The sequence below is a fragment of the Ornithodoros turicata genome, chromosome 2 (assembly GCF_037126465.1).
Source record: "Ornithodoros turicata isolate Travis chromosome 2, ASM3712646v1, whole genome shotgun sequence".
NCBI lineage: Eukaryota > Metazoa > Arthropoda > Arachnida > Ixodida > Argasidae > Ornithodoros > Ornithodoros turicata.
In genome coordinates this window covers 131,834,454-132,122,811 of record NC_088202.1, presented here as the reverse complement: position 1 = coordinate 132,122,811, position 288,358 = coordinate 131,834,454, and the positions used below count along the sequence as shown (strand labels likewise).

Below are 288,358 nucleotides of genomic sequence, written 5' to 3'. Positions count from 1 at the left end.
TCTTGTATGGCTAAATAAGGGGTGTACCTCGAAATAATAATAATAATTTATTTTGAACGGTTGTTGAAATAAAGTGATCGAAATTGCAACATAAACTACTGTAAGTAACTTTTATCTCACTTTAAAATGCACAGTCGCACGCGAGAAACAGTCAACGGCGAACTTAGACTAACCTGGACATGAATATGCAGACACCGAACTTGGACTAACCGAGTGATGAACCAACCAACGCTGTTCCGTCGTGTCAGCCCTGCTAAGCCTAGCGGTCGCTAAAATGTGGCTTTCGTTCGCTAAAACGACTTGGACAGTCATCGACAACCACTGAATGTGAGTGGTTAAATATCACGCTGTGGTGTTTTGAAATACGGCATATCGTATTTCGAAGCAACCAAGCATTCTCCTTGATTCCCCTCGTTTCAGAAACGGGAATTTTGAGATCGGGGATTTCGCGACCGGGAATATCGAGGTCCTTCCAAATAAAGAACCACTTCGTCCGTACACTTCGCATACACTGTGGAAGGCATGAAGAACTAAATAATCTATTCTCTAATTATATTTCTGAGTGACACACTCATTAACGCAGTAGCATCTTCAGCGGATAAGTGGTTTCTGGCATGGCATTTTGTGTGACATCTTTCACCTGTCATGCTACGTGCGTTGCTCAGCCGAGGATGGAAACACATGAAAGGCATGTGTGCAAGACAGTTGCTGCAACATGAAAAACATATTCTCATGTTGTGAAGCTGCTCTCCGTCTCATGCACGTGTCTAAGATACACATTGCGCAAAACAATCCGAGGAGCTTATATAACATTATCTATCTTATACATGTAAGACATTATATAGCAAATGAAAGACATGTGTGCCAGGCTTAGTACCGCTTGGAGAACATGCTCATTTATGTGACCGTGCTTTCCACTCCGCCTAACGCAACTATCTAATTCTGTAGGAGTATTGTTTCATTCCTCTCTCTCTCTCTCTCTCTCTCTCATACTATGTGTTTTGTGCGTAACACACTCGGGGTTAGTGACACCTAGTTGTGATGCCTAGGAGGTTCCCAACACGTTGGGCTTCCTAAACGCCTGTCGAAAGAATTCAAACCACGCACTTCCAATAGAGTGTATTCGCCCCGAGATCGAACGGTGTCGGCGTGCTGCGGAGAAACGATGAACTACAGTATAGTGTAGGTAGCTTCCACGCGTCGTCTGCTTTTACACGTTTGTTTTTCGCGTTCAGAGCAGTAGGTGGAGCATGGAAGAACCGAAGAGTATCGTACCATCGTGGCAAAAGTGACCGTACGGTAAATATACACCTTATGTGTAAATCTGCTCCAATTCCTCTCGGAACCGGCGAAAACGTCCCCAGCATAAACGTCCCCTCAAAAATGCGCCCCACGGTATTGTACAGTCTCGCTCGTAACACTAATCATGACACGAATCTAATCATGGCGCGAATTTTCAAACAACATTTTTTTTCCTTGCGTAAACATGGTCGTAGGTACGTAATGGTACCCTTTGTTTGGTAACACGTCCATACCTTGTAGGGTAAATGTGGACTAGGTGTTACTTGGAATTCTGAAGAATCGTCTTCATAAACAGAGACATGCTCGTCAATTTCTGTGTCGTGGAAACGTATGTTAGATTTGGTTGATCCTTGGGAACAGTGTCATTTGTGTAACATGAACTGCTTTTGTCAAAGAATCGAATGATGGCGACCTCTCGGCCGGCAGGGCAAAACTTGTCCGCCTGCGAGACGGGTCTAGGACATTTCGGTGTCTTTTCCTAGAAGAATATCTCGCGACCTGCAGCTGGGGCACTCTCTGCGTGGTTCCTTACCTGGTTGGTCACAAAATCCCCTTCTGGATATATTCGTGACGATGCCCATTCGCGCGCGGCCAACAACGGCGAGCCAATGGACCATTTTCACATACGCGTCGTTCCCTAGCGGCTCTCCAGCGAACCACGCGCGACAAAGCAAATCCACGTGGGTAGCACAAAGGACGAAAACCGGTCCGGAGTGGAACCGACGAGCTCGCGCCGTTCGTGCGGTCTCCCCACTGGTCCCCACTTCGATCGTCCCCATACTGCGCCATCTAGTGAAGACGGAGGTAACCCTCTCCGGCGCCTCAAGGTCATGCGCATGCGCATAGGCCGTCGTGAAAAAGGTTTATTTTGACATACCTCCCCCCCCCCCCCACACACACACACAGCTTACTGCACCGGTGCAACGTTTAGTTTTACTCGTGGAACCCACATAAACCAACGAGCTTCATATAGAAACAACATTGTATATTCCGCGTTTCCAGTTACGTTGAAGTCCAGCACATAGTTAAAAAATTCAGTCATAATGTGTGATCCATCTACCGCCGTTCTATGAGGGATGAGTTCTAGTGTTACGAGTATCGTGATAAAATTTAGCGTACAATGGTGCCCATAGTACCACATAGTAGTCACATAGTACCACGATAGTCCAACGTGGATTCTCTATTCAGGCAGTGGCTTCGATTCTCGTTAGTATTATCAAGCAAGAACCCCGAAGCGAGGAATTCGTTAGTGGAGCGAAAGAGCTATGCTGTTTTTATTTCTTTCCTTTTTTTTTTCTTTTTTCGTTTCTTCGATAGGTTTTGTATGTATAGGTCATTTCGTTCACATGTCGCGTTCCGAACAAATCCCTGTAGCCTGGCAAAGGCGTTGACAGCACTTTCTTTCTATTTGTATTATTCATCGCGAAGCAACGGGGGTTTGTGCGGCATACACGCTTACAGAGGGACAGAGAACAGAGGTTCATGAGGGACATGAGGTTATGCGCTTCCTCGCCGAATTCGTTTGGCGAATTGCGCCTATGGAGAAGACTAAAAAAAAAAAAAAATGCCACTCGGTGGTGGGATTCGAGCCCGGGCTGCTGCCCCTCGTCTGATTGATTGATAGATTTATTGATTGACAGATAAATAGTTCGAATAAGTTGTTCGGGGCGCAGACATCGGCAAAACTCACTCATGAGCACGCTCACTCATGCTCACTCACGCTCAATTCGGCCAATGAACTGAGCGTGAGTGAGCGTGCAGAGAGTTGAGCGGGAAGTAAGTGAGCGTGAGTGAGCGTGAGTGAGCGAGCCGAAGACTGGGCGGGCGGTGAGTGAACTTGAGTGAGCGAGCATCAAAACTGCCGACGTCTGGTTCGGGGAAGTTAGCTCCCTTCCATTGTAACTTAAATGATACCTATTCCAGGAATGCAATAGGATGAACATTACTCCTGTCTACTTAATTGTGTTTTGTATTCCTGTCTCTACCACCACCTCAGGTTCAAGGAAATGATATCATCAACATTGTTACATCTGAGCCTCGCAACGACCAGTTGCCTAGTTTTCATCACTTGTCATTCTTTGTATTCCAGGAATGTGCAATGTATTATTGGAGACTTCGTGGTAACCAAGTTACCGGTAACTGTGCGAAGTCTTCTGACGAAATCATATATACGAGGATCCAAGAATCATACTCAGCTATTGTTGTCTGGCATCATCGAGATGATTGTTGCTATAGCATGAGAATACGTCTATGCATCGCGGAACCGTGATCGGTGGCGCCTTTCGATTTTTAAAATTTTGTTTTCGTTTGCTGCGACGAGACAGAAAAGAGATAAAGAAACGCAACGTGAAGTAGGGGAAAATCGTATGAAGCAGCTGAGTACCTACTATGCGCCGTCGCCGTCGTTTTACACCACATTTCCACACCGTTTACACCGCATTTCCAGGCACGCCCTGCCAGGGCGCGCAATGCTCCCTGGAGCTTTTTCAAATGGCCTGTTGCATTTCCTTACTGATTTTTCTCTCGAGCAAAAGCAACCTTGAGCGCCCCTCGTAAAAGTACATGCGGTGTGATCCGGTAAGTACTTTTTTCCTGTAAGTAAGAAATACGACGACGACGACGTTTGGAGACGATAGGAAAAGCAAGGCATACACTACACATGTTTTCCCTGACAACTCCCAACCTGCACCGCGACTCCCGCAGTGGCGCTGCGTGTTCTTGGAAAAACCTATAGAATAAAACTTTCGGAGGATGAAGTGCAATCCTTCTCGGGTCAGCGGCACGTGCAGCAGCGGCAGCTGTCATGGCGGCGAGCAATGTGTGTCTGTACTCTGATGAACAAACGATGCCAATGGGGCTGAGTGTGTACGAATGGTGTGGATAGTTTTGGCGAAGGGCAGGATATGCTGACGAATCGACCACATGGGTACGTTCGTCCGACTGCAGTCACGCCAGTAACCATCGCATGCTTTGCGCAAGCCATCCACGAGAGTTGGCGAGTATCATCAGGACATAGCAGGCCGCGGCGCAATAGTAGTGTCGGCAGTGTAGACACAAGGCATAATCATGAGCACTGAAGGCGCTGGACCGACACAACAACGACACCGACACGGCGCCGACGGAAGACAGACATTGTCACCATACTTTGTGTTGCCAAACACAGCTGTCACACTGCTATACGAAGAAATTGGAGCTGTAAGGACGAGGGACATAAAGAACACGCACACACACACTGCACCAACAGACAGCGACAGACGCAAGTCGACAAAATGTCGCTTCAGTATGACAGGTTTGGATGGCAAAATCGGCAGGCAGACTGTGTCCGACGACATGTCGACACCGGTTTGGTCGTTGCTCAAAATACATCGCCGACAAGCGACACGTATACTTCACGGAAAAGCTTTGTTCTTTCTCTAGGAAAGTTGATTTAATATGTCGTGGACGGTTCAGAAACGACATTAAACGGTAGAAGCATCTGCATTTATTCAACAGCGAGCAAACATTTTACAATCTTTCGTGCATGAAACTTGCATAGCTTACGTACGGGACTTGCCGGTCACCCGATCATTGAGCAATCGAGTTGTCTCGGCAGCATCATTTATAAAAGCACTCCGCCAGTTATGCGGGGACATGAAATATTGCAACAAACTCAGCTTGGAGAAACAGTTTGAGGAGAACAGTAAGACGGAACAAATGGAACTTGTGGTCAGAATACACTTGCGGTTAAAACAAATGGAACTTGCGGTTGTGGAGTGCGATTGTCCAGAAGTTTAAACTTGGGGTCCCTCGTCGGGTGGAGTTGCGAAACGTAGATAGAAGAGTTATGAAGTCAGTATACCTGGAGCACCATCGACGAATCGCAAACAAGAGTGGGGTTCATGAAGGCACACAACACATATGACAGACGGTACAATCCCACTTCACCTAACGCAATCACGAAGCGCCCAATGCGCCACGGAAAGCGGTGCGCCCTCGGGTGTAGCCGGTCCGATACCAACTACGTACGTCTGGTTTCAGATCCCGAACAAACATAGTCCCCGCCGGCTTGTCTGCGATCACAAAGGGCCTGCTTTCCGACGGGCATTGCGAGGCCGTCCAAGACCAACTCAAGCAAGGGAGACACAGGTCCACAGAAAATGAGCACCTGTGGTTGTGTTTGCCCCGAGGCTCGTGACGATGACTATCTTCAGGACGGTTGATCAACTCGTTGAAAATTAACCGTAACTAAGGCAGTGCAACTGATAAGGGGCCGTACTTTCGCCAAAAGGCTTATTACATGATACCATGTTGAAAGAAGGGGCCGCGCAGCTTGTCGCTGGCATTCGGTGTGCCAGGCTTGTTCGTCAGCAGGGTCCGCCGACAGCGGCAGTCGACGACGGCCGACAACGGATGTCTGTGTCGGCCGTCTTTTGTATGTGCAGTGTGATTGGTTCGCGGACACGACAGCTTTGAATGTCGGCCAAAAAATTCTGTCGGTTGTCGGCCCAGTCTGTCACCGCCTATACTGTTCCGCAAAGTTTGTTTAAGTTGGGTTCCCCAGCACCCCACTTGTGACCAGAAGGGAGCGCGCATGGCAGTCTCTGAGCAGCTGCTGAACCCGTTTCAATCCGAGCGGGGCGAATTTTTGCATTAAATCATTCCTGGGTGCATAATTTCGCCCCAGAGACAAAAAGAAGCAGCATGGAATGGCGACATAAACCTATATACCGCGCCACCAAATAAAAGCAAGATGCAGCCGCTAGCTGGGAAGTCCATGGCAACTGTCTTCCGGTACGTAGGGGGGGTGTCATCCATGTGGACTTCTTGGAGCAAGGGGTCAAGATTAATGCCCAGTACTACTCCCCGGTGATAAAGGATGCCGTGCGAAGCGCAACTCGCAAGAACAGGCCTAGGATGTTGTCCGGAAGGGCCATGCCAATGCCCGGACTCACACGGCGAATTTGACGGTAGCAACCCTGGCCGAAATGCGCTGGGAGGTTTTGCCCCACGCGCCTTACAGAGCATATTTATCTCAAAGACGTTCCACACAGATGAAGCCCTGCAGAAAGGTGTCCTGCAGTGGCTACGACAGCAGACCACTTCTTTCTACGCCAAAGGTATCAAAGAGTTGCCACAGCGATGGCAGCGGTGTCTAGATGCGCACGGTCATTTCTTTGAAAAACTGACGTAGTTTGATGCTTCCCGAATTTTCCATTGTATTTAAAGGGGCACGAAGATCCAAAAACAACTTGCTCTCAAATGAAAGTCAGTGTTTCAATTAGTATAATGCAAGCAAAAGTAGTTTACACAGCGCTACCGCTTAGAAGAAAAAACGCAATGAAAACAGAGCCGCCTTTTGCGGAATCGAATGGGATCCCCAGGAGGCGAAGATTGGCGGCAACCAATGAGACAGGAGGAGAAGCCCGCGCATACCTATCGTGGGTGTGTGGATTTGGAACGGGTCCGATCGTAGTGTTCCGTATATGCGGGGCATGATGCGCATTGCTGCATTTTTCAATACCGATTCACTGAATAGTAGCCCGCGACAGTTCTCGCGAATGTTCCACTGACAACATTTATCTTCACGTCCTTCGCGGACAGCGATGCCACACTCTTAAAAAAATGGTGTACTTTAACTCCTCTTTTTGCCACATATATAACACCCTTTTGGAGAGTACAATTACGCTCAAAAGGGTGTCTCCTCACTCCCTGAAGGGAGTAGCCTAACACCTTTCTCCCTACTGGAGAGTAATATTACTCCCCGGCAAGGAGAAGGTGTTATGCTACTTCCTTGAGGGAGTGAGGAGACACCCTTTTGAGCGTAATTGTACTCTCCAAAAGGGTGTTATATATGTGGCAAAAAGAGGAGTTAAAGTACACCCTTTTTTTTTAAGGGTGCAGTCCACTTCGCAACGCGCACTATATTTTTTCACCTGGGCTGCTCCATGGCGTGGCACGCGCGTGCACGTGCAGCATGGACTAAAAACACCGATGTACGAACTGAAACGAGGTTCACTGCTTAGCGCCGAAGCAAGAAAGAGTCCGGTATAATTTCGATTGTATAGATCCGTAACGAAACCAAAGTTTAGAATTATCATAACAAGTACGAAATTAACATAGCGTGTAACGTAATTTGAAGTTAACTTGTTTTTGCATTTTAGTGCTCCTTTAAAGAAATAATAGTATCGGTCAATCTCGAACGACCGTTGTATGTATACAGTAAATCACCGTCAATCACAGTCAATCATTTTACACCTTTATTCGCTCAAAACAGGTGTATTGTTGTAAAAACACCATTTTCTATCCCGCTGATTGAAGCAAAAGGTGTACAAAGAGCATCATTAAAGGCGTAACATCGACATACACCACATTTTATCTCATGTCGATCATTAAGAGTGTAAAAAGAGGTGTTGAAAAAGGAACGGTGTTTACGTTCTATACTCCCTTTTTACACCCCATTTGATCTGGGAATATGGTTTTGAAAATGGTGTTTTAAGTCGTGAAAGAAAAATTATATGGATTTGACAGCTCCTCTCATTAGGTAATCACATTATAGACGATAACTTGAGTTAGCAACACAATATTTGGCAGGGAGAGATGTCAGGAAGTTAGCCGATATCTTTGAGTCGTAGCAGGCGTACGTGTTAATTGCAAAGACACATTCCCGTCAGTATTTCAGTATATGATCAATCTGGTACGCCAATATACGCTACCGAGGGTGCCCGGGCTCGTTGCTGGCATCGTCTGAAGATCGCAGCATCGTGACGCCGCTCATTTCACGAGCATGGGCAGCGTTACGATGCTGCGATCTGCACCCCTTCCCTTACGCTTGTCCCACAGTGTTGCTGCCTTTTCTTTCTTTTTCTTTTTTTTGCTCACTCACTCGCTCGCTCACTCACTCATACACTCACTCACTCACAGTGTTGCTAGGACCTTGATGGGTGCCTGTGGCTGGAACTGTGCCGTGTCCAGGGCGGTTGTTGCCGTACAAGCAAAAGCGTCGGACTGCATGGCTCGGCATGCTGCCGCGGGAGCTTCATCCTACGGGGTGTTTTCAATAGAATTCTCCTCTTTTAAGGGTGCTCTTGTTTTTAAACACCAACTTTAAGGAATACACCTAATTAAAGGGTGTTTCAGAAAACACCCACATTTCTTGGTGTAAAAAAAGGAGTGCGCCATGGGACAAGCATGTGCTTAAAAAAGGTGTAAAATGATTTACTGTGATAGTGGTATGCCTGTACTAATATCGTCTACTATAGTAGCATCATCGGACTGACCTTTCTTTTTTTTTGAATAAGTTTGAGTTTGAATGTAAAAAAAAAACCGAATAAATATATGCCACCACCTCATATAAAGATGTAACAGTGTTACTTATTTCAGTTGTGCAGGGCACAGCGTTTTACTAAACCGTGTGCACAATACTGATCATTCTACTGGGAAAATACCATTCACTGCTCGGACCTCTCGGGGCACAGACATCTTGGAGCACGGACATTTCGATGTGTTCTTTCTTTTCGGCAGATCTGGAAGAATAATTATAGCGAGAACAATGATGCAAAATGAATGTTGTCTCACCATTCTTCGCCAGTGTTTCATACTGTCGTATAATACTGCTCATAAGCTGCTGCTAATAAGTGTAAAGTTTATTTCGGAACCGTAGCAGGTGCCACGTACCGCTGTGAAAACACCGGGCACGATTTCGAAAGATGTACTCTATTCCCAATAACACGGCAAAATGTTCCGTAATAAACGTATATATAGGTTTCTTTTCCTTCTTGATCACGACTATAGAACTTATGGCGGCTGTCTGGCCTAGTCTGGGATGGGGGATGGGGAGATATGTTTATTGGGGAAAAAAAGAAAGGGAGGAAAGGTTAGTCAGGCGTAGGCCGACTTGCTATTCCTTCAAGAAAAAAGAAAAGAAAGAAAGAAAAGAAAACACACACAAACAAACAAACAAAAGGGCCTTAGAGGCTGGTCGAGAGGCCGGTGGCACGAAGAAAGCTCAAGAGGGTAGTCGTAACCGCCCCCTGGTTGTGCAGGACCGGGCCGAGCAGGGTGGACAAAGTGACGTTAGGGTATAGCCAAGTTGTCGATAGGAGGTATAGTGCTCAATGTCGGCTTCCACACAACAAGTTGTGCAATTGGAGGAATTTGTCTGGCGCATTTTATACAGGAGTGAGGGCGTCCGTGCAACATTCATTCGAAGACGATGGAAGAGCGATTCTTCAGCTCTATTGCAACGTCAGGCAATAGTAAAGTCCTGCAGGGTGTCAATGAGACGTACGAAATGATGATATGAGGTAGAGTCCGCTCGGAACTGCCGGGTACGGACACAGCGCAACCAGCGAATAGGTCTGGGTCTAGTCTGGGTCTATCGAAAAGATGCAAGCCTTATAGTTGGGATCCATGTCACGATTGTCAAGCACAGATTCTAAGGTGGATGGATTTCATTCAGGACTACGATTTCACGATACGACATATAGAGAAGGCTCGAAAATGGCCCACGTCGACGTTCTTAGCAGAGCGCGCTCCGCCTATATACCAAGAGGACCGCGGCGGCGAGGAATCGTCTCCAAGTACTTTTCACCGTGGATGAAGTGGAACGCATCTCTGCGATCCAGAAGGCCGACAGTGACCTGAGGCATCTGATTCAAGTGTTGGAGAGGGAACCGGACGAACGCACCAGACGAGAGAAAGGAGATGTGAAAGGCTTCCAGCTCAAGGATGAGCTGTTTTAAAAGATCCACGAAGACAACGGCGGCAAGCGACTGCTTTTCGCCATACCAGAGAGCAGCCGCAAGGCAACAAACGATTAAGCACCACGATTTGATGGGTCACACTCACAGCCACCCAGAAGAAACAACGAACAAAATTTTGAGACGCTATACTGATTCTTTTACATCTCTTGCGTTTACATCTCTTGTTCTATCGGTGCTCCTTACTTAGATAGGGTTTCAAGTGGAACAATTCTTGTTACGAATTCATACGGCATCTTCATTGGCAGATGCGATATTTCGTCACTCTGATGTAGTCATTCGTAATTTTGACGTGAAATTCCTCGATCCAAAAGCCTCACAGTCGGCGCGCATCACGAAATAGCGCGTAATTGGTACATCTTCCCGCGTTGTATTCGAACCAACGAGCATTGGGTACAGAATATACCTGCTCATTTATATATAGTGTACCTTTAACAGTGAAGTCACGATCGTGAGACTGAGCGTCGTGACAGTTTTTTTTAAACTTTGGTTTTGGGTCCGCACTGGAATATGAGCTACATTTGCATATATATCCTGTCAAAAACGTCCATTGTCCTCCATTATTCCCTCGTGAGTCGCGTTGGAACAATGCCATATTCGTGTGTCGCGTCCATCGGCCCGTTACTCCATCCCGTTCCTCCTCGTTGACATCATATCGTGTGCGCGTGCATTTCATTTATATCAACGTCTTCGTTACGGTCGAGATCCCGCCGTGCTGGCGACATGTAAAACGGAAGGCGTCCAGTCGACCGCCATGGACCAATGGATCCCTATTTTCCGAAGAAGCATCCAGGAAAAGAGAAAGAAAAAAAAAGAAGTAAAATCAGAGGGGGGAGGGGGGGGGGGGAACGACAAGAGCGTAGATGCACGCCAAAGTTTTCTGGCACCGTTTCCAGAGAAGCAGCACGCATGGAACGTCGACAGAGTTCAAGCGTCGCGCCGGACAGGCTCCCCCCTCCTTTTTTCCTCAAAGTCCCTTCTCGATTTGGGGGCGCCTCATCGGCGGCGATTCCAGCGCCGCCGCTCGGACGCGCCGTGCTGTCGCTGTTGTCTCTTGGAGTTGTGCGACTTTAGGCTCTGTGGAAATGGGGGGCCCTTCAACTTCTCTTGGTGCGATGCTTTCTCATAACAAAGTGTTCGCTGGATGACAGCTGGAAAGTGATGAAACGCGCATTCTCATTGTCGAGATGCTGTTCCAAAGAAAAAAAAAGGCTATGCGTGAAGAAATGGGGAGGAAGTTTTTCCGGACCGTCTCGGGATGTATCGTGTTGGCAGACATGGGAGCCCGCGTTGATGACGTCCTGAAAACTTTCTTGAGGGAGCATCCCAAGATCCCTCTCGGGTGCAGACCCTGTGTCATGGCAAGCGTACCTGAACTGACAGAGGCGATGGCTCCCAGGATGACAAAGATTGCCATGTTCGGTGCTGTGTGTTAATAAAGGCGTATCGTTGAACAGTAAAACACGTTCCAAAGTCCCATTCAAACGCGTTTGTAGTAATTCCTCGTGTTCTTGTACATACAGCAGGAAGCAACGCGCCTTCGAGCGACGTTGGGCAGCGTCATACCCAGCATATATAGATGAACTTATCCGAACAACTGCTTACTGTTCAGCTCATGTGCAGTTCACTGCCTGCACGACTGTGGAAAGTAGTGTCTTTGTGTAGTCCTGTCTCCGCAGGCCCATGAAGAATTCTCTACTGACATAAACCTTCCAAACATACGGCTGGAGACACTTTTCAAAACGAGTACTATAGCTCGCTCGAGTGATGCAAATGAACTCAGAAAGCTCTGACACAATTTATGCATGGATTCAATTAGTGTAACCACATCACACTTTCTTAAAAGTATTGCTGATTGAATTAAAAATAAACAAGTATAGAGTATCCATTAATCTGTACGGTTGCATTCATCTTCTCAAAATAAAGCTGTCGTTGTTGTCGTTGAATCTGTAATGTGGTCCCCCCTAAACTAGTCAGTTCCCTGCATTTTAGAATAGTCCTGTGGAACAACAACAATAACAATTCCCAGAGGAAAAATATTCGAACACACACACAAAAAAAGCTTCATTTTTTTTTTCTTACGACCGTCTGTTGTAACTCCAGCCCCAAGAATTGTGGCATTTGTCGCAAAGAAATGACGCTGTTTTCTGTTGGCTCCTCGTTGAACAGTTTGTCCGACTGAGTTGTCACCTGTTCGCCCATGTGTCTTTACTTCCAACTGCCATCATTCAAGTGAGTTACCATGACTGGTTTTCTGGTTACTGGAGCAGATAGTACAGTAAGCAGAACTTACTTTTGTGGGCCGCACTTTAAAAAGATAATGAACAACAAGGAACAAAAAAACAATATAGTTTTTGATTGCCTTTCTCTTCACGACTTTATTCGACGAAATAAATTCAACATCGAAATGACCAACTGGCTGCGAACTCGACAATTCCCGCATTATTCCGCAACTTTCAGTGGGGGCTATACAAACGATAGTGTGGCCGAGATTCACAAGATCGTGCCTTTGTCTCTATCACGATTCAGCGTTAGTGGAAAGGTACTGATCGTGAAAACGAAACCAAATTACTCTCGCCCTCAGATTGCCCAGAGTTGACTCGTCGAGTTTCCGATTCGATAAGCGATTGACCCGCCTCCATTGAATGCAAATGGCGTGCACAAAAGTGGCGCTTTCACCCGAGGTCGCGGAACTTTGATATGCATTTTTGTTCAGGCGTCCGTCTGCTGAAAAGTTCCCTTCCTTCCTTTCTTTCATTAGAACACCCAAAGTGGAAAATCGTCACCGCCTCTCTGTCGGATGGATGTGTGAAGCCTGGAGTTGAGACATATCGGGTGTGTGTTAGATATATGAGAAGAGAAGTAGACAGGTTTAGATAGTGGGTACAGTAGTATATAGTTTGTAGATGGTAGTAATGGGTGTAGTGGTGATAGTGATAACTAGATGAGTAGTGATGATAGTGACTATAGTTGTAATCAGTGATTAGTGACAGTTGATGATTAATGATAGCGATAGTTAGTGACAGTTAGTGATAGCTAGTGGTAGTTGGTGATACTTAGATAGGGATAGTTAGTAACAGTTGGTTATAGTTAGGGGTGGATAGAGGTGGATAAAAAATACATAAGAGGATACGTCTATAATGCTAACGCATTTCCGCCGCATTAATTACGTTAATCGTCCTTCAAAAAAAAAAAAAAAAGAGAAAGGAAAAGAAAAGGTGTTTTGCGTTTTCCAAACTGTATAACAAAGTGGAATTTTGTACAAAATTTTATACTAAAATACAAAAACGGATTTCAGTGTCTACTTTTGTACCCCCGCTTGGTTCTGATAAGTTCTGAACGTTCAGGGATGATCAACAAAAAACAGTTTCCAAAATTTGTGTTTCCTTCAGACTCGCGCTATCACGATACTTTGAACATTCTGTACTACAGTTTTTATTCTAATGAACCAATAAATCAAATCAAAATCAAATCATTCGTTTTTCTGCGCTACGAGTGGTTTAGTTGATACGAAAGCCCACACGATTGAAAAGCTCAACTAGAATAGCGGAAACGGAGAGCCATAGAAATCAGAGCCTGAGTCATTCAATCCATTCATTGTTGTGCCCAGAAGGGATTTACGAATTCACAAAGCAAACCATTGCTCTTCTTCCGGGAATGCGAATGGCAACGACGTGCTACCTTCGGTCTGGTGGAGGAGTTGTGCGAGTAATAATCGCTGTAAGGTAATTTGATCCCGTATTTGCGCACTATCGCCCACAGACATAAGGAGGCGCGCCGGCCAGTCTAGACGAACACGTGGATCTCCCAACATATGAACGACGACAGACGCCACCGTGTTTACGCTTCCCGTCAAAAGATGGCAGTGCGTCTTTACCCAAGGCGCGCAAGTCATTCTCCAAACTCACCTGCCAAACAAATTTACTCATTCCACCGCATAAAAAGCCACTGCGCCCAAAACGTCTCATGAACGCAAGTATCACAATGAGCTACACTGCACGCATGACTTGTATTTGCGCACTTTTTGGAACGTCAGAAACACGATGGTCAAAAACTAGCAGACAGCAGAGTGCTTTGACCTCGACGCAACTTCGAACGCTCGCCGGTAGGGTGAAAGCGGGCGCGGTGCTCGAGGTAGTTGGAGAGGAGAAATACAGAGAGAGGGGAAAGAAATGTTCTCCAGTCTGACTCTTGCCATGGTCGGCGCGATAATGGAGAGCACCTGCCAAGGGAGGACTGTGTGGCGCAATGGCTGAGGATTACTAGCGTGTGCCTTTGCTGTTACATTCTCATCAAGTGTATGTGAGTGTTTGTGTGTGTGTGTGCCCGACGTGATCGTGTATGTCTGCGGCGTTCACGCATTCACGGCTCTCCGAAGTCGTCGGCCTTGCCCGAGCCATGAATCGTGCACGGGAAGGCGGGTCACCGGAGCCGGATGGCGCCTGCGGAGTCTCACGCCGGTGAAATTAAGATCCTCGCGGTGCTGTCGTCTCCACGCCGCCGAGTTGTGCGTTTATGCCACGGCGAGCTCGAACCAGCCGGTGCTATGTTGCACTTTCATGTTCACCAGTAAGCGGGGCAAATTAGTGAAACGCCTCTGGGAAGAGAGAATTACCGTAGTGCCGGGGTGCGAGCATGAAACCGACCGTGCGTTGGAAACTACCAAGAAAGCGGTTGAATCGACGCTGAAACGACTCAAGGAGTCTCAGCTCGATACAATGCTCGTGGCTGTACAGTCGCGAGGTCGCTCTGGCCGGGCGTGCGTGCTCGTTCCCCGGGATGAAGTGCGGTTGCCGCGGGAATCCCTCGATCCGCATGTGCTGTGCTGTCGCCTGTGGAGGTGGCCTCACCTGAGGTACCCGCATGAACTGAGGCGAATGCCATGGTGCATAGAGTCTCCGCTTTCCGTGGATATCTGCTGCAATCCTTACCATTGGAGCTTTGTTCAAAGAACCGGTGAGTTCAAGTTTTACTGCTTATCTTCAGGGTTCACGTTGCTGAAGTGTCAGTTGTGACAACTCTCAAGTGCAGATTGGTTTTAACGTTATCCTTTTTAACACTACTGGCCTCGACGTTTTCCATTGTTGGAATGGCTATGAAACGCAGTGCGTGCATTCCATTCCGCTGTTCGGTACTGGTACAGCCGGTCGCAAGAGAAGACACGCGCGAAAAGCTCGCAAACAACAGCTGTCATTCAGTGCTTTGACTGGCTGAGTAAATACAGCGATGGGTTTTAATTGCCGCTTGTTGACTTTAATGGCGCCGCCCTTGAAGCTTGACTTTCGTGTGGGCGCTGATTAATGTTGCCAGTCCGCAGTGGCTTTCCGCTCGTTCCCCTTAATAATTTCTAAGCTCGTGATGCGAGGTGACATTGTTTCATTGTACATGCATTTGACCCGTAGTGGGCATGTTTGGGCAAACAACCTTGAGGTGGGGTCCTCGCTCTGGTGTCATTTGTGGTACATGCATGACACCAATCCTACCCATGTCAAACCTACTCAAGCTGCTTTGCATGCATACGGATAGGGCAACGCTTTCTGGATCAATCGCTGTTTACCGTTTCAGCAGTGATTACTGATTCCTCGACCGTTTCGTGTCTTGGCATAGCCAGACGCCTTCAAAAGTGCGTCTCACTTCCGGGCCCTGTCTGAAGCTGTTGACAACAGCTACCTATTTTCGAGTACCCTTTGCCAAGGTTGTGTTGCTGTATCTATCGTTACCTCTAGTCGTGTTATATCTTCCATCGACGCACAGTGACCTCGACGGTGCGTGCCAGCTACGCGTCTCCGGTCTTTTTCTCCTAATGACGGACCGCGTTCCAGCACGGGGTCCCGCGTTTTGGGTCATGTAAACGTTTCCGGTATGACTTCCGTTTCTCGACGACGTGCGTGAGAAACACCCGCCCGGAGGGGAAATTTTTCTGACTGTTACGACAGAGACCACGATGCGGTGCTGACCGCGGCTCGTCGTATTCGACTCACAGGCTGCACCCGTGAATGGCGTTTGAGGTCAGTGGCCTTCTGCAGGCGCCGCCTACTATCTTGGACACTGATAACTGCTGTTTTCGCTGCATGCAAGAATAGCAATGAGAAATGACGCAGCGAGCCACTGTCTGGACGGTTGAACATCGCTTTTACATGCACAGTGTGATTGAATGGAGTCGACGAAGGAACCTGCGCTTGCTTGTCACAGGAGTTCAACGTAACAGCCCAAAGCACACGGCTAGACGGAGTTCTGTACGACTGTGTCCGTTCAGAACGTATGTGAAGTGCTATTCAACTCGTTCACACAAGTCTAAACGAAGTCTGATTTGCAGTCAGTGTTGTTGCGGTTGCAGCACATCAGTATTTCCTCGACAGTCCCTTCGCTTCACAAGAACGCTCTGCTGCAAAACTTGAAAGTACTATTTCGAGAAAAAGTAGATAATAAAAAGCGGAACAGACATAGTCCCAAGCGACTCTGTCCCACATCCGAATCGTAGGAACCATGCAGGAAGTTTCCCTGATTTCATGTAGACGGAGATCAGTCTATTTTATCCAAAAGTAGTGTATACACGAATACGTACGCCATGAGCACAGGCATTAATTACAGGAGCATGTTGTATCTGCATTCCACATATTCTTGCTTCGTTATCAGACCTGAACATTCTTGCTGATATTTCATACATACTTACTACTCGTATCCTAATATCATAAATTCTACGAGGAGTGCCAAACATGGTTGGCATAATATTCAAATTCAAAAGCAGGTCAACAATCAAGGCGCGTTATTGAGCTTCGATTAGGTAATATAACGTTCCAGTACAAATGAACTGAGAGACGGAAAACTGGCAACAATCATATCAGAGGCCGGCGAACTCTGAAATTGTCTGCTTCATTGTGTGTGCCATATTCCTTTAATACTTATGGCAGTATCCTTCCCCTCGTCCCCTATACTCCCTTCTCGAGACACGACAGCGCCTTAAGACCGCAACCCTCCATCCTGCGGACGTGAGAAACGTTGAGGTCGACTGGCTGCCTCCACCGGGTCCACGAAAGTCTCCTGTGGCGTTAGCCTCCTCTCTGCGATCGTGGATGGCCGTTAAATAATGGAAATAATTCACGGCATCGTACGTAATCACACACGGAGGCCTCCCATCGTGCCTTTGAGCCGGCTACCACTGTGGTCCCGTATGTACGTGAATAGGGCATGTTTTTCCCACCGCAGAGAGGCCCCTGCCAGATGGAGATGTGGCGTCTGCTGTGTACAGAAAGTACCGCATCTCTGGAGCGGGATGATGCGTAAGTGAAACGTAACAGGAGGGCACCATTGATAGCGTAACTACCACTAGGATTAAAGAGGGTGCCGATTGTTCAGGGTATCAAGAGATCACTTTGAGGGGCTGTGTGTGCACCTCAGAGCAGGGGGCTTTCTGGAAACGGACGATTCTGTCGTCTGCTTTGGGATGTTCGTTCAAGTACGCAGCTCACCCGTTGGATGAGGCACCGTTAAGAGCATCGAGGCGATTCCCTGGCCAACCTTTGAATGCTGGGATCACCTTGAGTCGCCTTTGAATTGTATTACACCTTAGACAGTCTGCCTCCTATATGACGAGAAAGTAAATTTCGAGAAGTGTCTCAAACACATTTTTATGTGTTTGAAGTCTCAACCACAAACATTCATGTGTCCCCTGGAAAAGGGTGTTTGCGCGGAGCGGTCCTGCACGCGCTGCCCCCGTCACATGTTGTCCTGGCATCTTTGAAGTTCTCCTTTTCTTTGTGCTCTCTGGCTTTTATGCAAGATCGCACCGTCGTCGTCATGCGTTTGCCTGAAGGTGGCCGGCGGATTTTTATTTTTTTTAATTTTTTATCAGCATTTCACATACCCCTCCCCCCATAGGAAATTGTAGCTTCTCCCGAAAAAGGCGCGGCTGCTCCAGCATACCGAACGTGCAGACGTACATGCGTGTGTTGTGCAATGTCCACAATGCGCAATTGTGCAGCAGTCGGGACCTCCAGCAATGTCTGCACTTTTGAATTGAATTTGGAAAAGGAACGGAGATGAAGGCTTCTATCCACATGGCTGGCAGCTGCTTTATTTTTTACATGCAGCATTTTGTGTAAATCATTAGTGTAACTAACTTGCTAATACAAGGGAGACACGTAGCGAAATCATATTCTACGCCTAAGTGCATTACTTGGACCTGATCCGCGGACAAGAACTGTGGGGTGGTGAGCATATGAGGTTTAATGTGATTTCACAGACATACAAACACAAAAAAAAATCATTGCGCCATCTAATTGCTATGGGAGAGCACAACGTCATCACACCATATGTCTTAAAATACGCAGCTCCGACTGTGTCTTCGAAAGCCCAGTTCATGCTAGAAAGCTGGGTCATGTTAGATCTGCATTAGACGTTCATACATGGACATTTTTGGGGTGTGGCCTACTGTCTTGGCGGCTAAGAATGATCTCAGAACACCACAGTGCTTCACAGGGGCCGCTACTATAGGTTGCAAAAGTCACTCTTGCTCCTAAAGTAGTTCAGACGGTCACGCCGTGTTTCCTGTCTGCACGCCTGCCGTATGTCTGCGAGTCAACAGCACGATTGCCATTGTTACAGACACACCTTTCTTTTGTCTGCTACGCCGAGCAATAGAGGGCACGCCGGTTCTTCATAAGGTTCTGGGAATTCAGGCGGAGCGCAAATCTTACTTTGAATTGTTTTGAATGGATCTACAAACGATATACGCAAGTGTTATACGCATCAAGTAGTGTAGTATATATAACAGCAGTTGGTTTCTTGCTTGTTTGGTCAGCTGCTTTGCGCGTTGAAAAATTTTTGCCATAACAAATGATACTGTTAGTGACTCGTTCACATTAAAAATTCGACTGTAGTATTACCGCATAGAATGAAGGTCGTACCTTGAAGACTTAGTCAAGGAGCTCAAACTGAAGAGGAAATCCAACATGTGGACCATTTCATGCGCATCATCGTGCTTCAGTGCGCAGAAAGACGACTTGCAAGCCAAGCAAAGCCAGTCCAACAATGAGCAACAATACGGCTGTGAGCTATCGTACACGGCCTGTGCACTGTCTTTCTGGAGCCTTGCATGATGCAATTCATCTGTCTGGCTCTTTTGCTTTGTTTTGTTCCTTCTCTATTCAATGGGAAGCAGACTATAGAGAATGTATACATGCATACAGGCCGCCCGTATCCGCCGTCACATCATCCGTCAGACTGGTCTTTATTTTTTTCCGTCCCAGTTTTTCGTTTCGAAGCCCGTCCGGTTTCTTATTGTTTATCGTCTGCTAAACCTGATGTGCGTCTGCTTCTTTTGTGGGAGCCGCCATTTCCGAGTCGGCGTGATGCAAATTGAAAAGGGGAAGTCTCGTTGACAGGGTATCGCTTTTCGATCGCCTTGGCGACGTTTGCTGGTGAGTGCGCGCTCTTTTTTGTTTTCGCCAGGGGGAGCTGTATTACATGTCTGCTACAGTTCTTTTGTGGAGTCCGTCTGCCGCGTAATTGGGTCTAGCGCTGAGCAGGGTCGTAAAGCGGGAGTACCGATCTTTATTGTGGCGTTTGTTTGTGTCTGTCGCTGTCGTTTCGCCAGACAGATGGTTTGCTTCTTTTTATTTCTTTCTGTAGGCCGTATGAGGACGATGCATTGTTTACGTATGTTGCGGAATGCAGTGGTGGCCAGAAAAGAGAGATGGCGAATCTAACAGAGCTGCATGTACTACTGTAACCAGAGGCGGTAGTATACCCAAGGGGAAAACAACGTCGGCAAAATGTTGGGCCGACGTATGCTTCCGACCTAAAAGTCGTTGGACTGTGCTTCAAGAAAAGAAAAAAAGAAGAAGAAGAACCTGGGCCAAGCTTGGGGATTGACATTGGCCTTGCACGGCCCGACTTAATACCGCAAACCTTGGGTCAGTGTAGCAGGCTGACGTATAAGCCGACACATGGCCATTGTAGAATCAAGTCCAACATAGGCCAACACAGGGCCAGTGCAGAACCAAGCCCTTGCAGTAGCCGGCCATTAGTAGGCTCGACAGTGGCCCATGGATTAATAGCAACGATGGGCCAACTCTGGACCACTTGTAGTAAGGAGCAGGACCCATGGTTATGCAGTAGTCTGATCCCATTGCAGTACTGTACCATGCAGCTTCCGACGCCAATGTATTGCATTCCCTCAGTGTCGGTCATGGAGGCATAAAATCGCTATACGAGAATAATAATAATAATAGTAAAAAAACACCTTTTGACTCACACAAAACTGAATCACTATTGCTAGTAACTGCAAGTAGATCCACAAGAAAGGTGGGTTATTAGCCGACACTTGTGTAGCTACATGCGGCACGCGCCGGAGGGTAGGACTGCAGCCATCTGGGATTTTTTAACGTGCAACCGAAACCATAGACACAGGGTGTTCAAAGCGAAGGCCCACATTGCTACCGTCCTCAACCTGGATCGAACCCGCGAGCTTGAACTCAGCAAGCCCGCACCCAACCGACTGAGCTAGCAAGGGCGATCGGAAGTTAATCCTTATCTCGTGTCAGAATAATTTTGCAAGCGGAAGAAATTGATTCGGATACTGAATTGGGAGACCTCCAAAGACAGCGACTTTTCTTTTCTTTTTTTATTTGTTTTTGTTTCGAGTAGCAGCTGCGTTGTTTTCGACTTTGTTTTTTGTTTTTTTTGTTGTTTTTTTGCAGTGCAGGGCCGACATTGGCCCGCTTTTATTATGCCGAGCTCTCAAATACACGCCCGCAACACGTGCTCGGCCCAACGCCGTTTGCCAACCAGCACCGTGAGCGACATTAGACCGACGTTTGTCCAAGGTGCAGTGGCCGACGAAGTCGTTTGCCGACCAAAAACTCACCACTGGCCGATGGTCAGCAGTCGGCAATTTCCACTTGGGTAGTGGGATGCTGTCCAAGGCAGGAGCCCCTCAAAAAAATCCTATCGATCCGCCTCTTGACTCTAACCGCATCGCATTTTTGGGTCCACACACGCTCGTCTCTGGCAGACAACTATAAGAATGCGATGTGAGCGTAGACTATCGGCGCGGGGAATTCCTCGTCGGCTCGCACCTTTGAAGTAAGCAAGCGACCTCGTGCAACGACGACGATCCACCGTGGGTGCATCATCATATTCTCCCCGGAGCGGCGGGAGTTCGCCCACCTGCGTTTGTCCGGGCGCGCCGAAGATTAGGCCAATTTTGTTTTACGGGTCCTCGGTAAAAAACTTTTTCCCCGGAATAGAGGGACAGACTCGATGTTTCCTTTTTATTGCAGCGATTTCGAAGTAAGGCGTGTCCTTCTGTATGGGGATCGTGCTGGTGGTTCGTGCACGGACTTCATGTGTAGTGGGGTGTGAGTTTTCCGGCGGTGGGGAGGTCCTTTGTTTCATCGGATGTGTGTGTGTGTGTGTGTGAGAGAGAGAGAGAGAGGAAGACCGTCTTCACCTTTGGCGAAGTGGACTGTCTGAACTTCGCGGTACCGATTTCGGTTTAGAGAACACGATCATATAATAGACCTCTCCCTGTTTATAAACAAATGACGTCATAATGTTTGACAGCGCCACCAATTTGGTAGAGCCGAACTACGCTCGAAGCTATGGGCGAACAAGGTCGCGGCCGAAAGCCACGGTCTTGAGGGGATAACGATGGTCCCTGAAAGGGACGCGAACCTCGGTCAGGGGCGGATTTAAGGGGGGCGACCTCCCCCCCCCCCCCCCCAATACGGCTGTGTTCCCTATGTAAATACCCTATCTCCTGGGGCATAATAGCCCTAGTCGCTCATGCGCCAGAAAAACCTCAACCTTATCTCCTGGATGATGCTGCGCCGCAAAGCACGAAATTTCCTTAAGACCGTCCCCCCCCCCCCCCCAATGACAGACCCTTAAATCCGCCCCTGCCCTCGGTCCAACTTTTCTTTCAACAGGAGGCAGCGAACAAGTGCCCATTCGTAGAACCCAGCCCTCCCCTTCCTATGATTTACTTCGGTTTCAGTCTGTCTAGCAACGCGTCATGATTACGTTTCTCGGGTAGAGGTCTATTGGTTGTAACATCATATCACTGGTAGGGGTGCCCAGGAAAGAAAAAAAGGAGTGTCACCAAACATTTGGGGGAGGGGGGGCGGGTCGAAAGAAATCACTGTTAACTTAGCCGCGTTTCGGTTTTGACCTCGTGATTCACTCGATATCCATAATTCATTGGGAGTTACATTTCCCAAGAAGCAGTGCAGACAAAAGTCCTTTAGCGGGGAAGCAACTCGTTACAGATAAAACGTTATAGTATCTTGTATCGAGTTGCGTTGGCTCCGCCGAAGCGATGCCGTTGTTGTTGCCGTTCGCGCTTAGCAACTCTGTTTTTCTCGTCGACGCTCATTTTTCGCGATCGGGTGTCTGTCTGTGTGCAGTCCTTTTCCTTGACCCGCGAACACGCGATGAGTCGTCGGTCGCTGATGCCCTCCTTCATTTGTAGCTGGGCAGCAACACGGATGCAAGGGGATACATCGTACCATGGGGGGGGGGGGGGGCATTTCGTTTCCGAGTGACTCGACGGGTGTCGCTTCGTGTCACCGGGCGAAGATTTTGTTGTTGCGATGGGCGATGCCTGTTGCCGAGTGGTTGTTGGTAAACGCGCCGTTCGCGGGAAGTTCGCGAGTGCACAGTTACGAATAGCGACGTGTGCTCTCTGAATAATACAGATGACACGGTATTTTGAACAAAGATAAGGTGCAACGTGATATGTCAGAGTATAAGATTTTTTTTTTGCTCGGTGTGTGTGTTGTAGTTGGTGTAATACAAACCGACAACACAACCGATGAAACAAACGTCGCCAGCGCGTTGCCAACAACAAGGCCTGAGAGGTAGGTGCCTATCAGTACATACTATGCGCCAGGTGCAATATCACCAAAATCGCAATGCGTGGAGGTTTTCAACGCCGTAGATGCCAACGAGAAATAAAGTTTTAATCGCTGACCACGAGGGCGTAGACGAGATAGAGAATATTATACGCTGTTGCCGGTATGTGATATGCAGGTACTATTCCAACGGGGCGGCTGGGAATATCTGGGGACTGCTCCGATTACTCTAGCACCGCGATGAAGCCGTGTTTGCGAATCGAGTCTCCTTTCTCTGAAAGGTTTTCACCACCTGGAGTGAATTGTACAGGGTTCGCCAAGATAAACTTCGGGGTTTCTAACGGAGATAAAACAAATAAGAACAGTGTCGGAAAGCTAAAGTAGGTGTTAGAGGATGTATTATGCCCCAAAATTTTATGTCGATACTGCCATTTGGTCCGTTCCTCTGCGGATAAACCGTGAAAATTAGAAAACCGCCGCTGCCTAGTCGGCTATACCTGTGTTTCAGCTCCTTTCCGTCCGATGGCGAAACGGTCGAACGCGGCGTTGCAGACGACATCGAAATCTGAACAAGTGGAACTGAATGCAGAATAGTAGTCTGCAACGCCGCGTTCGACCGTTTCGCCATCTGTCGGAAAGAAGCTGAAACACTGGTATAGCCGTTTAAGCAGCGGCGATTTTTTAATTTTCACGATTTATCCACAGAGAAACGGACCAAGCGGCATTGTCGACATAAAATTTTGGGGCATAATACGTCTTCTAACATCACCTTTGGCTTTCCGACACTGTTCTAATTTGTTTTATCTTCGTTTCAAACCCCGAAGTTTATCTTGGCGAACCCTGTACATCGAGAAAGCATAGCACGAAAACATAGCAGGATTGTAATAGCCAAGTGCTATATGCTCGTCGGCTGCATTCCATCCCGTTTGCGGACGTTCGGCACCAAGTGGGTATTGTACGGACACGATGTTGGCTCGCCATGGAAGCTTTAATTGAGGCGCGGAAAACCTTGGCTTTCCGACTGACAGCCACACTGACAGATTACTCATGCTGCAGCAGCAGCCTTTCTCTCTCCCCGGGGCAAGCCATTCTCTTTCCGCCGCCGCCGCCGCTCATGTAATCGGACTCTCGTCGGTCCGGCTGCGCTCATTTTCGTTCTCTCTCTCTCTCTCTTTCTCTCGCTCTCTTTCGATTCACTTTTATGGCATCCGATAAAAGTCTCGCGTTTCAAGTGGCTCAAAGACGACTGCTGCAGTGTGCTCGAGGTCGCACCAGTCTCGCTCATTCCAGTCCTCCGAGCTATGCCTTAGCGGGAGCCAAGTTTTTTTTTTTCTCTCTCTTCTTCTTCTTCTTCTTTGCATCTTGGCGGGAGATATTGGAAGCGCGATTGTCGCCGCATCGCGGCGAAACTGAAAAAAAAAAAGAAAGAAAAAGAAAAAAGGAGAAGAAACGGAGGCTTCTCGCTCTGGCGTGCGTAGAATACATAAAAGCCAGCCGAACTTCTTAAAAGGGGCAGCCGCAAGTTCGTTCTTTCGTTTCTAGAATTTTTAAGAATTATACGAAGAGATGGTTATTTAGATTATACACGCGGTCGTGTCTGCAGGTGCGTGCAGTCTGGAAATGCGTGATAATAGGTCTCGCTGCAAGGTTGCAGTTCTGACTTACATATTACTCGCAGTCGCGCAACACTATTTCAAGGTCATTGTCCGTCACCGTTGCCTTGTAGCTCACCATCGTTGGCTATGAACGTTTTCTTTTTTTCTTTTGTTGCTAACAGTTCCATAACATGACCATCGATCCAGCGCGACAATGTTTTGGCCAACGACTGCGAGGTGGCGTTGAGAACAGGCTGTACAAAACGATTTCGTAAGAGCTTGAGGGGAAAAAAAGGGAAAGAAAACGAATATAGAATTTTACATTCCAATTTCGGTTCGAATCGATGTTTCTTTCAGATCGAATACAGAGTATATGTATATATTGTATATTGGAGCAGTTCCGCAGATTCCATCACACGTAGAGCGGGAAGCGGCGCGGGAGAGGGCGTAAAACAAAGTGTCATATTCGGTCTCGTAAATACGATTCTATCTGTACATACGCTGTACGTGCACTGGGCTCGGCTATAGAACTATTCGCTTCGTATTCGCTTTGCTTTCATTGTCAACAATATCATTCGTTGTAGTCGTCGCATCAACGAGGCTAAACGCACGGATCATGATGATTGATGCGGTGAACTGTTGTGCGTAGCGCGTGCTTCTCCACGGCCGGTATCTTCTGCGACCATTCTGTTATCGATCCGTTTGATAATTGTGTTTGCACCGCGAAACAACTCTGACTATGAGCGGTATAGAGACATGTACAGACGGTGTCGGGTGCTTCCAGGTAATACGGCCACACATTGGGAGAAAATGCGAGCTCTGTGGAGTCTTGTGCTTCTTCTTGCTTGGATGCGGACCGTGCTTGTTTGCGTCTTTGAAAACGCTCCCATAATGAAAAAATGCCCCGAGTTTGGGCACAAAAAAAAAGGCAGACCACTTCTGTGTCGTCTGTCTCTGTCTTTTTTTTTTTTTTTTGTACCCAATCTCAGAACGTTTTTTTTTTTTTTTTTTTTTCAGTATGGATTGCTTTCTCCACCCGTAAATATTGAAATTTGAACGATGTATGTGTAAATTTCGTATCAGTGCACCGTTGTGCAACTTGTACATAACAGAGGACACAGACTTACGTGATACGTTTTTGCGCCGCGCAAAAAGCTGCATTTTGCGGCGTCGAGTCACTGGCGAGCTCTTTTTCTCACCGACTCCCTTTCCCAAGAAGGAGGCACGCAGATACTGTTGTCGTTGCCGTGTTGAGACGTTTCGCGTTCGCTTTTCGCGCATCACTTCTTGGAACGCCCTGTTTACTGAGGACGATACTCGCAGTGTGTTCGCAACGCATTTTTAACGGTGACGAAATGAAGCTTCGCTTACTAGCTCGCGTTTTTTGTATTTTTTCTTTCTCTATTTTTTCTTTATTTCTTTCAAGTTTGTCTTCGTAAAAAAGCACATTTGTCTGCGTGTAACTTCTGCGCTATACATGGTAGTACTACTAAGTAGAACGTTCCGCGAAGAAGCGTTATAGAGCGATTTTCTCTCTCTCTCTCTCTCTTTCTTTTTTTCTTTTTTGTCGTCGAACCGTTCGTAAGCAGATGCCCTATGCAGCCTAACATCCTTTCTCCCGAAGTCTCCAGCCTAGCCTCCAGAAGTTCGAACATTAAAGAACATAGTGGAAATTCGCAGATTACAATTCAGTGGCAAACCCTCTCAGGGAAGATGTGCACACTCCGAACTTGGCGAGCCTTCGCAGTATTGACAGCGACTCACGAGGTTCCGCGAAATTGGGCTCCGATATTTTTGGTTTAAAAAAAAATAGTAATCGAACGTGCCAGGGAATTGTGAGCGGTGGATCTCCAATTACAAGATGACATCTTCTGCTTTCGCCTGCACCGAGTGCGTCGGCCGAGTCCAGCCTAATTTGGTCGCCTTTAACCTTATTTCTTTTTTCTTCGCGTCGAACACTTGTTCTTCAGAGTGCGCCTTCGCCGCACCCCATATCTATCCCTCTCTGTCTCTTTTTTTTAATGGCCCTAAAGTACAGAGTTGCTGACACAAGCAAATAAATAAAGGCAGTGAGAAAAGAGCGTATACTGTTCCGTTTGGAGCCTCCAGTCTGTCGAAACAATAATAAGGCATAATAACGGCTCCCAGGACACGGGAGCGAAAGAATTTGCCGGTCAGCTCGAGACAAAGGCACATACAGACGGGGGAGCGCAGGTAATGAGAGCCGGCAGACCCATCATCATCGCCATCACGCAGGTCACGTGCAGCCCCCTCGCGGGGGAAATTGGAAGATGAGCAAGAAGGGGGGGGGGAGGAAGGAAAAGGGTGTGTTGGCAATAAAAGGTGGGTCGACTGGGATGTTTACGCGTTTTCGCCATGGCATTGCAGGACGGATTGAAACGGTAAACGCGAAATGTTCCGGATGTTATCGGGGCGGACAAATTAAAGGGGAGTATATAGAGTGTCCCGAGCGTTTCCACTGGTTGTCCGAGGAGTGACATCGGCAAAGCCTCGTTTTTTGTCCAGCTGACAACACCCATAGGCATAGTGCAAGTGAACCGAGTTCCTGGACGTGCTTCAAGGCGCCATTTCATGGCAGGTCTTCGTGGCAATCCCGACACTACTGCTATACTTTGATAAGCTGCTACGACATAACATTTTTTTTATAGAACCGTTGTCTGCGATCACCGTCGGTAAACTTGCAGAAGCAGGAGACCACAGTTAAGAAGTAGGAAAAATGTATAAGGACATTACGTCACTCGCGCTGCTTCACTAGAAGCGACGCCTGCAGAGATGAGTTTCGGTATTCCCGGCGCCATTTTTCCACCTATAGCTCTCCATCCATTTGTTGTCAAACTTAATCGGAATGCACGTTCGCATCGATGCAAATGACCGTCATTTACTTTTATCTGACGTCACTTTGGACGGAGTGTCGCGACCTTTTTAGCATTATTGCCTTCCACTGATTGCACTTTCACCGCAAAGCTCATGAAAGACGAGCACTAAACCCCGTATAACGGAAAGTTGAATGGCTGTCTGACTATTCAGCCGAGCAAGCCGTGCTCTGACCACGTTTGTAGCAGGGCACGTTACGCGTATAGCAACGGTATATCCGTCATCCTTGAACTCAAACTGTGTCGTAGTTGCTCCATTGTTGGCGGCTCCGGGAACAATGGCAGGCGCCCGTCGGTCGTTGTTTTCCACACTCGATTCCCACAAAAAAACGGGACAAGGAGACGCGAAAAGCATCCAAGGCGCCTTTTGTTTGACGCCGGAAGCAGATGGTTGAGTGACCGACACGGTTGTGATACGGTCGTCGTCATATCATGGGCGTCATCATTGGTCGCCGCCTTGGCGAAGAACGTGTAAATGGCTCGGCGACAGGAGTGATTCCGAGAAAGTCGGCGGAGGTTCGGCGGCCAGTCCCTGGCGTCTTCTTAGTCGGTGCATTTAGAAAAGCTCTACTGACGTAGCCGCGTGTCAGCGCAATGAGACATGGACAGAAACTCAGGAAGTAACAGAGACGTCACAGCTATGTCTAAAGGCTACCAACTACCCTATACCGTTGCCACCTTGGTTTACGAAATCTAGTTCGTATCCACCAGAAATATATGGGGGACGAGAAAGTCGTGGTATCTTTAGTTGTTTCTGGAAGCCCTGGGGTCTGCTGCCACAAGGTACTGGAAGGTACACAGTGCTGAGCAAATCGTGCTTCAGTAGTTGTCGGAGTACAAATTACGGTATTCCAAACATCTCATTTCAGTGTGAACCATCTTTCTTTCACTTCTTGCTAATGTATCATTTCGTTGAACCAGACATGTCTTTGTCCCGTTATCTGCCTTGTGAGGTCCTAAATACCACATCGAGAAGTTGGTGCTCGGTCACCCTCACTGCCAAGGTTATGCTCAGTTAGTACTTTCCTTATGTGACGATAGTAAATAGGTTCCGTACAGCGCTGTGATTTATCCAGACCCCCTCCCTCCCCCAAACATCCCTCAAATGTTGAGCGACACCCTCTCCCGTTCCTTCTTGTGAACCCGTGCCCTACAGGGGGGCCGGGGGGGGGGGGGACTTGGACACGTGTCGACAATAGTGAGTTCTAGTATATATAGTACGGTTTCGTCTTTGCGTACGTAAGGGATAGCGTTGGTGGTTCTGCGCACGCGCAAGACACACGCAGAGCTTTGCGCACCGCGCCGAACTACCACGCTATCTCTTACGTACGCAAAGGTGACAGCGTACGTTATATATAATAAAACTCACTAATGATACATAAACCTGTTGCAACCTTTAACGTAACTGTAATTACGACCCCCGCCTTCCTTCCCACATGCTTGTGATTCAGGATAAAACACTCGTGCTGCTGCTGCTGGTCGTTGTAAGGGATAACTCAGTTCGGCCCAGTTCGATCGCCACCATGGCATGCCAATACAGTAGAAACAGGCATACTTGGACACAGTTGCGTAGCCACGGAGGGGCTAGGGGGGGGGGGGGGGGGCTCGAGCCCCCCTACCTGCCACGACCTGACCCACGCAAATCGTGCAAATCCGAGGAGAAAATAATATAGGGGGGGGGGGACCAGTATGACGATCGCGAAAGTTCTTGCAGTTCATGGCGGCTATCTAAGCAGCACTCGTGAATGGTTTTCAAAGCATGAGCTTTTCAAAGTACTTGCAATCCCGTGACACCACCTCACTGGACATGACAGCCTATATATGTAATCGTATTGCGAACGTCCAAATAAATTATTTTTGTTCTTTTGTTTGTTTTTTCAACCGCATTTTGCGGTGAGGACAAGTATATGTGTGTTGTCGCACCCAGGATCAGTGGGGGGGGGGGGGGGAGAGTTTTCGTATCGAGCCCCCCCTACCTTGGAGGTCTGGCTACGCCACTGCTTGGACAACACTTTGTAAATTGTTTACTAGGACAGTCTGCTTCATTGTGCACTAAGGCTACCCGCTTGTTTTATCTCGTAGGGCAGACGACAGTGATGTGTGTGTGTTTGGTTTCTTTCTTTCTTTTTTTTTTTTGGTAGGGGGTAGGACGAGGCATGTTTATGGGAGTAGCCGAACTCGTAGTGTGACGAGTTCAATCTCACCCATTAATTTCTTCGTTTTTTTCAACATCGACATCGACTTTCCATTTTTTGATTGATTCATTTGTAAAAGAAAAAAATGGAGATGTTAGTCTCGAGCCACTCGGGACTGGCTACTCCAGGACGCGTTATTCAGAAAAGAAAGGGAAACTCCACAAATCTATACACTTTGAAACGGAATGGATGAAAACATCACCACAAAACTTGGCACCAAAAGCTACAGTGTAGGAGAGAGTCCACGTGCGAAATCTCAATTCACACAAAAAAGACAAAGAACGTCACAAAGTGTCAAAGAGGTCCGTTTTAATTTACGCGAAGCAACGGTGTCTATGAGTGGCGTACAGGATGTGGACAGATGGAGAGAGGACAGCAGGAAGGAGTGGGGTTCGCATGCGTCCTGGGCCCTTAATTGCGCCCTGGGCAGACATTCATCTGGAAAGCCTTCAACTTTCCAAACGGTGTTCTGTTACCCCAGCTGTTTTTCTAACTACGTACACGCTCGTTCCAGGGAATTATCTAAGAGTCACCCTGAAAAGTAAACGGATGACACGTAGCGAAAAGAATCCCTTTCACCGACGTCGTGGTTCCGGGGGATGACGCTAAGAGCAGAAGTACAGAATGGCTGTGGTGTGCGAAGCAACGCCGTTCTGTGGGTTGGCTAATTCCTCACTCACTTCTCGGAAGCCCGTCCCTCTCGGGGGGCGGGCGTATTTATAGAACCCGCATTGCATTCGACTGGAGCACATGCTAAACAAGGAGCACTGCAATAGATATAAAAGTAGCGGGACCAGAATTTTTTTCATTGTTCTTGTTATTGAGCCACTATGTCTCAGTGTGTGTCGCACTATGTTTGTGCGGGGCTTAGCTTTGAGGAATCATTGGAGTCAGATGTTTCATATTAAGGAGTGGTATGCACTTGGCCTCTCCATGAACTCCATCGTAGATGGGGCACGAGCCAAGAAATCTGTAGAAGGAGCAATGTGGTTCCTCCAGCTTTCCGACCGGTAGTTACGCCTTATGGATGCTGTCCCATGGAGGTTTCAAGGGGTTAAGAAATACGGGACATTGTGCTTGTAATTGGCTAGTTCCATCTCAAATCGAACAATCCGGTACACTTGATGTCTCGAATGAACGGGGAAAAAATATATGTTGAAGCCATCGGTGAGTTAGGAGAAATAAACGCTTTCGGAATTCTCTGCGCTGCGCGGTTCGGGAAATAGGAGAGGAGGAGAAAACTGCCTCTCAGAAGACGATGTTGTCGCGCGCAGGTTTGAGCGTTCCCTACAAGGCTGTTTATTGTTGCATTGTAGTAATTTCTTGATGTGGCTTTAGACCACCTAGGGCACAATAGTGTCCTGGGTTGGCAGTGCTGTGTCAGGTTTTGTTTGTCTGCAAAAAAATATCAAAGTTGACTCAAAGCGCCGAAAAGCACCATATTCACTGCAACTTTGCGGGCGATGTAAAAGACCGATAAGACGGAGCTTCATGCCGTTTAATTTGTCATTCATGGCGCTATCGAATGATATATAATTTGTTATTCTACTCTGTCAGGTACCTAAGCGATACCTCTTTAAGCAGCACCATACCACCGAAAAATGACCAATTTCGGAAGCCTTTATCTAAAAAAAACACACCAAAAACTTGACTCGAAAATTTTATATGTTGTAGGTAGTCCCCTAGACTATGCACAGAAGCAAAATCAAAATTCGGACTTGATCGGTAGGCGCACTGTGAATTTTTTGCCACCCCTATACGCGGAGCGCATTCAAGCAGTGGCACCGTGTCCCTCGTGTTGCAAAATCGAATTTTCCAAACTTCTGTCTTCACATGAAACTAATTGCTACAGTTTGAAGCCGTTCTGAGCGTTTATGTTCATAACAGTGTTGCAATCGCTGAAAGTAGATTGTGGAGGAACCAGATGTGCTAGCACTTTTTTGTGGGATGTCACACATGCATTGGAAGTGCTACTTAAAGAGGTGTCGCTTACGTTCCTGACAGAGTAGAGTAAAAATTTATATAATTCGATAGCTCCATGAATTACAAATTAAAGGGCATAAAGCTCGATTTTATCCGTTTTTTTACATCGCCCGCAAAGTTGCAGTGAATATGGTGCTTTTCGGCGCTTTGAGTCAACTTTGATATTTTTTTGCAGACAAACAAAAACTGACACAGCACTGCCAACCCAGGAGCCTATTGCGCCCTAGGTGGTCAGAAAGTCAGATCAAGAAATTACTACGATGCAACTATAAATAGCCTTGTAGGAAACGCTCAAACCTGCGCGCGACGACATTGTCTTCTGAGAGGCAGTTTTTTCCTCCTCTCCTATTTCCCAAACCGCGCAGCGCAGAGAATTCCGAAAGCGGTTATTTCTCCTAACTCACCGATGGCTTCAACATATCTTTTTTTCCCGTTCGTTCGAGACATCAAGTGTACCGGATTGTTCGATTTGAGATCGAACTAGCCAATTGTCGAGGGTTGCCCTGCACTCCTTGGCGTCTGGGAGTAGCGCAGTTCCTGCAGTACGTCTTCTTTCCGACCCGGATAATGACCTTGTCGCAAGATCAACCAACTGACAACAGGCAGATGTGGCCTCGCTAGGTAATAGATTAGATCACAAAGAAAAATGGGGATGCTCTTTACCCTGTAGCTTTGCTACTCTGTAACCATTTAGGGTACTTTCTTAACCAAGTGCTGTAATGAGGCTAATTAGCTACGAAAACGAAAAAGAAAAAAGCCTGTCTCAAGTGCGCTAGCCGGAAGCAGTTTACGCTAGTTTACCTTGCAGTAGCGGGAAGCGTATTAAATCAGTTAAAGCAGGAACACCGTAGGGGTACTGTGGCATCCAGTCCGACCCCGTTACGCGACTTACGTCTTCATTTTCTTCTTGTTCCCACCATCACCATCATCATAGGAGCCGCTCCATATTTTTTGCTTTCTTTGAGCCAACCAACCAATCAACTAGTTGAACCAGACGGAGAAAATAAGAAATAAACTAAAACCATAAAAAAACTTGCACAAGTTTTTTTTTTTCAAGAAAAGAAAAAAAAGGAAGTATCTGAACGTTCTTATCTCATTAGTCATGCTTCACTGCCTATACGGTTAAAAGTTCTGGTAATCTTTCTTTTTTTTTTTTTTTTATCGCTTCCTTAATTTCGCAAATGATTGCGCGTGGTACAGAAGCAACGACGGAACCAGGGAAGCGTGACCATCGAGGAACTGTCACCGCTCCCTGTCACTACCTCACCCTTTTGGCATCGCCAGAAGCATTGATAGAGTCCAGGACAGACGCCAACGGACGGGACAAGACACCTGCGCGCTGGAGGTGCATATATTCAAAGTGCAATATGAGCACGTCGACGGATTCGACCAGCTGAGTTAAGTTTAAAGTCCCGGTCTCTGTTTGGTAATTAACCCTCGAGCGAGGACATCTGCGTGCTCCAGAGGTCGGCCCGATAAGGATGACACTTGTGACAGGAACGTGGAACAGGCATTGCGAGGGAGCGGTGGAGGCGGACAGGTCGACCCTCGAGTGCAGATGAGAGACAGCGAGAGTGTCTACGATAAAGCGTGTTTATCTCATTGTTGCTTAGGGTCTCACCATTCGCATTTTTCAGACATGCGAAAACGCTTGCCAAAACTGATGCGACAGCGAGCCCTTATTATGGATATCGGAGCGTACATGACAAATAAGATAGCAGCCTGGAAGGCAGCTACTCTAATGTTGCTATACTCCAGACGTTGAGCCAGAACCTGTGGATGCCAGTGGTCGGGGTGTCGTTTCTTCGCACGTGTTATTGTCACCGTCGTCGATACTGTCATTGCTAACAAGCGAGCATGCGTCCCCAAGTGACTCCAAAGAACACACACACACACATACATTGGATGGTGATGAACAGGAATGTAAGCCGAATACCGAAATAGTCGTCGGTTGAACGTAATGCAACGTAAACAACGAGAATTTGGTCCACGCAGGCGAGAAACATGGACGACACAAACACGCAAGCCTCCAACGCGCAAGAATCAGTGGAATCAAACAACTCAGGAAAAAGGTGCTGACGTCAGGACTCGAATCCTCCTGGTTTCCGGTAACGGTTCGAGCCTCGAGCCTAGCTTCGAGCCTCGCCTTAGCACCGTTTTCCTTAGTTGTGATTCCACTGAACGCAATGCATCTTGCCCTGCCACACGAGAGACACTAACGTGCCCACTTTGACCGCCTGTGCGTGGCCGACTACGGCAAGCAGTTCCATCAACACCACCACCAACAAGAACAACAACCATCATCACCCATTTTTTCGTGAACTCTTCCCGAAAAGATTTAAGTTGTCAGACGCGAGCTTCATGTGAGCTAATGCGGCTTACAGAAGTGGCAAGTGTCTTTCGCTAAAATGGCGCGATGACGGTTGTCAAGTTTATTGAACGCCGAATATGAACTAAATGGCAAACGCCTCGTCCGCCAGAAAGTCAGAACAATGAAAAATAGCGTTTGTTCGAGAGCTCATATCCGCCAAACAGTTCATCTGTTGTATTTTGACTCATTGTCAGTGTATCTATTGTATTTTGACGCAGTGTCATTGCAATGGAAGGCACGAAATCAGGGCTCATTCGTCGGTAGAGCTAGGACGTCATTGCAGTTTTCATTACAACTTTCGATTGTATACAAATCTTCACAGCTGCTGTCTCAAAGTTGATACCAGGTAGGACGTTACGTCAGGAAACAACTATGATCATGAGCGGATTCATCGGTCCGCGGAGTAATGTTGCCCACGTGAGGGTTCTTTATAGTGCGCGCTGAAATCTCAGCAGACGTGGCAAGCCTTATTTAACGCCTTTCGCGGAAGTCCGCGCGTCCTCCGCCGGGTGCACGGACTCGGCTCCAACTGGCCCACCGTGGCCAGCGTTTCGCTGAAAGACAGCGTCATTATACTTGTCCTGTATGCACTATATCCTGTGTGCACGACAGTCACGTTGTCCGGTGACTATACACGGCCACCCACATAACGGCTGTTATGGACATTGTTCCATCACGTGGACCCATGTGCCGTATGTTCGTGTATCTCGTCTTTCTTAAAATTGCACACTTGGTTCTTACAGTCGTTGCTTGCGGCAATGGCCGGGTGTACTCAGCTTCCAGGTTTGCGTACCGTTGCACGTAGGGTTGCCACCTTTCGTAGTGAAAAATACCGGCTGATGGAGAGGAGGTGGAATAGAGGGAAAGGAGGAATGGCTCGCGGGAAAGGGAAGTGGGTGAGGAGTGGAAGAGCACACACAGAAAACGAGAGAGAGAGAGAAACAGAGAGACAGAGAGAGGGAGCTCAATATAATAGAGGAAACATATGTTCCTGTGTGTACTAATAATAATGAATAACTAAGGAAAGAACTGGTGACTGCGGAGTTGGGTCTATGCTCCAGATTTACTCAAGCTGTAGTGGAATGTTGAAGGGAAAACCCCGCAAAAGCCCATATGAAAGGTCTTGAGCCACAAATACCGGCAAAAGGCTGCCGGTATAACCTTCCTACCGGCAACCGGCAGAGCGAGCAAATAACCGGCCATGCCGGTATAATACCGGCCTGGTGGCAACCCTAGTTGCACGTCTGGCCTGTGCTTTGTGCTGTCCAAACCATCGACGTATCCGCGCTTATTTTCTCTCAGAGTTACGCGTTTAAACCCTGCACTTTGTTCTCTGATTTGAGACTAAGGAAGGGAACCATTGCCACGCGTATGATGATACTCGTGTCACGGAGTTGTTGGTAGATGTCTTCCGTGTACTGCCTCAGCTGAGATTAACTCTGTATTAATTGTGCACCATAGTAAGCAGGGTGTGCACGATGACTTGTATTTACTACATTCGCAAGAAAAAAGAAGAGGAAAAAAACGCAAGAAAAGTCCGTCAGCAGAGTGAGCCCGCTGAGGGGTGAGCACGCACAATATATCTTCAGGCACTTTCTGCAGCCCGATAACGTTCGTCTTCCAGCGCGGGGCAGAGGAACTGCTTCCTCCGGTTTGTTTATCTGCCAGGCGGCTCCCGTTTTTCACCTTTTGCCATTTTTTTACTGCCTTTCTTTCTTTCTTTCATTCCTTCTTTCTTTCTTTCTTTTTCCGTGGGCCTCCCTTGGGCCTCTCGCTCGGGGCTTTGGTCGGATGCGCCTCCCTGCTGTGTCACTGAAAACTCTTCACTGCTGGCGCAAAGCGGCGCATTTTTGCTATTTTCTTTTCCATCCTTTTCTGCTTGCCAGGTTAGAAAGGACCGCATCCATTGTGCTGTGGGGAACCCCGCGCTGTTTTCCCGTTGATTTGCACGGCTATTCGTCTTTGCACGACCGCGTTCGCTCGCATCGAGCACCGTACGGAGCTATATCCAAGAAAGTGATGTCCTTTACGCGGTGTCTTTGAGAAGGGCCTTATGTTTTGCTTACGTACAGTTATGTGCTCTTTACGAGGACGAACTCTCTTTTTTCGTGGCAAACGAGAAATTGTTTTAAAAGAGTAACGTATTGAAATTGTCTGTCACACAAAAAGTAATAAGGTTAGCGTGTTTGTTTGTTTATGCTGTCCATATTTATTTTTCCCAATGCTAGAATATTGGCCACGTTGGGTCTATACACACACACATAAGTGATAAGTTCGTGTTTTTGGTTTGTTTGTGCTGTTTATATATATTTATTTTTCCCAAGGTTACGACTGCTTGAGTTAGCTACTCCTGACCACGTTCGGGCTGAAACTTCGTTTCTTTTTTTTTCCCCTTTCTTTTTCTATCTAGTCCTATGTAATATGATCCGAAGAATCTCACCTAGTGTATTGTAGTACTTTTTGAGAAATGAAGTAAAGGTCCCTAAAGGGATTTATTGCGTAACCACAACCGCTTCAAAGACGAATCCGTAGTGTCACGACTTTATAAGATATGGATTTGGTCGTTGCTTGCGCCTGGCACTTTGAACCGCAGTGAGGTCCTGTAAAACAGTGGGTATCGTTATGGTAGACTTCGCTTATTTGTGGGGTCACTGCCCCTCTCGTGAGCTTCAAGTCTGTGTCAGACAGTAAAAGAAGAGTCCCGTGTTTGCTTGGAGAACCTCGAAGTGTTTGATGTGTGCGTTCCAGCACGGACTCTCTGACTGCGTGACACCCGATCTATATTTGTATACACGCAAGTAGATGTGACAGCGATACAAGCTATTGCGGGAGCGGCTCAGCCAATGAGGTACTGCTACGCCCTGTGCGCGTCAAGTGCGATTTCGAATTGAGCGATGATTCTCTATTTCTTTTTTAAGAGTTTTGAAAATTATGAATTATACACCATAGGAACGCGAATGAGGAGCATATTGAGGTTACTTTGGGATGGAAACGGAAACTGTCACCACGGGGACGTTACGGGGACGTTTCTCTTATTTCGAAGCAGCTCTAAACGCGGCTCTGCCACGGGCATATACCGTTGGCATTTACTGACACCTGTGCGATGTCTCTCTGCAGTTCTCTGCGAGGTAATCTTTTTACCGATTTCGACCCCACAACCTTGCTCCAGGCACGCAGCCAGTCATTGTCTCGCGATTTTGTTTTTGTTCATTTTGTTTTGTTTGAAGCAGCTCCACCGTTTTTTTTTTTTATGTTATCCGAATTCCACTCGAATAATGGTTCAAAAAATTAAAGGGGCACTAATGTGCCCATATTTCTCATTGCGGAATGAATTAAGATGCCGTTACGTTGACGGAAATACAAAAGGAACGGGATTCACGGGTTGCGTGACTTAAGCGCGAAAGAAATCGCAATTTCCTGCTCAAGAGGCGCGACAACGTTTGGATGCCGTTACTGTCAAAGTAACCGCGTCTTTCATTGCTCAAGGATAAAGTTTTGCTCTTCAGTGCCCCTCTAACGTTGGAACTGAATTTTGAGCATTTCCAAACAAGTTACTTCTTTTACGGTAAAGAAATACGCTTCACTTACTAGTCAGACACGGCCCAAGAGATCCGCCATATACGAGATACCACTGTGAAGAGAGATGCCACGAGATAGCACGAGATACCACTGGGGTTGTAGCAGTTTGATATATGCGGCTCATTGACACCACGCAAGTGTACCCAGGAAAAAAGAATTATTTTTCAACGTGTCATGTAACCCTCGAACACACGCACACACCAAGCTCAGACGTCACAGGAGCAAGAGCTACATTCCTGTTGGGTGTCGTAAGCACGTGATCCCTCCCGCGCTGCCTCATTGGCGGAGACGTCTGCAGTGATTTCTGAGCCGGACGAGTTTCTGCCCATTGCCCCGCTTTGCTGTGGAAGTTGAAATGCAGGCTCACACAGATGCACATTTAGTTGGCACATCTTGGGTGAAGTGCCGTAACCCCCTTCCAGCTGCCGTGTACAAACTGTACGAAGTAGGCGCCTTTTGTACGCAAAAGGCTGTGATGGCTCTGAAGAATTTAGAGGCCGCCTGGCAGCCACCAGTTGCGCCAGGAAGGCTATTCCGGATGTCGTTCCTTTCATCGCCTTCATTGCTGTAGCGAGGTAACAAACGACCTCGCTTTGTCTTCCGAGTGCCACGCTCTTCCGTTTCTTTCACTCACTAGATGGCTGTTACGCCGCTTGAGGAAGCCTCCTTACTCGTTGAAACGGATGGTTGGAACGGAAATGTTGCTGAGCTGCGTCATTTCCGGTTGTGCACATGGAGTTTGAAACGAGGTGTACGGGGTACACATTTAAATGGCGCATCCACCGCAATATGAGGCCGAAGCTAGAGCCATCATTAGCCTTAAAATGTTTGTCTTGCGTTCAGCGTTATGCGTGTAGAAGTGCAGTAAAACCAGTACATATTTAATGCAAAGAAAAGAGGGAATCACACACGTAACATGAAAAACGGTTAGGAGCAACTAATATTTATTCGAACAAGAACTTTCGTGCAAGAGACTGCACTTCTTCAGGTTACACAACTAAGTGCGACACGAGTATATATACCAAGTGAACAGATACAATAAAACAGGTTTCCAGAACTAAGTAAACACAAAACAACCAGACAGTAATGAAAAGAAAAGAGGCAAGATCGCTGGGTCGATCCTTATCGAGAACGATAGCAATATGGAGGAGGTAAACATTGCTTCCAGCACCGGCCGCGTGTCGAAGATTTCCCTCCCCCCCCCCACCCCACCCCCACCGTTGGGTCCTTCGCTTCCCGATTGTGTGTGTCACCCCGTGTGGAAGCAGGGTTTTCCCCGCTCCAAAGATCCTACAACCGTCCCCCTGAGATGGAAAACCTGTGCAAAACCCTAAGTGGGAGGCACTCATCAAACTTCAGCATTCAAAGGTCCTCACCGGAGCCAAGGAATTCTGTTAATTTTATAAAACAACGTGACACAGACTTCTACGCGTACTAGGTAATATGCTACCAGTGAGCGTTATGTGTTTCTAGTAAACTTTGGAGGAACCGGCGTATATTTACAACTTTCTTTTTCGCGAAGGTACGTCATCACGCGCTCCGAGCCATATTAGCAACAGCGCCGGTCGGTCGCTTTCTCTGCCTGGTCCGGATGAGCAGCTCTGGTTTGAAGGCGACCTTTGATTAGAGACGCTGTCACTCACGGAGCAACATAGTTGCCAGTGTAGGAGCCAGATGGTACATGCGTCTTTTATACGTCTTATTTCTCAATTCCCCGGAATTCGTGTCTTGTGTAAGTCATCGAGTCTAGGAGCTCCTACTGCTTCTGGGCCACCCTCCGCCTATCATGCTGCCTGTCGGCACGAAGGAAAAGAAATTAATGAATGGTCTCGGAACGTGCCCCTTTTACCTATGTCGAACCTTTGCTTCATTTACGCTGCAACGAAAAAACAGTTGAATTTCATTTACCCCCTTTTGGTTGACCTTTCCTCGTCTTTATTTCTTTCTCCCTAACGAGGAAAATATGCGTGGAGATATTGTGAAGTCTTTCTTTCCGTTAACATGTCTGAAATCTATGCTGTGTCGTTGCGCTAACCTGTTTGCAAATTTTCTATTTTGCATTGCATTTTATCTCGTCACCTGTGTCTGCAAGACTCCGAGGGCCCGTCATATACACCTGGAGCACTCCTGTAACCGCTTTATCTGATACTTGAAGCACGTCGCACTCCATACATATAAATCAGTGTAATTTTTTAGTACATTTCCAACAATACCTGGGTATTATAAATGAGAAAGGAATCAAAACACGATCTTAGTGTGATTCATCTTAGTGTGAACTGCTGACACCGTATTTTGTAGACCTGTAGTGTAATACGTATATTGTTTTTTCCGCTCTATTGATTGAGTGCCCGTGAGAATGTGAGGGATCCCGCTGTGATTTGTTTTGATTGCTGTGAGGATTTTGAGGGTGATTCAGAGGGTTTAATAGCTATACAGCTCTTGCAATGGAGCAGGTAGCACCCATGGTAGGTTGCTGAAAGCTCCAAGGTTTACTTTATTTTACTAATTTATTAACCAACTAACTCGGCGCCGAATCACGATAAAAATGATATTTTTTCGAGCGAGCCACGGGGAAGAACATGAGCACGGGGAAATGTACGCATCCGCTACGCAGCCTCTCTGGTGTCGATGGTCTTTCTTCAGGCGCGCATGAAGCGCTGCAGGTTTGGATTTCAGAGAAAGTTAGTGCCTCGCTTTTCCTTTATATATATATTCCGAATCGCGCACCGAGGTTCCATCCCCGTCACTCGAGACGCGTTCCAAAGACAGCGTCCGATGGCTCGCGACGAGGTTAAACGAACTGAGAAGCCTCGGTGGACGAACCCTTTCGTGTTAACAACACTGCAGCGCGCGTTGGTCCACGTGGTCGGACTTGTTTACACATCTCAAGGGGCCAGTGATTCACTCACTGTCTCCGCGACGCAAGTGGCCGTAAAACACACACGCGGCGTGCGAGAGGTTTGTTGCGAAATCCGAGCAGACTGGCTGTCGCTGTGTCTTGCTGCGGAGTATCTTCGATCTCTTGCTGTCGAGCAGTGGTTTTCCCAGCACTCCCACACTTGGAAAAAAAAATAAAATAAAAAAATAATAATAATAAAATAAAAATAAATAAAGAAAGAGAGAAAATAGAAACGAAAACGTGAATGGGGCAAAAATACCTGTCAAAAAGGAAAAAAAAAAAAAAAAAGGAAAGCGTACACTGGTGTCACACATCCTCTAGGAGTTCCAACATTTACCTGAGATGAAATTCCTACTGACCAGCTCCCGTGGCGTCGTGGTTATAGGATGATCGCTTTCCACGCCGAGACTGGGAGGTGACACGGGTTCGAATCCTGTCATCGGCTGTGCTGTCTGAGGTTTTCCCCGGGTTTTCCGAAGACTTTCCAGACGAATGCCGGCACAGTTCTTCTTGAAGTCGTCGGCCCAGGACGCACACTAATCCCCCTGTCCCCCTCTCTCCTTCCTGCTGTCCTCTCTCCATCTGTCCACGTCTGTACGTCGCTCATAGCCACAGTTGCTTCGCGGCGCTTACACGGAATCAAACAAAAAAAATTCTACTGTCGAAGACATAGAGAAGAAATCAGTATCCACCTTCTGCATGACCCTTCCTGGAGTCCATGTGATGCGATACTACGTGATGAAAAGTGGCAAAAATTGTCGACACGCATTGTCTTCAGTAATGGTCGTGACGCAGACACCTGGAAATTATACCAGCGTGTACTACCATGTTCATGGCAGTGTACCGAGCGAGGCGAGCGTGCATGTGGCATTAAGCGTGACCATAGCTCGCGGTATATACTTGTGTGTAGTGGGTGCTAGCTTACACCGATGTCAAGTGCACGTGAGAGATGGCAGTCATAAACGCAAACATTGACTAAACCAATTATCGTACCCGTGTGCATTATAGTGACCAACAACAAAACCTGTTCCAGGATTTCAGGCAACTTGCTGTACGGAGTAATAGAAAATAAGTAAATAAAAATAAATGAAAAGATCGAACGTGGAATCTAGGGATGGGGGTGCCAACCGAGTCCTCGAGTCCCAGCCTATAGGCTAGGATTCGAGAACCGAATCGGAACCGAATCGGAACCGAATCCCAGTGCCCAATATTACGAAGCTGGAACGCGTGCAAAGGCTCGCCCTTCGCTTTATCTGCGGCTCATACGATATGCGATCATCTGTTACTGCTCTATACAAACAGGTTAGTATTGAGCCGTTGGCACACCGTCGGAAATTGCATAGACTGAAGATGTTTTTTCAGATTTTAGCTGGCGAATTGAAAATTGATTATCGAAATTTGTTTTCGCTGAGTTCCACTCAACAGAGCAGAATTCGCCATTGCCGGCATGTAGACACTTTTCGACCGAGGGTGAACTGTTACCAGTATTCTTTCGTTCACCGCACCGCTATTGAATGGAATGCTCTTCCAAACAGTGTTGTATGTGCCCAGTCGTCGCAGTGTTTTTGTGATAGATTACATGCTACATATACGACTTAGTGAAATGTTGTTGTACGTTGAATGATGTATGTACATTCATGCCTTGGCCGACCTCAGTTGGCTGGCATTATAGTTAAATAAAAAAATAAAAAAAAAACTGCGAATCGAATCTTCCAAATTTACCAACCGCGTTTGTTCGTTTCTTTTTAAAATTGGCGCCTCTGGAGTCCACCGAAAGCGCGATTGGCCGACGGGTGTTTTCTTGTTTTTTTTTGTTTGTTTACATTGCTCTGAACTGAAAGAGCTCAGGCAGGAACTCTCATCACAATAAGTTTAAAAGTAACACGGTTTGCTTTTGATTGTTTCTTAGTTTTACGGAAAGAGTGCAGACTCGAGAGGTTATGTATTTTTCCTGTAGTCGATGAACAACATGTTAGATAAATTACATTTAGGAATAAATATCCGGGTATGTCTCCCCCTGAAAGTGATTTTTTTTAAATTAAACAAAGGTATCAAATTTTGGTTCAGAACACTTCTCAGCAGAAGCATCTTTTCCCCTGACTTTTTAAATTATTATTATTATTTTTTTTTTAAAGAAAGGATTCGAAACATTCGAGATTCGTGGACTACCAGGACCTTCCTTGGATTCGGAAAATTCTCGATTTGTCCCATCTCTAACACAGACCAAGTTGAAGCGAGCGTTTGTGTCCCGTCGTCGTTTTCAGCATGGAGCCCCGTCAGGAACATCGATTTCCTTACAGACGGTCGATTCGCCCGTCGGCAACTATTCACCACACGCGAAACACACACACACACTAACAATTAAAATGTAAAAAGAGTGAAAGATACGTGGGAGTAATTTATCACTCACAGTCTATCATACCTTGTGCATATTGCATAATACGGTACGGCGGGGCCATTCACGGCATTGATACCGAGCTTTGAAACACGAACACTGCGCCCCAGTGTTCCAGTTTGCTACAAAGAACAAACGCGCTGCCCTCGTGGACACGCAGTAAATGTCCAAAGTGTCCAAGCCGTGACATAGCGCAGACGGCGGGCGCCATTCTTTCATGGCTTTCTCCCCTGCGCTTCAGGTTGCCTCCCTGATGTAAGCAGAGCAGGGCGGGATGTCTGAGGAATGCACTGATTGCGGGGTCTTCCTTCTGTCCACTCAAATTCCTCCGCCTGCCAGCGCCTTTGGCGGCTGCTGCATCGGCTTTTTTTTTTTTTTTTCCCTACGGTGGAACGCCAGCAAGTTCTTCCGATGGGGGGAAAGTGCACTGGGCTAGTGGAAGCACGCCTGGAATGCGGCGACTGGTAGTTGTGGCCTGTCTCTCTGATGCACTTCATTTGCTGCACTGAGTTCAAGGTCTGAGACCGTGCACTGTAATTGTCCTCGCTGCAGGGTGGGAAGAATGTGTTGAGCGCTGTCTGGGGCTCCGACGTTAATCTTCTGTACAGGCATGCAAAGTGGTCTAAAATTGTCGACCGACAGTGGATTGTTGGCGGTTTCTGATGTCGCCCTTCCTCGGCTTTGCTAGCCATTGTCTTCCTTATATGGAACGAGGGAAAGAAGCACGGAATGACTGGATTGAATTGGATTTGAATAAAAAAAAAACAGTATATGGAGATTATTGGTCCAAAAGTGTGGAGGCTTCCACTCTTTAGTACTGCGAAAGGGTGGTTAATAGTATAGAACGGCAGGGTATGGAGGGGACGATCGTATGAACGAGTGAAAAATGATCATGAAATGATTCAAATAGAATTCAAGAAGCGCGGAACGTGAGGGGCAGCCAGCATAGGAATAAATATGTGCCTTTGAGAGCCACTGGAACTGTTCGAACCGCTCTCTTTTGCATCGTGAAGCCTTTAAAATGCACGTATGTTTTTCGAAGGCAAATAAACACACGAGAGGTTATGATTCGCGGGCAAAATGTATAGTTGAAATGGTGTATAGCGTTGTTGTGGAATGTATTAAATGCCAATAATTCGGCAGTTTGAGTGCATAAATGTATCTACTGTGTTTTTTTTTCTTTGCTTGCAAGCTGCACTTTTTCTTTTTTCTTTCTTTTTTACTTCCTCTTGATAATATTCAAGCTGTTTTGTTATTTGTTTGTTTGAGAACGAGAGAAAGTTAACCGAATCGGCCACCTCATCATCATCCAATGTATTTGTTTGTCTTCCGTTCTGTTACCACCCTGTTGCAGGTATTCTGAGCGTGCGATATCCGTTTCTGTTTCTGTTACCTTTACCGGCTATATTTTCGGTATAATACCGTTTCTGTTACCTTTCCCTGCTGAGAACGTCTCGTGCACAGCAGTGACGAAGAGCGAGCAGCAGTAAGCAAATAAAGCACACGAAAACAACAACCGCAGTCTGTACCTCTTATAGAAGATTCTGCATCTTGCACGCAGCTGTTTTTTTTTTTCTATCTTTTTTCCTTCGTGTCCAATTATAGTTACCGTCATGTCAATAGCGTTTTGTTCCTTCTCCTTTCAGAATCACCTCCTCCGCCGTACAGTAGGTTTCCACAGGATGAAGTCTTCACACAGCAAGGTAAGTAGTTGAAAAAAAAAAAAAAAAAACTCTCACCTCCTTTCACACACACAAAAGAAAAGTAACGCGTTTATTTATTTATCTCGTTCTTTCTACTTCGCAGATCGCGCACCGAGCGAGTCGGCCCTTGGTTCTCTTGACTCTTCTAGTTCTTGGATGTACAGAAAAAATAGTAAGCTCTCGTCCAGTCCTTTGTTTGGCCACTCTTACGCGCTAACATCGTGCGAGAAGTGTTGATGGGATGGAATATGCGGGATACGCCCTATAGTGGTGCTTTTTTGGACGCCATTATATATAGCTTTAAGCCGTGCGCGAGACGACGTCAACAATTTGAATTATATGGCACGCACAAAACAACTCGTAACGCTATAGAACGAAACGCTATATGCGACGACGGGTTGACCGAAGGTCGTTTCGGAACGAGAGCGCAGGTTTACTCTTTGCGCGCGCGCTCCCTGGGTCCATGATATGACTGCTTTTTTTTTAGACGGTGACCTCATCGTCCACTCAGGCTCTAATTTAGCCTGTGCCTAAGCAATAACGGGGGCGATGATATAATACTAGCTAATGAAGCGGCGCCACTGAGTCAGGTGTGTGTGGCGTCAGCCTGGCGCGAGGACTGCCACGGTGCCAGCAGAGAAGCACCGGCTAGTAAAATAAACTGTCTTGTTTCTCGTTTTGAAAAAACAAAAAAGAAACGATGCGTTATGCAAACTGGAACCAGTTGCCTAACCTTCTCTTCTTTCTTTTTCTCCCCTTTGAGCTCGTCTGCTGTGAAAATCTCGCAGATTGCCGCCGGTCTGTTTTTTTTTTATCTTCTTTTTCTTCTTTAGAGCGGCGACGTCTTCCAGTTTTATGGCTACTTGGACGGTATTACCTTTTCTTGACGATTGCTTTCTGTCCACGAAATTTGTTCTTTCGCAATGACTGTATATCTATATATACACATATAGACGGGAGCCGTAAAACATGACTGAGATAAGACGAGGACGTGACACCCAGTTAAATACGCTTTGAGAAAACTGGTAGGCGGTGCACACCAGTAGTCGATGTTGGCTTCTTTTAAGCGCTGCGACGGCCTGGCGAGTGAAATCGTCTCGTTGAATCACGCTGACGGACTAGTTAATATGCCTGAAAGGTGAACTTTTTTCTTCTTCTTGTTTCCATGCAGTTTATGTCTGCCCAAAAAAACGTGGCAACGTCGTGCTGAGCAGATATCGTCTGTCGCGTGTTGCTTAAGCGACCTGTACTGGAGATCTCAAGACCTGGACACGCGCGAGGCGTCCGGGGGGGGGGGGGGGAAGGAGGGCACGTGTTCGAGACTAGCCTGAACTTGCATTTATCGGTTTCAGTTTAACACTGGAATGCTTTTGAAAGCCTAGGTCTTTCTTTACATATCTGTTCGCCACTTTGCGAAAAGGCGTTTAATCTACACTTAGATGGGTTGCGACAGGTCATCCCAAGTTATCGAAGATACGCGTGAAAAACGCTTCTTTGCGTCGATGTGAACCTATTGAAAGTTTCATAGCGAAAGAGGAAATAAAAGCGGAGCAAATGGGCACTGCGAATACCGAAACTGATGCGGCTCTGACATCACAGCTCCCCACCGCCGCCGCCAGTGAGGCATCGCACGAGAAGTCACGTGCTTACCGCTGCCAATGGGAATGGACGCAACTCTGAGCTCTGTGACGTCTGCGGTTTACTCGGGAGTGTGTTCGAGGGCTTGTATCTCGCTAACTACGATACGTAGAATAATAATTCTTTTTGTCCTTAGTAGTCTGGAGTGCAGCACAACGCGTCCGTAATGTAATTGAAAGTGTCCCAACCCTTTCAACACATTTCGCCTCGCGCGCGGCACGCATTTCCTTAGTGGCATTTCACGTTCAAAAATCCCGCGCATTCACGTGACCAACCCAAACAAATACACGACATTTAGAGAGTAATGCAGGTAGCAAGTCTTTATTGTAGGACTCATCTTTTTTTTTTTATCCCGTGTCAGCACCGCAACACAACTATGGCCATACGCGACGTACCGACGTGGACAGATAGCGACAGGGGTGTTAGTATGCGTTTGCGTCCTGGGTTCGAACCTACCACCTTCCTGTACGACCAACGCGCGAATGTTGCATACACTCTGTCTGATAAATTATGGGCCGGTGTGTTCTATTGTAATGGTACACGGGCAGAGTCATTCGCAGTGGGCAGATGTGTCACGCTGTACGCTCCGGGTGGTATTCCTGGTGCACACCCGTAAGTGGGAACGTTATTTATTCGGGTGCCTACGCTTACTGCGTTGGGTCCTCCAGCGATCCTGCGCATATGAACAGCCGTTGCTAAAAGTGACAGTCGCCTCTGGGAACGCGTGTTTGAAACAAGTATACCACGATGTTCCGCATTGTTCGACAATCCAGTGTTTTTTTGTTTTTTTTGTTTGGCCAACTTTTTTTTCTCCCGAGAAGTGCATAGATATTAACTCCAAACCTCCTTCACGACCTACGTCACGGCATAGCCGTGACCAGCATAATGTCTAAGCTGTTCAAGGAATATTCGTTGCTTCTTTGACTCCTCTACATTACTCTCAGGGTGTCTACCAACTTGGAAAACCTGGAAAATAGGGAATAGTCAGGGAATTTTGATGTGACTGGAAAAGTCAGGGAATTGTCAGGGAATTTGGCTAAAAAGCAGCTGAAGTCAGGGAAAATCGCAGACAAGTGCCGTGATGATGCGCGGCGAATCGCGAGTGCCGACCGGTGGTAACCGAGAGGCGATGCCGCAGCAACGTTACTGCGAGTAGCAGTTCACCAGTACGACAAGCTCTGACGCAGAAAAGTAGGGTAGCCTCACTAATACTTAATAAACGGTCTGTTTTATGTCGGATCTGGTATCAAAACGTATCAGCAGGCACCAAGCTCCCTTTTGTATTTGTCAGGGAATTCGCTTGAAATAGTCAGTGAAAACCTGGAAAAGTCCGGGAATTCGAAGGCTGCAGTTTGGTAGACACCCTGATCTCTGTGCGCTTCTGATTTATTTGCCTGCTTTAGGACCGGGGACCCACCTCTGAGCATAAAGAATCACGGACTCTTTGTCTCCGTCAGCTACACCCCGATTTGGCATGCGTTATTCCGTCGTGGCGCCCAAATTACTCGGGACGTCCCCGAAGCGGCAGCCTCCGATGCGGGTGGTACTATGTACAGAGTAAAACACTGTGCGTGCGTGTGTACACTAGCTTCATTCTTTCCAAGCGTGTCTCCCATGCGTTCCAGTGCGAAATTTGTGCACGGAAAAAACCTCTGACTTATTGTCTCTGTCTAGACGCCGTACCAGTGTGTCGCAGGTTGCTAATTGGCGAGAGCGTCTTTCTTTTGCTCGGCTACAATAGTCCATAAGCGCTCGTATAAATCAACCTGCTCGTGTCTGATTCCTGCTTCCTCTACGCCCTTTATTTCCTTTGTATAGTTCCTGGGTACCCCCACTCCGGTGAGGTCCTAATATATTGCACCCGGCTTGTTGGTTGCATGTCGCTCCAGAGCGGAGCGATTCACTAATTGCCGTGACGTGCTCTCCTAGCTGGGAGGCTTGTACATTATATAGACACCGTTAAATGGGGGTACATTCTACGCACGGGTATGAAACTGTGGGACGCAACCTTTTTGGCGCGCGCGCGGAGAATCCCTGACGTATTTCCCCTGTCAGCTGTCCACCATTTATCGCACGCCGAGACATTGTTCGTCTCTAATTACTGAGAACACTCTCTGGAAGCGACTGTCTTGACTATACACAAAAAACGCGATTCAAGCAATGGGCGCCGCCATTAGCGCTGCCACCTCGTGGTAGTCACAGGAACTGTGCACAGGTGGACTGCCGTTTGCAGAGTTCCTTCGTTTTCCCGTGTGTGTGTTTTCGTTCGTGTTCGTGGCCGTTCGTGTTCACTTCGTTCCGATTCATGTTCTCCCGCTCGGGAACCGGTGTAGAACAGATATCGCATGGACCAGCACTTCTCACGTGAACAACTGTGCATATATTGCACGCGTAAGCAAGCAACTTCATTTTCCTTGATCTTTCGAACGTTGATACGCTACTGAGATGTTTACCGGATGACTAGTTATACGGTATGTCACATTATCGTCAATCATACTCATTAAAGACGGCGGCCACCAGTTTTCGTCCATATGGGAAGAGCGATTTTGGCAGTCCACTCCTGTTGTATCGTCGCTGGGAACGAGGCTAAGTAGCGCACGGAAACTAGTGGTTTGAGAGTAACGCGACAAGGTCTATACGGATACACTCTGAACGTACTATGCATTCACGCACGGGGGCGGATTGCGACGTTGTCCAATTAGGCTCGTCCTTGTGCGGCTAAGCACGTCATTATGTATATCGTGTTGCCAGTCGTCGGTTCCAAAAATGGTAGCGGGCGACTGTCGCGTACTTGATGGTCGGTGTCGAGTTGCCCGTCTCCTTGAGCCGCTGGCTTTAATTACCCGGTGGATACGATCTGACCACACACGAACAGCCGACTATCTGCAGCCCTCGTCGTATCTCAGCTGCAGTTACAGTCCTGAGGGAGGGGGGTCGCGGTAGCGCGACAGTTACATACACGCGTGGAAGCAGATAAGAAGTGCCCGCCATATTTTGTTGTTCGACACGCAGGGCTACGACGGGGGTAACGTCGCTGTCCGCTCTATCGGCCGTCTTGGATGCGTTCTCCGTGTATATCCGTCTCCCCTGCAGATCAGATGGAGCGTGTTCATGTTTGCGAATAGGGTAACAAAAGCAACACCAACAATCAGAATTTCAGATCATTGCTTGGGCGTTGGTGAAGCTTATATGTTGTGGTTGTTTTAATTGAAATAATTTAATAATAATAATAATAATTAATATAATAATAATTTAATAATAATAATAAAATGTAATTGAAAATTTAAATAAAAATAAAAACTTGAGGGTATAGGGTATTCCATTCGTAGACCTTACAGCTTACGTTCCTACCATTTGACCGCTAAACTTCGTTTTGCATTTCATAAGGAGCAGCTGTAAGCGCAGAGGTTTGTACGTGCACAGTCGCGGATATATTGTTGACGTTGGAAAGCAAGTTTTTCCTTTCTTTTTCCAGCCTGGCAGCTGTTCGTCGTAGAGATTCGAAGTACAGTAGAATTTTTCGAAAGCGTATAACTCTGCAGTAACAAAACGCGCTGGCTCGAAATGTCGTGTAAGTGTGCACATGATTTGCGTGATTTCGAATAACCTCTAGCTGCGATATAAAAACACACTTCCATCGGCTCACCTTCTGATAATTGCGTTCGCAAACTGCGAGAATTTCTAAAGAGTCAGTCCTATAATGCCACTGCCATATAGAGGAGAAAATATAGCGGAACCAACAGCTAAATAATAATAATAATAATAATAATAATTCGGGGCTTTACGTCGCAAGACAACTGCGATCATGAGCGACGCCACAGTGGTCGGTCTGCGGATTGATTGATTGATTTTTAAAAGAAAAAAATGGAGAGTGGTCTGTGGATTACTTTTGCCCACCTGAGCATTCTTTAACGTGCGCCAAAATCTCGACAGACGGCACACCATTCCATCGCGGAAGACGACGTGTCAGAGCAACTTGTACTCCCACACCAAGCTGCCACCGTCCTCGGTGGGGGTTTCGAACCTGCGACCTTGGGATCAGCAGGCGGACACGCTACCGACTGATCCACCGAGGGCAGCGCGCAGTTAAATCTGCTAAAATATTCTAAATGGTGTCTCACGACAGCGTACAAGAGCGCCACTTCCAAATGCACATTCCAAATCAATCAATCAATCAATGCCAGAGCGCGACTAAAAGTAAGAGCATTTCTCCTCCTATATATAGCAGCTGCGTTAGACAGTGACGCTCTCCACGGCTCTTCCTCTTATCTAATCGGGGAAAGAGCTCGAGAGTAATTTCATGTGAACACAGCTGAGAGGGTAGCGCTGTGTGTACGTGACAACTAAAGCGTTCTCTGGAGGAACGTCCTGCAAGCAGCTGGAGAAGGGCTCTCCAACTATACCTATACACTCTAAGAAAAAAAGGAGTACTTTTACTCCTTTTGGGGAGTAATTGCATTGCCACAAAAAATAGTCTCTTTCGGGAGTAAATGCACGGGAGTAAATGGATGTCACAGAGTGGAGACCGCATTTCACGCGCTGTTGTAAGAGTCGCAGGTACATAATTCGTGTGCATGCATGAAAATACTTTGAAGCAGACCGTCAACGGTGATATATCGAGTGATATAAAATCTTGCGCCATACTAGGGCACAATCTGCGAAGAAAGATGCGCTAACTGTTTCTTACTCTGTGTGGCTGGAAAATTGCTACGTTTTCTGAGTTATACAGCCTTATGTCGTTCAAATTGACCAAGGGCACATATTTACGTAGACTGTTGCATTCAGGAGACCATTCGCGAAGTTTAGTGACAATTGGCAGTCCTGGGGAGTAAGTGTCGGGACTAAATGTTGGGTTAGGGGACTAAAATGGGGAGTAATTGCAGACTAGGGGAGTAGAAGCTACAATTACTCCCCGTTTTACTCCTTTTTTTCTTAGAGTGTAGAGGCAGTCGCGTCACCCTCAAGATGGCGGAGAAAAGAGTGACTGCCGATGAATAAATAGGGTTCTTCATTTTCGAGTTAAAAACCTGATTTTTCATGATAGTTCCCCCCCCCCCCCCCCCGAACACGTTTTCAAGAATTTTTGGTAAAACCCGATATCTACCCGAAACTGAAACCGATCTATCTGATCTGTCTACCCGAAACCCCTTCAACTTGTCGTTAGGTAAGCCGTCGGAAAAGTGAATTATAATATCAGCAAGGAGAGCTATTTGTGACAACCTACTTGTCCTCCTTTTATAATTCCCTCCTGCAGGAGTCAAAGACGAGCTTTTTTTGGAGCTCGGGCAAGTGTTTGAATACTGCGGTCATTCACTACCCCAGTTCCGAGCGGAAATATAGATAAATACAGTGAACCCTTGTTAATATGACCCCCGATAATCTGACATACGCGCTTTACGATGGTACTCCTGGAAAACAATGCAGTGAAACCTCTGCAAATCATCCCCATTAATATGACAATTCCTCACTATGACCAAAATTTTCGGGAACGACCATGGTCATAATAACGAGGGTTCACTGTATTTGTGTTTCTCGTCCCAGTGTCACAGCAGTGGCTTGTTTCATAAGCCTTTCGTTTCACCCGAAAATTCTCCGATGACATATCAAACAGAGATCCCGATTTCTCCCCGTATTCTCGTGTGTAAGCAGCACGCAATTTTTCCCTCCTGAATTTGAAAAATCGTAAAACCCGAAAACGGAGAACGCTATGAATAAATCGCCCTGCTTCGTGCCTTCTTCCACGAGACACGCGTCAAAAATTGCACACATAACTAACCACTGATCTCTATGTATAAAGGCTGGATCGCGCATGGGAGAGGGGCTCGTGGGGGAGAGGCGTGCCTTCGGGCCGCCATGTTGGGAGGCCCTAAAGCGCTGTGTGTGCCCATAGAAAACAATGGGAGGCAACAGAGATTGTGAGTATTTATTGCGCTGCAAGCATTGGTCGTTGTTTGTCATCACACGATTTTGTAAGGTGCCAGTATACTGATGTATCCTAACAGTGTTTCACAGGTGTCCTGCCGTTCGATTCTTAATTACGTTATGTTTTTCATTCCGAAACTAGACCGTCACTGCAGTGCAGCGCTGGGGATTGTACTACAGCACGTTTCCCAGCCAATATTTCAATAAGAAACGACTTGAGGTTAACAACAACCATGTATATAATATCCCGTACTGCGTTCTGGACAAAAATTGTTCCATAAAGAATGGTCCGGGAAAAGATATACTCGCATGGCAGAAAGAGATCGTTCTGTAGAATCACAGCCGCAATGTTTTAGCCGTGTATGCGTTTAGTATGATTTATATCAAGCATCGCCTTAGAAAGAGTCTTTTAGTAAACGACAGCGGTGCTTTGCCTCGCACATATGGACACACCGAAGCAGCCCAAATAATTACTTCACGCATTTAGATCACACTCGTTAGGACAGTTAATCAGGTAGTGATGTAAGCTTAATCAATTAAGTTACTTAGAAAGTGGTAACACCTGCTTGAGACACAGGACTTATCTCTTTTTGAAGTACAGCCCTTTATGTTTGTTTGCTTCTTCCTTTATTTGTTCTGATTATTTGCAGGCGCGATTGTGCCAAACTGAATGTCCTTCTCCAGCACTCACGTGCTTTTGTTGAATAAAACTGCAGCGTGAGAAAAGCTGCTTGGGGACGGGGTCCTGCTATCCAGTGCCGACTTTGTCATGCTTGTTATGTGGAGCATGTTCCAAAAAATGCAGCTCCACGTATGGTCTTCAAATTGCAACAGGACTATTTGGAGCTTGAAACAGTTGTGATTTTGTCATTTTGGCCCTCGTGTACTCAGTCTGTGAAACGCAAACAAAAAAGTCTAACACGATATGCTTTTGTAATGAAGATCACTGATGATGAGTAAAGAGAGTTCAAGTTTATTCAATATTTTATATCATTCATTATATTATTCAACATTTTATGTCAAGTTTATACAACATCAAGTTTATTCAAGTTGAAGATTTATTTCTTGCACTTATGCGTTTCAGGATACAATGAACGTGCAGGGAGGTCGCAAAAGGCTACATTTATTGTTTTGTGACCTTGCTACAATGGCAATATATACCTCAGGAATGACAATGTACACGTACATTATGCAAATTTGTTGCACCCAATTTTCATACATGCTGAATTTTAAATTTTTGTTTTGCTGCCTATGTGTTCAGTGTATTACAAATTGCTTAATGCAAACAACACTTTGTTAATTTCAAGCTTTTTGCTCTCATCTAAGATATTCCTATCCTGGAGGAACTGCCACTTCGACACCATAAAATATTCAGTAGGTTTCACTCTGGCAGGCCCCGCCACTGCAAATTTCCTGAATTGAAACCCTTCAAACTGTGTCATAATCTTAAATACGTCAATATTTCTGCAAGTAGTTGACATGCTGGATGACACTCTCCCTGCAGCTAAGGCAACCACAAAGTGTTCCAAGAGGCCGAAGGTAAACCTACAGCTGCATGAGTGTGATCAACAGTAGGGCATTCTCAATAAATAATTTTCTTCTTATAGTGTACATGTGCATGCCTATTAACTGGAATAATTATTACTGTTCCCTGACAAGTTTTAATTTCTGAGAGTGTACTGTAGAGGCTGCTTAGATCTACAACAGTTCATACAAGGTATTATATACTGTGAATGCCTTTAAAAATCCCATGTGACACATATGCCTTTACTTTCTGGAGGTGCTGTGAAGTTTGTGGGCATTACGCAGGTTCTGCACCCATTTCTTGAGTATGTCGAGGCAACTGTGAAGTAACCTGCATTGATGATGATTATTCCAATTTTTATGGTGCATCAACAACAAAGGAAATAATACATCAGAACATTGGTTTGGGTGCAACCAGTTAAAAATGAATATGTTGTTTAATAAATGCATTGGACAAATGTTAAAACATCAGTTTAAAACATGGTTTACAATCCCAGTATCTTCTAAAAATTAAAAAGATTAAAAACTATTCTACAAAGAACATGGGGAACTCTTCTAAAAAGAATTATAATCTTTAATTATTATATTCCTGGGTGAAGGAGCCTAAAGTGTAAGGTGTGTTTCTGATGTGAACATGTAAGAAAATATGCAAAACTCAGAGAGGCTAACCACAGTGCGTGCACTGAGGTTGTTCCTTCCTGTAAAGTAGAAACCAGTGGATGAGGAACGTGATACTTACCTGTACACCCAGCCGTATCACACTGCACAGATTATTCACTAGGTAGCCCCCATGACGAAACCTGTATTGAGAGACCACTTTTGCCTTAAAAACTGCTACAAATAGCACGACACGCTACAAATTATTACTATCGTAACAAGCTGACGATACAGCTCAGACACAAAGGCGTTATTCAAGTCGCGCCACACCACCGTTACGGAGGATTCTTTGTCACAAATCAAACCAAGGCACAAAACAATACCAATAGATGAAAAATTGTGACAATCGTGGTCTCATTATGACGTAATACCGAACTTGTGCGCGAAGGTAATTCAAAGAAATGAATGTGGCACTTGCCTCCGCAAAGAACACCGTGTACCATGCTAGCAATGCATACAAAAAAGCGCTCGAGTGCTCGCACATATATTGATGACAACACTACCTGTGTAGTGTAACATGTTCTTTCAAGCATATTATGCACTCAAACTGTATTTGCCGCCGGGTAAAATGCAAGTGTGCTCGATTGAACGTCGGAAGAGCGATCAAGCAACCTGCATCCAGTGTTCGTTTTGGGCAAAAAAACACTTCATAATGGTCAAGTAAATATACAGAATGGACGCCTACTTATTCCTTGATAAAGAATTACTCACCTGTATAAATTTAGGCCCTGTAACCCTGCCAGTACGGTTGGTACGACCGTAATTGCAAGAAGTTGCCATGATCGCTGCGGCGACTGTTGTGAGCACCGTAAGATGGCGGCCGGTTTCTTCACGCTCGCGCTCCCTATCCGCCATCCAGCCTTTTACAATCGAGATCAGTGTAACTAACATAACATAATATATAGCTTACCATACATAATATAACTCGCGCGTGGTTTCCCGCTGTCTTCTTCGTTTTCGTTCACGCTGCTCCTGTGATGGTATCTTTTTCCCTCTTCTCCTTCTCGACATTGAATATTCTTCTCCGCAGTAGTTTTTGTCCTGCGTAATTGAGCAGTGCCGTTGCTGTTTGAGTTCTGTAAACCGGGAAACTTTATCGCACACGAGGGGGAAGTTGCGACAGTTTCGGGTCAGCGCGAAATATACCTGTCGTCTGCTGTTACTATCATTCATTGAATGCTTCTGCTGGGGTCCGCTAGGTGGCGAGCAGCCAGCTGGAGAGGGGAAGAGCGTGCCTCCTGTCCGTCGGCGTAGTGGTGAAGGAGCGGCCCAGACTGTCATTCTTTCCCTGTCATCCTTATCGTGTAGTCGAAGAGGGGAAATAAATGGACAGAACGTCGCTGATGTTGCGGCGAGAAAATCAGTGCCTTCAACGTGTTGTATGCGATGCTGAAGTCGGTCCGGGGACTTCGATTTGGCTTTCGGTTTATGCGTATGTCTCGTTTCCACTCCCTGGTGTACAAAAGCTAGCAGTTCCGCATATCGCACACAGCGTTTTGGAGAAGGCACTAATCGAGTATGCGCAAGAGCGACTTTATCGGGCGAGATATCGGTGGAGTGGCATCAGAGGTAGTTTAGTGCACGTGACCAGCTAAGCCTTACACCACATCTTCCCGCATATCCCCTGCGCTTTCCCACGGAATATTTCCGTTTCTGCCGCTCGTCTGCTGGTGTCGTCTACCAGCAGCCCCGCTTTCAGCGCCCTCCTTCACGTTTTGAACGAACAGCGTCGTTCGGATATCCCTGGCAGTTCTTCGGCGACACCTTCTTGGGGCGTGCTTTCCTCCTCGCTCTCCTCCACCTATATCTCGACCGATAAAGTCACCCGTGCCGATACCCGGTGATCATAGTGGGTATAGATAGGAGAGAGTTTTAGTGTATCGTACGTTATAGACCTCTCCCTGTTTGTAAACAAATGACGTCATAGTGTTCGACAGCGCCACCAGTTTGGTAGAGTTGAACTATGCTCGAAGCTAGGGGGCGAACAAGTTCGCGCCCGAAAGCCAGGGATTTGAGGGGATTACGATGGCCCCCGAAAGGGACGCGACCTTCGGTCCTGCTTTTCTTTCAGTAGGAGGCAGCGAACAACTGTCCATTCGTGGAACCCAGCCCTCCCCTTCCGAATTGTTTCGGTTTCAGTCTGTCTACCAACGTCATGATGACGTTTCTCGGGTAGAGGTTTATTGCCTTTGCGTACGTAAGGGATAGCGTGGTGTTTCTGCGCTCTGCGCGAAGCTCTCTTAATGCTTTGCGCGTGCGCAGAACCACCAACGCTATCCCTTACGTACGCAAAGGAGATAGCGTACGGTGCACTAAACCTCACTAGTGCTAGTAGACCGTTGATGACGTCACCGTGAAGCTGCCGTACCTATCGGAACCAATGGCAGCGTGCAAATGACTCAGAATCGTATCTGTTGATTGGGTGTGAAAGAAGCTCTAAAAATTGCTGCGTACTATTTTGAATTTTTTTAAAGAAACTTGGGCAACGGGGAAAATTCGAACACTATACCACAGAGTGTTCTAATAAAGTTATTCAACTAGCTCATACTGCTGGCGACCTTAATAATGAAGAAACCGGCAACTGATACGACGTGCGTCGTATTCATACGGGTAACTCCGATCACGGCAAAATGGGACGGCAACAGAATATCCCAAAAGCCCCCAATTTCGGCATGCACCCAACATTTGATGCCTTTCACAAACTAGCACACATTGATCGCAACAGTGCACCGGGACATCTTGAGCACTAGTCAAGTGAGGAGCATTCACAGATTCTTGACCCTTTGGAAGGCTACTCTGTCAAAAAAAAAAAAAAAAAAAAAGACAGACCAGGAACCTTATGAGCCGGATACCGTGTCGTAACGCGACTATATCGTAGCTCAATATTTCTTGGGCCAGATGGAGCAGGAACAGCCGCAACGTGGTCAAACCAAGCGAGGGTGCGCGACCTGCACTGCCCGAAATTTTGAGCAGCGCCGGCAGAGGGCATATACGACGCTGGCTCTTCCGGACGAGCACGCCACTCTTGAGTACAACAACGCGTGCAAACAATGACACCGAAATGGAGCGCATGCGCGAATGTCGGGACTTATTTTCGCACTCGCCTCGCTGGCCTCACGCGAACTCTTCGGTTTAACAACCACGAAAAAAAGGAAAAGAAGAACGATATCAAGCTGTCACGCTTCGCGTGTCGTGACCTGAAAAAATAAATAAATTATGATAAAAAAATAAATAAAATAAAATAAAAGTTAAAAAATAACCTCTCACCGTGTGTCACCGCATCTCGACGTCAGTCAGACCCCACTTCGCAGCAGCTTCTTTCCGCTTCTCAGCGATAAACAAGGGTAAAAGCGCATAAATATTTCTTACTCCTGTTGCGTTCGACTGCCGCCACCGCGGCGTCGGCAGCGTTTGACGCGACCTTCCACGTCCACCAGGCTCGCGGTGGACGTTAACGCGAAGAGCGCGAACAAGGAAAAAGAAAACGGAAAAGAAAGGAACACACAGAGTTGTACGTAACGCGTTACTAGTAATTCCGTTACTAGTAATCAATTACTTTTTTCAGTAATTTTTTAACGTAATCAATTAATTTTGTGAGCAAGTAATTTTCCAAGTAATCTGATTACAATTTTCGGTAATCAATTACTGAGTAATCGATTACTTTTTTAACGTTCTGTCAACAATGGCAACTCTTTTCGGAAAGCCAATCTGTTCTTCTGTTCCACCACGAGTTCGACTTTAGCAATGACGCAGAGGTCACTGTGGCGCCCGTCTCTAGTCCACACGTGTTCCATGCACGCCACAGTAATATGATAATCCCTTATACCGCGACCTACTGGAGCAACAGTAAAATAGGTGACTGTATTGATAAATTGTGCCGGCTGAACATAACAATAGTAACAAAACGAAGGGGATGTTTCGACGGGGATGTTTCGATGTTGTTATAAATGTGTATATAAATCTGTAATAAACCCGTGTATGCGTTTTGTATGTTGCTTTCAAATGTATTTGTGAATTTCACTTATCAAGTATGTTGGTGTCTCGTATTAGAATTTGCAACAAGATCTGCATGGTTACATTCACTGCAGGCTTGATGGCTTTGCTATGGCCCACAATTTAAAAGTAACGGGAAAAGTAACGCGTTACATTTTTAATCGGTAACGTATTACATTTTCGATGAAGTAATTTGTAACGGTAAAGAATTATTTTTCGCGCAGTAGTAACAGTAATTGTAATCAGTTACTTTTTTCGAGTAACGTGTACAACTCTGGGAACACACAGGGCTTGCGGTTGGACGTCGTGCCTGCTTTTATCGAACGTGTCCAGAGTGGCCTGGCATATGTCAGCGAAATCTTGAAGACCGTGGTTCGTATAGTCCACAAGTACCGTTTCGATTTTTTTTTTAATTCGGAATTTTTATATGTGCGCGCTAAGAATACCAAGGAAAATTGTCTCCAAGTTTCTCTTGGGTATTCTAGGCTGATTGCGTGGGTCGATCGTCTGGATTAAACGACATGTGAAAAGATTCGCTGAGAAGCAGCAAGTTATAAGAATGAGCAGGAGGGGGGATATGTTTAACGTGCTGAACGTTCCAAGCTTTAATGATTTTCTAAGCTATGCGGCCGTTTTCTTGTTTTCTTCTTTTTTTTTTTTCGTTTACAGGTTTTTTATGGACAAGCTATGAGAGCAGCATAGCTGTCGTTTTTTGCTGTTGAGTTTTCGGCTACGAGAGTATGTAGTTATGAGATGAGATGACTAATTACCTAAAATTCATTAATTAACTCTTCAGTTAGCGGATCTCGAGCAAAAGCGAGATAGCAGTATGGGAGGCGATCCTCGTTGAAAGTCATTCTATGTGTTACAAATCCTGAAACGCACACGTGCGTTGAAACACCCGTAGCCGAATTTCGAAACCGTGAAACCCGAAACCGAAACCGCTACGACAGGGAGTGCAGGGAGCACAGCGCTCATTCCACGCCAGAGGTGTAGGGAATGCAGGAACGCAGAGCGATGGAGATGATTGGAGTAGGTAAGATAAGCATAGATAAGCCAGATAAGCCTCCGTCGGGCGTCGGCGAAGGTGACGAACTCTTGAGGCGCGCTTTTTGGTTTCGACTCATTTGTATAGCGAAATTCAGCGACGGATATTTCCCGAATCAAAGAGTTAATTATTGAATTTTAGGTAACCAGCCATCCAGTAGTTACATATGCTGTTCGAGAGAACGTTCACCTGGTCGTAGTACCTCAACTGCGTCTATACTGCTCTCATAACTTTTTAATTAAAAATCTGTAAAGGGTAAAAAGAAACGCCCCGTATAATCCGTCTAAATATATTGTAGTTATATAGTTTTATAAACGGTGCTCTTTGCTTGGTTTAAAGAAAAGAAAAAAATTTCAAACCTGTACCCCTCTGTATTGGGAACGTTGTGGGGTATTCGGTATCAAACGTTATTCTCAATATTTATGGCGCAGCAAAGCGTAGAAAAATAAATAAATAAAAAGAATATGGGGGCGCGATATGAGCCACATGAATTTCATTTTTAAAGTATATTTTTTTCTAAAATCTCTTTGCGTGCGGAATTGTACTGACGAACTACAGTGAAACGGAAAACAAACGGAAATACTGTGAAACGGAACGCGAGCATTTTTTGTAGATAATTCTCGCACCCTCTTTCTACGCACAGACCATTGCCACTTTTTTACATTCTTTAAAAAGAGAACATTAATTTTCCCTTTACGACATAATGCCAACGCAAAAGTATCCGCTGCATGACCCATAGCAGGAGTGCTGACTCGGGCAGTCGCATACTGCACGCTTCATCCTATTTTTCTCGCGCCAGCGACTAAAGGAACACCCTGTATAAATATCTTTTACGCCTGTTGCGCTCGCCGCCACCGTGGCGTCGACCGCGTTTGACGCGCACACTGCCTTCATTCCAGACGAACAAAAGAGCGGCAACAGGGCACGAAAGAAAAACACGCCATTTGCCTGAGACCTCTACGTCGACCCCATTTTTCCAGCCGTTATGCCTGCACTATGTGGAGAGCGGAAGTTCGCTCTTCCACTTTTATTTTGCTTCAACCGCTGCGACCCAGCCTCGACGGCGTCACTTACCTGAAGAGCGCGTCAGGCCGACGCCAGCAAGCGCGCGTGACGTCACGTTTGGGGCCCCCTTCGACGACGACGGCGCTTTCGCTGCCCGCATTTGCTTCGTTAGTGGCGTCGAAGCGTGTTTTTATTGGCAGGCTGGCGTGGAAGGTGTCAGTTGGACTGTGATGCCGCCGCGTGGAGGTTGCGTGAAGCTTGGAGTGCCGTCTGCGGCGATACGATACTGTCGTCTGCTTTCGACAGGTCGAATGACTGTTAGTACGGCGGCGTTGCATTGACGGGGGGCTATTCCTCGTCAGTGTGTTGTGTGAGCTTTATTAAAGGAAATGTCATTAGGCATCCCTAACAATAGCAACATCGCTGCTACTTCGCGCTATATACACCCTGCCAGGGACGATGACGTCAATTCTGCGTGGCTTGATGGAAGGACAATGACATGTAGAGAGACGGGAAAGTATACGGAACGTGGATGTATGCAGTCCGGGACGGGATTCCGCGCCTGTTTTCTTCATCGTTATTTTGTATCGCATATTTTCGCACCCATTTTCTCGACGGCTTATAGTAAGCTAAGCTTTTCCATGGTGTAACAGAGGACGCGGTGGCGTTCTATTGCAGATCGATAAATACTATTTCGACAGCCATTAATTCTCTGTACGAGCATTCAAAAAATGTATTTCTTCGAGTACAACTCGTGGTCAGTGTCGTCGTACCGTGTGTCTGTCAGTGCAAGCATCGTATCTGACGTTCGTTTGGTGCTCAAAGCGAGGTCAGAGTCGGACTGAGTCGCACACTTTCTCCTTCGGAACGGGGTTCAGGTTCAAACACGCGACTATCTTGTTTTCACTTCGGTTGGCAGACGTACACACGTCTACAAGTATAGGACGACATACACGCTAACAATTGAGGGCTTCCCTATCTGAAAAGGCTTCTCCAAGAAACATCCATTCGTACACAAGTACTACAAGCGCTCCTTGTAGTGTTGAGTCAAACCCGCTGTTGGTCAGATAAGCACAAGACTGTCGGTCTTATGGACATCCGTACTTGCAGAGCCTGAACATGGCAGGGAAAAGCGTGTCGAACCAAATTTTTGTTTGAAAAGGCGACTGAAACGGAACAGTCATTTCTGAACATACTGAACTGAACGGAATAGAACACATATCTCTGACGTACGAAACATTACATGGCAAAAATCATTCGCATCTTTCTGTGATGTAAAATTATTTTTAGCTCCTAATATGATGTAACAGCAGCCATGACTTGAGTATTGTGACGACAATGACCGCATGAAATGATGTCTCCAAAATGGCAGAATTGTGCGCGGACGAACTGGTACATAATTACAACAGTGAAACTCAAGACACGGAAGAAAAGACGACACAATCTCAAACACTGTTTTCTTTCGTGTCTCGGATTTCACTGTTGTAATGTCTCAAAAAGTCGTTAATATTTTCTAAACAAAGATTGTTAAATCGAAAGCAAACACTGCGTGCCACTGTAGTATACATTGGCATGGACGTATCCCAGATTCTCCAAAACATCCTCAAAGGAAAAGTGCTGCGAAACAGAGCGGTGCCATTTTGTGCAAGAAATTCACACTACGTGCAGCTGTAAACGGGGACTGCAAGCAGTACGAACCAAGCGTATCAGTCGTGCCGGCCCTGCACAAATTCGTCAGGTTCGATAGAACCACCGATTCTTGAACAAGGACTTTATTTAGATGATGGTGCGCTAGCTCATTGAGATACGGCGTCGTTATTTATTCGCACAAGAGACACAGGTAGCGCATGAATGGTATCGCATTTAATATCTAAATACCCTATGACTTTCGTCGCCGTCGGCTTATGTGGGCCGCAAAGCGGTGGTGGTGATGGTGGTGGTGAGGACCCGTACCCACGTGCGGTGCACATGTGCGGAAACCGGCTGGGGGCTGCCGCTGTGCGGCAAGAAATAGTGCTTGCCGCCCAGCAGCCGCTATACCGCTTGCGGTTTTCCCGGCTCTCGAGATGACGACGCTGTCATACATATTTTGCAGGCTGCGCGGGTGGCCGGAAGAAAACAAGGGCGCGACGCAATCTCCGCTGACCACCTGATTGGACGAAGATGCGCGGCGTGCCGCTAAAAGTCGTGCATTGCGCGGACGAGGAAAAAACGAAACGCGGAGGTGGCTTCTCCCGCACCGTGCAAGCATTTTCCGCTCCGCGTACGCGTTACCGCGCGCATTTGCCGCATGTGGGAACGCGGCTTGATGGTGGAACTGCTTGCCGCATTAGCGGTCGATCGGGCCAGCAGATCAGCGCCTACTCCAATCATCTCCATCGCTCCAAAGCACGTGACCCTCTGACGTGGAATGAGCGCTGTCGTCCGTTTGCTCCCGATCGGCGCGGTTTCGGTGTCGACTCATTTGCATAGCGAAATTCAGCTATGCGTATTTCAATGCACGTGCGGCGTTCAAGGATCGTTGAAATAAATGGAATGGCTTTTAACGAGAATTGTCTGCCATTGTGCTATGTCGCTTTTGGGTGATTATTCATACCGCCATTAAGCCTGCATACACTGCTCAGGAGAATGTCCTCTTGGCGGTATAATCTCATAGCTTTTTTTAATAAAAAAATCTGTAAAAGAACAAAAAAGAAACTGAAATCGCGAGCATTTTGTGTTGGACAATTCCGTGTTGGCTTTTATTTGAGCTACTCCTCAGCAGTTGATCAGGGCACCGACAAGCCACGTACTCATTGCGCTATACGAGGTTGATGCTCGGTATACAGTCAAACTCCTTTATAGCGAACACCTTTTTAACGAAAATACCACTACAGCAATTTTTTTTTGCTGTCCCGCTGGAGCCCTATAGGTCCAATAATGGACAGCCTTTTTAACGAAAATACCTTTACTGCAAATTTTTTTGGCTGTCCCCTGAGTTTCGTTGTAAAGGAGTTTGACTGTATTTAAAAAAAGAACAGAAAAACGAAAGAATTAAAACGACGCAAAATACTAAAAGGGGGTGCCGTTCCGCACTCGGTTCCTGCAGAACATCCATGCCCCGTGGTTCCTCTTCCCCCCTTCCAGAGGAGGCGAAAACAAAATAAATAAATAAAGGGCAGAGCCTAACGGTGCCTGAGGGAAAGAAGCATGCCAGGCATTCCGGGCCCTGCCCTCGCCTATCACAACAACGATGTCCCTTTCTGTCGTCGCGTCTACCCCTGCCTCCGGTTTGGAAGTGTTGCTGCCGCTATACGACCAAACCGCCCCCTCCTCCTCGGCTTTCTGTTACGCTTTTATTTTCGCGACTATTATTATAGTAAAATTGCCGAAATCTCGCAGGGTGAGTCCAGATCCGCAGTTGCAGTATATGGACGCGCTCTTTAGGAAAACTGCAGCCTAACAACGGCACGCTTAAGCCCCGCCATACATACTATAACACCCAGCCGCATCAATCTACGTCGCGGTATGCACGTCGCTACGTGCCGACCACGAAACTATAGCAGCCCTTTTTTTTTTTTTTTTTTTGCTGCAGCTGGTAGCGCTGCAATATAATTTCTCCGGCGGAGTAACTCTGTCAGGATTGACGGACTACATTTAGTGCCCTTCTTAGGTTTTCAACACGGGTGTAATATTACGCAGGGTATATTCCGTTTACGGCATACTAAGTGGACAACAACGGGAAACTATAGGCGGAATATTAAAATTATAATATCTGACGTTAAATTTTCTTCTTATTTTTTCGGCGCATTATGGCCATAGTTGTCGATGCGCCATGAAAATCCCAGTCATCGTCATCATCATCATGTTCTTCTTTTTTCAAACCTCATAGTGGAAAGTCGTTCGTATCATTGTCGAAAAAGCACGCTTAAAAAGACAGGAAGGCCGATGGTACAACGGGTGGAGAGTGGGAGGCAAAACTCTCTTTTCAGTTCGATACGTGAACACAGAAAGCGTGGACTGTACGAGACAACACGAGTCGCATCGCATCGCAGTCGAGGTACATACGCTTTCAGACGCAAGGAAATGTTGCGTCTATCTGCGGTACATTACGTTGCTTGCCCCATGTAATCATTTTTCCGTGCATTCGGTGTTCAAAACCCCTGTCAGAATATCGATGATAGTTGAAAGCAATCGCCATTGAACTAAAGTCACTGGATGTAGTGTCTACATCCAGTGACTTTACATTGAACATGCGCGTAGCTCCACCTACCGTGCAATGTGCCAAGCTGTCGGGCAGCATTGGATGCAATGCTCCTTCAGAAGTTGACACGTTAAAAGGTAGGTGGCGGGACGCGCATGTTCAATGGTCATTGGTTTTAATTATCATTGAGCGTTGCTCGTGTGACGCCCTGGGTTTAAGTGAAACGAAACCTGATGTCAGCGACACTTCTTCGTAGCCCTGTCTCAAATTCGTGGGTGGTGGTGGTAGAGTTGTAGTGGCTCACAGATTCACACCTGACTCAATGCAGCTTCTTGACCAATAGTACGCGGTAGAGGCAACCTGACGTTGATGTTAATCGCGACAAGAAAAGAAAGAAAGGCAGTAGTTCAAGTTCCTCTTGATAGCCCATCGTGTTATCATCCCGTGTATGTGTGTTGATTAATTGATTGCTTTTAAGAAGACAGTAGCTTGAATTAAGAGAGCGATATTGTTTCCAAGGGTTTCCATTGATCAGGGTTGCCCTCAGCAACAACAACAAATAAGTAATGATCATCTAGTGGGATGTTTCGTCGCTGAGGCGGCACCCTATCCCATTGCTTGAGGGGGAAGAAGATGGTGAATGATGATGAATGTGATGGTGAATGGTGCTGATGACTAATGGCCGCTCCGGTTTGTTCATTCGTGCAATTTTTTGTTGTAATTTGGTTTGTTCCTCATAGCTCAAGCCAACGTTGTGGAACATAATGGGATTTCGCACATCGATCACGAACTAGGTTGTTTAATCGGGTGATTCGTTAAACTTCAGAATTTTAAAGTTCGAATTTTGAATGCGCCGTTGCGACAACCTACGGCGTTTGCCAAATGCGCCACGTTTGGTGGATATCTCACCATCATAGCGGCTGCACGGACTTCGACGCGGATATGCGGGAAATGTCTTTTTTTTTTTTTTTTTCGTCTTGCATCTGGTGTCATCTTTCTGACGAGCCGTTCCGCTACACTGCTGGGAAGATGGGGGTTGGTAGCGTATTGACGGTGGAGGCTATAAAAAGACACCCTTGCAAGTATCTACTTATAAAAATGGAACAGGGCCACACACAGCGCTCAGGGCGTACTCAAGGTTGCTTATTGTCGGAGGGGTAATGGTGCGTGCACGCGTATCTGGTAGCCTACACAATGTGGCATGCTCGCCGGGAAGAAAGTCTGACACGTTGTAACCGCGCGGCACTGATTTTTGAAGCGGATCTTTTTTTTTTTTTTTTTTTTTCTTACGCGGCGTTGATACTACCTCAGAGGACCAGCGAGATGTCCTTCTATAAAGTTGTCGTTATTTTTTTTTTTTTTTTTTCAGCGGTATGTTGAGCAACATGAGCTCTTGCAAAGGAAAGACGAGAGCAGCTGACCTGTACCACGCGCGAGAGGCCCCCTGGTCTGTGCACCCCCCAGAAATTCTCCTCTCCTTCAGAGAGCGTGTAAGCGAACGAGGGAAGTCAGCGTCATTTCGGTGACGTCCGCAGTCCCTGCTGCACCCCGCGCAGCCCTGATGCCGCGCAGGTCACATGACCTGAGGGCACGTGAGGAAATCGAGCCGGGCCGTCAACTGCTCTCTCCGAGCGTTTTTGTAAGTTCCATTGCGTTGTGACAATACTCCACACAGCGAAAATATTAAGTGGGAGACAGAAAACACCAACCAAAGTCCACTAATAAAGGCTTTTGCTGGACGTTTGTTGGTGTTTTCTGTCTCCCGCTTAGTCCGACACAAGCGTGTCTGGATGGGAACAGACTAAGCGGGAGATACACGTTCATGCGAAGATATTGAGCGTATAGTGGCTTCTGACAGACTGCTCGATGAATGAAACAGGTTTCGAGTCGCGTTAAATGTCATTCCGTTGCCAATTTAATAGGGCATGTCGTGTGACCAGAGATGCGAAGCCCCGAAAACAAACCCCGGAAATTTTTTTGGAAAAAAAAAAACACTTTCTTTTTACTTGTTTTCCTCGTATCCGGAAAAATTGCCCAAAATTTCCAGGCGCCCAAATTCAAAAATGTAAAATTTCGTGCCTTCGATGCGTTCCAACCCGCCAACAGTGCCTTGGGTGCCTCTAATCCGCCAAAAACCACCAACTTGGAGCTCCGTCTGACTGCTCCGAGCGATCGCCGCCGCGCTGACATAATGTCGGAGTCCTGGTCGGAGTGGACGGGTTGTTCCAATTACCTATCGCTGAGTCGACAGCAGTCTCATGGGATGCTCTGCTCTTCATTTATGCCTAGAGGGTGAACATTACTAAAGTTTTTAGCACATGGTATGCTGTGGCTTTGCCGGCAATGCTTCGACTCAGCAGTAACGGCGTTTGTTTCCATTTCTTCCAATTTTTCGAAAAAAAAAAACGAAAACCCCGAAAAAAAAAAACGTTTCTTTTTTCTTTTTCGAGCGATTCAAAATTTCCGGAAATTTTGCATCTCTACGGAAACGAAGCAAGCTGCCATTGGTTGAACGACGCAGTTATTTGTTCGCACTCGCTGCTATCTGTATAGTGCGATACGTCGTGGTCTTCTGTGTCGCGGCGCGCAGTCTCAACCGAACGTATAGTGCTGGCGAGAGAGTCACCGGTAGTTCCATATAGCGGTGAACGTCGCGTACACTAGCGACCGCTTCGTGTAAAGGGAACGGTATGCGTGCGGAGAGTTCGACGCCCCCGCATCAACAGTCGTGTTCTCGGTGAACATGAGACCACGCTGCAAGTGGGGGGAGGTAACACGATCCTCAGAACCCAAACGTCTTCCCTGTGACCGTGCGGTATTGTGTGCCTCTGCCCGATCACCTTGGTTGGTGCTGTCGATGCCGGGCGTTGGTCCCGCGGTGCACCATGCCAAGTTTTTTTCGAAGCATTTCAAGGTTTCCGATTTTCTGAAGGGTGCCCTCAACGGTTGCAGTTCATGGTCGGTTGCTCCGTTCCCTGTTCCTCTTCTTCTTTATTTTTGCATTTTTTTAGCACCAACGTGGGTTTCGGTTCGGTGCAGACTTGTACTTAACGCGTTACAAGTAATTGCGTTACTTGTAATCAATTACATTTTTGAACACGTATTTTTTCAAGTGATTCGATTGCAATTTTGAGTAATCATATAGTTACTTTTGAAGTAGAGTCTGAAGTAGAGTCTCAAAATAACAATGCTCTGTGACAAATTTCCTATGTCTTTGTTGGGCTATTCTACTGTATAGTAAGCGGAAAATATTATTGCTACTTCTCACCCCTTACAAAAATATTGATCACCTTTCTACAGGAAGTGGGTAGAACATTAATCACCCAGCCATGAGACTGTGTATAGAAAGTATCCAGACTGTCTACCACCCACGTCACCTTTTTATGGGCTATTGGAACACACCTTCCTGTAGAATGTCTACCGACAATTTGGTGACTAAAAATCTACCCACTATCTGGCCAAAGTCTGCCCACCAGGGGTACCCTGGGCAGGCCAGGCCCCTCCATTTCTTCTCCGTTTTATAAATTTGTGGTTCTAAAAATGATATTGCAACTGTACAGAAGCACAAATATGAAAGATGTGAGGCAGTTTACAGACAAGTGCCAGCTGCACTGCAAACAATATTCCCTGAAAAAAAAAGGAAATGTATGGCAGCTGTATTAATTGTGAACACTGTGAAAAAGACTGAAAAGTTTTTTCGAGATATACGACACAAACTCATGAAATTCACATGTCCCTGTATTCCTACATTACGTGTTAACCCGAGCTAAAAGATGGGACCTTGTTCTTGTTGTTTAATGGCTAACCATTATTACGATTGGATACTGTATTATAGAAACACGCACCAGCCTGTAAAAATTACTGTATCATTTCATGAAATAGTGTTTGGCCTGTATCATTATCAGACACCCACACCACCTGTTATGTGTTCATAAAGCAATATATTCACTGAAATGTACAGTGCAGTAACTTTCTCCAGCACAGCAGCTTGGAATGACTCCTGAAATCAGAACAAAACATGAAATTAGGAACATTGATTGTAAGGCATAAGAAAAGACATGACATATTTATGTATTAACTGAAGTGCTCAACACACAGTTTGAATCTGTGCACTTTAAAAAGCACAATGCACATACGTGGACAAAGTACTTGAAAGCACAGAAGTATTTCTGTTGTGCCCTGTAGTATTCAGCTTATCCTAACGAACACATGCAGAAGATGCAAGGAACAATACCAAGACTCACAAATAGGGACTCAAAAGCACAATGGTTAACGGTCAAAAGTATGTAATTTTGGGAAGTGTGGACCAAATAGAAATAATCAGCACCAAATTGCAGACTAAGAAAGGGCTAATGGGATACCTACCTTTCAACTTTACCCCAGTTCGCAGATGAGTGATAGAACACAAGCAGGCATGCTACTTAAGCTTGATTCCCATTGGGGTGCTTTGTTCCTCTTTCAGTGCTGATGTGTCCAAAATAGCTGCGAAATAAAAAGGAGGGCGTTTTTCAACAATCATAATTTTTCACGCTGTACCATGTCAGGTGCTGAACTGCCTTCAAAGCTTCATGTGCAGGTCGGCCATCTGTTCATGAATCAGAAAAGGCCACTAATTTTCTTCTGCCACCAGAACTGGCACAATAAATTTTGCAAACCTAGCTGTCCACAAGTCAATGTATGATAACCAAGTTTGCCAATAACACCACGTTGCCTAGAGCAGCAGCAGGTTTTTCAGTATCTGTGAAACCAAGGAATAGAAAGACAAAAACAAGAAACATTTGAAACACATGGCCGTGAAACTTATTCTAACCCCACGGTAAGAATGAACAATACAAGGACGAATACAGCGGAGTAGTTGTCAACTACGTGATAACGATTTATGATACGATGAGTGTAATACATGAGAACGCGTACCATTGCATGGATTGTAACGTAAGAAATGTTGGTGGCCGGCACTGCACATCGTAGTTGAAATACACTCTGAGCTGAAGCGCCAATCCTTTCTCCACGCTCCTTGCAGTTAGCGTTTTGTCATTGTCCAAGGGAAGAACAATGCCTGAGAAGTGTAGTAGTGGTGACCCTATAAGAGAGAGAGATGTACATAAATCTATTGCAGTGACTGCAAATGCTTTGAGAGCCCATGTTGCAGCTGCAGCACAGATTCTTGTTTTGTGACAGCATACTTTCTTTCAGTTGCACAAAACAGAAATATGTTTTACACAAAGAAGAAGAAATGACCACTGCAAGGTGCCAATAGCAGTAAAAAAAAACTTCCAAGATGTGGAAGCACTCATACCAATAGCAGAGGCGTGGTGTTGGGGGTCCTCACTCCACAGCTGTCTGGCCAGCTTTGTGCGAAAGAAAGATTGGATACCTCACTCAGTAATGCAAACAGTTGAACTCTCATATAATAATCATCAGACACAAGAAAATATGCAACATTAAACAAACTAAATATATAATAAAAAAATAACCATAAAGCATTGTGCGCTCGTTACTGCTTGCAAAATTTTTCTCTGCACTTTGCCGTATCAATGACAGACAGGAAACAGAGACAATGGAGAAAATCGCCTGTGATTGCCTAGTTGATGCCTTTAGAACTGCGTGTCTGAATTAAAGTTCATACACCCTGCCCTGCCGCAACCTTCAGACATCAATCATACTACATTGATCTTTGGCATTTTCTTTTTCATGTGTGTCACCAAGAAATGTGTCAATGATCATATTATCACAGTTATATTGTTAAACTCAGAGACGCGCAAACGTTATTCTTCCCATTCAAAGCGGGCTCTTCTTGCTGGTGTGCCATCAGTGCGGTGCCGTAACTTGATACCCGTTCTTATCAGGCGATGTCGTCGAACGCTTTTCGTGCTAACAACGAAGATATACTCTAGCGTATACGGAACACGGAAAAATACGTCTCGGCAACTCTTTTACCAATATTTCTGCTACTGTTTAATCCACATGTTTGTTTCATGCATTCTGTATAGAGCGGTGATATTTGCCTCATAACCAGTGCAAACACTTAAAATTATATGAACGACGGCTGTACACAATGACCTCATTCGATCAACGTCGGTTAAACTAGATCAACGGTCCCTCGACTTGGAAGTGCGGTTCAACTCTCTTTCGACAGCACTGACAAGCATTTCTAAAATAAATCTTGCGTCCCGAATTAACATTATTAATAAAAAGGTGTAAGGGTACTCAATCTCGGTTGAGCGTTCAATCTCGTTAACCGGCGTTGGTGAACCCCGGCCTATTTCAAATGTCCGCGAGGATGAACGCACACCCATCCACTAGTTCCAGAATGTTACACATTGCTCATTTTAGTGGTTTGAGAAGAAAGTTTTAAGAACATGCATGGCTACGACATGGACAGTGTGACAAGTGAGAACACAGCGGAAGGCGACAACATTCCGTTGACGAAGGCGCCTTTCACCTTTCACTACGTATTTGGTAACACACAACGGCGGCGCATATTTCCCTTTATTCCAAAAAGCTGACAGCATAAAGGACATAATAAGAGTTCACATACCTTCAAAATCTTATTGCGAAAGCCCACGAGTGAGGCACAGCTTTGACTTTGACGATTTTGACAGTCGGGGCACGCTTGCGTTCCTCACACAGGTGCCGGTTGCTGGAGGCCATGCAGATCTAGGATCCAGTGCGCATGCCCAGACACCTCCTCCCCCGCGAAATAACAGGAAACGCGCGTGATTTGAAAACACGGGATCGCGCCCGCGGCGATATGCCCGTATTTTTCACTATTTTTTACAGTGTGCTGTTGTTGTGTGCTGCTTGTGTTGTGCTGTCAATCTCCTGTTTGTTTCATGTCATTACGTAACCGTGACCCTTAACATATTGGTATTAAGAATTTTTTCACTTACTGTGATGCTTGAATTTCTGTGGATTTCACTGATGCTGCCCCATTGCATAAACATCTGCAGTCCCTTAATTGTAGAATTATTTGCGATACAACTGTTAATCAGAAATTTAGTACTTTTTATTAGTGAATATAAGATTTTATTTATTTTTCTGACGTGTCGCTTGTACAAACTCACTGCAAGTAAGCTTGCGGTCAAGGTCAAATTAATGTCACTAAAGTGTAATGTAATCAGTAACCACATTCCAAATTATTGCCATCCGCAATGAACAGCATGAAAGCGCTATTGTAGTGGTACATTAATGATCTACCAACAGTCTGCATACCAAGTCGTTAAAACGACCACAGCGGTGAAAGCTAAAGGAAGTGCACAAGAGGTAGGTAGACTGTCTGTATACCTGGTACAAAGGAAGGAGCAAACCATAGAAAGGTGACATGGTATAAAGGAAGTACATAAGAAGACCACTAAAAGGTGAAAACTGTTTTTGTAAGGGACGCGCGAGTCTTTCGCGCTATTTTAGCTGCCCCAATCACTTGGGAGTTGGGGATTTTAGTTTTTTTTTTGTTTTTTTTAAGCACGCAGGGGCGAAAATTTTTGCATGAATTCAAAGTAACGGCCCGAGTAACGCGTTACTTTTATACTCGTTAATCAATTACATTTTCAGTCGAGTAACTTGTAACGGTAATCAATTACTTTAGCTAGAAGAGTAACGGTAACGGTAATCAATTACTTTTTTGGAGTGACGGGTACAAGTCTGGTTCGGTGTTCTGTCTTTGCACATGAGAAGCAACGAAAAGGATGATGGGATCGACGAAAAAAAGAAAGACAAGTCATGCGCACGCAAGTGAATTCAAGACTCCGCGGAGGTCTTAGCCCTGATGCGCACGTGAACCGGGGGGGGGGGGGGGGGGGTTGTTGTAGGGAAGTGTCGTGAAAGATATCGTCCTCTCACGAAACGCGTACGGAGCGTACAAATTTGCAACTGAAACAAAAAGAATAAAGTAAAAGTCAGTAAAATAAAAAATAAAGTAAAGAAAAATAAAGTAAAAAAAGTCAAAAAATAAAGTAACTAACGAAGTTGTTTTTGTTCGTTCATGACGCTGGACTCCTGACAACCTCGCGGAATTTTCTGTTCCTCGCCCGCAACAACGCTGGGATTTGTTCCAGGTCGAAAGAAAATCGAATATCTTTGGGCCAGACGGCGTCCTCATCAGTTCAAACTGTCAGCCATGATTAAGGTTCGGAGTGGCCCAGTTGGACGAGCTGCGTGGTTTCGCGTCACTGTTTGCACGTCATCTGCTAATTTGGGAACGACTCCGTTAGAGAACAAACTGCGAATTGTAGGGCTTGGGGTCACAAAATGCAAGGTCACGCATAAACAAGTTGTGTGTGTGTGAGAGAGAGAGAGAGGAAAAAGGAAGGACTTTTTGTCTTCTGAGACCCCACAGAAGACCGCGAGGATCGTTTCTTTGCCGCAAACGCAGTAGACGAGATACTCGGCAGTGAGCCTCGTTCCGTGATCTTATATCTATTCAGAGTTGCAGAATATGCACGATGCTTTCTTAAAAAAAGATCCTTTACAGATATCTTATTAAAAAAAAGCTATGAGAGCAGCATGGATGTCGTTTTTTGCAGTCGACTTATACGTCTAGGCGGACGTCCTCATGTGAATTCATTAATTAACTCTCCAATTAGGGAATTTGTGGCGAAAGCGAGGTAGCAGAATGGTAGACAATCTTCGTTGAAAGTCGATTATTCTGTCTGAAATTCCTGAAACGCGCACGTCCGTTGAAATATTCGGCGCCGAACTTCGCTGTGCAGATGAACCGAAACCAAAACCGCGCGCCTCAGGAGCTCATGACCTCTGCCGACGGAGGCTTATCTGGGCCGCAGAGCGGTTGACCGGGTCAGCGCCTGCTCCAATCACCTCTGTCGCTGTAAAGCACGTGACCCTCTGACGTGGAATGAGGGCTGTCCTCTCTGCCCTCCCGATCGGCGCGGTTTCGGCTCATGTGCACAACAAAATTCGACGATGAATATTTCAACGCATGCGTGCGTTTCAGGATTTTTAAAAAATGGAACGGCTTTCAACGAGGACTGTCTACTATTCTGGCATCTCGCGCATTTGTCCGAAATCGCCTAATTTAAGAGCTGATTAATGAATTTTAGGTAAGTATTCATCGTGTAGTTAGATGCTCTCTTCCAGAGGATGTCCGCCTGGCTCAACTGCAAGACCGACATCTATGCTGCTGTCATAACTTTTTTCATAACAAAGTCAAGGATTTAAAAAAAACGACCTGTATCGGAACCTTTGCTTCCTAGTGTCACTAAAATACAATTTGCAACTATTGCTCTGGACCGCGGGCCTTCGACAGAGCAATACATGTACTATATAAGATCTTCCCAGAAACCTAACTTTTCCCTTTTGCAAGCGGAAGTCGTCGATACTCTGTTGTGCGATTCTGCGTTCTGCGATTGAGTATATGAATCTGGAGGTCTACGGAAGACATTCTGAACCGTCGTTAAGGAGCTCATGGGTGAAGCTGAATGCGATGCTATTGTACATGTGCTGAGCTTTACGTGGTACAACAGACTCCTTCCGGGGAGTTACTGTCAGCAGACTGCAAACACATAGAAGTACTGGAAGGGAAACGCGATTAGCATTTCCGCTGAAACCAGAGCTCTATATAGAAACGAAATCAAATTCGTTGCATGTGTTGGAGAGACGCAGGGACACGGAGAGAGTTACGCGTCATCTGCCATCTGCGTAGCCTGCTATACTGTCGGCAACGTCATCCGCGACTGCGAAATGAACGTGGAGCAGACGCTAGGAGATTGGTGCTTGGAGCTCATACCGTGTATTCACACGAGCGACATGCCCCCAGAAGCGAAAGATGCGAAAAGCGCCATAGCTTTCTGGTGCCACGTGAGCGCGAGCGCTCAACGTCGTGTCTTCACCTACACTGCTAATCGTGGGGAATATCCTGCTACGCAGCCACAAGATGTTCCCGTAGCAGACGACAGGAAATCACGCTGACGGTGTCGTCTGCTAAGTGTCGTCTGCTAAATGCGCAGTATGCCACTCCCGATATTCCGCACCGTGTGAATGCTCAAAACAGCAGGGGACGGAACTTCGGCCCTGTAAGCAGTGTGCAGTGTTTTCGCTTTTTCTTCCATAAGAATATTCCGTGAGGATGTCGCTCGTGTGAATACACGGATAGGGTCCTGTCCTCTTCCCTTCCGGCGCCCTCGGCTTGCGGAGCCCAAGATCGCTCGTTTCGATCCCGACCGTAGACGGTAGCAACGTGGGGGAGGTAAACATTGCTTCCAGCACCGTGCTGTCGAAGATTCCAGGAGCACGTCAAAAGAACCCCAGGTGGCCGGAATTATCCGCGGCCCCACCCTGCGGTATGGGCGGCGTGTCGCCACATAAATCGCCTGACGCACCTTAGATGTACAATCTACTCCAATTACCTATATTTCCCCCTCCTCACCCACCACGCGCCGCCTTTTAATATGTGACGATATGGTACGCGCGTGCGAGACTGATGGTACCTTATAAATGCAGCTACCAGTCTGCAAGTACTCAACTGGGCAAGACGTCCGCCGTCTGATATACCCCTTCCCGCCAAAGGACAGCTAACATTCTCGCCCCCACCCCCCTAGCCATGCTGAGCAGAATTGATTCAGCGCTTGCTTTCCGCATGCCTCGACATACTTCTCGTCAAGATGCCGCATAAGTTCATCGAATGCGCCTCGATAGGGCTCTTACAGCGCAGTGGCGTTACCGCTTGAGGCAAGTTGACTCTCCCCAATGCAGTCACTGCGGTGCTGTAGAAGATCTAGAGCACATTCTTCTCCATTGCCCACACTATCAACCTCCCCTAACCGTACTCTGTCTCACAAAATTGCTTGGTCCCTGGCCACATCCAGCCCACCAACGCTCTGCCATCAAAGCTCTCTTCACCTTTCTGGATAGCATAGGAGTTCGATCCCTATTGTGAAGGGGCTCATTATTTTATTCACCGCATCACCACCAGCAATGGGGTAGAGTATCGCCCCTCGCGATGAAACTCCCCATCCATCACCTCGAAATAAAGTTGTTGTTGTTGTTGTTGAGCAAGACGGCATCTTTCCGATCGAATAAGTCGTGTGTGACTTGTTTGCAAAAAGTTAACCGATCAACAGCATGGCGCGATTTCCGCGTGGGACATTGGCAAAACAGAGCTGTCTGTTGTCGTCCCTTGGGAGGGAGTGAGGATGGCAGCGATCTCTCGACGACTCTCGCCTGCTTCTCAGTTGGCCTCCTCCTTGACCTCCCTCTCTCATCCTCGGCTCTCTTTTTGTGTGCATGGAATCAGAAAAGATACACAGAGTAACTTTGTGTTATACAGGGGTGGCACAAACTGGTATGACAGCAGCTAGCTGTGCCCTGCTGTCTTCAGCGGCGGATAGAATCGTCATTTGTTTCAATTCCCATCACGAGGGACTCTGCAAAACTGCCACAGAAGCCCTGCGAAGCAGGAGCTCTGTGTTGTAGGCTTTGTTACGCATGTAGGTTTTTTTTACTACATATTCCCAGCAAATACTTCATGCAATTATTTCAATGTCAGAGAAAGGCAGGCATAGGTGAAAGAAAATTTACGAAAATAAAAGGTTCAGAAAATGAAAGTGTCGAGCAAGCGCAACAAAACCCGGAGCGGCAAAAGCGGTGCTTTCATTTTGCTGGGGGACGAAGTTACTTGAGGGCTGTAACACAATAGGATCAACTCTGTTGGCATACGTACGCTAATCAATCAACAGTGTTTGTGATTTTTAGTATATCGTGCGCTATCGCCTTTGCGTACGTAAGGGATAGCGTTGGTGGTGGTTCTGCGGACATGTAGAACATAAAGATAGCTTTGTCCAAGAGACGAGTTCAGAAAATGCCAGTGCTCTTTGCGCACGCACTGCATCCTGGGCGCTTGCTGAGCGGGGGAACGAAGAATAATCCTTCACATTTCGCTTTCGCTGACCTGGACACGTCCTGGACAATGGACCGGTACGGGAGAAATGGGAACACTTTGGAGACCACCCGTTTCTTTCGTATTAGTAAATTCCCACAGTTCAAAGCGATCGCTAAGCACTCTGGGATTTTCTGAACTCGTCTATTGCGCAGAACCATCAACGCTGTTCCTTATACGTACGCAAAGGCGACAGCGTACGATATGTTAAACTCTCTATTGTTTCGTCAGTTACAGCAACCAGTATCGGCAGAAACCAAGAAAGCTTTTCCTATGTTTTTTTAATGTCTATATTATGTCCTATATTGTTTTATATGTTTTTATTTTTATTTTTATTAATGCCGTATGATATAGTATGCCATTACAAAGGAATTCGTTCATGTTGCAGCAGTAAATTTTTTGTCTTCTCAAATTGCATGACTTAGTACATGTTAGGAAGGCAGGTTTTTCTTTGCATGGGAAGAGGAAAGGAGGAAAGCCATGACAGCGTGCCGCTGTGCTCCGTGTAGCGGTTACACTTCACCACCCGAAAGTTGTTTTGATCTCGACAGGATGGCTCCTGTGCATATTCTTTCGCCATCTGCCTCCATCGCGCTGCTGAGGTCGCCTCTCACTCCCTCCCCAGCCCTCCCCTCGGCTTGAAACCTTACCTGGCTGTAGGAGGAAGGAAGATCTCGTGTTCCATGTGTTTTGAAATACGGAGGATTGAGCCACAAGGCCATGGCAAGGTTATTTAGAATGGGAGCCTTCAACTTGGTCTCCTCTCAGGGGAAGAAGTCACGCGGCCATGAAGTCACGGAACATGAGAACCTCCGTCTTTCTTCTTCTTCTTCTTCTTGTTCTTCAGCCAGGGGGGGGGGGGGAAGTAGCCGCTAGCCACAAAGGGCGATCTTTGAAAGGGGGCTTTCTCTTTGCGCCTCATCTCCTCCAATCAACTTCTTTTTCTGTAGACTGATCAAGCAGGCATGGTTTGATTACGTAATGGATATGAATTCTGGTAAACGGCACATTTATTGATTTGTTACTTATTGCGAAGTAACTGGAACGTAATAGTACAACCACGTCTTCTCTGCTTCGCCTCGTGCACACATCAGAGTCGTCACTTATATATGCCTACGTACATCTTTGTTGTATTCGGCGCGTCAAACGTCAGCGGCAGCTATGTGCTGACCCGTTGTCCCCAGCAGACAAATACCGCACCCAAGTGTATAGGTCCAAGTTAGAACTTGTGTAACCTTGTCCTCCAGAGGTGACTCATGTCATATCGTATTGTAGTGTGCTACGAATCCACTTCGATGCAGTTGCGCGATAAATACGTTTACGTATTGATAGTGCACCCGTTTAGCTGGAAAATTGAGCAATGTTACGAAGTAAACATGGGGGAGCAATCGAAGGCTCCTCTGGAGAAGCTGATACGTGATTACGGAGTACAGGGGTAACATTGTGGAATCCGAAACGGACCTTTTTCACAACGCTTCTGTGCCTGCTCTGTGACCCTGACGGCGCCGAAGAAGGTTTCCAACATATTCAGTAGATGGCGCCAATGTGGCGGACGCTGTGCTTCGGTGAGCGCCAGTCGTGTTTCGCTGGACATCCGCTAGGACACGACGATATTGTGAAAAAGGCTTTCCGCCGTTGAAATTGTGCATGAAGGATGGAGAGAGGTATTCCAGCTTCACTTGGTGAAGCTAGATCTGGGAGCCTGCAGTGTGACGTCGCTGCTACACTGTAAACTTTTTCACACCTTTAAAGGTGTGCGCTATGCACATTCAACCTGCTTGCGTAACATTGCATCTCCAGGATGATATTTTACAAAATTCAGAAAGCATTACTAAAGATCAAGTGTCAGTACAAATCTTGCTTTCATTATGTCTGGGATATCGTAGGTACGAGCTAATGCATATATGCATCACTATCGATAATCGAGCACGCGCAAGTGTCTGCAATACTGTTGAACAATGTTTAGATGTTGCAAGACTGAATTTTCGGAGGACAGACAACACTCGAGTAAAGAAAATTTGTGCGAAACCGTGCTCCATTATGATGTTACCAAAATTACACCTAAAAAGGCGTGCGCCATGCACGTTATTACACCTTTAAAGGTGTGAAAAGGTTTAGAGTGTAGTCTTCGGGTTTCAGTTTTACAGTTGCCAGTATTGCATAGCTTCGGAACTCATGGAGAGGAGTGACCGTAGTGTGTCGAAATGCGGCCTGTGCACAGCCTTCTCACGGGCTTTCTCAGGTAGCGTGGCTTTTACACGGCCCCACCACAACCCTGTTCATGCGTCACTTGCCCCACATTTTCTCTTATCTCTCTTGCCCCATGGAATTGTGCAAGGACTCAAGTGCCCCAGCCCCGTAGTACCCGGTGTCTCCGAGGGATGTCGCCACGGCCGCTTATGTTGCTTGGGATTATCTCTTGCTTCTGCGATACTGGAGTGATGCTCGGCGATGTTCGGGCCGCTCGGGCACCCCTCCGTCAGCGGCAAAGGGCCGCCTCGGTTCGGTCCGTGTACCTCGAAATAAAGTGATCGAAATCCCCGTTACTCTCGCCATCTCTCGTAAAAGCAACTTCTCCAATTCGAGCAAGTTCTCCACGAAACATTCTTCGGATGTCATCCGACAGAATCGAATGGCACCACCAGTGTACACCACCAGACGGACGTGTGGGAGCTTTAGACTCCAGTTTTTCTCTTGTAATGAGTCACATGTGGTTGACATTACGCGACACGCATCCACAGACGGACGACCTTCAGGTTTCGTCGCCAGCCTTTCCCCCCCCCCCTCCCCCTACTTAACGATTCGAAGGCTTCAAATGTCCGCCTGCAAGGTGACGCCTTACGATAGGGTTGAGCTCCACTAATCACCACCCCTGTTGATGGCCCCCTCAATCAGTAATCACCGCACTCATCAGACAGTGCCACGACGACCAGTCTTCCAGGACTCCGCATTAAGTATTGGCCTTCGTTTTGTTCCTGCCCTATTGTGAAATAATTGGCGGTAATTCAGTTCCTCCGCGCGATTGCGAGAGCAGAAAAAAAAAAAACCGTCATGCCAGAGAGAACTGGTGTTCTGAGGCTGGGAACAACATAGAAGGGACAATCACATACAAGGCCGGTGATCCAGAAGATGTGGGTTCGAGTCCTACAGCTGGCTAACCTTTTCAGTGACTTTCATCTTTCACCGTCATGCCAGGTTTTTCAGGCACTGCCAGTTTATGGACCGTTACAGGACTCGATCCCAGATGCATTTTAGCTTCATCTACTTCCGCGGCATTGCTAGTAGATTTATAACTTTTACAGGTTTTCATACCAGGTCTTACAATATAACTGAAGTATCAAATGTGGGATTGCTGAGACGAGTCACCGTCCTGAAATAAACGCTTAGGCATAAAACATTAAAACATCCACGCTCGGAATTTCATCCATAAAAATCCATCCACACTGTCAAAATAAATCATAGTTAGGCCTATAGCGGGGGGATATATTTATTAGAACAAAAAGAAAACGGGACGGAAAGGTCAGCCAAACGGGACGTCGGCTTCCTATTCCGCAAAAAAAATAAATAAAAATAAATAAAAGAAGTATCAAATAAAAAGAAAAGAAAAGGTTACGAAATGAAAGATAAACTAATAAACGACGAAAGAAGGATGACATAGATTAAAGAAAAGAGATGACTTAAAAAAGATGAGGTTAATGCGTTAGGGGTGAGGGTGCACTGAAGAATGAGATGGCACGACTTGAGTTCACAGAGGAAGGGGGGGGGGGGGGGACTCTGTCGTACTTTAGTTCATGGGCAACACGATGTTCTGTTCAACGAACACACACACACATACATTGAATGATGATGGGGTGGGCGATTCACCGCCACTGAGGCGGTACACTGCCCTATTCAACGAAATCCACAATATGAACTTGCGCTATTCGCATCTGTATCATAACGCCAAACTGTCAGAAGGCCGAAAGCCACAGGCCGAAAGCCAAAGGGCCAAACAGTCATAAGGCCGAAAATCAGAAGGCTGAAAATGAAAAGACCAAAGAGATAGAAGACCTATAGGATGAGCACCCCAGTCAATGACCACTGGATTAGAAATCAAATAAATGGAATGCGTAGCATTTGGTGCTCTGAAACAGACTGGCTAGAGAGAAGAAGAAGAAAAAAAGCAATAATCTATATCATGTTTACTACAAAAAGAAAGTGCGTGGTGGGTGAATGCTATAGGGAATGACTTGTGTCAGTATCACCCACTCGCTGCTTGCGTGTCAGTCTGAGGAAGGAATGCGCCGGATCGTGTTCCCTAAACTTTGGTCCGGCACTGTACATATAATTGGTCTAATACTCGTAATATAAGTGATGAGATAAATGAGAAAGAAATTTAATAAATGAACGTAACGTTCACGCTTAGGTTCGCCAAATCGTCCGGGACATCATTACATATCTCATACTTGTATGCTAAGTACAGAATTCGATGCCATGACAAGCGAAATTTGCTACCAGAAACTAGAAACAAACAAAAAAAAAAGAAAGAAAGAAAAAAAGGACCGAAGAAGACGTATCCCATTCATGTAGTCTGGATCCTCTTCTCGACGGAGGCATCTACGTTGACGCCATGCTAATAGGGTCGAGCAGTCGGCCTTCCATGGGCAGGTTTACCGGGTAATGCACACAGGCTTGGCGGCGTCGGTCTTTCGAAAGTGAGTGAGGCGACCTCGAGAGCGCCTCACGCAAGCACGCCGCCACGACGCGGGTCGTCGGGCGCCGGACGGGCGGCTCCTCCTCTCCCACTTTGCCCTCCCAATGGCTAGGGAGAGAGAGAGGGGGGGGATTTTCTACCTACTACTACCGATATTGCGTCGCTGCCGCTTGAGGGAAGAGCGAAGATTGATTAGTGGTAAATTATCGGGGGCAGTCGTGAGAAGTGACACCGAGGAAACATGCACCGCGTGCGCCAGTGATGACAGCATTGTCATGTGACGTACTACCTGTGACGATTGTAGTAACGTTTATTTTTAAGTATTATTTCTTTTTCGTAATAATCGATTGGGCTTAAGAGCGTCGCAGATATCGAGAAAAGAAAGGGCGAGAGTGTCGCCACGCATTTGGAGGTGTGTGGATAAATCATGTTCCCTACTCTTGGTGGTTTTCGTCGTAGTATTGGAAATTTTATTTGAGATACTTCTCTGTTAGGCTAGTGGATGTGAGCATAATTCTGCGCAGAAAGCTTGTCGAAAGAGAAAAGCGCGAAGTGGCATGCGTCGTACGTGCAGGGACTTTGAGTAGAAAGGGTGACTGCGTGGGACATGCCAGAGTAGGTTCCTCTCCGACTGTAATGGGGTGTACCTCGAAATAAAGTGGTCGAAATCCCCGCTGCAAAATACACTACTGGAAATAAACGTTATTCGACTATAAAATGCACAGTCGCGCGCTGGAAACTGCCAACAGCGAACGTAGACTAACCTCAACATCAAAATGCAAATACCGAACTCGAACTAACCTGATCATGAACTAACCAACGTGGTGTTCCGTCGTGTCTGCCCTGCTAAACCTAACAGCCGCTAAAATTTGGCTTTCGTTCGCTAAAACGACTTGGACAGACATCGAAAACCCGTGAATTTGGGTGGTTAAACAGCGATAACGTGTTTTTAAACACGGCACACCATGTTACGAAGCAGTCGAGCATTCTCCTTGATTTTCCTTGTTTCGAGAACGGAAATTCCCAGATCGGGGATTTCGCAACCGGGAATATCGAGGTCCACCCATTGTAATATCGGTACGTGATGCTCTTCTAAACTGAACTCGCAGTGAAAAGGACTCTCTACGACTCTTATAGTGAGCCAGTTCGTGACGTCACGAACATACATATTTCACCTGCGAACGATTACGCTTTCTGCCAGAGGGTTTCACCATCCCACATCGTTAATTACCAGCGTGAAGCGGCACCATTCACTTAGAGTCCAGCCAACCTTCTTCCCACTTGCATGACGAACTCTTTTGCCGCATTCCGTCAGGTCACGCTTCGGGCAAGCCCTCCTCTTTGGCACCCACTTTCAATACGGGAGAGGCGCAGCTGGTCCTAATTAAGCATGCACGACGCCCTAATATCATATGGCACCACCAACGGAGCTTCACAGCGGCGCCGCTTCCTCGTTCGCAGGCACCAACCCGCTCCTTCTAGCAGACGACGCGGAAAGGGGAAAAGGCGTAGCAGACGACACAGTGCGAGCGTTGCAGGCGGTTGCAGACGACGAATTCTGGTCTTTGCACTCGGTTCGCTGTTTTGGCCCGACTCAAATGACTTTTGCAAACGGAAACCTGATTACTAATCTGTGACATAACCTAACAGTGTTCCGTTATAAATGAATTAAGTGTTCCGTTATGATTTCATGATCACTGGTGTCTGACAGCTCGAAGCAACCCTGATGAAAAACCGAGCACAATTCGGCAAAAACGAAAACTGTCGTCGAACAAAGGAACAAGATGCAGGCAAGCTAGGTTGGAAGCACTTCCCTGAGTCTGTGGGGTTCTTCGTGAATATATCCTCAGACACTTAATTACCAACAATACTATTGTAGGCTTGTAGTTGATTAAGCGTGATTTGTAAAGGTGTAATAGCCACATGTCTGATATTCGGGAATGTCATAGTGTACACAACTGCGTGTGCAGCGAGAATGTCACAATGGACATGCAACGACTCCCAAGCAGACGACGCGGAGAAAAAGCGTAGCAGGCAACACGGAAACACGAACGATTGGAACAGGAACTCCCCGTGTGGAAGGCGCGCCGTACGACCACGACGGGACGAAAAAAAAAAAAAAAACGGTTTTTATCGCGTCCTCGAATCGGAAGGAAAGAACGTCGAGGGAGGAGAGCGACGGCGCCGGGAGTTTCGGCGCCAACCGGCGCTCGTACATCACGACCATGTTTTGCTCGGCTAATCATAGAGAAGCATGGGTTGACGGCCGAGGGGTTTTGGCCACTGACGTTCGGAGCCGCGGTTCTGAGAAGGGGTTCACTATCTGTCCCATCTCGTCCAAAATTCTTGCGGCGTGCGTTATGGGTGTAGGTCCTTGCGGAAGCCAGCGTGGGGGTGATGAGTGACGGGGGTTTTCGGATACAATGTTCATCTTTGTATCGAGGGAGCTGTTTGAGATGCGGGGGTCGAGGACTCGCACTGTCGACGGCGCTCTGAGAGGCGCTCTTCCAGAAACAGGTCCCTAACATCATGAAAGTTGGAGCTCCGTATTTTTTTTTTTTATTATTTTTTTTGGGGGGGGGGGGGGAGCAAGCAACGGGACATGTGGACGGCGTTTTTGGTTTAGCTGCGGTGTGATTTTGACAGAGATAATAGAATGACGCTATGTGCTCTTAGGTGCACTGCGACTGCAGTACAGCGTAGCATAATTTGATCAGTTTGGTCGCAGTTGTCAATTATTGTTTACGTAGCTGCTGACGCGCAATAAAAGGCAACCTGTCTGATCCCATAAGTGGGTGAATATGATTTCTTCCCTATACCGTTCAGATGATGAAGGACGTTTCAAGCTAAGTTTTTATTACCTTGTACCCGTCCACCTGTCACATTGTGTCATCTGCATCTCGTCGCTGAACAACTGGAGATTTTTTTGTTCACCTATCCATCAAAGGCAGAACTCTTCGGCCTTTGTATGACAGAATGGGGACACATCATTACGCTCAGGAAATAAAAGCATTCCAACGTGTGACATTGTTATAAAGAGGCAAGCAGACACAATACTCGAGTGAAGCGTGTGATGATCGAAGGGTTCAAGGCGGTTACATAATACCGTCAACCGCAGCTGAACACGACTCATCGCTCGAACAGCCGTTTGTGACCGGCCCTTCAAACAAGATGGAGAGAGCAGAGAAAGGAAATGCATGGTTTGCGAATACAGAAAAAGAGAAATAAATAAAAAAAAAACATGTACGCGGTTTCAATATGTTGAAGCTGTCGCAGCATCTACGGTAATGTTCGAAAATGCCATTGCACCTTTCTGACCGGTGTTTCACAGATGGCCCAACAAGAGGGGAACATCTGAAACAAGCGATAAGGGTTGTGCCATCATCACCCCTTTTTTTTCTTTTTTTTCTTTTGTCATGACCGGGGTGGTCGAGCAGCAAACCAAGTTCTAGTACGCATCCCAACACCGTACTGCCCTCCTCAGCAACTTTTCGGAACTTTCAGCATTGTTCGCAAGGCACCGCCATGTACAAAAAGCAATCTCCCCTTCTCTTGGGAACGTTGTTATATACAATCAAACTCCTTTATAGCGAACACCTTTTTAACGAAAATACCACTATAGCAAATTTTTTTGCGGTCCCGCTGGAGCCCTATAGGTCAAATAATGGACATCTTTTTTAACGAAAATACCTTTGCTGCAATTTTTTTTTTTTTTTTTGCTGTCACCTGAGTTTCGTTGTAAAGGAGTTTGACTGTATACGGTACCTAAGTTTTTTACCTGAATTTTTGTCCGTATAAGAGGAGGGGGGTCTTAATTTCATGGGTAGCTCCTGGTGATTCGATGTCGATCACGATCCGACACTCGTTTATAAATTATAATATGCAAGAACTTTAATTAATACCTCCAATTCAACATAGAAACCCTCGCAAACTAACCAGAGCATCTTGTAGAACTACGTCCAATTATTAACTAGAGCATGTGCATGGGCTTCGTTTGACGTGCCGATCGTTCACCTTCCATCTCCTCTAGCTTCATTCTTCTTCCCCTCTCAATACCACCTTCACACAGAAGTCCTGCTTAACGCCTCCTCTCACCGGTGGCGGTGCTGGTGCTGGTGGTGGAAGGGCTTGAAGCAGAGCCTTTCATTGGCTGTACCAGTGGCTTCCCATGCGGCTGATGGCGGCCCTTCTCCGTAGCTACGGCCACGGAAAGCACGGCTGTGATTGGAGGACATCTTGATTCTTACGTCAAGTCAAGTCGTTCAAGCGACCAGGCTTTGTTCCTAGGTGTTGTTGCTTTCTCGTCGCTTTAGCTCGGTGCTGCCGGCCGAACGTTCGCAAACCGAAGCTCACTTCCGACGACAATACACACGTATCATAAAACACATAGCAGCACTAATATGACTTTGATCAGATGTTCGATTACGATCCTACTTTTTTTTTTTTTATAAGTACTTTCTAAAGATGGTCTCACCTTGCAACAACACAGTCCCTCTGCCGATTTTGCGTGTGCTGGAAGCTGATACATCATGAAGTAGAGGTTGATGGATTATTAAATTTAAAAAAAAAATGCAGATGCACTTGCTATTGCTAATGGCTAAATGACAGCTAGCAGGCTGTCGCTGGATTTCATTTTCTCTTGTTTGCAGCATGGCACTACAAATGGGCGTTGCTCACAAATCGGACTTTACTCCAGGAATTTATTGCGAAGGATTTTCATGTCGGGGGGGGGGGGGGGGGGGGGAGGGGATTACGTGGGGTAGACATCTGCATCTGCTGGCCTTTACTTCTTTGTGTGTGTGGGGGGAGGGGGTGTCACTGGGTAAAACACTGCTTAATTAAGCCAGTCATCCGGGTCCCTAGCAATGAAGGCCGAAAACGCACACCGTCGTCCCGTGTGCCCATCTAAGTCTTTGCAGGAAATAAACGGAATTAAGGCATATGCTCACACAGCACGGCTTGCTTAGTTACCTCTAGATTGTATAGAACGCTCCCACGGAACACTATGGTAAAAAGTACGAGGAAAGTCTGGGGCAAAATCTGTCTGGCGCCTTCTCATGCGCGTCGTGCTCCGTTCATCTGTGCGGCGTGCATCACTGATAAGCATTCCCAGCATTGTATATACGAGGGGCTCTCTTTATGCATGTACTGTATGTACGGTGATTTCATGCGTGCAGAAGAGACGGAGCTCAAGTTCGTTGTACTCGTGAACGTTCCGTGACCGTATGTTGCCATGTGTGACGGACCTGCTCTAAAGATTCCTTCTATTGCCCAGTGTGAGATACGACCCTTTAAATGGTCCCTGTCATGAGCAGGGTGAACAGCGGTAGGAGCAGAAGTCAAATGTTGCACCAATAGTTCAGGGACTGAGTTGTCTGGAGCAAAAAAGCTTGCCTTCGTGACCGTTCAGCCGTCGACAGCAAGGCCTCACCATCGGAGAATCGCCCTTCACCTTCCAGAAAAAAAAAAAAGAGGAAAAAAAAAGGAGATCATGGACATACTGCCTATAGCTAGCATGAGCTTTCATTTCGAACTGCCGTACTAGTGTACATCCTTAGGGCGAACTGTGAACATTTAGATAAAATCAAACTGTACTATGCACCGTAAATAAAGAGTAATATACCGAGAACGAATTAAAACGCAGCCTCTTTTACACACACACACACACACACACATATATATATATATATATATATATATATATATCTGTTTATAATTCGAATCGTAATCGAATCTGAATCCCATGAAACGTATGCTCAACGTGCAGCCACAGAGCTTCGGCTATTTTCCTTTGTACATATATAGATATATATGCAGGGTGTCCCAGCTAAATGCGAACAGATTTTTTAAAAATATATGTATCATTTTTTTCGAGATGAAGTCAGTTGCAGTGTAGTATATGCTGAAGGGCATTCCTTAAGAGGGCACCAGCAATCTCGTACGGCAGTGTCCTACTTAACTTTCAATAATTAACTTTTTAATTATAAAAGCTACGAAGTTGTCCCAATGAGAACATCTGGTCCCTTTGGTGACCTGATACCGTAGCCGTTTTGAGAACAAAAATCCGTTCGATAGATCGTCCGCATAAAATTCGTGAAGGAACACCATATTTTGCTTTATTTTGTTCATTGCGCACCTTCGGAGACGCGTCTTTCCTTCACCCCAGTGCGAAAGGGTGAAAGAGCACACACTATCGCCTCTTGCGTCCTGGAAAAAGATGAAAGGAAAACAGAAAATGCAGATTTATCAGAGCCCGGAACGGAATTGGAAATGGAATGTCGGAAACAGTCCTAGGAATGGAATGGGAATGGAAGTATGCAGTTTTTCGCAGGAATGGAATTGGAATGGAATGGTCTGGGGGCCCCTGTGGCTGCTGGGCTAGCCAGTACGGTTACCGGTTCCCTTTTCTTTTATTGATGGCGTTAACGGAATGGAATGGGGTCGCCAAGCCCATTCCAGGAGTGGGAATTGGTCGTACCTTTTCATTCCGAGGAATTGAAAGGAATGGAATTATCACAAATATCCATTCCTCGGAATGGAATTGGTGGCCCCATTCCGCAACCCTGCTCTAAAGTAGCTGTGCCTATACAGTCATAGGAATGGAATGGGAATGGAAGTATGCAGTTTTTCGCAGGAATGGAATTGGAATGGAATGGTCTGGGCGCCCCGGTGGCTGCTGGGCTTCCAGGAGTGGGAATTGGTCATACCTTTTTAATTCAGAGGAATTGAAAGGAATGGAATTATCCTCTAGGGTATGTATAACAAAACATGAGAAGAGTACTGGTGTACGTAGTACGTATGTCATGATGATATCCCCGTATCGCAGCGGGACCCATACCTCGTTCTTACGGTGCTGGTGCTCGACTACATATACTTACATTTGTGCAAAGCTCGTGTTCGACGATATTCCTCGCTCCGCCTTTGTCCGCGCATGTCATAAACCGGCGAAGAATGGCTGGTAAAAAGAGAGAACGAAGAAACGACTGAAAGAGACGCTCCGGTGCGAACCCGATCCGGATACACATGGGGGGCCAACAATACATGCCACTTGAGCGGCCAGATTTGCGGGGATAACAACGCTTTGAAGTTCTTTTGAAGAAGGACACGAACGGGCTTCGAGAAAGCGGTGGCCTCTGTTGGCTGCATTCTTCGGCCGTTTCGCTCAAACGGAGTTCGTGCGGGGTTGAGAGGTGTTTTATTTCAAAGGGGAGCCCTCTCGCGTGGATCGTGTGTTGGTACGCGTTTTTAACGTATCGAGATTAGGTGTATACGTACACGACTGTCCTGTGGCCACGCATGCGAGGTGCACTCTAAGAAAAAAAAGGAGTAAAAAGGGGAGTAATTGCAGCTTCTACTCCCCTAGTCTGCCAATTACTCCCCATTTTAGTCCCCTAACCCAACGTTTAGTCCCGACATTTACTCCCCAGGTCTGCAAATTGTCACTAAACTTCGCGAATGGTCTCCTGAATACGACAGTCTACGTAAATATGTGCCCTTGGTCAATTTGAACGACATAAGGCTGTATAACTCAGACAACGTAGCAATTTTCCAGCCACACAGAGTAAGAAACAGTTAGCGCATCTTTCTTCGCAAATTGTGCCCTAGTATGGCGCAAGATTTTATATCACTCGATATATCACGGTTGACGGTTTGCTTCAAAGTATTTTCATGCATGCGCACCAATTATGTACCTGGGACTCTTACAACAGCGCGTGAAATGCGGTCTTCACTCTGTGACATTCATTTACTCCCGTGCATTTACTCCCGAATGGGACTATTTTTTGTGGCAATGCAATTACTCCCCAAAAGGAGTAAAAGTACTCCTTTTTTTCTTAGAGTGTGCACTCACGAAATTTATGCGCTACAACAGTTTTGTCTCTAGAGGGAGAGGGTGAAGTTTGAGGAAACCACGTGATGGAGTGTTTGTCCAATCACAAGGCGGCAGCCATGAGTGGGTACTCGTAGACCGGCATATGTCAACAGAAGAAGCCACGTGCATCTCAACTTCTGAAATGTTGCCCCCTTATTTGTGAGAAGGACCAATGAGGTCGTTCCACGTGCAGTGGAGGAAAGAGGGAAACTGTGGAGCTGTGCAGGCAGCTGATCTAGGCGTTATAGTGCCGTGAAGCAACCGATAGGGTGATGAGCGAGTCATAGACGTGGACACTTCCTGGGACGCCTTCGGGAGCCTGACGTCTCCTGTCACCGGTAATCATAACTGCTTTTCGAATGAAACCACGAGTTGTTAATATTTTTGTTGCGTCTAACGTTTTTGGTGAAGCCACACTTTTGTACTCGCATCTTGAGGATTCCGGCAAGTAACACAGACGGCACTTTCTCTTTTTCCTACCTAAACCCCGTTAAGTGCCGATTTTCTGGCAGATGGTATCGGCGTCAAACAGCACGAAGGAACAAAAATATTGGTGGCATCCTGCCAAACACCTTTCAATATAAAGCCCCAAAAGCATCCGATCCTGCTCTTCAGGCGGCCGAACCCGTTTCGGTGTCATTGTAACTTCTTCCTGCAGCTCTCTCTACAATTGTTACGGACGGACGTACATGGCTATCAACGTTGGTCGGCTTTATGAAGTCGTCGATTTTTAATAATCTATGACTACGCTGCTTGCAACTTTCTTTTCCGTTGTACGTCTCTGAATGTTCTTTTCGGTGCATGAAACGAGACATGTTTCATGGCTCAGACCTTTCATAAACTCAAATGCTAACCGTATACCAGACGGCCACCTTCTGTAGAACCAGTCTCATTTCTTTTCTGTGCGTCGTTACAACGACATGTACGTCGCTTGATATCGAGATTGCAAAACTCGAGTGCATCATTTCGACATCGCCCGCTGAGGGTTATCGCGCGCCCGTGAATGTTTACCGACACTTCGATACAGTTTTAATAAACGCTCTTTATATTTCATTTAGCCTCGGGATATACGCGTCGTCTGCTTGTGAATGAATCTGCGTTGTCTCTCGACGTGCTGTTTACTGAGACAACTTTATCATGTCGTATATACGTATATCGCTTGGAGCCATTCGTAGTCCATATCAGCGGAAACGAGCCCTCGTAGTAAAGACAGTGGAGACAATGAAATCTCATGCGAGGCCGCAGATAAGTCTGTGTAAATACTGTTATTGTTAATCAACTTTGACGTGTACATAGAAGGCTACCATCTGGCTAATATTTTCAACTGGACTCTTTCTCATTCACGCTCTGACTGAACCGTGACGCGTGACCTTCGCTGGACAGAAACACAAAGGAAACCTGTTGTCCTCGTTTCCTTGGTCGGCCATAAAATTTTTGACGGCCGCATCAAAAGCGGAACTAACAAGCGGGATAACCTGACGTATCTACGAGAATAGCGTGCCTGTTTACCCCTTTTACAGCCTAGCGGCGCCAAGTTGTGTATTTATTTTCGCGGTGCATTGTAATTTGTCAGGGCGAGACGAAGCTTCGGCTTGTTACCTACCCACAGATTTCAAAATAGATCCAAGGTTTCCGAGCCATTTTCGGTCCTTTTTCACCACTCTCTGTTAATGGAAATAAAAGTTCTTCTTGTATGCTGAATATGTATAATGTCACTACGTATCGGGGGCAGATCCCGATTTTTTTTTCTTGAGGGGGGTGTTCGATATGAGAGCAGCATGACATACACTGCCCAAGATCCACTGAAATATTCGGTGACGACGGAAATTGAGGGGGGGGGAGGATGAGGGTCAGGACATTCAGACCCCCAAATACCCTGCCCCTGCCGCGCATTGAAGCCTTCGCGCTGCATCGTTGCTAGGGTTTCATCAGTTTTCGAGCAAATTTGGTTGGCCAACAACTCCAGATGGAAGATACAGTAGCGTTTAATTTCAGGTAACTCGATGCTTTATAATGTTAAAGTGTGACTCGACAACAAAATCACCGCAAAGATTGTGACACAGTAGCAACCCTTGGGGTGTCAGGAACATACATACGAAATATCGCGTTCCCAAAGTGCGCAGATTTTATTCGAACGAATTATTACGAAGTGAGCGCTTCGCCTGTGTGACGCAAGAGGGCGCTGAAAGCAACACTGCTGACGTCATCCGGCATGGAAGACTGCAACCTTCGTAGCAGACGACGGCTGGGTGACGTCACAGTATCTTCCTCCGGGCGAACCGCTGTGCATTTTGGTTTCGGTTTGGTATTGTCATCATTTACGAATTAATTAATCGCACAAAATGAATGCGAATCTTGTATTCGGTAGCAAGGGAGCGGTCCGTGTTCGGTATGATGCTCACCTAATTTTTTTCAAATCGTTGCGAAGTCTCCCTTTAAAGTAGATAACGCAGGGCAGAATAGAATCATATTAAAAGTCGTTAGCCTCCGCATATTTACTGGATCTGGGGCTTATCTCGATTACGAAGAAGCTCGATCATTGAGCAATTATTTACATAAACGGTAAAAAAAGCGAATTTAGAAGGGATAAAAGCTAAATTGGACACCGTTGATGCGTGTTGCCACCAGACTAACCCACTTTTGACTGACATTCCTTGTGACACAAGAACAAACAACGTCACTCTGCCGCTGACGGTTCTCTCTATCTCAAAAGAAGCCGCCCGACGGTTTCATCTGTCACGACGTTTTGGCCACTGAAACTTTGTGAAGTCATGCTGATGAGAGACATTTTTCACGCGCACCGTCTCTCTGTGCCGCTCCTCAACGTAGAACGGCTTCAGACATTCCTGGTCCCCCGTCACGGCGCCGCCATGTTATCGCCAGTTGACGGCAAGTTCTCTCTATTATCGTTTATGCTGGCGCCGAAGTTTTTCGATGTTGGAGCGGGTGCCTTCCCCGCTCCCGCTTGTATATTTTCGGTGCGGCTGAAGCAGACGACTTTTCTCGTCTGTTTACAGTAGCTCGCTTCATCGTCGCTCAACTCGCCGCGCAGAAGGTAGTCCCCCAAGCATTTCAACAAATTAGCAGAACGTAAAAGTGATTGTGTCTGAAGACTACAGACGTCCAACCTGGGGAACAAATACATCTTCATCACTATATCTATATGAAACGAAGTACTTCACTGCATTTTTACCCCTTGTTCATCGTTCACAGTGAACGAAATATTACTTCCACGCGTGAAAAAGATCGCCGTCGTCGCCGTCGGCCTCACAGTGGCGGCATCCATCGGCGGCTGCTCAAAATTTAGTCAAGAAGAAGCGCCCCCTGGAAAGAGAAGTGAAGTAAAAATAGAGAAAATGTATCAGTCCCTCTTCGCCGGTGCGCGGATGCGGTGTGGTCTTTTGTATGGTGTGGTTGTGTGAAGTGTAATAGTGATGGTTATAATAACTATGGCTGTGCGCAAGATAGTGACGCATTCATTGAAGACGTGCAGACACTTAGGATATGCATTGTTACGGCGCATCAAGGCGTATCTTCGCATTTCAAGGCATTTTGTCAAAAGATTGCAGCACCTCACTGCATCGCTGCAAACTTTACTAGCACCAGTTTCATCGCATCAGAGTGCAGGTAATCAAGGCCGTGAAGTCTTTCTGAAATTTTAAGTGCTCATGGTATTAGTCTTACGATGCCCGTACTGTTTATCAGCTTTGATGTGTTTTGCGTTCCCTCGTTGACCACCCGGCTAGGTTTCGGTTTGGTTACTGCTCACGTGCGGCCACTAGAATGCGATTCCCATAGTATTTTGTGGTTTGAAGTTCTCGCTTGAGGAGCTGAGCAATTTTCGCACCATCGTAGTTGGTGCCTGTGAGCGGATTTCCTTTCTGTATTCTTTACGTGTCTTTCAGTGGCGGCATTGAAAGCTTGCCGGCGCCAGTCTGGTGGGAGACAGGACGCCTGCAAACCGCACGAGTTTTCGTGATAAATGCAGTCGGGTTTGGTATCTCGCTAATGCAGCGATAGGGATTAAATATCACGCATCTGCGGCGCCGTTGAATACGTATTGTAAGAAAAAGTTACATGGCACTGTTGGCCTTCTGTGAAATCTTGACATTGCGCTGTGGATTTTGACATCGACACTGAGGTTTTCAGAACGCAGGAGTTTATTCAGCGAAGTGATTGGTTACATAACCGAACCCACTTAGAGCGTGTATATCCGGATATATGTATGCAATATTCGCATGAAGCAGCACTCACTTCGTTTTTTGTTTTCTTCCCCTCTCTTCTGACTTACGAGGGCTGGATCTGGAAGCGACACAGTTTCTATTCAAAAACACAATTCCACATTCGATTTGGAATTCGAATCGAATATCGAGCTATTTGCATGCGAGAAAAAGCGAACGTTCGCACCACCCCAGTATTTTTATATTATTTGTGAAATGGGCTTAAACTTAATGGTTGGTCGCGTCTTCTGGCAGTTTATTCATTGCTGTCCGTACCGCCCTTTAAGCTACAGCAGATCTTAAGTATGTCATCCATGCTCAAATCCCTGAGATAGATGAGCACAGAAGACAACAGAATACGAATCTCAAACGCAGCTGAAATGTATTACACAAAAAATATATGCTCGAGCAGCTGGGAGAGGGGCAAAGGAAAGAACCTAATTGTTTAGGTATGCCCAGTGAAGGCCTTACTCATTATTATTAGGGTCTGGGAGATCAAGCAAAATGCATACTTTTTGAGTGCGTTCTAACGGATATCCGAGCATTTCTGCGCACATTACTAATCCCAGTGACACAATTCTACAGCATTTTGTGTGTCATATAATTGCATGTTTTGGCATACTTCTCCCTGATCGTCATATTATATGACAGGAGCATGTTATGCCGGTGCCATTTCAACCTTTATTAAAAAAACAAAAAAACTTGCCATTTCCCTTGTGTTGCCACTGCTCATGTTACTTCAAATGGACCCCAAACCTACGGGCCACCTACACATCTAAGCTACAATGCTGCTCTTAGGCTGCATGGCACTATGCAATCAGTGTATTTGGAAAGCAAGACTAGCACCCAGAAGCATGGGCGTTTGTGGGGGAGGGGCAAGAGGGGCGCTTGCTCCGGTTTCCGTTTTTTTCCGGAGTAACATTGCCCTGCGTGATAATTTTTCCGCATAGTTTGTGCGCATTTGGACGTTTCGTGCCAGATTATTTGCATGCATATTTTCGAAGACAGTTGTGCATAAGATCCTGGGTCCTGCTGATTACGTACCCAGACATTGACCAAGGGACCTTCGGCTCCCACTTTAACACAGTGGCCAAGTTCCGAGAACGAACACAATTGTTACACACCACAGGTGTTCCACGAAACGATTATGAATTGTATCTTTGCATACAGGTGCAGGTCCCACTCATTATTATTAGTTTGGAACTGCCGAGAAGCTCTTTAATCGGCGACATAGTTTACTACACAGTAGTCACACATGTAAGATGTACTTGCCGTGTGGTGATCTGTGCACTGTACTATATTCACTATTACACAATCATTATAATCACATCTATCTTGCCAGACAGTGCATATACTCATTGTTCCATATCACAATGTGGGCTAGACCAAGTTGTCTGGACGGCAGTCTTAAGTTTACTGGGCCAGCGATCCCCTGACAAAGCCGGAATTGTCCAGTATGGCCATTGTTCCGACGTTCTCCAGTTTTGCACACAATCAGTATTGTTCAGGCACGATGAATGCAGGCGGCATTTAGTTGGGATCCTGTGAGGAGAAAGGGTGGCACAGGACAATTCAGTTGCCGTGTCTCGTGTCAATTGTGTGCAGCAAATGTCATTGTGTCAAGCCTGTGCATTCTGGTAGCTTCCTGTAATAAAACAAAGGCGTGAAAATGTGCACCATAACTGTAATTTGGTAGTATATGCCAAAGCGTATGTATACATACGCCCTAGTAACACATATTGTTGCCACAACGTTGCTGCAACGTTGCGAATGTTGTAAATAGTGGAGCAATGTTTTACAATACTCAACAATATTGTGGCAACGTTTTCTAGATGTTGGTCAACATTTTTCGTCACATGTCATCATGTCGTCACAACGTCACACTAAAACGTTTACCGAATATTGCTGCCAGGAACATTGCAGCAATGTTGGAACAATGTTAAAAACATGTTGTCCTTATGTGGCAGTATCATTGCAGCAACGTTGCAAAGCTAATTTAAACATTGTGGCAATGTCGGCGAAATGTTCGCATGTAACGTTACTAGGACGTGGCTTCAAAAGGACATTAGCCACGTTTTGACAACGTTTGGGGGGCAACATTGCAACAATGTTCCGGCAACATTTTGTGTTGCTAGGTTATGTTGTGGCTGCAAGATGTATCTCATTCATAAATGTAACATCGCCTAATTCTCGAGGTATCGCCGTACCCCGTTGTAACCGTCGGCATTCCTGACCTAGCCCCTTTGTACCCTTTCCACAGGCACGTCATCAGCCAACGGCACCAGCACATCATCCATAGGCATTGACGCGGAGCCCTGGTGTACCTTGGCCTATTGGGAACTGAACGAGCGGGGTCGGGCCCCTCTACCCGGTGAACAGGCCATGGCTGCACGTGTCCTATGACGAAGCATCACCTCCACACTCCTGCAAGGAAGAGACGCTGAGCATTGGGTCCCTGGCCAAGACCCGCACGACCCCATGCAAGGAAGCAGTCGCTCGCACGAGGGCCAAGATAGGCCTCGGTGTGACGCTGCTCAGAGAGCGAGATGGGGTCTGGGTCTACAACCAGTCGGAACATGCCGTCTTCGTCAACTCTCCCACTCTAGACGGTCCAAACGTGCGGAACCTGACCGTTTTCAAGGTTTGCACCAGGTGAGCGGGGGCTGCCTTTGCTGCGGGTACGGGGTGTGGGAAGCAAATTTCGGGAAGCAATAGGTCACTGCGGATGTGTTGTCTAAAGTGTTGTCTAACCTAACAAGTCTAGAGATGCGAAGCCGCAGAAAAAAACGAAATTTTTGGGAAAAAGACAGTTTTTTCCGGAAAAATTGCCCCAAATTTCCAGGCAACAGAATTCAAAAATGTAAATTTTCACGCCTTCGATGCGTTCCAACCCGCAGACAGTGCCTTGGGTGCCTCTAATCCGCCAACAACCACCAACTTGGAGCTCCGTCTGGCTGCTCCAAGCGATCGCCATCGCGTTCACATAATGTCGGAGTTCTGGTCGGAGTGGACGGGTTGTTCCAATTACCTATCGCTGAGTAGACAGCAGTCTCATGGGACGGTCTGCTCTGCATTTATGCCTAGAGGGTGAAGACTACTAAAGTTTCTAGCTCATTGTACGCTGTGGCTTGGCCGGCAGTGCTTCGACTCAGCAGTAACGGCGTTTGTTTCCATTTTTTCCAATTTTTCGGAAAAAAACCGAAAAAGAAACTTTTTTTTTCCCGAGCGATTCAAAATTTCCGGAAATTTTGCATCTCTACTAACAACTTTATTGCTCTGTGCAGTGCTGCTCAAAGAAGCAGCTGTTCATGCGCTGTCTGTTGTTGCTGCTGCACAATGTTTTGCACATCATGATTATGTACATGCACTCGTGTGCTCCATGTTCTCAACACTTTAAAAGGACGTTGGAGGGATGCACAATAGGTTTTCGCAACAATAGATTGGCGCTACAGCCAATGTTCTCTGGAAGCCCTGCCTCACTGTGAAATGGCATACAGTGTCTCTTTTATTACTTGGCTGAAGAGGGGCAACGACAGACTACTTTCAAGCTTCTGGATGAGACATATTGTTAAATGCAGCAATAAACAACACAGAGGAGACGAGAGGTAGACAGAGAGAGGTAGACGCCACAGCTGGGGTCTGGCTGTACAGTCAATCCGAACATGCCGTCTGCAGCCGTGGCGTCAACTTCTTGTCTCCACTGTGTTGTTTATTGCTGCGCTCAACAATATGTCTTGATACAAACTACACTACCCCAGCTTCGTCCACCTGTGCAATTCTGGTCGAGGTTTTTATCAGATGATGTCGTAACGTTTCTGTACTATTCCTCCTCAGCGAGCGCTCATTAAAGGAGTACAGAGGGCCATCAAAAAAAATTTCAAATTAAGACATCTGATGTAAGTGTGTGTGTCATTATACTAAATAGCGCGAAAGGTATTGATGCGTGCAATTTGTTTCCCAGAAAAAAAAACTCACATAACATAGCTCCGCGCGTTCACCCTTAACTCGCCACTCCAGCTATAACGAGGATGAGGAGGTATGATGCCACGTCACCGATGACGGTATAAGGAGAAGTCGTTTTGGTTCACCGGTCAGCGGGGGTCAGCGCCTTGTCCTTTGCCGCCGTAAACCTGTTTTGCCAGTTCTCCCGGAGAATTGGGGATAGAAGGAGCGGCCGAAGCATTACCGAGCGAGGAGAAAGGCTTTATCAGAACCCCGAACAGCCGAGTAGCAGACGACAGCGGACTGGCAGACAACATTTCTCTAGGCCAATCAGCGAGCGTTCTCCTTATAGCGTCAGCGCGAGGTTCCAGGCAGATCACAGGCTGGTACTGCTCTTCACCACCGTTGCGCACGGTCGCTTTCTGCGGCGTGTTTTAATTCAATTTCTGCGATAATTATGACTCTGTGGTGTAAATTACTTCTTGTGGTGCATCTTACTGGCCTACTTAACAGTTTTATAGGAAGAAAAACTGGGTGTTAAAAATGACTTCTGTGCTACTTTAATCCCCGCTTTTTTGCTTCCTCCGTAGGCTACTCCTTGCGCGGTCTTCGACTGGGAGCGGGCGGCGCTGTACCGCCACCACTACCAGAGACACCCTCCAAACGAGCCGTTTGACACAGACTCGGTGCACATCTCGTTTGTCAAGGGATGGGGCAACAATTACTCGAGACGGATCGTCACATCGTGCCCCTGCTCTCTGGAACTCCTTTTCCGTGTGCCAGCGAGGTGATGAACTTCTTCCCAGAAGCTCAGTGACCCATCTCACTTTAACCGTCCAGGCTAGTCTACAAGAGGAGCTCGACGAAGCACAGCCGCAAACAACCTCGGCTGTCCGTCGAGTAAGTCGCCCTGCCGGTGAACTTGCTGGGAAGAGCGAGGCCCTGCACCAAAGGAACTTAAGGCTCTCGTGTGCGCGCTCGTGTGCACACGTGAAATGAGGTTGGCAGCACCTGAGATGAAAGGGCATGTATTGCTCACGTGCAAAGTGAGTAAGGACAGAGATGCTTCTGCTGCTATGTTCCAAGCTGTCTTCTCTCTCTCTCTCTCTCTGTGTTTTTTTTTTTCTTTTTTCTTTTTTTTTCACATCAGTGGATGGTTTATTTTCGTGTTTTGTAAATTGGAGCTGCTCAAAATGGAAAGGCAGCATGTAGAATGTGTTGTAAAGTTTTATATAATTCTAGGTTTTGAGTTCTTTTTTTGGAATATATTAATTTATTATGTCTGAGGTGCAGCCTGTACGTTTATTTTATTTTATTTTTTTGTAACGTGTGAAAATAACTAAAGCGAGCAGTGTTGTCACATATTGCTTTCACACTACGTCACTTTTTTTTTTCCTTTTTACGAGACATACTTTTCCTTCAAAAGTACAAATAGTTTGTTGAAAGTGCTGTCTGCTAGTGAGAATGTGCTTCAATCAATGTGTCTTGTTTTCACATATACACACTCGTAAATTGCCTTTGAAATGTGCATCTCTCTGTGTTTAATTTTATGGGAGTCTTTGTTTTTTGTTTTTTTTGCTCTACATTAATTTGGTTATTACTAGGGTTAGAAATGAAAATCGTTCAAATAAGGTGCTAGGTCTTAGTAATGTTCAAGGGAGAAATCTCAGCAGATCTGTACTTTCTCAACTAAACAAGTTGGACAGGGAAAAAAGTTCAACGAAAACACAACCTTCTTGAACAATCAGGGGTGCCTGTGGCAGTGGAGACAAAAATTGTGATTTTAATCTTTTTTTTGTTTTTGTCTTCCGAAACTGCTGAGATACTTTGTAAGCACATTGTCCAAATGTGTTCAGTGCTTTCTTGGCTATCGCAGCTTAATTTGTTACTTTTCATATTCAGAGTGCAAGTAGGTTCATGTGTTTCATTGCTGCTCTTCTCTATGTTTGCACATGAGATAATATTTGCGTTATCATCACAGCTATCTATACGAAGCAGTAATGTGCTGAACAATGCCCTATAGCATCCCTAACATGAGACAACTGGCCTTAATAGAAGCAGCAGGTAATGGAGTATTACACGGCAGTGTTTAGCTGTCTACTGCAGGATGAATAATTCAAATTTGAAGAACGACGGTGGTTTTCAAGTTTTGGTTTAAAAGCAGCTAGAAACCAGTGGTGGGCAGTAAACAGTAGGAAATACATTTCATTGAGATTTCATTTGCAAACAGGGCACCTTTACATAGCCAGCATCATGACATTGGCAGTTCTCTAGCGCTTTGACAGTTCACATTTGACATTATGCTGCATTGTCTAAATATAGCATTTAAGGCGTAATCATCGGAGTCAAGTAACTAGCAGCTTTTTCCGCCATTATTAATCCTCTTGTCGTACATTTTACTCCTTATATCCATGACATTTAATCCTTTTGCCATCCGAATTAATCATGCTTTCATTAATTTTAATCCCTCATTTCACATAATTTAATCCACGTGACTATGTGTGGGCTACGTGACTTTTTTTGTATTTTGGGACAATTCCCATGTCTATGGGTATTGCACATGTTTTTCATTATTAATGTGGGTTTCTGCACCATAATGGGATACTGGAGACCGCCAATCTGGATTATGGTATTGTGGGACTATTCCCATGTCTACGAGTTTCACCCATGGTTTTCATTATAAACGCCGGTCTCCTGCACTTCAATGGGTACTCCGGACTGCCAATCTGGATATGATATTGTGGGGACTATTACCACGTGTGTGGCATATTACCCATGCTTTTCATTAATGATGCGGGTTTCTGCACAGTAATGAGATACTGTGGGACTGCCAATTGCAATTGCAATATTGTGGTACTATTCCCCATGTCAATGGGTACTACCCATGCTTCTCATTAAAAACGTGGGTTTCTGTACTCTAATGGACCCAGGATATCATAGTCAAGATCGACAGTACCACAGTATTCCCATTACAGTGCAGAAACCCGCATGCCTAATGAAAAGGCATGGGTAATACCGCACACATGGAAATAGTCCCACAATATCATAATCCAGATTGGCAAGTCCCGGAGTAACCCATTGCAGTGCAGAGACCCGCGTTTGTAATGAAAACCATGGGGTAAAACTTGTAGACATTGGAATAGTCCCACAATCCCATAATCCAGATTGACGGTCTCACAGTATCCCATTATGGTGCACAAACCCACGTTAATGATGAAAAACGTGTGCAATACCCATAGACATGGGAATTGTCCCAAAATACAAAAAAGACACGTAAACCACACATAGTCACGTGGATTAAATTGCATGAGAAATGGATTAAAATTATGTGAAATGAGGATTAAAAATTAATGAGAGCAGGATTAATTCGGATGGCGAAAGGATTAAATGTCATAGTATAAGGTTTAAAATGTACGACGAGAGGATTAATAACGGCGGGAAAAGCTGTAGTTGAGTAAGCCTCATTACTTTCACAACATGATACCTGTCGTCTAACTTGTGTGATAGTATTCAGCACTGTTTGCATGGTGTCGTTCAGCCATGACTAAAGAACACGGCATTTTGTTGCGCATTTTTGCTTTGTGTGTTCCAGAAACCACGTACAAAACAGTGTTATACTCATCTGGGCATTTTGTGTGAGGGGATTCGACACATGCTGGACACAATGTCCGTTTGTTTTCACCCTCTGCCGTGGGTGTGCTCGAACTCAAAATAACTCCGCCGTTTCAACTTCTGGGCTGCAACCGTTCCGTAACTCGTTTTGTATGCGAGAGTTTGTATATGAACAGCGGAACACCTCGTACAGTAGATACTTTGTGCTGTCTGCCGCGGTGTAGTCCTGTGCATATCGTCCGAATTTCAGTGAAAGCTTAACAGATGTCCCACCCATCGTGAAAAAGAGAGCCGCCTTATATTCAATAAACATGTTGCCCTCTCGTAGATAGGAGGTAGTGTTAACGTGCATCCGCTTAGATGAAAGGGAGCTGCACCTCTATGGCTTTGCAGGACACAAGCATTACTGTCGAGAGCTCCGCCTCTGCTTAATGTATGCGTGTGACTTGGAAATGTGGCATGTCCCATGCACCAACTTGGTGCTCTGGTGTGGTGAATATGCAACAGAGCTTTATTTTTTGTGGCGACTTTTATAAAGGTTGCTTTTGTATGTACATGAGAGTATGATTGTGCCGTATTTGTGTAAAAAAAGAGTTCAGCATTATGATCACGTACATTACCTGTGCCTTCAAAGATAATCTGGTCAGTTTGCGAACTCCTGCAAGCTTTTTTGGAGAGCTCTGTAAGGGGGGTGACAAAGAGCAACAACACCTTCTGCTGGGGGCCGGTTGACGAAACGCATTTTTGTGTGTAAAGAAGCCATACTCGATCTTTGTGTGTTTACCGCTTTCACAAGAATTAGGTACCAGTTTCTCCTGCAGTGCGAAGTAGTGCGAGCAGGAAAAAAAAGTAATTAAAAGCACCTTCGTAAAGACACGCAACACTCGTCGATACCTTCACATACACACCTCGAGACTACACAATTTTCTCTCCCCCCCCAGACCTTTTTCGTGCGGCGGGTTATTAAAATGACACATAGAGGGCAGGATTTCAGTTAACGTTTCCATTGAAAGTGCGCACATTCATATCGACTAAGGCGCTGTATTCTATTCAAATTGAGTTCGACCCAACCGCTGAAGAACCTTGAATCGTGGCAAAGTTAATCGACTCATATTTAAATAAATATGGGCGTTGCTACGCCACTGGTTGCCCAAATATTATTTCCTCTTACTTGTGAACCAAACTTTATGACACACAGATATCTTTCCCATACTCTTAGCTTCTGTGGGTCCACTCCCGATGGCTGTACTTAAACCCGTAGCGTTAGTAGCGAAATACTATACATACAAACATATACCTCTCTGCTCGTGCCTCGTAGGCGTGCTTCATGCTCATGGTAGAAGCACCGCATGTCCCGCATGGACACGTGCCTTTCTTTCCCTTTCGAGCCACACAGTATAGCCTCACGTTGTGAGACCCGCGCTTTTATACCGCGACCAACTCTACGATACCCGATGGTGTCCTCGTGCACGGTTTTGTCCCTTTCAGAGGTGTGCCCGCACAGTGGGACTCTCACTAACTACCGAACTTATTATTCATCCTCAGTTGTTGCCAGCTGGAGTAACCAAACGGTTGCTAAACAGACGTTCATTGAAAATATGCGAATTCGGTGTTAGTATTCATCCCGCACTTGGTGGTGTTATTTTTTTGAGGAGTAAAGAATTCTGTTCGCGTGATGCTCTAACGCTTTTCAAAATCTGTCTTACCATATTTAAGGCGGACTCACTTCTTAAGAAGTCCGTGGGGAATTTTTGTTGGCAGGGTTCTCATAAACCTCGCTAAAAACAGGGACGGGCGTGTTCCCCTCGGGTTTATACAGGGAATGACGCATCTTTGAAGGCCTGATGCGATCCACTGATTTTCGGCAAATTAAAGTAGTCAAATTTTCAATACGTGGGAGTCTACGGTAGTTGCAAGAAGATCTCTTCTCTCGGCACGCACGCCCGCGATATTTGAGGCAAAATGGTGTCATTCCCTACGGTAACTGTCTGGGAATAGATTGCAATCAACACGTTCGACAAACTTACTGCAGTTTTCCAGATCCCTAGGAATGAAAATAATGGCTTTGTGGTTTACTATCATGCTCTGCACGCTGGCGCCGCCTACATTACTTCTTAAAGCGAAATCAATTTTTGGACGGTGCAGCCAACTCTCTCCGGAAGTGAATGTTAACTAGACCACGTGAGTCCGCCTTAAATATGGTTTGATTTAGAAGAAGGAAAAAATTCCTTAGAACGTACACATTCGAGAGAAGATGGCCACTGCCTCGAGTTTGTCGGACTTGGCAGCATCACGTACCCAGCCCCGAGTGGCGCCCGAATCAGTGCCACAGTACGCTACCAGTAAAACCGTTTATCTATGCGGAAACTGCCCTTCCTAGTTGCCCTTAGAATGCCGCCCTCTGCTGAATATCTGAAGGAAAAATATTTAACTGAAGACCATGTTCCATCCACTCTTATATACCTGCCCTATCTGGTAGAAGCTAGGTGCAAAAGTGCCTCGTAGTGTGCCCTATAGGTAGAAGTTTGCAGTGCAAGGACCATATTTCCCTAAAGACTGTAAAATACGAGTATTTAGAGCACTTGTTGCATGTTCACGAGGAATATTCGTACAGCTCCAGTTTGATTTGCTCTGTGCAGGAATGTCTCGTTTCTCCAGACTTCAATCGTGTCGTTTCACAACACTTCTGTCACTGGCGCAGGGCGTGATTCGGATTCGTCGAACTAGCGCCTGCCCTGTGCGTCAAGCCTTTGACTTAAACTTTGGGTTTAAACTCATCAAAATTAAGTATGGAGTTGTCTGGACAGTCGACGTATGCCTGTATACTGCCGAGTTTCATTCGCCGTAGTACCAGTCACAGGTACAGCTCGATATTGTTTACATTTGCCTGGAGCGAGCTACAGAGTGATGGTTTGTGGCTTTGCAAATCTTCACTTGTGTTATAGGTGTCTGCATGTGCAATCCCAAGATTGTCTGGTTTTGTTCGTTTTGGATGAAGCTGTGGTTGTGTGTTGAATGCTGAATGATTGTGCCAGGGTTGTTTGCTCAAGGTTATTGAAATTTGAAGTGCAGAGTGGGACGAGTAAATGTCTACGTGACGTCTTTTTGTCTTGTACATAACTTGTAAAGTGTACAGAAACAACCTGTTCCGCGGTAGGCATGCCTTTCGCTCTGTTATCATGCTGCCGTGGAAAAAGAAGTAATGTAGAAAATGGCTTTGTACAAATTTTGTCAAAGTATACACCAAGAAAATACTATGACAAAACTTTCTACTGTAATAAAAAAAGAGATAACTTTATCGTGCAGTGTTGTCAATTCCTCAAAACGTAGAATGTAGAGCTGCTACCGTGTATTATCGGAGCGTTCCCCCTCCCTCTTACGGAATGTTTTAGCGGAAGAAAAAAAAATTGCTCACGGGGCGGAAGTTCTGCTGCGACGTTAAGACGAGGGTTCCGTGGACGAAAAACGACGGAAAATTGAAGCAATAGATCTCTCCCTGTTTGTAAACAAGTGACGTCATAATGTTCAACAGCGCCACCGATTTGGTAGAGCTGAACTGCGCTCGAAGCTACGGGCGAATAAGGTCGCGCCCGAAAGCCAGGGTCTTGAGGGGATTACGGTGGTACCTGGAAGGGACGCGACCTTCGGTCCTACATTTCTTCCAATAGGAGGAGGCGAACAAGTGCCCATTCGCGGAACCCAGTCCTCCCGTTCCGATTTGTTTCGGTTTCGGTATGTCTACCAACGTCATGATGACGTTTCTCGGGCAAACGTCTATCCGGATTGCTCCCGAAAAACTGAGTCCGGGGATTCCTGTAACCGAGATCTCTGTGAGAAAAGCCGTGACAGGTCGTTCCTTTGTGTCGTGATTGCCTCGCATCGCGACGAGGAACGGGGGTTCTCTTTACCCAAATCAACTGTGCAGCTCAGTCTTTTTACTAGATCTCTACCCGAGCAACGTCATCATGACGTTGGTAGACAGACTGAAACCACAACAAATCGGACGGGAGGGCTGGGTTCCACGAATGGGCACTTGTTCGCTGCCTCTATTGAAAGAAAACTAGGACCGAAGGCCGCGTTCCTTTCAGGGACCATCGTAGTCCCCCCAAGGTTGTGGCTTTCGTCCGCGACCTTGTTCGCCCCTAGCTTCCAACATATAGTTCAACTCTACCAGATTGGTGGCGCTGTCGAACACTATGACGTCATTTTTTACAAACAGGGCGAGGTCTCTTAGCAACGCCCAAACCATCTGTATAATGTGGATGAACTCCATGCATCCTTGCCTAGAGACACCTTGACATTAGAGTCACTGAACAGGGTACCTATTTGGTGACACTACTCGACAAGAGGGCATTTTGAGGTCGTTTCGGTTTCGGCCAGGTCCATTCGTAAAACCTCCAGCGCCTATAGACCTTTCCTTTGCCCTCTTCAGTGAACCCCTGCTTCGCTCCTCCCAAAGTGTTCGGCACGAGTGACATACAAGTTGTCTTTTTTAGAGGCAGCTAGTTGTTGCAACGCAAACAGAAAGCTGGGACTCGAGCAAGAGTTTTAGGAAGTCGTTAAAGCGCCCTCCGATTCCCGTATCGGTGTCAGTCAATCTGATTTCAGCAACGTGCTGCCATCCACTCCAAAGGAATCATGCGATTAGCTTATCATGTTTTCGGGAACGTTATCGTGATGATTCTACGTTCGCCTAGAACTCCCAAATGGCAAGGAATATCGTGACATGTTGACGGTCGCCCGGTGATCGTGGTGCAGAATATCGTTGTCTCCAAGTTCTGTCGCATAACAGTAAGTGTTTTTGGCCCGGCAGCTTTTCATTCTTGTTGGGGGGGTGTCCGTTTCGCGACCGTCGCTTTTTCTCCGCATTTCAGAGCTCAATTGCTAAAAAGAAATAAACGACGAAAAACTCAGAATTTCGGGGAAAAAAATAAGATATGAAAGCTACTTCCGAATATGCAAAAAAGAAGAAAAAAAAAAAGCTTTGAAAACCCCGAAACTCGGTTATGCCGTATTATGGTCGTATTCTGCAGACATGAGGAAAATCTTAGCCCAAACTCGCTGAACTTGCGCTTCAATTACGTCGTTATATCGTCGGCGCCGCGATGATTGGTCGTTGTACAAAGACCATGCTCCCCACCGTGGCAGCTTGTACAGTTCCCTTAGAAGTCGGCCCAGGACGCACATTCCCCCGGGGCGTCAGTCGTGATGTTGCTCACCTCTGTGAGGCCCGACAACGGCGAGCCCATTCACCACCACCCACCTACCCGAGGCAGCTTGATAAGCAAAGCGTGTGCAAGCGAGCTTTTTAGAACAAGGTATTGGCTCTGGGATGGCTTAATAGCCAACACGCCTGAATGTTCAATTGGCTATAAAACGTGGTAAGGTGCGAGCCGGGAGAAGGCCAAGCAAAGTTAAAGCTTATTCGCTATTTAGCCCCAACTTTTTTTTCCATTCGGGGTTCGCTGCAGCCGAAACCGGGATAAAACGCCGTCCCACAAGTAGGGAGGTAGGACAGCGGGACTACTACCTTGTGATATACCCACAGCCACCTACACCCCTGCCTCCCCATGTTTGGTGACACCCCCATTACTTTTTTCTGTGCATCCCCTGCAGGGGGCCTTTGATGTTTCAGCTTCACACACCTGTGAATTATGATACATGAAGCTGCTATGACGTAACTGTCATAATGACCCCTTTCCGAATTTTCTGCAACCCCCCCCCCCCCCATGCCTGCGATTCTGGATAAACCACAGCTCCAACCGTAAAAGTGGGACCTGTCCCGCCTAAACCGGAACGTCTGGTCACATTAATCACGGACTAGGTCAACCAGAATTTCAAATCGTCATCACCAGTGATTATTGCCCCGTAACCGGTGTTCACATGCATACGAGTGCCAGAAAGAATGTAAGTACATACGTTTATGTACGTTTGCGGTGAGCGGGCTCACATCTCCATATTTTTTCCTACCATCATCATCATCATCATCATCACGTACGTTTGCGCAAGTGTTGATGGTGGATGTATAGAAATTGTGGAACCGCTTAAAGTTGTCACGTGCTACCGCAAACATACGATAACAACGGGAACAGTGGCAGTGGGTCGTTTGAGCTCCTCTTCCCCTCACATTCGTGGGTGACAGGGGTTGCAACGTCATCACTGTAGCTCACAACTTATTCTCACGACGCGCGCAAGTCAAGTGAAAAAAGTCAGTGGCTGAAGACCTGCATATATTATACACCACCAAATGAACTGCAGATCAGCGTGAAAGGGGGTCGAGCATTATCCTATATGGAAAAAAGAAGAGATAAAAATAAGAGAGAAACATCTATTTCATATTGGCAACGGAATGGTAACCCAAGACAGGAGAGGGGACGAAAAGGACAACACGTTTTTGAGAACGTGCTGTCCGTTTCGTCCCTTTTCCCTGTCTGGGGTCACCATTCAGTTGCCATGTAACAACCCTCCTGCGCCCTAGCCCTTCTACCTTTCATATTAGTCAGTTCAGAACAGAGATGCGAAGCCCCGAAAAAAACACGGAATTTTTGGGGAAAAAAACACAGTTTTTTCGTTTTTTTTCCTCGTCTCCGGAAAAATTGCCCAAAATTTCCAGGCGACAAAATTCAAAAATGCACATTTTCGGGCCTTCGATGCGTTCCAACCCGCCAACAGTGCCTTGGGTGCCTCTAATCCGCCAACAACCACCAACTTAGAGCTCCGTCTGGCTGCTCCAAGCGATCGCCATCGCGTTCACATAAGTCGGAGTTCTGGTCGGAGTGGACAGGTTGTTCAAATTACCTATCGCTGAGTACACGGCAGTCTCATGGGACGCTCTGCTCTGCATTTATGCCTAGAGGGCGACCGCTACTGAAGTTTCTAGCTCATTGTATGCTGTGGCTTGGCCGGCAATGCTTCGACTCAGCAGTAACCGCGTTTGTTTCCATTTTTTCCAATTTTTCGGAAAAAACCCGAAAAAAATTTTTTTTCGAGCGATTCAAAATTTCCGGAAATTTTGCATCTCTAGTTCAGACGCATGTCTCCTGTCGTTGCAGTCTCGCATGCAAGGCCAACCCGAAGCTTTTTCAGAGGCCCTTTGTGGTGTGTATGAACGCGCATCCAGAAGCATGATGGGGAAGAAATACCGAAAATCCCGTTCAGTTTGGAAAGGCTGCCCTGTTTCCGCGGCAGGTTCAGAGCTAGACAGAATTACGAAGAACTCAGCGCTGCGTCATTTGAAGTCACTGAATTACTACCATCCCATTAATATCATTAAAGCTTCCAGGGACGTAAACTGGACCCATAACACATAGACTGTATGGACACACTGAACGTCAAATGAGACCCATCTGAACGGTTGCACTTACTTGCTTCCTTCATCTGACTATTAAAAGCGCGGTCGCGCGTGGGAAAACTGCCAGCGGCGAACTTAGACTAACCTGGACATATATACGAATGAAAACAACGAACTGGGACTATAACCCAATAATAAACTAACCAACATGCTGCTCCGTCGTGTCCGCCCGCTAAGCCTAATGGCAGCTAAAATGTGGCTTTTCTCGCTAAAACGACTTGGACAGACATCGAAAACCCGTGCATTTGAGTGGTTGAATAGTGATGTCGTGTTTTTAAACACGGCATGTGAGCTTACGAAGCAATTGAGCGTTCTCCTTGATTTTCCCATATTTATGGATTTCCCATTCTGGATTCTGGACGATATTGTTCGCATGGTGTGGCGGGTACGCACAGCAATCCACCTTCGGATGGAGTTGTTCTCTAGTATGTAGGCAACAGTTGCAGTACATGTATAGGGACTTGCCTTCATAGACTGATTCCTTACTTGATGACAATATACACACAACATATGGCTCAGAATGCCATGACCTCTAGGTCCGCTCCTGTGCTGAACTACATTCGATTCAATAAGAGACTAATTTGTAAAGGGACATTTCCTTCTGATATTTTAAACGATATTTCTTGACGCGGCTTGGGCTAGGTTTCATTAGCAAAAACCTACAAGGTTTGAGAAGAACCTACAAGGTTTGAGCTGCCGACGGAGCTGACGGCAGCAGCACGTGCCTAAGGAAGTTATCTGTCTTCGGTATTGCTTTACATCGTAGCATGTTTTTATTCCACGTAAGTTTTGCTTTTCTAAACCGCAGCGTGAATCCCTTCCCTTCTTTATTACGATGAACACAACCTCACAATTCTATCTCACGGCCAGCATCGCTTGTGCTTGCGATCCGCGTAGACACATCGCAGATGTCAGGAACCCCATTTTGTTTCCCAAGCTCAATATTGAACAGCAGACGGCACACCGACTCTTTGGCGCCGATCGGCACCCCGGCATACATCGCACGCTCTTCCAAAATATCCGTCACCAGACAAACGCTTATCAGGCCGATGGACCACGCATTCTGTCGTCCTCTTTCCGTGACGGCCATGCCGGCGCCTCGCTACTTCCGTTCCCAACGCGTGCGTCCAACAGGTGTCCCCGCGTCACCTGGCTGCGTTCGAGTGCTGTGCACACAGCAGCCGAATGTGCCTTCATGCCGGCGCCAGCGAACTCCGCCCTCCTTTGTCCCCGTGTTCATCAAGCAACCTATATTATTGTACGGACGGCCAGTCCTCGTATGTGCGGAAGTCAGGGCGACGGACAACTTTAGCATTCATGGCCACCTGGCGCCGATGGCTGGCTGACCGCGCTTCCGTCTTTCATCCCCTTTCACCCGGACGACCTCCATTTCGTCTGGCCCCTGGCGCCAGTTTCTGTTTCGAGGACAGTTTTCTTCTGCTTCTTTTTTTTTTCTGTCAGTAATCATATTGCAGGGGATTTTACGTGCCGACTAGCAATTGAAACACGCTTATTATAAGTTTACGGCTGAGCGCTGCTGCTGCTGCCATCGTTGCGATACACAATGGTCCGTTTTCCTGCGCCGGCCAGTCTAGACTCTCATCGTGAGCTTTCCTGGTTGTTTTTCAGGTTTGTCTTCGACGTTATACGATCATATCGTGTGTGAGGGTTGAAAGGAGAAGTGAATGACGTTGGCTGTCTGATGATGTCCGTGGTGATGCCATATTGCTGATGTGTAATGCACGAAACCGGAAAGGCATGGAAGATTATTCGCTACAAAAATTTAAAAAAAGAGGCAGACAAAACAAATGGAAACTTCGTAGTGTATAATACTAGAACAACAAGAAGAAGAATTTGCAACGTTCGTACATTATAAAGTGCTGCGTCACAAGCGCGGAATACGGGGCCGTGGGGGACGGTTTAAAAATTCACGTGGCACTCCTCCCGTCACAACCACATGCTGTCCGAATGAGTTTTTTGTTTAGAGCACTCCCTTTTTGTTTACTAGATGCCTCATCACGCCATGTTTTTGTACCCATTTGAGCTCAAGATCGCGGGTTCGATCCCGGCCGAAGAGGCTAGCAAGGTGAGGGAGGTAAACATTGCTTCCAGCACCGTGTGTCGGAGATTTCCCTGCGGCATGTGCATAGAGATCCAAAATATCCGGAAATTTTGAATCGCTCGAAAAAACCCGGTTTCTTTCGTTTTTTTTCCCGAAAAATTGGTAAAAATGGAAACAAACGCGGTTACTGCTGAGTCGAAGCATTGCCGGCCAAGCCACAGCATACAATGAGCTAGAAACTTTAGTAGTCATAGGCGCCGACTGCGGGGGGGGGGGTCCTTGCCCCCCCGGAACATGAACTAGGGGGGGCGCCGCCTCCCCCGGGAAGTCCCGCTAAGAGACTGACACCAACCTTTGGGGCTCGGCGCGCCCGGGTCAAAAGAGCGAAGAGGCACCAACCCCAAAAATGCATCTTGCAATTTGTAAAATATGTATCCGCCCACCATACTCATAATCACAGTAGAAAGTGAGGCGAAGAAACACGGAGGATGACACAACACATAGCCTGAATTTCGCCCAAAGCAATCAGATCAAAGAAACGAAGCCGTCGAAAAGGTACCAGCAGCTGCTAGTGAGGTGTAACGGTAGGATCTTCGGATCGCATACCCGTTGGGAGCGGGATCAACTCCCGCTGCTCCATTTCATTGACCATATTCATTATATTGCGCGCATTTCGGGTCAAACGCCGAGGACACAATGCATTTTGTTCCTTTTGCACTCAGTTTCAGTTGTGCACATGTTCACTGTTTACGTTCTCTCTGTTTTCTTTCTTTTTTTTTTCTGATCTTCCTTCCTCTTATCTCTATAGATGACTGGTTACATAAAATTCATGGGTTAACTCTTTAATTAGGGGATTTTGGGCAAAAGGCGAGATAGCAGAATGGGAGACAATCTTCGTTGAAACTGATTCTATCTTCTAAAAATCCTCAAACGAGCGCGTGCTGCGAAATATCCATCGCCGAATTTCGCCACGTAAACGAGCCGAAACCAAAACCGTGCGCCTCAAGAGAAGCAGACCAAAATTTTCGTAACTTCACGTTGCGTTTTTCCTTCGGAAAGTTCACGGTCGTATGTACTGCTTGCGACATACGTGTCTGAAATCTCCAGCCCGTGGCCCAGCAGTCCCCTACCGGCGGTGAGGCGCGCGAAGGAGCTGTACCACTATCGCCTCCGGTGGGAAGCCGTGTAGTAGTAGGTCTCCTGCAGAGTGGTATATAGAGAGAGTTTGGCCATCTTTTGATCTTTTGCCGCTTCACGGGGGGAGCCTATTTTGCCGTCAGAGTCGCTGCTGCACCACCTCAAAAGCCGGAATCCAAGCGAACTCCGCTTATCAGCCAGCAGGTAGGCGCCATTTTGATTCAGTCCACGGACTGGTCGACAGGTACGTTTGTCGCGCTCAATGTAATCTACCAGAATCGCCGGCTTGTCTGCGAGCATCCCCATATTCCAGATACCTTCTCGCCTGTGAATCAAAATGATGGGTGAGTTGTCTAAGCCTAATTCGATTACGCACGAATACAACAACGAAGTGAGAAATTGCTCGGTGTATTAACTCGCTATCAAGACAACGTCTGTTTCCTACTGGTTTTGGTTAGAGACATTCAGCTGGTACATCGAAAGTCAAACTTCGCAGTGCTACATTAATTGCCACCCGTTTCTCTCTCTCCCGCAATAAATGATCCGTGTAACATCCCGACAGGAATCTAACTCGGACAATTCTTGAAACAGCCGCGACCGGACATCCTGCGGACACAGATCCTGGGACGCCCATGTATCAGGCTCCCAGTGATATCCGAAGGATATAGATTTCCAGAGATGGACTTTGGGATCTGTTTCGGACGTCCACAGGAGAAAGTGTTCTGTCCGGGAAACGACTACCAAGCCGAGTTTGCCTGGGAACGCCTGTCCCGAGAAGAAGTAAGGTACTTTAACAAATACTTCGCACGTACTTTTATGATTACAAATATAAGATTTCGTAGCACATCGTGCATGTTTTGGTTTCGTTTGGCGTGCGCTTTGAAATCGCGATCTTTTGCTGTGCGAAATGTTCTGTTACAACGCGGGCAATTTGACGCTTCAGATAACAAGCAACATTTCCTATGGCACAAGAAAATGTACAGGCAGTATTTTACGCAGCAATCTTCTGTCCTCTCAGGATAGTACGCGTATAATCGTTTCCTTTTAGCTTGGGACGAGGCCGTGACTTTAGTGATATTCTGTTCGTGTTCCGGGTTGATAATGTTATCACAGCCACGCACAATTCAACATGGTAAGTACATAGCGCGGCATTTGGTGACGAGTGCCTACACCCTTTAGTTGAATTTTCCTTTACGCTGATAATATTTTTCCAAAGGCGCAGGATCCCAGGGTACGCAATACATTTTATGTCCTTCTGCAGAATCAGTATAGTTAAACGCTGAACATCGCTTATTTTTACGTTGAAATCACGCTGACCCTATAAGACTCCAGCAGAACTTCGAACCGGAAGCGTAAATCCACGTGACATTGCAACTTCCCTTACGTCATTTTGACAGGAAGTTGCAAACCACCCATTGGCCCGATGCCGAATTAATTACCGATATAGTTCGTTATCGTTTTTCAAAGTTGGCGCACTTCAAACGTCACGCGGTGGCACGTCAAACCGTTTCGGTACGATGGGACTTCATACAAAGGTAACCATCGGTCATGGCGCGGGAACTCATGACAAATCTCAGGGAAGCGATGCATTTATCTCGCGGTATGGAATACCGAAAATATTTGATCTGCTAGTTAGGTCAATCGCTTTGCGGCTCAGATAGATAAGCCTCCCACGGCGAAGGTCATGCGTTCTCTTTTCGGTTTCGCAGTTACCCATGTTTCGAGACATCTTCGTTTTAAATAGCGGAGACTCCCGAACTAACACTTTTGCTTCAATCTGTCTGGCATTTTATTTTATTTTCTAGTACACTCCCTCCTCTACCTTGAAGCAAGAGCAAGGTCGGAAGTCGCCGATATTCCGAAACAGTCTCTAGTCGAAGTAGCTAGGGTCAAGACCTGAGGCTTTTGCTTCAATCTGTCTCTTTTCTGGTACACTCCCTCCTCTGCATGGAAGCAAAAGCATCAGGTCGGAAGTCGACGACATTTCTAAGGTATTCGTTCGAAATATCGGGGACTCCCGGTTTGAGACTTCCGAAGTATCCCGAAGCCCCACTGAAAGCACGGCCATTCGTTTTGCCTGAGAGAGTTCCTGAGCCAAATCATCCCCTTTATACCTTTCTGTTTCAGGTGCATGTGGTAGACAGGGTGTTTTTGGGCAGGGGGATATTGCGTCAAATTCGCGGAACTTCCCCAATGAAAATGACAGCCTATCGTGCCTATTCAGGTTTGACCAAGAGGCAACTGCGTTTGACATTGACGTCAGAGTGAAATAAGCAGGCTTCCGTGCATCGTACATTGGAAAGGAATCCTGGACAACGCGAAAGAAGGAGATAACTTGTAGAAATGTGAACTGCCTCAACTCAGTCTTCATTTATTTATTGTTGTTGTAAAATATATGATTAATTGTTCAGTGTTGGGGGTAACTCAATCGTTACTGTAACTAAGTTACTCTTTTGGTAACGTTTAATTTAACTCGTTACTTTTGAGTTCTAGTAACTTCTTGAGGAATTCGCCCTCTTTTTAAAGTAGCACAGAAGTCATTTTTAACACCCAGTTTTCTTCCTATAAAACTGTTAAGTAGGCCAGTAAGATGCACCATGCGAAGTAATTTACACCACGGAGTCATAATTATCGCAGAAATTGAATTTAAAATACGCCGCAAAAAGTGACCGTGCGCAACGGTGGTGAAGAGCAGTACCAGCCTGTGATCTGCCTGGAACCTCGCGCTGAAGCTATAAGAAGAACGCTCGCTGATTGGTCTAGAGAAATGTTGTCTGCTACTCCGCTGTCGTCTGCTACTCGGCTGTTCGGGGTTCCGATAAAGCCTTTCTCCTTGCTCGGTAATGCTTCGGCCGCTCCTTCTCTCCCCAATTCTCCGGGAAAACTGGCAAAACAGGTTTACGGCGGCAAAGGGACAAGGCGCTGACCCCCACTGACCGGCAAACCAGAACGAGTGTCCTTATGCCGTCATCGGTGACGTGCCATCATACCTCCTCATCCTCGTTATAGCTGGAGTGGCGAGTTAAGGGTGAAGGCGCGGAGCTATGTTTATGTGAGCTTTTTCTAGGAAACAAATTGCACACATCAAAACCTTTCGCGCTATTCGGTATAATGACACACACACTTTCATCAGATGTCTTAATCTGAAATTGTTTTGGATGGCCCTCTTTAAGTAGCTTTGAAACCCCAGTTTCCAAGTTCTTTTTGTGAGATTCTGGTGCACAAATAACGCACGCTGCGTCCTCCGTTTCTGAGACGACAGCCATTCGCGCATTATCAAGAATTCCGCGTTATCGGCATTTGCCGAAAAATACCGAAAAACACCCGGCGAATATATTCCTGGAAGTTCGCCACATTCCGAAAAACTTCGAATTACACTCTTGCATATGCTGTTACATGCCGAAAATGGCGGTACCCTTTTCTTCCTCCTGGGCATCACATTTTAGTTTTTTTCTTTACCTCGTTTCCAGGTTGAGAACATCGCCCCGCAGAGCTGCTGGCCTTTAGTTTACGGAAAAGCCTTCCCTTGCAACACTTTTGTTCCTGGGTCTAGGGAGTTCAAGTACACGTGCAACACTCCTACAAAGGAAATGAAATTATTTGCGTTCTCAGTGTCTTCCTACTATAAGCTGCCCTGCTTTCATGAGTCATTATAGGTGCCGGTTTTTCAGCATCCACGTGACGCAAACGCGCTAAAATACCAAAGCTATCCGAAACTGAAAAAAAAAAAAAAGAGCCGAAAAACACCCGCCGAATCTCCCCAGGAATAAATGCCGAAAACGTGGAACCCTAATTGTGTATCATCAAAGCGCCATAGCAGGTCAAATGCTAATAGTCCCTTTCGATTTTTTGTTTGTTTCGATAAGTATTGTTGGGTGCGAAAGCACGTGAGTGTTTCTCACACGTAATGCGACGCGATCGATGTGGAATATTTTGGGGCTCGAATTCACCCGTGTCACCAACCACGATCCAGAAGTAGAGAGTTCTCATGTGACGTTACATTGTAGTAGGTGAGGCAATTAAACATAGAAGGACAAACACAACACAAGCCTCACAACACCCAGTTGGATACTTCAATTGAATGGAGATATTTGAAGGAAAGACACCGGCAATGAGATTCGAACTCACACCCTCAGATTGCCTGTGTGAGCATAGAAATCTTAAAGATTTCTATGTATCTGAGTGACTGCAACAACATAAGTGCAGGGATTTCCCTACACCCCCCTGCATTTTTGCAACCCCCCCCTCTGAAATTTCCCATGTGACCCCCACCCAGCTCGGCCACCAGCACGTTCTGGTAGAGAGTCCGGCGCAGCGAATTAGATCCTGCACTGCCAAACCTGGACTGTAGGACCACAGTCATGCAGATGATCGTACCATGCATTTGTCCAAAATAATTTGAAAGTGACTGTTCAATGCATATATTGCGCGCATATACGAGCAAAAATGCGTGCGGGCACGCAAACTCAATGTTTATCATCAAGAACCATTTTCGATTTGATTATGCATCTTAATGTTGAAATGCCGTTCATAATGAATATGTATTCTGATGTACTGTGGTCTAACGTAATAACATGTACAAATAAAACGGGAAAGCTGTGCAGAGATGTCACCCATTGTGCCACGATTCTTTCCGTGACTAAGAAAAACTCTTTAAGTGGAACCTTCACCAAGCATACCCACCCCCACCCCCTTTGAAAGTTCGGCACGCCCCCCAGCGGTGAATTTCTGGGGAAATCACTGCATGAGAGAGAATGTGTTGAGGGTGAGTTCGTGTCCCCGTGCACTCCAGCGTCCCCCGTGTACTCCAACACGCCTGTAACCGTGTATTCACACGAGCGACATTCCCCCAGAAGCGGAAGATACGAAAAGCGTCATAGCTTTCTGCTGTCACGTGAGCGCGACCGCTCAACGACGTGTCTTGGCGTACACTGCTAACCGTGGGGAATGTCCTGCTACACAGCCACAAGATATTCCGTAGCAGACGACAGGAAAACACGCAGACGGTGTCGTCTGCTAAGTGTCGTCTGCTAAATGCGCCAGTACGCCACGCCCGTTATTGTGCACCGTGTGAATGCTCACATAACAAGGGACGGAACTTCGTCTCTGTAAGCAGTGTTTTTTCTTTTTCTTCCACTAGAATATTCCGTGAGGATGTCGCTCGTGTGAATACACGGTTAATGGGACATTGCTTTGGCTCAAGAACCCAAACAGAACAAAACCTCCCGGGGTGTTCCTGTGGATATCCTTTCACGGAAATTCGGATCTCCCTGGGAGACAGACATTTTCCCGACGGACGTCCCCCACATCTCCGAGTTCGGACTTTCCACATATATCCGTCGTTTGTCCTCACAGGATGTTACATGGAGATGCTTGGACATTCCACGGACATACTTATGTACATGCACAGGTTGTGTGGATATAAAAACATCCGTAGACGAGAAAGACATTCATCATCAGTTTTCGTAGAAATCAAGATCTTTCTTCCTTGCCATTTTGTTTTAATCCGCGCCTCCGCACCTTTTAATTTATGTTGCTCCTCTTTCTTTCTCGTACATGCCATGATGGAGAACGAACGCAGCGTTTCAATAAGAAAGAAAGATAATATATAAAAGATCCGAGAGGACCACCCAGTCCCAGAAACTCACTTCGAAAAGCGGTGCAATTTCCTTCCAAAGAGAAAACAGATACTATATACTGCTTATCTCGCGAGCGTCCCCATATTCCAGATACCTTCTCGCCTGTGAATAAAAATAATGGGTGAGTTGTCCAATTTTAATTAGATTACGCATGCATACAACAACGAAGTGAGAAATTGTTCGGTGTGTTAACTCGCTATCGAGACAACGTCTGTGTTTCTTAGTGGTTTTGGTTAGAGACATTCAGCTGGTACATCGAAAGTCAAACTTCGCAGCGCGGCATCACCACCCGTTTCTCTCTCTCCCGCAATAAATGATCCGTGTGACATCCCGACGGGGATCTAACTCGGACAATTCCTGAAACAGCCGTGACCGGACATCCTGTGGATATAGATCCTGGGACGTTCATGTATGAGGCTCCCAGAGATACCCGACGGATATAGATTTCCGGATATGGACCTTGGGATCTGTTTCGGACATCCACAGGAGAAAGTGTTCTGTCTGGGAATATAGGTTTCCACAGCGACGTCAATCGGTGATGCACAATGACACACATAACTGTGGTGTGGATGGTGAGGCCGTTTGCAAAAGATGTAGTTACCACGGACACTCGAAAGAGCACAGGTGAAAAGGAAAGGCAATACTGGTAGTACAGAAGAGGGTGGGGTTGCTCACCGCACATGCACGAGGCGCAGGCGCCACGCGCGATTACAAAATTTTCAAATCGCGCGCGTTTGAGCGATGAGGTTCCCACGTGGAGAAACAGGAAAAGGGGAGTCGACATAAGGGTATTCGAGAAAAAAGAAAAACGTGTGGCAAGTGACGTATGAACAGGAGGTGAGTTTAGGTCTCTTTAAGCCTCGTAAAGGTCACCTTGCTAGAGCAAGCCAACGAGGAGTCCCTGTACACGCCACTTTCGCCGCCCGACGATGAAACTTCCCAATCATAATCACAAAATAACGTTGATGCTGTCGTTGTTCGGTACGCTACTACCACAACGCTACGATCACACCTCTCCATGAATTTCGAAAGTATGCAATGCAGGCAACTGTAAAACCGAAACCAAAAACTAGCAGTGACGTCACACGGCTGGCCCGCTCTTCTTTCCTTTTAGCTAACTTACCCTCGGAAATGCACAAAAAAAAAAAAAAACAAGAAGGAACGCCTTGCCATGACATATAGGTATGTATGTGGGCAACATTCCTGGAGTATAAGCAAAAGCCTCAGGTCGTGTCCAGTCGTGCCTTCGTCGTTGTCGCATTCGGCCATTCGGCTAAGCCGCTAAGCCCTAAGCCAAGACAACGCTGGACAAGACAAGAACGCTTGGTTTTGTGGTAGTCTAACTCCGCATTCTCGGTTGTCGCAACTTTTGCCGGTATGCAATACTATGTCATGCGTTTTTGTCCAAAAACTGCTCATCAGGGAGCGGCTAGCTCGTTTTACCGAAAAATAAGATGTAAGGAAACTGACACTTGCGAATTTTGCGTGTAGCATTGAGTTCATAACCCCTTCGCGGTCTCAGTTATTTATCGAATCATGTAGTCAGATGGCAAAGTCAGGTGAACCTTGCCACCACTTCAGACTTGCTGAAATGAGGCTGAGGGTGTGTAAGCAGTGTAAGTTCGGATGCAGGTGTAGTGTTTGTGATACGAAACTGGCATTTGTAGCATGCGGTAGGCTAGAGTGAGGTCGTAGGGTCGTTATTAAATTCAAGCCAGTGAAACTGACGTAACAGGGCCACATGTTGATTTGGCTTTATTGGTTTGGAGTTTTGTGGCATCGGCTACATATGAAATGCACCAAGCACCGACGAATTAACGAACAAATGAAATGTAAAATTCGGGCGGCCAAGCCTTGTGTCTAGTGTCTGTCGTGAGCACCGTAACTCGTAGCTATTTAACTGAGTTTATTTGGCAGGTTATGATGCTTAGCGATGTTTTCTTACTGCTCTAACACTAGTGAAGTTAATTTAAATGTCAGATAGCTGTGTACAGTCACAGATACACCAAATAATCCATATCCTTAATATATACGACAACTTTCCATTTGTCACAACAAGTTCATGTCTGAGCACAAGAAATGGGGAAGTGGTAAAAAAAAAAAAAAAAGAAAAAAAAACAAGATGGTGGAGCTGGGCCAGGGTATCTGGACCCTCACACCCCATATATGCCCCTGCCAATAATTGTGAACCCTTCGAATGAAGAACTCGCTCAACAAAGAACGCAGGATTGTTTCATAGCAAAGTACAGTAGGAGCGGCACTCATGGAGTCACTGAGTCACATTTTTATTATCTTGACGTTGAAAAGCTGCTTTATTTTGCTTTATTTTATTGTCGGAGCGACACATTTGCTAGTGTATTGTAGCAGGCATACTGGGAACTGTAGCAATAGTGTGAATGCATTAGGAGTTTTTCCAGGCTATATTGTACTCATTTGTATTTAGCAGAAATATTGCAGTTCTCCTTAGTCCCTTTCCACTGTTACTGCTTCACAATTTATATCGGGGATACAATTGATAATGCACTCTCTTCACCTCTCTGCTTGACGTGTACATAATAGGTCATTCTGTTATACGACCAGGTCACAACAATGTCATATCTGCTCAGAACCGCTCTCCGTCGACACCCATTCAAGCCGGCTCTGTGTATGTCTTCAGTAAGTACACTGTATCATATAAAGAAAACCAAGCATTGTTGTGCATTTGCTGTTAAAACGTACAGACCGTACTATTCTATGTGTAAACACAGAAAAAGACTAAACATTTTCGGTCGCATTGCAAACTACAGATTCATCCATGGAGATGGTACAAAAGCGCACAGTTCATGTCTCCTTGTCTAATGTGATGACATGCAGGCATTTTTTGGGCCAATACTTGTTTTGGTTTCAGTCCCTGGCTTGACCGTTTGGTTTCGGTTTCTCCGATGCAAAAGAAGCACCATTTTTGTGTGTGTCATGACATACACTACACTTACTTTGAGGAAACTTTGCAGAGTCATTCTGCTTTTGGGGACTTTATCGGATGCATGCAACAGTAGGAGTGTTTTTCGGACTGTGCAGAACTCCATTACGAGCGGACTCAACGTCCTGTGTCATGCCTTATAGTGTTCGACAGAAGCGGCAGAACCAAAGCCCATCCCACCCTCGGAAGACCCAGCAAGGAAAGGGCAGATAGCGAAACGTTATCCTGCTTATGTTCTACTTGAAGAAGGCAAGAAATATGTGTGGTGTGCCTGTGGTCTGAGCAATAAGCAGGTTGGTATTGCGCTAATGGGACTTCACAATTCAATTTGGGCGTTTTATTCTTGTGACTTTGTTACAAAAGTGTTGTATTCTGTCTTGCTTTGATAATTTGTTTTGCTAACTCGATAATTTGCTTTGATTTGATAATTTGATAGACTGGGATGCACTTTTCTTTCAAGCACTGCACGTACCCCTGCCTGTGCAACCCAGCAACAGTTGTTCATAGCAAAACTACTTGTACATCTTGTTGCTGCATTGCACATTGCAGAAGGGCCAGCAAAAACATGAAGGATTGCCTCACACACATTACTTGCACCTGGTGTGACTTTTATTAAACGTTTCAGCCATTTTGCGATTCCTCCCACAAGAAGATGGAGCACCCGATCAAGCCCATACACTTTACTGTAAAGGAGACAAAGAAGTACCTTCTCTGCAGGTGCAAGCAGACGAATAATAGGCCGTTCTGTGACATGACTCACGTTAAAACATGTAAGCATCCTCGTGCTACTTGTATAGCTGCCTTAGATTATCATTATGGAACGTATGTGTGACACACACTCATGTGCATATTATATTTGCAGTCATCCCCGAATCTGTCCGCTCAAAGTTGAAGATAAAGCTGTGAGCTGGAGCTGTTCGTAGGTCCCATTTGACTTCTCAGTTTTTACCTGCCTTAGAGGAGTAGCCACGTTCCTGTTTCTCTGGTGTTGCCGACAGATGCGTTCCTCAACGGGATATTGCTGTTGCCTTTTAGACAGAAAATAAAGTTGACTAATCAAGTAGGCTGGCATGCCACGTGCAAAATATTTTAATAAGCTTAATTCCAAAGGCTGTAATGTAACTATACTTTGATGCAGTGATGGCCAGTAGTTAACTACATGTAGTTAAACTACTAGTTAAACTACCTGATTGTAGAAGATACGAAGGCAGAAAAAATAGGCGATGTCAAGTTGCCGGTGGTGAGTAAATCAAAGAGTGATATTAAACGGTAGGAACAACTTATTTATTTACACATGGTAAACAAGACTTTCGTGCACGTAACCTGAAGAAGTGCAGTCTCGTGCACGAAAGTCTTGTTTACCATGTGTAAATAAATAAGTTGTTCCTACCGTTTAATATCACTCTTTGATTTACCTGATTGTAGTTAAAAAGTAGTTTTCAACTACTTGCAGAAATGTAGTGGCAACTACTAGTTAAACAACAATTTTAAGTAGTTAACTACAGTAGTTAGGTTACTGAAGGTGCCAACTACTTCCGAATTTTGCCGCAAGCTTTACGGCACCATTGTGCTTCCGACTTTTACCTTGAGCTACTTGTTCGATGAGAACGGAGGTGCAGAGCAATTGTGTCGTGCATGTGTACTAAATCTTCACTTTTAATGCTTCTCTAGTGAAGCCTCATTTGCTGTGAAATAATTCTGTAACTTCGTTTATCGCGTAGGCACAGAAAGAATCCTGCCGCAAGCTTTGTATTTGACGATCGTAGCAATTGCTTGAACATAAGTTTATCATTACTTGTGATTCATATTTGGGTGTCCAAGAACACTACAAGGGATTGGTGTTGATGGACAACGTTAAGTAGTTATATATGTAATTGAAGTACATTGCAGTAGTTGTAGATATAGTTAAACTGCATTGCAGTAGTTAAAGAAGTAGTTTTAACTGCTCCCCTGAAAAGTAGTTGAACTAGTAGCTAAACTACTCAATCGCAAAGTAGTTAGTAGTTATAGTTAAACTACTGTAGAAGTAGTTAGTGGCCATCACTGCTTTGATGTAATATGCACGATGTATCCGAACTATGAATGGATTATTAGGGAACGGACCCAAGTAGGGTCCGTAGCCAAGTAGGGACCCAAGTAGTCAAGCTATTCTGACCTCGATATACGAACGGGCGTTACGAACGTACAGAGGACAGGCCAATGGACCGGAGGATAATGAAAGTTCCTCGGTACATGCTGCCAACATCAAACATACAATGTCCCAACGCCACTACGTTCCACAAACATGATTCACCATTTCCTGAAAGAATAATTCAGGCGTTTACAGCCAGTTGTGAGTTTGGACCAGGTCTCCGAGATTGAAACATATTGCCGTTCCAAGAGAATTAGGCGTTCAGTCCTGACAGCCGGTGACAAGCATGATATTTGCCGTGGGAAACAGTCTCATCTGCGCGCGATACGGTACTTTGAGGACCGGGTGCATGAGTCAAGTGTCAGACTTCTGTCATCTCTTCTAAACGGGATAGGCCCTGCAGAAAGTATGGTGCAAAGCACAATTACGCAGTATTTTCAAAAATAAAACTTATTCAAATCAATTTGCCGTGGTTTTGTGAGGTATTTGTGCACTGCACACCTCGGACCTCGATTTACAAGTACCTCGATTTATATTTACAAATACCCTGCCAACCCTGCCTGAAATTCGGGAAGTTGACTTCAGCGGAAAACAGTAGCCATCCCTTTTTTCGGGTTCCCGAGCTGCTTCGCGACCCTTCGCTGAAGCTGCCACAACCCACAGTTTGGGAAGCACTGTTGAAGACACTATGGTACATATTACCGTGCTTACCAGCGTAGGTGCCAAGGGTTGTGCTGAGGTTTTACTGTCACCATCTTTTGGTCGAACGTTGAGTGGACTGAAGGCGTTCAGTGCGAGACCGATCATGCAGAACAGTATTGAAGTGTCTAGTGTGGGGGACTATCTTTTTCTTAGGTAACCAATGTTCTCCAACACGCCCCAGTATAAAACAAACATAGTCACAGAGAATACAATCCAGGCAGTGGGACATTAAGATAGGGGAGACTGGTGTAGAGATGCGAAGCCCCGGAAAAAAACCTGGAAATTTTGGGGAAAAAAACAGTTTTCTTCGTTTTTTTACCTCATCTCCGGAAAAATTGCCCAAAATATCCAGGCGACAAAATTCAAAAATGTTTATTTTCTTGCCTTCGATGCGTTCCAACCCACCAACAGTGCCTTAGGTGCCTCTAATCCGCCAACAACCACCAACTTAGTGCTCCGTCTGGCCGCTCCAAGCGATCGCCATCGCGTTCACATAATGTCGGAGCTCTGGTCGGAGTGGACGGGTTGTTTCAATTACCTATCACTGAGTAGACAGCAGTCTCATGGGATGCTCTGCTCTGCATTTATGCCTCGAGGGTGAACACTACTAAAGTTTCTAGCTCATTGTATGCTGTGGCTTGGCCGGCAATGCTTCGACTCAGCAGTAACCGCGTTTGTTTCCATTTTTTCAAATTTTTCTGAAAAAAACCTCGAAAAAAAAAACGTTTTTTTTTTTTAGCTTGAAAAAAAAACGTTTTCTTTTTTCGAGCGATCCAAAATTTCCGGAAATTTTGCATCTCTAGACTGGTGAAGTTTGTCTCCCCTGATACATTGCTGCCATGTTGTCAAAAATGCATACTGCAAAGACATGATGGGCGGTATACGTAACCATGTACCTAGCACGGATAGCACCGTATTCATTCACGCACAACACGAACATGCGATAATGCGAAGCGGAATTTTCACATTCCCATGGGAGAAAGTTTACGACTGTATGTGCTGCCGGATGCAGGCAGTGAAAAGTGAACCTTGCAAAGTGCTTCAGTGATTAAATACGTCACGTGTGAAAGTAGTGTCACGGTGGCACAACGCGTTAGTTGCACCGCCTAAGTGTCTCTGATATCATGCACACTGACGGTGCCAAAGAGGAACACGTGACTCATTGATGCCAAATGTCGAGCAATGCTGTGCCCGTTGCATCAAAACGTGAAAGCGTATTTGCGACCTGCCGAATAACTCCCAAGATGCAGGACGTACCAGCTTCCGGGACAGCTTGCCGTTGGAGTGTGATGCTGCGTGACACTTGCCTTGGCAGCATTTTGTATAACTTTTGTTTTGAGTACCATGTGTTGGTAGAGCTGAAGCAGATGAACAAAGGCAAAAGGGGACATTTTACCCTTCGTCGTTGCTTGCATTATCGGTTACGAAGTGCCGTTGTACTCAAGTACCTGTGTAGTATCGCGTATGATGCTACCACCAGGGGCTTCTCGAGGCAGGCACGGGGGTCCGGTGGTGTGAACCGATGCTGGGCCTGGTTAGGGTTGTCACCAGGCCGGTTATTTGCTCGCTCTGCCGGTTGCCGGTAGGAAGGTGATACCGGCAGCCTTTTGCCGGTATTTGTGACTCAAGACCTTTCATATGGGCTTTTGCGGGGTTTTCCCTTCAACATTCCACTACAACTTGAATAAATCTGGAGCATATAGACCCAACTCCGCAGTCACCAGTTCTTTCCTTAGTTATTCATTATAATTATTACGCACAGGAACACATGTTTCCTCGTATTATCTTGAGCTCTCTCTCTATCTCTCTGTTTTCTGTGTGTGGTCTTCCACCCCTCACCCACTTCCCTTTCCCGCGAGCCTTTCCTCCTTTCCCTCTATTCCACCTCTCCCTCAGCCAGTATTTTTCACTACGAAAGGTGGCAACCCTAGGCCTGGTACAGAAATAATGGAAGTGCGAAAAAAAGAAAAAAAAAAGAAAGCACCATGGCCAGAGTTGCGTTTGCACCACAAAACACCAAATTATCAGCTACAAAAGAATAAAAATGCTTCAGCAGTACGACAAAATCTTTACTACGTTATACTCACTGGTGGCCAGTAGTTAACTACACGTAGTTAAACTACTGCTTAAACTACCTGATTGTAGCTAAAAAGTAGTTATGACCTACTTGCAGAAATGTAGTGGCAACTACTAGTTCAGCTATCCACTAAGCTAACTACTCTATTTCGAGTTGTTAACTACAGTAGTTAGGTTACTGCAGGCGCCAACTACTTCCGATTTTGCCACAAGCTTCGCAGCATGATTGTGCTTCCGACTTTTACCTTGAGCTAGTTGTATGATGAGAACGGATGTGCAGAGCAATTGTGCCGTGCATGTGTACTAAATCTTCACTTTTAATGCTTGTCTAGTGAAGCCTCATTTGCTGTGAAATAATTTTGCAACTTATTTGTGCGTGGCGCATTGATCTGTGACGAAGGAGCCCGAGTGTAAATCTCTTACATGGTCCATCGTATGATCCATGTAACTTTATAGCGGAAGCTTTCACTCCATAGAAAATATTTCCGCAGCAAGCTCTTTTGTCGGCGCATAATATACAAGAAGCAGGCAGTGGATTTTACGACAGTATGTGAATTAAGCGACGTAGGCACAAGAGTGTATTTTAAATATTATTATCACTGCTTGTGATTCATATTTAGATGTCCAAGAACGCTACAACGGATTGGTGTTGATGGACAACGTTAAGTAGTTATAGATGTAGTTAAAATATATTGCAGTAGCTAAAGAAGTAGTTTTAACTACTCACCTGAAAAGTAGTTGAACTACTAGTTAAACTACTCCATTACGAAGTAGTTAGTAGTTATAGTTTAACTACTCTAGAAGTAGTTAGTGGCCATCACTGGTTACACTACACTTTTGTGTACACACCTCTTTTGTACACATTCATTATGAGTACAACACTGTTGGTTAGAATACTGTAAAGATATAAACAGAGCATAAGGTACATAGTTAGAAACTTATAAAACTATGTTTCTTTCCTCATTTCTGGCGAACTCGGAAATGTTATCTGATAAGTCAACAGACTCTGCCGTTTCTTTTTCGATAGACGGAATTGCATAGCGCATTGGATAGCGCGTTGGACCGACGCTTTAGGGGTGCTATCTTTGCCACTTTAGTCCGTGATGTTTGCTTAAACAGAGCGGAGTCCCATATATGATATGTGTAGTAGTACGATCGTACTTTAACGTGCTTCTTTTTTCCAGGTAAAATGGAATGTGCGTTACATGCTGATAATTTCGATATTTCACAGTGTGTATAAGTAAGGAGTGACTTTTTCAGGTTAAATACTTGTCTCAGGTTTGGAGGGGGAGGGGGGGGGGCGAACCGAGAACTATTTTAATATCTGTAATTCAGGGAGAAATCGGGCGATAATTGTGCCTTCGGGTGTTATCGTCCTTCCCTAATCTTATTATTATTATTTGTTTCTTGTGGGTGACACACCAGCGGTAATCCTCGAAGGCGTAGACAGTGCTGACACACATGGTTGTATTTCTGGGAACGTAAGTGACCCATTTGTTACATGTGTTACACGTGGCAACCTTTGTTCGTCTTCAGTGGAAACGTCACTTGAGGATTTCATAGTGACTGGAATTCGGGGAGAAATTGGGTTTAACCCGAGTGGGTCGGAGGTCAGTTCAGGGGGAATAACCGGGCAGAATCAGGTTTAACCCGAAAATGTCACTCCCTACGTATAAACATGACATAAAACGTGCGTTTTGAATCCATCTCCTGGTGTGACAACAAGGAGTATGACTCTTCCTTAGCTCAACATGTTGTTTTATGAAACCTTTGTCACATGGGCATGTCGCAACTTTTTAAAAATCTCGAGCTGGGCAGTACCGGTGTTCACTTTTCACCTCGTGGAATCCTGCAAAGCTACTGTTGGCACAATTGCGGAATAACTTCGAGTTGTTTAATTTCTAGCACAGGTTTGAATGATTCACAGTGCTTTGTGCTTAGCTGCCTTCGAAGCACCCTAATAGCGTACGCATATTTCCTTGCTTGTGTGGTGCGGTGAGGGGGCTTCGAGTGTTCATGCCAGAGAGACCCGCGCCTGAGCTCCTTGGCACCTTGGCGGGGTATTGCCGGCATTGAACGGCGTGTGTGGTGTCAGCACACAGTGAGCACACCAACAGAGAATAGTAACTTCCCGCGGAAGTAACGCGATTCAACGAGTGTGCGGTTTTGCGTATCGAGTGCTGAAGATGAACTGATGAAGATGAAGTGCTGAAGATGAAGTGCGGGAGATGTAGCAAAATACTGAAAACTTTTGGGGGCCTCTATGAAAGATACTACACGCACGTCTCCCTCAACGTAACTTGGCAAATGTACCATTTGGAGTCTAGACATCCAACTTTTTCCTCAACGTTAAGCAGCCAGGTGCACTTATTTCCAGTTTCTTGTCAGGTTTCGACGCGTCAGTTTCTGTAAATCGAAGCTTGGTTTCACCTAGTATTACATAAATCTAGTGGCGCTACATGTGACAACTGCGTATAAAACTACTGAGCCTCATTTTCGAGGAGAACGTGAAAAAGACCTCATCAGTCTTTTTTATAAAAAGCACCGCATACTAGAACTCAATGGAAAACATTAACTTATGACCAGACCGCTGATCTGCATGTTTAGCATGTTTTTTTTCCTGCGTATGCACAACTTCCAATAGAAGATATGTGCATGCCTTAGGGCCATTCGAATGCAATGGTACGAGTTTTGACACACATGAAAAAGCATATTTTGCAGGTTAGGGCTTGGTTGGGTTTACGTTGCATGCTTTTGCGCAAATGTTGAAGACGTGGGAGAAGATAAAAACAAGACGTTGTATGTGTTGTTTAGATAAATGTATAAGATGTAATAAGATGTGTTGTTTAGATAAAAACGAGACATGATGTTTCTGCATTTTTTGTTGCATATTTGCGTGCATATTTCGTGGATTTTGAGTCCATATAAATCCATAGTCTGAGAATGACAAGGGTTTTGATTGACATGTAGACGCAGATCACTGAGGAGAGATACGCACAAAAACGCATACAGGAAAGATCAGAGTTACTGCAGAAATGCTGTCCACGTACGTAGTCGCGGCTTTACCTCAACCCCAAAATCCCGTCCCGAGATTGGCACGCAACAGTCCCGAAATCCCAGGATTGAAGAAGTGGCCCGCGATTCCCAAAACTAGTTGTGATAACGTAAAGAAATAGACCACTGTACATTACACAGCTTTATTAAATGCACTTGTAAAGTTGTGATGCCTTCATAGTGAGCATAAAAGCAGGTTCTGTCACGTGCGGGCAACCCGAACTGGTGCTTGAGATATGTTCTTTTCATTGCTAGGCTAACAAAGACAGAATGCACCTTTCACAGGGTGTGTTTGGTTAAAGACACTTTTGTGGGTGGAATTTTTCCATAAAAAACTGTTATATTGGAAGGAACTGGTAAAATTTGGACCCTTCAAATGCATCGCAACATTCTGTACAACCACCTGCTCACAACATAGAGTTTTCCGACTTAACAGCGTAAGAGCACATAAACATTCTTTTGGCACTTGACAGAGAGTAGCAGACAACAATTCGTTTGTTCTTTGTGCCACATATACAATCAATATGTTCACGTAGTATACCTTTTTACTTTGTACAATAAAAGAGGTTCATGTTCATGCAGTATTTACATATGTAGCAATATTCTTATGTACAAATTTGGTGTGATCAAAGCATGACGACAAGTGTAATGTGGTTATGCTGGTCACAGTATGAAGAAGGCACGTAGATACCACAACATACGACACAAAGACACATTCACACACAGTTTTCCCGAAGGTCACCACGCACTCCACATTTTTTTTGTCCAGTTGCTCCCCGCTGAAATAGCTTCACACGCCTTCCTTGTGACTTCTTGCGAGTGTTTTTACACATGTTCAGAAGTGTTCTCACAAATGTTCTCGTGCAGTCTCTTCAGTGCACATAACACACAATACAGTCTCAGTTCACGGGTCTTGGTTCGGTCCCGATAGTACACTTGGCGCGGACAAAGGTCCACACATTTATGGCACTTCTCGAGCTGCATCAAAGGTGGAGAAAAAAAATAAGAAGGAAAAAAATCACCGAAAATGCTAAACTATTCAGCCTTGATTAGAAATATTTTACAACTTCTTCTATCAAAAATATTTGGCAGTGTGCAGAGCAGTTTCTTTTCTGCATGAATTGTGCTGGATTACAGGCAAGGCTGGGGTAAGGATGTACGTAAACAACACAACACCAGGTGTGTGCCTCTGCACACATCCTGCTCTACAATTCAGCATAACAGTGAACACAACCTGGTGCTACGACAGTGAGGCTGCCCTCTAACCGGGTGAACAACCTTCAAATCGAGCCTATAATTTTTCTAAAAACGACAAGTTTTCGTTAAAAAATTTAACGTATCCGTTGAAGTAGAAGCATGTTGTCTCACTTTGAAATCTGTGGTGAAAACACAGCAGTATGTTAGCCATATCTTAGCATCTCCAGCTTCAGACTGGTTCATGCACGTGAGTTACGCTGAGAAAAATAGCTTCTTGAACTGATGTGAAATATTTCCGGTGCTTGCACTTTCATATCCTTTGACTGCCCTTTTTTGACACTCTCTCTCTTTATCACGCTTAAGTATACTCTTTTTCTTCATAGGCACGGCAGAGCACATTCTTCTGCCACCTGAGACTAGTTTGTCACCTGGACGCATAATATTTATCCGTCAAACATTGCAAAGTGTTAGGACCTCATCTTTCACGTTGATTTCGCATCTAACACGCAGCTTGAATCGAGGCTTTCGATGTTTAGAAGTTCTGGTCAGAGTGTATCTGAGCTCGGAAGCCATTGCGTTTGATGGTGGCCTCTCTCTGTAGCTTGCTCGGCGATGTTGCCGTCGATGTGAGTGTCGAGAAGTTGTTTTTGTACTGTGACGCTGGAACGTAGGTATTTCCTTCAGCTTGCACCAGTGGCATGCCCAAGTGCTTGGGACTGAGGGGGTCAGAATGGGTGCGTTTCTTCATGTACCAATAGCAGGCCGCAGCTCCCACAAGGAATCCAATGAAAACCGAAACAGTGCATGCTGCCACTAAGTGCGCGGGTCGAATACCAGTTCCTTGAGCGCAGGACTCCCGTACGTTTGGTGTCAGTGGCACTAGAGGAAGAACGAGCAAAAAAAGAGGGTGAGGTTCACCTGTAAGTCGTAGGGAACATCCCCATTTTTTTCTTTATCACACACATCACCATCACCATCATCATCGTAGGGAGAGCATAGATGTGAAGAAAAATATGAAAATCAGTATATATGTGTAGTATGTGTAGTGCAACATGTTTGATGAAGTTTGGTCTTTGGAGAGGTCTTCTCACATTCAATTCTAGAAACTAGTTAGACATTGGACAGGTCCATGTTTCTGTTGTTTGCAGTGTTCCTTAATGTGTAAGGCTAAAGAACCATGTCTGAGTACTAATGTTCTAGGATCATTTCTCAAAAAAAAAAAAAAAAAAAGAGAGAGAGAGAGAAAACAGAAGGCTATTGTGTGTCTCCATTGTCTTAGACTTGCAACAGGAAAAAAATCCGAGGCTCTATAAAAAGCAAAAGAGAAGGAAAGAAAATATGAAAAGCAAATATTTGTTGTGTGTCAGAAAATATGTACTTTTTTTGCTTTGTGCACTAGACCCCGTACTGCACAGGTTACGCATCTTTCGGCAGAGCTCAGCACTTACTTTCCTGTCCCGCAACGCACATGCGGCTTTCTCGTGTAGAGCCTTTGCACTGCTCGGGCGCTGGGTTGAGGATGATGCATGTCCTCCGTCTGTGTTGCTCGCCGCTGTGGTCACAGAGAGACCACACCGACCATTCAGTCCATTCGTCCTCCTGGGGATTAGGGAGTGCTGCAATGGGAAAGTAGAGCCATCCGTGAAAGATATGTAGGGGCCACGTACAGTGTAACTTGTTTCCAACAACACTGAGACTCACAAAATGTGATCCTTTTTGTCTCGGCGTTGTGCAGCTAGTATGGACTTTCTCAAGTTTGGAGTTTCTCAAGTAGCGTAATTTCACGCATATAAGCAGCACCGCAGATAAGTCGCGGGAAGCGTTTTGGGGAACGTTTTGAAAATGTTCTGGCAGATAAGCCGCACTCGCAGATAAGCCACGGGCAATACGAGACGACTGATTTGTGCGACAAAGGAGACCATAGAGAAGGCCACAAACCCTATGGTCCACTCCGGGGTCAGCATAGTGTGCAACAAAGGAGGTCAGGTCTGTAGAGTTCTACCGAGATCAGATTGTGCTTGTTTTGCGTTTGTCATCGATTGATGAGTCAGCGGTCTTCCAGAAGACATGAATCAGTGTCGGCACTTTCGTTAAAACTGCTTGGGGGAATGCACCAGGAAGATCAATTTACTCGAATGTAGACCCATCCCTGTTACGCACTGTCCGTGCATGAGCAGGGCAGTGCTGTTCCAGAGATACTGTCAGCCCTTTCGTTAAACCAGGCGTATGGGAAGATCACCAGAAAAAAATGGTCATCAGATAAGCCGCACTGGTGGATAAGCCGCAGAGCACCCGGGAGAAAAAAAATCATGCATAAGCCGCGGCTAATACGCGTGAAATTACGGTATATATACTGGAATGCGCAACAATATTCGTCACTTGGCTTCCTGTCGCATGTTCGTAGAGCCCCATTTGTCCTCAGGATCAAGACTTGACTTTATAGCTCAAGGTGCATTTGAAAGGATAAAGGAAGCCTCAATCAATTCTGTCTCAACTGTTCCAGTAACTGCTAAATGGCAAATACATCTCTATGGACGTGTGCTGGTTTAATGATTAGAAGACTTTCTTATTCTTCGACCCTCTGAAGACTTGTTTAAGAACGTGATGAAGACAACGATGGACTACACAGAAGTGGCATTCAGCTGGGACTCACGTTTACTATGAGTAGGCATCTTCACAAGGAGGCTGACTCCCCAAATCCCCATGAATCTACACGCTCTTCTAGCCTTACGTTCACTAAACCTCCAACGCTGTTGAAGCATATGGAACTAAAAGTAAGTCAGTGAAAGCTGCCATATATTACATGGATGTGAATGCATTGGGAAAGCAAGATGTGCTATGAATTCCAGTGAGCAAAGCAATTTTTGCTTGTAATATAGCTGTGTAATATTAGTATTAATAGTATTAGCATTAATAGTATTAATATTGCTGTGTAATATAGGAATATACAGAGTTCCAGTGCGCTACGAGACTAGGGACTGGGACCCTATTTCCGTATTATAATGTCCCAAACAGTTAGTAATGTATGAACCGGCCCCATACTTTTCGTTTTCGTCCCAGTGCGTCACAATTGTCACAAAAATTGTCACAAAAATTGTCGAAAAAATGTTCCAAAAGCCAGGATTCATCACGAGTATAAAAAGGAGCATACACAGACTTGACAAAACAATTTAATTCAGACGTTTCGTCCCCCATACGGGAGACATCATCAGTGTCTGCTGATGTCTCCCGTACACTGATGATGTCTCCTGTATGGGGGACGAAACGTCTGAATTAAATTGTTTTGTCAAGTCGGTGTATACCCCTTTTAATACAAAAATTGTCATGACTTGCATTTCTATAACAAGTCATGTCTGCACAACCTCACAAATGGGGCAAGTCTGTTTCAGACTTGTAGAGCAGAACATGACCCTTGAAAGACTCAACCATGAACATGCAAGCTAATGGCACACTCATTCATCACCACTGCATCACGACAAATTCTGATAGAAACAGTACTCCTCTGTGAAGGAAGGACAAAAGCACTGAGAAATGAGCAATGAATAGACATAGTTGTGTAACTGTTCAGCTGTTTTCAATGGGATACATGTACCAGAAAGGTGTCATTCTGATAAGATGACATCATATCTCATCTGAGTGTTATCATATCTGAGTGTTACAACCACATTAAGGATGCTTGCATACTGAATTGTACATTTACTAACACACTACACATAGTACAAATGACATAATGGCTTTTGAGTGACCAGAAAAAGTTCCATGCAGAGTCTCTTACTTACACGGTAATTCACAGGCTGGTAAGTTTTGGCAGCTTTCTATGTCATAGGAGTCTCCCACACAAGCCCCCGATTCGGTGCCTGAACCAGGCTCTACCACGCACGTGCGGGTTCGCACCCTTGACGCACCACCACCACATGAAGCCGAACACTCACTAAAGTCCGACCAACAGGACCAGAAGCCTTGGTGGGAAGGAGTAACAGGACCAGAGACGTGGAGGAAGAGAAGGAATGGGAAACAGAAACAGCAAAGTTGTGCACCCGACACCAAAAAAGAATACTCCATAGTAGAGATGACACAAAGCCAAGAGGCATGCTTTTTCAAGCCATGCATTGAAGACAAAGCTGCATACTCCTGCGGGGCACGTTCGAGCTCACGATTGCCGACGTATACATTATGAGGTGCGCGAAATACGAGCTAAACAAATTTCAGACAAGGGGGTTACAGACAGAAGCTACAGTGAAAAAATATTTAGAATAATAAAAATATACGCGAAAAATTTTTTTAAAAATGCGAAAGCGGGTAACTATTTAAATATATAAAATATATAAAATATTAAAAAATATATTAATTTATATAATAATTATAATATAATTATAATTTATATAATTTATTATATATTTTTGAATACATAAAAATATATAGATATTTAAGTATAAAAAATACCTATACAGTAAACAGAATACTCCTTGTCTTCAATTTTGGCAAACTATGGACAGCATGGTACATGTACCAAGAAATGATGGTGCCATCCTTTGATAAAATGCTGGAACTTAGAAATGCATACAGAAGCAGTATACTTTCATCCTACTGTGGCATTGAAGTTCTGCATGTAACATTCCACAGTGATTAATGCACTGGGAACTTATTAAATCAAGAGATCTCTAGTAGCCACAAAAAATTTGTCAATTCTAAAACTAGCCAGCATTTTTGTTTCAAAGAATTCATCTGTCAGATGTTGCACTCATTAAAGTCTTATGACTGCATCCATAGACACTGACATCTGTGATGTACTTAAGATGCGGTGCGACACCATAGGTGAAGTAAGGTTGGACTCTCGAATTTCTGCCTATATTTCTGTAGTGGATTTGCAAATCCTGCTTAGCAATGCAGTGTAAGCTGTTATTTGTAGGTCCTGTGCTCAAGCCAAGCAACATATGCTCTGTCAACGGAAGCATAACTGCCTGTGCAAAGTCTCTGTGCACATGCGGACATGTTGAGGTTAGAGTGAGGTTAGAGAGGTTGAGGTTAGAGCACATACAGTCAACAGCGTACATGGATCACCCAAGGAGAGAATCCCATGCATTATGGTAGCATAATGATAGTGGTGGAGATAGCAAATGCATGCAGCATCAAGGAAGTGCAGGTGAAATGAAGTTATCTCTGAAGAATGAGTTAAGAGGAATGAAGATGCATTTGTAAAGCTTTTTATTAGCTTCAAGGTGCCAGGGACGTCTAATACTTGCATGTCATATAAAATGCATTTCAAAGCTGCCTCTCTATTCTCGATTTTGTGGAATCACATCAAGTATAGCTACATTCCCTTCTCCAGAACAGTCATGCAAAACAGACAGACAATTCCATTCATTCAAGCTCGTACCCATGCTTTCAGGCCTGTGCCGACCCTGTGCCATGGAACAGCATATCCAAGATGCAGTTATGGCATCGTGATAGTGTTATAAGATGCAACTCACTCAGGCACTCGTGTGTGTTGCATTCACGTTGCTCTTTGGAGATCCCTTGGCATTCTGATCCAGATCCAGATGGCCGTGGGTTGTCACAAACCCGCTCGCGATGCTGCACCCCTCGGCCACAGGGAACGGAGCATTCTGTCCATTGCGTCCACTCGGACCAGTTTCCGTCAATATTCATGTACGCTGTGAGAAGTTGGGTGTAGTGTTAGATACTGTCACTTTGAACACAATTTCTGTGCAGAAATTTATTGTGACAGGCGTGTGTGCAATGATTAATTATTGATATTACATACTCCACAGCTTCACAAATTGCATAATCAATTAACCAAACTTCGTTTCTACAAGCCATAATACAGATGTACTTAACAAGAACTCTTGCTCTAACAAACAACACTCATTTGCTTTCACTTGCCACAAATTCAGCTTGAACTGGTACCAGTTCACTTTCCAGTTGCCACCAGTCCAGCTTGAACTGGTACCACCAGTTGCCACCAGCCCAGCTTGAACTGGTACCAGTTCACTTTCCAGTTGCCACCAGTCCAGCTTGAACTGGTACCTGTTCACTTCCCAGTTGCCACCAGTTCAGCTTGAACTGGTACCACCAGGTGCCCAGTTGCCACCAGCCCAGCTTGAACTGGTACCAGTTCACTTTCCAGTTGACACCAGTTTGGTACCACTTGCTTCCAGTTGACCACCAGTTGGTGCAAACTGGGAATGAACTGGTACCAGTTGACTTCCCAGCTCATTCTTTCGCCTGGGTTTGGACAGCATTATGCAGTTCTGCATGTAAAGGTAATCTTGGTCGTAATTTGTTTCCGTAGATATAAAGGAGTTGGCCAGTAGCTTGCTATTCCTTGTTAAACAGCCTTGCACTTTTGCCTTGTCATCTGACAGGGCCGGATCCGGGCCCTTGGTTTGGGGGGCTGTTTCTTTGTCGGAGCGTGTAGTGGGGGAGGGGAGAGAGGGAAATCCAATGTATAAACTGACGTTTGTGGGGGGCGATTGCCCCCTCCCCTGGATTCACCAATGTGATCTCAGCTGTATGGGGCTGTCCATGCCGCAGATAAGCTATGCACATGTTTCTTGTGTTTAAACATTACATAGTGGTGAAATTCTACACCATAATCAAAAACGGAATTCCTCGCTAAGGTGTTGCACTGGAGAAGATATACTGTCTGGAATGCACTTAGCGAACGTGGCCAGCAGACAGGGATGGGCAGTATTTAAATACATTGTATTTAAAATAGTATTTAAATACAGGCAAGAAAAATGTATTTATATTTAAATACCGTTTTAGGCGTATTTATATTTAAAATACACTTAAATACACATATCTCATCCTCCCGTATTTGTGGGCTTCTCTCGAGCTCCACATTGTTAGCCTCCAGCAATGAAGGGTATCCTGGTTAGAGGCTACAGGTCACTCATCCCGTGGGCCTGCTGGCAGCAGACTAATATTTCTAATCAGTATATCTATTAAATAATATTTCTTATCTATTAATAATATTTCTAATTAGTATAGCCCTAATATTTCTAATTCATCATCGAAAAGCGTGTATTCTGGTTGGTTTGCTTCAACGACACTCGGACACAACAATTGCAGTTTGCATTCGCTTCAGTGTTATATCATAAACTGGCCCTCTGTGTACTCGTACATGACATACACCATACATGACACGCATACATGACATAAAACGCCAATCAATGTCTGAAACTGAGAAAACAATATTTTAAAAGTACCAGTGTCCATGCAGGTCCTCGAAGAATCATGACAGTAACGCTCTTCTTTCTTGATGCTGCCCACTCGAAGCGAACTGCTGTCCTCTACGTTGGCACGGCAGGTGAACCTGAAGCGCTGTTCGTAGTAGCCGTCCACCGTCGTGTTCACTCTCACCCACGCTGTCCAGTTGGATGACTTCCTCGTCTCCGGGCACGTGTGGGTGTTGCACGTGCGGAAGTCGTGATCGCATCCCCCTCCGCAGCGGCCTCCCTGAACTTTAGGCTCGCAGCGCCTGCGCCGTGACTGGTAACCACCACCACACCGTGCAGTGCACTCGGTCCAGGGGCCCCAATCGGACCATCCACCTTCACGTGAGACCGTGGCAGCTGTTGTGGGTACTGGAGCAGGAAAACCTCAGGTTACGACTTGTGATGATGCCAGCGTCAACCACATGCGCACGTACTCTAGTGTTAATAGGACACAGGGTACCTACCCGGACATGGTGGATTTGAGGTGCAGTAGAGCTGCTCCTGCTCTGGTCCGAGACAAACTCTTCCTCCGTGTGCCGGGCTCGGGTTCCCGCACGTCCGCCTCCGCGATTTGACCGCGAGGCCGCACGACTGTGAACACGAGGACCAGGGGGACCATTCTGTCCACTGGCCATTTCCTGCACAGCGTTCACGCTTAGTAAATACGACCTGGAAGTGTTATGGAATGTGAAGGAAAAGGACAAAATATAAAGATTCTCACGTGTGCAGTTAGTAACTTCTGTTGCATGGCCCTCGCATGTCCGTCCACCATTCGATGGTGATGGGTTGGTGCAGAACCGAGATCGACAGAGACACCTGTCGCCAGTGGCATCTTTACCAACTTGGTCGCAGTCAGACCAGGCGGTCCATGGGCTCCAGCCTCCGTCAACTTCAAATTTAACGAAGTGCACGAGAATTAATCGAAAGTCTGGCAACATATTTAATAGGTTGGAAGTGAGAACGACAGTATTTGAGCAGGTGACAAACCAGAAGCAGTATGTCAAAGCCTCAGCATAAAAATGAAAGATGGGGAACTTTAACAAGCAAGACACACAACGCATTTTTTTCGACCGGACCAAATTTCTCTGGGCCAAACCACTTGACCGATTTCCTCTTGCAGGAAAGTACAGATAGTTATTTTTACAAACCTGGCACGTTGTCCTCAGGGCATGAAGTTTGGCCTTGCTTCCACACACTACTCAGCGGGTTTCTTTGTGGGGCAGTTGTGCATGCTAGCTGGTGTTTGTTCCAGCCGCAGTAAGGGTCCATGGCACCCAAGCAGGACCTGTGCAAGCATCACCAATCGCAGTCAATACAGAACTGCGCTGTGTTGATATTCTCTAAATATCTCAGCCTGGTGGCTAAATTTTCATACTAGAAATATGTTGCTTTGTACAGTGCTGGACAAAAGTTTACGGAACATGCTCCGGCGCATTCCTTCCTCAGAGTGACACGCTAGAAGTGAATGGGACCGTAAAGAACTTACTACCATTTGTGCCTAGGTAACCCAGTCACCTGTTTGTAAGTCAGCACTAGCAGCGAATCCGTACGTAATTCCGTACAGTCCCATTCGCTGCTAGTGCGTCACTCTGAGGAAGGAATGTGCCGGAGCGTGTTCCGTAAACTTTTGACCAGCACTGTACCATCACACCTACAAACTAGAGGTACAGTGCTGGACAGAAGTTTATGGAACACGCTCCAGCACATTCCTTCCTCAGAGTGACACGCTAGCAGTGAATGGGACCGTAGAGACTTAGACATGTGCCTAGGTAACCCAGTCACCTGTTTGTAAGTCAGCACTAGCAGCGAATCCGTACGTAATTCCGTACAGTCCCATTAGCTGCTAGTGCATCACTCTGAGGAAGGAATGTGCTGGAGCGTGTTCCGTAAACTTTTGACCAGCACTGTACCATCACACATACTAACTAGAGGTACAGTGCTGGACAGAAGTTTACGGAACACGCTCCGGGACATTCGTTTCTCAGAATGACGCACTACCAGCGAATCCGTATGTAAGTTCGTACAGTCCCATTCGCTGCTAGTGCGTCACTCTGAAGAAGGAATGTGCCGGAGCGTGTTCCTGAAACTTTTGACCAGCACTGTACCATCACTCCTACTAACTAGAGGTACAGTGCTGGACAAAAGTTTATGGAACACGCTCCAGCACATTCCTTCCTCAGAGTGACACGCTAGCAGTGAATGGGACCGTAGAGACTTAGACATGTGCCTAGGTAACCCAGTCACCTGTTTGTAAGTCAGCACTAGCAGCGAATCCGTGCGTAATTCCGTACAGTCCCATTAGCTGCTAGTGCATCACTCTGAGGAAGGAATGTGCTGGAGCGTGTTCCGTAAACTTTTGACCAGCACTGTACCATCACACATACTAACTAGAGGTACAGTGCTGGACAGAAGTTTACGGAACACGCTCCGGGACATTCGTTTCTCAGAATGACGCACTACCAGCGAATCCGTATGTAAGTTCGTACAGTCCCATTCGCTGCTAGTGCGTCACTCTGAAGAAGGAATGTGCCGGAGCGTGTTCCTGAAACTTTTGACCAGCACTGTACCATCACTCCTACTAACTAGAGGTACAGTGCTGGACAGAAGTTTATGGAACACGCTCCAGCACATTCCTTCCTCAGAGTGACACGCTAGCAGTGAATGGGACCGTACAGACTTACAGACATGTGCCTAGGTAACCCAGTCACCTGTTTGTAAGTCAGCACCAGCAGCGAGTCCGTACGTAATTCCGTACAGTCCCATTTGCTGCTAGTGCGTCACTCTGAGGAAGGAATGTGCCGGAGCGTGTTCCGTAAACTTTTGACCAGCACTGTACCATCACACCTACAAACTAGAGGTACAGTGCTGGACAGAAGTTTATGGAACACGCTCCAGCACATTCCTTCCTCAGAGTGACACGCTAGCAGTGAATGGGACCGTAGAGACTTAGACATGTTCCTAGGTAACCCAGTCACCTGTTTGTAAGTCAGCACTAGCAGCGAATCCGTACGTAATTCCGTACAGTCCCATTAGCTGCTAGTGCGTCACTCTGAGGAAGGAATGTGCTGGAGCGTGTTCCGTAAACTTTTGACCAGCACTGTACCATCACACATACTAACTAGAGGTACAGTGCTGGACAGAAGTTTACGGAACACGCTCCGGCACATTCCTTTCTCAGAATGACACACTAGCAGCAAATCCGTATGTAAGTCCGTACAGTCCCATTCGCTGCTAGTGCGTCACTCTGAAGAAGGAATGTGCCGGAGCGTGTTCCGTAAACTTTTGACCAGCACTGTACCATCACACACACGAACTAGAGGTACAGTGCTGGACAGAAGTTTACGGAACACGCTCTGGCACATTCCTTTCTCAGAATGACGCGCTAGTAGCGAATCCGTATGTAAGTCTGTACAGTCCCATGCGCTGCTAGTGCGTCACTCTGAGGAAGGAATGTGCCGGATTGTGCCGGAGCGTGTTCCGTAAACTTTTGACCCGCAGTGTACATACCATCACACATACTAACTAGAGGTACAGTGCTGGACAGAAGTTTACGGAACACGCTCCGGCACATTCCTTCATCAGAGTGACACGCTAGCAGCAAATCCGTACACAAGTCCGTACAGTCCGACTTGTGTACGGATTTGCTGCTAGTGCGTCATTCTGAGAAAGGAATGTGTTGGAGGGTGTTCCGTAAGCTGCTGTACAGCACTGTACAACATGCAGGGTGGTGGGACTTCATGAAGAGGTCCGTCCCTTCATGCAACTGCATTAACACTTATGGGAAATTGAGTATAGCCACTTGAAGACATCTGTCTGACAATATGGGAATATAGTTGAGACGGACGAGGAAGCTGATGTACGGATGAATGGGTAACATGACCTTGAGCTTGAGGAGGACAAAAGAGACATAAGGACATGACAGACCTTTGTTCTGTCAAGTTCCTGTGTCTGTTTGTCCTCCTGAAGATCAAAGCGTGTTACCCAAACTGAGAACGGCTGCTGCATTTCTGAACTATCACTTTGTATAGCAATACTACTGGATGCAATACAAGAAGGCAGGAGGCATGCACTATATAAGAAGTAGACTTACTCTTCAGACCTATACTGCTCACACCGGTGGAGTACAATTCTCAGCACCTCCTTATCTGTTCCCAAATATAGGGAGCTCTGTAAAGGAAAGGCAATCGTATATGTTATGAGGCAGATACGATGTGGCACCCTTGCACACTGTCGGGCATGCCACACAAGGTTTCATGCTGCTAAAATTAGGTGGGAAATGTTTGCCAAACATATTTTGCTTGAAGCCTGGAAACCTTTCACTCCCATCCGGTGCACCTGGTACAACTTTTGAGAGTTCCAGTGTTTGCTGCTATTTCATTGTACAGTAGTTGCATGCAAACCATTCTTTGGTTATCCCTTTAGTATTTGGAAAGACTTTCTATAATGTGTCCACAAGTACTAAAATGTATTATTTTGTTCTGGTACGTTGAATGCCAAAACCTTTACGCTGCTGCAGTACCTGACGAAACGTGCAAGCCCTTCCCGAAGGCATAGCACTGCTGGTAGTGATATTAATCCAGTTAAATCTCTTTGTTACCCAGTGTAAGAAGCGTCATGAAGAATGTGTGCTTACAGTATCCTTCAGTAACTTCATAGAAAAGATGCGATGCATTCCGGGCTGGAAGGGATATATTTCCTCAATGAGGCATGTCTCTAGTACCCTCGGTATCACTAGAAGCTTTTTAATGCCACCTTCCAATGTTGCCACGAAAATAACGTGGACGCCATCGTGATTATATTTTGTTGGCACAACGTCTACCGTAATGTGTGTCAACCTGAAAAAGGAAAAGAGAATGTTGGAACACTATGTCAAGCGTACACCCACTTATCAGTAATGGATCAGCTGGATTTTAAGAAACGCATTGCACAATGGAGGATTGTGAATCCACATAAGTCTTCATGTAGTCTGCAGGGAAACTGCACAAGCAAGCAAACCATGTGCAGAAACCAACCATGCAGATCCACACGCTGCAGAATTTATTGCCCCCCCCCAAAAAAAAAACAACAACAACAACAAGAGGAATAACAAGTAAGAATGTAACAGTTCTTGCTGAAACTTATCTATACTGTATCTATCATAACGTAAAAATGAAACAGTATCAGGTGAAGCAAAACAAAACCTGTACACAAGTACAATGTACGCACCTGCCTGAAAAAAGCAGTTCTCTTACATAAAATAATGCTGAGCATTACCTTTCAAGCTCTGATGTATAGTATGGCTTTGATGTTGCTGCCTGAACAGGTTCATCCGTGAGTTGGTAATTCCGTGCATCCAGGATCTGGTTGTTGTCGTCCGACTGCCCACACTGCAGAAATGAACACGTGGTTTAACGCAAAAGTACAGCAGTGATCAGCTCTCAATGTTAAAAGTTCTGTGATGGCAAAAGCTCATTGAACTCGTGATTCAAAGCTTACTTGGAACTGTTTACTGGACTGCGTTGCGCGGTCCCATGCTGATTTTGGAGTGGCTTGGTACTTGAGGGGGCCATCAAACGCATGTTTTATGGCTGACATGTTAAATGCACATACCGCTGACCCATAAATGCTGTTTCTGGAAGTTGGAAACAATAACTAATTAGTACGCAGATTTTCTAGCTGGTAACTTTTGACTAGTACACATGACTAGTACATATTTCTTTGAGGGCAATGTCTGACATCAGTACAGTGGAAGATACTGGCATCCGTTAGCTCCTTATCTCCAATGGCGTATGTAGTTGACGGACTAGATTTCTTCTCCTTCTTAAGTTGAACACGACTGTAGTAGTAGCATGCCCATTACAGCGCGTTAATTATGTGAGTAAATATGGTGAATGGTGGATATGTCAATATTTGTGTGACATGAGCCAAGTCCTTTCTGTTTTTTGCATATCCTGCCTTTCGCATCACAAAGATCACTTACTCTCCGGTGGTAAAAGTTGCATAGAACATGTCTTCGTTCTCCACGTAGTGCACACTTTGTATTTCATCGTAGTAGAAAGGATAGTTTCCAGGCATGGAACAGTTGAGTCGTGCTTTTAGAAAAGTCGTCCAGTTGTCCTTCATGGTGAACTTTCCACCTTGGTCGTTTTTGCAGACACGAGCTACCCTGGAGTATATTTTCTGTAACATCACAAGCACGTGCAGTGAATTTTTGAAGGCAATTGTGCAGGAGATACAGATTTGTAATTTGACATCTACTAGGCTACATGCTGTTAAAAGGCACCTTAGATAAAAATAAAGGCTCGATTGATTGATAGATTGATTGACATTATGCAAAAGATTGGAGCTGAAGCTCATTGCTGTGCGTTATACACGAGTTTTTAACCCCAATGCTGCATTACCAGCACTGGACAGCTGCACTGTTCTTATTGGGACCCCATCAGTTATGCTTATACTTCACTGGTTTTGCACTGTGGCTATCAGTTGGTGTGGCTCTCATGCTGACGGGAGCGCATCACGTAATTTGACATGACCTTCTCATGCTATTTCCTCAAACACTGCTTACCTATGTACTGCTCATGGGGTTCAAGGCTGAAACAGCTGTCCAGTGCATGTAATGTGGTGTTTGAGTTACAAACCCATGCAAAGTATGTCACTAAGACGAATTTTGGACGTCTTTGGGACATCCTGTTGTCAATTAAGTGACATCTTGCAGATGTCCACAGGACGTCTTATGGTTCACTGGGTGTGCCTTAATATTCAGTGACAGACTGAAGACACACCAATTTGATCATTCCATTCATATCGACATATTCTCACATGTACTGCATTACAGTGCACATGCTTATTCTCATCTGCTGGACCTTGTCTTGCGTTTTGGTGTCTTTCATCGTACGAGACTTGTCGTATGCATGGACATGTGTAAGTGTTACAGAAAGTGTATCCTGAAGCTAACCTTGCCACAGTTCATGTACTCCACTGCTGACTCTCTGTAGAAGATATAGACAAATTCTCCAATTTCATAAGAACCAACAAAGTTGGGCTCTGAAACAAAAACGAGAAGAAATGTTAAAAATTATTTCTAGATCTGATAGCGTGAGATATTTCACCTAATAAGTGGGAACTGCCGGTCACTTACCACTGAGCCACTTTGGATCGTACAGAGGAGTTCTCAGGAAAGGCGATTTCCCCATAATCCGGTAGAGGGCGCGATCACGTGCAGAAAAATCCAGCGGTGAGGCTACATAGTAGTCACCTTGCACCGTTAACAGTGCTGTACTGTTGGAATGCGGACTGTACGGGGCCTTTCCAACTCCCGTTTCCCGTTGTTCCACAGTAGCCAGGGATGATATCTAGCGATTGGAGAAGGAAAAGATCGCTATTAAATTCACAGTATTGACTCCCCCATATAACGAACGCGCATGCACTGTGGTTACAGTGAATATTAATTCAGAGGCAGTTTGGCCTAAAAGAAACTTCTAATCATGGCCAAGCTGTTTTCCGCTGTTAGGCGTGGATCAGATTTTCAATATTATTTCAAATCTTTCAAAAGAAATTCAGCATTGCTGGAGCACCTCTGATCTTAAAAATGGCTGACGTAAAGCGCACTTCCCCCCACAGCACATGAGCTCTAGGAGAAGCCGACTTTCAGAACGGAACTGCCATGAATGAACTACCCACACCTATATTTCAGTGAAACTCCACTTAAACACGGTTTTGTGGCATTTTGTGACAGCTTTTGTCGACTACGCACGTTTTCTTTGGTTTCGTACGCATCATATACTGCAGGCTACGGCGTATAGTAAATTACTAAATTTATACATGTTCTTTAAAAGAGCAATGAAATGTCACTTAGCATTGTTCGAAACCGTGCATCATTTATCAAGGGGTCCATTAGGAGCCATTATGCGCAATATTTTCGTTGTAAGGTTGTCATGCAACGCAAATACATTTATAAAATGCATCCGGGTGAGGTGCGGCGTGGCCTAAGGCCGGGCCCGATCTCATGGCGTAACCGTAGCCTAATCAGGTCCGTGTTACGTAGCATCACCGTACCGAGTAGCCGGGTGGTCTCACATTTCCCGTGAAAAATCGTCTCCTACGGACACGGCGGCGGACTCTCCACGTCACAGAATGACGTCAGCATGAGTCATTCACTTACGGGGGGTAGGGATCTCTAGAGGGTGCGCAGATCACCTCTCTCGCGCGCTGCTGATTAGCTACGGATTACATCGTTCTTGCGCAAGAGCGCATGCTACTTGTTGCTCAGTACCGTCATACAATTGTTCAACACGCCGCAGCCAAAAACGAATATGTTAAAGGGACTTCACTGCTCCGAGCAGAATCAACTCTGTCGAGCGACGCAGAAATGGAGAATCCGTACTGGGGTCCGTGAAATTTCTGCCTCTTCCCCTGTTTTTTTTATCAGTTTCGGAGAAGTGTTAAGGCGGACTCACTTCCTAAGAAGTTTATGGGGAATTTTTGTTCGTAGTGTTTTCGTAAACCTCGCTAAATTTCTACACGAAACAGGTACAGGCGTGTTCCCCTCGAGTATATCTAGGGAATGACGTATTTTTGAAGGCCTGACGCGATCCACTGATTTTTGGCGAAATAAAGTTTGTCAAATTTTCAATACATGGGAGTCTATGGGAGGTGCAACAAAATCGCTTCTGTCGGCACGCCCGCCAGCGATATTTGGGCCAAAATGATGTCATTCCCTACAGTAACAGTCGGGGAACTGATTGCAATCAACAAATTCGACAAGCTTACTGCAGCTTTCCAGATCCCTGCGAATGAAAATAATGGCTTTGTCGTTTCGTATCATGTTCCGCACTTTAGCCCCGATCACATTACTTCCTTAAACCGCGCGAGGAAAGCAAAGCGAAGAAAACAATTTGCGACGGCGCATCCAACTCTCTCCGGAAGCGAACGTTAACTTGACCGCATGAGTCGCCTTAAGGGGTGTGTGCCCCCATAGGCCCTCGGAAGAGGTGACTCTGCTTCACGGCTTTTCTACACTTTACACACTGCTTCGTGACTGCGAGCATTTCGAGTTTAAATGCTCCTCCCATGTAACTTACTTGTCTCCATGTACATTCCGGTTCAAATGCGTTGGTGCCACACGTGAACACTCGGTCATTGTGCGACAGTAGAACTTTGATGTAATTTCTGCAGTCCTCCTGCAAATATTCATAGCGGTTGTTTTACCGTATACGCCAGCTGCTGAAGCCGCCCTCACACGTGGCAGCTGTATCATCATTTCAAATATTTTTCTGTTAAGTTACTTACATCACTCTGGCCTTTTTTCCTGCACGTTTTAACAGCGGCACTGGGAGCGGGAACGTTGACGTCCTCTAGCTTTCTGAGACCTTCCAAGCCTATCCTGAAGATGTGATCCCTGAGAAACAGAAGCGCAGACGCCTTGAGAACGAACTACGTAAAAAATTGCATTAAACATTTCGCCTCCAGTTTGGGAAATATAGTTGGCATTTTCGAGGCATCTTTGTTATTTCTTAGATTTTCATAAATTACCGCTGGCAGTGGGGTCATCAGAATCATCATCATAGCAATAAAGTTGTCGTTCATGGCAACTTTTATCGTCGTTTGGTTTCATTTTTCCGATTAAAAATCTTTTGTGGAAATTAGGGTGGGTTTCGCCCGAAGGTGCGTCATGATTTATACTCAGATGTCGTCATAGATGCTCTGAACGTTATACCCGCCGAATCCTCTGCACATCGTTTCGACTGGCGTCCGTAACTAACGGAGTGTATGTCTCGGTCGAATAAAATGGTGGAACGTATCCGGTTGAAGAATAGCTTGGGCTGGCTTCGGTGGGACTTCTTTGGTCGCTTCAATGTAGAAACGTATCTATACTCTGATCGGCCTCTACAGAAACAATGTTTACCTTGCTCCGACGATGAGCTGGTACCTGTGGATGTCGAACAGCAGTTCGGCGAAATGCGTTGTACCGGGGTGGCTGAACCTTTCCATTTTGCCATCCAGATCTGGAAACAGAACTGACTTTGTAGAAAAGCCCTTTTCATCGGTTTTCTCAGGCTATCACAACAACTGCCCTGTTGTCCACCGCACCAGAAGCAAGAGAACCCAGCAAAACAATACAAACAAAACTGATAGTTTGAGTATCCTCACACCACTGGTAACACATGCAGCCCGTCTTTTTGGTGTGCGATTAACCTTTTTTGCAATTTTGGCTCACTTTTCGTGAAAGACCCTGTACATTTTATCGATGCGACCTCACGGTTTCTAAGCTCGCACCTTGTGCTTGCAATTCACGAGTCGTTCAGTCGATTATTCCACTAGTGCTGCAAACAAATCAAGCGAGATAGTTTCCATTCCTGGCGCGTTATCGTATAGTTGACCCATTACCCTAACGGAGTTTTACGTGTGTTCCGAGTGGTTGTGCATGGTGGCTGCTGGAGGAGCGACTTGCTGTTATTGGCCTCAATTATGTGCGCCAGCGTCACGACTGTAGCCGGGATGAGATGAGGAGAAAAGGGGACGATTGAAAGTTGATGAATAAATGGGTCGACATCAGGATAGATAGGATGCCAAACGATTTTCATCTCAGGGGTTGTGCCACACCAGTAGGCATATTTGGGCTTTTTGTTGCCCTTTTGGCAGGCATTTTTGGGGCTGTTTGAGGGACGTGGGGCGGTGCTTCGAAAATCCCTGTAGGAGGCCCTTCATGCAACACGAGTAAGGGTCTGTAACTTGACTGTAGGTGATAATACACAGCTACCAACAGGAAGCAGTCCTGTTTACTTCCGTATTGGTTCTTTTACAGTGTCATTGGTCTAGATTGGAGTCCCGCTCGTTAGCGGTAGCCAAGGTCGTGCTGAAGACTGGAAGGTGGGGGGTTCGAATCCTACCACCGGCAGCGCTGTCCGAGGTTTTCCCTGGGTTTTCCGAAGACTTTCCAGACGAATGTCGGCACAGTTCCCCATGAAGTCGGCCCAAGACGCATGCTAACCCCCCTGTCGCCCACTCCTCCCTGCTGTCCTCTTTCCATCTGTCCACATCTGTACGCCGCTCATAGCCACAGTTGCTTCGCGGCGCTAACACGGAATAAAAAAAAAGGTATAGATTCTGTCACGTTTTCGTACAGCCATTGTCAGACTTAACCGTAACGCGCAAGCGCGTGCCCTGGCGAGGCGCTGCCCTGCGCGGTCCTGGCGTCGGCGCAGACGACGCGCTCGCCCGTTGCTGTAAAGTACGGTGGCTGTACGGGGTAAGGTGCGCAGGGTTTGTACTTCAGAAGGAGCTGTAAAGAGGTATACAGTGATGCCGCTCCACCACCGACGGCTGCCGATATGGTGGCATGGGGCTCGAGCGCTTCCTGAACAGACTTCACAGGGAGCGCTGCAGAGACGTGTCTGAAAGGGCAAGGTGGGAAAAGCACGGAAAACCAGATTCATGTTCGTGGTTTCTAGTTTCGACAGCCGGAGCGTGCAAGCAAACGCAGCGATAGGTTGTCTACCTTACGTTGGACATACCGCTCCTGAGCAGTATACCTCGAGAAAAGGACGAGGACTTCAGCAATGTGCGGGAGGTAAAACATTGCTTCCAGCACCGCGTGTCCGATATTTCCAGCGCACGTCAAAGAAACCCCAGGTTGTCGAAATTATCCGCAGTCCTACCCTGCGTCACGTGCAGGATGTCGCCACATAGGCGGATGCACCTTACGTGTAGATCTACTCCATTTTTTTTTTTTACCTCGAGAAACTGCAAACATTAATCGTACGTTCAATCCAAAGATTTAAGCGTATGTGAAATGCAGTGAAACAGTGCGAGTGACACAACATGACAGCAAAACCCTTGCACGCATATTTCATTTTTCCTTCATTTCACGCTTCCAGGGGAAAATACTTTCAGCATACTCTCGCCCCAACGGACTGCGGGGGCTTGCAGTCATGCGACGGTGCAGTTCACTATGAAGTCTGAGCCGAACACAGGATCCGCTCAACGACCATCTTTTGTCGGGCAAAGCGATCGGCAACGTGGCGATCTTCCCCTATCCATCAATACAACTGAAGGTGCTCTATCGCACGAAAATATGGACGCACGTGTGAAGACGACATGGCGCCCACTTCTCTACAGGGTGGTCCACAAACCATGATAGAAATTCATAGTAGTTAACGTAAGCAATGGAGAGACATGCAGTCAAGGGATTTTTTTTCTGCAGATTTTTTGGCCACATATTCGTACCGTTTTTATTTCGTATCAATTGATGGAAATTTAATTTGTTGAATTGAGCTCCGAAATTTCCCAAGTCAACCTAATGTTTTCTTTGTGGAAATGGGTTCCTCGTGGTCATTTTACTCAGTATAGCACTTGATAAGACACGTAACGCAATTACAACTTAAATATATTGGCCGAAAATCGTCGGAAATAAGTCTATCGCTCCGCCTCTTTTTTGTCGGATCTAGTTGGAGCGCCAAACTGCGACGAAAGAAGGTTATACTGACAAGCCATACGAGGGAAAGAAGGTTAAGGCTAGTTCCGATATATAGCGATTTGCTATATAGCGCTATAAAATAGCGCGATATTTTCCTCCTCGCAGTGCTCCAAACCGCTAAAAATTAGCGCTTGCCGAAGTTGAGCACCTGTCAACTTTCTCAGCGCTTACACACATCAGGGGCTACGACAGGGGCTCGCCGCTGCGCGAAGCGAAATTCAGCGCTAATGTTACCACTACATTCGAGCCAATGAGGAGGCCCCCCAGCGATGACGTCGAGGAAGTCATGGGGTTGCTTTGCTTCCGCATTTCATGGCACGGCGACCGCATGGGAACCGTCGAACTCCGGAGACGCCATGATGGGAGAGACCAGAATTGACCACTGAACTTTCGCTAAACTATAGCGCTAGCGCCGCTTTGCAAGTGCGAACCGTCCGATAACAGTGAGCGCTGTCTTTGCGCGCTGTTTTGTAGCGCTATAATAGCGCGCTGCTATATGTCGGAACAGGCCTTTAGAATCCCAATCTTGATGGAAATTGGTGTTCTGAGGCTGGAACACCGAAGACACGAAGCCTCAAGCACCTAAGAACAATGAACGAAGAAAGTAGGAAATCACTGAAAAGGTAATCCAGAAGATGTGGGTTCGAGTCCTGCAGCTGGCTAACCTTTTCAGTGATTTCGTACTCGCTTCGTTCTAGAATCCCAACTCACAGAACAAACATATGCGGTGAGTGCGGGAATCCGAGCTATCTTATCAAAAACAAGATCACCCGACGTTTTGACAGGCAGGATATCAATTTTTGCCGCTCAAACTAGAGCCGACAATAAAGAGGACTCTTTCCGCGCATTTTCGGCCAATTTATTTCAGCAGTTGTCGTCATTTATGTCAGCATTATAGGTGCTATACTGAGTAAAATGACCACGAGGAACCCAAAGAAAACGTTCCGCAAAGAAAACGTTAGGTTGACTTGGAAAATTTCGTAGTTCAATTCAAGAAATTAAGTTTCCATGAATTGAAACGAAATAAAAATTATACTGTGGCAAATCCTGGCAGAAAAAAATCCCTTGACCGCATGTCTCTCCGTTGCTACTTTATTTACTATGAATTTCTATCACGGTTGGAGGACCACCCCGTATATAGTACCGTGCATTCACATGAGCGACATTTCCCAGAATGCTACAGCTGAAGGTTTGAAAAACGTCATAGCTTTCTGCAGCCACGTGTAAGTGCGGACACTCAACGTCATGACTTTTCGTGCACTGCTAACCATTGCGAATATCCTGCGGGGCAGTCACAAGATATTCCGTGCAGGAAGAGAGACAGATACAGATCCTGTCGTCTGCTAGATGAGCAGTACGCCATTTTCCGGCACCGTGCGCATGAATGCGTGAATAGTTTTATCTTCTTCTTCTCTTTTTTTTTTTGCTTTCTGTGAATACGTGGTAGTGTTAGTTCGGCTTCCCCGTTTTGCATCGTCGTTTTGTTATCGCCGGAAGCATCTGCCGACCAATTAGGAGACACGAGCTGCACTACCGTGCACGGTGAAGCAGCATATCGACAGTGCATGCGAGACAGGAATCCAGTCAGGTAGCTCCGTAGTGATAAGCGCCTCAAAGCAATTCATTTTGGCAGGTCATTTATTAGCTTCATTCGCTTATTAACTTATCCCACTCGGCCTTTATGAATTTCGTACTCGTTATATTGTATTTGCCGCATCGGGCGACTGTCTGCTTTGTACGTGCAAGCACGCCCGTTCCGGAAAGCCCTTGATTCAGACTTTAATTAGGCCTAACGGCATGGGCGGCGGTATACGGCCGACATTTTGTGTCTCGACCTGCCAATTATACCTTACGGGGCGTATGACTCTTTCTTGGTGGACCCTACAACATGATCACAAAAGTTTTTTTTTCTCTCCCCTTTTGACAAACGGGGGTGGAAAACCGTGGCGATGCATCGTGATTCGCGACTTGCAGTGTTTCCGCCCATGCGAAACAATATACGGCAGTGTGGAGGCGTGCGAAATTTGAAAAGCGGTTGTGGGCTGAATCTTCGTTTTCCAAGGCGGCAAGAAGGTCGGGTGCTTCGCCCGCTCTGATTCTTGTCGACACCGGCTGTGCGCGGAATACTGTCAGCTCAGGGATTGTCTAGACGCGCCAGAAGCGTAGGACGCGGCTCAACGTTATGAGATGACACATAATGCGTATTTGTGATGACACCACCGTGACTGACGGGGGTGGTTTTCGTTCGTCTCTCAGCTGTTCGAGTATACGCTGTGAAATGGATCATGGCAAGATGCTGTATTCTGTTGCAGCTGCTTGTGCGATTCCTGAAGTGCATGTACTGCGAATGCTGGAAAGAGCATACACTGCCGCATGGTTTCATCTAAGTAAAGAGCAAAGGAGGTGGCAACAATCTCCAAGGGACACTGGTCTCTGTAACACCCTTTAGTGGGGCCAGACGATTGTATCTCATTACGGCCGAAGTCTCATTACACACAAGCCGTGGGGGCACACCCGCCTCGGAGACACTTTGGGAAGCATACAACAGAGCAATTGCTAATATGGTGGATGCTCCTTGTTTCTTTTTGGCCGTCATCGTCACTTCTTCATTTATTGTTGTTGTTGTTGTTTTGGCCGTGATGAAACATCTTCGGCCGAAATGACACTACCTTCGGCCGTAGTGAGATTTTGGCCGTAACGAGACACTTAGAGGTTGAAGGATTTTCGGCCGTAATGAGATGTTACCGGGCCGGATTCATATTGTGACATTTATGCTTTTGTGCACTGACGTGCACTTTGTGCACTATTATTGACGTCATTCCTTGTTCCACATACAGGGTGTTTGTTTTTATTCGTTTCATTTATTTTTACTACAAAATCCTATCGTGTATTGGTTACGGCTTATTTGCATGGGGCCCCATAGGACTTTTAAAACGTAGAATGGCTTTAGAATGGATTGTCTCTAATTCTGCTATCTCACTTTTGCTCGAAAGCCCTTAATTAAAGGACCAATTAACTTAGGTAGAATTGATTAACTTTAGGTAATTAGTCATTTAGTATTTACATATTCTATTCCAGAGAATGTCCGCCTGCCGTATAATCCACCTGCAAAAACGGTACCTATGCTACCTCATAGCTCTTTTATACAAAATCTGTAATAAATAAAAAAAAAACGCCCCCTGAATACTAATCAATGTGCCCTGGGGGTAGTAAGGCACAAATTACGTAGTGTATTTGTATTGTGTATTCTAAAGTGTATTTGTTGTTGTGACAACAGTGATGCACCAGTAACACACTGATCGAGACAGCTGTAGTGTCGATCTATACCAGCAGACGCATTTACAACAGACAGCCATCCTTTACTTATTGATTGTTGTGACGGTTGTTGCATAAGTTGTAACAAATTCCTATTTCGTTCATCTCTGTCGTATAAAGATCGCCAGGACACGAATTTTTAACAGCGCACAGACGAAACGTGCTGATGCAGTGATAGTACGCTCTGAAGTTTCTGCAACCAGTCGGGCACTCGCCTTATCTTCGTGTATCTGGTGGCGTCACGTCTGTGGCGCGTTATCTCAACCGATACATCAAGCTCGGAATAGAACGACGCCGCGTTCTCGCTATCAAATACAATCTCGAATTTTTGAAAGACGGATGCGATTCTTAGCTTCGTCTTACCTTTCTCCAGCACCCTGGTGTGCCTCGACGCTGAAGCAGACAGGGAGGCTAACACTAACGTCAGCACCACTCGCACGAACTGTGACGCGAAGGAAGCGCATTCTTTGTCAGTTCTGGACACTTTTGAACATGGTGATGTCAATGGAGTCCTACGCATTGTCATTGTGGTTGGTTGTCGTGTGCAAGGTGTGCTACGCTGCTCTGTGTACGAGGCCGCATGTTGTTTCGTGTGTCCGTACCACGCCGTTGCGGCACGCCATGCTGAACTTGTCGGCCGCGTGCGACCTGTGAAAGACAAGAGACGAGTGAAAGGTTAGTGGTTGTAATAATTAGTAAGTAGGTAGCATGTCATAAAAGTATTTGCCCTGTACGGGGCAATTTAATGCCTCCCTGAAGCTCTACGACTGTGTGCAGCTAAGAGATATGTGAGGTGCCTGTAAAACGTGATTAGATTCGTGATCTAAAAAAAGGGTAAACAACTGAATAAAAAAATTAACATTGCTTGTAGTTTGAAAGCAGTTTAGAGCAAAGACTGTTTGCAGTTTGACACGCACACGCACATAAATGGTCACGTTCAGTCTCTCTGCATTTCAGGCAAATTTCGTAGTTTGCGCGTTTCCAGTCACACAATTAATTACGGTTTAGTCTCTTTTGCTGGCTGTTTTTAGAGGTTTTATTTTCGAAATACGTGGGAAATATAAACAAAGGGTGTCTGTGCTGGCGTTTGTATATATGAGCGAGGTCACAGCGAGTCCAATTAGTTTCAAAGTGCGACTTGGTCCCTTGAAACCTGCACCCTTGAAGTGCAGTTGGGTGTACCTCACTAAACTGGACACCCCTGCCATGATTTCGGCAGCACCTATCTCATTTACGAACGGGTAACAACCCATGAATGCAGAGTAGCAGGTCCCATTGTTTTGCGCGGAACCTCTCTGCACAACCTTTGCCACGTATTCCCCTGCCCCGTCAGCACAATAGTTCCTTCCACCTTGTGTAAAGGGAGCGCAACTAATGTTGCCGAACGCGCGTTGAAATTTCAACCACGCATAATGATGTCACACTGAAACACAACGAGCCCATTCGTCATCGTTTGGACAGAAACGGCGAGAAAACAGAGTTAACAATGCGCAGCATTTTTGTTCCGCTGAATGCACTTCCGTGTTCGGCAGAGCCTTTTCAAGGCCGTTTGTGTTGTTGTCGACTGGCGGTCGTTCTGGAGGCACGTCACGCAGGCAATACCAGCTCGCAGTGTTCCATCATATTCCTCTCCTCTCGAAGCGTCTTTGCGTGTGCGACCATTCTGAGCGATTACGTATGTGGGGGTGGATAAGCAGGGGATGACGGAACGAAGCCGGAAATGTTAGCGCAAGTATATCTGCTCCTGTAGCGTTGTCTGTTGCGTTGGGAATCCCGAGGTACGGTGTTTTGCTCGGTCTTCCAGGAAATTTCGTGGCTTTTGTGTGGGCGATTTGAAAGCGAAACGGTACTGTGCTTCGTCTTAGCACACGTGGTACATAACTTGTGGGATATGCGCATGTTTTTGTAGATATCTTTCTGCAGCGACTCTGAACGCGATGAACAGACCAAAGTATCACGGCTTGTAAAGCCTTACCTGAAGCATACTTAAGTAAGAAATATACTTTGTAATGTTTGGTACTTGAAGCACACTCTAAGAAAAAAAGGAGTAAAACGGGGAGTAATTGCAGCTTCTACTCCCCTAGTCTGCAATTACTCCCCAGTTTACTCCCCTAACCCAACATTTAGTCCCGACGTTTACTCCCCAGGATTGCAAATTGTCACTAAACTTCGCGAATGGTCTCCTGAATGCAAAAGTCTACGTAAATATGTGCCCTTGGTCAATTTGAACGACATAAGGCTGTATAACTCACACAACGTAAGCAATTTTCCAGCCACATAGAGTAAGAAACAGTTAGCGCATCTTTCTTCGCAAATTGTGCCCTAGTATGGCGCAAGATTTTATATCACTCGATATATCACGGTTGACGGTTTGCTTCAAAGTATCTTCATGCATGCGCACCAATTATGTACCTGGGACTCTTACAACAGCGCGTGAAATGCGGTCTTCACTCTGTGACATTCATTTACTCCCGTGCATTTACTCCCGAAAGGGACTATTTTTTGTGGCAATGCAATTGCTCCCCAAAAGGAGTAAAAGTACTCCTTTTTTTCTTAGAGTGCACTCCTCATCAGTGACCGTCGTGTACTCCCGGGTTCTGTAGCATTTCTAGCCCTTTTGAGTTTTGCAAAGGAATAGGAGCGTGCTCGGTGATCAGCACCAATAACAAATATAATGACGATAATGAATGGGGAAATTACCTCATTCATTACCGACCCATTACTGGCGGGACTGTATGAGTTATCACATTACAATGAGGTGACTATGGATGAGCGCAGCAACGTAAAGTCCCTCGTCAATGAAGGAAGACACGAGAGGCACAGAACGTGGAGAGGCGCGCAGAAGGACAAAAACGAGACCGGTGTCCTGCAGGAAATCCAGGAAAATTTTCAGGGCGCGGCGATGTTGTTGGAGGACGCTGGTACAGTGTCCAAGTGCTGTTAACGGAGTGGCAGTCATGTGCTTCGTTCAGTTACGTATCACGTGCTTGATATATGAAAACATGGCACACCTGGAGCAGAGCATGGTGTCAGAGCGACCGAGTCTGTCTAAAAAGCTGGGTGAAGGCCACACCGAGACGGAGCCTGTATATAACGGACGAAAAGTTGCGAGGCAGACGGTTGAGCAGGTCGAATGACAAATCGGGATCCACTCCTCTCATGGGGGGTCCTTCATGCGACATCTTGACACCGCTGTAGATGGAACAGGGGCTTCTCCATGTTGGCGTCGTCCCCTTTGGTGAGGATAACTGATATTGTCGATCGGGACCCATACGCGGCTGCTGCAGCCCTATCCGCTTCTTCATTCCCGCGGATGCCACAATGCCCAGGAACCCGCTGCAGGTGACCGCCACCTGTCCTTGCTCATTTCCTGGAGGATGCCTGTAATCACCGAAGCAAAGGATCTACTGAGACCCATATGTTGGGATATTTTGCAGGACAGCTTTAGAATCGCAGTATACCACCCAGCTACGGCGGTGAGTGGATGGCACATTTCTGAGGAACAGCAAGATGGCACGCAGCTCAGCAGACATTGAGGATGTGCGATGCAATAATCTGTACCCGTGAGTCACCGAGTCATCCGAAATAGTATAAAAACAGCTGTCCAACATTGAGAACTGGCAGATCCATCGGTGAACACTGCAGTGTGCGCATCATATTTGCTCTGCATCATGTCCATTGTAAGTTTTTTTTCAATACTGGGGTGGCCGTCTGATCCTTCCAGCTGACATAAGACCTTTTATGCAGGGAGCTAAGACGGGGATCACCTACTTCGCGCTAATCATCCATCCGACAATGGCGACGTGTGCACAGTATTATGAATATACCTGTTTTCCGGACTCTACGAAATGCGCTTTCCAACGTCCAGACTACTCCTCAAGAGTGGCTTAGCCATGAATGCTCGTAGAAAGCCGCCAGTAGCGCGGTTGACCCCCATCGTGCTTTCGATTCAGAACAACACACTACTTTCCATGCTCGTCGTCTGCTGTTAACTACGTACGTAATCGGTTCTATCAAGTACCCCGTTCGAGTTTAAGAAATCATTTTCACACCCCCGGAGTGTTTCGTGCAAGAGCTGATGCGCGAAGTGCCCGAGGAGCGTATCGGAAAAGTCGGCCACAAACAGAGTTTGGAAGTATGCCAATCATGAATGAGGGAAATGGATTAACAATTTCTTGGGTGATCATACTTTGTATGCAAGTGCGGTACATACGCTACGCGTTTGAGCACAAGGAAGACATTGTTCATATGTCTTGAACTGAAACACACCCATACAGACGCCACGGCGTCTCACCATGTCGGGCGTTACTATGTGGCTGGGACATGACGATAAGTTGTTGCGCAAGCAAACTTTGCACCCAAATGTTGTCCTACTAGTGTTGAGAGACCTAAGTGTATTGAATATATTCTGATCACGGGGCCTAATCCGCGTCCCCGTGCACCACAAAGCCCCCACCGGTGTTGGCGTCATGCCTTTGACGCCATGCTGCTGGTGGCTTTTTCTCGCATTCCGTAGCTACCCTAACGCCAGTGGGCAGCATACACCACATCGCCATGAAAAGTTAACTGCGCATCACGCGACATAATCAGGCATCATCAACGTAACTGAATAAGCGGTTAGATAGAAAGGAAAAAACGATACCGAAACTCAGGACGTGCTTCTCCGTAACATTACAAACGTCATCATTTCGGTGGTGTATAACAATGTCATAATGCTCGATCCAGACCTTCAACACTTTTCTTTCTTGACACGCGATTTGTAACACACTCACGGCAGGCTCATCAGCCATATCATCTGCGTTGGCGTTAGCTTGGACGAAGTTAAGAGTTCGCGCACTCGTATATATATAATCTACAGGCTCGCGTGCCCTTGGCCAAAAGCATTATTCAAGAACAACCCATACTCCCCGGGAGATTGAGAATGCGGTATATGTAGCGGCAAATTGATTGACGTCCAAATTATTATAGTCTCGATCCGAGGTCGTTCTCCGCAAATGTTTCTTTCCCAGCAGTCAAGTTCATTCGCAACACGCACACAACGTTACGGAAAAGGAGAGAATGAGGCGATGTAATGGTTCTCTTTTATGCAACGATTATGTACGAGAATACTAGCAGGGTGAGCTGGCAGCGGCGGCCTTGGCTGGATACCTTTTGTTGCGATTACTTTAGAAAAGTACTCTGATTCACAATCGAGATGACATACGACAGTGAAACCTGCAAATCTAATACGATTGTGGTGTACAATGAACACATAATGTACCCATTGTATGATATGATGTCCGGCTGAACGGCATAGGGCTCTGCAATTATTGTACTGCCAGAGTTAAAAAGAGCCACTCTTGGAGAAAATGTTTCTGCTTTGTTGCAGAAAGCGTACGGAGCTAGCTTCGAGAAGCCCTCTTCGCGTCCGTAACAATTTCTACGCTATAATTTTCGCTTATTTCTACGCTATTAATTTGACACAACATCTATAACCGTCAGTCTCTGAAGAGTGCCCTGGATATGGTGGACCATCGAGCACTCAACGCAGAGGAGGTGCTGGGGGAATACCCACGAGCAAAGCCAACCCGCACTTGCGCCTGTGGTGTGCTTTCCAAAAGACACTGGTGCTGCTGCCATCTTCTATAAGATTGGAGGCTCGCAGTACTCCAAGAGCATGAGTTCTGGACCGACTGGCTCCATCGCAGCGGCCAACATCTCCATTTTGTCTCTACCGCTCTCTCTATCACCGCGCACTCTATCTCAATGCATAGGCATGTTAGACACATAGACACATTAGTTAGTCGTGTCTATTCCTAGTCCCAAATGTTAGGTGGGCTCTCATAACTGAAGCACGCATGAGTTTACGTACGAATACCGCCGTTACGGGAGGGCAAGCGTCGAATAACATTTTCAATGCGGATGAACAGTTTTCGCGGACCAGAACAGTTCCCAGAAACAAAAGCCATTGCAGAATAGCTCCACGTTCTTGGTAAAGAGCATGTGAAGTGACCTACGTCGTTGAGCCTGTGGGTCGCTGCCCCTATATGGAAACACTGGGTGCATCTAAACCATCATAGGAGTCTTAAGAAGCACAGTCTAATTGTTCTTGCTTCCTTCGCAGTTAAATATAAAAACAACGTTGCTACCACGAAGCTATTCCATTAAATGGACACTGCACTCGATGGAAATGTGAAGCAGCCCCAATTAACGCGTCAACGTCACAATTTCTTCCCTATCATTATAATGTCGCTAAATGTTATACGTTGGCGCTTGAACAAATAACGCCGTTGGGCACACTAAGCGGCTTGCCAGGCCCCGCATACCCTATCCTAGATGCACACGCTCATGTAATAACAAATCGGATACTAGAGGCTCTCTTCCACAATCCATCCGAGTTCGGATACAGTCACACATGTAGCGCGTGTAAACCGTTACAATCTGCGAGGATTTGGTATGTGCGAAGCGTATGAGTTTCCAGAAAGTGGAGTTTGGGAGTGCACAATAAACGGTCCCGTGGAGGAAGCAGAAGTGGGCCGGCGCCTGAGAAATGGGGCGAAACACCTTGGCGACGGTGCGTGGGTCGAGATAGATGGCGACCAAGGTAACTCTTAACGGGCATTTGTGGCTATCAGACGGCAGCCGGAAAAATATGATGCGTGCGACGGCGACTGTCTGTCGCCAGTCACATTCCGAGCATATTACGCGACGAAAATAACAATTATAGCGTCTTCATTAACGAAGGCAGTCGAGGTTGGCGGGAGACGCGTACTGTGTGGTATCTAGTCTGCGTAGAGAAAGAAGAAAGTCCCGTTTTCTTTGCATCGAGGAACCTCCCCGGAAGAGCACCGTAACATCTCTCAGCTTTGGGTGCCACGCAAAATGGTTTGATACGATTCAGACGAAAACTGTTTGATATCAGTACTTTAAAAACTAGATTTTTTTTCATCCCTTCGAATATAACCACCAGAAGGCTTCTAAATCGATCGGGCACATTTTTTGAAATTTTCGAATCCACTTTTTCGAATGGGATTCTCTCACGACAAGCGAGGTGACGAATATGATGCACTTGAAGAGCAAGACATACCAAGAACACAGATTCCCAGGTGGTGGACTATGCTGCCGTTCCTGCTGCGGAAATCGGGCAGCCTCCCAAATCTGCTGCTCCGGAAAACAATGGCGCATTTAGGTTTGAAATCCTGAGAACGATCCCAGCTGGGAACTTTTTCTTCTTAAGTCGAAACGTCCTACCCACGACAAGTAGAAGGAACACCCCATTCGCATACATGTGCGGACCAGCCGCATGCATCTTCTACAAAACATCAATACCCGAGTTTGAAGCCGTGTCGGTCCTGAACCTTTGGGGACTGCTGTCCACAATATGCCATACCACACGCAACGAAGTTACGTCAGTGTTGCAACAGTATTGAGCAGAGAGTTAATTAGAATGAATAATGTAGGTGCATCCATTAGAGATCAACATAATTACCGAGGACGCGTTGATGCGCGCATGTATAACAATTACCCTCACGCACGCGATCCACTGGTGAGGTCGGCCTCCGACGACCTTGCGGCGGTCATTAAAGGACGGCGCCCGCCGCCAATCATTGGAAAGCGGCCGCAAAATGGCGGCCACATGACATATGATGCAAAGGACATGCACAGCTTTCATAATTCACACATGGCGTCACGCTGGAGACTTCATGGGTGGCGGTTTTTTCTTCAAATACGGGCAATCGTTCGTTATAACGAAGCAGACCTCGTTAAATTAAAAGGATGTCAAGGATGTTCAAGGTTTGCTTGCTTGCTTGAATACTATTTTTAAGGTACCAGCAGTGTTTCCGTGCGCTTGCGAAGCCCCCCCCCCCCCCGTTCATCGTTTTTGTGGCACTTCCCTCTTATATCGAACCGCCGCAATATCGAATATTCTTCCATTCTCGTTGAGTTCGGTATATAACGTAGTCTGCTTCGTTATATACCGGAAACAATCGATATTGCGGTGGTTCGATATAAGCGGGAAGTGCCACAAAAACGATGACAGAGGGCTTCGCAAGCACGCTCGTAAACACTGCTGGTGCCCTAAAAATGGTATTCAAGCAGGCAAACAAACCGTTGTGGTGAACCCTTTGGCAGTCTTTTAATTTACGGTATACGGTTAACAGAGCTGGAGGTATTCAGCCCATATGCCTTACTTAGCCAATCTTACGCCAGCAGATAGCGAATTATTGTTCTTCCCTACCTGAAACCACGCTTCAAATCTTGATATGAAGACACCAAAAGTAACACCAGGTGTCCCGCATCTGTATTTTCGCATTTGTAGTAGTCCATATTTTTCAGCCGCTGTTGCGTAACGGAAGGCGCGATGGGGAGTCTATTGCTGAGTTCGTGTCCACAAATGAAATGCGAATCAGCGTTGCGTGAAGAAGTTGCGCCATCTATCTGCGACGTGTATGCCAACACGAGTGAGACATCGTATCTGCCCTTATACCTCGCTGCAGCTATAAATCATATACAGTATAGGCGAATAGGGCGACGTTAGTGTCGTGCTTCCTGCGTTTCGTGTCGTATTGTCTGTTCACCGGCTAGTTAACTCTGATAATATAAAACTTATCACTGAACTGATCGCCTTCTGCATAAACTGCATGGATTCAGCCCCCGTGTATAGGTCACGCACGAGCGCGTCACCTACAGACACACCAGCGCCACACAGCGCCGGCTGCTGGGATTGAGACTGTGCTACGGGACATGTCAACTCCTACAGATGAACTCCGACCACAAATCTAGAGACGTCCGCGATTAGCTTAGGCGGGCGCGTTGCGCTTTTGAATCGCGATGTAGTTTGACCACAAGCTTGAAACTGCTGTTCGTACACTGTCCGTTGATGCAAAAACACTCTCGGAGACGACGTGCTAAGAGCACATTTGCGTGCTTTTAAAGCAAACACGTAAAATAATGGCGCTGACAAAACACGTGAATATGAGCTTTCCCGTTTGCCTATATGTTCTACGTCTTTCCTCCGTATGTCCCGCACAATCAAGGGGCGGACTACATTATCCGCCGGCGGAGATATACCTTTGCGACTGCAGCTCTTACTTTGTCTCTGAGTATAGGTCGCACCGCCCATGCAGCACAGCTGGGAGTAAGAACGCTCTGCAATGTGATTGTAGGTGCGATAACCGCCCAACCTAGCGTCCAGAGGCGGCTCCCGGGCACTGGCATCTGTGGGGGCCACGCGCTCGCGCGTTACGGTTAAGTCTGGCGGCGGCTGTACAACTTGAAATAAAAGTGGGTGCTTTATTGTCCGTTCCCTCTTCTGCGTTCCGTGATGTATGGAGGTTCACCGTAAAGATGTTAGGGGAGTGCTTCAGCACGGGAGCCGTCGATATATCGAGCAGAATATGCTCTTCTGCGCAAATATGTTGTTCGGCTGAAGTTTTCTTAATATCCTTTCGTGGGCAATTAGCAGGCGTGATGTCGTTGACGGGGATTATTCCCTTCCCTTTGCTCCGCAAAGTTGGCTCCTGGTTGCTGGATTACAAGCAAAGATACCCACCTTGCCCCACTGTCTTCTTCGTGTTCCACCTTATAGGGTTTTGACTGTCATGTCGGAAACGTGCGATGAACACAACTGCGAGCAGTTGAGCTGTTCAAAACGCGCGGCGAAGAGGTCACGTGAGCGGAGAGCGATTCGGATTGAGGAGAGCTATTTTTCCCGGTTTCATTCCTTTGGGTAGCGGGCGAATCTTTTGGTTTTTGCTGTTTCTTTCTTTTTTTTTTTTTTCAGAGCTTTAGTGCATCATGTGCTATCGCATTTGAGAATGCAAGGGATATTGTGGTGGCTCTGCGCACTGCGCGAAGCTCTTTGTTTTGCGCGAGCGCGGAAACACCAACGCTCTCCCTTACGTACACAAAGGCGATAGCGCACGCGGCGCACGCTGCACTAAAACTCTCTCATTTCGATTCTTTCTTACGGAGGAAGACACGGAAACTGAATTTCCGGTAAGGCTCCCCGTGTGGCGTGCTACTTATCGAACCTGCTGCCAGCGGCGATTGAACCCTGGTTTTGAGGAGTCCAGTTTAGAGACAGGGCGAAAAAAGAAGAAAACAATATAGGAGAAATCTAGAATACGTAATGCATCATCAGAATTGAGACAGGTGCCGAATTTATTTGAAGAGTTTTTTTTATAAGGAGCCCGAACTAGGAAGTGCAGATGCCCTGAATTGTGCAGTTCAAATCACGCGTCAAAGATGCGTGCCGCAATGTGATTCTGGATACTAATACAGAGCTCAACTCTCGGAGCTATAAACTAAAGAACTGTTGCCTATACTGTCTGTTCCTTGCACTCTTTTAGTCTTCCAGGATATGCCGAGCAAGTCACCCCCTCCCCCCTCCTCCGGTGAAAATGACTTTATCACGTGTTGCACACGTGGCAACAAAACTACGTCAAAACAGAACAAAACATAACACACGTTTCGTTATCTAGTTGAGTTTCGCAATACACAAATGCAATGTCCAGACTACGCCACTCACCAGGTTGTTCAACTCCCCGAAGCTTCCGTGTATTCCTCTTTCGATCACACTTAGTATATCCACAAGAAACTTGACACACTGCACGCTTTCACCACGTAATCCTCGTAAGGCCGCTGAGCAACTTCCAAAACTTTCACTGGCCGCACAAGGTCTCCATCTGCGACTCCTCCAGCTCAGAGAGAACGAAACTTTTGCAGGGCTCGCATCTGTACCTCCTCCGCTAGTGCAATGGCATCACGAACCTGCTCCACAAAAGCCGTAGCCACCCGCCGTCTTTTGAACGAAAGAAAAGAATTTCCATAGCACCGTTTCTTTCTTTTCAAATGACAAAACCAGCTCGTTTCTAAAGGCGGGCAAAGAAAGCTTTCGCTAAAGACGAGGCGCGGTGACAGACGAGCGAAGCAGACGAACTTTTCAGATGCAGATCACGTGATGGCCTCCCTTGTGACATCGCGGGAGGATATTTGGGAGAGGGAAGCGACGTCCAGCCAATAGGAAGAGGCGTCGTCTGCTAGACCGGTCGACGGCGTCGTCCGCAAAGCGGAGTCAAACTGACGCGACCAGCAACAACGCGTGTTTTGGGAGATGGTGGGCCTGGTGTTTGTTCCGCAGCGAGATTGCCCTGTTCTGTCGCCTGGCAAGGAATTAAGCGAGTCGTAGACGGAGGTCAGATACGATCTGTTTCGGGGTTTCGAAATCGTTTCCGCGACGAACACTCGGGCGATACAAAGGACTGAAAGCAGAAACGGAAGGCAAATTGCTAGATTGAATTTGGCAAAGCTGTCTGTTTGTGCATTGGCCCTCAAGGACGAATGAGTCGTGGTTCGCCAAGGTTGACCAGTGCGATATGAAACATGTGGTAGCTGTAGGTGGGACTCGCTTAGCGTGCGCAGCCAAGGCGATACGGATCTGCCAAATAGTTTTTCTGGAATGCTAAGGTGAAGGGCTGTGTGCACCGTTCTTGAGCAGAAATGCTTCTCTCTCAAGCGTAAATTTCGCTTCTCGGAACAACAGACATCCTGCTGCGTCACAAAATGCCTTTTTGTGACTAATATGTTGTTCAAGAAAATAAGTTGCATTGAGTACGTCTGTGCAATAACTGAGAACGTGTTCAACAAGCTGTCGGTGTCTCTTTCTATATATAAAAAAAGTTTTATTGAGTACGCCTGTGCAATAACTTAGAACGTGTTCAAAAAGCTGCCGGTGTCTCTTTCTATAAAAAAAAAGGAGAGAAAGGCAACGTACCCTGAATAACGAGGAACGTTTTTTTGTGCTGTGCCGTGCAGAACATTGTGGAATTTGTTTAACGAGGGGAAAAAAGCTCCAGTTGCGGAATTCGTACAAGATCCACCAAAATAGAGACGTTCATGACATTTTTTATAAAGTGCCAATTGAGACAATAATTTCATCGTGATTTTCTCAAAGTTCCCAATCGACGCCGTAGTCTGAGATTCTTGATCATCAAATAGGATGGATCCATGACACCATTTCTATATTAGTAGGACACACGAATCGGACTTGCTATACGAAATATGCCGCTCCGCAGACTCTATATTACAACACGTTCCTCGTCCACGGGTACCGTGGACTTGATCTATACCCAGCAGCAAATTTATTGTCACTGTTGCTCGCCTTCGAAATGTATCTTTCGCCACCTTCGGGGGGTCGTAATAAGTTGTAGATTCGACGCGCCCAATTCACCCAATTTGTAATTTATCGGTCCAGGCTACCGTGGCCTAATCGAACTCGTTGACAAGAGTGAAAGATTTACTGCTAACGACTGCGAACTCAGCAAGGTACGGCGCGCACTACGGGACACTGTATTTTTTGTCCTCGGGGCATACTGGGACGGGGAAAAGAAAAAGAGAAATATAGGGCCCAAAACACGAGGAAGTGAGAAATAAGGTGCGTAATGGTGCTAATTAAGAAGAGAAATATTTCACGAGAAAAAAACTTTCCGCAACGTCGTCCTTCCACTGCGACGAAGTGTTCGCGGCACGTTCTGTTCCCTTTTCGTTGTCGAAGACTTTCGTTCTTGTTTTTCGGTTATGCAGTTAGACACTGGCCTCCTTGAAGCTCCATGACATTCTGACTGTCGCTAATGTTCGTTCTGGCAACTTTTGGAACAACTTTATTTTTAAGATGATGAATGGGGAGTTTCATCGCCGGGGGTGACACTCTGCCCCATTGCTGGTGATGATGTGGGGAATGAAATAATGAGCCTCTTGGAACAAATAAGTATCAGATACGCTGATTCGATGAATTCTACTTATTTCCCAACTAATCCAAATTAACAGGCAAAAAATGGGAGGAGTCTAGCACTCGCAAGTGAATAAAATAAGTATTTGAAGAGATTGGAACATTTATTTTACTGAAAAACAAGCTTTCGGACGGAGTCCGTCCTTCATCAGGTGCGATACATTGAACAACGTTCAATGAATTCAACGAACAACGTTCAATGTGTCGCACCTGATGAAGGACGGACTCCGTCCGAAAGCTTGTTTTTCAGTAAAATAAATGTTTCAATCTCTTTAAATACTTATTTTAATCAAAATTAATATCGCTTCTGTATACCAGCTTTACAACGTGCCTATATGCTTTACAATGTAGCCTATGTCAATCAATCACCCCACTCATGATCACCAAAATTAAGTTGTTCTTTATTTCTTTTTTGTTTCCTATGTACGCGTCCTGTTCACTCAGCGCCCGAATCACAGAACATGCTGTGTTATGACGTCACAATCGAACGAACGGCAATTTACAATAGTCAAAATAATCGTTACACACAGACACACACACACACTGAAGAACGCGTGGCCCACGACGTCTCCCTATGCAGGAAACTCGTAGGTTTTGCTAACATAAGCGCTTCGACGTCCTCGTGCACTAACCATACGTACGCCGCTTCGCTTTCATTTTCCCAACTCCCCCCACACAAAGCCCGGTCTCTTCAACGGGGGATCCTCCTAGATGGCACACATCTGTTTCACTAAGTACGTGCCGGGCCAAAGTAGCTCTGCTGTCCGCCCTGTTCAACTAACCGCTTACAGACGGCGCTAGGTCACGTGATAAGCCCAGATGGGAGAAAAACTCCATTCTGGAAAACTAACCTCCCTTCTCTGTACCTCCTGGAAGCAGATCTTGTACCACCACACATACCCTCCCTCAACTGCTGCGAGCGTGCTAAGAAAAATTCACAGCTGCAGGAAAGATGCGCTGCATACGTGCACCGGTATTTTAGATTCCACCCCCCTCCTGTCGTCGTCGTCGCCGCTTGGTCCGCGAGAGCGTTGTATTTCAAGTCACGTGTCACCCTGTTCCGCAATGTCCGCCAAGCACGTACTAAGCTAGGCATGTTGATGTACGGTACGGGTGTATACCCAGCGTTTAGACATTCCTGCGCGGTGTGGGTGGTGAGAATAACTGTCTTTGCAGGGCGGTGTGTGCTCAGTAGTAACAGAGAGTGAAAGTGTGAGAATTAATACGCGGGCAGGCACGTAACGGCGTGTCAGGATGTCTGCGCCGTTCCAGTCTGCTGAGGGTGTCCGCCCATTTCATCGAATGCCGTTTTGTCGAACGCCGTGTCATCGAATGTAATTTCGTCGAACCCCTTTTCGTCGAACGCCGTTTCATCAACGCATGACCAAGGTCATAGGTCAGGACAGCCCTTTACATATTTCACAGGTTGCCGCAAGAAAAAGCGGCGGCCACAGATTCGATGAAGCGTCCATTTTCGACGAGATGGCGTTCGACGAAATGTCACGGAACCGTTATCGCTCGTGAAGACGTTGACCCGATTGTGGAAGATCATTGCCTGGGACTTTGCCATGACTCATTAAACCCCCAAAGTTGCCACAAATGTACTACCACACTGGTGTGTAGGAAGAGATGAGGGAGAGACCCTGAAATTGCAGAACAAAGGCTGACGGCACGGTGGTCTAGACTTGGGGCAGAACATCTGAAAGATGAGTTAGTCTCGGCCGGAAAAGTAACCAATTACCCAGAAGAGTAATTGATTACTCGAAGAATTACTTTGCCATTACTTTGCCTACTCGGAAAATTTTTTGTCAAAAAAGTAATTGATTACAAGTAACGCAATAACTAGTAACGGGTTACGCACAAGTCTGCCACAGACAGACTGACTAATCAGAGCATGGTAACGTTTACCTCTGTGACGTACTATCGACTTTGGATCGACTTTTTCGAACATGCCTCGGGAAAATGTGCTCGAAGTACTGTCGTAATATTGCATTCCTATCTGCACGAAGCTGCAACGAAACACACCGTGAAGATTGCGCGTATATATTTGGTGACCAAAAGGTTTGTAGACGTATGGTTTTGGTAAAAGCAGTAATATATATACACGTGACTTTTCGGTGTATACAATCGCTATTCCCATCCTACGCTTGTCCCATCCTAGAGTTGGCAATACAATCGCTATTTTGTGGTCTATTTTTAAAGCGTGATGTGGGCAAGCTAACGCTTGTCCCATCCAACAGTTGGCAATATAAGGACGGACTAAAAATAATACGGGTACACAACCTTAAAGGGAGCCAGCCAATACATACATGTACACAACCTTCTGTTGCTCATCTCATAGAGTCAACAATACAAATAAGTTCCGCGTGGACCGTGTCTTTGAACGCGTGGCCTATCAAACGGTCGTCGGGGACAGCATTGCTTTCGGTGCTGTTTCCGGCAAGATTTTCCCCCTAAAAATAAGTTCCAGTCCAGTCAACAATGCAAGTTCCATTTATCATTGCTCAATCCATCTTTCTGTAGCCTGCACATTTAATTTTCTCGCCGTAGCGCTATATGCCTCACTTTTCCATCACGTTCACGCATGTTCATTAGCACACTAGTTTTAAAAAGCGATAAAAACTGGGCTGTTGGGTGGTACATTTTGAAAGCATCAGTGCGTCGTGCGTGTGTCGTCCTTTCGTGTCCCCTGCACTGGGGTTTTATCGCTTTTAAAATAGTTTTGAAAGCCATGTCTTCATACTACCTGTAATTACGCCAGCCGCTGAATAATTTTTCCCAAACAACAATAAGTCAATAGTACGTTGGGCTCACTAATTCTGTGGATCATCTAATCAGTCAACAATACAACAATGCATTGGTAGTTCCGTGGGGCTGCCTGCCTAGCACTACTTGATCCTGCTCTTCGCTTTTAGGGTGAGGGCAGTATTATTTTTGAAATGTGATACGGGGGGGGGGGGGGGCAAGCTTTCGCTTGTCCCATCCTATACAGTTGCCAATACAACAATACATTGTTGCTGGTATTTCCATATCGACGATCAACTTTATCCGACGTGTATTGAACGACGCTGTGTGTACTATTCGCACGCGCAGTTTAAACACGCCCTCATGCTCGACGGTGACGTCACCTACAAACTAGGAACTCCATTGATGAACTGAGGCGTAGACGCGATTGTTGCCCTAGCGTTGGGTCACCACGGTCACCACAATTTTTATGTCTGCATCATTTTCACGCCGAACAAGCCATGTATACCTAGGGTTGCCACCTTTCGTAGTGAAAAATACCGGCTGAGGGGGAGGAGGTGGAATAGAGGGAAGAAGGAAAGGCTCGCGAGAAAGGGAAGTGGGTGAGGGGTGGAAGAGCACACACAGAAACCAAGAGAGAGAGAACTCAAGACAATACGAGGAAACGTGTTCCTGTGTGTAATACAATAATAATAATGTAATAATAATAATGAATATCTAACGAAACAACTGGTGACTGCACGGAGTTGGGTCCGTGCTCTAGATTTATTCAAGCTGTCGTGGAATGTTGAAGGGAAAGCCCCTATGAAAGGTCTTGAGCCACAAATACCGGCAAAAGGCTGCCGGTATCACCTTCCTACCGGCAACCGGCAGAGCGAGCAAATAACCGGCCGAGCCGGTGTAATACCGGCCTGGTGGCAACCCTATGTATACCTCGTCCTCCCCTCTTTGAAATTTGATTTGGACGCTTTCAACAACACGGTAGTTGATATGAAGCAAGCGGCTTATAAGGTGGGACCACGTGGGTGGGACGAAACAGCAGACATCCGACAGAAGTGCCCTTATACGTGGATTTACCATGCGCTGGTATGCCTATCAATGTGGACTTATAACTCGGGGAAGTTAGAGCATCGCCATTCCTTGTAGAACATTTCCCGAAAGCGCCTGTGTATGTCATTTGAGCACTATTGCTGACCGCTTTTTCCCGCATTGAGAAGATGACAGCGCACTCACTGGAACTGTTGCTCATAGACGTATAGGCACGAATGTTGGTGACCTGCTGTCACCTATGTTTAGAACATTTCAGGAGAGCCATGTCCGAGGTCACCTGGCGCTAGCATAAAAGGTTTGTTTATCAGTTGCTCTTCGGGGACTCTGTGGTCTCAGAGGCAGGGGGACAATATTGCGTGATTTCACTTTATGCGTTTATGTGCTGCGTGCGCAAACGACATATCGTTACCATGGAAGCGGAGACACGCTGTCCGCAATGCTATTTCGCAGATGCACCGCAAGCAGTTGATCCAACCTCAACTTCTTCGACGCTGGGAACGCTAACACATGCCATATGTCATCGAATCCGCGGGGAAGACGCGCATGCGCGTGCGGAGAAACAGAGGGATTACTGGAGGATTCGTGTCCATTTATCGAACGCCGATTCATCGAATCGGTGGCTGACGCTTGTTCTCGCGGCAAAGTGTGAATGCGTAAAAGGCTCTCCTGGCCAAACCTTGGTCATGCGTCGATGAAACAGAGTTCGATGAAATGAGCGGACACCATTCCCGGAGGAAGGTAACGCCGGGACGCAATACTTCACCGTGCGCAACATTAGAGCGTTTTAGTGCATGGTGCGCTATCACCTTTGAGACCGTAAGGTATAGCGTGGTGGTCCTGCGCAATGCACGGAGCTCTCTTTATTGTTTGCGCGTGAGCAGAACCACCAACTCTATCCCTTACGTGCGCAAACCCGATAACGTACGATGTCCTGAAACTCTACTGACAGAGTTTTAGCTGCAGCGTACGCAATCGCCTCATGTACGCAAGGAAATAACCTGTTCAGATTCAGATTCATTTGACAAAAATAATATTATACAAGAGGTTACAACATACGTATAGGGGTCCCGTAGTTATCCACTAGTGTGGGGACCCCCGATGATTACAAATCTTGGCAAGAGACAACTCAGTTAACGATTAGAATAACAAAAACGATACAGATTTGCTATCAACATGGATAACAATGAACTAGAAAACAGCTAATGCATTTCATCGAAATTTCTATGAAAACATTAGGTATTGTGGATGAAATGATTCAGCATTGCTCTAAAGGAAGGAAATGTAGCTGTGTTTCCTATATTTTCGGGTAGATAATTCCACAGTTTCGATGAGACGTAAACAAACCGAAAGACACCATAGTTTGTTCTGCATTTTTGTACTGAGAGAAGATTCAGGTGAGATGGTCGAGTGAATGCAGTGTTAGTATTGTAGACGATATCAATTTTATGTAGTAATTTATACGTAAGTAACAAAGCGCGATGTGTGACATGTTTACCCACAAGTAAAATGTTTAACAGGGTTTCCCACTGCGCACCCCGCTATACGCAAACATTCGGCGCATGCGGAGTCTGCGCCCGCTATTTCCTTGCGTGCGCAAAGCAATGGTATACGCAATACTACAACGCACTTATATGAATAGAGCTATGAATCCGGAAGCGTTCAATACGTTTCGTGAAGAATCGCATACGTAAACGCACACGCAGTTGTAAACGCAGCGATCAGAACAAGACTTCATAAAAGTGAACACGTAGTCTCGCTGTTGCAGTGTGTGTTAATACAAGCACGTAAATTGATTCTTCCGCGGGATTATACCCGCAGCGCTATGCTCTCGCACTCCGTTACAGTTCCAGACAAGGACACGAGTCGAAAGCCTGTTTATCTCGTCACAGTCGGGCAGTGAAAAGCGGTGGCAACGGATGGTCGTTCACCCACAATGTGCAGGGAGGGTGACACCGTGCACAAGGCCGTGTTCCGTGGCGGGGAGGCGCTGCGTTCGTTCCTTTCTTTCCTTTTTATTTTTGCCTTCCATCTATATAGGCAGCACTCTTGGGGGCTGGAGGGATGCTTTATCTGCTCTCTGCACTCCTGGTGCTGTTACGGCCATCGCCAGTCCGCTGGCTCTGTTTGTTATGACAGTTGCGGCTACGTTCCCCGATCTAGATGTTCTTTTAGCAGCACCGTTATTGATTATATGCGGAGAAGCGGACCACCGGTGTAGAGGCCGAAAAAAGGCCTCGTCTGGGTCCGCGGTAGAGTGCTGTATGGAGTGTGGAGGTATTTCCGTATACGACTTGGAATGGTGGAAGCCTGGTCCGCTGTTCTGTGCTATGCAGCTGTTGACATACTATAGAACAGTGTTCTCGTGCGCCTTGCGTCTCATCTTCGACAACATTCTTTTATTGTACGGTTCGTCTCGTAAGGGTATACAGATTTTGCGGCTGAACAAGTACGCGTCACTTCATGCAATCTCGCGAGCGTTCTAGCATTGAGGGTCTTCCGGGGACTACACAGCGAGCCCGCTCTTCGTTGTAGGACGAGAGCAGTCGTATATTTCGAAGGGCAGTGTAGCCACAGGGGTGGCATCCAGTGCATTGCTCCGTAGACGAAAGTGTGCTGGGCGAACGCAATGCATCCTGGACAGGTCCCAGTCGCACGTCACAACAAGCGTCAAGGCACACGTGACCTTAAAGATGGCGGCGCCCGTGATAGGCTGCCAAACCGTTTGCAAACAATGCGGTTGTTGTTTCTGCGCAACGTTTTGGATGTCTGTCGATCACGGTAGTTATCTATATCCGATAATCTCGCAGTAAAACACGCAGTTTTGCACATACGGCCTCTTGTTGTTGACGACTTCCAAAGATGTGATGACGACCACGCGTTAAGACTAACTGAGCCGATACGATGTACTTAAACTAAGGAGAAATGGGCTACCATGTTGCGGAAGAAGTACCGCGTAGTTTACGCTGGCAAAATACCTTCATCTCTTGGCGTTACGGCGACGGAAGTATGTCTGTAAGCGGCAAAACGACATGTAAACAAAGTCACATGACCTCAAAATGACGTTTTCTATGACGTACGACCAGGATAAGATGGCTGCCAAAAGCACCCGCTTGAGGGTAGTTACAACAATGGCGGGTTTGTGTCACCCCTGTGAGTATTGCGCATTGGCTACATGGCTAAATCTACCTGTTGCTTGCCAGCGTCTCGGTATAGTACTGGCATCATATTTATGTCACTAGTCCTCACCTGTTGATCTCGTCAACTTTTTTGTGTTCCGTGTTAGCACCGCGAAGCAACTGTGGCTATGAGCGGCGTACAGATGTGGTCAGATGGAGAGAGGACAGCAAGAAGTGGTGGTGGACAGGGGGTTTAATGTGCGTTCTGGGCCAACTTCAGGCGGAACTGTACAGACATTCGTCTGGAAAGTCTTCGAAAAATCCAGGTAAAACCTCAGACAGCACAGCCGGTGGTAGGATTCGAACCCACCACCTCCCAGTATTCACCATGCCGCCTCTGGTTTTCTCTTTTGTACATAAAGGGCAATCTATAGCGTATATATAATGTGTAGCGCCAGAAGGGGTACCGGAAGACAGCAGGGTTCAAAGTTTCATAAACGTTTAAGGCTAATCAGATTGTTTCCTGCCTACACCACTCCCCAGGAGTTGTCACGCGTGGGGAATCAGTTCCCTTCACCCTTCTTAGAGGATCTACTTTGCACAGTACAACCAACCCATAAGCCACCGAATACCTCTGAACTTTCTTCATCCGGGACAGTACTCCAGGCAACGGTAAGCGTCACTCAGCATCAGCACGCTTTCGATTGCACTGCATAAGGCGGTGGGCGGTGTAGATATAAGACAGCCAGAAGGGGAATCCCCTTTGTGATTATCCTCTCACAGAGATGCCGATTGGCGTGATCCCCGTGATGCCTTTCGTCTGCGGGGCTTCCGCGAGCCAAATACCCGCACAGATGTTCGATATATCCGGGCTCAGACTAAGAGCTTAAGTAAGAGGCTTAAGTGCTTACACTGCACGCATAGGACGATCGAGATGAGAGTTTTCATAAGAGCTGTCATCGTATTTGTTTATTAGCTTTATATGATTAGTGAGAAGAAGAAAGAAAGGAGCTTCACCTGACGAGCAGGAGCTGTGGCCTTCCAGTCTTCAAGACAGCCTGAAAAAAAAAAAAAAAAAATATTCACATATACCAAACTGTATAGTGACGGACTCAGGTTAGGAACGACACAGAGCATCAGTATCGTGGGAAGGTTACGGGGAAGTCCATCAACATTCATTTCCATTTGTCTTTCTTTCCATTCTATTAAACATATCCCCCCCACCCCCCACATCTACATTTGAAGCGACAGTCTGGAAGCTTCAGACCAGTGCATTTATTGTAAAATGGTCCGAATCTTAATTCCACGCCATCTTTGAGCAAGCTTACTGAAGATTTATTTTAGTTACTTATTTTATTTCCGTTTCCATCAAAGATGGCGGCAGCCCCGGATAAAAAGCTATATCACGTAGCTTGAAAACATCCGGGGACCACTTGTGACTTTTTGACATGTGCTCACTTTTAGTTGTGACATCAGCTGTGTGGCACGTGCTTCGTTTGAACATTTTTTGAAAAAAAAAAAAAAAAAATTGGCACCATACTACCGACCTGGTGACATTGTAGGATTACGAAATGCATTGTTCATGTGCCATTGCGCAAATGAACGCATAATACGGAAATAGCACGCACGTTTTCACAGCACCGGAAAATACACAACAAAGAGCGCATGCCATAGAAGTTTTTATTTTTTTTTTTTCAAGTACGAGGTACTTCTAATGACTCACGCAGCATCACATAGCGAACACAGACTCACGTTTACGTACGCGAGAAAACAGGTACCTTATCCCCCCTTCCACGACAGTCAAACATTTCTAACACGCGAAACTTTCCGCCCATCGCTTTCACAAATTCGTCGACACAAAACTGCTTTCCCGGTTTTCGTACCGCGTTTCACTAGCCCGCCAGGGCATTTGGACATTTTTTCTTTTTCTCGCCGACGTACACAAGAATGTGAAAAAAAATAGAGGGACCGAGAGAGAAAACTGCGATGTCGCAATATTTCTCGATACATCTTGTTGCGAGGTCGGCCATATCCAGTAATTACCCGATTTCTGGCCCAGCCCGCGTGTGATTTTATTCCTCCGTGGCCCACGGGCTCGGCACCAGAGCTGAAAAATGACCGGTTCAAGGCCACGAGGGTGTGGTGCCAAGTGTCTCTGTGTGTGCCCTTCCAGCCCCTCGGTCCATAAAGAACACGAGTGTAGAAAAGAAAACAAGTACGTAAGAGACCGGGTGCATGGTGCGTGTGCGTGTCGAGCGACATGCTGTCGTGTTGAAGACAAGGAACAGTCCTGTGTCTTTCGCGGCGGATTTTTAATGTTTGTACTTTCAGTTTCTCATTTTTTTTCGTTTGCCGTCTAGTGGTGTTCGGTATAAGAGCGCGTCGTTAGATTGGCTGCTGGCGTTTTTTTTTGTGAGAGTGATGCGCCGTGAGAGGGTTGTACGCCCAGATGTTATGGGATAAAATGTGCTACGCAAAGTGTATTGAGATTGCCATTCGCAAGCGGCGATGATTTAGAGAAAAAGACGGCTGCATCTTTGTGGTATTGTGCGAAACGTGTTTGAATGTGGTAACTTTATAGGGCTATCGTTGGCGGTAAATTTTGGAGCACGTGGTCGGTGACACGTGGTCCTGTAAAGCTACGGGAGGACCTAAACTTGAGAGAACACTGATGTTCTGAGACTGGAACAACATAGAAGGGACAAATGCATACAAAGCCTCAAATTGCCTAAGAGTTGCCTTCTATTGCCTTGTATGTTGTTCCAGCCTCAGAACATCAGTTCTCTCATGTTCAACAGTTGCCGCTTGCGTCGATCCCTGTCGTATGAATGTGTCTATGAGTGAGCAAAAATGTAAGAGTGAAAGGAGGAAGAGTGGAGAGAGTGACTTGTTTGTCCCTTCAGATGACGCACCCTGGAAGTCGCTGAGAAGGCGTGTTGGTAGAGCCCTGGACCGGTAATCCAGAAGATGTGGGTGTCAGTCCTACAGCTGGCTAACCTTTTCAGTGACTTTCATCTTTCATCGGACCTAAACTGTTCCTTGCGTTAGTAAGATATCGCTTGAGAACATTCGTTCATTCTTATATTACCCATTCCTATGCGTTGGCCACTTTGGAGAAAGATAAGCGTAAAAAAAAGGGAAAGACTACAAACATTTAGCAACTGCCTCGCGCTGCCTCCAGTTCTCCTCTCCTACAAATCCACCATCTGATTGGAGAGAGACGCAAACGTGCATTGGCGCTTAGCCGTCTCCAGTGTTTCCATTTTCCTTTCCTAAGCGTGCCAAGCCACATATGATTCCACATGTACGCTGGTTACAATGCGCCGAGAGAGATCTAGCATGCCAGTCCCTCCCTGATCCTTGTGTGACCGCAGTCGGCCATAAACTTTCCATTGCTTGCATGGACACCTGCAACCACCGGATCTCTCTCGCAAAAGAGATATGTCCTTCCTTATAGAGGAAAGGTATAGCTTGTTATACACAGTTTCGAGATGAAATGAGTCCCCGCACCTGCACAACGACGCATGTTTGCAGACACTGACGACGTCACGCTGAATGGCGACTGCTGAACTGGAGACACTTCCTTTTCAAACTGATCCTGCGCCATACACGCTTTCGTTTGCGGATTTGGCCGCCGTATATTATATCCCTTGTACACTGTCGTATACCCCTCGCCGCTAGGGGGCAACGTCACCCGCGTTGCTGTTGATTCACGTGCGTTGGTGTCACTGCGGCATTTCCACCTGGCAGTTGAGCTTACGATATCTATTTGGACAGCTTACGTGCCGGCTTTTGACACGAATAGGAAACAACCTCTGACGATGTGAAAGACCTCATGTTAGCCTTGTGTGCGTTGAGAAGCTACGGTTGGTTGGCGGCTAAGTGGGGCAAGAAAAAAAAAACAAAAAAAAAAAAACGTGAGCGCGTGCTGTTCGAGAGCACAGCGCGAGTGGGACATTTTCTCATACATTGAAATTGTTTGTGGAATGATCACGATAGTTCGGTCGGTCTGTGGATTAATTTTTGCCTACTTGAGCGTTCATTAACGTAACAAGTTGCTATCGCCTTGGTTGGGCTCGAACCCACAGCTTTATGGGATGAATAGGTTGAGCGAAGTATGAAAATTTTCGGCACAAACTACGAAACTGATCGATGTCTCAATCTAAAAAGACATTGACTAGTTCCTTTTATTTAACAGTATTGCTTATCAAAGTTGGTCGAGCTTAGTGTCACTACGGGCCAAAAAATATTTTATCGTATTTACTTTGGTATTATAAATCAAACTTGACGACTGAGTAAGTAAAATATAAACGGTGTCAGTGAACGTTACCCGCTTCCGCGAATTTTCTGAAGAAGCCGCAACACTCCATGGTTTCGGATTCTCCAAGAGTAGCTGACGTCTTCGATCGAGAGTTGGCGTCTCTCTCCTAGCAACAGCGCGAGCGTCTTCGCTTTTCACTTAACGTTGGAAGTCTCTCAGCAGCTGTGATGAGGAGGAGACGGAAGGAAGTCGACACTCGGGGAGCAATGTTGCCAGACGCATCGCGAGATTGCGTACTTCTCAAACCCTCATGCTTCTCAGAACAAGAAATTAATTTTACGATATTTATACATTATATCATCATGCGGAGAAAAAATATTCATTTCGAGAATACTGCGATACACGCGCGATATTTGTATAGTACGTCGTGCTCTCTCCCTCGAAGGGAGACAATCACGCCACCTAGTGACGGCTGTATGTAGCAAACGCAGCGTCCGCATACTATACCACAAAGCAGCTGCTTGCAAAGCAGGCATATCTCCCTTTCTGGGCTTGTTGGCACACCTTGTCCGCTGTCCTGTGCGTGTAATTACAATTTCCGTTTCCGGTCTTCAGAATCTCAATAGGAGCGGTCTGCCGTGGAGCCACATGCACACTCGCTGCTTTCAGCATTTTTTTTTATTAGTACCCGCATGGGGACGCCAGAGGGCGTGGATCCCCTCAAAAAATGGGTAGATCGCACGGTTCACGAGACATGATACGCTTAGCAATCCTAATTCTTATTTGCGCTGTTTTCACTTAACTCGCCTGCTCGGCTATGACGCTTAATATTGCTATTTAAACTTCACGCATGTTTCCGGTTTGCATCTCTTTAAACATCGAATGCATTCTGTGTGCGACCGTTGCTGTTGTTGCGTCAGGAAACATCAAATTAATCAATCAATCAACCAATCGATCATTCTGTATATGTGCTTCAACACATGTCATCACGCAGCACGCACTAGATGAGCTACAAACGGGTAGCTAAGGTGATCGGTTTCCACGCCGAGACTGGGAGGTAACGCGGGTTCGAGTCCTCGCTCCTGCTGTGCTGTCTGGGGTTTTCCCTGGACTTTTCCGGCAAACTTTCAGGACGAATGTCAGCACAGTTCCCCTTGAAGTCTGCCCAGGACGCATACTAGCTCCTCTGTCCCCCCACTCCTTCCTGCTATCCTCTCTCCATCTGTCTACATCTGTACGCCGCTCGTAGCCACAGTTGCTTCGCGGCGCTACACCGAATTAAAAAAAACAACAACTAGATGAACTCTCATCATGACGCATGCGCATCCGATCAATTTGAACGTATAACTTAATACGTTTCTAGAAGCGCATCGAGTGTTCTTTGGCATCACGTCACTTTTCGTTCGTGTTGTGACAGTGACAGAGAAGCAACGCGGCGGTTGCATTCCTTCAGTAGCTATGTCGCTGTGTTGCTGGGCGACATGTAACTATGTCGCTGTCCCTGTTCGCTATAGGCGACACACTGCCTTTATAGTGTTATGCGGGACCACGAGGCATCGTTGCTGCAGTAATACATTGCAGAGATGACACATGCAGTCTGCAAGAATAAATTCTGCGTCCCGTCAGTTAGTCAACTTCTGCCATGGAACTTGTGCAGTATACATAATGGGGCTTCAATTCCTCATGTCGTGTGACATAGAAGTTCTTGGAGTGATTTTTGAAATTTATCGTGCTTTATGCATTCTCACATAACATCTTGCTCCCCCCCCCCCGTATACATGTTGAGGTAGCATGTCCGCCTTCTGACACCAAGGTTGTGAGTTCGAACCCGACCAAGGACGTCAGCTACTTGGTGATAGGGTACAAGCTGCTTATAGACACGCGATCTTCCACAAGGGAGTGATTTCTGCACGTTAAAAGACCCCCATATGGCCGAAATTCATCCGCAGAGCAACCATTGGCGCCACTCATGATCATAATTGTAGAGTCACAGCGTAAAGTCAGTAACTCATCATGTCTGTGATTAATCACGTGATTTTTTGTACCGTTTATCGCCCCTCCTTCTACGACATTTTCTATGCCAGAAGTATTCTAAAAAATAAAAAAGAAATCCACCAGAAGCGACTCCTGGCGTACACATCCAAGTCCAAAATAATACACCAAGTCTCCTGCCCTGCGCACTTTTGTGGATCAACCATCGTTTCTCACGTTTTGAAAATATTTATCTTCTTCTCGCCGTTTTTTTCTTAACAATAAACAAACAAATAAATAAAGAAAAGAACGACGAGAAAACTTTTCAAGACGCAAGGAGGCACCTCAAAGATCCCCGTTTTCGTTCATCTCTGGCCCACGCGGTACTGAAACAACTTGGCTCCTACTTTCCCATGAAAAATGGCGTCGAAGAAATAAATAAATAAATGAAAACACGAGAGCCCCCAAAAGACTGATGTTATTTATCTGGCACCATGCGTCTCCCAGTGCTCGTTGTCCAAATGCAACGGTGGCAACAAATTTAACAGCTTCGAGGAGGGCCCGTGGTACCCCACTGGGCCAGAACCACAGCGCATACCCCTTGCCGAGAAACGTATCGTCTGCTTTCTTCTTTTTCTTCACGCTGGGGGGCGCCCCGCTTATAATAGATCTTTTCTACATGATTGAAAGATCCGCCTTTGTGTTTCAGCCTTGCTACACCGAAGACACGCTAGTTAGCCCCCCACTCTACCAAGTGCGTGCCGGCAGCTAATTACAAGCAGACGATTGCTAAACGTGCCGAGGAAGAAACTAAAATGAAAGTGGAACGAAAGACTAAAAGCGCGTGCGGCGTGGGGCTCGATGTCGTCTGCTTGCGTGGAGGATGTGGTTTCGATTTCAGACTGGTGTGTATCGTTGCTGGTGCAACCGTCCTACGACGGATATTTTTGGGAAGGGATTTTCTGTGCTGCCATGTCGCAGATGTGTGAAAACGCGCATGGGGCGCGTATATAAAAAAATGTAAAGAAGGAGAGACATGGTAAAAAATAGACGTGGAAGGATGCGACACGTGCCCGCAGCATGACGTATTCAACTGTATTTTTACTCTCTGCTTTTCAAAGATCAAGGGCACGCGTTTTGGCAGTCACAATAGGATCATGTCATGTTGTTCTCCTTTTTGTTTTTTTGTTTCCTTTTGTGATGTAATTCCTTCCAGAAGTATACCTTGTGGCAAGGTACTTCATATGCAAAAAGAGCCGATCTCAGTTGGACTTCTACTTACGTATGGTGCGGTTTGCATGGGAGTCACATTGAGTTGCGTTTCTGCCATATGTCTTCGAGTAGGGCGTTTCAAATGTGGCCCTGTATGCGTTAAGAAATTGCGGCTTCTGCATGTAACATATACGTAAAATGCAGATGTAGCAATGCTTTCCGCACACCTGGAACACGAAACAAAACGTACTAAACGTTTGCCAAAGCCTCAACATACTTGCTCAACACGTTTACATCAAAGCACAATCGATTCGCTGTCCAGTTTGTGCCCGTATCCGCTATAGCAACGAGTTTGTGGCTGATATTAGGTGTTTCCTCTGGTCTACAGATACTTCTCTCACCTTGACAACCATTCTGGATCACCGTATACAACGCGAAGTGTATTCACCCCGTTATATCGAATCGCTTAAAAATCATGAGCTTCCTTTTCAGTTTTTTTAAAACCCCTCACGTTTTTTTACTTCTCCGTGCCTCTGATTCAACCTCGGAAACCATTTATTATTATTATTTTTTTTTTCCCTGTTTGGCCAAACATTTCGAAATCTCATACACTCTATACATATCCGTTGCCGACGCAGGGGAACCAGTATTTTTCCTCCGAAGGTCGTTATCCCAACCTTTCACCCCTGGAGGCCCCGGAGACCCTTAAACGTTGGAGATGATGTAAGGTCCAACGTGAACTTGGCACCCAATCACTCTTTTGTCCATCAACGCCTGTAAATGCGTTCCTTGCGCTCTGTTGCATTGTACCTACCCACCGCGTGATGTCTAACGTGTCAAGATACAACCCTTTCCGTGTATTTATGGTGATAAGTGCATATATTGCGGGAATTTACGACATGGTTCTTCCTAGTGGTTTTTTTTTTGTTCGAGGCGTCATGGGAGAATAATCATTATGAACGCTTAGCTTAGGAAGGGATTTGGTATAAAAGAGGGGGAGGAAACGTCGTTTGAGGCAGGTGACTTGGAGGAAGACTGAAGGACGATTAATTGAAATCAAATATTAGAAATGGTCTTCATTGGCAACTCATTTGTCTGAGTATATTTTGTCATGACAGCTGAACTGATGATTATGCTTTTAGAGACTACGAACATAGGCTCCTAAAAACATTTTCGCCTTTCATGCTGTTCGAAGTAAAGCCTTTCACACATTTCGGCGTGTACAAGGGGTGTCTTTGTAAATAAACACATTTTTTTACTGAGTAGACTCAACTGCTGGGTGTAGTGGCAGTGTTGAAAACGGTGTTTGCGAGACACCCACACGAAACAGTGTTTTCTGTACAATATGCCCTTTGAAATTAAATTGTGTTTTCTATGGAATACGTTACTTCAGGTGTCATCAGACAGGATGTTTACAAATGAAATGTGTACAAAATTAGAAGCAACCGTCCAGAAGGTACCTACACCAGAATCGCATTGCGAAGAGGACTGCAGAGAACTCGATGTGGGGGGAACCTTAACCGCACACTTTGCAGCGACTACTCCACGAACATCCAGACAGGAATATAAACGAGTTACCAACCATCACTTCACCAGTCGCGTATATTTCAACAGCCTGTTCCAGAGAAAGGATTTCATTGATTTGGTGGCCCTTTTGTGGCCTGCCTACTGGCGGCAGCACGAAAGATCTGCGAAAAGTTCATCGCACACCTTCGGTATCGCACACGGCGTAGTATTTTCATAGTCGGCTCGCTTCTCAAAAGTTTTTATTTATTTTGGTTCATAAACACATTAATCTCTCCGATCTCAATGGACAAACGCTAGTAACCTATACTTGGAGCAGACGTTTCGGAGGAATAAACGAGCAAGTGCAATATACCCGCGTTCGACCTAAGGAAAGACACAAAATGTAGTCCGTCAACCCCAACAGAGTTACTCCGCCGAATACATTATTCTGCAGCGCCATCAGGTGCCGCTTATAGGACCTCACAGTGTGTCGATATCGTCGTACTACCTGTCGCGACGTAGGGTTGACGCGGCTATAGGTACTGCAGCCAATAGGAACAACGTAGGGCGGGGCTTAAACATGTCGTTCCTATACGTTGAACACAACTACAGGTAACATTTCTTAATCGTTTTGCTTTCATACTGAAAATGGCGACGGTGCTTTGGTAATTACAACAGTGAAACCCGAGACGCGGAAGAATTAATTAATAATTAAATTAATAATTATGTACTAGCTCGCCTGTGCCCTTTCCCTTCTGCCATTAGTGCTTAGGTAAATTTGTAGCATTTCTTCACCCGTGTTCTTGAAGGTATATCGACACCCGATATAATCGTTATACTCTCTCTGTATATACCTGCAGGCTATGTCCGATGTTCCAATATCGCACCCTGTGTTTAAGTTAATCGACCTAGTTTGCAGCCCTAACGGAATCTAGAGTATTTATTTATATATGAGTACCTGAGCTTCCCCCCATATGTTAGCTGCAATAACCTTTTTGGTCTCACCCCAGTTTTATCTCTTCCTAGTGTGGCGGTCGAGATTATTTCCGTGTATATGCAGGTAATTAAGCGATTCCTTCCTGGAATCTGTCAGTGACTTTCCGCCGTTCTTCTTTCTCCATGCACACAGCGATTCGGTGCAGTTAACGTTAACACGCATGCAATCGATTCGTAGGCAATATTGCGCATCACAAGCACAAGATATTCGCCTTGTGCGTTAGAGCTTGTTACATAGGAATGTAGATGCTGCCGTGACGAGCTCACCCTTCCTTTTTATGCGTCAGTTAAACCGATCGGGAAATGAATGTCGCTGTACCATGTTGAAGTTTTTTTTTTCATTTTAACATGCCAACATGGGAAAACCTTCGTCATTTTCACGATTTTGCGCGGTATCGAACTACGACAATTCATGACGTTTCATTGAATCTTAATATGAAATTTCTCGCCGTAGCGAGTAATTGGACACGATGCTGTTACCATCCGAATAACAACTGACAATAATAACCTTGTTCTCTTTCTACAGGAGGCGGGTCTTGCTCAACTACCCTCTAACACTTTGCACTCCCCGACGAACTCACACACACTCTACGCATCTCCACCGCCTTTCATCATCCATCCGTCTTATTATTTTTTTTTTTTTGCTATAGTCGTGACGATGTCCACTTCTGTGTGGCCAACAACGTCGAGCCGATCCTGCCATTACGCCCCCCCCCCCCCCCCGCACGTACAACTAAAAAAAAATTGTGCGTGAAAGCTCGCATTTCTTAAAAAAAAAACACATTGTCCAGGCAACTAGTGTATATGGTAATCGCACGCAGAAAGCATGGTAGAACAACCGAAATTATTCCAACACACGCTTGTGTCCATCTCAGTGTTCAACAACATGATGTCTCAACTTGTCATTTTGGTGGTCGTGCTCCGATCACTGATACCATTTCGAATAGCCCATCCAGTTTTCAGCTTTCGGTTTTAGTGCAAAAATGGCAGTGCGTAATTGCACTTATTACGGGTTTCATTAGCTGTAAACTGCCCCGGGCAGCTGATACGTTCGCTTACACTTCTCAGGGTTGGGTTCGAAGCCGGCCGTGATCAGCGATTTCAGCGCACGTAAAGGCATCACCAAGGAAGGAAAAGTCATTCCACATAGACGCTGTTGTGTCGCTCATGATCATAATTCATGATCATGATCGTATTGTTATTGTTACCTGCGCGGTCGACAGAGAACTTCGATGGAAAGTGATGTTCTGAGGCTGGAACACAGAAGAAAGGACAACACACAAAACCTTCAACGAAGCCTGTTTCGATGTGTGCGAAAAAATAAAATAAAGTAAAAACCTACTTTGCTAGAGCTAGACTGACCCACAAAGGTCTGTAGGTTTACAATGTACACCTCTGAATGCGGGAAAAACAGGATCGTTTCCGATAACGCGCACTGCAACCCATTGCAAGAGGCAACACAAATGAAGTGGTGGAAGGTTTCGTACTGGTTCGCCTTGTTCGACATGCCATAATGAACTGCGAATGCGTCGAAAGGTAATTGCTCCTTTCTCGGGGTTGAGGCACATTCTCACGATCCGTACAGTGCTCCACCATTTGTCTCGTTACCATCCTCGTTAAGAAGAGGGTAATTGAACAATTTGCCACTTAGGCTATCCACGGTTTGTTGTTATTATTGAGATAGCGGCTTCATGCCCTTTCAAGTCAATAAGACAGCGTCGTTTCAAGGGACGTGCGAGTTCTGGCCTTACGAGAAGTACTAAGGTGATGAATTGGGGTAGCTGATGGTACCGGTTATCAGTATAGGCATGAAAGAGTCCAGGTACTTTGTGGCACTTCTTCGTGGTCAGACCTGCAACTGGTGTCTGTACCTGGTACTCATGGACGTTTCTAGGGGACTGTAAAGGTTAAACCTGTAACTACGAAAACATTTTTATTTTCGTCTCCATCGTCGCCAGACTGAACGACCAGTTGAATAACTCTTTGTGCTCGCGCGCGACAGCTGCTCTTCTTGGAACTCCGCCACTCGTGACCCATTTGGTCACCTCGCTTTTGTGGCCCTAGAGAGGCAATCCCTTGAGCCGAAAGCACTGTGGACACTACGACATGTCCAAGATGGCGGACGGGATTAACAGATTTAGTCCAAGTGGGGGCGGAGGATTTCACGTGTCCAACCTAGTTAATGTAACCAATTAGGCAGTTGGTTTCACTTTCTTTCGAATGTTTTGATTGGCGCTACCATGTTGGTGGGCAGCGGCCAATTTTGGTCTTTATAAGCGGACACCCGCTAATTTGCGACAGCTCGAGCGGGGACTTTCACCACTGGAAGGTCTGGGACCTTGTCGCCTCATGTCCCCCGAGTTCTCAACCAGTAAGCCTTTGCCTTGATATGTATATGCCTTGTATATATTTTTATTAAATATTGTTGCTGTTGAGTTATCCCTCTCGTCGGACGTCTCCTGCAAGCGGCTACCGTACTCGCAACACATCACCGAACCCCTCTACGGAAAGGAGAAACTTTACTGGCGCAGCACGACAGGATGTGTCCATCTACGGAGAGCTGAAGCATCTCGACGGACGAGTGAATACCTCCAGGAGAACAGCAAGAATCAAGGTACTAACCACGTTAAAAGCCACGAAGTTAACGGCGAATTTATCTAAGTGTCAGATAGCGCGAAGTTCTATCCGCTATCTAGGGCACATTGTGGGATCAGGAAGTCACGCACCCGATCCAGAAAAGATCAAAACCATATCTGAGCTGAAGCGTCCAACTTCAAAAAAGGAGCTCAGGAGCGTACTTGGGTTATGCGGCTATTACCGCGACTATGTTAAGGATTATGCAAAGATAGCGACCCCTCTAACGCGGCTGACCGGGGAAAGGGTCCCGAACAAGATCCCGTGGGATAACGAAGCCGAAGCCTCCTTTCAGGCCCTCAAATCGAGTTTAAAAGACGCAGTAGCACTGACAACACCTGACCCCGAAAAACCGTATTGGGTATTTACGGACGCGTCAGCGTTGGCGGCTGGAGCATGCCTAGCCCAAAAGGACCGCAATGGCAAAGAAGTGCCCATATCGTTCGCAAGCCACCGATTTTCGGACACGCAGGCTCGGTGGGCGGCGATTGAACGAGAGGCGTTCGCGGTCATCTGGGCGCTCAAGAAATTCGATCATTGGGTGTTCGGGGCAAAAGTAACTGTGGTGTCCGACCACAATCCTCTTTCATACCTGACATGTACGACACCACAGGGTTCGAAGCTCGCGCGCTGGGCTCTTGCACTCCAGCGTTATAATGTGAGTATTGTTCACCGCAAGGGAAGCGCGCACGGGAATGCGGACGCTTTATCGCGGTTGCGGTTTGAGTAGGAATTAGGCTAGAGCAGGCGCGTTGCAATGTATGTGTGAACCTCGAGAGTCACTCGCTCTCACCACTTTGTTCTAAGGAACTTTTGTGTTTTTCCGCCATAATTTTAGTGTCTGTTCAATGTACTGACATAATGCGTTTCAACAGCAACACGTACCATTTTCAGAGCTTGTCGTTGCAAGCACTGTCACGTTGTAGTGCATGTTCAGTAGTGTAACACGAACCTTTGGTGTGATGAATTTGTACACGGGTGATTATTTCTATGCTAGTGTGTTTAACCCGTCTGTAGTTTATTCCTTGTGGTTCAACAGTGCCCCACAACGAATCTAAGGAGGGAGGTGTAAAGGTTAAACCTGTAACTACGAAAACATTTTTATTTTCGTCTCCATCGTCGCCAGACTGAACGACCAGTTGAATAACTCTTTGTGCTCGCGCGCGACAGCTGCTCTTCTTGGAACTCCGCCACTCGTGACCCATTTGGTCACCTCGCTTTTGTGGCCCTATAGAGGCAATCCCTTGAGCCGAAAGCACTGTGGACACTACGACATGTCCAAGATGGCGGACGGGATTAACAGATTTAGTCCAAGTGGGGGCGAAGGATTTCACGTGTCCAACCTAGTTAATGTAACCAATTAGGCAGTTGGTTTCACTTTCTTTCGAATGTTTTGATTGGCGCTACCATGTTGGTGGGCAGCGGCCTATTTTGGTCTTTATAAGCGGACACCCGCTAATTTGCGACAGCTCGAGCGGGGACTTTCACCACTGGAAGGTCTGGGACCTTGTCGCCTCATGTCCCCCGAGTTCTCAACCAGTAAGCCTTTGCCTTGATATGTATATGCCTTGTATATATTTGTATTAAATATTGTTGCTGTTGAGTTACCCCTCTCGTCGGACGTCTCCTGCAAGCGGCTACCGTACTCGCAACACATCACCGAACCCCTCTACGGAAAGGAGAAACTTTACTGGGACACCTGGACCCCTCAACTTCTGTCGCTACATAGAGTTTCAATAGATTTTGATAGTGTAATGGCATGCTATCCAAGGCAGGACACCCTCACTTGAGAAAAATCCTGGATCCGCCTCTGTTGGTGCTTGATGTGATTTTAAGTTTCCCACACGAAATGTCCATGATCTCCGTGCTTAATGGCTAAGATTGGCTAGTAGTCTCCTTCACAATGGCCTAGTAGTCTGACTAGTAGTGATTTTTTTTATTTCGTGTTAGTGCCGCGAAGTAAGAAAACCCAGGGAACCCAGTCAGCACAGTCGGCGCGAGGATTGGGACCCACGTCACCTGCCAGTTTTGGCGTGGAAAGCGATCATGTATGCCACGGGAGCTGGTACTAGTAGTAATAGACTAGTATAATGGCCTTCCAAGACAGACTAGGAGATGACCCGCGTTCCAGTACCGGAACCGGCAGTGTTGTCTTGGGGTCTTCCCTGGCTTTTCCTCGGGCGTTTAGGCCAATGTCGGAGAGTTGCCTGTAAAGCCGGTCCAGTAAGCGTGATGCCCCCTGAGCAACATATCGCCACACCGGCAGACAGACCTCTCGGTAATAACACGCCACCAACCAACTAACCAAGATATTTCTCATCTTTTTTTCCACCGCTATTTGAGAGCATGTGGAGGTTATCTGTAGCACACGTGGTTTATTTCTTAATTGAACGCCAATGATGTGCAGTGAATAGTATTTCTGCCAAACTGTTACAGATCAATGCACAGGGAAGCAGTTTGCATAGGGCGACAGAAACGAAGGGCGCCAATCTGGTTTGATGGCACTGGTAACTAGGCCCACATTCTCCCTTATCTTGCCTAAACTTGTGGTTACTTGCTCTGTTGCACAAACTCGCAAAATCTTACAACGGCGCAACAGTATGTGCTGGTTCACTCGAAAGAGAAAGCAGCCAGGAGGAACCCGAGTACCCCCGGTGGTACCGACTCAACATACAAGTGTGACGGTGTATAGCTCCCGGAACAAGGGACGTTGAAGATGTAACGAGTGGATAATAATAAACCTCGGTTACCTTTTCTCTTTCTTCACACACACGCACACACAAGAGGACCTCATTGTCGGATGCACATAAGTGCTTTTTATGCCGATGTCTTTCAAAAATTTCCGAGCTCCCTCATTCCACAAAACGCTCCCAAAGGACTTCTCAGAACTTTTAACATGTCCATCTCCGATGTCCTGCTGCTTTTGCAGCTTTCTGAGCAATCACTCGAAAGCTCTATTATGTGTTCGTTAATGCGAGAACAGCCAGGATTAGCAGCGCCAAATGCTTTTTTTCGGTCTCCCAATTAGGTTGCTACTCGGAAGTTTTACGGAACGTTCAAAAGAACAGCTATGCAGCAATGGATGGCCACATCTTCTCCAGAATGGTCCTTCCACAGACAGCTTGAGGGACTCTATGCAAGAGGGATGCTATGGAAGACGAGAACGGACACAGAAAGCAGTTTGTGCAAAAGGCGAAAGGGATATCCGATCGGATGTAGTTCTGTTCGACAATCATTCGGTCCTTTACACCGCGTCATCAAGGCTCTGTTCTTCAACACTCAAACACGGAACAACAAAGCATCGTTCTGAGTGTGAAAAAGTGGCGAGCTCGATGCTCCTACCCTGGGTGTTTTATTACCCTGCAGATGCGTCTACAAGTGCAACACGACTTCTGCCCGAGGTGCCGTCTAGAGATTCGGGGAAAGTGGCTGCCTTTACGAGCGCCTTTGCTCCTTTCAGCTGTACCGGCCGCGTACCGACCTCGGTGGGTCAGTCGGCAGCGTCTCCGCCTGTTGATCCCAAGGTTGCGGGATCTATACCGGCCGAGAGCTTTCGCAAGGGACCTCAGGTACGGTGTGCCGTGTGTTGAGCTTTCGGTGCACAGGTGGGCATAATTAATCCGCATACCGACTACTGTGGCGTCGCTGATTATCGTAGTTTTCTTTCGACGTAAAGCCACGAAATATCAATTTTCACCGGCGAGTATGTTTGGCTTCAGTATTTCGGTGTGCTAGCCCCTGAGCATCAGAATTCTACAATTACAGAACTGACGAACATCGATGCTTCCGTCTCATCTGCAGTCTTACAGCATGGCAACGAAGCAAAGCAACAGTGAAAGCCAGACAATCAAGGAATAAAGATAAGAGTGCGATGCTCCAAAAAGGCCTGTTCCAAAGGTCAGCGCAATCCACCGTCCTGAGGCTGTTTCAGCATAGTGTTGTCACTTTAATAAAGGGGCCCACCGTTAGTGGTAATCTGAAGCCAGATACTGGACAACGTTTGTGACGACGAGCGGTAGGTGAACGATTTTGCCCCCCCCCCCCCCCCTTTTTGTGTGCCCGGCTTGTCCCTCAGTTTCGAGGTTTTAAGTATGGTTGTGATATCTTCCTCGTGAAATCTTCATTAACTTTCAGCCATTAAATACGCACATATAGGACCTATTGCTCTTCGGCAAACACAAGGACACTGATATAACGAAATACACGTTCCAGCCCGAAAACGAGCGAATTGGAGACTGAAGTGGAAGGCTTCCCAAAAGTGTGTCGAACCACGTTTGCTTACCACGACGGCGGGGAAGCGAGAAAAAGCAAACGCAACTTTGCCTAATACCCGTCGGCAAGGCCGTTCCTCACTGAGCCCAGCAAAAGGAGGCAGAAGTAAAGGCATGGTTCCTTCGTGTTAGCAGCGTGGCTTCATGTAGCCGCGCCTCTTCTGAAGGAAGGCATTCCTGACCATACCGAAACGTATTTTCCCGCATCTTTCGCAGTCACGTTTGGAGGCCCCCTCTTCTGCGTGTGTGCATGCAGGATAATTAATTCTCCAGTTTCGCTTTCTTTGTTTTCAAGCAGCGAAAGTACAGCCAATGTCATGAGCAGCATCTCGAGTGATTCTTACATCACGGTTTATTGACTTGGTTCCTGCGATGGATTAGTAAATCACCACAGCGCTTTGTGTGGGCCTTTTTTTTTTTGTAATATAATGGAGAAATAGAACGGTGGATAAGATAGTGCTGCTCACCATGAAAGCGAAAGCACATAGCCTAGCTGTATTGGGAACAAAGGAATAATCATGACGATGATTTGCTGTTGCATCATCACCCCTCGGTACAGCTGTGCGCGCAGCAGTCACTTCAACAGTTCAACTACATTAAGCCAGGTCATCGACCACCTGCATCGTGTTTTCTACATTTAGGCCGGTTTCACACGACAGGAGTTGTCGTCCGTTTGTTTCAAAAATAGAATCGTAAGAGCAGTCGAGCTCCGTAGGTTCCAATGGGTCCGTTTTGGCTCCGTCCTTCTATTTCATGATGTTTCATATCTGATACATGCTATTAACGATGAAAGATGGAAGTCACTGAAAAGGTTAGCCAGCTGTAGGACTCGAATTAACCCACATCTTCTGGATTACCTCTCTCATGATACATGCTCTTTCCACCCCTATACATCTACAGGGTGTCCCAGAAAACATGTCATTGAATTATAATAAAAAAACTACGCCACTTAGAATCATGCGGTCCACAACATTTGTTCTTATTAGGTTTTTGCCACCTCCTAAAGTTAATGTAATGTCAATTATGTAAATATTTGCGAACTGAACTCGGAAATTTGCCGAGTAAAGGTCACCTTTTTACCCCACCAATATGAAGCACGTGCCGAATTCACTCAAATTCATGATAATTCACAGTGATATTCACGAGCTATCCCATCGGAAAAAATTTCCGAATATCATGCTTTTCGGAGCACCGGACCATAGCGTGCGATGACTTTTTGAGCGCAATCGCTTTCAGTGCGACGAAAGGAGGTTCCGAAGCCAGCCCACAGAGTGATAGTAGAAAAAGTAACAGTTCCTAAAATTGGGAGAGGGAACGCATTGTCCCAGCGAAAGTCGGACGTGATAAGCCGTGCCTGTTTTATCTCTTTCTGCGATGTCGGAGAGGGCTGGGTTTCCAACCTCCTTTCGTCGGACTGACAAAGATTGCGCTGAAAAATTGATCGTGCGCTATTCTGTGGGGCCTCCGTAGAGCATGACCTTCGACTATTTTTTCCGATGGGATAGCTCCTGAATATCCCTGTCAATTATCATTAATTTGACTATATTAGACACGCTCTTCACATTACTGGGGTAAAAAAGTGACCTTTACTAGGCAAATTTCCGACTTAAGCTCGCAAAAATTTATATAATTAAACTTACGTTACACGACATTCACATAAGGAGGTGGCAAAAACCCAGTAAGAACAAATGTCATTGATCGCATGACTCTAGGTGGTGTAGTTTTTTTAATTATAATTCAATGACACGTTTTCTGGGACACCCTGTATATGTAAGTGTCCGGGCCGAATTTCCCCTGCTGTGCCATATTCCTAATAACGTCGTACGACACTGTGCAGAGATACGGCCATCTGTTGCGCCATTTGTGAAGCCAGGAATTCCAAGAAGACGAAGTGGTAGCACGTGAGACAGAAAAAATGATATTGGACTTGGAAAAACCCTTTTTCTTCTGTATTTGTACGTTTAAAGGTTATATTTTTTGTGTATTGTTCGACATGTCTTTTTGAGTGTATCAAAACTTCAGTTTTATTTTTGGCATTGTTCCTTCTGTTATTACCTGAACTTTTCGGTATGTATTGCAGATGATACTCTATGCAGTTATGGAGTGGTTCATTGATGGAATTCCCCAGTATTTAGGTGTTTCTTTTTTTAAGTCTGATGCCGTATTTTTCGTGCGGATTAGCCATGAACGCGAAATGGCATTTTGGTTTCAGATGTGCCTATGGGCCACAACCTTGCACTTCCGCTTCACCAAAGACACAAATTGTTGTGAAATTTTTCACTTTGAATGGTTTTCATTGTAAACTGTAATGTTTCTGCATACTTAGATGTATGAAATAAGTGCCGTTTTTGCAACTTCTCCTAGTAATTGTGGGCAACCATTTTTACCCTCCACTGCATAATGTATCATATATGATACATACACAAATTTGGTTGACGGTCGCCTGAAAACCTCGCAGATTTTGTTAAAATTCGAATATTCTTATTTCAACAGTACTACTGCATTGAAAAACATTTTTTTACTGACAGAAAGAAAAAGAAATATAGGGTTAAAAACACGGCTGAGAAAAACGTTCGTGAGAGACCGGCTTAACGAATCCCCGAGCGCTGCGTTGCCCGACTAGGTCCGCATTTGAGCCACTATGATTTTGGAGATTTATTGATCGACACCGTATGTATTCCTTCGTCGATATGTAAGCCTTATAGCATGGGCACGTTGGCTATTAAAAAATAAATATAAAAGCCGGCGATATTTCCTTTTTTTTTAAAATATATTCCCCATGAGACAATTGGCTGGGCACACACAGAAAGGACACATGCACAGAAAGCCTCAAGTGAAGTCACTGAAAAGGTTAGTCAGCTGTAGGTAATCCAGAAGATGTGGGTTCGAGTCCTACAGCTTGCTTGACCTTTTCAGTGACTTCCTTCTTTCATCATTATTCCCCACTCTTTTTTTGTCGTGGCACCCGACCTGCACCTTTTACTTCAATTTTGCTTCACCGGATCGCTGTTGGGTGTGTGTGTGTGTGTGGGGGGGGGGGGGGTATGTTTACTAAAAAAGAAAAGGAAATGATATTTAATGAATGAAACGACGTGGGGCCAAATGGAAGAGTCTAACAAAAAAGTTTCGAAAATAAAGTGAAATACGTTGAAATATGCACGATTTAAGCGCTTCCATTCGTTTTTATGCGTTGTGTTTATAAGGGTCGTCCCGGTGGTTCAGTAGGTACCGTGTTCGTCTACTGATCCCAAGGTGCGGGTTCGAACCCGGCCGAGGACGCCAGCAACTTGGTGGCAGGGTACACGTTCCTTAGATGCGCCGTCTTCCGCGCACGTTAAAGAACCCCAGTTGTCGAAATTAATTCACAGACCGACCAGTTTGCGTCGCTCATGATCGTAGTTGTCTCGCGACGTAGATCCACGAAATATCAATTATACGTACAAACCACATTTTCATGTCCTTCAAGATTTCTTTCCAGCTCCAAAGATTCGTATCTTGCACGACACACTCGTTATATTTCCTGTATCTTGATAACTACCTTCAAACATTGATAACCTTCGGATCATGAGTTGCTTCCCTTGCTTTAGTATACATGGAAGTAGCACGACGTAGAGATTAAGCTCGTCCATCGACTCTACATAACACACACAAAAAAAGTCGCAAGAATAAAATTCCAAAAGCGAGAAGTGGTTCTGATATGCAGAGCATCCGATCCACGTCGTCCTGTTTTCCTGACTTGATATATGTGGTGTCCAATGTTCATCCGGATACTTCCATCAGGTCTTCATCCTGGTCGGCTAATCAGATGACCCTGCCAGCGTCCGTGCCGTAATAATGATGAGCAGTCCTTATCTAGTGGGGTATCTAAATGAAGGCATCTTTGCTGAAGAACGTGACTTTGTCTCATTTAGAATCGAAGTGACAAGGTTCCACAGTGCAAGCTAGCGCCGATGCAAGAAGAAACTGTCCCCGAAGGGTGTTGAACTCTGTGTACGTTGGCGTTACGAATGTTTGCATATCTTATACGCATCGCGTCGCGGCTTATCTTTTCTGCATGTGGGCGAGATAACTAAAGTTTGATCGTGGTTTGTGTTCTGCATGTCCTTGCTGTGAAAGGAGCGGTCCGATCCCGCCTTATCATACGGCATGTTGGTGGATAAGCATTATCCTTTTTTGTGTGTGACGCCGAACTCGATATAACCTTCTTCTTTGTGAAGACGAGCTTCCAGCATTTCTTTCGGCTGGTGTCTTTGGACCATCACCTAGCTGTTACAGTGATCACGCAGCGGGTAGCGGAATGTATACCAACGGAAAAACATTGAAATATTCACATCTCTACTGTTTTTTCTCCTATATACGCTGGGTCTCTGAACTCTCGAATATACATGCTATATGCCTTTGGTTAAAAAGATGTTACAATAATAAAGGAGACGTACATTGCTCAGGAACATTTACAATTAGTCGTGCGGAGCAAAAAGAAAAGAAGAAAATAGAGGTACAGAGATACATGCACACACTGCATAACAAAGTTGCTAATTTGACCAACTACTTAATTAGAATATTAATCGCACATTCCTCAAACACGCGAAAAGTGTCAGAACTCTACGCCATTCATTCATTAATTCATTCATTCACGGTAATAATTGTCCTCATGGAAAGAATGTTTCGTTGCAGTTTGAAGCTCGACTCCTCCCAACTTTTCCGTCATACGAGGGGCGTTCAAGTCAAACAGGGACTTTTCATTTTTCGCAAAAGTAAAATGAACTTAGAGGCGAGAAATTAGTTTTATTTTTCAACGTAATCTCCAGCTGCACTAATGCACTTGTCCCAGCGTTTCACGAGGGCTTGGATGCCAGCAGCGTAGAAATCCTTACCGACGCGTAGCAGCCATGATCGGACCACATTCTTGACCTCGTCGTCACAGCTGAAGTGGCGGCCCCCAAGGAACGCCTTCAGTGGCCCGAAGAGATGGAAATCGCTGGGGGCGAGGTCTGGACTGTAAGGGGGATGTGGCAGCAACTCCCAGCCAAATTCCTGTAAGGTGCGTGCCGTGAGATGCGCGGTATGCAGGCGTGCATTCTCCTGTAGGAGGAGGACTCCTCTGGTGATGAGGCCCGGCTTTCCGAAATTGGATGTGTGAATGAATGATAATGTTCAAGGTTCCCACAGAAAGGTCCGTCTTTCGAGCCAGTTAAAGACATGTTATCTGTCGGTCCTTGAGGATCAGGCGCTCCACAACTTGGATGTTCTCAGGAACTCTGACACCGGGCTCTGAGCCGCCCCGGCCGGGATCGTCCCGCACTGATGTACGGCCGTCTCGGAACCGTTTGCACCACTCAAACGCTTTGCTGCGGCTAGTGTATCGTGGCCATACTAAGCCTGAAGTCTTCTGTGAATTTCAGATGACTTTACGCCTTCATTCACGAGAAACTTCATGACAATTCGCTGTTTGATGTGCGCGCTCACCTCGTTGTCGGCCATCTTGTCTAGCACGTGTCTTCTGTTTTGCACAAACTTTGGGCCGCTACGTGGTGAACGCGGAGGCCTGTCGCGTGCGAAAATGATGAAAAAGAAGTGGCGGGAGCCATTTGTACACTCAGGAGACAGAGTGTCCCGGTATGACTTGAACGCCCCTCGTATTTTAAAGGGTGCTGCGTTTTAGGAGCACAAGGTGCTGTTCCCGTAAGAACGGCACTTGACGAGGCGTGCGTTGCGTTTTCCGACGTCCTTTTCGTCGCTACTCGTCCTACCGCACTTGAGCGATGATGACTGATGCCTTCTCTGCTTAGCAAGCACGACAAATACCTCGGGCATCCGGCGCTTCCAGAGCTCATCGGACGCAAGCGAAGCTCAACGACGCGGATAGAGTCAAGTCATCAACGTTTCCCTGTTTTTGAATGCGTCGTGCAGGATGCCATGCAGGACTTCCTTTAGAATCCTGTATTTTATTTTTAAACGTCTGTTGTGTCCTTGTCTGTTGTGATCTGGACGACAACACCTAATGAGGCAAAGGTCAGTGGAGCGAAAGTAGCACCGCAATTACCTCATGTTATGCACTTCCGCTGAGGCGTTGTTTCCGCTTTGTCTTGTGTTATGTATAGGGTGGTACACCCAACTGACTTTTGTGTCAGCGTCATGAGCTGTGAAGGCCACCTCCTTCAATTCTTCGTTTTTTACTGCGGCGTATTGCGCGCAGATAACATGTATTTGAGCACAAGAACGGCGATCCTAGCCTGTAGCGCGCGCGCGAGGTGTTTGATGTGCACAGCCTCGAGCAACTGAAGTCCTTTAGGGAGCAGGAGTGGTGGTGACGTCATTACGTGACGTAGAAAGTCCTCCCCCCCGCAAGTAGCGCCGCTAACCCTCCGTAGAAGACTAATGTTTTCAGTGAGAAATGAGACCTCGCGGCTGCTCCCAAAGCTGATGCTACGTAAACAACGAGATTTGGCCAAGTCCGACCGCAATTAGGGACGACACAGACACGTAAGCCTCAAGTGTATTTCCCTCTTTCCCCTGAGTTGTTTGAATCTGATGCTACGTAACACGGACATGACTACGTCAGGCCGGGAGAGCATGCCGGGCGTCCAAGGTCGCGCAGCACCGTCCATATTTGCTGTTTCGGGCTGCTGTTATTTTGCTTTTTTCGCTGTTATGAGACATCGCATAGCGAAAGTATTGTGCTCCTGATAGACTTCTTGATGAGCGAAATACGGTTCTGAGCAATGCTAGGTGTCACTTTCTTTCTCCTGTACATGTCATAGCTGGATACCTAAGAGATATCTGAATTCACATATATTTTTTATGTTTATATCAGTTTTAAATTGATTGTTATCTTTTAACTGGTAAAGAGATCATATATCACAGTATTGGCGCATTATAGCCTTAGTTGCTCATGCGCCATAAAAACCCGAATCATCATCATCATCATCATCATCATGTACATGTCATAGTGTCCTGTCGACGCTATCAGCAGCGGCGGCAGCATCTCAGGACCACCTTCGCACTGGACAGCCGTCCCCTTTTGATGCAACGAAGGTCCTAGGTCCTTGCCCTCCGACCAAACAATTCCAAGCCCTCCAGGCGTTCGTGCAGTTTTCCACAGACACTACGCTGGTGGATGTACTGTGACTGTGACGCACTGTGACAATCATGTGACGTATGTGACTACTCCTCAACTCTCATTATTTTTACTTCACTGGATGTTTAATTGAACTGGAATAGTACTGGTACTCTTCATGACTGCCACATTCTCCATTTTATTTTTCCGTACACCAAACCAACCAACCTGGTGGGGGAGCTAGTGAGATAATTTTGCCTCACTCACATGGTGTGTTCAGAGTGACTGGGCCGCGAGGCCTGATAGTCTAGCGCTGGCTAGGATAAGTAAAACGTGATAACGATCTGGCAGGCGTCGGCAGGGCACAGAGTCCGGGTTTAGTCGCCCCCTTTGTCGTGTTACGAGTTCATGATTCCAGAGAGCTTGGCTCGACTTTACGCGGCAGGGCTGGCTCCCTATTTTATGGTGTCTTCGACTGGTCGTCTAGATACTCCGAGCTGCAGCTGATCAGATCGCATCTCACTCCGGCTCCGCGCCGGAGGAATTGTGCAGAAGCCGAGCGCGGCATGTTCGAGCGGAGAGGGAATGTTAACTCACGTCACTTCCGGTGTTTCCCTCGAAGTGAAAACGACGACACAAGTGCAGAACATGGCATGGCGGAACAGAAACACGACTCAGCGGAAGCTGGTGCTGTCACGTGACCAGAACCCAACCAGACTTCGCAACCACTGAGAACACTCCAGAAAGCTTGGAGGAAAGGGCTCCAAACCAACTAGTAGTTGAATGCCGTAAGAGTGCTGTGTTTCAATTAGTCGTGGACAAGACGTCACTCCAGAGCGCTCTAGAGCCATCGGAAGCAACCAGTCGAAGGCATGATTAGTGTTCTGCTCACCGAGCGCAGAGTCGAAGCCATTTTGAATCATAACTTGTTTAGTGTCTACGTTTTAATGCGTGGAGTAGACTTTCTCCGCCAAAATTCTGACGAAATTTCCACAATTGAACCTCTGTATGCAATAAGGGGATAAGTCGAAAAATCCCAAACCGAGAAAAGGGGCCTGATCTGATTGTCCCGGTCCCTTTCACACACATGCATTTCCCGTTTTTCACCATGCTGTAGCAGGCCAGCAAATCACAATAAGGTCGTAAATTTTCATGCACAGGTGCACACTGGTATGTAGATGTCATCGCAGCAAAAATAGTAAAAAGGGGATAAGTTGACTTATTCCCTATTGCATACCGAGGCTCAATTATTAACTGCACGTGCTGCGGTACAACAACAACAAATAAGTAATGGAGATGTAGTGGGATGTTTCGCCGCTGAGGCGGCACCCCATCCCATTGCTTGAGGAGGAGAAGATGGTGAGTGACGGTGAAGATGAATGTTCAGAGTTCACGCAGGAGCCCTGTTGCTGCTAAGGAGGAGATGAGGGCTTGAAGAGCTCGTAGCTGATGCGCGCGTTCCGTTAAATGAGTAAGCATTTGTAAAGTTGCCCGCACTTGCGATATAAAAGAAACATATTTCTGCCATTTTCAACAGCCAAATTCTATCATTAGGGGCTCTGACACGTTCTGAGTACGGAAGCTATACATTGTTCGTTGCAAGTATCTCCAGCAGCTCGTACGTATACGAACGGAAGAGGGTGAAAAAACAAAGCGCAAGAAAAAACCATTATACTTGAACGTAAAAAAAAAAAAAGCATTGCTATGAATCAAGTCGGCACTCGTCGCTTCGCCCCTGAAAACGATTCGGCAACACTTCCGAAAAAGGCCGTTAAAGCGCGGAGTCAATTTTGAGCCGAGAGACAGTTCCAGCTGAAACACCCATAAACATGGATGCAGCTTTCTTGAAACCACGTCTACGCTGAACGATGATAGACACCATCTTGGGAGCGGTGCCTCTTCACCCGTCAGAAGGAACCCCACCCACAAACGGTATACTATGCAGAGGGCGGAGGCCGCATTTTTAGAAAAAAAAAAAAAAGAAAAAGAAACTTCTCTAAACTCCCGGGACGAGGTCCCGCAAGAACTTGCGATGGGAGCCGCGGAAGCCGCAAGGGAAATGAACTTGTCTTGAAAGGACGTAAATTGCAGTTGAGATTCATCGGTTGATGAAGTTGAATACGATTAAAAGGAGAAGAAAAGCAGCGAGCGGAAAAAAAAAAAAAAAAACACGCGGGGTGAGCAGCTTTTTCACATTGACGCAGCGCTCAGGCGTCTTTGAGTGATCGTCAGAGTTGCTTTGCTGGAGCTTGTAATGAGGTGAAACTGGTGCTCAAAGCTCTGAATTTTTTCTTCGTTGCAGCTTTGTCTTTTCTTCGCAGAATTTTTCCTTTTTTTTTTTCAGGCTACTTAATTATATTTAACATTCTCTATATTGCAATTCGGACAAAAACTTGTTTCCGATCACGCAGACATGAAGCAGTCAAGCACATTTCTGTCCCATAAAAGAATTTCAACATCAAAGCAGTCCATAGCTTACCTGAACCTTACCGACCTTACCTGAACGTGAATACCTCAAATTTAAAGTAACAGCTTATACCGCCATCCATTGTGACGATGAGAGTTTCACATATACATGAGTCTTGTGTTTGGGATCGGTTTTATAACAAGAATATATGAATAAATTGCGATATATATTACGCACATATTTTGTCTTAAGTATAGCAGGTAAGCCTTTAGCTATCAACGCACTATTATCTTCGCTGCTGACACCGTTCCAAGATGCGGCGGGAGTGCAGATCACGTCGCGGGCGCATCTCTCATCAGCTGTCCCAACACTTGACAAGACGACAGTTTTCCTCGCCGTATGCAAAACGTTCTAAATAAAGTAAACGCGAATCTGGCATAAAATTTGTAGGTCAGGTCGGGGTATTGTGATAGAGGCGCTCGAACGTTGGCACAAAAATATTCTTTCTTCGGGCAGAGCAGGGGAGATTCTTTTTATACGCCCCGATGCTAACATGAGACGCTTTTGTATATACGGTCTCTGCATTCTATATACCTGGCGAGCCTCGAATAGCTTAAGAGCCAAATAATTCTACCTCTCTGGCCCGAGGCAGTGGACGAGGGGAGAAAGGCTGTTTGTGTTGGCTCCATGTAAATAGGCCCAACTTCAACGCGGACGACGTGGGGCAGGATAGTTTTAGAAAAAGAAAACCATAAAAAAAGTATGGCAGGGTTCGAGGAAGAACCACAGGAGGTCAGCACCGTGAATGTCGCTCCTTTTTGGAGCGACAGCCTTTGCAATAACGTGGCGAACGTCGCAAAGATAGGTCTTATTGATAGGCACAGAGTCCAGTTTTGACACATACTCGCGGGACCGCAGGGAAATGACTATGAAGGCGGACACATTGTGTTCTCGAGACTTTCTGACAAGATGGGTCGAAAGCGTAAATGCTCGTTCGGACATTTCTCGAGAAGGGGAGGTACTGGGGGAGGGGGGGGGGGTTGAGGAGGTGCGGGGCATTGTGGTATTACTGCGGAACAGGAGCAGGACCTGTGAAGGTGATTTAAGGCCAGCCCTAATGCTAAGCGTTTCGTTGAAAGGAAGCGAGAGATGGGGTTCTGAATGTTTGCGCGCGAAGGATGGTTAACGTCCAAGCTATATGTCCCGTGTGGATGTCCACTGGATGAGAGGATGTACGATAGAGGAAGGAAAGACCAGGTAGATTGATTACAAAGCGTTCCTGAGAGAGCTTCAGATGAGAGATGTTCAGGGACCCTATAGGGTTCTGTTTGTTGCGGAGAAATCATCTCCGAGGATCTATACAGGGTGTCCCAGAAAACGTGTCATTGAATTATAATAAAAAAACTACACCACCTAGAGTCATGCGGTCAATGGCATTTGTTCTTACTGGGTTTTTGCCACCTCCTCATGTCAATGTCGTGTAACGTAAACTTAATTATGTAAACTTTTGCGAGCTTAAGTCGGAAATTTGCCTAGTAAAAGTCACTTTTTTACCCCACCAATGTGAAGAGCGTGTCTAATTTAGTCAAATTAATGATAATTGACAGGAATATTCAGAAGCTATCCCATCGGAAAAAATAGCCGAACATCATGCTCTACGGGGGTCGCACAGAATAGCGCACGATGAATTTTTCAGCGCAATCTTTGTCAGTCTGACGAAAGGAGGTTGGAAACCCAGCCCTCCCCTACATCGCAGAAAGAGATAAAACAGGCACGGCTTATCACGTCCGACTTTCGCTGGGATAATGCTTTCCCTCTCCCTGTTTTAAGAACTGTTACTTTTTCTACTATCACTCTGTGGGCTGGCTTCGGAACCTCCTTTCGTCGCACTGCGAGCGATTTCGCTCAAAAAGTCATCGCGCGCTATGGTCCGGTGCTCCGAAAAGCATGATATTCGGCTATTTTTTCCGATGGGATAGCTCGTGAATATCACTGTGAATTATCATGAATTTGAGTGAATTCGGCACGCCCTTTATATTGGTGGGGTAAAAAAGTGACCTTTACTTGGCAAATTTTCGAGTTCAGTTCGCAAATATTTACGTAATTAAACTTGGAGTACATGACATTCACATTTGGAGGTGGCAAAAACCTAATAAGAACAAATGCTGTTGACCGCATGATTCTAGGTGGCGTAGTTTTTTTTATTATAATTCAATGACACGTTTTCTGGGACACCCTGTATATACTTGTCAACAACAACACAGCACAATGTTTTATGACTCATCTTATACAGTCATCAATACAAACACCTTGTTTTAGAGCGACAACAGTAATACAGGGTGTTTTTGTTTTTCGTTACACCAGTAGTTTAAAAAAAAAAAAAACTTAAGCAGGATGGATGACGTTTTTGTAGTTCAGTTATGCTGCAGGCTAGGCATCCTCTCGAAGAGAGTAAGTAAGTACTGGATGTCTTGTTACCTAAAACTAATTAACTAATTAATTAACGGCGGTTGTGTCGTCTGCCTCTCTCTTTGTATGTGTTCTGGCGCTGTTTCATACACTGGATCCATGCACCAAGTACCCTAATTCTCCGTCTTAGTGCATTAATTGCCCCTTTAATTAGTGGCTTTCGGACAACAGTGAGATATGAGAATGGGCGATAATACTCGTTGATTGCATTTATACTTATTAAAAATTCTGTGACAAGCACTTGCGTTGAAGTATCCACTGCCGATGTTATGCAAAAAAAAAAAAAAAAATGGAGGGGGGGGTGGAGATGAGAATCCTAAAAAGTTCGCAAAGCCCCATCGGAAAGTAACCCGGATCGGGTCGGGCCCGGAAAAGTCAGCCCGCGCAGCGCGCTCTATAGTTGTGCAGCTGTAAATGGGCTCTGAATTCGGGGGATTAAGTCCCTCACTCGAAGCGTTCCGATTTGGTGTGTGGAACTTTCAAATTCTAAGACGAACCAGCCTTTGATGACTCATCAAGTTAACAATTTAACCAGCGGCACGGCCGAGCTGGTTAAGGCGTCCCGCTCGTTAGCGATAGCCAAGGTCGTGCGGAAGACTGGGAGGTGGTGGGTTCGAATCCTACCACCTGCTGTGCTGTCCGAGGTTTTCCCCTGGGTTTTCCGAAGACTTTCCAGACGAATGTCGGCGGAGTTCCCCCTGAAGTCGACCCAGGACGCATACTAATTCCCCTTTCTCCCCACTCCTTCCTGCTGTCCTCTCTCCACCTGTCCACATCTGTACGTAGCTCATAGCCACAGTTGCTTCGCGGCGCTAACACGGGCTCCGTTCATTCAGCACCCGTTCCCAGTAGTGGTTCATGTATAGCGGAATTTTGTACGTTCTTACATAGAATCGCTTCGGGTCCCACTACTACATTTCACTAACGCTCGTGTTCCAGCTGCGACATAGTGGCAAGCATTCAACACATCCTCATCGACTGCCCTCCATACAGTTAGGAGAGAGCAATGCTCCAGTCCCAACTGCCCCGCATCAACAACAAGCCGCTCAGCCTTGCAGCAATCTTGGGTCCTTGTTCTAACCCTGTGCAGCACCGTCAATGCCTGCACTCATTCAATGTGTTCCTGACGTCTTCTAACCTGCTTGAACTCCTATGACCTCAGAGCTGTTGCCATGAATGCGGAGATGTGATCTTCGCAGCATTTCATCTCTGGTGGCCGAGCGGATGAACTACTATCCCCTTCAGTTACGACGCACCTGCGTGTGTGATATCTCATTTGCGTGCGTCATGTGTGTGTGCGAGTGTATATGCCTCATCTTTTTCATCGTCATCTCACTCATACACTAACCCACATGCACTGAGGTATGGTAACCGCAATTGTTGCGGTGAATCACCTCATCCCATAATCACTCATGTAATTGTTGTTGTTGTTGTTTTCACTAACGCACCGAAAAAAGATTTTCCTTCCTTTTTTTTTACCTTCGTATAAGCAGCAAAAATCACGAAATGCCCATTAGCGGCAAAGAAATCGACGCCTAAAATATATTTAGCCGGGGCCACCATCTCTGGCGTCTTTTTTCCCCCTCTCCCGCTCCTGTTTCTGGGCCCAAAAAACGAGTTCCCTTCATCTTGCAGGTACAGTGTCCCCCTCCTGTATCTCTCCCGCATTCCATGCATCCTTTTTTTTTTCTTTTTCATGCCCCGCAGGAGGTATAACCAGGGGCTCGTCACTTGCCACGAACCTTTTCATCGCTTTTGCTCCGAGCAGTTGCGCGCTGTCAGCGATATTAAAATGCGACGTGAATCCTTTGGCCAAACTGGACATATACACGCTTGTACGTATATTGAGGGTAATTATTTGTGACGTCATCCTTTACCTGAAGCACTCGGAAGGGGTCCTGCGTAATTTGGCTCCCTCCCTTCAACGCTGCTTATCTCCTGGAATGAAAAAAAAAGAGTGGACGGAATAAGTGTGAGTGATGAGTGTGATGTAACGTGAAAATTTGCGCGATTATGGGAAAAGGATGCCGAGATTACGGGGTGAGTGAATATCCGAGGCTTCGAATACGGATAGAGTATTCTTATTATTTTAATTCGATTGGATTCGAAATATTTCATGCAATAGGCGAGAAGAACGATGAGGGGGACGTAGAGTGAGAAAGACGAGGAGAGTCTTAAGATAAGAATTCGAATGTATTTTGATTTCCACTCACACACTTAGATTTAATCACGGATAATCATCTGCGTACTCCGGAGAAGGATTGCCGAAGTGAATAGCAAGCTTCGCCCGCCGGCTTGTTATGGAATATTTTGCTTTGTTCCTGCTAGGGGCCCTTCTTGCTGAAGCGCCTTCCCGGTGTCTTTACAGAAAATTGCAGCGCGTGATTTTGCAAATATAGTCTCGCGCAAGCAGGAAGGGGGCCCCTGTTCCACGGAAAAGTGAAGCTGAAATGGACCTCTACCCCAGAAACGTCATCGCGACGTTGGTAGACAGACTGAAATCGAAACAAATCGGAAGGGGAAGGCTGGGTTCCACGAATGGGCACTTGTTCGAAGGCGAAGGTCGCGTCCCTTTCAGGGACCATCGTAATACCTTCGAGACCGTGGCTTTCGGGCGCAACCTTGTTGGCCCCTAGCTTCGAGTGTAGTTGAACTCTACCAAACTGGTGGCGCTATCGAACAGTATGACGTCATTTGTATACAAAGAAGGAGAGGTCTATTGAGTGCCGGCAGAGCGACGTCACGTTTTTTTATAGCTATCAGGGCTGGTTTCGGAATACTGTGTACGTGGCACGTCGAGGTGGTCCTCAAAGGCCTCATTGGCCTCGTGACTCCCACAAAGCTTACAACATTGACATGCGAGTTTTTCTCGTTGAGTATCTCCGTTAAGGCGCCCACTAAATTTCCCTTCTTCATGCATAACTCCTTAAGGTTGTATATTGGTATGCTTTAGGTTGTACACTTCCTATTCACGCAGCAGCGAATTCGCTGCTGCGTGAGTAGGAAGCGTACAACCTAAAGCATTTGCTTATCTGATGCAACTATTTCCTTTTGCCCGGGCGACACAGGCGGGCATTTGCTTGCCACCCCTCATAGCGTTTCATCCGAGCACGTTCATCGAGCTCCTCCATCGATATACTCGGACCTATCATTTGTACAGCTCGCGTATACCGCTGGGGGGCATCCGCTTCTTTCAAACGCAGGAGCGGTGCAACGAACGAAAATCGGGCTTGCCGATTAGAACGGCGCCGGACACGCGACAGTTGCAGGTGTGTGATTAGGGCGTCACGCTTACTTCGGGTGCGTGAGAATCGTCACAGCACAGATCACGCCGACCGAACACGTTCCACTAGGATGTATGGTCTTCTCTTGGGAATGGACAACAGATTCCCATGAAGGGAAAGTCGTAGTAGTCGCTTTCCTTTTGGGCCATGAAACGACAGGTTCCTCGGTCATCTGAAGGAAACCTTAGATACAGTGGTGTAGCCAGAAGGGGGGGTTTGGGGGTTAAGCCCCCCGAAAACGTAGGTAGTGCATTTGGGAGAGGGAAAACGACGGTAAGCCCTCTCCCTCGCGTAATCCCGTATAGACCTTGTCGCGTTACTCTCAAACCACCAGATCCCGTGCGCTCCTTAGCCTCGTTCCCAGTGACGACACAACAGGGGTGGACTGCCAAAATCGCTCTTCCCGCTCTTCCCATTGAGATGAATACTGGTGACCGCCGTCTATAATGAGTACTACGATACGAGACTGACGATAACCTAACATTCCATATAACTAGCCGGATTGCTAGCCATCCGGTAAACATCTGACTAGCGTATCAACGTTCGAAAGATCGAGGAAAAAGAAGATTGCTTGCTTGTGTGTGCGACATGCACACTTGTTTACGTGAGGAATGCTGTCCGATGCGATATCTTTTCTACACAGTTTCCCGAGCAGGAGAAAATGAACGAAAACACACACGGGGAAATGAAGGAACTCGGCATGCGGCAGTCCACACGTGCACAGTTCCTGCGACTACCACGAGGTGGTAGCACTAATGGCGGCGCCAATTCCTTGAATCGCGTTTTTGGGTATAGACCCACTTCTATTTGTAAACAAGAGGGCGCATCTGCGCATGCGCATAGAGCAGACGTCGCTGGTGGGCAAAAGGGAGAGGAAAACCGCATGGTGTATGCGGCGTATTTGGCTTTTCTGTATCGCGTAGCACATCCAATAGCTACACAGGTTTGCGGCATGCCTTCAGTAACGACAGAAAACACCCAATGACTCGATAACCCTGTGATTTTCGCCCACCAAACGGGACACCAGCGCCGCCGCATCGGTATGATGTTACGAAGTGAAGTGAGTCTATAGAACCACTCTCGAAATGTTTTTCTAGCTATACGCCACTGCCTAGATTGGTGGTAGCTCCTTTCCCCCGCCAGCGCGTCTCACGTATCGAGTTTGCGTGAAGAAAGCAGTGAAGATACAGAGGGAAGCGTTCTTTACCAAAAAAGCATTAGCGCCCTTCAGACGCCCGAAACTCGAATGAAAGTTTTCCAGAATACACGAGCCACATACAGGCCTTACGAGCTACCATGGCTCAGTGGCCATGACTGTCGCCTTCCACGCTGGGGACTGGGAGGTGGCACGGGATCGGATCTCGACACCGTGGCTGTACTGTGTGCCTATTTACCTGTTTCTTTTCTTCTTCTTTTTTATCAGACGTCGTTAGGCAAATGTCGACACAGCTCCCAGCGAAGTCTACGAAGGACGCGTGATGCCGCAAAACTGGAAGGCAGATCGCCCGGCAATAAGCACCAATAAACCACATGGGCCCTCTTACCCCCTGCCTGGACCTCATTGAAAATCTTAGCCTATATATTACTATACATTCCTAGGCCTGCGTTACTCGTGACCTTCTCCCCCCTCCCTTTGCGAGATCAACTCAAGCAGTTAGGCGCTTTCCTCGCGATGGTGTTGTTTTTACACATTTTACAGTGAAACGTATTTCCTGGGATGTGATCTAGACACAGAACACATCATACGTGCTTTAAAATGTGTACTCTGTTCAGGGGAAACACCGCCGTGCCAGCAACCACACAGTTAATGTCCAGAGTACCATGAGATGGCAAAAACATTACGGGGATTGCTCATACCGGCAATCCAGAAGATGTGGGTTCGATCCCTACAGCTGGCTAACCTTTTCAGTGACTTTCATCTTTCATTGCTCATATATGTTCACAGACACACGGACACGTACATTCGATGATGATGAGGTGGTGCGATTCACCGCCGCTGAGGCGGTACACTGCCCTATTGCACATTGGGAACGCATGATGGGAAGCACTTTCAGAGATCCGTCACCAGATCACAGAGAGCAAGCCAGTACCTGTGGCTTACCAAAGTTGTGGCTGACTGCACACCACCTTCATCACAACATTGTTCTTTCGGCACTGAGAAGCTCTAATAATGACATACTAATGGATTTGTAGCTTTGCCTTGCGTGCTTAGCTTGGCGAAAGAATCATAATTGACTCTGAAGAACGTCGCAAATATTATGGCTGCCACACCGCATCAGTACAGACCGTTTTATCTGCATTATACGCGACGCGACTGTTTCTACACGTAACTATCTCGTGCTATCTTACACTAGTGAAGCCAAAATCACAATTTCCCCCCCTTAAAACCAACCAATCAGTCGACTATTTCGTGCAGCCATTTGTTGTGAACGAGAAGATCCCGCGATCCCGATGTTGTCAGTCCCTCGATAAATGTACTTCTGCGTATTTCACTCGATGCCGTGTCTGAGCAGCCTTTTCGTGCTTTCTCTAGGAACGACTTCACATGCAGGAAAAACAAACTTCCCATTGCGCACAGCGCAAGTACGCGCGGATAAATACCGAGTGACGCCAGTCTGCTACAGCCTGCGTAGTCGTCCTCCATATACCCTAGTATGAGCTTTCGCGAAAACAGCCGCGCTGCGGCACTCAACGGATGCGGGGAGAGTGGCTAAAGGACGAGGACCATATGGCCTGTATGGCTTCCTGCTGTTATGAAAGGATGCTCAACTATAGGGATCTGCGCATGTCTCTATATGAGTGAACTTATCTGTTCGTCTCTCTGCGAACGCGTCGGAAGGGATCTCTGCATCGAAAAACTGCTGGCCACGAAAGGGTTCATTCGAGGGTATCCTGAAATGCCGCCGTTAAGAATCCGCCGTTTAGAATCCCGTATGTTCAAAATCCCAAACGGCGCTAGCGTTGCGTGCGTTCCCAACTGCATGGTGGGGAGGCCCCCAACGGCCTGGTGAACTGTCGAAAAACTTCTAAAGTAACCTAACCTCTGAAAACTAACCTAACCTAACCAAATTTTTGCTGCTCTAATGCTTTTGCTGCTCTAACAATTTTTGCTGCTCTGATGTGGCCGCCATCGTAAGCCTAACGGTCGCCAAAAACCTGGTTTTCATCCACGACAATGACTTCTGTTGACGTCAAAACCACGCAATACTGCGAGGTTTGTCAGTAATATGTATTATTCAACACTATTATTCCGCCATTCTTCATATTAAAGCTTAAATTTAGAAATCTGGGTTTTTGAACATCTGGGATTTTAAACGGTGGAATATAGTGGCATCACCACTGCAATGACTCCCCATTTTAGTCCCGTGACACTGAAATTTACTCCACAGGACTACAAATAGTCCCCTGAATGCAAGTCTATATGTAAATATGTGCTCTCCGTGTATTTGATGGGAAACGGAGGAATTTTTCAACCACACGGATGAAAAAATAGTTAGAGGTTCTTTCTTCCGAAATGGTGCTCTATGCATTTCGCAAGATTTGATATCACTTGACATATCACTGTTTAACTCAAGGTATTTCCATTCATGCATATGAATTATGTACCTTAGAATCGTAGAACACAGCGTCCCAACTCCGACACTCATTTAGTCCCGTGCGTTTACTCCCAAATGGGGAGTAAATTTTTGTCGCAATGCATTTAGTCCTCAAAAGGAGTAAAATCCCTCCCCTTTTTTTGTTAGAATGCGTCACCACCAGCAATGGGGGCAGAGCATCGCCCCTGGCGATGAAACTTCCCATTCATCATCTCACAATAAAGTTGTTTGTTTTGTTTGCGGGACAATACGTTCTGCTGCTGAGACGGCAGTGTGTCCGCCCGCACTGACATTCTATATACCCACAAGGAGATGCACCCGAAAACGGCCCACACACAGCGCTCCATGCAGTTTCCGCAATTAAACGCACGAACTCCACCCTGTATAGTGTGTCAGGGTCATTGGGCTTCCTTACGTCATACCCGTGCACAGTGACGGCGTACGAGACATCCGCTTAGTGCAATACGATCAAGTCGCATGTAAAACCGTACAAAAAAGGAGACTGCTAAACGTATTCCCGTACCAGAACGCGGAGAAACCGGTTGAAAAATTGAAAGTTGCGAGTCAGTCACAGTGTTGTTGTTTGTCTTCTGCGGATACCAACAGGTCGTCAGGGGCTCTTTAGTGAAAAATTAGGTTGCAACACACATGCATGCAAATAACATTGAGACTGCCGAACAGTGCTGCAAGTGCATTGACAGTGTACCGTACGTACAGCTCCGGTGAACCTTAATAATAACAATGAAAAAAAAAATGAAAAAAAAAGCTGTCAGAGTGAACAGGGTGAAGTTCTCTTGGTTTCGATACTGCATCCGAGACTGGGTTGAGACGTACACCGTCTCATTACAAATTGGCTTGGCATTGGATTGGCATGCTCGGTATGGGCACCTGTACAATCAGTCCCTGCTTCGCACTCACGCTCACCAGCAGCTGTGCTGCATGCGGATTGCGACTTGGTCTCGAACCCAGCGGCCAACGCTCGGCGTCGCCGACGTCTGTGCAGGCCCCGCGCTTGCGCGTTACAGTTAAGTTCGACGACGGCTGTACGTGTGCCGTAAAGTACACTGGCCTTTAGCCACGTGACGTTAATCTTCATCTTTCTTTATTAGCAATACAAAACAGAAGAAAACGTTGAAGAAATCACTCCGGAGTATAGCCAGTGTCACGTTAAGCTAGGCCCTATACATCTCCATATTCTTTCAACTACCGTCATCATCATCATGTATTGAGATTCGAGAATGTATAACGTCGAAATCATTCTACCTGACTGAAGGCTGACCGGAGCAGAATGCACATCTAACCAACACAGACGCAAGAGTACAACGACACCAGCTCTCGGCGACAGAAAGACGCCTGAAGCGAATTCAATTTGACGGCACGTACACGCGATAATCCTTGCCGGTTGTTTCCACAATGAACTCTGCCCGCTTTCCAACTCCACCCATTACGTTCCTTTAACTTCTTTTCCTTCATCCACGCTGTTACATTTACATTTGTTTCCTCCCCTCTAGCAATTTCCGATATAGAACGAGCACGTTTACAACTTATACAACCCTGTTCCTTCTCAAAACATCACAACGTCCGGGTGCGTGGGAGGTTCTTTCCCCTTGTTGCCAAATTTGTCCAGCTGGTAATGCCTTTGTCGAGAAAGGCTCAATTGTGCCTTGTTACAAGGGCGGCCTAACGAAGCTAGCCTCTTGGCGTTCCTCGCGTTGATGAGACTGATTGTAGGAACGAGATGGTACGTTATATGCGCACGTGATAATTGAATGTCTGTGTGTGCTGCGCGGTTCGTCCGGTTCTCTCTCAATAGCTTTGAATGTCCAGCGAATTACGTTGGTGTAGTATGTTTAGTATATCTGCATGGGTGGTTCATAATTAAACTTTGGCTATTAAAAGCGTTGTGTGGTTGGGCTTGGGTGTTTGTACTGCGCGTGTGCCTCGTTGCTATATTCGAACCGTATGATTAATCGAAGCTTAATTTAAACGACTTCCTGCTTCGTAGCGTCTGTTATCATCGGGTCGTGTTCAATGCGTTAAGCTCAATCTTTTTGGCCTTATGCTTCGCTGTGATTCCTGTATGCAATCATAGTACATCTCGTTTGCATGTTGTATCTTCGTGTATCACGTCCAATTATTTATGTTCGCCTTTTTCATTTTCCTTGCACTTTTTTTTTTCAGCTCGTCTCGGAATAAAGTATGTGAGTGTGTATGCAATTAACTCAGTGCAATGTATATTAGGTTTACTGTCTGACAGTAATTACTACAGTTACTTTGAAAAGTAACGAACACACATAACATCCCGGATTTCTGTGACAGTTACACCAAATCAAATCTGACGTATTTCTTAGAGCAAATGAATGTAAACATATGCCAAGTATGTTTTCTCCGAATTATCTTTTCACGTATGTTTTCTTATCATAGAGACATACAAACCGTCAGACTCTGAACCACGGTATGTCACGCGACATGTCCTCCGAGTGAAATAGAACTATAGCAGTTGGAACTCAAGGTATGCGATCCCGCTTAGCACATTAAAACAGGGCGGGCTCCATATTAAGGGTGCATTGAAATATATTGCCGAGGCGTTGCAGGTCATGAGGCTCGAAACACTTCCAAAGAGAATCCAACTCGGCCCAATAACATCGCGGAGACGACGCCGTGTATGACACTGATAACGCGAGCCATGAAACCATATTTGAAAGAATGGCCCCGCGCTCTCCATTAACCTTATTTCGTTGCGTTATTCCCTCCGAAAAAATCAGGCTAATACGACCGCTTCATTCCTCTATTAAAACTTCAGCAAAAACGTTCGCTTAATGATCCGTATCTAAACGTCCATCTTCTTTCTCTTCATACTATATACTCCGAAGAACATTCGTCGCCTGCATTGTGTGTTACGAATGCATAAGGTCAATGTTAATGGCTATAATTGAGCTTACAGTGTCACTACAATCACGGACTATTTGCGTTTTTTTTTCTGGGAAAGATAATGGTATGATGGTCGGGCATTGTCCTCGCTCTTCGGGTAGCGAAGGTTGGAAGAAGTCAGCCGGCTACATTTCGCTACCGTTGCTGTCGTTGCACATACATCGCGTAAGGGCCGGGTCCCATAGCTTTATGCGAGCAGCAGCAGCAAAGCAGCAGCAACACGGCAACATGGCAGCAGAGCAGCTTTCTGCTGCCGCTGCTCTGCTGCTGGAGGCGTCCCATAGCTTCGTTTTGAATTAGCGGCAGCAGCGGCTTAGGAAACACAAAGCGTGTTGGCAACTGTGGCATTGTTTACATTTCGCACATTCCGAAGGCGTACGCAGCGGCTAAGCCTTTTAGTACACACACCTAGGAACGCAATCCTAGGTGAAAGGCGTTTGTTTGAGAGATATATTGTGGATTTGGAGCTCATAAGTGAATTTTGAGATGAGTGTGGTGGTGGTCTGAGCCTCGTATTACCTGATTGACTCTTCGTTGATGTGTAGTCAGCTTCATGACATTCAACGTAGGTTCGTCCTACTGCTGTGCAGAACAGTCCTTGCTGTGTTGTGTGGAGATTCTTCTACGGGATTTTGACGTATAAATATTGCCTCGTTACTATAGTATTCGATATTTTGACTTACGGTGACTGTCAAATGCGTACGTTGCTATTAGTGAAATAAAATTGTCTAACGAAAACAAAGGCCCCTTCTTCTAGTATTCACTGCTTTCTGCCTGTTTTCACAAGGAATGGGTTCATTATCTATCTCTGTCGAACCTTTTTTTGTTGTCTATCTAACCCTTTTCAAGGTCAGTTTCATTTACAACCACCTAGCAAGGTCTTGCAATACCGACCACAAGAACTTTGTTCGGTTTGGTTTTCACACGGCATGGACGTGAAAGTAATTTGCTTGTACGTTATCAGGTCACGCGTTTTGAAGTACTTTCCAGAAAACAAGCGAACATGTAGCTACAACAGGTACACAACATATGTATCACGTAGGTTCGGTCGAACACTTTATTGAACTTATGAACTGAATTTTCTCCTGAATGCGCACTTCACGCAGTCCCGATGATTGAACACTCGCTCCAAACTACTGGCAATCACAAGCGTTTCCAGATCTTCAGAATCAAATCACGGAACAAAAGGAAACAAACCTTCTGCCGTCACTCACCGCCCTGCTAACCCTAAACACCGTCGAACGAAAGCAATACCAACCAGCCTCCTGATTGGCTTTCGAAACCGGCTGCTCAGGCTGCAGAGCAACAGGGCAGCACAGCAACCAAAAATTCGGATACGAGAGCAGCAGGGAATTTCTGCAGCTCGGCAGCTCTGCTGCTCTCGCCCAGTGCTATGGGACCGCTCGTGTCGCTGCAGCTCTGCTGCTCCGCTGCTGTTGCTCTGCTGCTGCTGCTCAAATCGAGGCTATGGGACCCCGCCTTAACACTTTGATCGATGTGATTATTGCATGACGGTATGCGTCATACTGCACGCTAGAGTACTGAGGAAAAAACAGCTTGTTTTTCCTGTGTTTCGTACTTAGGGAAACCCTCAGACACACGTACGCGTCAAGCTCTGACACATCATATAGGAGCGAGAGCTACGGCCATTCCCATTGGCAGTCGAAAGCACGTGACCTCACTCACGCCCCCTCAGTGGCGGACGCGTCCGCAGTGATGTCGCGGCCGATTGAGCCAAGGGCCCGAAACTCGCCAGTTCCTTTGCGGGATAAAGTGAGGCGCTTCATGCGTTTCACGTCATCGGACGTCAGAAAACGTCATAAATTGAACGTCATGGAGACATCCGGTGGCTAGTGATTACTGATTGGTTCCCATGAGGATGAATTCGTTTTCTGAGCGATGATTGGCCGTTTTCAAATTTGTTCGCGGGCGCTCGAACAGGCGACAGCGCGGCGGCTGTGCCGGTTGGAACCGGCGTCCACGGAGTCGACGGCGTCCGTTTCGGACGGCTCGTGTTGTGTAGCGGTTGTGTTGGACTATGAGTTCTGATTTTTCCTGTTTAAAAACGCTAGCTGTATCATGTGAGTGTCCTCGAACAGTAACAGCTGCCAGGGAAGATGCCTGCGCAACATTTGTGCTCTTCTTCTTGGTGTAGAAAGTATTCGAGCGCCCGAACGCCTCGTACCCGATACCTGGTCAACGACTGCCGAGAGGTAAGTCATTTGTCGTTGCTTGTTGGCTTACAACACCGCATTCACTTCGTGTATTGTGAATAAGTTGCTTAACAGTTACCGGAATACGCGGTGACCGAGACAGACAGCGTAGCTTTGCAGATACGATGGTAGACTATATTTCTTTTCGTGAAACAATATCATCTAAACGTTATGATTAAATACCCGTTCACGTCGTACTGTATAAAGGTACGACGCTGCTGTAAGTCTGATCCTTGGTGATTTCGCTCGACAAGTTTCGTACGACGCGTTGACTTTATAGCTGTTCTGTACGTAGCGCCAAAGCCAGGATTGTCAGGCTAATCGGTCGGAATATATCATTGAGAAGTAGCGCAATAAAAGGTATTTTTTATACTAAGGTCGCTCATCACACCCCATGGCTGCGAGCTTCTCACAACCCTATCACCGCTCTTATTTTTCGCGTTCAATAGCACCTTTATTCTTTCTATTTACATTGCAACTTTCACATGCGTAACCGTATATCTGATACAATTTTTTTTTTTCATCTTGCAGCCACTGAGCTCCAGTTCCCAGTAGCAGTCCTTGCCAGAGGCAGTCCGACATTATCAAGCTTCTTCAAGCAAATTCTGGAGCAATATTAATGTCATCCTGTGTACGTCTTGCTTGCATAACCGTATGTTGCACAATAAAATACTTCATGTGACAAACAACCAAGGCTCTGTCGTATTCCTGTAACTCCCACTGCATTCCGACAAACGCGAACCAAAAAAACAGTGCATGGAAGAAAAAAAGGAACAACAAAAGAAGACGGGAAACAGAGCAGAGAGGAGGAAAGTAGTGAGAGAGAAACGGATGACACGTCATTTACGTCATTCGCGACATAATCAAAAAAGACAAAAAAATAGGGTGGCTAGTCCTCAGTCATTGGTCGAGTTCCGGAGGTCACGTGAGTTTTCAGGTACAATAGATTTCTACTACAGCTTCGCGCCCCTGATTGAGCTTCGGTACTTTTGGGTGCTGGTTTCCAACGCGTCTATTATTCCCTTTGCTGTGAAACTCGGAATCCTAGTTGGTACGGATGCACTGAATTGTCTTTCGCGTTTATTTGGCATACTTCGCGACGAAGTGCCGCCGCCCCTTTAAATGTATTACGTAAGAAGACAAATGTCTCAAGCCGAAAACAGGCGAGTCAGATGTCTAAAGGCGTTTTCGGGAGCGAGAAGCATTTTCATGTACGAGATCTCGAGAAAATACGAATGAGAAAATATCTTCGTGGGTGATCTACAGAACTTAAACGCTCCAATAAGTATGGAAAATAGCTCCGGCATACAACTTAAAAGGATCTCAAAATGAGATAACGAAGCGGAGCAGTGAAGGTTCACAATCGAACCATCGACAGCGCACCAGAAACCGATTTTTCACAATTTATCATCCGGAATAGATACAAATTATGTCGTCATTCCGGCTCGGATTAAAGCTGAAAAAACGACGCTGAAACATTTTGAAGCCTAACGCGCTCGCCTGCACTTTAATCTTCCTTAAAGGGAGACTCCGGGATAATCCGAAGCTATTATAATGCTGTGTAAATAAGTTCGATACATTCTTCCGAAATGAGAAATACAGTTGGCTTGGCAATCGGGGACTCGTTAGTTGCTAAAAGAGCTGGGAAGCTCAAAACGAAACCGAAACTTCTGAAGGGTCCCTCCACTCCCTCCTGTACCATGAATGACGTCACCGGTAGTCTCGTGTGGGCCACCGGCTGTTTTTCGGGCACGCGCTTTCTACTACTTCGTGTAGCGCGGATGACAAAACGTCTGCTTCCTCGATTTCGTTCTAAGATATTCGCCAGCGGTAACAGCAAAACCAACAGAAAGCTGTACACGAGGAATACCGGTGAGGTGAAGCACAGTGTTGCTGGACTGCTTTTCCGTGGAGGAGCGCCTAATCACTTGAAGGAAAATGTTCATTTTCTAATCATCTGGGCCACTTGGGGTTGTGAAATTGTATTCACTGAAATATCATACGGTACGGATTGATGTCGCACTGTTACCTCAACACGTTTTTGGTGCGGAGTCTCCCTTTAACAACCTACCATATACAGGGATTTGCTCTAACGTGTCCATAAATTTTACTTAAAGCGAGCGATAAAAGAAACGAGCGCTACTTTTCAGCTACTTGACTCAGAAACTACTAGAAAAGACTACTGAAGACTTGACTCAGAAATTACTCAGGTGCTACTAGTGAAGCAGTACCTGTTTCTTACTCAAGTAGCAGAAAAGTACCACTTGCTTTTCTTTTATCGCTCGCTTTAAATATAATTTCTGGACACGTTAGAGCAAACACCTCTAATATATTAATGGCCTCTAATATATTAAATGACTGCGTAATGTAGACAAAAATGTTAGAATGTTTAAAGGGGCACAAAAGCGCAGAAATTTCTCGCCGCGGTATGAAAGATGAAGTTACCTTGATATCAACACAAAAGGAACGGAATACATTGGTTGCATCGTTCGTGGTTTATGGGCGAAATAATTACACCGCAATCTACCGTTTCTCTCTCCCTCTCCTACACAAGAAGCTCGGCAATGCGGAGAAGCCTCGGCTTGGTCCCCTCAAACGATCTTCCGCGTTGATTGGACAAAACGTTTGCGGGGACCAGTGAGAGCGCCCTCCGCATAGTCGGCCTTCTTGAGAGAGAGAGAGAAACGTGAAACTACAGGTTCTTTCGCTCGCAAATCACGAGCGACGCAACGAATGCATCCCATTCCTTTTGTGTTGGCGTCAAGGTTACGCTATCTTCCTATTTTCCGCGAGAAGAAATTTTTACACTTTTGTGCACAAGTAGTGCTCAAGTAGATCGTGAACACTCTGGACGATCTAAACGATGGGACAAAGGAAGGTGATCACAGATCACGAATGTGACGTCACCCACTTGAAAGACACCAGGCGAGTGGCTTGTCACGTTTTCCGAACCGGCGTTCTTGCGAACACCTTTCGATCAATTGAAACTCGCTATGGCGGCGGTGGTACGAGAGTTTGGGGTCGAAATGTCAGCCGTGTATAGTAAAATGGTGTTTTTGTTTATTTCTTTCCGCCCTCTTTCCGCAGATACGAAGAAAGAAGGCATGCTGGATCACATTGAAGGAACAGCCTTCAGGTAGGAAGATGAAAGAACACCAATTGTCTCATGTTCAGATAGGAAGACGCCGATACCTCGTTATTCTCGTTACCTCCTTACCTCCTCGTTACTTCGTTACCTCGAAATCGGAGGAACAGAGACTGTTCCTCCGATTTCTGTTCGAAATATCGGAAGCATTCCCGGCATGCATTTTGGCTGTACACTGTACACTGTACACTGCCCCATTGCTCTTGCGGAAGGGATGACAAAGGGATGATGATGATGGAAAAGTGTCCTATTAGAGTTCGTCCATTAGTCCAGTGCTGGAGAGGAAGTCAGCTCAGAACTTCCATAAAGTTTTACTAGGAAACTGGATTCTTATGTTGTTGTCCTCCTTCTTTGGCGTCTCAAACACAACGCGAGACCGCACGCGATATTCATCGACGAAGGAGTCGACAAAAAATAAAGAAATAAAGGAAAGTCAGCTATCACAGTGACCAACCGAGTGGCACCATATAGGACGTGGATGCTGTTCATTTCCGTTCACTTCCGCGACGCGACGCCCGTTGAAACCCAAATGTAGTTATTTTAGTGGCACTAAGAGCAACACGAAGTTTCAAAGTGTGGAATTTTACCCGTAATCGTGTGGCTAACAAGGACGCAGTCAGGAAATGGTCGTTGTACATAAAACGTGCTTGCATAAGAAACATCCTTCTGTAATGTCTCACTTACGGTGATGCGAAGGTGAGATAATGTGCAAGATTATCTTCTCGATTGCGACGGCTGATTACTTGCCGTTGAGAATGAGGATGTAGGCCTTCTACTTCTAAACACGAGCAGGTAAATTTTTCGCATGAAAATTCTACCTTCTATCCTCCTCATAACCTAATCCAGTAGTGTTACTGAGACGAATCCGTGGTGCGTTGTCCGTCAGTCAAGCACGTCTTAATTGACAAGCTTTGGCTGTAAACAACGCGATACCATCGCTGCTAAAGTCACTACATCCGATAAAGGCGTAAGGCCTCCGCGATGCCTTTCTAGGCTTTTCAGGAAATGAAATGAAGGCGTTTGCACACGAATTTTCCACACTGGTGTGTGTGTTACCGCAATACGTTAAACTCGAGATTTTTTTTTCTTTTCCTGAACGATACTCCGATGAATTACAACATCCCAGAATATCAGTTTGCCACAAACTTCCAAAAAAAGAAGTAACAAAAAGAAATATATATATATATGTATATATATATATATATATATTTCTGTTTGTTACTCTTCTCTTCAGCCTCCCACCCTCTTTTCACCCCTCAGTTTCTATCATCATCTTACACGCGAACCAAGGATACCGTGGAGGAATAAGAACTCTGATGGCATGTTCAAGGTCCATTCCATACTGACACCTCTCATGTGATCTGCACACCAGCGTTTTTTCTGCTCGCGATCTCGTGAACAACAAGAACACGATCAGCAACGAGCGTCATACTTCCCTTCCAACGACACCGAGTCAAATTCGAGGCACGCTTGGCGTATTTTAAAAACAGGCTTCCGCTCTGCTGTCACGTATAGCTGCACGAGCTTTCTCGGTTTACCTATTCGAGTGCAGTACGTGGTATCGCGTTTTGAAATGCCCTTTGTCCCGGCGACTAACCTGATCCCGTTTATCTCGAGTTCAACGGTACGAACTTTGTGCCACCGCGTCAAACTGTGTGTCCGCCCCCACACTCATAAAAATATCTGCAAGAGAAAGATGGCGTGGCATCCAAAGGTCCCCGCGAGGAAGCCTAGGCCGTGACGCAAGGAATGCAGTGTGCAGACGTTGGGAAAACATATTCCCGCGACAAAATTAACACAGTCCACAGTGAATGAAACGTTCGAGAAAGAACGTGGAAATTTGTGGTAGTGATGTTAGATAGGGAACGGAAGGAGACACTTAAAAACAACAACACTAAAATGGCCGACAAGCTTGTACCGTGTATCAGGCCGTGTATGTTATAATTCAAGCTCGTATGGTCCTTGAGCGGACGTGTGAGAAGCCGTGCCTTACTGCGTGGATAAGAGACGTGTCGACTTTAACATTTCCTAAAACATGATTCGGAAATCCCTCAAATCCCTCTTTGACTCGTGATATCACTAGTGTTCCAGTGACACATGCATTTCAATGGCTCTCATCCGCCACAAAAAGAACGAATGCGGTCGTAGCAGGTCTTCACAACTGCCTCCAGCATTATCAGCGTATTTTACCTTTCAATTATTCCACCCTTCCACCACTTCCATGATATCGAGGCCCTACCCATTTTAGAGAGAATAATGATGACTCTTCATAGGCAGGTGCATCACCGACACGCCAAGTTTAGTTGAACCAATAATGGTTCCATTTAAGCACTGGAAACTTTGAACACTTGCATGACTTCAAAACTCCATGTAATTCAGCCTCCAAAACTGCAGAGCATACAGTGAGAACACCGGCCTTCAGCGCAGCAGCTCAGCACAACCCAACTCAAGCAGAGCGGCACCCCGTGTCGTCGGCACCAACCGACGCGCAGCGCAACCCCCCGAAAGCATTTGAGATTGACCTTGAACATCCGATCTCAAGCACGTTTCATGTTCCTCGCACCATCCGAGCGTGGCGTACGGTTACGGCAAAAACAACCATCCCACAGTTCACGCACAAAGAATAAGAAACAAAGCAAAAACACAGGGGGGAAAATCATGAAGGAGGCGAGCGGACGAACGCGGTGTTTGTGGAAAAAGAGAGACGTGACAGAAAACGGCGGGCAACGAGGCATCTTTTCCTTTCCTTCTCCCACGTTCAAGGTCACAAATTATAGCTTCTTCTTCTTCTTTTTTCAAACCTTAATATGAAGCATATATGCATCACTGTCTACTGCACCTTGCAGGATGCCTTCAGCTTGCCTTTTTCTTTTTTTGCGCTATCAGTACACCGTTATTTGGCGAATCGAATATTGATGCGGTAATTCCTTTCTGCGTGACCTCTCCCGAGATTGGCGTCATTTACACGGTCTTCAGCACCGCTTCGGTGTAACCTGCTTAACGGCGTCGCCTTTCTTATTGGGGTCGTCATCGTTTTTATTCATTCTAGCTTCCGTGCACTTACGTGCGTGAGTTGAACGTGAGTCCAGCAATGGGGCTAAAGAGGGTTGAAGAACTGCAGGATGATACACTCATCAGGTCATCATTGCGCTCAGTTACACGGTATGTGATTACACTTGATGAAGTTTCCTCACAGTCTAAATCGTTGTAGATCACGAAAGATCTCACGCTGGTGTCTATATAAGAAAAGAACAAGCTCATTCAACTAACGAGGTAGCCGGGTCACGGCCGAGCGGGTTGGTGTTGAAGGTGCCAAGGTCGTGTTGAAGAATGGGAGGTGGTGTGTTCGGAATCCTACCACCAGCTGTGCTGTCTGAGGTTTTCCCTGGGGTTTCCGAAGACTTTCCAAACGAATGTCGGCACAGTTCCCCCTGAAGTCTGCCCAGGACGTGTACTAACTCCCCTGTTCCCCACTCCTTCCTGGTGTCCTCTCTTCATCTGTCCACATCTGTACGCCGCTCATAGCCACAGTTGCTTCGCGGTGCTAACACAGAATAAAAAAAACGAAACTCTCAAGGTGCCTAAGAAAACTCGTGTTCTTAAGCACCTTGAGGATTGTGTTGTGTATACGTCTGCTTGTGTCTCAAGCCACAGTTACTTTACGTCATCATTTTAGATCAATTTCGAAAAGGGTGATGTCAAGTGACAAGGCGACAAGATCCCGAAGATGAGGAAACGGGGGGAATAAAAAAAAAATGTTATGCAGAGCTGCTGGTGACAAAAGATTGAGACCCGTGTTATCCTGCGTGCATCGCTGATAATAAGCGAGGAAGGTGTAACCCAGACGAAAGCAGAGGGGTCGAGTTGGTGTGGTTGCACCGCACCAGCATTGACACCATATGACACTGTTGAAGACGGGATGTCAGTCCTCAATCGGTAAGGCAATGTGTAAGAGCTTCGATGATCAAATGCTGTGCCGATGTGTTGGCCAAAGGACCAAGTAGCACCGACAAACTCGAAGAATTTGCTGTATAGCCTTGGCCTTGGACAAACGCAAACGGGACAGTTGTCGTTCGTGAAACTGAACTAAACAGATGAGGATCTGAACATTCGCTCGTGACGCAAGCAAATCCGATGGTAAAGCACAGGAGCGCCGTTTTAATCGCAAGAACATTCAAACGGCTTTTCATAGTTATTTCTTGTTCATTGAATGTCAGTCGACTGCACCACCGCTCTGCCGTCAAAGCTCTGCTGACCTTTTTAAACATCGTAGGACTTCGGTCCTCACTGTGGGCGGACTCATTATGCCATTTCCCACACCACCACCAGCAATGGGGAAGAGTATCACCGCTGGCGATGACACTCCCCAATTATCGTCATATGGATATAAAAATATGTTTGAAAAAAATTCTTTTCCACCAATTCGAATCCTTGCTAGCGAGCGCAAAATAAACAACAAGAAGGAACTGTGGGACGATCTAAAACAGATTTTGTCCTGCAGGATCGAGTATAGAACCGCACTCTATTGGCTCAAATGTGGTCTTTGCTGGCTGTGACTTGCCATATCTGCCTCTCACGCAGATACAATTGACTCATGGTTCGCATTGGGAGTGTAGTGGCAATAATGACGACAACAAACAGATGGTGACGATGACATATGAGGTGTTTTACCGTCGGGGAACAGTATCCTACCACGGTGCGTACGTGAGATACATTAGATGAGTGATATGAGAATGAACAGAACTGAGAGTAGTTCACAGTGCAATTGATGTGTTCTCGGGCGGCTGTGATACATAAGACAAAGGTGACGAAATAAAGAAGGGAATAGTGTTGACGGACGTTCAATAAATTTCCTTTAACAACAGTAAAGAAAGAAAGAAAGAAAAAAGACCTAAAGGGGGGAGGAGTGTGGCAGTTGCATGAAATATTGCGCACAACAGATTTCTTGTCCTTTTGATGCTGCATTGCTCATATGCAGATATGGTGACATGGTGTACGGTGATCGCATTTCATTTATTGCTGTTCAGTAGGTGTTGATGTTGACGAAAAGAATAATAGGGGCTGTTGAATAGATACAAAAGTAGAACATGAAAATTGTGTGGTTGGCTATTAGCTGACCTTTTTTTCCCTGAAAACTTGGATCGTTCGTAACACTTCGGTGACGTAGTAGTACTCACTGTATTTCCATATACTTCATGTATACGCTTCATCGGAACACCCCATCTCTTCGTCAGTGTCTAGTTGCTGTTGTTATTGTTCACCGGCACACACTACTGTTGTCATTCCACGCATCATGTTCATCAATAACAAACGCTCGGAGAAATCAATGAACCCGTCCCGTTCTTCTAGGACTTTACCACCCAAGTGGTCTGCACATTTCGAGGCCTTCGCATCGTCCCCTATTTATCTTCGTCATTGTCGGTCATACATAAAAGGAGCAACATGACATCCATCCAGGAGCCGCTCGAATATGCTGCGCCGCGGTGATCGGTTGATCAGCCCACGTGCTGCATGTCTGCTCCTTCGCTCGCAGAAGGCGTGTCTCTGCAACATCCACCTCCAGTCACATTCCACGCTCGCCAACGCAGAGTTGCACAGCTGCTAACCCTCTAGGCGCTGTGAGCGAACGCAGCTGCTTATATCTGCAGTGTATGCGACATCACGTGATGACACTGTTGACAGTGCAAGACCAGGGTACGCAAATGTCTCCACAGTTTACTGAGAAACCGTCGTAATCCGCACTAGCTCTCTTAATCTGAAGTGCCCCTTCACGCTTCCGCATCTTCTTCGTGCCATCCTCCTCCCATTCTTAACCATTGTGCATTGCATATAATTTCGGTAGCTTTGCACCGACCCCAATATTTGGGGATAGAGCTGAACTGTTGCCGAAGCTCAGGGCCTTTCTGGACGGACTTGTTTCGTGACTCCCCTCTACGCCACGTGCTTGTAGTCTTCCATTTTCGGTCGCACTTATGTCGCAAGTACCTTCTATTTTTCTCGCGTAAGCTACTATCTTCGAGTGCTCCCGCATGCAAGGGCGACCAAGGTAGAACATGTGTACCTTCATTGGGAATTCGTAGTACCAGGAACCGGCGTGGCAATCGTTTTCGGCCAGTGAAACTAGGTGGATCGGAATTATCCCGCCATTTCGTCCGTCATGTGTGGTATGGCGTGTGTGCTTTCTGCAAAAACAGCTACCCCCTTTTCTGTAACACTGCGCCTCTGCCATCCTGCATGCACACCGGTATATGTGTACTTCCAAATTATACTTTGTGTTAGCATGCGAATCCGCAAAATGAGATTTTTCACGATGAATAACAGTAGGAGGTCTACCAACAGCTTCACTTTGCTCTAGAGTTGGCATCTACGTAGCCTTAGTTTAGTCCGTGTGAAACGTTAGGGGGAGCCAGTCTGTGTGGCTGGTCTTCCGCTCCGATGCCAATACATACCAACAGCTTCACTTTTAGGTGGCCAAGTAGAGTGTGCCGTTGTCACGTTCGCAACTTTCCGCGAGTATTCGTTCGTTGCATGGTGACGTCCAGCACACATATTAATCTAGAGATCATATTGCTCTAGAGTTGGCATCTACGTAGCCTTAGTTTAGTCCGTGTAAAACGTTAGAGGGAGCCAGTCTGTGTGGCTGGTCTTCCGCTCCGATGCCAATACAGAGAGAGGCCAATACATAAGCCTCAGTTGTTGACTTGGTTGGGGAAAATAAAGCAAATCAGTAAATTAAGGATATAGGGAGTGGTAGGCTAAAAGATAAGGAGGGTGGGCTCACTAATTTTGTGACTCATCTAATCAGTCAACAATACAATACATAAGAGGAAATAACTGATAACAAGCGGGATAAACGGTTAGGGAAAGTGAGTAAGGAAGATGAATGAAGGAAGATTAGGAAGATGAGTACACAATCTTCTGTGGCTCATCTCATAATCACACACACACAAAAAAAAGAAAACAAAAAGGAAATAGCCATAGAGGGTAGCAATGTGGCAATGTTTTAGACCTTGTCTCAGTTGTTGACTCAATGATAGAAATAGACAAGATACGAATAACAAGCGGGCTAAATGGTTAGGGAAACTTTAGGAAGATGAGTACACAATCTTCTGTGGCTCAGTAGAAGAAGAAAAAGAAAAAGAAACGATGCACGTCTGTGTTGGAGACAGATCCTCTCAATGACGACTAATTCGAGCATGAATTCAGCCACGAGCAACAGACATAGAACAATAGAAGGCACGTATAAGTGCGCTCTTTCTCGTTAAGCGAATGATGGTGCACACCGTGACTGTCGCAGAGAACAACAGACATTTGTCTGGGTCGACGATGCGATGCACATCTGCGAAAGTCGTAACTAGATGAAGAACGAGTGTCATGAAGCAAACGCGACGTCTGTTTTTGGCATCTTTTACGACCATCCTCATCAATCTCTGCGGGAAAACGACGCATTGTGCCGTTGCGGATCATTTCCGTTACACTTCTTTTTTCTCACGCAGGTGGCGCCTGTGTCGATCTCTTTTCTTCTTCTTCGTTTTTGCACTTTGGTTAAGGACAACTGGGCTGAAAACTGATGAACCATTTTGGGAGAGAGCCGAAACCTGTGCGAGCCTTTCACGGATGGGACTTCACTGTGCCAATTTGAAGCGATGATTTCACTATTTCTTGATTGAAAATGCGAAACATTAAAAAAAGCAAAATCTCGGAGCGGATTCTGGAACGGAATAGCAATCTGCCGAACTCCAAGCCTATAGTGTCTAATATTCGGGCATATAAGCTCAGCCACAGAACTATGGTGGGTTTAGTAAAGGAGCCTAGAAACTTAACCAACACGAACCATGATGTAACTTATCCTTGAGCCGCATTGTCTGTTGGCAAGGCCCTATGCCGTATAGTGTGGGCAAGGCTAGTTGCGCGGGTAAGCCGCCGAACGCGGAATGATAGTTTCCTGTTCGTTGGAGGGGATATGTTTAATGCTGATAACAAAAAAAGAAAACAGAAGGGAAAGGTTAGCCATGATGTAGGCTTGCTATTCCCCAAAGCAAGCAAGCAAACAAACAAACAAACAAGCAAAAGGAAGATGAAAGCAGCAGAAAATTATGAAGAAATACAGGAGAAGACAGCTCCTTCATCGGAGACTATTTTTGCAAAACTAGCACTAGCAGGTAACAGACAACTGAAACTTTACAACGACTAGGAGAGGGGAAAAAAGGCAGTCTCTGCATGGATTTAATGTAAATTCTAAAAAATAAATCTAAATCTCAATCCAAAAGATCTAAAATCTTAAAATACCTAGCAACACAGTAAACCGCCGATTAACTCGTCCCTTTCATTCTTCCAGGTCAACACTCCACGTTACCCCAAGTGTACGAGTCAAGGTAAGACCCTCTTTTTTTCTTTTTTTTTTTCAATATCTATTTGCTCAATTTGTCAGAATTGGAATTTGTGCGAATACAAGGAAAGCCTGGCGACCGGGGACCTCTTTCGCCAGCTGGAGCAACATTGAAGAGGTGATATAAAGACCTACCGGGTCGAATGGCGTGTCGAGAATGATGATTAAGTGCGAAGGGATGTGCGGGGGAAGGAGAATCGCGGAAATCGCCGCACATGTAGCCTCGCCCTTTCAGAAAAACGGATGACCACAACGACGATTCTATCCCACGACAGCCAGGGGGTGTCCCCCTTTCCATGAAGTGGACGATATTTCTTTGGTAAAAGAGAGAGGGTTCTTTGGTAAGAGTCGTCGGACATCGTGGCTCTCCTCGGGTCGTTTAAAATGTAAATATACCGCAAAGCACAAAAAACTCCGTCAAGTCCACGAAGGAGGTATTCTGAATGAAATTAAAGCAGAAGTAGCTAGTTTTAATGACAACCTTTCGTGCAGAATCGCAGAAGCGAAGTGACTGCATCGGAACACACGGAAGATTCACAAACTGTGACAATCATTTTGGGACGCTTCAGTTTTAAGGTGCGTAAGAAGCGCACGTATAAGTACGCTACAGTTTGTGAGCATCGAATGTCGCACTGGATCGTTTACGAAGAAGAGTTAAATAAAGGAAAATAAAGTTAAAGGGGGGTCGTGACACTTTTATATATGTGGCTCATTACATGAAGCACACATTATACAATAGGTTACTCTGGCGTGCAGTACAATTTATACTGCATGCCAGAGTATGGAGGAAAAAAGAAGTACGGTCCCACGTCTCGTACTAAGGGAGACGCAAACCCTCGGCAAGTCTTCGGCGAGGACCTCTGACGTCAGATGAGCGGAAGCCTCGGCCATTCCTATTCCTTCTCCTAAGCACCTAACCTTTCCTGCAGCCGTCTAATTGGCGGAGATGCGTGTCGTCACGTCACGGCCGCATTAGTTTCAGTGTTTGAAGTGCTGATTTCCTACGCGTCTATTATCCTATTTGCTGCGACGCTGGACTGAATGTTCACATTTCTTTTGCATTTATTTGCACATAACCTGTTGCGAAGTATCAAGACCCCCCCTCAAATAAACATGAATTATGGCATACAGTGGATAAACCTCAGAAGATTCATCAATGGCGGCAATTTGGTGATGAGATTGAAGACACTGTAAAGGCCGAACTTGCTCTCGTGAAAAGTGCATGTGATGAGCGTGCACCCTTGAAAAGAAACACGTCCGCGAGAGCATGCTTTACTGACTCTATTGCTTGCTCTGAAAGCTGCCAGTGACCATAATATTTGTCCGCTCCGTCATAAAGTTACTGCTATCGCGCGGCTTTAGATAAGTTTCAACTATTTCCCGCGTTCTCGTCAGCAAACGTGGTACGTATCACGAGCTGCTTCATCTCCAGATAGCGCGCGATCCAAGTGTAGCGATAAAACACTCGACTCCGTCGACCTTTCCGTGCATCGGCCAACGAGTTCGCCCTTATAAATCTTTTTTTTTTTTTCGTTCCTGCGGTATCCAGACGCTCGACCGTTCCTCCGTCTGCAGTACACATTCGTTGGAAGACGTTCAACTAGTGATTATCACGGTTACATCGCCGAGCCACGCGTACACACACACACAGAGCGCAGGACATTCGAGCAATCAACGCGGTACAATTTGTCCTTTTCTATATTGCCGTTATCTTCCACCCATAATCGTCGTTTATTTCGAATGTTTTTACTCTCATACAAGAGGCCGCCCGTCTTAAGATGAGTCTTTGAGGTGCAATCACTGGTCCAATTCAACCAACAACCGGGGAATCCCCATTTTGAAAGGACCAGGGGGCCCCCTCCAGTGATAAATGATAGATTTTTCGCACGGGCAATTATAGGTTGTGTTCTCCCCTCATTTTCCCCCCATTGAGGACCCCCCTACCCCTCCTGCCTAAAAAAAAAAAAAAAACACGTGACCCTCCTCGATTCTGTCGTTCCGCTACATAGGCTGAAGTTGAAGAAAACAAAGGAGAAATAAACGCCACGAAAAACGAAAAAATGAAAATAAATAAATAAAAATAAAGGGCATGTGTCTTTTTCGCGGTATTTTGATGTACGGGATTGTTTCCAGGGATCCCGTTTCAAAGGCCGCAGTTGTTTTGAGCGCGAAAACTGCAATGGCTCCGTGTAAGTGCACCAAGTATAAGGGTTCGAGGACTTGGATCGGAAGAAGTGCTCTTTTGGGGTCGTGGGTCAACAACTATATGTTTGTGTCAGAAGTATAGGCAAACGAAAAAGGAGTGAAATATATGAGGTAGGGTATCGAAGGCGTGAAGTCGGTTTTCGAGTAGACTGCCTGGCATTCACTTGTTAGAGGAATGGAGGACAAGGACGTAGCACCCGATCGTTTCTTGTTCTGTGCGGAGAGGACGAAGAACAACATGCCCACGTTAAAAGTGTCTTTAATGAGCAAGAGGAAAAACCGTCAAGGGAATGTCCATTTGTGTGTCAACATACTTGGATGGCGCACAGATTGTATTGGATGCGTGATATGCAAGGTTTTGCGCTTTCCGATGTATATATGTTACCCAGGAAAACATCCCACATCATCATCATCATCCACTCATCTGTGTTGTTGTTGTTGTTACCCAGCAGTAGCAGTAAAATGGTAGACTCTATCTGACGATCTGCATACCTTCCGAGGGCAAAATAAGAAAACACCGAATTCGCTTGCGTGGTTCTTCTAGAAACTCACTTTTCAACATGTGGACCAACAGTAGGAATTCTCATTTAAAGCTGTGGGAAGGATTTGAACACTAAAGAAAGGAGGTAACGAAATGAAATAGCAGCAGAATATTTTCTTGAGAATGAGTACAGCGCGTACCTTGGCAATTAAAGATCACTCGTGAGCATGTTCACCCATTCTCACTCATGCTCAATGTGGTGAATGAACTGAGCATCAGTGAGCAAACGGATAGCAGAATGGGAGATGGGAGAACGGGTGTCACAAGTGCCGACCTCTGGTAGAGTATTCATCCGTATTTATGTAAACGCCGTAGAGGGTACAATATTTAGATGTTAAAAAGTGTACACAGAGATGCACAATAGCGTGTCGGCGTTGTTGGTGGAACAGACGAAGCTGTGTACCGTTGATGTTGACGAAAAAATAATATACAGGGAGAGACCGTTGTACTTGTTCTGCCTCCATATCTTTATGGTATCAAGCAATAACGATGTGCACCACTCCACATGCTTTTTCAATTCTTGGATTTTACGCGTTGCTCGTTGCCCACGGGAGCGCGTGGACAGCTACAGTTTGCATAAAGCTCAAATCACCGAGGGAAAATTAACAAAAGAAAATCATACACCTGCCTGTTGCGCAGAGAGAGAGAGAGAAAGCTACCAGCTTTCCACGTGAACCTTCATGGAAAAGAACAATATCACGTAGGGCACGTTCACAAATCCTTTCTAGCCCACCATACAGCTACTTTCACTGATCTGGATTGAGTCGCATGAGTAGTCAAAGCATACTGAAAATGGAAACTGCAGAACGTGGAAAAGTATACCCCGACGGTGATTTTCTTTCTGAAGTCTCTCTATCGTCAAGCCAACACCTCAGTTTGCTTTGCCAACAACGACTGCACAAAAGGCGTATGTGGTACGTAAAAGAAACACAGTACATCGACCGCAAACAACTGCTACATCGTGAACGTAAACTCTCTGCACCGGGTGGAGAACGCTACCCCATATACCCATATAGCATGAGGGGTATGATAATGACGATAAAAGAATGGGCAGAATGGAAAGAAAGAGTCCAGGGGGGTGCATGCGAAGACGTCGACCGCAAACCTCACGCGGTTCGGTTGATAGGCATTTTTGAGGCCCCTTGAAGAGCGTGAAACGGGGACGATGTTGGAGTGCCTTCTTGAAGGTGATTACCGTACGAAGACCTCGCCGCCATTGCAATCGGTTTCTGCGACCGCAGTCACTTCACGGGCTTTCTTATCCAACCGTCTCCGCGCGATAGCAACGAAAGGTCGTTGCGAACGAGCACCGAGTGTTTGCGCTCACTTGATGCGATAACGTGCGCCGAACGTAAAGAAAGGGCCGAACTGAGATACTGTACACACACACACGTGGGCACCCTAGGAAGAAGTTATCGGCGAGGTGCTGGTGATAAACGGCGCAGCTTATCAATGAGGGATTGTTGCGAGTTGTGACCGTTAGTAGCACTAGCGTAACCCTGAGGAGGTGAGTGAGTGAGAAACCGTGTATATGTCGAGCTGGAGAGAGAGCGAAGAAGTGATAAGTTGTGCCGATGAGACAACAAAGCACTTGTGGCACTAAATATTGTTTTGCGACCTTCCTTATTGTTGTTCGCAGTTAGGGTTTGGTGCAATACAACCAGGTACCACTGCTTCTGGTAATCGCATTTTTCGTATCTATTTGCGTTAACTTTTTTTTTATATTCCGTGTTAGCGCCGCGAAGCAACTGTGGTTATGAGCGGCGTACAGTTGTGGACAGATGGAGAGAGGGCAGCAGGAAGGAATGGGGGATATGGGGTTAGTATGCGTCCTGGGCTGACTTCAGGGGGAACTATGCGACGGCATTCGTCTGGAAAGTCTTCGGAAGACCCCGGGAAAACCTCAGACTGCACAGCCGGTGGTAGGATTCGAACCCACCACCTCCCAGTCTCCAGCACGACCTTGGCTACCACCAACGACGCCTTATTTGCGTCTACTCAAAATGCACTTCCCTCATCGGAGTACTCTGTTTGGCGCACTATGACCTTAGCTGTCCGTGCACAATTAAAACTTCGATCATCATCATCATCATCATCATCATCGTACATAGCTTGAGGCACATTTCAGAATCTGTGCTTCAGATATGGGCTGAAGCCAGTCCACTTCTTTGACTTCTTTAGACGATTGTGTTATACAGCAAGTGCTGCGGAATTCGGTGCATGTTTTGCATACTTTTTGCGCACCTAAAAACATTTAAAAGACGTCAGAAGACACACGGATAATGCCTGAGCGGATAATCACTCCTCCATAGACTGACATTTTAAAAAAGAGGAGAGAGTAGCACATCCGTTTTCACGGCTTGTCGAGCAAACAGGATTGCAAGCTAGAACAATACTACGTATAGATGAAACAATTTAGTACGATACAAGCGACAGGCGTCATTCGTATTAGTAACACTTAAAAAGAAAAGTGCGTTTTTATCGTTCTTTTCTTTTTCTGCACATTACCTAATTAGCGCAATATATGGTTTTAAAATGCGCATCTATGATACTTCTCTAGCAGTTATCCCGTGGATCACTTTTTAACCACCACGCGGCGCTGGTTACTGGTTATTTCGCTTAGAAAACATGTGTTAAAAATGAGAAACGCGTCTCATAAATCTGGACAGCAGTTCCTTAATGCCTCCTGTTCCCGCCATAATTCATGGCCATTCCACTTCATAAAGCCTACGCGTTTATAACTGGTTGGCGGCTAAGCGTTTAAATACATAATCGCTCTATCCGATAGGGACTAGCTTGCTATACCATGTCTTGTTCCAGGGAGACACGAAATTTAACTTGTGCCGGCTCTCCGTGTTACCTATGAAGCGTGAGTGGAAGTTCAAGTGCATAGGAGATTAGAGCAGTGCACTGGTTGAGCACGGAAAACGACGTCCCCCCCGGACAACGCTAATGCGATGAGGTTTATCGCTCACATTTTCACGACATTTTCATCTTCATTTCAATTCTAATCCTGTATTCTGCAGGTTGTTCGAATTTCATCTTGCACTTGAACTTTTTCTGTTTTGAAACCTCATGTACTCACATAAGTCTCATTCGAATGTTGTAAAATTTAAAGGAAATGTGGTTGACTTTACGCCACGTTTGACGGGCCCATTTCTGTTTCACTACTTCTGCGTTTTCTTTTATTTTGTTACCGATTCTAAACTCGTAAGCGGTTGATGATGATGATATTAGCAAGAGGTAAATTGAGACGCGAGTCGCGTCAAGGGAAACGCAACGACTTAATGGAAGGCTGGAGAAAGGAATTGTGCGCAGTTTTCTTTTTCGGAAGAGATGTCACGTGTTCATATGAAAAGTTTTACATTTTATGACCGAAACGAAACCTGGCGTAAACGTCACTGTTCTGTCCCATTGTTTCGTACTCCTCTCCTTATATATCTGGCTTTCATGAGAGGTCATGATAGACTTAAAATGTGAATTCATATTCGCAAAGCCTTCCTGGCCTTCCTGGATTGTTGCAACTCCGTCGAGCATCCTTAACAGCCTTCGAAGACATCTGCCCTGAGCGCTATAGTGACCCTGCTGGTTCCCCTGCTAACCGCCTCTGCTAGAGTTTTTATGTACAGTAAACTTTTCTGCATGTGTATCCGCTGAACTGTGAGATCAACGTCGTCGAGAGGTTGAAGTTGACAAATTAACTCCTGCGTCAGTTAGGGTGTCGTGATGAGAACCATAGATAAAATGAAAATGGTCGGCTACACTGCGTCCAGTCGCAATTTCTGTAAAAAAATATAAAAAAGAAAAAGAACAATCTGCAGACTGTCGAAAAATGCGGGAACCTGCTACCTAAGGTGCTTGACGCCTTTGTGCCTCCCATGCACAGCGGTATAGCACTGGATGTAGCCGTCGCACCCGGACGGACAGGTCTATGCCTCATCCTTGAAAGAGCACCTGTTTCTCGAGACATCTTCTCTGAATACAAATTACGAAAAAAAAGAAAAAAAAACACGACTACAAATGTGCCGCTCACCCCTAACCTTGCCCACGTTTCTCACATATCTAACGCTTCTGTGGGCAGCACTGAAGAATCCCAGCCGCGTCTAATGTGTGTAAACATTTCTTCATTTTTGAATGATACAGGATACTCAGAAACGTGTGGGCGACTTGATGTGACTGGCAGCTGCTTTTATAAGGAATGGGGTGCCCTGAAATCACGTGACACCAGCAGACTAATGTTTCCTGAAGTGAATACTGCGCTTCGGAACAGGTACTTCGCATTACATTACGCAAGACACTTTTCCCTGACACTTTTCTCACAAGTACAGCTTGGGACAAAAGTTCACGGAACACGGTCCTGGCACATTTCTTTATCGGGGAGGTCCCCTGCCAGCTATCAGGAAGAGATCGAATGAGAAACGGGTGACTTATATCCATCTCTCAGTAGTACTTGTGTCCGCTCTTGTTCGCCTCTAGGATGTCACTGCAATGCCGACGTGCGGCACCTTTGTGCTGCGTAAACCAGCTCCGGTGGCGCAGCGGTAACGCGTGCGCTTGGAGACTGGGAGGTCCGCGGTTCGAATCCGCGGGCCGGCTGTGCCGTTTGGAGTTTTGCCTGGGTTTCCCTCAGATGTGTAATAGGCGTATGCCGGCACAGTTCCCCTGAAGTCGGCCCATGGACGCAGCTATCCTCCCCCCGAGCGGATTCCGCTCGGTCTTCCACTTCACCCTTTCCTCTCCTCCTCTCCACCACCTTTCCCTTCCCGAGAAACATGCCGCCTAATCAGGCAGGCAGACCTCTCGGGTTCCTCCAAACGACACTCCTCCTCCTCCTGTGCTGCGTAAACTTTTGTTCCAAGCTGTGCTCATGTGCAAAACGCAAAGCCTCAGAAGTATTCCTTCCTCGTTCCTTATCCTTTGCTTTGTCTTGTCAAAATCAAGACGAAAAAAAGAAAAAAGAAGCATTTGACAGGTATTTAGGCATTCATGATGACGATGAGGCAAGAGTATATAGTACTGCTTGCTTGAAAAACACGGAACTGAGGAATTTCCTTGACAGTCATTCATTATCATGTGCCTTTCACGTGCTTTGATGTAATCATATAAGCGGAGACGGAAATATTGAGATTTTGTTCGGTATTCTGCCCTCTACCTTCACAAGAAATGTCTGAGGTACACATCAATACGGTTGGTGCACAGTTATCTGGCGATGTCAAGCCACCAATTATCGCTGCGGTAGGTGCACTAGTTAAGACCATATTTTTGTCCCTTCCTTGACTTAGCCTTCACCACTTGGCACCCCTGGCAAAACGATTACTGAATTGCTCGATACCTATCTAAAGATTACGCACATCAGCATTGCAATCGCGCACATATCGTGCACCGAATTATTCATGTAAAACATCACCGTGACCTGCAGCCTCAGTCGCGAATGCACTTATAAGGATGGAATGGAATATCTGTTCGCATAACTTCCACGTGACTATAGCGGCATGTCGACACCGAAATAAAATGAAATAAATGTTAGACGCACGGATTGCCACCTATAGTCGAACGCTTTGCTAACCCCATATCGTTCAAATCAGCCCAACATGGCCTTACGGTATCAGGGAAGTTTCCAGGTGATTGATCAAGGTCACAGACTATGCACCCTTCTGCGGTGATTACCGCCAGTGTCGCAAAGTTAATACAGAGAAAAGTCGCTGAATTTAGCCGATTATGCAAGAGGATTAGCGGACAGTGAACGTAAGTCACGATTAATAAGTGGGTTTATCAGCGTATTTCTAAGTTTGTGGACGAAAATGTGGCGCGTTAGCAGAAACGCCGAAGGCAGTGATTCTTTAATTTGAGTAATGAGTTGTGTAGTTGTGCGATCACCTTATGTGCTAAAGCAGAATCATTTTCATAAATCAGTCGTTTTCCGTGTCATCATCACGACAACGCGTGATACTGGAATGTCGAACAGGTACGGCAAATAAATGATTCCTACGACATGGGGTGTTTCACATCTGGGTAGGAGTTGGAGCACCGAACAGTTGTACTGGAATAGTTTCGGTTTTACTGAGGCCAGACTCATCGGCATCAGCATCATGTAATGGAGCGAATAAAGCATGGAAGACACTGCGTAACTTTCTCGCAAAGGGGTAAACAAGTTAACCAACCCCCACATAATTGATATCGGCTGTCTTTTTCTGAGATGGTATTCATATATAGTGACGCTTGGCACTGCGTCCTGAAACTTCATCTTACGCTCGGAGATCCTCAGCTGCAGACCCAGCGGGTTTCCCTACGTGCGCGACGGCCACACAGTGTACATAGGAGACCAGGACGTTCATTGCGTATGCAAACCACACGCTGAGCTACGAGCACAAGTCGAGGATGCCGCCTCAATCCGATATATGGCCCCTACGGGCAGGCGTACATAACATGAGCGAAATACACGCAAAGCCCTTGTCAAAAAGCGCTGTTCATATCATGCACTGCTGCAACAGCAGATGCATGCACGTCACGGTTGAGTTTTACTACCCTTTCGACCATGCCCATAAAACGGGGAGACATATCAGACTGCAAAGGTGTTTCGCCGTCTTAGCGCTTTCTCGGAACCTTCTGTTTAACTTACGTGCTTCGCGTTTGTAAACAAGACGCCGGGTTTTATGTTTGTTCCTTAGCCGTTCGCGTGGCAGGATGTACAAGAAACCGTGGGTGATTTCACGCCATCAGAAATTGGAGATTACTATTATTATTTTTCAGACAGTGAATGGGATTGCATTTGAGGGTTTCTTCTTGTTTCGAGATAATACGGAATAGCTGGGAGGGACACAGCGAAGGCTTTGTGTAACGACGAAGGAATGATAAGCCAGGTGTGGAAACAGGAGTAGAACAAAGACATGTTGTCGACGCTTTGAGAGGGCAAAAGACTGATATGACGATGGACTAATTTAGCTCTCGGTGGCTTTTTCAACATAATATGAAACAGCTGATGCAGATACAGGATTGGTTGCGCTGAATGTGCGGCTTTACGTTCTGGTTATTTTCTCTTTTATCGTCGCACAAAACTTACTGTCGTCTCGTCCATTGTGGTAAATAGGATCTATACATTCATAATAAACAGTTGTGGGCTTCTGATGTTGAACGCTTTCTGATATTAACCAACATATTACGATTGCGTATGTTATGGTCGATCGATAGGCTCACAATACGTACGTGGTTTGCCAAGGCCTATTTTGCGTTGTGATAGCGAACGTCACAGATTTGTATGCGACCATAAAGCTGTACCTATATTGGAAACGGAGAAAACAAAAACATTGTGATTTGGGCTCCAATCCATATTATACTTTGCTTTCGTGTTATGGCATCACCGCAGCACGTCCTTGTTAGGAAATCGGTATAGATGAATCTGCCACTGAGCCATGAGTATGTTCCCACCATCATGACCACAACGACCACCACTGACCCCGGTTGGAATCATGGCACTCGCTGTGCCGTCCGGTTTGTTTCTCTCAGATTGTAAGGCAAATGTCGGCACAATTCTCTACGAAGTAGACCCAGGACGCTCCTCCTTCCCCTCGAGCAGGACGCCGCCATATCAGGCAGTCGACCAGTTAAAAAACAAAACAAAGAAAACAAGGTGAAAAAAGAAACCATCACCACCACTGCTCCCAAGAAGAAGAATCTCCAAAGCAATTGTTTACTTACCATAATAATCGGTACTGTGATTGTGGTGACGATGGCAATAGCTTGCAATTAATGTCATTAATATTTGGGAGTAGATTTGCACGAATAATAGTTATTAAGCATAATAACCGTCATCTACTGTAATTACCCTCTGAGGCATTCATTGTTCCACAGCACCATGACTCCAGTTTCTGCCATTCCTTGAGATGGAGAAAGGAGAGACGAATGAACAGGCCCTCACGGACAATGAAGTTACCGTAATTTAAGTACCAGATTTACTAAAATATCTGATTGATCGATTTAAAGAAAAATAAAATGGAGTTTTTAGCTTCATTATATGAGGCTAGCAACTCCGCATCACTTGCAGTGTCTAAAATGACTAAAAAGTCTCTCGGAAGGTCTTTTACTTCCGTTGCATTCTTCGAGGTTCATTAACACAATTCCGGAATACGTTTTTGGGCGAGAAAGAAGAAAGAAAGGCAGCGAAGCAGGAAATAACAGCGTACAACAACAACAACCTTGCACTATGCACCGCCCGTTTGTGTACACAGGAAGGACAAAGCGCACGCGAGCGACCGCAGGCTTCCTCTTTTACGCATCTCGTTTACGGTTTCGGAGTCGTACCACAAGGGCGTTTCCTCACATCGTGTCGTGCCACGGCCGGGCGAACACGCGCTGTACCTTCGATCGGATGACGATAGCGCTAGTGCTTCTTTTGTGCGACACCACGCAGTCTACGACCGTGCGGAGCGGTCGCGCAGAGGACATCCTGTGGCTAGAGAGCCATTGTCTGGTATGTCCTTGCGGGTCCGATAACTGGGTACGCCGCGATAGCACGGGTCGGATTCCATATATCACATACTTGCGCTGCGCATCGCGGAGCGCTTGCGATGAACGACGTGTTCTCGGTCACGGGCGTTTATCCCAAAAGAGCTTCATCTTAGAAACGGCGCAGTGAATTTTTTTTTTCTCCCAGTGATCATGAGCAGAATTGGCGGACACCCCGAATTAGTTCACGAAAGTGGCACCACGTGGCGTATCCACCTTCAACTCTCCCTCATGTTCTTTTCCCCTTTCTTCCTATCCTTTCCCTCGTGATCTTCGATACCCCGTCGGTAATCCCGTTGCCGTACACACAACGAAGTACAATGTGTTCTTCTCGCCTAAATCTTCGAGTACACAAACAAAGCTGTGAAAACCAGTAGAGCTTGGCCCCGTCGTGTGTTTTGAGATTTTGCCAGTCGTTTTCCCCCTGCAAAGAAGTCGCATGTGACTAAATCGTCTGCGAGGTCTCCCTCGCAGTGCCAAACTGAAATTTCACGAACTTTGTTGAATGATACTGATAGCGCATGATGTGTAAAAAAGGAAGTCCGAGCTGCTATGGGAGAAAAAAGAAAGGTCCCGTACTCACCTACAAAAACATTCCGCAAGTTCAACTGAAAAATGTGATGACAGTGCTGAAAATGTGTTCTCAGAATACTCAAAGGTTTAAAAGGAATACACCTTACTGAAATGGTGTTTTCTATGTCGCCTATGAAATGATGCTCTTTGTAGACCATACCATTTAGAAGGGGTGTTTTACAAAACAAAGCATGGTGTGAAGCTAGCGCTACAAATGTGTGGTGTCATACGTCGTTTACACCGAAAGGTGAAAAAAATAATCTTATTGCTTAAGTTATCTTGCTTACAGTGAGACGGAAAGAGTGGAAACGTTGAAAAGAAGAGGCACGCTTACAGTATCCGGCCCCAAAAATTGCCACATGCGGGTACGCAAATATGGCGCATACGCTACTCTATGCATATAACGTGTATAGCAGAGTTCAGATACTCCTGGGTCTCTTAGTTCTTTCGATATCACTGAATGTGTATCCTTGTACGGTATTTCGTACCACGTTGGTTGCTTATACCAGTGTCCTCAGCTAGAAGCATTCCACTCTGTACCAAACTGCATCCCGTATATTTCCGTTCGCGCCTCTTCTCATAACGCACTCGTGCATACACATATTTCCCATAAACACATTTAGGCAATGTGAGTTTTTCTTCATGTGTTCCTCAAACTGTAAAGAAACTAAGGGCTCACAATAAAAATGTTGGAAATTGCTAGTATGGGTTACGAGGCTCCCCCGTCTATGAAGACGTCACAAACACTTCCCGCGTCTCGGTTATGTGTTAACGAGCGCTTGCGTTCGTATATCGCAGCTCGCGTATGGTCTTCCACATAAAATTTTTTTCATGGTGCAATAAAACGGTCGTTCGTCATGAGGAAAGCACAGTTGCTAGGTGGAACGTGATATAGGAAGCGAGGAATCCGGATGGATAGAATGTTACCTAATACATAAAGGCTGATGACCTAAAAAATCAACGAAGAAGGTCTTAACAAACTACTGTGAAGTCATAAAATAACACGTGTCTTGGTGCAACTTTATAAAGTGCAAACAAGGATATAGGAGAACTGTTTGTGGAGCAGAGCTGATTTTGTGGAGAAGTATGATCGGTAAATTTCAGTTTCATGATGTGCAACGCTACCGTTCGCATTACGTGGTAGTGTCTCTTCGACAATCATGAAACGAAGCACGCCGTCCTATTCGCTATTTATTTTTCTTCTAATTTTGTATTACTCTAAATTAAGTGTAGAGGTTACGCAAGTGAAACAAACGCAATGAAACTGTGACACAGCATAAACAAAAAGTCATCACTGTCAATTGGACTTGTGCTTCCACAAAAGGACGAGGCAATATTATCGGTGCGTACTGATGCTCCCCCTGGTGGTGGTGGTGGCGTGCTATTTCCCCTGAACAGCAACAAATACTCGTACATGTAGTGACAATGATTGAGGAAATTTTCAAACTAATTTGTGGCTCACGACCACTGGGCACTGGTATGACAGCGCAACACATACCCATGCACGTGATTCGCAATGAGCAACCGCCGCGATTAATCGCGCATGAGCGCCCCGTGTCCAGATATCAGTGCACAGAGGTACAAGTAGTCACAATACCGGCTCAATTAAGTTAAAGTGTACAAACACCACCACCACCATCACCACCACCACCACCACCACCATCACCACCAGCACCACCACCACCATCAACAATCTTGGATGTACGAATTGCGGAAGACAACTAGGCCCTGCCCTGCCACCCCAGCGCGCGTGTTCTTCGTTTTAGATGGCTAATGCAATCGCTCCTGCACAGTCAGAGCAATAAACCGTCGTGTGTTCCAGCTGGAGTCATTCTTTCCCCATATGTCTCCCAACATTGGATATATGCAGAGTTGTACGTAACGCGTTACTAGTAATCAATTACTTTTTTCAGTAAATTTTAACGTAATCAATTAATTTTGTGAGCAAGTAATTTTCCAAGTAATCTGATTACAATTTTCGGTAATCAATTATTGAGTAATCGATTACTTTTTTAACCTTCTGTCAACAATGGCAACACTTTTCAGCAAGCCCGATCTTCGACTGAAGCAATGACGCAGGGGTCACTGTGACGGCCGTCTCTAGTCCTCACGTGTTCCATGCAGACCACAGTAATACGATAATTCCTTACAACCGCCACCTACTAGAGCAACAGTAACAATAGTAACAAAACGAAGTGGATGTTTCAACGCCTATACGGTCGTCCTCATTTGGGACAGGAGGCGAGACAATTTAAAAGTAACGGGAAAAGTAACGCGTTACATTTTTAATCGGTAACGTATTACATTTTTGATGAAGTAATTTGTAACAGTAGAGAATTACTTTTCGCGCAGTAGTAACAGTAATGGTAATCAATTACTTTTTTCGAGTAACGTGTACAACTCTGGATATATGTATACTGTATGGTCTGATGTCGATGGTTTCTAGTTGACGCGAAAGTATATGTCGTTCCTTCGTGTAGCGTTGGCAGGTCATGAGTAAAGCGCGCAAAAGAGACCAGTGCCCCTTAGAAGGTAGATGAAGGACAGCAGTGCGTGACGCTGCTGCACGATATATTGGCTGCACAGTTGGCGCCCCCCCCACCCAAACGTTCTGCCTCCCCCTCCCCCCCCCTCTTGGGAAAAATCCTGGCGGCGCTCCTGTCCTCACCCTATACCGCTTTTGAATGACGCGTGGCACAGCGTCAGCCACATGCAAGATGTGCACGGGAGTTTCTCAGAACCTGCATCTGTAGGTGTAAAAGACTGCAAGCGCAAAAAACGGCACAGACCACAGCAGAGGAAACAAACAAGCGCTAGTTTGTCTCCTCTGCTCTGTCGTCCGTGTCGTCTCTCCTTTTTTTTTTTTTGATAACTTGGGATATTTTCGAGTGACACTAAGAAATATTCATCAGCTCAGCGATGTTCAATGAAGAAACCATATCGAGAGGAGGATAGTAGCTTAATACGAAGCTTAACACGATCTCAGAGATCGTGTGTGTTTCGTGTTTTCTTTCCCCTGTCTCTGGGTTCCCTTCGTATTATCATGTACCAGCTCGCCTGCGCCCTTGCACTTCTTCCGAATAGTAGCTTATTCTACACTGTGCCTTCAGAAAGAAAGGGCTCATAACTTTCGAGTATTTTAAAGCAAGAATAAGATGAAGAGTAGCTATACATTGTTGCGCTTCAGCGCTGGTATCTGCATCTGAATGGTAGCCAAACATTTGGAGGAGCTGCAAAGCACACCGGTGTAAGGCAAACAACGTCCGGTATAGACACTACACACCCTTTTCCCTTCCTAACACACTTTCGGTGTTGAAGATTGAGATAACAGATATCCATCAATAAAGAGCACCTTGACATCTCTTCGGCTGACGACGTGCAACCCGTTATGCTGCCCGCCGGTCTGAAAGGGTTTCGCAGATTCCTTTTGAAGTGCAACTCAAACAAGCGATCGGTTCACCATCTGCGCTATACTCAGACGTCTACATGGCTAATAGCGTCCTTGCCAACGCATGCCTCGAAGCCATTTTATTGCTCTCGACGACGAACCCATAAAGGCTGTGCTGTATGGGCTATTGAAATACGACCAGTCAAAAAAAGGGTTTTGTGGTTCGCTGGAACTATAATGACTCGAAGTCGAAATACCGATACCACTCAAAACTTTACCGTTGTCGTTCCAGTTTCGTTGCCTTTCCGAGCGTGAAAGGGCATGTAAACTGGGAACATTGTCGGCGTTCGCCCTACAACATTTCTTTTTTTCTTCTTTTTTTTTCGCCGCCATCTTGGATTTTTGTTCCGTAGTCCCCACGCGCCATAATTGTTAGAATTGAATTGAGGAAAAGGCTTGTCTCCGTACCGCTTTTCAGTAACAGTAATTGTAGTAGATTTACACGTGTCGTGAGTCAGCTGATAGTGCGGCGGCATGCTGCACGCGCCCCAAGGTAGGACTGCGGATAATTTCGGCCGCCTGGGGTTCTAGATTTTGACGTGCGCCGGAAATGTCCGACACATGGTGCTGGAAGCACACACACACGCACATAAATGGGATGATTATGTGGTGGAAGCAATGTCCGATCGCGGTAGTGCATTTCACAAATTTACTAGCGTAATGAATTCATCAGCATATACTACGCGAAATGGACCACTGATTAGAGAAAGCTTTCCTATCATCTCCTCACCTGAACACAATTTTGATGAATTGGACTGGACTGAAAAGAAAAATATGAAGATTGCGGTTCCAGGAATGTGGAGCAGTTTTAATTAGTGACCGGCTTTCGTGCAGACTCTGCATACAGGAAAGAATCCTCTCTTTGTAGTTTCTTGTCGTTCCGGTACTACTTTCAGCTCAACTGAGCGATTTTCGTCTTCTGATAAAGCGAGCTTCGTCTGAACTAATTTCCCTTCTTTCTTTTGTACGACGCAGGCGGTGGGATGTTGGTATATATTGCACGTTACGATATGCATGGTATGTATTTACAAATGGTTGGTACTCGAAAAAAAAAAAAAACACTAAAACACGGAGATGTTGGCTATATCAATATGGATGGAGGCAGTCTCTCTTTATCACGCCCATTGTACACTCGGACAATCCACTTTCATCAAGAAGCCTTCATTTCCCAGGTTGCCAGACAATAACCGTACCCTCCTGCAAAAGAACCCTGCATGTCTCGATGTCATTCAAACGGCTGTGGACGACCGTGTGTCGTTCAACACCGCTCCACAAACGGAACATATTTCTTAGAACGACAATAAATCGCAATTGGTATATCGTAAAAAGACGCGAGGAAAAGAAAGGACGCTTTCTCTGGCCATTAGTAAACGTGCCATCGTGTCGTGGGAATGTTTGTCGAATAACTCAACACTTTTTTGATATGACGGCCATAAAAACGGGAGGGGTTATATTCGCCAGCTGGGATGCGTTGATATTGTACTGATATCGGGCTAGTATAGAAAGGAATAGCCATGCGGATCACGCTATAAAAAACACGAAGCTGGCCGTGGCTTCCTTTCAGTTCGAACTGTTCGTTCAAAGGGGTTGTTGTTGATCTTTGATGTGTGTTGAACGAGTTTGCTATTTTTGCTCTTTTTTTCATTAGTGAAGCGGCTTCTTCTGAGTGCTTTTGATTGTATTGGGAGAAGCTAACTAGAACGAATGCAGAACGAGTGCCGCGAGAGGGGGTATTTAAATTGAATAATGGCAGTTGAAGAACAGGACCGAACAGTGGGATCTTGGGAAATGGGATTCCTTCAACTGCCGTTATTCAATTTAATTGTGCATCTGGGCGTTTTGAGTCTTGTGTGTCTGTGTGTGCGTGCGTGTTGTGTTGTGTTGTGTCGTGTCGTGTCGTGTCGTGTTGTGTTGTGTTGTGTCGTGTCGTGTCGTGTTATGCTCGTCTTTCTTTGTTTCACCGCCTCATCTACTACTACGCTGCGAGAGAGGGAATGACCGGGATTGGTTGATGACAAAATGGAAATGGAAAGTATAAGAAACTAAAGAAATGGAAGAACTGTGAAATACGGCTCAAAAGCAAGTAATATTAATAATAATTTTTGACGTCAATTATTACTTTATTACCAATCAGTGACGCGCTTCGATCATTTCCGCACTTAGGAGCATAGACTGGGAGGTGGTAGGTTCGAATCCTTCCATCGGCTGTGCTGTCTGAGTCTTTTTCCCTGGATTTTCCCGAAGACTTTCCAGACGAATGTCGGCCCAGTTCCCCCTGAAGTCGGCCCAGGACGCATACTAACCCCTCTGTCCCCCACTTCTTCCTGTTGTACTCTCTCCATCTGTCCACGTCTGTACGCCGCTCATAGCCACAGTAGCTTCGCGGTGCTAACATGGAATCAAAAAAAAAAAAAAGAAACTTAGGAGTATAATGCGGTGTTCTCTGCAGACGCTGGTAAATATTGAAAACGCAACATAGTAACGTTATATAGGAGAACCGATGAAAAGCTTTGGAATATCTACCTCTTCGTCAAGGACTTCTACTGAAGATAACATCCGTAGTTAAAAACAAACGAAAACTAAAGAAAGAGGGAGAACAGAAAAAAAAACAAAAAAACTCGCAAGTGGGGTGGCTCTGATCGGACATCTCGTTCCTTACGAATGGTTCGGCATGTCCCGAAAGATAGCAGCGCGTACTCGGCCTCTCGTACATAAATCTATCAGCAATCGCTTCATCAGTATAGTTCCAGACGCAGTAAGTGCCCATCCCACTAATGAGAACCGTAAGTTAAAGCTTTCTATGCGGGCAGTGCGGTGCAAATGAAGAGAAAATGCCGCCTTTCTTACACAAGAAAGGACTTGTGCTAATATGAGCTCGCTCCTCACCTAAAGTAAAGCAGGGCGTGGCCTTCTTCAGCACGTTCAGCCTGAAAAGAGAGCAAACAGAAGCAGCGTTGCAGACTGTCGCTTCCGGTTCCGGATGCCCCCCCATGTTGTTTTATAGCCATCTATTTACTCATCAGTTCCAATCTGACGAATAGGAAAGGGCTTCGAGCTACATAAGGTGAGGGGCTGACAGGATAAAGAAACGATACATTGAGACAACCTTTTGGCAACAATGACAGAAGTGCGATCTCCGCCAGCGGATGATGATGTTAGTTGGCGGATAACGTAAGATGGAGTATGGGACAGAGGAGAATATGGCGGATGGCAGGAAGACGGGGAAGACGATCCACATGTTTTGCTAGCTCTAATATGTTACACGTTTGCTAAAACGCGTTAAAAGCGTACAAATATAAAGTACGTCGTCTCCAACGAATGTTCAAGCAACATGATCAGTGTGCGAGAAACACTTCGATAAACATTCGAGCGCACTACGTTGTCTCTCGGAAGCGTCATGCGCCCGCCTAAGCCAATCACAGACGTCTTTAGAATGGTGGGCGGAGTTGACCTATAGGAGTTAACTTGCTCCGAAGTACAGCTACTGCACAGCGGTATCCGACATGGAGATAACGTGGTTTGAAGGAGACTAGCGGTGGCGTAGACAGAAAAATGTTTCGGGATGTGGGTTCTATAGGGACTTTACATGGGGGAGGAGGATTTCACCCTTGTTTCCCTCGCTCCCAAATGCACCACCAAAGGTACGCTTTCGAGTGGGGTTTGAACCCCCGATCCGCCTCTGGCTACGCCACTGGAGACTAGTACTCCAGCGGAACCACGTTATAGGGTTAAAATGTATCTGACGTGCAACCTTAGTTGACTATTCCGGAAGCCAGAAAGTACTGCTGCGTTCTAGATTTGAACCGTTCCTATGAACAGTTGAACAGTCTTATGAAGGTTTGCGTGTGTTTGGCCCTTTATATATTCCAGCCTCAGAACAATGACTTTCCATCACTGTTCTTATATTTGAGAAATGAAACCACAAGATCTAGCTAACTTCTTATAATGCGTATTGTGTATGAACCAAAGTTACTACCGCACAAATTGTGGCCTTCTCGAGTACATTGAAAGTCAGGTGCACTGCCAAAGTGCTGCGGTGCCTATTTCACCTGTGTTCTAAGTCCTATAGCCCTATATCCAATAAGGGGGTACAAAAACGAGGAAGCTATCATATTCAGAGGTTAAAGTGAAAATATATACCACGCTAATTAAGTAACCCCGACGCTACATCAAACGGTGCTTCACGTTAACCAACTCCATCATATCCCGTCGAGTGATATACCGAAGCGTACCAAAAATACCCTCTAGACAACAGCCCTGGTTCCAATAAACCCCACCAACCGGCCTCCCCACAATTGAAGAAACAAGACACCCATCAGCAGACCATCACAAGGCCTCTCTCGTCTCCGAGTGTACATATGCAGTTCATTTCTGCGTGGCACCCATCAGCAGGGGTATGTGTTTGCCACAGTTGAGGGTATCCTTGGATGGCCATCTGGAAGAACAAATCTGTCTCCTGTCACGGAGGAGAGGAAAGAGCGGAAACAGCAGTCCCTGAGGAGGACTTCCTCTATGCCGTTTCCGTTCTTGTGCATGTGCTGCCTCTACGGGAGAACTTTGTTGTCATTGGTGCTGTGGTACACTACCGGTGCACTGGGGCATCAGGTAACTCCGGTTATATCCGGAGAGTAGGAACTTGCGATCTAGCTATCTTGTACGAGGACATATATGTACACTCAATACGTGCAACTCAGTCCAAATGTACGTTACTTATACAGAGTGCGTGTCAAGGAGCGGGCACACATGTTTTCAAAAGTCGTTGTTCATTTTTCCTTCAAAAACTGCTCTGCTTATACCTTTTTGCGGTTTCGCCTACTTCGACGTCATATTATTTTAACAGCCAGCGCCAGCCCTTTGAGCTTTCATAATGAATGTGGTTGATTAATGAAAAAATTGTTAGTGGTGTAAATTAGGAAATTGTAGAATAGACAACAACAACAATAGGTGCTGACGGTGAGATGGGGAGTTTCACCGCTGCGGTGTGGTACCCTACCCCATTGCGCGTGGAACATTATATGAAGATGATGAAGGAAGGATGAAATCACGATAACACATTAAAGCGTCTGGAGCAACCTATAGTGGACGACAGGAAGTCAATGAACAGGTGAAGAACCCGACGATGGAGCACAGGATCTTCATAGGGGCGAGTGAGTGCAGCTAAGTTGAGCGGTCTCTTGCTGATACGAGCAAGCTTATCACACAGTATCCGCCTTTGGAGCAGAGTACAGAGGGCACAGTATCCAGAGCACAGTATCCGCAGGTGGAGCAGAGGCTTGTGTCACAGTATCTGATCATGCATTTGAATTCTGGGGTGAAAGCCACTGTGAGGCGGAGTCTACGCAGGAGGGAGGTAGAACAGAGCCCTGAGGATGAAACCCGCAGAAACAGAAACCACAGCGAGCTTTTGTGCTGCAGCATATGGAAGGGGCAAAATCTGCGTGCGTCCGGCGAAGTTTCCATGCGGCCGCTTCTTCGTCTCCCTCTCACTGTGTCCCTCTCTCGGCTGACTGGCTGTTCCCCGAATGGTGCTGCACCCCCGTTCTATGCTGACGGCCAAAGTGTCGCTATCGCGCTTCTTTCTATTTCTTCTTTGCATAGCTCTACTTTGTAGATTGGACGTTCTGGGTACGACAACGAAGATAAGGTTTACTTTTGATTTATCGCGTTACTGAGCGGGGGTTCATCACACTTCCCGGAACGGCATCAAGCACATTGAGATGGGGGAGGGGGGGGGTATGTTTATTGAAACAAAAGGAAAGGTTAGTCATTGAGAGGGATTGAACACAGCGCAGAGGGGGACATAAAGCGGCCGGGCATAAAACGAAACTTCGTAGGACACACGGATATTTCATATTTTTCCATCTCTTATAGTACACCATAACAACAAGAACGACAACAACAATAACAACTTTATTTTCAGATGATGAATGGGGAGTTTCATCTAGTGAACCCATATGAGCCTGCTGTGTTTTCCATTTTTTTGCCCGTTAGAGACCTCAGGGCTCTGCTCTACAATTTTCTAAGTTAAACCACCTACCCATTTTTATTAAGTAACGAAATTAATTATGAAGGTTCACTAAGGCCAGCGCTGGCTGCTAGAGCTATATTACGCCAAAGTCGGTCATATAAATAGGTATATGGAGCGGAGTTTACGGACGGAGACACCTCATCCCATACCAACAACCCTGTCTCTCGCTGCTTCCCAATGTCCTCTCCTCTCTCCATCTTACTGGAGAGCAGTCGGGGAAACAATATTTTTCATCTCCCAGGCGATCATTTCCGGCTGTATTTGTTTCACCACCGTTTCCTGACCATTCTGGAAAATCACTGTGCATGCTTATCGGGAGCAAATAACCCAAGACCAAAACAACCTGTCGTCATTTATCGCATGTAGTGTTACGGCCTCCATACACGTCTTATCAGCGGATTTCTCACACACCTGGAACACAATCTTTCGAGCAGAACGGCACTTCTCAGCAAAGTACCCGCTGTTATTTTGCACATTTTTATGCGTAAGCGTTCCGTAATCTCCCGCGGAATGTGCTGATTCTTGGCGCGTGTCCCGCACGTTGCAAGGCACGGCGAAAACACCCTGTCACAATCTGCGTTTAATTGCCTCGCACTACTGTGTCGTTACATTACTTTGGACGGGGAAAATACGGGAGCAAATTAAATGCGCTGAGTGTCCGTGTATCTATATGTTCTGTCTGTGAGAAAGTTTGCAACTTTCTCAGATATTGAAGGTACAGTATGCCGCATTTCGTGGCATACAGGCATACGTAAACTAAACATTCGAAGGGATCTTGCGCTTAACTACAGCAGAACACGCAGGGCCCGAGTTCGGTTATTTCGAGAAGGGTGAACCAGGCGAAGAGCCTCCTTTCAATTTCCCAACGTGACTACAACTTCATTCGGTTTCCTACGTACTTCTGTGGCACTTCGTCTTCTTCTTTTACCAAATCCTTCAAACATATACACACAACAGGCTAACATTTCATAACACGCGCGCTCTATATAGCATAACTAGGTTTTTATTTTTGGGCGGATTCGGCGTATGTTTTTCTGTGTTTATTGATTTTCACGAAATCGGCGTTTTTTTCGATATTTTTCCTGGCGTCTACGTGGTTTACCCGACGGTTATCGGCGAATAGAAATCGCAATGTAATTTCCGCACGACGCGCACTGAACATGGCGGCGGTTTTACTGCTCACGAAAACGCGAACGGACATTTTTTCACGATCATCGTATTTATGTGTGGTTTTCTGAAATGCATCAACAACTTGCTGGGCATGTGCAGCAATTTATCTCTGTCATGCCCTGGAACGTCCCTCTGAATTCGATGTTTTCCGAATAAAACCGAATGAGGGAAAATTTACCTGGCGTATGTTTTTCGGTGTTTTTCGATTAAAACAAAAAACGCGGAACCCTAAGCATAACGTATACTCTTGAAGGGTGACGTGTAATCTGCTGGAAAGCTAAACATCAGTTTCAGTAACGTCAAGTGCCATACGGTACAAACGATTCACTTTATTACCATAATTGATTAAATTACGGTTGATTAAGTGCCAAATTTTCTCATTCATCATCACTCCATGTATTTGTTATTGTTGTTGAGACAGTCAGTTGTGATACTGTCTCTCCCAAATCGAGAAGCGCGAACTGCAACTTGTAATTATGGTCCTATTTTGCATTTTACTTAATACGTCAATACCTCATACATACATCAAACATCAGTGCCTCATACACTGCTGAACAGTCAATTGAACGAATTGATGAGGGCTTCTCCATCCTAATGTGCAGGCCTAACACTGCACTTTTGCACGTCCTATTCGGCCAGTGGCTCAGTTGCATGTTAAGAGCAACAGCAATCAAGTTAGATATCATTTTAAGTAATTCCCTGCTTCTTTAACTTTGCAACTTTTCCAAATCACACAATGTGACGTTGCTCACACTCTCCGTGTTGCGCAAGTAGGATAGGTGGATATGAGCAAAATGTACGTGACTTGAGGACGCGTAGCGGTAACGCAGTGTGAAGCTAAACTGTAGAGATCAACGGCGAAAGCATGTAGAAGGAAAGGGGATCGAAGTCCTCGTATCACATAAACGTACTGCACGAAGAAAAATGTGAAGGGCGATTAATGTAATTAATGCGGCGGAAATGCGTTAGCATTAGACCGCTCGTATTACCGCTGGTAACTGAACTGGGCTTCGACGCTAGTTCGAGGGAGAGAGAGACAGCTGGAGCCATAGAAGAAACAGAGAGAGAAAACCACATCGCTTAGTGTAACAAATTCAGCACGCACGCACGCACGCGCACGCACACACACACGCACGCGCACACGCACGCACGCGCGTATACATTAGATGAAGTGGGCGATTCACCCACAAGGCCAAAGGTACCAGGCCAAAGGTACCAGGCCAAAGGTACCAGGCCAAAGGTACCAGGCCAAAGGTACCAGGCCAAAGGTACAAGACCAAAGGTACAATACCTGGGGGCTTAATCGCTTCATCGTCGTTACGGTCGTTACAAGCTAACGAGTGGCGGGAAATTCAAAAAGGTGGGCACGTGACACATTGCGCGTGACGTGTACCACGGCCTTCACGTATCGCCGTGCACGTGTTTTATGACGAGGCCACCTTTTTAAATTTCCCGCACGCCTTTTTGAATTTCCCGCCACTCGTTAGCTTGTAACGACCGTAACGACGATGAAGCGATTAAGCCCCCAGAGCTTGATACTGTGGTTATCGCTTTGTGGTATTCAAATCGCAATGCGCTTGCGCTTTGGATTGCGGTGGAGAAACCCAATTCTTAACCTCTCTCGCGTTGCCCTCTTTTGCGTCCGCCGTGTGCGGCGTCTATTGGGTACGGTAAGATTGGGCCCTCTTTTCTAAAAATTCCTAATATCGTAAGGTTTTCACTTTACAAGTTAATCTATGACGTCGCTTCTTGCAGCGGCCACAACGCGCAAGAGACGTGGAGCTCCCCAGACACTTTGATGGATCTGAAAATGGAACGCGGCGTTTCCACTCCCCAGCGTGTACGTTGTCATCGCTTCAATTAGTTTTCCTCACCGAGAAGGCGAAATCCCGTACTGAGAAACAAAAACGTTCGGTAATTCTTGGAGAGCCAATACGTAACGGTTTGACCTGTGATCCTATGACGACGAAAGGACATGGAAGGTACGTAACATAACAGTCAATATTTTAACGACAGATATGAAGCGGAACGAAGGTGACCTCAGAAGCACATCGTAAGGGGCGGATATGGTCTTGTGAGTACCGGGAACTCTCGCATATATCGGACAATTCAAGTGACTTTGACAGCGCATTATATACTTGCTTCAAGCACGCTGGCATTCTGATGCTGATGCTATAGTGCTCACCAGGGTTGTGGAATGGGATACCCATTCCATTCCAGTTCCATTTCGAGGAATGAAGATGTGTGATAATTCCATTCCTTTCAATTCCTCGGAGTGAAAAGGTATGGTCAATTCCCACTCCTGGAATGGCTTGGCAACCCAATTCCATTCCTTTAATTCCACTAATAAAAGAATTAGGACCGGTAACCGTACTAGCTAGCCCAGCAGTGCTATAGAGGAGATTGACATTACCCAGCACGGAAAAAGCACAAAGACAAGGTTATTTTGCCCTCCTTTCCTCCTCTTCATTGGCACCATCATTACAGGAGTTTTCCACTAAAGTAACTGGTGCAAGTGATGTGGGGTTGCGGTCCTCACACTAGTGAAGCCAAAATCTCCATTTTATTTTTTCTTAAAACCAAACCAAACCATCGCCCTTGACCGTGTGGCACCCAGACTATTACATTCCAATTCCATTCCATTCCAATTCCGGGGCTCTGATAAATCTGGAATGATTCCGGAATCATTCCAACCCCGGAGTGGCAACTCCCAACACGCCCAGTGTTTTATACATATATGTAAATTGATGATGATGATAGGGTGAATAAACAAAAAAAAAAAGAGAGAGAGAGAGAGAAGGAGAGAAGGCGAAAGTTCGACCGACGGCAAAACATGTCCCGATAGGAAAACTTACGAGAATGGTAAAACTGACTAACCGATTGGAAAACTAACCCTCACTAGTCAGTCGCCCTCAAAGACACGTGGGTCATACGAAGGGCTCCTTTATGCCGAGTAAGAAGCTCCACGAGAAACTTCCCTCACATAAGCCGCAGTGGACCCATAGAGATTTTTTAAAACAAATAAGCCGCAGATTACACGCGTGAAAATACGGTATTTATTCTCTATCGGTCGAGACACTTCCAGAAACGGTACCCGTGCTTACAAGACAGCCAGTTGAGGCTGCGCTGACATTTTACGGAATTGCGTTCTGCTCGGTGGACGTCAGTTAGTCACTTATATCCGGGTATCCTTACAAATTGCAGCAAACAAAAATACGCGATGTTTAAAAACTGGTTTCCTCATTCTCAAGCCACCGCAAAGTGTGCAAGAATCCCTGTAACAGCGTTACTAAGGATCCGATTGAACCTGATTTCTAAATGAACCAAGGAGCCGCTCCGCCGTGGGTGTATGCTGAAATCAGCGGGTGGTCGCACAGCAGCAGCAACTACAACAGCAACGCAGAAAAGAGTTACTTAATTACGTTATTATTCACTTTGACCATGTAGAAACGTTGTCTGAACAGGTAATGGGAAAAAGGGGTAGTGACCATTGTAGTGGCGTGGTACCAAAGAATTAATTTGCGGGCTCTGACAATATGCAAGTCACGTGCTGCAGTTCTGCGATGAGTGCGCCATGGATAAAGAACAAAAAAAGTACAAGTACGAAACATACACAGAATGACAGAAAGTAGATCAGCGGTTGTGACTACGTGATAGCATCCTGCTACAAAGGTTGCGGACCCCAATTCCAACGCAAAGGAACTTCATAAATGACGCTGATGTACTCAGAGTCTGAGACAAACCGTTGCCCATTTGTGAATGTCAGCAGTGATCTTGGTGAAGTCGTGTGTGTATACAACGTGAACGCTACCAATTCATGCGTTTTGCCACAAGGCAAAAAAATGCGTGAAATCTAAACGGGTCTCATTTGCTGAATATCATAACATCCGTTCAGAACATACGAAGCAGAAGCCACACGCAGCACGCTTCGAGATCTATGGTGAGTCGTTTTTCAGACTCGCAGAATTCCCCCAGCAGAAGAGTAAGAAAGGACAGAAACAAGTTAGCCAGTCAGTTCGTGACTGTCTTCACCGGGATGGCAGAAACGTGACTCCCGTGACTTCCGATAGATGGTGCCACAACATATTTGCGTCATGGAACTGCATAATAAGCACAGAACTGCGCTTCTTTGAGCATCATCTTTTTTTATATATATATGTAGGGGTAGTGTTTCGCACCTCACGGTGGATACAGAGCGACGCACGCCGGCGACTTTGAGCAGTTAAAGTAGCAAACGATGCCGTCTGCTGCCACTGATCACCATCATTAGCCGGAGCGGTAGCAGACGACAGGTTCGCGAAACGAATCCATTCTTTATGCTGCTGCGACGCCCTTGGGGGGATGCCCCAAGAAGAGTGGCCGCGATAGCATCGTCCGCTTTGATTGCAAGTTCAAGATTCCTGCTTCGGGTCTTGTTCGTTCGTTTGTCAAGCTTTATGTTGACGATGCACCATATAGTGAGATGTCTGGAGTTAGTTGGCTGCTGGCAGGGGGTAAACGATGTGACCTCGTGTTTCTTAGTGACAACCCCTGTATAAACGCAGAAATGAGTTTATATCAGGTGATGATGATGAGAGGCGGATTTAGCTGAGGGAAGGGGGGTCCTGCCTTGGACAGCATCCTACTACACTACCTAAGGTCAATTGATACTGTATGGAACGACAGAATTCCAGGAGAATTTCGGCACAGTACCCCATGAAGTCGGCCTAGGACGCATACGAACGCCCCTGTCCCTCACTCATTCCTGCCGTCCTCCTTCCAGAACCGCCTCTGTGTCCAGTGTGGTCAATGAAACAATGTAAAGGGCAGATGGTCAAGGATGGGCTGAATAATACGTGTTGTTCCCGTATCCTTCCACCTGCCCGCGGAGCTGCACGCGGTAGGCAGCCCTATCCACCACGATTCAGCATCTTTTGTGGCAGTTTATTCAAAACAGTGGACGAGGTCCCCAAATCAGAAAACAAAGGACGCGTGACAGCTTTATAGCTGCGGCGAGTTCCTTTTTGAGCCCAACGTCTTCCCATCAATAGGAAAGGTTGCCACTATTATCGAAGAGTTCCCACGCCATCGTCACGTTTCTCCGTTGTCAGTCCTTCCATATATATATGGTCCAGTAATGCAGCATCGAAATTCGCAGCAGACGCTGTACGTCTCGCCCGTAGCCTGCTGCTGAAGTCTTGCCTATTCTTCTCCCGCCGAAACAAAGGATCTGCCTCACCAGCGCAGCCCAATCCCGCCATTCAGCGGCCACTTCATCAACCGTGCTGACAGGTGGCGCTATGCGTGTACCGTTCGCGATGGTGTATGGGAGCAGCGCTCTGTAAAACGGCGCGAAGGGCCGTTGGTGGTATGCGGACGGGACGTCACAGTGGCGCACGTGCGAGATAAACGCTGGGGAAAGGTCGTCTAAGCAAGATGGATGTCAGGTCAAACACAAAGCGGAGGAAGCGGCGAAAAGTGTAACGGTGCGGTCGCTTGATGTAGCGTTTGCTACTTTGGAAACGACACGAGTTTCCGCGACGGGCAGGAGAATGGCGACCTCGAGGAAAGGTAAAAGCTCAGCTGATAAAACTTCGTCCCATACTTTCCTTCGCACGACGTCGACAGCTGACAATAAATTATTTACAAATGGATGTCAGTAATAAGGGAGCTGTGTAATATGTTCAGCAGAATAAGCTGTCTAAAGAGCGTACCCGAAGGTCAGTATGTAAGAGTGAAGGAGAACAAGAACAGCAGCAAGGCAATAGAGAGCTTCCCCACCCCACTGCCTGCGAACTCAAGGAGAAGTAATGAAGTGTAAGTGGGAACCCAAGAAGAAAGATGCGGCGTTATCAGTGCTCGTCAACTTCATAGTGAGCAGTGATATGGAATCTGTATTTTAGGACCGCATTCTAGGCATGTGTCGTCGAGTTCCCCGTTCCTGCCAGTTTCTCGCAATTCAGATCACTTCTGTAGGGGATGTAGCTAGGCATGTGCGTACAGTTCTGTGACTGGGAGGAGTGATGTTTTTCTATTTTTATCTTTTCAGTTTTCTTTTTCCTTTCATTAATTTCATTTCCTTTGTGGAAGTAGCAGAATTCGTCAGGTGACGAATTCAATACCTTCCGTTTTTTTTTTCTATAATCAAAACAACAACAATAAATGATGACGATGAGATGGGGTGTTTCAAACTCAACGAGTGTAAGTATTGGATTTGAGGAAACGAGAGGCTGTCTTCGCCGATTACTGCGTGTAGCGAGAGTAACTATAGAAATTATCGTTAGTGATATTCAATCATTCGCCGCTCGCCGTCGTAATTTATTTTGAGCGGAGAAGTCAACTCCGCGGAAAACGTACTGCGTTCGGACACCTCTTTGCGATTTTATTTCGTTGCGCCCACGCTGCTATAGCGCTGCAGCCCAGAAGCCTAATTATAAAGAGCTAGGCGCAAACAACTTAGCAACACTACACAGGTCCGCTGAAGAGATAACACTCTCCCTTTCTGTGTATGCATCAAACTTAACCTTCTTCTCATTAAGTGTCGGGTATCCTCCTTGCATGCGTCCTATCACGCACGGGCTGGTTAACTGATATAGCGATATGATGCACCACGTGCGGTTACCGAACCACGGAGGTACGCCAGCGACACTCAGTCAGACATGTACAAGATATCTCGAAAAGTGTTCGAAATAAGATAGCAAAACTGCAATGAAGTTATAGTATAAATATTTCAAAATTAAAGTAATTAAGTTAGAGTAGCAAATACTTCCGAAAGTATTTAAGATAAACTTAAGATACTTTGGTTGGCGTCCTAGAAAAATACGTCAACGTGAGCTTGACACACGAAAAATCCGAAATACTTCCGACACAGACTTCACTTTTACGTTTGACACCGAAAATGTATTGAGTAAGATACCACAAATAGTATTTAAAATACAGTATCTTAAATACAATACCCTAAATAAGTAAAAGTCTGCACTCAGTCGGTGGCTAAATAAAGTATGATAGAACAGGACAACAACAATCTCACAAAAAGTGTGCCAGGCAGGATATCTCGATCAACACTAAACACATCTCGTCAGAAACCGGCGACATAGGAATCCTTGGCCCCCGAGCACTCTGTGGATCACTTGGCCCCCATCAGTGCCGGGACGTCGAGCCCTAAGGGGATCCTCAATGCGAAACCAATTCGAGCGTACAGAAAACAAAGGAAATGGCTCCGTCTTGAATCCCACAGCGAAAGACACAGTGGGGAGAGCTCATTTTAGGGCGGATGCCCCGTCTGTTCTAATGGACTGTAACTACAAGCGATGCGGCGGCTGCAGCCTCGAAACGACCTTGAACCCGGCAAGGATCCAGCAGGGGTAGCTACCTGTCTTATTCTTTTATGGCTCTTGGGACAACGATCGACTCGATCATGTACATACTGTCGTCGGTTGCTCAACTAATGGTGCAGCGCCGTCACTTTTTGATGAAAGATGAAAGTCACTGAAAAGGTTAGCCAGCTGTAGGGATCGAACCCACATCTACTGGATTGCCGGTCCAGGGCTCTACCAATTGAGCTAAGCTAACACGCCTCTCCAGCGACTTTCGGGGTGCGTCATCTGAAGGGACGACAAACCAGCCACTCACTCTCACTCACCCTCCTTTCACTCTTACATTTTTGCTCACTCATACACACATTCATACGACGGAAATCGACGCAAGCGGCACCTGTTGAACAAGAGATAAACTGATGTTCTGAGGCTGGAACAACACAGAAGGGACAGATACAAACAAAGCCTCAAATTGCCTAAGAAATCAACGATGAAAGATGAAAGTCACTGAAAAGGTTAGCCAGCTGTAGGGATCGAACCCACAGTCGCTGGAGAGGCGTGTTAGCTTAGCTCAATTGGTAGAGCCCTGGACCGGCAATCCAGTAGATGTGGGTTCGATCCCTACAGCTGGCTAACCTTTTCAGTGACTTTCATCTTTCATCGTTGATTTCTTAGGCAATTTGAGGCTTTGTTTGTATCTGTCCCTTCTGTGTTGTTCCAGCCTCAGAACATCAGTTTATCTCTTGTCACTTTTTGTATCGGCGCTCGTCGGTGTACTGATCACAGCCGTTCTTAGGTAGGCGCACAGAAAAATATTGTGTTACGTTGTATTATTGCGCGTGTATCTAAAAATGAAGCTTGATGTCACGTTGGACCATGTCAACATCACTAGCATTACTCGTTGGAAACCGTCTTTCATTTCGCCCATCATTGTTCGTCCAATGCAACAACAGGGTGCTCTTTGTTTGCGGCTTGCGTTGGTGGTGTTCATCAGTGTTGCGCAGATGTAGGGCAATATTTATTGTGTGCTCAATCTGGATTTTTTTTTTTACTGTCATTAATCATCATCATCTTACCGTGTCTGGTATCTCTACTTTTTGTTACTCGCCCCGTTTGGGCTCTTTGTTGTAGGATACTCAGCTAATGGTCTCTATAAGAGCCCGTGCATTAAGAAGGAGGCTGTAACTCCAGTGGGGCGCTTCGAATTTCCGTGCGCATTATTCTACGTAACATGAAGCATGGGCATAACAACACGCCGTCTTTTCAAAGTATGTAACTGCGATGATATTTTGTCGCAATATATTTCGCTAATATCGGGCATTCAAAACCGCGCAAACCTGTTCTGTTCTCCACAGAAAAAGAAAAGAAAGCAAGAAAAAAGAAAAAAAAAAAAGGAAAGGAGGAAGTGAAAAGCAGTTGAAAACTTTGGAGAGTTCGCATTTGCTGTACTATAAGGAGCGGCTAATTGTTCTCGTGGGATGCACTAATGTTGGCGACGCTTTAGTGACGGTTGTCTGTACCGTCGGTGTTGTTGTCTTGACTGGAGGTTGTCGATATCATTTTGTCTGTGTCTTTCGACTTTATGACTGTTGCGTGCTGTCTCCGACTCTTTGCCTGGTTAACCTTCACTTCTTCTATTTTTTTTTTTTTTAATAACCATGCCCCCCATTTTTTTTTCATTTTGGTGCCAGTATTTTTGGCATCATGCCTCCACTATCACAGGTATACTCCGGGAAAGCGTTTTTTGTTTGTTTTTTTCGAACGGCAGCGCCGGCAATGTGTGTCAAGAAAAAAACTTTAGGTGCAGGTTTGTGTTATAACGTTATAACACGCAAATACGTCCCCTATCAGAGAAAAAATATGCGAGGAAAAAAAAAAAGCGAGAAGGATTATCATATTTGTTTGGTTCAATATCTATGATAATGTCGCACCTGTCCGGGACCCATTTTTTTGCTGACATTCTCTTGTAGCTCATTTGCACATCACTTACGCAGGTAACAGCAATAGCTTTTGTACTGAAACAACACTTGGACTTTCACCAAGCCGCATATATTACGTGAAGCAATGAGATGAAGCCAGTCTAGGTACCTCGACGAGTGGGACAGTGGAGGGGATATGTAAAGTTAAAATACGCGGAGGGGTTGATCGCGGTTGGCGCAGTAGCTTATACATCTGTGCCGTGCACGGTAAATGCTACAACATATGCATTTTGTTTCTTGTTCGTAGGTTTCTCTCTCTTTCTTTTAATGTTTGCCAGGGGATATATCTCTCTCGGCAGCAGGCTGCTTGGGGATTTCGTGCATTTCAGAAAGCATTGTGCGCTGCACTTTCATTACTATTTTTTTCCTCTTCGGTGTCGATACTGTGCGGAAAGTGTCCGAGATATCATCATGAAATGTTCCATATACTGTGGTGACAGCATACAGACCGTCTAGAGGTTGCTTCGAGGTTTTTTGGATCAAGGGCTTCGACAGCTGGGTAGTGGTGCGCAGTGAACTGCGTTTTCGTAGCGATGTCGGAAAATATGTCTGAAGAAAGGAAGCGGGACACACTGGTCATCTTAAATCAAAACTCAGGAAACAGGTGCTGACGCCAGGATTCGAAGCTGGGCCTTCTGATTTCCGGTCAGATATGCTACCGTTACACCACGACAATGTGTTTTTCTTTTTTTCAAAATTGATGGTATATGTGTCAATGGTATATACAGTGGTCAACGGTATATACAAGCTGTGGTGTAGACAATTTCTCGTTCTTTACGTGGTATACCCTGGTCATGAACTTGAAAAAAGTCAGATGAGGGTTGTTTCAAGAGAGCACGTGCCTAGATAAGAAACATATTACATCTGAGGTTCCAGTTAATGGGTGTCCCATTGCCTTGCTTTGCTCTGTCTTCATGTTCTTTCTTACTTTGGTGGCTTCTTAATGATGCTGTTGGAAGCATCAAAGACTATTTATGTTTCCCTTCTTCATTTTAGTTTGTATGAAATAAATTTCAGGTCTTGACGAAGTTCAAGATTGGTCATCAAGTGCTTTCTTCACGAATGTCGGCACAGTTCACCCTGAAGTCGTCCAAGGACACATACTAACCCCTTATACCCCCACTCCTTCCTGCTGTCCTCTCTCCATCTGTCCACGTCTGTGTCGCTCATAGCCGCAGTTGTATTTCTGTGCTAACACGGAATTAAAAATAGATAAATAAAAATAAGTGCGTTCTTGTCAACGACTCACGTAGTTGCAGATGATGATGATCATGGTGACGCATCGTCACCATGATCATCATCATTTAAAAAAAGTCGAACAGGAAGCGCAAGCTCTGACTGCAGCCCTTGCAACACAAGCACGCAGCTGATTATTACAGCCTGCCGCCGCCTAATCACAGACAGACATCACCAATGCCACACATGCACGTCAAGCTGGCTCCGAAACAATAAAGATTTTCCAGAGTTGTTTACAATGGGAATCCCAGACCGCAGTTGCCCGGAGCGCTGTTTCCATGGTCTTGACAGGTGAACCAGTGATGGATGTAGGCCAGAGGAAGATGGTTCATTAGCATGTCATTAACATGATGACGACGGCCATCTGATTAGCATCACTTCTTCCCACAGCTATACTCCAGTTAATGACCCCTGCGGGTGCGCGCGGCCTATTTTATTGTTTTTGACACGCCCTCACAATCAGGATCGGAGCATCGGCAAGGTGACCATGAAGGCCGTTCATACGGAAGTGAAGGTTGAACTCCTTTAAAGATGTGCTCATGTTGTCTACGACATTGCGGCTAAAAATATGCACGTATATACTGAGGGTGGGATTTTTCGATTGTTTTTGGATTGGTGCCGATAGATTTCACCGGTGGTGACAGAGACGATGTTACTGTTATGTCGACGTGGCCAGAACGATTGGAGTATCTGTATTTCATCGGTATGTTATATCACCATGTGGAGTACATTTTAAACGCTTCAGAGCGGTGCAGGTCCTGACAGCAGTCAAGAGCGGATTTAGGATGAACGTTTTATGGGGAAGCGTCAAGCGGGGGTCAAGAGGGTATTTAAAGGGAGTTAGGTAGTGCAGCTTCGGGAAAATGCTGAACAAGCAGGTTCATATTTGGACATGTCCTCGACTTGACAACAGGTGAACAACCTCCAAATGGTGAACGTATAAGTGCCGAGCACCACGGAATTGTAAGCGCTTGCTTCTCAAAATGAGTCTACCGAATAAAATGCATACGGCATTGCAACATGCTGTGTTGTACCTTGACTACGTCCTTACAAGATAGCTTTCAGCGATGTGGAGCTTATAGCGTTCTGACACAGTTAAAAGTAGAATTCTTCCGCCCTTCTTTCACTCTGTTATTCATTTTATTCATTCATTTTATTTTCATTATTTTTCATCATTATTCATCATTATTCATCATATTATTTTCATTATTCATTTTATTCATTCATTTTATTCTTGCGATAAGACACCGGCCGCTTCGGAGTAAATTTTTAGTAGGACCTAGAAGATAATGAGTTCGTTAGATACACGGCAACAGGAACGGATAAGCGTGTCCCTAATCATACGCTAGCGATACATACGTCATCGAGCAAGCAGCTCCAACTGTGCCCAGATGTTTGCAATATAAATGCTGTGCTTCGCTCAACGTTGGAGTCAGTGCGCTCTCCAGGGCTTGTCCCATTGCGGAATAACCTTGCAAGGGAGTACGGAGAAGACCAGTCTGTCATTGGCGTGTAGCGAAGCGGCTTCGCGGAAGGAAGCACAAAGTGGTCGATTCAAGTGCTGCCATCGTGTTGAACGGCCGTAACATTAGAGTACAGGCAGCACAAGCGCAATTTGCGCCGACGTTGCCACAGGCAGAGACACGGGGAGGTCGTGGCCTCGAGGCAAAACAATTTGGAAGTCGTGCCTTCTTGAGTGAAGTACACACAGAAAACATTGAGGTGGTCCTCCAGTGATATGGTCTCTTTCATTATAATGGCGAAACAAATAGGGCGTCCTTTCAAAAGTGAAAGTTGTTCAGGTACTGCCCTTCTGACGGCGAGGTCAGCTTCTTCCGGTGGTCTTCGCTGTGATTGCTATAGAAGTGAATGACACACAGTTTCCGTAGCAGGTTGTTTTTACTGTTTCTATGTTTTGCGATGCATCAAAGGATCGTATTTTTCTGTGAGGCGCAGTTTTGTGTTCTCCGGCAGTGCCAACAACACTACAAGGGCAGATGGGGTTGACGCGCCTGAAGATTTATAATGAGCGCGTCAGTCACTTTCAGTTTATTTCACAGCTCGTCCTTGATGGTACTTCGAATTATCCGGTACATAACCAACGCTGTAATCCTTGTGGTCACCGTTACAGCTATTTTTCACTGAGACGGAGAGATTGCCCAGGATCGAATTCATCCGACGGCAGTGCTGTCTCGGGTTTTCTGTGGGTAGGCGTACTGTATGAAGCGCAGTACCCTAGCGAAGTCGGCACAGGAACCACACCAACCCAGCTCCCCACTCTTTGACTGTGATTCATCTGTTTTTTGTTTTTTTCCTTTCATTTGCTCTTTTTTTTTTAGAAAAGAGACAGCAGCCGTCGTTTGTCTGGCTAACCTTTCCTATTTTAATACACTTTCAGATCCCCCCTCCCCTCCCCACTCCTTCCTTCTGTTTTTTTTTGTCTACATCTCTCCACCTCATATAGCCATAAGTGCTTCGCAGTGACAACTCGGAATGCAGAGCGGAAGCAAAGAATCCTTCCCCACAGTTTTTGGAATACCGGCTTGAAAAAGCTCTCTGTACAAGTACATTTAGAAGTGTCCGCGAGTTTTCAAAATGTTGATACTTCCTTCGAATTTTTATGTCCTTGTATTATTGCTGTTCTATGCGTAATTAGTGCACTTACAAAACCCTGCATGCCCCTTTTTCCCGGAGGAATTCGGGCTACTGCATTAAAAAAGAAATAAAAGAAACATACAGAAGCAAGGCAAAGCATGCACACATACTGACCCACAAGAACGAAAGTGACAAGAAAAGAATACCCGCTCGCACAATGCGCCTCACTCAGTTTACATTGCACACAGTCCCGTGCAGAACTTACTCAGTTTTGCAGACACAACAAAAACGAGCCTACCTGAATGCACACTTTCGCCGAGCGCAATCCGTTACGTGGGTACGAAGGTAATCCTCAGATGGCGGGACAACACAAGTTGCGAGCACAGAAATTCTCGTCCGGTGCACTGCTGTCAAGTAGCAGACGACGCGAATTCAAGCAATACAAGAGCAACAGCGCGAGAGCGTTCACCCTGCCGATGAGGCTCCGGTGATACTGCGGTGAAGCACAAGTCGCAGACAAGTGTTACGGCGGGAGACTTCAAGACTTCGCCCGGGGAGTGTACGTTGTCCAATCACGCGATTGCGCTCCCCGGACGATATCCTCTCCCACATATTCAGCAAGGTCCCCTACTCTCCTTCGACGCCCTCTCCCGCTCTGGTGTTTCTGGTCGTGCTTCTCGCTCACGTTTGTCGTCTGCTTTCGAAATTCATAGGGAGAGACGTTCAGTTCCGCTTTTATAGGAGTTTTACATGCATTCATGAAGTAAACGGAGCGGATAATTTAATACGTGTAACGCGGTTGGCGCTCTCGGATGGTGTGAGAATCAAATATTCAGTGTGTGTGAACGAGCTGGGGTGCCACTTTTTGTTGCATTTAGGTTTTGTCTAAACAGACGTGTCGGTCGGTGCTATGCAAATAACAACAACAAATAAGTTAATGATAATGAATGGGGAAATTCGCCACTTAAGGTGCGGCCCACTACCCCAAGGCTATGCAAGATAAAAATTAGGTTTGGGAAAAGCCATGTGGTACGGCAAACTCTAATTACAAGAAAAACATATAAATTCTTAAACATCATTTTTTTTTTCAAGTGTTACATCAAGTGTATCAAAGAAGGTGGTATTTAGAAGTCCAGCTGTATCTAATCATTACCTGCTTTTTGCTACCCGCTAGTAAGGTTTATTTATTTATTTATTAGTGTGCGCAGATTGAATTACATTGTCTGGGAGGCCTAGCAGGAGACTAGAGAGGCCTCCCTATATATACAGGGTGGTCCACCAACCATGATAGAAATTCATAGTAAAAAACGTAGGCCCCGGAGAGACATGCGGTCAAGGGTGTTTTTTCTGCCAATAACGTTTGCCACATATTGGTAACAATTTTATTTCATTTCAATTGAGGGAAAGTTAATTTCCCCGAAATTTCCCAAGGCAACCTAACATTCTCTTTGCGGAAATGGGTTCCCCGTGGCCATTTTACCAGTATAGCCATAATCCCACTCGTAATGCAATGGCAATTTCCGAAATAGATTCGGTGAAAATCCGTGGAAATGAGCCCTTGGCTCCGCCTCTTTTTTTGACGGCTCGTAGTTTGAGCGCAAAGCTGCGAAGAAAGGAGGTTACATTGACACGCCACACGAGGGGGAAAGGGTTACAAGCCGTCGGGTGACCTCACTTTTGATAAGGTATCTCTGATTCCTGCACTCACCGCGCGTGTTTGTTCCGTTGGTAGGGCTTGTAACCCTTTCCCCCTCGTGTGGCGTGTCAGTGTAACGTCCTTTCTTCGCAACTTTGTGCTCAAACTACGAGCCGTCAAAAAAGAGGCGGAGCCAAAGGCTCATTTCCACGGATTTTCGGCGAATTTATTTCGTCAATTACTGAGCAAAATCACCACAGGGAACCCATCTCCGCAAAGAAAACGTTAGGTTGCCTTGGGAAATTTCGGAGTTCAATTCAAGAACCCAACTTTCCGTCAATTGAAATGAAATAAAATAAAAATGTTACCAATACGTGGCAAAACTTATTGGTAGAAAAAAATCCTTTGACCGCACGTCTCTCCGGGGTCTACGTTTTTTACTATGAATTTTATATCCTGGTTGGTGGACCACCCTGTATAATATACAGGGTGTTTCACAAAACGTGTCATTCGGACTTTATAAAAAGACGGGGCGACGGAAAAATACGGGGTAAACGGCATTTGTGCGGCAACTGAATTTACCAGCTCGCAAAAATATTTTCATTTGATTTTAATTAAAAGAAATTGAATTGCATTAATTGAACTTCAAAATTTCCCAAGTCAACCTAGCGTTTTTTTATTTATTTACAGAAATAGAGAGCCCGAAGCGAACTTAGTCAGATCCACCAAGGAATCCGGTATATATTGCAAATGGAACTGCCCTAAAAAAGTCCCGAAACTGAGGCTTCAAAGTTTCGGATATTCAAAGGCGCACCAAATCAGTCGCATAGATGCGCGGAGAGGAGGACATGCTCCTGCCCCCATGAAAGATAGAAGGTCGGAAAGCGAGGAGAGGGGAAAAGGGAAGCGGCGTTGCGAATGTTTTGAAAGTTTCCAATGGCAAAGCAGATAGCATGAGTTCGTTTCTAGTTCGTTTCTGATTTTCCCTTTCTTTTTCTCTTTTTTGTGGCAAAATCTGTCTGGCTATGAATCGTACCTCCTCACATTGTCTTTCCGTTAATCAGTTCGCTCTCATTGTCATCTCTTTGCCACTATTCTGCTAGAACAATTTATCGCCGGACCGGCCTGCAGCACAAGACGCGCCGATTACAGGGCGGGTGACATTCCACCATACGTTGATAAGCGGCAAAAAAAAAAAAAAAAGATTCCGTCTCTCTTTTCCCGCCCGCATCTTTGCGACTGATTTGGTGCGCCGTTGAATACCCGTAACTTTGAAGCCTCAATTTCGGGACTTGTTAAGGGCAGTTCCATTTGCAAGATCGGGTAGGATTTCTTGGTGGATCTAAGTTCGCTACAGGCTCTCTAATTGCGTGTAAAAAAAAAAAAAAAAAATAGAAAAAGAAAACGTTAGGTTGACTTGGAAAATTTTAGAGTTCATTTGAAGAATTTTAATTAAAATCAACTAAAAATATTTTTGCGAGGTGGCAAATTTAGTTGCCACACAAATGCGGTTTACCCTGTATTTTTCCGTCGCCCCGTTTTTTATAAAGTCCGAATGGCACGTTTTGTGAACCACCCTGTACATATACAGGATGTCTGTTTTTAGGCGATACAGATTTTTCATTAAAAAACTATAATGGCTATAGACATGCTGTTTTCACTTCTATCATCTCTGGGCCGGCGGACGTTCTTGGCCATATGTTGCTCGACTGTCAAATGACTAATTACCTAAAATCGTTAATTAACTTTTTATTTATAAAAGTTACGAAATTGTCCCAATGAGAACATCTGTTCCTCTCGGTGACCTGATATCGTAGCCGTTTTCAGAACAAAAGTCCATTCGGTAGATCCTCCGCAAAAAATTCATGAAGGAACACTTTTTTTTTATTTATTTTGTTCATTGCGCATCTTCGGAGACCCGTCTTTCCTTTGCCCCCAATGTGAGAGGGTGAAAGAGCGCACTGTCGCATCTTGCGTCCTGGAAAAAGATTAACAGGAAATGCAACACAAGACAAGGGCAGTTCCGATAGCGTCCACCCGATACATGTGTTTTTGTTTTGTTTCCGCAAGTTAAAGCTAATCTTCGACGCATGAGGCGGCACTATGGCGGCATCTTCGACGCATGAGGCTCCTTCACCATCTCACATTGGGGGTGAAGGAAAGACGCGGCTCCGAAGATGTGCAATGAACAAAAAAGAAAAAAGGTGTTCCTTCACAAATTTTTTGCGGACGATCTACCGAACGGATTTTTGTTCTGAAAACGGCTACGATATCAGGTCACCGAAAGGAACAGATGTTCTCACTGGGACAACTTCGTAGCTTGTATAATTAAAAAGTTAATTAACGATTTTTAGGTAATTAGTCATTTGACGGTCGAGCAACGCATGGCCAAGAACGTACGCCGGCCCAGAGATGATAGAAGTGAAAACAACATGTCTATAGCCCTTATAGTTTTAAAAAGTATTTTATAGTCTTAAAAAGACACCCTGTATATAGTTAATATATAAATTAATTACAAGACGCGCTTTAGAAAAATTCACATTCGTAAAAAAGAGCCGTAATTGATATTGCAGAGGCAGCCTTGATGACCCACAACCCTCCCACTGCATCGTTATGTATCGCTGTGTGTACAAATATAGAGAAACACAAATAGTGCCCGGAACGACAATGGCGTTTCTTGCATAAGAAGACCTTTGTTCTCTTTCTTTGGAACTGAGGTCACTGCCGGGTATCACGTCACTCTGACATATTATTGCGAGCGACCAGCATAACGCCTGGCGCCAGCACGTTGCATAATCGTCCCCACTAGCCAGCGAAGCTCAGCGGTTGGGCGAGCGAACCACAGCCGCACTCTTTTGGTGCTGTGCAACGGTGGGTACCCTTACCAGGCCTCGTCGGCCTCACCTCACGGGCATCGAGGTGAGAAAAAATTTCCAGAAAATAATTGGGGCGAGGAAAATTACGAGGGCAAAGAACGTGAGGGCATTTGCCCGTCCCTGGTGTGCGTTTCGGTGGTTCGTGAATTCCGTGAATTTGCATAATATATACAGCATAGTTCGATATAAAATTGCTCTAATTATCCGCAAGGTATTTTACTGCTCCTCTGACAAACTTCTTCCACTACGACATCGTAGCACGACATATTCTCTAAGGAATAATACCAACACGTTTAAACGTATTACGCCACAAACTAAGTACGGTATTTTTTCACTTGCTTACTTTGGCTGTAGCGTCTGGAACACATTGCCGCATGAGATAAGAGGCATCATCAATTCTAGCTGCTTCAAAGGTACTAATGTAAAAGCACACTTTTGGCCTCACTGATTGTGACGTTGTGTCATATTTTGTCATATTTTGTCATATTTTTTCTCTTCTTCCTCCTCCTTTTTTTGCTCTGCTCCTCTCCTTTTTACTTTTATATAACTTGTTTCTTTCTTTTTATCAAGACGATGTACTTGTATATTATAGGAACAGTATAACAGCTTTAGCCCTATAGCAGTCCCGATTCTGTAATCAACGACACGACTGTATATAGAATAAAAATTCCTTGATTCCTTGAATCACTGGATCAGAGGATGCTCTTAACATGAATCGAGTAGGTGATGTACTGCATCCTGGTCCAGGTCTCGGCTTTCCATCTTTTTTGAGGACTTGATACGTCGCAACGACCATTTGTTTACGTATTGTTACGCCCCGAAGGCCATGAGGCATTACATCGGGGAATACAGGAGGAGGAAAAATACAGCACAAAACACATTATTGTTACAAACATATTATTCCACATAAACAATCAGTATGCTAAGCAGGAATAAACACTAATACGAAATAAACGTAGAAGGGTGTAGAACTAGCAAAAAAAAAAAAAAAAAAAGATTAGAAAAAGTTTGAACGCCACAAGAAATGAAAATGTCGAATAACGGCGCTCTTAAGCGATAAGGGATCAATAGATAAATGTAACTCCAGAAGATAAATGATTCCACAGCTTGATGGCTCTTTGGAAGAATGAAGAAATGAGGGAGTTATTAAAGGAAAGTTGTTTAGGGACAATTTACAACGCTGGCGAGTACATTTCTAGACGAAGGGGCTAAAATGAAGAGTAATAGCGCTCTAGTGTACCAGATGCTGTTTTTGCTTCGTAATTTACTTTTTCTTATAATGTATGTGTACAGGGTGTTCTCTTTGATTCGTTACAGATTTGTAATGAAGCTACGAGAGCAGCATACATGCAGTTTTCACAGGTGCATTATACGGCAAAGCGGACATCTTCTCGAAGACAGTATGTAACTACTTGAGCACTAGTTTTACCTAAACTCATTGACTCTTTATTTGACTCCCCCGTTCTACCGTTTCACTTTTGCCCTAAAGCGCCTAATCAATTAATCAGTTTTAGGTAATTAGTCATCGGGTAGCTTCATGTTTCTTTTCGAGAGAATGTCTGCCTGGATGTATAAGCCGTCTGCGAAAACGGTATCTACGCTGCAGTCATAGCTTCTTTTTTATATAAAATATCTAACGAATAAAAAAAGAGGACACCCTATATGAGCAAACCGCGAGGGCCTGCTTTCACCACACTGCGTAACCACCTCACCACCACACCTCAACCATTACCCCTGCTTGCAAAAGAGGCACATTGCTCGGTTGCTTCACCTGTGTACACTCCGGCGGTGCAGTGAAAGCACGCTTCACAGGAGACCACCACCACAACCACCACGGACGGACGGACACACGCTTTGTTTGACTTGACTCCCTATTTTTTTCTTCCGGTGTTTTCGTTTTGTACTCTGACACATATGTACTAATGTTCCGCTTCTTTCTTCCTCGAGGACCCCTCCGAATGAGGACATGTGCACGTTTTGTGTCGAATAACTATTCACAATGCACACGATCTGCTGATCTAAAAGCCATACTGGGATAGCCCCCCGCACCAAGGACGAAGGATAAAGGCTCGATTGAAACTTTTTTCGAGACATTTATTTTAACGAGTCAGGTATCCCCCGCAACGATTATTTACTTAAAAGCGTTAAAAAACCCCGGGGCTGGGTACGAACAAGACAGTACACTAAAAGACATAAAAGGACACAGACACAAGCACTGAACTTCAACCAAGTGCTTTTATTTCGTGAACATCTTCTATTTACTTTTATTATATTATATTACTTATTATTTACTACCGTCTAACTTTGTCTCGGAACGTTTAGGCCTCCCCTTAAAGATTAAAACGTATCATTCGCGGACATCTTTGTTCAAGAACATTTTTTTTTTGTAAGAACAATAAACCAATGGAATGGCCTCCCGCGTAACCTTATCCTCTCCTGGTGTTACGCTTCTTCTTCTGCTGGTAAGTTATCGGATTATCAGAGTGCATGAGGATTAAAAAACGTGTTTGTGTATCCACTACCCGTATTTTTCTGTATTTTTGCTTGAAACAATTAATAATAATAATTGGGTGTTTACGTCGCGAGACAACTGACATCATGAGCGACGCCACAGCGGTCGGTCTGTGGATTGTTTTTGCCCACCTGAGGGTTCTTTAACGTGCGATGAAAGCTCATCACACGGCACCCCGTATTTAACGTCCCTCGCGGAAGACGCCGTGTCTAAGCAACTTGTACCCTGCCACCAAGTTGCTGGCGTCCTGGGCAGAGTTCGAACCCGCGATCTCGGGATCAGAAGGCGAACACGCTACCAACTGAGCCACCCTTGAAACAATTATGTACCCTCTGCTCTACATAATACCACTTACGTGGTGCAGTGGTGCAGACCAATCCGAGACTTCTCCGCATTGTCGGTCTTCTTGAGAAGGAGAGGGAGAAACAAAACTTAAATTGCAGGTTGTTTCGCTCATAAATCACGAATGACGCAACGGATGAACCCTGTTCCTTTTGTCTTGGTGTCAACGTAACAGCATCTTCTATTCCACGAGGAGAAATTTTTACACTTTAGTGCACCTTTAACGAGGCCTTCAGACTGAGAAATTAGACTGACCTGATAACCGAAATACATCAAGTGTACATGAAGTTTAAAGTGTATACATAAAGTGTAAAAATTGCGACCTTGACATACACATGCGATATCGTCTTACTACATTTCTGAAGTGTTCCTCGGGTTGGAAAGGCAGGATTAACCGCACTCTCAATTCAGCAGTGAAAAGTATCTCTTATGGTCGATCGGACGACAGCGGAGACCTGCTCAGCTTAAATAAGCGGCACACATTCCACGATCTCTTTGTTCAGCTGGTAGTTATCGTTCTTGCCCTGTATATTTACGGCATCCAGTAACATACAGTGCACACAGAATATTTCCACGCTATAGGAGAGCCCATTGCAATTATGTTCCCACAATGATGAATTTCTTACCAGGAGATTCTATGGCCATCACTCATATTGCGTCTCAAGTTTATGCTTAATTTTCTACATTATGGTTGGGCTTGCATTATTATTTTCATATTTTTACTTTTCACTTTCGCATTTAACTGCGTCTTACAGACTGACGCCTATGCTTAATATTCTCTTCTATGATTGGATTTTGTATTACTAGTATTTTCGGGAGTACATTTAAATCCGTTTATCGCGTTTCGCTGACTGTCAATGCTGAGTTCATAAGCCTTCCAGGCACAGGCAAGCCAGGTTGTTTTGATACACGTTCCGTTCTCCTATTACTGATCATTTATGGAAATAAGTGATGTTCTGAGGCTGGAACACAGAAGAAAGAACAAAGTGACGCACCCTTGGAAAAACGTTGGAGAGGCATGTTAGCTTATAGCTCAGAGCCGTACCGACGGGGGTGCGAGAGTGCCGGCCGCCCCGGGCGCCCTCACCAGAGAGGGCGCCGAACGGCAAGCCCAGGCAGGTTGGTTGGACAGTATAAAGTGGGAATGAAGAGTATTTGAATTTATGGTCTCGGCAGTGTAAATGGGCGTTTTCTTTTCTTTGTTTACAAGGCTTCTGAAGGCAGTGAGGGAGGGAGGGAGTGGGGGGGGGGGCTTGAGATATGCCCTGCCCCTGGCGCAAACTCTCCTCGCGGCGGCTCTGGCTTAGCTCAATCGGTAGAACCCTGGACCGGCAATCCAGAAGATGTGCGTTCGAGTCCTGCAGCTGGCTAACCTCTTCGGTGACTTCCTTCTTTCATTGATCATTTATTTTATTTTAGAAAAAATCTTCAATTCCTACTGATTTTACTTACTGGTTACCCTTCTATTTACTGATCAGGATATTTAATATGACCAAGTAAACCTGTGTAGTACAAGTTCGATACAATGTCAATACAGTTTCAATATAATGTAGCACAACTAAATACACGAAATGCTTACACTACGCAAGTCACACTATACTAGCCAAAGAAGCTAAAACGCGAATAATAATCTCAAAGAAACTCTTGAGTAAATAAAATTGTTATCGTTATTATTATTATTTATCTATAATTCGTATGGGAGCGGAACGTGCATGAATATCATATCGTTGTACTCTGTATCTGGAGTGCATCCCGCTAGTGCATCGAAGAAAAATCAAGCGCTTAAGCTTTCTGAATAACATAGCAAATCGTAAAATGAAACTTAAATTTAATGATTACTGAAACACGAGTCGTACCACTAGACCGATGCATGATAAACTGATCTGTCGGTTTCGTTGCGTGAAAGCTTCATATAATTTTTCTTTTTTTCCACGTACCGTCCGTTAGTGGAAGCTGCGTAACTAACATACCAACATTTTCTACTTTCTCGTCAGCAGTTGAGAAAGTTCTTACTTATTCTAGCGAATAAGTTGTGCATTATTGCTCTTCTCACGTGAGTGTATTGTTATCACTATATGCTATGCATGATCGCGATAAATGCTGAAGCGATATTAAGGAACCATAGACACGCGGATATTCTACGGAGCAGTCTTGGGTGAGTTACTTCTAAAAAGTAACTGAGTTGCAGTTATAGTTACTTTCTTGGTTAAGTTACAGTTATAGTTACTTTCATGGTCAAGTAACTAGTTACAGTTACAGTGACTGAGAGAAAGTAACTAGTTACAGTTACAGTGACTGAGAGAAAGTAACTTAGTTACATTACAGTTACTTTTTATAAAAATGACCATGAGAGGGTGATACAATCGTTAAAAACGCACATTTATTTACATTTACTTAAGTGCGATAAAAGTATTATTGCACTTAACCAGAAGCTGTATAAGTCAATATATGGCTCTCCCACAGGGAAAAATACGACGTGTGTACGTACGTAAAAAAGGATAGACATTTATTCGAGTAACTAGTTACATTTTGCAGTTACATTTACAGAAACAGTAACTAGTTACAGTTAAAAGCTACTTTTCTGGAAATGTAACTAGTTACTGTAACTAGTTAACCCCAAAAGTAACTAGTTACAGTTACAAGTTAGAAGTATCTTAGTTACTACCCAAGACTGCTACGAAGTACCTTCAACAGAGACACGACCACTCTATCTTACGTCAATCTCCGAAAAAGGCGACGTGTTCTTTTTGCCATATATTATTCCATCGTGAAACAGGTAAGATAAGTTGTCCATTGCTGTCAAGTTGCCAGACGATTTGGCAAAACGTATTCATTACGTGGTCCTTTTCCCAGGAACATCGTATTTCCATTTTCATTCATCTACCAGACGTGACTCACCCTGAGGAGTAAAGTTTCTCTCATTTGTTCTCGTCACGTGCAATGGTTGCATGCAGGCTGCTTTCATTAATTTTCTTAATCGCTCTCTTTAACTGAACTGAGCTGCAGGCGTTACTTACGCGCGAATTCGTCTCCTTCAATTTGAGCGAAGACCTCGATAAGGAAACCTACTATCGCAGCTGCGCAGCCACTGAAAACGTGATGCGATATAGTTGAGGTATTTATGTTCCGTATAGGTGTAGAGTTGCTGGTAGAGCATCCCCTGTGTTGCTGGTAGAGCACGGCGTTGATATGCAGCGGAGAGAAATACTGGGCATAATTATCTGCCATTATATTTTCAAACAAGTCATGATCGTTTCTTGCTCAGTGTATCTTTTCTTTCTCTCTCTCTCTCTCTCTTTCGATGAACTGCCACTTTCCATGTGCTCTCCCTCGCCTCTAAATATACTGCCATGTCGGTGGAAAGGTAGGGTTTCGTTTTCAAATAAATAAAGAAATAAACAAGTAAGTGGGTGTTGTGAATCCTGACCTGCTGTATACTCTGACCTCAGTGCTTTTGCCATGATTGAATTATCCCCGGCTCACCGGCGTGTGTGATGTCTCATTTGCGTGTGTCATGTGTGTGCGAGTGTGTTTGCCGCATCTTTTTCATCGTCATCACACTCATATATTAACCCACATGCACTGAGGTATGATGGTACCGCAATTGTTGCGGTGAATCACCTAATTCCATCGTCATTCATGTAGTAGTTGTTGTTGTTTCTATTGTCGTTGAGGTGCCACCGTCGAATCCCGCATATGAGCTACCCATGTTTCTTATATAATTGAATAGAAGTACAACGAATACCTCGTGACATCAAGAAGTAGTTCCCTGACGTCTGTCGCCAGACTGTGTGCCACCCTGTGGTCTCCTTCCTCAACACTCTCAGGGAACGCGTGACCGTTTTAGAGATGTGGCAGCGACACCTCGCCACCCTATGCGTGCTGGTGTATAGCCGTACCATAGTAGCCAGCCCAACGCAGAGTCGAGCCAAATCCAAGCAAGTCCTACAAGACGACCCTTGCGTTGGGGTGGCAGTTACTTTAAAGGTCGACTTCAAAGCGAATAAGGAATACAATTTCGGACGTGCAACTCTGAAAGCGATGCACAGAGGCATGCAGCAGAAAAGCGGTAATAGCTTCGGTTGAGAAGTCTTGGTAGATATTCTACTTCGTCAGCGAGTATTAGTGCTATGATATCGCTGCAATAGAATGACTGGTCACACCGATACAGATAATTTTAATGTGTCCTGAAATGAAAATAAAGTCCTTTGAGGTGATATCACAAGGGAAAAAAAAAGTAGTAAATGTTTGCTTATATCAGCGTATAAAAGGGTTGTACTTATTCCATAGGCTCAACTGAGAGGTAACGGTGTTAAGAAAGGTGTTTTGAAACACCCATTTGAAATTCAGAACCAGTGTTTTAAACGGAATAGATCTCGTGAAGTGGTGTTTCCTGTGGAATACGCCTCTTGGTTTTTGTTGAACACAGTCTCTGCGAGGGTGTCTTACAAGACACTCTCCTGTATGGTGTGAAAGTTGCGCCACAAATGTGTGCAGTAGAATAAGACATTTTACACCCGAAACAAAAAATATCACTGATGTACCATCGAGTACAAAAAAGCGCTAAACACACAGAGAAGACGAGACACGTCCTGTCGTGCACAAGAACAATCGTCCTTGTTTCTAGCGCCTTTAAGTTCTCCTGACCAACGTTTTAGATGAACAGCGTATTACTGTAAGAAATGTACTGTATATTTTTAGATACATTTGCAGCAGTTTCGGATTTGGACCAATTCAAATAACGGTTGCTACCGCCTTTGGCGGCATAAATGTGTTCGGGATATTCATAATGCGCTGCGTATATTCAGGAGCGATTACACGTTGTTGCAACCCGAGCTTCGCAAAACGGAACCACGCGCGATAAACAACCATAAGCACCTGAAGATAACAAACGCACGCGGAACTCTTGCAGCCACTCTAGGCCTCTCGAAATCCAGGTTTTCAGAGAACCACGAGCAAACAACAACACTCTAGTTTCATGATGGGGAGTGTGATATTTCATAGCGCTGAGTTTTACTAGCGGTTCCGGGTTTCGAGAGGGTTTCGAGGGTTTCCGAGAAACATGCAGGCACAATATTATGAAATTCGGATGTATCCGAATAAACTAATTTGTTTTTTTAAGAGGGAGGGAGGGGGGAAGTTTCAGTAGTCGAACTCTTCAACAAGAGAAACCGTGACTTGATGACTGATTGACTGAATCCGCTTTCCTTTGCGTCGAGATTTCGGTGGATCATATGCTCCCTTTCGTCCTCAAAGTGGACAAGGAAGCACAGATGTATGGCCTACAAATTGTCTTCCGAGAAGGGCACGTAGTTGTTGCAACGCAGACAGAAGCGCGAACATTATAGTTTTACTATCTTGTCCATAAACAGCGCTATGGCCTTCTCGTACGCCAGCGCAGACTGTAAGATGGACGTAAGCGAAAGCTACCTTGCGACTATTCTCGAGGAATTCACATTCGCGTCGACAGGTGGTCGGGACACAGATGACGTTGTCTGCTAGTTCTGCCGCATAACAGTAAGTTTTTTCACAGGGCTAGCTTGTCATTTTTTTTTTTTTTGTTTTCGAGAGTATGTCGCTGCGCAGCCATCGCTTTTTTCCCGAATTTCGGACACTCAACTTTCTTCAGCAAATACATCCAGGAAAAGTCAGAATTCTCAGAAGGTAATAAACTCCGAAAACCGCTGCGCTACTCTACCCCATTGTTGGGTAAGAATGCGAGTTTCGTAGAATTGTGTCACTTTTTGCACTCGTCACGCGTTATCAGGAATTGTCTTTCCGCAGGTCACAGCACCGTGAAACTGCAGGCTAAACACGGATTGGTCAACCGTTTTCCTATGTCCCGTTTCCGCATCACCAATAGATGGTCGTGTAATCTGGATCTCTAAGCCGATGCCATTTACGTGACAGGCACAGTTTCCCTTTCGCGTTGTCAAAATCTCTTCCTCGTACCATCTTCTGGCGGCATTTCTTTTAAAGCCGGCTCGCTTTACTTGATTTGCCTTTCGTTTACGACGTATGGACTTTTCGCTTCAACTTTGGAAGCACATAAATCAACCTCTTACGGGTGAACCATGCATTCTTCCTTATTTGCCTAAGATATTTCGCCTATTTCGTATTGTCCGATACAAGCCGGTTATTAGTGCAGGTTGGGGTCGTTCGTACTGTTTCTGAGGCTTGCTTCACTGAAGATGGTACTGCGTTTTAGTAAGTAGGCTTCGCTAGAGAGGACCTGTGAGGTTTGCGAAAGTGCTTATAATATTTGGTGGAGTTTATGCGTATTTTCTGCGTGTAGGATGGTGTTTATAATACCTCTCTCGATCGCGTTGGCGCTACACCGAAATTGATGACTGCAACTAAACGATCAAGTCGTCGGAATAAAAAGCAGTCACGCATAAAGCCACAATTACACCTTCAGAAGCGCAGCATGATTTTGAAGTCCTGCACCACGTGATATGCGTTGAGAAGTATTCTTTGTCACATCACATTTCTTCGTACGGATACAATTCAAACAGCATAAAAACGATGAAGGAAAGTATAGTAAATCTGTATGCCTCGAAGCAGTTGAACGTTATGAAGCGAGACATGATGACATTTTGACGTCGGAACAATTTATCACGTAGCTTCCTATGGCGTACCATCTGGGATTGAGCTGAGATTAATTAAATGAGTTTCCAATTAATCTGGGGCAGCTAGGTAATGGTGCTGCAGTAAATTATCGCCCGGTACGCTTTGCTACAGGAAGCCATTTGTAACACTTATGGCGGTTAATTAAGAAATGACCTCGTACAAGTGCAGAACGCTGGCGATAATTTATGTTGCAGTTTGTGCTCGATAACTTTCGGAAGTTTCTGCTTCTTGTGTAGACTACGTATGCACGGTAACAAAGAGAAGATACATGGAGGATTTTACTCGAAGGAAGGATACTATTGTGGACAGCAACAACAGCAACAACAATTACTACTCCTACATGAATGACGATGAGATGAGGTGCGTGTGAGGAAGCGAAAGAACTATGCTGGAGCTTGTGATTTTCCATCGCTGCACGTTTTGTGCAACCGTGGAAGACATTGAGCACACTCTCGTGCGCTGTTTCAGATATGCATCTCAAGGGCCACTATGAAATCTGCTCTCGACCGATAGGAAAACCGAAACGTAGACCTCGTAAAAGTGGTGGGTACTCGGCCACCTGACAAGAGGGACGCTGCTTTTTCGGAGCTTGTGACGTTCATACAGAGTAGCGCGTCGGAGACAGTTTACTAGGACCGTGTGTTTCATTGTGAACCCTGCTAACCTCTTGTTTGGTCTTGTACAGTTGTAACCGAATTCGTCATGTGATGTGTTCAAGCTTTTCTTTTTATCCCCCCCTCCCAACATCAACATTCCATTGCTTTCATCACATATGGCATATTTCCACCGACCTGGAGGCGCTGGCGATGTAGAACCCTTTGGCTGACCGCAGCTATGCAGGGTGTTCAAAATTAAGCTTTCACGAGCGCTACGCAAACACAGCGATGACAGGAAACCGGATGACAACTTTACACTACTTGTGTAAGAAACAGGTGCTGCTAATTATGTAGAAAACTGTTTCTTACTCAAGGAACAGAAAAATAGCACCAGTTTTCTTTTGTTCGCCTATTTATAAAGTGCTAGTGAAAGCTTAATTTTGAACACCCTGTATAAGTTCAAACTGCAATTTCGCCACTGGTGCTGAATAAGATCCGGAATTGAGCCGAAAAACGCGTAGCGAAGCCACTTTTAGGCGCGTACCAGACTCAGATGGTGGGGTGTGCTTGTTTTTTGGAATAACTGAATAAATAATATACAGGGCGTTCAAAATTATACTTTCACTAGCACTTTATAAATAGGCGAACAAAAGAAAACTGGTGCTATTTTTTCAGTTCCTTGAGTAAGAAACAGGTGCTACATAATTAGCAGCACCTGTTTCTTACACAAGTAGCGTAAAGTTATCATCCGGTTTCCTGTCATGGCTGTGTTTGCGTAGCGCTCGTGAAAGCTTAATTTTGAACACCCTGTATATGGCTGCGCGAACAATCATTTTAAAACCGAAGCGAATGCGACGCGAATAGTTATGCAACCTAATAGTATATACCACAGTTGCGGAGTTGCCACTTCAGAGCTGGAATGATTCCAGATTTATCACAGCTCGGAATGGAATTGGAATGGAATGGGAATGGAAGTAGGCAGTCTTTCGCAGGAATGGAATTGGAATGGAATGGTCTGGGCGCCCCGGTGGCTGCTGGGCTCGCCAGTACGGTTACCGGTCCCTTTTCTTTTATTGATGGAATTAAAGGAATGGAATGGGGTTGCCAAGCCCATTCCAGGAGTGGGAATTGGCCATACCTTTTCATTCCGAGGAATCGAAAGGAATGGAATTATCACAAATCTCCATTCCTGGGAATGGAATGGAATAGGAATGGAATTAGTGGCCCCATTCCGCAATTAACCCTGCTTAATACATATATGCACTCGTGCAGATACGGCTTACGGATGCAACTTCGGAAGTATTCTGATATATTCCGTCTGTAGGAGATATTCTTTGGATTCGAATATTCGAAATTAAATTCGAATACAAAAATTCCACACTTGACCCGGAATTCCAGTCGAGTGCACCATTATTCGCTTCAGTATGCCAAAAATCCGATTGATTGATTGATTGGTAAAATAAAAAAATGGAGATGTTAGTCCCAAACTACTCCAGGACGAATACTGGCACAGTTTACGCGTTTGCTGTCGTGTGTGTGTGCTGGTTTTCTTTGGTGCACATGGTCGGGATTATACGATGGAGTGACAAGGAAACCTAGCGCTCATTTAATTTGTTGTTGTTTGAATTTTAATTTTGTTTTAGTTTTAAGCCAATCGTGGCCATGAGCGTTAGACAGACGTGGACAGATAACTACAGGAAGGAGTGCGAGTCATGGGGCACAGTATCCGTCCAGGGCGGACTTCAGAGGGAACTGTGCTGCCATGTGTCTGCAAAATTGGCCGGAGAATCCAGAGAAAATCTCAGACAGTGGTAAAATTCGGACTCAGTGCCTGCCAGACTTTAGCTTAATCATTGAGCTGGCACCAGTATATATACGGGTAATGGATCAGCTGTGAAGTCACAGTTCGCAATCAGAACAACCGTGTAGCGGGCGACGACGACGGCGACGACGACGACGACAACGATGGCCACGCGCGTGGAGCACCGGCTTCAGTTCCACCGGCGCGGCCATGGAGACAGGCCACCGTCATCGCCTCTCCGTGGCATACCATCATCGCCGGTCGGGGCTCATGTGGAGGAAGACCACCGTCCTCTACATTTGGTGACCCGGACAAAGAACATCACGTCCGCAGCAATTCGGCCCTTCACCATCTCAAATTTCCGACCACGCCATCGAGCAGCACTACCTCCGGCACACACGGCCCACCTTCCCTCCTACCGCACTCTTCGCTCAAGTCTTCTCACGCTTCTCACTGCCGGCCGCGACACTCGAGCCTTGCGCTCACCTGCCGGTTGCGGCAGTCGCGGCAGCCGACGCCTCGGCGCACTTAAGACCATCTCGGCACCTCACTCTCGCCACCTGGGACTATCGAGCTTCGGCTCCCGTGCCGGTCGCGGCACCCCAGGACCACGACACCGAGCGCCTCACCCTCTCTGCGACGGATCGCTGTTCCCGTCCACACCTACCACAGGGATGACTACCTACACACGGATGCTCTTCCCGTCTTCATCCCCTCTGAAACGCCGCCAACGTGTGCCGGGCCCCTGTTCCCGCTGTTCCCTGTTCTTGCGATGCGTCCGCAACGCATCTGACGGCCGGGGGACCCCTGTAGCGGGCGACGACGACGGCGGCGACGACGACGACGACAACGATGGCCACGCGCGTGGAGCACCGGCTTCAGTTCCACCGGCGCGGCCATGGAGACAGGCCACCGTCATCGCCTCTCCGTGGCATACCATCATCGCCGGTCGGGGCTCATGTGGAGGAAGACCACCGTCCTCTACAAACCGCATTATGCCTATTTATAGTTGTTCGCTGTGTTGTTTCTTTCCGTCACTATACATCATCATGACTTATATGTTGTTGTTGTTCTTCATTTATCGGACAAATGGAACAGGATAACGTAATCATTGTGTCATGCTTGAACTGAACCCGAGCTTTCCTTTCTTTTTTTAAAATAAACGTATCCCCCTCCCCCCCTCCTGAAGCCGAGCTGATTTATACAAGGAACAAGCCCTGTTCGTTTGGATTGGAGTTGAAAATAATATTGAGACTGTGGCCGCACAAGTGTGGAGCCAGCCACTTCAGCTCGCTTCTACTGCTAAATGGTGGTCAATAGCACAGACGAGCAGGGGTTGGTGGGGTTGATGATCAGGTGATGACAACATAAAAGATGAACGAGTGACAAAATGATTAAGAAGTGATTAACTTAGTTCATGGGTGTGCAAACTCTCCATGGGTCGCAGATACGGTCCACTGTTTTAGCACCGAATCTAACCGGTATATATATTCTGCGCTCTGACAGGAGTTCCGTTGCGTTGTGTGCATGGAAAATGAATGAGGCAAAGGACGTGTCAGGACAATGAAAAATGTCAATACAACAAAGAGAAACCGTGGAGAGAAACAGAAATACACTGATTAGAGCTAAGCAAACCGAAATGAAATATATTCAGGCATCAAATTAGCTCTTGCCACATTTTCGTGCTATGAAGAATTATTACTCGTAGATAAACAGCTGTTGGACGCAGAAAAAAAAAAAGAAAAGAAAAAAGTGCAAATGCTGTAGCTTTCCCGCACATCAATTTCTGTCAATACGAGGACACGTCAAGGACCGTATTACGCACAATCCTACTGTGACGAAGTACGCAGTGAGAGAGAGAGAGAGAGAGAGAGAGAAAGAAAAAGAAAAAGGACGGCCACAAATTCAAGTTCTCACGCGCGCGTGCGTCCTGGGGGAAGCGGCACGGCGAGGCGTTTTACCTTCGAAAAATTATCGCTCTCTATAAAACATTCGAAGCGTTCCATTCGATATAGCACACGCTTATTCGCGTGCCTCGAATAGCCGCGACGGTTTTAATCCAGGTCTCAATAGACGTACCGCCCATTTAACGTGATACGTGGGCAGGGGAGGAGGAAGTGCTGGGGTATATGGTCTTCGATCTACATAGCTCGCAGCTGGTATATACTGTCGAATCGTCGAATGGGGTCCCCGACCCTGCTTTGTCGCAGATTGAGGAGTCGCATGGTCTGCTGGCGTATATATCTATATATCACGCGCTGCAAAGAAGAGTGCCTTTGTGGGGCTTCTGTGGTTTGCTTCTCAGCGTCGTCGTTGTCGAAGCCACGTTCGTTGACGACGGTTGTGCGACTGTGGAGCAGGATGCGTCTTGATGTTGCATGCCAGCGTCTCGTCCTTTTCTTTCGCGATATAACGAATGTGACGCGTGTCGTGATGGTACACGGGAACGGTACGCGATCAATGCAGTGCTAAAGGGCTGTCTGCATCGCTAAAGAAACACGAGGAAAGGAGGAAGATAGAGAGATAGCGAGGGAGGAACCACTTGAGGAACTCTGTCGACATTCTTCCAGCGAGTACGCTGGTAAGATTCGTGAAGAATTTGGTTGATGGGTCAGAGTTACTAACAAATGCAGTGTAGGAAAGATACTTCTTGACAAAACGGAATTATCGAGTGACGTGGTAAAATGGAAAAGGTGTCACACTTGTTTCCTTCTTCCTTCGCGTTGGAAGCGTTTCCTCAGCAACAACGAGAACTCTCTATTTTTAATCATGATGGTTAGGGTAAGGTGTTTGAGCAGTCAGATTGTCACGCAAAAAACGGTCCATTTTTGTGAAGCGCACAGCTATAATCGAGTTAAGAGGAGCTGTCACATACAGCTGCTTATTTATTTATTTATCTATTTATTTATTTGGTGGGATGACATGTACATTATTATCATCATTGCCACCGTCGTCTGTCTGCGATAGAGTCTGCTTACCATAGCCTGCTGTCTTCCTATGCACGCACTGCTCTCTTCGTCGTCGTGAACGTACCTACGGCGGCAGTGGTGGTGGTGCTTCTGCTTCTGATTGAGCTAGCCGTCGTCTGCCTCACAGAGGTGGGCAGCGTCACGACTAACGCTGTGCGGAATGCGCGTCCTGGGCCGACTTCTAAGGGAACTGTGCCTACGGCCCATCACACGCTGCCGCTGTTTCGGCGAATGACGTGATAACGAGTAGTGCTAATTAGCGCCACCATACCTAAGTTGCCACACCATACCTAAGTTGCGCCAACAAAGAACTACTACCCCGGTGCTGGGAGCTTTGTGTATGTCCAGGTCTATAGCATAGTAGTAGGTCGTGGCCTGATTCGGCAGTGTGGCCACTAGGCTAGTCCCTTTCCCAGTTGTGTTGCCCGTAGAACTTATCGACACATATGCTAGGGTTGAACACTGAATGTTATGTCTGCCGTTATCCAGTTAGGACCATGTCGAGCACATTTCACCGCACATTGTATTGTTGACTAATTAGATGAGCCACGATAAGGTGAGTCCCATAACGCAGTGACATGTATGGTTCATCTTCCACACACGCAAATCGCGTATATAACAACAAAGACGCGCAACATATAGTCGCCGCCGCCGCCATTTCAGATTAGTGCCGGTAGCCAACACTGACGCCGCCATTTCAGATTCGGGAAACAATTAATATGCTGGGTAACTCGTGGCCTCAAGAGCACTCTTGTACGGAAGGCAAAAGCATGAACAACATATCCTCTCTCCAATAGCAGAGCTCTGTCAAATAGTGCTAAATGCATGCGCTCCTAGCCGCCACTAGCGTAACTAACCCGCGACTCGGCTCTCCCATAGGCGATTGCCTTCTGTCCTGGTCCCTAGTATAGTTGTAGGTCGTGATCACACATAACATTCATTTAATAGTTCGTCTCTTTGTCTCGCGAGCCAACTGTGATCGCAAGAGAAGCCACAGTGGTGGGTTACGGGCCCTGGAACCCAGACACAGAGACAAAGCAATCCGTAGGACCTCATATCATCCAGGATGATCATCAAGGGAGAGACAAGTGACAGCGCTTTACTTCAGCAGTAGCGGTGGTGCCTCGATGAAATCAACTCATCCAGATATAGGTGCACAAGAATCTAAAATGTAGGGCAAAGAAGCATGCACAAAGTCGCCAGAAAATTGCGGAGTCATTGCTCAAGTAGCCAATCCAGGCAACCCTGCCATACCATGCCCAAGCCGGGTTGGTAACTCGATCTTGAACGTTGTTACAGCGCGGCAGAGGGGTAGTCGTTCATATACTGAAACGCAGCGCACATAAGACAGGGACAAAGTAAAGAAAGACAGCAGCGAAGAGTTCTGTCTTTTTTTACTTCATCCCCGTCCTATATATGCGCTGTGTATCATGCTTAAACTTGAACCAGCATTTGAAAACTGCATTGGTCTCCGTAATGATTCTCCAAACTATCAAATACTGTTCTCATGATGTGGAGGGGAGAACAGGAGTTTTCCCCTCAGGGACTTGTCCTCCAGCACGTGGAGAAAGTAAAGTAAAGGGGTATACCATAAGAGGTCGCTTTGTACGCTGACAATGCAGTATAATGCATACACTGACTTTTCTTTCGGGCGGTGTAGTTCCTGACGGCGCAGCAGCGACGCTTGGCGTACGTTTCACTCTAATAGGGCGGAAATTTAAGTCTTCTAGTCTCAGACAGGCGTTCCGTTATACCCTTCACTCTTGCTTTTTCTTCCGGACATCATCAGTCTTTACCTTGCTGCTCTAGTTCCAGAGCGTATGGTTTTGTTTATTGACACTGTGAACGATTCCTTTCCGCGGATCACTTATTGGTTGTTATCTACCCCGATCTATCTGTGGGCAGCACAGATTGATCACCTCCGCTCGCATATGTTGCTGGAAAGCGGAGAGTCATACGTCTGTGTCACTGGAGAATTTGGTACTGCAACCCCATTTTATGAAATATCTTTTAGGTAATATTACGTAATTTTGCGCATTGTTGCGTAATATTACGTAATATATTGATAACTGTTTCACCTACGAGAAAAAAGCAAAAAAAAAAAAACTTGCTTTCTTGTTTCTTCTCAGAGACAACAGCAGTGTTACTGGTTCTCTGTTGTTGTTGTTGTTGTTGTTTTTTCTTTGTTTTTTTTTCAAATGTCCTCCTCCCCTCTGTAATGCTTGCCCTGGGGGTAATAACAATAAATAAATAAATACTGCTCAGATTTTTGCGCCGTACTAATACTACCTATTGGTAATACCTTCTTAATTATCTTCACGGCTGGTATGCTGCTATGCGGTGCAAGTCCTGAATATGCAGGGCGACCTTTGTGACCTCTACAGATTCCTTATAAAAATGCAATCAGTCAAGCATTGATGTCGGTTTTGCAGTATGAGTTATTCCTTACGTCGTGCACCTACACAAACCGCGAACGGAACTTGTGTTGGACATTATTTTGTCGTTGCTGACACCGCTCGGTCATTTTTGTATAGAAAAATAAAACTGACAACAACAACAACAAATAAGTTAATGACAATGAATGGGGAAATTCGCCACGTAAGGTGCGGCCCACTACCCCAAGGCACAATGGGGCAGGATGTGATGTGTCCTGATGATGAGGTGATGAACAGGTACGCAGGCAGATCATAGGGTAGAGAGGAGACCAGTGTTCCGGAGAAAAATCTTGAAATACTCAAGAACTTGACGATGGTCAGTCTGGTTAGACCCAGGGCCGAGAATGGTTGCCACACACACACACACACACACACACACACACACATATCTTTGCAAATATTGATAATGTGGTACCACCACCAGCACTGGATAGTAGTTTCGGCGTTCCTGGGACCCCTTAGAAACTCTTTTGCTGAAGACGTCATAACAATAGCGAAACAATGAGGCCATAGAGTTGGCATTACGTGCAGCCGTAGTGCTTCGACGTCTTTCGCTCGTAAGATCGAGAACTTGCATGACGGAAATTCATAATCCGGGATACTTCCCTTTCGAGGTAATAGTGTGGGCACCTTGCGACATAAATCAGCCCACCGAACTACTTTATAGAACCCCCATTCATACACGAATCTTCCGATATAATCTAGATATGCAATTCCGTTGAATTATTACGGATCATGACCGCACGCGGCTATTTTAATTCTCTTTCCGGCCTTTCCCTTCAGTGTAATATCCCGTGAGCACGCAGACGTTGGCACATACCATTTTTTTATCTTGTCTCGGCAGTCCATTAGAGCACGATACCCAAGTCTGTCTTAGTGCATTGGCTGTTGGAGTCTTGTATACGCCGTCTGTGGTGATCTCTTCGTTGTGCAATGGCCTTTCCGGATAAACACGAATGTGCCTGTATTGATGTGGGTTTTATTCTTTCATTCGAACAGTAACCAGGCTTTCCACATACGTGGAAATTATTTTGATTTACAGCACTCGTGATCTCGATATATCGAAAAGATTAACGGGAAGAATGCAGTATGTGTGTACATAGGGTTGCCTGGGGCATTGTTGAAGGAGCCGGTAGCATGACTAGGTCTGCTTTAGGTGTTGTACAGCTTGGGACAAAAGTTTACGGAACAGCGGGATGTGACATTTCTCCACTTGAGCGGCACCCTAGCAGCATACGGGAGCAGACACACATACTAAAAGATAGAGAGAACAGCTGGTCACCTGTTTCTTATTCAATATATTCCTGACAGATATGACGGGGCCGCTCCGATGAAGAAATACGCCAACGCCGTGTTCCGTAAAATTTTGTCCCAAGCTGTACACTGTTCGGATGGTGCTGGGTCCCCTGCCACAAATGCTTTCCTTTAGTTTTTTTTTATTCCGTGTTAGCACCGCGAAGCAACTGTGGCTTTGAGCGGCGTACAGATGTGGACAGAGGGAGAGAGGACAGCAGGAGGGAGTGGGGGACAGCGGGTTAGTACGCGTCCGGGGCCTGCTTCTGGTGGAACTGTGCGGACATTCGTCCGGGAAGTCTTGGGAAAACCCAGGGAAAACCTCAGAGAGCACAGCCGGCGATAAGATTCGAACTGCCACCTCCCAGTCTTGAGCACGACTTTGGCTAACTACTAGCGAGCGGGACACCATAACCCACGCGGCCGTGCCGCTGGTTTTTCCTTTAGTGTTGCCTAACTTGCACTACTAGGTGAAAGTAAATCTAGCATATTTTACTAGCTACTATGCCTGTAGCTGTCGCTTAAGCAACATTTGAGCTAGACTTTTCAATTTATCATCCTCTATTACCAAATGATGATGATAATAAAGCCAAGATGCGTAGGTCGCACGTTTCAACAGCGTGTGAACTGATCTGCCAGATCCACACGCAAGACCAACATTTCACTTTGTAGCGGACGAGATGTGTGTGTGAACAGTACTCCAGAACAGTGAGGCGAGCGTAGAGATAAGGCCGCATTTAATAGTCAAAGAGCTCGCAGATCATTATTGAGGTCTGCGCACTACCCCTGGCTGCGCCTCTTTCCAGATGCCCGTGGTGGTTCACTTTTAGGGGAGTGACCAGGATGACCGCTTCCCATGCAGGGACTTGTGGAAGTTGTCCGGTAGAAGTAGAAGACTTCAGCGCTGTCAGGGTCCCGTATACGAAGCCCTGGGGTACTGACCCACACGAGGAACTTGTCCCGGACTTCAGTTGGTAACCGAACAGAATTTCCGTTATTATAACTTTACATGCCCCCCCCCTCCCCCCGCTCACCCTACCACGTTTCTGGGCAAGGCACGCACCTGTCACTGTGCTCCTCGTTTAGCCGATATTTTACATTTAACCAAATAAACATGGACCATTTTCGAGGACACGTCATTGCTTGAACGTTGACTATAGAGCGTGCTTGGTGGACGTAACTTCCTGGTATCTTTTTACCCCCTCCCTTAGTTTACTTCATTGCAAACTCTCACCTACGCTGCCGCTTTCGAGCACCTCCGTTAGTTGACGTTGCTCGCCTTGTGAGACCAGCTACGGTAAGCAGTTTCACCACCAGTGTCACCATAATAATCGTGTTGCTCAGGCGAAAGCCAAAAAACTTGAGAGGCAGGACAAGAAGCATGGACCAATGAGATACTTGCAATGTGTAGACGGCAGAGCGAGGCTCTCATCGCGACCGTAGAGTAATTCACAGACCTGCATTTGGTGACATTTTCGTGGAAGGCCCGATAAAATAAAGGCATTCTACTCCGAAAGTCGTTGGCCCGCGCCAGACTCTTCGAGGCGTACGGAATTGTGACGTGGCAGTGACGTAGATATGTTTTAAATTTTCTTATGCCACATGGGGAGCTTTATTTCCAGCCAAGCCTTTCAGTGTGTAACTCTATCCCGAGGCAGGTCGTTATTCGGGTCGCAGAAAGCGGCTTCTCAACATTTCTGCTTTGTTATACATCGCTAGGCATTCCTCAATCTCCGCCTCCTGATGCTTGAAGAGCGAGAGAGAGGAAGAGAGAAAAATAAAAACTTCCTCGATACGAACCCTTTTAAAGAGCTGATAATTAGGCATGCGATGCGGGAGGACGCGCCCAAGCAATCAATACAAAGGATGATAATCGATTAAATGCGAGCAACATCTTCGAGACACCTCGATGTGCTCGTTCGGCGCTAATGGATTCCTTCACACCTGTACCGTGTGCCTTACTACGGCACGCTGCTCCCATATAGCTCCTTAGAAAGTTTGTTGGCAGCTGATAAATGCCTCCCGGAGGTGGCTATAAATCTCACAAGGTCGTTAGCAATTGAAGTGATCGAGCGAAGACAGAATGAAGGAAGAAAAAAAGGTGCTCTATACTACTGCATGAAATACAGGCTCTGTTGTTGACGCTAATGCAGATGTCTGTGGTAATGGCAGTAGTTATTCAAGTATAGTTGACAGCGTAAGTCATTGAGGAGTTCTCTTGGAGAAATTTGTGAAAAAAAAAAAGTCTATGGAGTGTCGAAAAAGTGGATGGTCATTTGGCGATTTCATGAGTTCTACGTGGGTCGGACGCTTAATTTTTCTGAAATGGAAAATACTGCTCGGTTATGTAATGGTCCGTGAAAAACATCTGGTACTGCTGTGTAACTACGGTTTGCGGTGTTTATCGTTTTCCAGATTCGGTGGGTAAAATCAGTGGTTATTTCGTTCACCAAATCAGTGGCTTTCTGTGGCTATATTTTTAAGGAATAGACGCTCGGCGAAAACCGGCGAGAAATAAACCAGAAGCTGTCTATTGACACACCAAAATGTAGCGCTTTACAACAACTGACACTACAGACGATACTGGGCGACAGTGGAGACATAGCTTACCTGTCGTGTGGTGCTTGGCCTTCTTGTAGATGGGTAGAAATCCAGCGACCGGTAGGGATGTAGGAAGGGAGTTGCCTCAGGACAGAAGCCCCCGATATTTCGAACAGAGACTGTTCTTCTTCTGGTGACATGAGTCGACATGACATGAATGACAAAGTCGACATGAGTCGAATGACAAAGTCGACATGAAACACAAGAAGGCCAAGGCCTTGGCCTTCTTGTGTTTCATGTCGACTTTGAAATGATATGTTATTACGGCAGTATTTGCACACGTGGCAATTTTGTCCAACTGCTTTCCAATCTTCCAAGTCACTATACTCGGCTGCGTCCTCTTCTACGTGCTAACGCTTCCGTCACATCCTGCTGTGCATAAAACTCCAAATGGCAAGAAAGCAGTCAAGAACTACCGTACATTTCCAGGAAATTACACGGGACAGCCAGGCTTTTTTTCTGCAGGGGTTATCTTTTTTTGTCACCTGTGTGCACCATTGAGCCTCTGTGACATATAGCCTGCCCCAGTACAGTGAACCCTCGTTAATATAACCCCCGATAATCTGACATACGCGCTTTACGACCATACTCCTGGGGAACAATGCTGTGAAACGTCTGCAAATCCCCCCCCCCCCGTTAATATGCCAATTCCGCATTATGACCAAAATTTTCGGCAACGACCATGGTCATAATAACGAGGGTTCAAGTACATTCTAGCCTCTAAGCTCCAGATAGTGCACTTCCTGACCAAACGGACCTATACTTGTCACAATCCTGGATCCCGACTATGCCTTTATATACGGATCCGTGAGAAGCTTGAGGTCAATTACTTGCTATTTTCGAAGAGACCTCAGCTCGGCTGACCAGTGTCAGCCGCACAAGAGGGGACCACAGAAAATAAGATGAAGTAATTTGGAGCGCTTATTTCAGTAATTATCGGTGGAAAATTATTTCAACCGAGCGCGTAAAAAGTTATCGGCGTGTGTTTATCGGTGCTTTTCGGTAAACACCGGAAAGCCTATGTGTAACCCATTGGCTGCAATCGTCGTCAATCGTGAGGCCAGAGGGTATAGTTATCTTCATGAAATGTTTGTTTGGTAACAGCGGTTTTATCTGAACATATTTAGTACAAATGGAATTCCCGACGAACTTGGTACTTTACCTAGTTAAAGTAACGTTCTCCCGTCACGAACACGAAGCGCACGTCGGATTACCCAATGCCACCACGAAATACACGCGATTATCGTAAAGCCGTCAAAACCAAACTCGCGCGCACTGCGTCCAGAGTGCATCGAAGGAAAGTGCTAGGGTGCATTCCGATAGTACAGCAGGCCATACCGCTTTTACGGACGGTTCGGTAATGTACCTTCGTTTTGTTACTTTGACCTATACACAGACAGTATAAGAAAGAGGGAACGAGAAACGAAGACATGGTGAGGGTATAGCAGATGCTCCGCATCAGAAAGTGAAAAGAATCTGTCGCGTTTCCCAGCAAGTGGTAAGAAGCGAAGTCGTAAACGGCAATAAAAGCGCCTAGCGCACAAAAAGGGGCTTCAGAAAGAGACTGCATATATCCAGTGGATATTGATATAGCCATCTTGTTATCTCAGTAATTACGGGGGCTGTTACAGCGCGGGCAACACTCTACCTCCCCGACTTGCTGCTTCGCGCTTTTCTTCTTCTTCTTTTTTTTTTTTTTTTTTGTTATTGATTCGCAGGTCTGAATGGAAATTACCAACATCAAACGTGAAACAAAACGGGGAAAGTGCAGCTAGCGTCCTTGAACGGCCTTTACGATGCTCTTTTTTGCTTTTCTTTTTTTCTTTTGTGTGTGTGTGTGGAGTAGCTAGAAGCGCGATGTTTGTTGAAGATTTTCTTGGAACCGCTAGGATTCGAGGATCCCGCGAGCTTGACCGTGTGCGCGTCTGCTCTAGCTCAATTACTGTTATTACGTGGAATGTATTGCGTTAGGAAGAATGGATACCGTTCGGGAAAAGCGTGATATATATGAGAAAAAGTGGGAGGGGGTGATACGGAAAGATATTCCATGTGTCGGCGGACTGACTTTCCTCATGCGCACGTGTTTGAGACATCGTAGAATGTGAATTCGCATGAATAAATAAAAAAAAAAATCGTACTGTGTTCTCCGCTAAGCTGCCATTCTAAAGTCTCATATACAGCGCTCTGCTCCATAGCGCTAGAAAAGAGCGCTTAAAACCCAGCGTTCTTTTCTACCTTCGCGTTCCCACTTGTGCAGTGGAGCGTACAGCGGTCTTCCTCTCTCCCACTCAAGTCACGCGACATCTCGTGGTAACGTACGCACCGGCATCTGCGTAGTGGCCATTTCCTCGCCGCCACCACGACGGGGTGCTCTGGAAGAGAACAGTCACACAGCTTCGATAACGTCATAGCAAACGCAGATTCTTGATTGGCCAACAGAAAAATAGCGCTAGAAATTGCGCTGAAAAAGTTAGCAGGAGCTCAACATCGGCAAACAGATCCATCGCTTCTTAGCAGTGAGAGGAGAAAAAAAAAACAAAAAAACAGCGCTGTCTTCCAGCGCTATAGAGCAAAGCACTGTATGTGGGAACAGACCTTTAGACTTAAACAGCCAGAATAGGGACGACACAGACCAGTAAGCCTAAAACGCCCAGAGTTCCAAGGCCTGTGAATGCAGTACATTTCTAGTGATAAAGCAACAAGTCTGATCTGCAACTATCTGATCCAGTGAATGGGGAACGAAAAAGTGAACACGGTGTCCTGCAGCATCTCTGAGTCACAACAGAATAGTTTCCTGAGAAATGGGTTTCTTCTTCTTCTACAAGCCAATCATGGCTCCTTCCTGCTACACGAGATAGACCCAGCGCTGAAAGTGTCGCATCCAGCATACCGCGACCGAGGGGCGGACGCAGGGGGGTAAGTCAGGATGTCCTGACCCTCTCAACTGCTGCCATTATATAGTTATATCACACTTATACAGCGTGATATATCATCGTAGTTGGTGTGTCGTAGGGCGGGTGTCGTGACGCCCAGATCTGCTGCTTTTGTGGCGTTGTTGGCCTTTCTGGCCG

The 288,358-nt window shown here is 46.0% G+C and overlaps 4 protein-coding genes and 2 long non-coding RNA genes across 13 annotated transcripts; 3 read left to right on the top strand and 3 right to left on the bottom strand.

The window, feature by feature from the left end:
• Positions 1-53,086: 53,086 nt before the first annotated feature.
• LOC135386156 (uncharacterized) lies at positions 53,087-60,446 on the bottom strand. 4 transcript variants are annotated; one of them, XM_064615921.1, is made up of 5 exons: positions 55,396-56,463; positions 55,160-55,325; positions 54,961-55,093; positions 54,332-54,392; positions 53,087-53,923 (listed from the first exon to the last, which is right to left on the bottom strand). In XM_064615921.1, the coding sequence occupies exons 1-5, from the start codon at positions 55,528-55,530 to the stop codon at positions 53,870-53,872; spliced, it is 549 nt and encodes a 182-aa protein (XP_064471991.1). In that variant the 5' UTR covers positions 55,531-56,463; the 3' UTR covers positions 53,087-53,869. The 4 variants fall into 4 exon arrangements, 1 of the variants encoding a protein (XP_064471991.1); XR_010420615.1 differs by adding an exon at positions 60,365-60,446 and having other exon boundaries at positions 53,087-54,392; positions 54,961-55,545; XR_010420617.1 differs by lacking the exon at positions 55,396-56,463 and adding an exon at positions 60,365-60,446 and having other exon boundaries at positions 53,087-54,392; positions 54,961-55,290.
• A 7,953-nt stretch (positions 60,447-68,399) lies between these two features.
• On the bottom strand, positions 68,400-71,112 carry LOC135386157 (uncharacterized). Its single transcript, XR_010420618.1, has 5 exons — positions 71,017-71,112; positions 69,775-69,826; positions 69,393-69,558; positions 68,844-68,960; positions 68,400-68,478 (listed from the first exon to the last, which is right to left on the bottom strand). It is a non-coding gene; the product is annotated as an uncharacterized LOC135386157 (long non-coding RNA).
• A 6,632-nt stretch (positions 71,113-77,744) lies between these two features.
• On the top strand, positions 77,745-98,030 carry LOC135385042 (mothers against decapentaplegic homolog 6-like). Its single transcript, XM_064614219.1, has 3 exons — positions 77,745-77,803; positions 95,501-95,792; positions 97,684-98,030. The coding sequence occupies exons 1-3, from the start codon at positions 77,745-77,747 to the stop codon at positions 97,882-97,884; spliced, it is 552 nt and encodes a 183-aa protein (XP_064470289.1). The 3' UTR covers positions 97,885-98,030.
• A 13,364-nt stretch (positions 98,031-111,394) lies between these two features.
• Positions 111,395-120,916, top strand: LOC135384058 (uncharacterized). The gene is made up of 6 exons (XM_064613307.1): positions 111,395-111,459; positions 111,847-112,035; positions 119,475-119,549; positions 119,997-120,146; positions 120,479-120,623; positions 120,716-120,916. The coding sequence occupies exons 2-6, from the start codon at positions 111,934-111,936 to the stop codon at positions 120,757-120,759; spliced, it is 516 nt and encodes a 171-aa protein (XP_064469377.1). The 5' UTR covers positions 111,395-111,459; positions 111,847-111,933; the 3' UTR covers positions 120,760-120,916.
• A 7,029-nt stretch (positions 120,917-127,945) lies between these two features.
• LOC135386154 (semaphorin-5A-like) lies at positions 127,946-260,121 on the bottom strand. 3 transcript variants are annotated; one of them, XM_064615917.1, is made up of 22 exons: positions 259,895-260,121; positions 242,180-242,220; positions 202,344-202,404; positions 172,700-172,740; positions 152,366-152,650; positions 146,117-146,216; positions 145,501-145,609; positions 145,293-145,391; positions 143,351-143,564; positions 143,168-143,256; positions 142,193-142,392; positions 141,709-141,844; positions 141,487-141,599; positions 140,867-141,068; positions 140,324-140,400; positions 137,382-137,518; positions 136,955-137,122; positions 136,698-136,871; positions 136,225-136,602; positions 134,485-134,667; positions 130,462-130,629; positions 127,946-129,892 (listed from the first exon to the last, which is right to left on the bottom strand). In XM_064615917.1, the coding sequence occupies exons 5-22, from the start codon at positions 152,526-152,528 to the stop codon at positions 129,546-129,548; spliced, it is 3,057 nt and encodes a 1,018-aa protein (XP_064471987.1). In that variant the 5' UTR covers positions 152,529-152,650; positions 172,700-172,740; positions 202,344-202,404; positions 242,180-242,220; positions 259,895-260,121; the 3' UTR covers positions 127,946-129,545. The 3 variants fall into 3 exon arrangements, with proteins under 3 accessions (XP_064471987.1, XP_064471986.1, XP_064471988.1); XM_064615916.1 differs by lacking the exon at positions 242,180-242,220; XM_064615918.1 differs by lacking the exons at positions 202,344-202,404; positions 242,180-242,220.
• LOC135386155 (uncharacterized) lies at positions 152,356-265,495 on the top strand. 3 transcript variants are annotated; one of them, XR_010420612.1, is made up of 3 exons: positions 152,356-152,677; positions 223,974-224,010; positions 265,426-265,495. It is a non-coding gene; the product is annotated as an uncharacterized LOC135386155 (long non-coding RNA). The 3 variants fall into 3 exon arrangements; XR_010420613.1 differs by lacking the exon at positions 152,356-152,677 and adding an exon at positions 195,604-195,689; XR_010420614.1 differs by lacking the exon at positions 152,356-152,677 and adding an exon at positions 215,598-215,626.
• Positions 265,496-288,358: the final 22,863 nt, after the last annotated feature.

What these genes read in the sequence shown, in the direction of transcription:
- LOC135384058 (XM_064613307.1), top strand. Translation starts at nt 111,934, where the DNA reads ATGGACTTTGGGATCTGTTTCGGACGTCCACAGGAGAAAGTGTTCTGT. An exon ending in AACGCCTGTCCCGAGAAGAA is followed by an intron (nt 112,036 to 119,474) that starts GTAAGGTACTTT and finishes TTATACGACCAG; the next exon opens with GTCACAACAATGTCATATCT. An exon ending in GTGGTCTGAGCAATAAGCAG is followed by an intron (nt 120,147 to 120,478) that starts GTTGGTATTGCG and finishes TAAACGTTTCAG; the next exon opens with CCATTTTGCGATTCCTCCCA.
- LOC135385042 (XM_064614219.1), top strand. Translation starts at nt 77,745, where the DNA reads ATGGGGGAGCAATCGAAGGCTCCTCTGGAGAAGCTGATACGTGATTAC. An exon ending in CGTGATTACGGAGTACAGGG is followed by an intron (nt 77,804 to 95,500) that starts GTAACATTGTGG and finishes GAACTGAACGAG; the next exon opens with CGGGGTCGGGCCCCTCTACC. An exon ending in GGAACCTGACCGTTTTCAAG is followed by an intron (nt 95,793 to 97,683) that starts GTTTGCACCAGG and finishes CTTCCTCCGTAG; the next exon opens with GCTACTCCTTGCGCGGTCTT.
- LOC135386154 (XM_064615917.1), bottom strand. Translation starts at nt 152,528, where the DNA reads ATGACAATGCGTAGGACTCCATTGACATCACCATGTTCAAAAGTGTCC. An exon ending in CAGCTCATCGTCGGAGCAAG is followed by an intron (nt 145,610 to 146,116) that starts GTAAACATTGTT and finishes TCTGTTTCTCAG; the next exon opens with GGATCACATCTTCAGGATAG. An exon ending in GAGCAGTATAGGTCTGAAGA is followed by an intron (nt 137,519 to 140,323) that starts GTAAGTCTACTT and finishes ATGCTTGCACAG; the next exon opens with GTCCTGCTTGGGTGCCATGG.
- LOC135386156 (XM_064615921.1), bottom strand. Translation starts at nt 55,530, where the DNA reads ATGACAGTCTGGGCCGCTCCTTCACCACTACGCCGACGGACAGGAGGC. An exon ending in CGCGAGTTATATTATGTATG is followed by an intron (nt 55,094 to 55,159) that starts GTAAGCTATATA and finishes GATGGCGGATAG; the next exon opens with GGAGCGCGAGCGTGAAGAAA. An exon ending in CAGGGCCTAAATTTATACAG is followed by an intron (nt 54,393 to 54,960) that starts GTGAGTAATTCT and finishes CTCTCAATACAG; the next exon opens with GTTTCGTCATGGGGGCTACC.